Genomic DNA, 288,358 nt, shown 5'->3' with positions numbered 1-288,358 from the left:
ATCCTAAGGCAAGCTCCAAAAAAGGCAACGATAACTGTATAAATGTAAAAATAGACCACGCATAGTTAGTGAAATCCATTCAAGGATATATAATGGTTATTTCACAGTTTTTACCGATTGTAAATAGCCATATCAATGTAATTACATAAATATAATGTTATTTTCATTTGTTGGTGTTATCATTGTGTTTGTGGATATTACAGCAAGCGAACCAATGAGACCTTGGGAGCAAACACTGAAATTTGCATTAAAAAGCCATCCTATTGGTATTTCTTTTCAAAAACACTGACCAATATGCTTAATATTTTTGATCCATAGGTAATCCAGATAAAAGGATTGTCTTCTCAAAGAAATGTAAATTTTTGGTAGAGTTTATGTATTTTAGGTTAGGTTTACAGGGGTTTGCTCATTAGTGATGTTAACATGATGGAGATAATGGGGCACATTTACTTACCCGGTCCATTCGCATTCCAGCGGCGGCTTCTCCGACGAGCGTTCGGGTCTTCCGGCGATTCATGAAGGTCCTGCGTCCGATGTCCACCAGGTGTCGCTGCTGCGCTGAAGTCCGCCGAGGTGCCCCGGAGTTCATCGTCTTTATCGTGGTGCATGTGAGTATGGCCCGTGCGACCAATTTTTTTTTAAAAATATGGTGGTTTTTCCGAATTCGTCAGGTTTTTGTTCAGCCACGCCCCCCGATTTCCGTCGCATGCATGCCAGCGCCGATGCGCCACAAACCGATCGTTCCCAGGGCAATTCAGAGAAAATCAGCACAAATCGGAAATATTTGGGTAACACGTCGGGAAAATGCGAATCGGACCCTTAGTAAATGACCCCCAATGTTTCATCCCCTTCATTGTAATTTTACTCTTTTGCAGATTGAGCAGACACTTCCTGTTTCCTGTGCTATGCTCATGCATAGCCTCCTGCTGCAGTGTGTGGTCAATGTGCTTAGATTATCAGGGATTATCTGCATTTTTATTTAGCTTCTGAAGATTCTGCTAAAATTTGACACAGAAGAAGAGAGATGAGTCAGATCAGAGTCATGAGATGGATTTAACCCCTTACCGACATGTCATGTAATACAACGTCACATGCCAAGTGCATGGAGAGGGTTTATGGACTGAGCCCTCTTCATAGCCGGTAAGTCTTTGCTGCATATTGCAGCTGTATTCCCGCCATCTTTTCGAGGATTGTCGCTCCCCGTGACGTCATCGGGGAGCGGCTATCCATTGCCATGACAGCCTCAGGTCTTCTGAAAACCCGAGGCTGTTTTGGGTTGACCTATTCATTACAATGTACTATCAGCACATTGTAATGAATGAGGAGTAAAATCCCCATATGTAGTATGGCAGTATATGATAGGATCGTACAGACAACCTAGGGTTAAAGTACTCTAGGGAGTCTGAAAAATATTAAAAATTAAAAAAAAAGTTAAAATAAAGTAAAAATCATAAACACATTAGGTATCGACGTTTCCGAAAATGTCTGATCTATGAAAATATAATAACATTTTTTCACTGTGTTTAACCCCGTAACGGAAAATCGTGCCCAAATTCGAAAATGGCACTTTTTTGCCACTTAAAAAAATATTAAAAATTCTATAAAAAGTGATTACATCATTGATGAAACGTCATCAAAAGTCGCAAAAATGACACCTCCGAAAGCTCAGTATACCAAAGTATAAAAAAGTTGTTGGCACCAGAAGATGGCAAAATCCCAAAAATATTTTTTGTACAGGAGGTTTTAATTTTTGTAAATGTATGAAAACATTATAAAACCTATACAAATTTGCCGACACAAAGAATAAAGTAGACATGTCATTTGGGGCATACAGTGAAATCTGTAAAATCCAAGCCCACAAGAATATGGCACAAATGTGTTTTTTTTACCAATTTCACTGTATTTGAAATTTTTTTCTCCTGCTTCCCAGTACATGGCATGGTTGTATCCCATGCCAACAAAAAAACAACATGACAGCAGTACTGATAGAGACAACTATATCTATGAAATGCTGTAATTTTTTTTATTAATAACAGTGAATTAGAAAATGTGTTATTTTACCATCCTGAATATATTTAAGATTTTTTTCTTCATGGGAATACCCATTTAAGTGAGCCCTTGTGCTTATAAGAGTTTGGATGGCCACTCTTGAGTATTTCTATCCATGGAAATTAAACCTAGGACAAGTGTTGAATTTATAGAGTGCCACCTCTCTAACCAGATTTGGCGCAACACTGAAAGAGGGGGGAAAGTCTTCCTTTAACCCCTTCCCGACATTTGACGTACTATTACTGCATGGCGGGAGGTGCGTTCCTGCAAAATACAGTAATAGTACGTCAAGCTTCTGGCGCCGGCTCCTGAACGGAGCCGGTGCCAGAAGCTGCGGGTGTCGGCTATATATTATAGCCGACACCTGCCTCTAACACCCGCAATCGGAGATTTCTCTGATCGCGGGTGTTAACCCCTAACACGCCGCGGTCGCGCTGACCGCGGCATGTCAGGGGCATTTTCGCTGGAATCGGACCCCCCCCCCCCGCGGCGCTTACCGGGGGGGTCCGCTGCTCCGATCACAGCCCCGGGACTGCCGGTGCCCGGGGCTGCGCGATCCTCCTGCCGGGAGCCGGGTCCCTGCCTTCTGGCAGGGCCCGGCTGTGACACACTGAGCATGCGCAGCATGCTCAGTGTGTCACATAATACAGTGTAATACATCTGTATTACACTGTATTAGGTGAAGAATAGCTTGAACAAGTGATCAATGGATCACTTGTTCAAGCTAACCTGTAAAAGTAAAGAAAAATGGTAAAAAAACACTAATAACACACTTTTGAATAAAAATAATTAATTAAATAAAGTTAAAGTCACCCTAAACACAAACATTCCCTATACACATCTAATAAAGTGAAAAAACCTGAAAATTTCCAAAATACCCCACATATTTGGTATCGCCGCGTCTGTAACAATCTGTACAATAAGTCAGAAACATTATTGGACCCATACGGTGAACGCCGTAATAACAAAACTCGAAAAACTCGCCAAAAATGTAAATTTTCATAAAATCCCTTCACAAAAATGTTCCAAAAAGTGATCAAAAAAAAGTTATGTGCACCAAAATGGTACCACTGAAAAGGACAACTCAACACGGAAAAATAAGCCCTAAACTAGCACTGTCAACAAAAAAATATTAAAGTTATATCCTGGAAAGATGGCGATGCAAAAACAAATGAGATTTTCTTTATATTTGTTTTTTTCCTGTAAAATATATAAAAAACTATATAAATGAGGTATCACAGTAATCGTAGTGATCTAGAGAATAAAAATATTATAGTATTTTTAGTGTATGGTGTACGACCCCCAAAATATACAAAAAAAAGGAACCCAAAATTGACAATTTTCTTTTTCTCCATACATTAAAGAGTTAATAAAATCTCATCAAAAAGCTACAGACCCACTAAAATGAAGTATTTGTAAAGTTCATCTCATGTCGCAAAAAATAAGCCCTTATATGTCCAAATTGCCAAAAAAATAAAGATTGTATAGCCATTATAAAGTGACAATGCATAATCTGCTCTGAATGGCGCAGCTCCCTTTCGATGCCCTGGCGTGTGCCCATACAGCAGGTTACCACCACATATGGGGTATGGTTATACACGGGAGGGATTGGGTATCAAATTTTGTGGAGCGTTTTGGTATTTTATCCACTGAGAATTTGTACATTTTATGAAAAACACATTCATTTAGTAAAAAAAAAAAAATAAATTCAAAATTGCATCCGATTTTGTTTTAACCCCTGTAAACCAATTAAAGGGTTAACAAACTTCATAAAAGTTGTTTTACGTACGTTGAGGGGTATAGTTTCTATAATGGGGTAATTTATGGGGTTTTACTTTTATTCAGGTCTCTCAAAGTGACTTCAAACCTGAGCAGGTCCCACAATAGCAGGATTTAGCTTTTTTTATGAAAATGTGAAAAATCGCACCTAACGTTTAAAGCCCCAGAACCTCCTACAAAAATGATAGTATGTATAAAAAACCACGGAGGTATAAAGTAGACATTTGGTGAATGTTAGTTATTATGTTTTCTGGTGTTATGACTCATGTGTGGAAAAAGTAGAACATTTTGAATTTCGAAAATTGAGAATTTTTCCAAATTTTCATCAAATATCTGATTTTCTCATAAATAAATGCAAAACATACAACCAAAATTTTGTAACTAACATGAAGTACAATGTGTCACGATAAAACAATTTCAAAATCACTTGGATATGTTAAAGCGTTTCGAAGTTATAACCACTTATAGTGACACAGAGCAGATTTGAAAAAATGGGCCGTGTCAGGAAGGTGAAAAGTGGCTTCAGCGTTAAGGGGTTAAATGTGTTGGAGCAGTTTTACAAAGATCGAAGAAAGCTTATTTAACCTCTGTACCATAAAACAAGAGATTAGAATTTTAAATAATACTTGGTAAGAGGGGGCTTTATTATTTATATTGCATTAGAGCTCAGTAATCTTCTTTCTGCAGTGAATATAAAGTTGTTGGTTGTTTCAATATGTAGATATTAATGTGATATAATATTCATTTTTTTCTTATCTTAGGCCTTATGTGACGGTCATGAAAAATTACATTGTATTGTATTGTATTGTGCTTGACAGAGTCTAGAAATCATCTGTGAAATTTTGGATTGTAGACATCAAAACCATAGAAATCTGTTAAAATGATGTGATAAGATTTTTAGCAATGTTTTCTTGTAAACCTTAGCAAACATGATATCTGCAGTATGTATACTCTAGATATTTATAATTCAAAATACAAAGGTTCTTCACAATCATTTGAGCTTTTTAAATGTTTGATTTTTGAACAGTTTATTGAATTGACCTGTGTTTCTACCTTAATCCTATGATTACAAGCATCACCAAACCTACATAATAAAACAAATTTCACTTTGACATTTCAGCAATTGAACACTAGATGGAAGTAGTGTTACACTTATTCTTGTAGGAATATAAGGAAAGAAAATAATTCAACTGTAATTTAATAACATACATGTGCAAAGCCTAAATGAAATCCATTGCTACTTCATAATAACGTATTACACAAATCCACAGTAAAATTCCAATATGAAAGCATTAAATAAAAACTACCATATATCCATTCCAAAAAGCCTCCATTAACAGCATTCTCCATTTAAAATGTCTGGGAATGAAATATTTGAGCAGCCTTACATTATATTTATATTTTAGTTTCACCAAATGCACAATATTAATGTATTTAAAGTACTGTGCTCCTTAATGTATCTCATCTATGTGTGAGTGCTGGCTATCATCATTATTAGCAGGATACATTGATGTAATTTCAAAAAGGACAAAAATCAGAGAATTAGTATAACACATGGACATCCTTCCCATATAGTTTGTTGTACAACCTTTATTAATAGCCAAGAAAACACTTTTTTCTGCTGGTAGATTTTTCCACTTTTCTCATGCAATGCTTGAATGATTCCATTCAAGGATTTTAGCTCCATTCAAAGGTTTTAGATTGGATTGAGATCTGGACTTATCGATGACCAGTTTCCAACAGTCCAGTTTTTTTGGTTCTTTATTCTACTGTAGGATCCAATTTATTAGATCTACTGTAAATTGAGTTTTCTTGTTAGGAGCAAAGTCTGTTCTAAAATCTCTGATCTTTTGATTTTATTGTTCTGATAATGTGTTCTGGAGCTACAGTACAGTAACCAAGGAAATAAGTAAAAAGCATCTTGTTCTCAGATGGTCTTAAAATTATGTAAAAATTATGAACATTATTCTGTGTCATTACTCAGTATTGGACTCTGAGTCTTAGGATTCACAAGTCGGCACCTTGCCAATGTGAGACCAATGCAATCTGTCATTGCACACTAAACTCTGACACATAAGACCTTTTCACACATGCATTTTTTCACAATGTGCATCTGCATTGCGATGTGTCAAAAGAAAAGCATATCTCCTAAGTTGATGCAAAAAAATGGTCTATGGGTGCGTGAAAAAACTAACTACACTAGGATCATCCTTGAGTAGTCAGTTTTTCCTCCATGAGTTTTCATGAAGTCGCTGAGAACAGGGAGAATTTGACACAAGTGAAGGTGATTTGTGCTACGAAACAAATGCATTGTTGCCATTCGGCCTGAACTCCGGGCCCCGCGGACCGCACTTTCGTCGGACGTCCCGACGTTTTCCGCTTTGTGCTGCTGGGACAGAGATATAAAAGAGGTTTTTGGTGAATGCAATCAGTTTGGGTGCAATCGCGCCGGCTTTCATGCGACACAAATGGGGGGGGGGGGTGATCAAATGGGCAAGTTGGGTGCACGATCTTCTTGAATCGCTGCACAGTGCATTGTCGTCGGACAATGCACTCTTGGGATCTGGACCGGGTAAGTAAATGTGCCCCAATCTGATCAAACTCACACAATTTTTACTGACCAAAGTCATAAGGATTTTATACTATTTTTCATGGTTCGTGGGCAAGAGCCTGCAAAGTCAGGTTCCTGCCACAATACAAATTTGACTGCTATTCACTGAGTTTTTCAGACCAAATTTTTTATTCAGCCTCTATTAAGTACCTGTTACAAAATGTCAATTGGGTATTTGTAAAAAAAAAACAAATAGGGACATGTGTATGATTAATCTACATTTTTTTACAACAACATTTGGTCAATGAACAAATGTATAACCTTTTGTGTTTTCCTTGTACTTACCTTCACATTGGTGTCGAGTCTATTCTAATTTCTTATTTTCAGCAATATGGCTTGAGCATTAGGGTTACTATTTCCTTTCTTTCCCTCCCTTCAAAGAAAGAAAAAATGGCGAAGTGCTGTAATAATGGAATATAACCACTCTGCGGTGCATAGACCTTATCTTATGTCATGTGTATAATATGTGTGATTTACTTTCATGATTTACACTGAACCTTGTGTATTCTTCGCCACCATAAAAATACAGATATATAAAAAAAGAATAAATGTACTACAATGGAAAAAAATCAGGTTTCCTTTCTGCGACAGAAAAGGAAAACTAACAGCACAAATTACTCTTAAACAGACACAATAAAACAGTTGACACAATAAAACTTTACATATATAACAAAAGCAAAACAAGACTGTGCAAATCTCACCAAAATGTTTGAGCGAGACCTTTAATAAATGGCCCCTTATAAATGCAAGGTGGCTGACTAACAATCCCAAATCTTTCCTACTCTATCATAGTACTTGACATTTGAAATGGTGTGTTTGGTTTTTAGGGCACTCTACATTTTGACCAAATCTCCCAAACTTTGGTCTTGTCTGTTGAAGGGACACTGGCTCCCATAGTTTTGTGGTTTGTCCAGATGCAACTTTACATATGTAAGCCATGCTGTAAAGTTATTTTTACAATATAATGCATTCTACTTTTTCTAAATTTTCAAACAAATACTTGCCCAGTATTTTTCTAGTTCCATGGTCATAAACATTAACAGTTAACATACCAACTGAGACCTGTTGTTTCTGAGATGGTTTGTTGCAATTACTCTTAGCATTGTAAGCTTTGATGTTGGTGAGAATTTGCTGGAACCTCCACTTCAAGGAAGATTGTCAACTGACTTAAATGTTTTCCATAAAAAAATGCATCTTACTAGAATGTAAAATGAAGTATTTCATATTGTTTGGAAATGGTCCTTCACAGATTGTTGGGTAGCAGCAATGCCTGGTCATTTGTGATGGCTTATCCCATTGGTATTGTGTTGACATACTTCTAAATGCCAAACACATCTGATTATTTAGAGGTGGTCACAAGGGAATTTCTTTAGCATCTTAATTCAAATGGAAGTAGTAAGTGTGTACTAAATTTTACATACACTGTTCTGTATTTCGGTCTACATTTTGTAAAAGAACACATATATATAATGACACTATGTAATTTATCAATTGTTGTCATCTGAGCTTGCTCTGCCTAATTTTAAGAGTTTATAAAGACCACTTTTTAAAAATTCAATTGCAGTGTTGTACTGTCAAACAGTTGATGCTGCTGTCAAGTTGAGACTCATTAAAATGATTGGATAATCGGAAACTGTTTCCACTCAGCACTCTATGATTAGTTCTATAACAACCATCCCCTAAACTTTTACAGTCAATAATGTGTTGCTGTTATTCTATATGGTTGCTTTTTGAAGATATATTCATAACACAGCATGATATTTTATCATTTTATATCCGTCAACCTGCTATTTAGAGCAGAATACACAGGATATTATAGTCTATTATGGTCTGAAAAAAAAATGAAAGAAAACAAATAAAACATAAAATCGCTTTATACACCAGAAACATTCATTTTAACGTGAAACTGTTACCATGTTACCAGTCCAAACTGTTCTATAGAGAAGGAGAAACTGAACAGATATACAATATATATATATATATATATATATATTTATATATAATTTCTGTACGGACAGTCATACATAGTAATATTTCTGTAAAGACCTTCCCATGAATGGATGACTGTTTCTAAGCATATAAAAATGGAATAATGAGCTGTTTCTTTAGTCTTCACTGGTCATGTAATGATGACATCACATACTTTTTCATGTGATTGCTGCAGCAAATTACCAGCTATAGTGTTCACACTTGCAATAAGTCATATCACCACTGATGGCAGTGATTGGCTGCAATGCTCATGTATATGATGTTATGTGAAGTCATTATTGTAGGACTTGCAGGGAACAAGTAGCAGCACTGGATATTTGCTTCACAACCTGCACTCTGTGTAATGGAACTGACCTGATACAGGTAACCAGACCAGCAAATAATGAACCAACTGGCAGACTTAAAGGGGTATTCCAGGAATCAGCATAATTCATATGCAAATGGTTACTCAAAATATAAGCTAATGTGTAATTAGTTGTTATTTAAAATTTTGCTTCCCTTAGCAGAAAATGCTGATGACATAGACTGTAATGAAGAATTAAAATGCTACCGGCCCTTTAATCAGTCCGTTAATGTCCTCCGCGCGGTCCGTCGCAGAACAGAAGATGGCCGCTGGTCACATGTCCACATCACATGTCCTGCAGCTGTCTGGGCAGATCATGTGATCACCACTAGGTTTGGCTGTAGTGGGTTGGTTGCAGTGCATCCAGTATGGCGCGTGTTGTGGTGATGGCAGTTACACATCATTACTATGGTAACAGCAAGAAAGCCTGCTAGATCATCACTGGGAGCAGAGCATAAGAGGGAGGAGGAGGAGTTACTGAGAACTAAAGGATCATGGAACTTGTATTTTCCAGTGGCGGCCATCTTGGTGATAACTCCACCTACTTTAGAGAGGCCATAAATTTTGTAAATCATAAAATCAAACTATTTAAGCTCCTTTTTGTGACTAATGACATTGGGTATTGTTGTATTCATTTATTTATATCATCATGGGTTTTTGTGTCAGACGTTCATATTCCCGGAATACCCCTTTAAAGCTAGTTTACTGGTAGAAGTAAGAGAATCATTCAAGATCAATTTGCTGAAGCTTCACTGAAGTTTTCAAAAGATTTTGTTTGGGTCAGAAACTAATTGGTCCTGAATGACATTGCTGCAGGTGGTATATAACACTCTCTAGTCCTCTAAAACACAGATTTTTTTTTTTAATAAAAACAGGTCTTATCTCATTTTGTTCATTTTCTACAAAAATGAATCCTAACACTAACCGTAATTAAACAATTTCTGTAAAATAAATTCAGTAGAGCAAAAATAGACCAATTTATAAAAAAAACCTCTATGGTTTAGAGTCCTAGATTGGGTTATATACCAATTTCAGGGACAGTTGGAGCACCACTGGCTAGTCCAAATAAACTGATAAAGCTAAACTGACTAATGAACCTATTAACTCTGCATGATTCCTGCTGATGGAATAGAATAGATTGCATGCTTGCATGTATAACATATAGTTAAATTTGATGTATTTAAAAGTAAATAGTAAAAACCAGTCCAACATTATACACTGTAGTAGAGAAGAGAGAAAGCAAAAACGTAGTATGTTAAACAAACCAGGTCAAATGTTCAAGAACACTAACTAATGGCATACAGCAAGATAGCATGCACACAAACCAGGTACAAGCAAAATACCTGGCACTGAGCTAAGGACAGCAGGAAAATAAATGGAAATAAATTGATCAAAGAGATTGGTTCTCTACTTATTTCAGGAGACAGAACAGGTGGGTACAACACAGCTTAGATTTAACCCTTACCAATTGCTACACCAGAGCACAAGAAAACTAAGCCACTAGCAGGCCTATGGATTTCTATGATTTCCAATTGTGAGTAAGCTTTGTTGCATTTGCAGAAGTTGCTGCTGGAAGGGAAGTGTAACCATTACGTAGTGTCACTGGTGGATCCTGTGCTATCTGCGTCCAATTCTGAAATAGAGATTTTAGCTTTTGTTGTAATCTTACCCTCAGTAGAACAAAGAAGTGAATGGCATATTATAACATAAACAACCATATGAGTCCATGGTAATGCTTATTGGCCAAATAATTGTGGTCAAGTTGCTTTTACTCCAATACTGCTATACACCCAGTGTCCCATTTTCTTCACTACAGTTTAGAAGGCTTGGTCTGTTTAATATGTGAACTAATACTAAGTGAAGTAGATTACTGATGTTATCGTTCATTACATTACCAAATGGTATACTGTCACGGGTGGTGCCGTGACCCACATCGCGGGTCGCGGGCTCACCCGAGATGCTCTGCCCCCGCCAGTGCGCCGGCAGCGCATCTCACCCGTCCCGGCTCCTGGCTCGCTCCCCTCCACTGTGCACGTGCGTCCCGGACTGCTAGGGCGCGCTCGGCACCTTCTCCAGATTTAAAGGACCAGCGCGCCATTAATTGGCGCTGGCCATATTGCCCAATTCTACATAAGCCTGCCTCTTCCTGCAAGCCTTGCCGGATCTTTGTGCCTCATAGCCTAAGAGAAAGCTTCCAATCGAGTATTCCTGCATTCCTGTGTATTCCTGCGTTCCTGTATTCCTGTGTGTTCCCGCTCCTGAGTCCTGTGTTGCCGTGTTACCCGAGTTCATCCGTGTTGCTGTGTTCCGTGTGCCTGTGTTCCTGTTCCCACCTGCCTGGACCTCCCGTTACTGACCCCAGACTTGGACCTGACATTGCATCTCTGCCGCTTGCCCTGACCCTGTGCCTGGACCTGACTACGAGATTGTCATCCGCTAAGGTACCTCAACCTTGGCTGCCACTGCGGGCTAGTCGCACCTGTGGAATGACCTGGTGGTATCCTGCCGCAGTAAGTCCAACCCGCTTTGTGGCGGGCTCTGGTGAAAACCAGGTGCCACTTGGGCTCCGGTCCCAGGTGTCGGCTTGTTCCATCTCCCGCGGTGGTCCAGAGGATCCACTGATCCTGACATAGATGTCTCCATTGGAAAACCCCTGAAGGTCATTTTAACAAGTTTACAACTTTACAACAACTTTACTCCTCACAATAGCTTTGAACTGAATGCCTATGACTCTCAGTTCTTTGTCATCTGCGGATGCGTGAAAGCAACTGCTCGATTTTATTTATATAGCAGAGAACATTACAGTGTTTGTTGGCACACATTTCCTTAACAGCTTTTATTCAAATTTCTGAAAATAAACTAGTAATTAGTTTGTAGACAGAATGCCATGACTGATAAAGAAGGTTTGCCAATCATTATAGCAAACAATTGATCAACAATAGAAAATATTCCATAGAAAATGTCCTTCATGCCTTTTTGGGGAGAACTGAAGCAATCAAAATGATAATGGTCCCCAAGCTTATGTACCTTTATGAGACCACCACCTTCAGACCTTGATCTTGCACTTTATTATTATCTCTATTATACAGCTGACATCTACCTGTAATTGTCCTTAGCAGTGATGGCACTGATAGCAGCAGTGAACCTGTTATATTTAATGGCTGATTGCCACTGTCCATGCCAGTGGCACACCATTATAAATCAGGCTGCATAGCTTCTGAAAATTCATTACAATGAGACAGTGGCTCATTGTAATTAATCCTATGTAAAAACGCCATATACTGCCATACAGCAGTATCGCAGTATATGCTAGGAACGATTAGACCTTCTAGGGTTAAAGTAGTCTAAAGGGTCTAATAAAATAGTAAAAAGCAATTTAAAAAAAGTAAAAAAAAAATTAAAATTTCAAATCCAAAAATGCCAGATTTATCAAAATATAAAAAAATGGTTATTGCCAGTGGTGAACCACATAATGGAAAATAACCTTGAAATGTCCAAAAAGCGAATTTTTTCATAATTTTACATAACATAAAAAGTGATGAAAAGGTTGCATAGTCCTCATTATGGTACCAATGAAAACGTCAACTTATCTTGCAAAAAATTACACCTCACTACATACACTGAACTATGAAAAAGTTATTAGCGTCAGAAGAGGGCAATCCAATTTTTTTTCGTACACATTGTTATAATTTGTGAAAATGTATTAAAAACAATAAAACCTATAAAAATCAGGTATCACCGTGGTTGTACCTAACCAAAGAATTAAGCAGAGGTATCAGTTGGAGCGCACAATAAAAGTTGTGACAACTGAGCTCACAAGAAAGTGGCGCAAATGCATTTTTTCACCAATTTCATAATAATAAATAATGTAAATGAGAAGTAAAATTTGTTATGCAGAAAATAAGCTCTCATACAGCTCTGTACACAAAAAAATGAAAAAGTTATAGATTTTCTAATGTGGGGGAGAAATTAAATGAGTGAAAGAAGGCAGTGCCCTTAAAACGTTAACTAAGAAAACAGGAAAAAAAATTCAAAATTTTCAAAATCTAAAAGTTTAAATCACCCCCTTTCCCTAGAACACATATGAAAATAAATAAAAGTAAAATCATAAACATGTCAGTTATCCTGGTGTCCCAAAATTCTTGATTCATAAAAAATCAATTACCCTCTGTGCCATGAATGCTGTGATGGAAAAATTTGCAATCCATATATATATATATTAATTTGTGTCAATTTGTCCAGTAGATATTTAGCCCTTGTACATCTCTATATAGGTTGCAGCTTTTAAAAGGTAGAGAGTAAAAAGCAGAGACACAAAAATGAAAAAGGGCTGTAGGGGGTTAATAAACATAACGTTCAAAAAGAGAATTCCATCTTTTTGACCTTTTTGAGGAGCAATATTACAAATGACACTTAAAGTAGATGGGGAACTGTTTTATATGTTGCACTCGGGCACATGGGGTTCTAAATTACCCCTCTGGCTACATCATGTTTTCACAAATCATGTAAGTCATTCCCTGTATCAGCTACTATTGTATTTCACATACTGTGGTAGTATGAGCTCTGTAAGCAAGAAGTCAACAGAGGACCCATATGAGAATGACTTTACAGCTCCTTTGGGCTGAAAAGTCCAAAATATCTAGGAACTTGCTGGATTATTGCAATTTTACTGGATTCTATTGTATATCTTTTAAGATTGTGTGGATATAAATGCTAAAGAAAAAATAGCAAACAGCTAAGTCACCATATTTGTAGGCTCGTGCAGCTTTGAGATATTTCATCTTGATAGGAATGTTAGGTAACAGTTCCGTCAAGGATTTTTCAATATGTTTGATGGATTCTTTATTACATGGTTTTATGTTTGGTCATTGAGAATATATAACATATGAACTGAGTGTGAACTGCTTTGAATGTTCTTAAGTTCCTATTATCATTACTTGTTATGTGCGGAGGTTAGATATTCATCAAACTCCCTTAATGCTGGAACACTGACATTTCTAATGGCAGAGCAAATAGAAAATATAAGCATAGCTTAGCATTATTGGAGTGATAGTAACCTTACATTTTGGACACCCAATTAATTATAATAATGGGCCATAAGAATGACATCTACAGTGCACAGACCAAGACTCTAGTGTTGCTTAAGCTTCTAATTGCCCTAAATATATTGTTGCATTACATCAGGTCTTTTTGGTTGGTGTTTTTGAAATAAATGCTTTTGAGTCTATTCAAATGTTCTCCATTTATGTGACGTGACATGAAAGTGTTTCAATATGCAGTATTTCTGAGCACTTACTATTGGAGAAGGGGCATTTACATGTGGACCCTTGAGTTAAGGGACCAAAGGCCTCTTTGCCACATAAGAAGACCTTATAAATCTTGATAAGGCCCACAAGCTGAACATTATGCCCTTTACTGATCATTCATTGTCTCTGTAGCCTGAACTAAGACATTTTTACTTTAGTTTTTCTGTTGGTTATTCAAAGCAATCTATGGCATTCTTTTGTTTTTCCATTTAAAATGTGAAATGAAACAGAATGCAAGAATCTGCCTAGCAGTTGCAAACACAAAAGGGGTTTGATAGTAGCCTTGAAACAATTGACTGCTGGGATCAGGCCTGTGTCGAGAATTTTTTGCTATAGTGTATAATGTGTATAATATGTCCATATAGTCAACTTGATGTTATATAGATATTCTATAGAGTCAGGGTGCTGTAAATAAATGTGTTGAAATGTTGGCATTGGGGTTTTGCAGGTGCCCGATAAGAAGAAAGGCTAAAGTACTTTCAAAACTTGTATATAATCCAAGTAATGTCTTAGTCTCTCACATATAAAAACATGCTTACTACATATTTGCTGTGCAGAAGTCTGCAAATAATTTATGCATATCTAACTTTGAGAATTAATTTTCAGGATTAGGTACGATTACAAAAAATGCTAAATGAGTGTGAAGACCTATGTTATTATGCAAAGCAATGTGCTTCATAATATAGTCAGTGTAAAATGCTAATATAAAAATATTCCGTACTTAATGGGCCACATTTAATAAAGTGTTTGCACCAGTTTTCTGTCTGACTTTGGAAAAACATGCAAAACTGCTTGCACATGTATTTATAAAGTGTCTACACCAGTTTTGTGTCATGGCGGCACTATGTCCAACAAAACAGAAAAAAATGTGCACCAAAAGTGGCGTTAGTGGTTAGTTGGACCGTGTTACAAAATTCTTTCCAAAATGCACCACAATTGTGTCTGCACCTCAATTCTGCAGCATGAACAAAGTGCACCAAAATATGGTGCTCACTTCCAGAGCAGTGCAGGGGGTGCCAGACTCATGAAGAATGTGCACCATAATCCCTGCATCGGACGCACCCTGCACACTTCACAGGCAAACTGCACATATAACAGTTTGCACTGTTTTTGATAAATTTGGGACAATGGGGCACATTTGCTTACCCAGTCCTGTTGCGATCCCCGATCCGGATGGTACGATGAAGATGAAGTCCGGCGCGATTCAAGTAGCTTGTGCGCCCGATTTCCTGCATCCATCGCTTCTCGTCTGAGGTCCACCGAGGTTCACCTTCTTCTTCCCGATGTATGTGAGTGCATGTTTTGCAACACAATTTGAATATTAAATCCTGCACGTAGTCTGAATCCGTCGGGTTGTCCGATGGCCACGCCCCTCGATTTGCGTTGTTGAAAGTCGGTGCGATTGCGCCAAAATCTGATCTTGTGCACCAAAAACCCTTGTTAAATGCGGCGCAACACGGAAATCGCCGGGAAATCCGATGAAAATCCGGTCCGCAGACCATTAGTGTCAGACCCCAATGTGTCAGAATATAAATCTGATATATTCATTGCCATTAGGTAGTTTTCTTTTGAAATGTTTATTTGATTAGTCTTTTGGTTACAAAAAAAACATTTTCTATGTTTTTGGTCAGAAATTTATAAAATCTACGGATAATAGTACCCACTATAAAAACTCTAAACGTTCCTTTCATGCGCTATCTGTAAACCTATTCTGTCAAAAAGGCATCTTTTGTTGTGCGCAACTTATAAAACATTACCTTTTTCCCAAATGAAACATTTTTCCTATATCTACTTCACTCCCAGATTGTATAAAAAGCCATTTGTGATTTCACAGTTTCAGTAAGTTTTTGGACAGTTTGATATATCAGTAACATAAAATAACAACACAAAGAAATATCGCCTGTAGAGTGTTCTCCTCTCTGATGTAATATTCTTTGAATTAAATCCCACTATTCCTTCACTTTCGGCAGTTGATATAATGAGCAATGCTATCTGCACTCTCGGCACCTTATCAAAGGAATGGAAGACACAAGACAGCAATTCCTACCTCTTTCTGGCTCCTAGGTTTTTGTTTCCAAGTCTCACATGGGTCAGATGAATTTTCTTTAAGGAAGCCAAAGAAACATCAATCACGGTTTTTGCATTTATGATCTTTGGTCTTATAGGCAATTCCATATCTTGTAATAACAGTACAAAATATAAAAATAAAAAAGAACAATTAGCCTCGCTGAGCAGAAGTCACTTGGAGAATGATAGAGGCAGTTCAAAACATTTTTAATATATTATGATTTATTCTTGCTTCCAAGAAACCAGAAAGATAAATTGTTCCATATTTTGATAATGTAAGAAGGAGACACGTTCAATATATCAATGAAAGCTTCCTTCAATTAGGATTTGATTTTGTTACATATTTGCTTAAGGCACATGCTTGTAGAAACCGTCTGTAGAATTGGCTGATTTGAATATTTCATTGGTTAATGCTAATTTTTCTTTAAAGAATCAGGCATAATATGCAACCTACTGCTATAAGATTCACTGTCGAATTTAGAGTATATTACAGTATATATAGTATACTGACTTGTACAGTATCTAATAGAATGATATATATTCTGTACTAAGTTTTTTTTATTTAGGCATTACTTTATCATTTAGGTAATTTTGATAATGTCCCATCAATTTAATATTTCCCAACTCAGTTTTTACATTTGTAAAAATAGAACATAAGCTTAAAGGGAACCTACCACCCCGATTCTACCTATAAAGGTAGAAGGGGTGGTAGGTGGATGGATGGGACGTGAGGATAGCCCTTTTTGGGCTAATCCTCACGTCCCAGGTATCTTTTACAAAACTTTATTAGATCTATATGCAAATTTTTTTATGCTGCTACTGGGGCGTGGAGTAGCCGGACATGAGGCTACTAGTCGCGGCTACTCCACGCCCCAGTAGCCGCGTTACTCCGCCTACCAGGTAATCTTCGGCGCGCAGCTCCTGGTAGCTGCGCGCCCTTGTCCTAGTCCCCCGGCTACTGCGCATGCGCAGTAGTTCTGGCCCCGGAGCCGCGGCCGCAAAGCCGAAGGCCTGCTTTCTGCGCATGCGCAGAATGCAGGGGACCCGGACGAGGGCGCGCAGCTACCAGGAGCTGCGCGCCGAAGATTATCTGGTAGGCGGAGTAACGCGGCTACTGGGGCGTGGAGTAGCCGCGACTAGTAGCCTCATGTCTGGCTACTCCACGCCCCATTAGCCGCATAAAAAAATTTGCATTTAGATGTAATAAAGTTTTGTAAAAGACACTCGGGACGTGAGGATTAGCCCAAAAAAGGGCTATACTCTCATCCCATCCATCCACCTAACACCCCTTCTACCTTTATTGGGTAGAATTGGGGTGGTAGGTGCCCTTTAAAGTGGTATTCCCATATCAACAAAGAAATGGTTTGTATAAAGAAAAGTTATACAATTTTCCAATATAATTTCTGATGATTCCTCATGGTTTTCTAGATCTTTGCTTGCTGTCATTCTATAGGTAGCTTCATTATTTACTTCCCGTGGATATAAATATGCATGCTAACTAAAAGATTTATCCAAATTGAAATGCCATGTATACATTCAGCAAATACCATAAATATAGTACTCAAGTAATTTTTGTGCTGAAAAAGCACTACTCTGACTATACTTGGGTATATAAAAAAATAAACTCTTTACTCCCCATGCAGGTCCTCTTCTTGATCCCTTGCCACTGGCAGCACCAGACCATGGACACTAGCGGCACACAATCTATGACGCAGCCAAGCTGCTGGACCTGTCACTGCCAGTGGGACTGGATCAAGAAGTGTGGAGGGTGGGGGGGGGGGTATTGTCAAAAAGGTAACTACAGAGTTTACTATTTTTATGTGTTGACCAGGTGGCTGGCTATAAACATGCGCTGACTGACTATATAATGGGGGCTGTCTGTCTGTATACTTGGGGATGGCTGGCTATATACTGGGGCTTACTGGCTATATAAAGGGTACTGGCTGGCTATATACAGGGGCCATCTGGTTATAAAAAGGGGACTGGCTGTCTATATACAGGGGTTGGCTGGCTAAATACAGGGGAGGGCAGACTATATACAGGGGAATGGCTGGATATATGCTGGAACAAGGGGATGACTATATACTTGGGGCAGGGGGCTGGCTATATACAGAGGACTGGCTGGTTGGCTATATACAGGAAAGTGGCTGGCTATATAAAGGGGTCTGGCTGGCAATATACAGGGGCAGGGGGTTGGCTATATACTGGAGATGGGTCACTAGTTATGTACAGGGGACTGGCTGGCTATATATTGGGGGCTGGCTATATTGTGGAGGCAGGGGACTGGCCAGCTTTATACTGGAGGAAGGCTGTAACCAATTCATTTTTCACCATAGGCTTATACTCGAGTCAATAGGTTTTCCCAGTTTTTTAGGTAAAAAGGTAGTCAAAAAGGATATATATATATATATATATATATATATATATATATATATATATATATATATACACTCACCGGCCAGTTTATTAGGTACACCTGTCAAATTGCTCGTTAACACTTAATTTCTAATCAGCCAATCAAATGGCAGCAACTCAGTGCATTTAGGCATGTAGACATGGTCAAGACAATCTCCTGCAGTTCAAACCGAGCATCAATATGGGGAAGAAAGGTAATTTGAGTGCCTTTGAACGTGGCATGGTTGTTGGTGCCAGAAGGGCTGGTCTGAGTATTTCAGAAACTGCTGATCTACTGGGATTTTCACGTACAACCATCTCTAGGGTTTACAGAGAATGGTCTGAAAAAGAAAAAACATCCAGTGAGCGGCAGTTCTGTGGGCGGAAATGCCTTGTTGATGCCAGAGGTCAGAGGAGAATGGGCAGACTGGTTCGAGCTGATAGAAAGGCAACAGTGACTCAAATCACCACCTGTTACAACCAAGGTAGGCAGAAGAGCATCTCTGAACGCACAGTACGTCGAACTTTGAGGCAAATCGACTACAGCAGCAGAAGACCACACCGGGTGCCACTCCTTTCAGATTAGAACAGGAAACTGAGGCTACAATTTGCACAAGCTCATCGAAATTGGACAGTAGAAGATTGGAAAAACGTTGCCTGGTCTGATGAGTCTCGATTTCTGCTGCAACATTCGGATGGTAGGGTCAGAATTTGGCGTCAACAACATGAAAGCATGGATCCATGCTGCCTTGTATCAACGGTTCAGGCTGGTGGTGGTGGTGTCATGGTGTGGGGAATATTTTCTTGGCACTCTTTGGGCCCCTTGGTACCAATTGAGCATCGTTGCTGACCATGTCCATCCCTTTATGACCACAATGTACCCAACATCTGATGGCTACTTTCAGCAGGATAATGCGCCATGTCATAAAGCTGGAATCATCTCAGACTGGTTTTTTGAACATGACAATGAGTTCACTGTACTCAAATGACCTCCACAGTCACCAGATCTCAATCCAATAGAGCATCTTTGGGATGTGGTGGAACGGGAGATTCGCATCATGGATGTGCAGCCGACAAATCTGCAGCAACTGTGTGATGCCATCATGTCAATATGGACCAAAATCTCTGGGGAATGCTTCCAGCACCTTGTTGAATCTATGCCATGAAGAATTGAGGCAGTTCTGAAGGCAAAAGGGGGTCCAACCCGTTACTAGCATGGTGTACCTAATAAAGTGGCCGTTAAGTGATATATATATATATATATATATATATATATATATATATATATATGTAATTTGATGTGTACAGTACTGGTTATCCTATATCATCCTATCATGCTGCTCATGTGTTTCCCTCATGGAAAAAAATGAATGTCTACTTTGCAGCTAGATTAATTCTATGTAAAATGATGATAAGGCCACAGGCCCTTTTCATTCTGCAGAATAGTCTTACAGTAATATCAAAAAAGCATTTTACATTAATTGATAAAATAATGAGGTGTATGATTTAGGGGGGGTAAGAGGGCACAAATAAGTTTAAAGAAATTATATGCACCGATAGGGAGTGGAGGCTTGGCTCTCCCGGATTTTTGGAAATATTTTTTAGCAGCGCAGCTACAAAATAAAATGGATTGCAATGTGGGGACACTGATGTATACACTACAGGGGATATTTAAATGGGGTGTAATATATGGAGTATACTAGAATCAAATGTTATAGTGAAAAAAGAATTTATAAATTATCACTTATTTACTGTAATGCAATGGGTTTGGGAAAGTTTTCTGTATGAAACCCCATTATGGGGTGATGGAGAATGGACACATGCACCTATGGGAGGGTAAAAATTTTGGTATGGTAAAGGGGTGGCATTTATGCACCAGATAGTAGAAGGGAATTGATTAAATTCACAAGAGGAAATGATACAACAGGCTATATACTAGGGGGCTGCTGCCAATATACAAGGGGGCAGGGGGCTGCTGGCTGTATACAAGGGGACTACTGGCTTTATAGTAGGGGGCAGGGACTGGCTATATACTGGGGAGGAGACTGTGACCAATGCTGTGACTGAGATCCACCCTCGACTTATACTCGAATCAATAGGTTTTTCCAGTTTTTGTGTTAAGATTAGGGGCCTTGGGTTTTAAGCGAGCATATCCGTTTCTTATTTACTGGATTTACATATACTCATCTGAAATTGTACGGAATACAAGATTTAACAAAATAGGTAAATAGCAGAATATAATGTTACCTTATTTGACTAATCTGTACATTGTCCATCACAGATATTTTGGAAATCTTTGCCTCAAAAACATGTATGTAAATGTGTGAACATCTTCAAATGTTTTTTTTTTTTTTTAAAGAAATGTTATGAAACTAGCCCCATTATATAATTTTATATATCCTAAAATGTACTGTGAAGCTGTAAGAAACAACACAAGGAATTGCAAAAAAATACCAATTAAACTATTTTTTTGTGGCTGTGCATTTACTTCTTAACAAACTGTAAATTTTTTTTAATTTTTATCTGGATTATTGATTACTTTTAAAAGATATTTCCATGGGTGGTGAAACTGCAAAAAATGTGTTGATTTGGCCATTTTGATTTTTTTTTTAACAAACGTCAACAGGACTATAATAATTTTAGCTTAATATCTTAGCAATTTTCACACAGAACAATAATTTATCTACCAATATTAGTTATTTTGTGATTAATTAAATGTTTCCCTATTTATATTTTTCCATGCAAAATTGGTGTAAGGGGTTGATTTATTGAATCCTTATGTTATGCATTCAGCCGGGACCTGTAATAGGAAAAATAAAGTAATAAAAGATATCTGCTTTCTTACAAGATAAACAATGTATACTGGTCTACAAGTTATGTGTGGTATGGCAGCTCAGCATTATTTACTACAGTGGACAAGAGTTGTAATACCAAATACAACCAGGGCACTGCAGTTTTCCTAATCCTACATATCACCTTTATGTCTTTTAATTTATATATTTTTAGAATTAATTCTTGTGCTTACATAATCACATATATGTAATGCATAAAGTTGTAACCATCTAATTTTTTGTAGCACAGTCATTTTTTCAAGAAGCAGTTATGTCTCCATTCAAGTGGAAACAAACTGTGAGACCTTGGTGCTGCTTGTATCATTATAATAAAATAATGAGTCTGCCTTGTGACTTTCTTTACTGTTTGAATTCAAATCCTGAACCTTGTAACTCTAGCATGCTGCTTTTTCTATAAAAAGAAATCTGTCATGAGCATTAGCTTCTGGGTAATTAAATTACTATTAGGCATAAAGGTACATTACAACTCATTTTTAGACCTAGAAGACAGGTCTACAACATTTGTACTAAACCTGGTTGAAACAAATTCAAGTTTCCTACCATAAAAAAATAAAATTAAATTAATGACTATTAATATAAAACCCAATCTTTAACTTTATTGTGACCCCAAGAATTAATTTGTAACTTAACCATTTGTCTAGTGAAGTTTTGGGAAAGTAGTGGTTTTCATAGACTTTTAATTTTTTAAATTATCGTATATACTCGTGTATAAGCCGAGATTTTCAGCACAAAAAATGTGTTGAAAAACCTCACCTCGGCTTATACACGAGTCAACTAAAAATAAAAAAAAAACGAGTCAAAAAAAAAAAAAATACTCACCCTCCGGTATCCGGATCCTCGGCGGCAGCTCCCGATTCTCGGCAGCGGCTCCGCTCCTCTCTTCTTTCTTCAATGGCGGCTCCCGGTCTCTTTGCTTACTTCGCTAGCCGTCAGTCGCGTCCCTGCGATCTGCCGACGGGCGGACACTAAGATGCGGCGCTGTTGCCGCTGATGACGTCATCGGCGGCGACACTGCCGCATCATAGTGTGCGCCCGCCCGCAGATCGTATGGACGCGACTGCCGGCTAGCGAAGTAAGCAAAGAGACCGGGAGCCGCCAGTGAAGAAAGAAGAGAGGAGCTGCCACCGAGGTTCGGAAGCCGCCGCCAGGACCGGGAGCCACCGCCGAGCATCAAAGGTGAGTATCGTCGGAGGGTGAGTATTAAGTTTGTTTTTTTTATTCACTTGGCATACTGGGGGCAGGCTGTATACTACTATTGAGGCAGGCTGCATACTACTATTGGGGCAGGCTGTATGCTACTATTGGGGCAGGCTGTATACTACATGGGGGCAGGCTGTATACTACTATTGGGGCAGGCTGTATACTACTATTGGGGCAGGCTGTATACTACATGGGGGCAGGCTGTATACTACATGGGGGCAGGCTGTATACTACTATTGGGGCAGGCTGTATACTACTATTGGGGCAGGCTGTATACTACATGGGGGCAGGCTGTATACTACATGGGGGCAGGCTGTATACTACTTGGGGGCAGGCTGTATACTACTTGGGGGCAGGCTGTATGCTACAGGGGGCAGGCTGGCTGTATGCTACAGGGGGCAGGCTGGCTGTATACTACAGGGGGCAGGCTGGCTGTATACTACAGGGGGCAGGCTGGCTGTATACTACACCCTCGGCTTATACTCGAGTCAATAGGTTTTTCCAGTTTTGGTGGTAAAATTAGGGGTCTCGGCTTATACTCAGGTCGGCTTATACTCAGGTATATACGGTACAATATAAATCAAAATCAATTAAAATGAAATAAAACACATACCAATATATGTAATGAAGGTATCCACTTGTAAAAAAAAACACTCAACATATTATATCTTTATGGACACACGCACCCTCATGCAATTTGGATTGAAATAGTTGGTTTCTTGTTGAAATATTGTGACATGATAATTAAGCTAATTGAAGCACACATCCTAAAGCAAACCATTTAAGCTACTTTCTACCACCATGTTCTTTTGATATGCTCAAGTGCATACACCAAGAAATCTACTGGTGTATAAAAAGAGTTAAATTATTGGGGAAACACCCCGAACATTAGCAGCAGCCAAACACTGGCTGATGACTAGGTGTACTATTTCTATTGCCTTCTGGGGGAGGGAACAGGATGATGTTGTAAGGAGACGTCAGAAATCCACCAGATGCATCCTAACAATGAAGCGCTTTAAACATGCTAGGCTTATATGAACAGAGTTCATGCATAGCACATAATTCTAGATCTACACATACCCATTTCCTTAAATAAACAGTAAAGATAAGACTAAAATTCTGAATGGCATCCCTTATGGAATGGTGTAATAGCATGACACAGCATCTTCAGGGCTGTAAGGAGAGGGCTTATAATGAGAAATATTTTGTTTAATCATCTTTTATCTACTAAATAAATAAATTTGAGAAATGAAATGCATATTGATTCATTCCATGTACCTATCATTGATGCACAACTCGAGTATATTTTTTCACAGATCAAAAGCTCTTGTCATTTAGAACAACTTTGCCTATTATTTTGATTACTTGACCAGTAGTTTCTTTGCTATCCTCTTCAGTTTACCCTATTCCTGCAGTAGCTATCTCACCTGGCTGTGCTGTTTATCCCTGAGACTCTAACGTGTTCACTCAAAGGTTTACTCATATGGTTTCACAGAGGGGAGGGGCTTCTGCTCCCTGCACACTGTATAGGTATGATTGGCAAGTCAAGTGATGCTCTCTTTGTGTAGCCAGCAGGAGAGATCAGTCTGTGGATACTGAAGTCTTCTACACCAAATTGTGAGGTAAAAGCTCCCTCTGTTCCCTACCATATCAGTTTGTGATTCTGTATAACTTTATCTGTCTCTTTGCACCTCAAACTGTGTCATTCACTCCTTTGTACCCTGTGGTACTTCCTCGCCTTATGATCTCTAGACTTTACACAGCAGTAAAGCTATTAACCCTAAGTTTGCACACAACACAGACTATACACTTTATGTAGCTGTTTCCCTGCTGGTTTCTATTACTGATTACATGTTCCTCCATTTGATGAGAGCTGCAAGTCTTTTCACTACATAGTCCTTTGCCAATGCTAATAAGATTTTCTTGTAGGAATCTCACTGGATTTACTACTAAATTACTTAATTAGAGAGCACAAAGCATGATAGGAACTCTGGGCAGCCTAAATTTCACTCATCTTCTGAGTAAAGACAAAAAGAAGTTAGTCTTCAACAACTATACTGACGTCCTTTTCTTCTTTGGCCTGATGATGGTGCTGTCATTGAAATGTGTGACCCATTTATATTATATTTCACCAATCATATTGGATTTTCTGTTTGTTATAACCCAGTGGCACCCTCGAAATTACTCTGTCCTTTTTATCTTTTTCCTTTGATACAATTAGTGGGGAGCAGAGATCCAACTTCCTGTACAGGGAAAGATGCAAAACCACTTAATTCATACTAATACTTATTCTTTCTTTTTCAATCTTAGTGTACCATTTTACACAATGAGGTTCCTATGTTTATTTTTAGTAACCTCATTTAGTGAACTCTTTCCTGCTTATATTAATTTGGGATCTTCATGCTTCAAACTCAAAATAACCTTCTTAGCATTTGACATATGATGGTCAAGGGGTGAGGCTCATCTGATTCTGATCTTCGTGTGTATTAGTTAATAAACACTTTTTAGAACAGTGGTAAAATACAAGACATTCATATACTCCCTTGCACAGACTGGCGTATACAGTCAAGAATCTTATATTATAAATATTCACCTGAACTACCACTGTGATTTAACTGTACTTTCATATCTTTTAATTTCCTACTTGATCATGGATTCCAGATTATACTAGCAGTTACCTTATTTGGACTTTGAAGCCAGAAGCAATAGTCACATTCCATAAGCTTCTTTTTTTGGCAAAAAAACCTTTACAAAATATATGATGGTCAACAATATTCATACATTGACGTTCTGGAAACTCGAGTTAGTATAGTTACTCCTTTCAAAAAGTCAGTGTGTCGGCATCAAAAGTTTTGTCTGTGACATTTGTGATACTCCACCACCTTTGGACTCCTGGGTATACCATAATGCAATTTACTTGGTCTATATCCCTTTTTCAGTCTTTTTGAGGCCAACAGTGTTGAGCAGTTAATAGTTGTTTGTTCCTCGTTATTGATTTTACATTATTTTAAATAAAAGAGTCATAGGATCATTTATCTTTAGTCAAGACATAAAGATTTCAAGTTTTGAACATGTTTAATTGGTCTTAGAGGGTGATATATCAGGCAGCTGGGTCTGTAGGTTTTTTGCAACTTTTTAATAAAAAGTCAAACTGTTCTGCAACCCCTTCTTCAGTATTTTCTATGCTCGACCATGATTGGATTTTGTTTGTGAGTTTTTAACCACAATTTTCTGCCAAATGTTGCCATTTCACAGCAATTTGTGCCAAAACTTTTTTAATACAGCAACATCATGATTTTAAAGATATATCAGGCGCAACACTGAACACTTCTTGAGCATCTAATTTTGCTAGGTGAGTGGAAAAGTAACACATTTTGTCACAAATGTGGCAAAAAGTTGCAAATATAAGAGAATCCTCTGTCCATAAAGTAAGGCTGAGGATGCAATAAGTATCATTTTGTTTAATTCTTCTATACTAGTCTGAACACTGGTTTACTCTTTCCTAACAGTCTTGATCGATTTTCTACCACAGAGAACTGATTCAATTTTCTTCTGAAGAGGAGATGCTCTAGCATCTCTTAAAAAGTTTTATGAATGGTTTATCTTAGCTAGCTATAGTCTTGTATTCAGCTAGTGTTCATAAAGTCTTCGGTGTACTAGTATATTTGACCATTTGCCTGATTCTCTGAATATCCATTTGCCTAGTGATTTTGTACTTCATTGTCCTCTTTGTTCTGACCCATATTTGGTTGCGGTCTTTTTCTGTTTGTATTGTCTTGTCCTTGTTTTTGTGTTTGCAATTTGGCTCAGGAAGGGAACATGGACCAGTTTTGACCACCTGTAGTAGGTAGAGCATTTGACCAGGGACATCTGGGAAAGGTGCTTAGTATAAGGGTCCACTGTAGTCCTTTCCCTGACACTGCTTCACACATAAATTTGGTTCTGATAAACTCAAGGAAGTCTAATAACATGGTGGGCATAAAAAAATCTGCCTGAAAGAATAATGTATTTTTTGTGTGTCCGAAGAAGTCAGTCTATTCTGATTGGGTTCTTTTACATTGTCTGAAATGTATTTCACATTTATGTGTTCAGAGATAATTATTATAGCTTTTACCATAGCTTGTATCAAGCATTGCTCCAGAAGCTGAAGATCAGGGAGGGATTGTGTAAAATGTAAACTTGTCTGCTCTTTGTGTATGATCATCTTCTCAAGCTCCTTCCATCTTCTCCTTTTCTTAGAAAAAAAACTTTTCATATGACATACTTTCAGATTGATATGTAGATATGGAGGCACCTCTCTATGGGGATTTACTACATTTAAGACAGGGAAAGGAGGTTTTATGCTACATCTTCTCGTCTTATAGCCTGTCAGCTTGTCCTTTATTTGTTTGGGCATGAAAGTTACTAGGAGGTACGAGGAGTGCATCAACTGGATATTTCTTGTTCTAATTAATTTGCACTTTAGAATAAGAATCTCAGCTTAAAAACTAAAAACAGCAATAACTAGACCAGATTAATGCAACTATCTTAACTTTATCTTGGGTGCATATCTGGCTACGTTGGGCACCGAGTTATAATTAATGAGTGTTGCTAATTGTGTGATTTTGGCTGAATTTTAAGGTGTCAAGAATATTGTCTAGTAGAAAATATATATATTACGATTCCAAGTATTGACTTGTCTGACTTTCAATTCAGATGAGTTCTTGGCAGGTACAGAGCAAACATTGCTTTGCTGCTGTTAAAACAAAATTAAATAACTATAGAATTACTATAGTTATATTATTTTGATTATCCCACTTCCCAAAACTGAGGATAAAAAGACATTTACAATTATCTTGGCAGGTGTCTCATTCTAGTATCAACTCTTTGGATTTGATATTGTTGGAAGACACTGTCAACAATGCTGTCATTCCCTCAATATAATTTAAGCCACAAGAAGGTAATACATTGTCAGAGGCATCTTCCTGCCATCCATCCCATGTATGCAGGCAATTCCAAATGACAGCTTTTTATACATTAACAAAGCATGTTCTTACTCTGTTGATACTGATAATCAAATAAAAAAAGACCAGAAGACTTAAAATGCTAGGTCATAAAGAATAGGTGCTAAAGGAGGCTGAAATTATGTTGCAAGTAAACCTGGAGATTTGCTTCTATCAGACAGTGGATATTATGCTATTCCATGTCAATGCAGGACTTGGGTTTCTTCTGCAGAGAGTTTCACTTTATCAGGAATACTTTCTACTTACCAGTTCTGTATTGCCATGAGAAATGAGAACACATACCGTATATACTTGAATATAAGCCGACCCAAGAATAAGTGGAGAAAAATATATAAAATATACAGCAAAATGCTCCCATTAATAACATGTCTAGCAGAGTGCCCCCATTAATGTAACGTCCAGCAGAGTTCCCCCATTAATGTTGTGTCAGCAGAGTGCCCTTATTTATGTAATGTCTAGCAGTGTACCCCCATTAATAAAACATCCAGCAGAGGACTCCCATTAATGAAATGTCCAGCAGAATGCCCCCATTAATGTAATATCCGGAAGAGTGCCTCCATTAATAAAATGTTCAGCAGCGTACCCCCCATTAATATAATGTCTGGCAGAGTACCCCCATTAATATTATGTCCAGGAGAGTGCCGCCATTAATAAAATGTCCAGCAGAGTACCCCCATTTATGTAATGTCCAGCAGAATGCCCCCCTTAATGTTGTGTCAGCAGAGTGCCCCCATTAATGTAATGTCTAGCAGAGCACCCCCTTTAATAAAATATCCAGCAGAGCACCCCCATTAATGTAATGTCCAGCAGAATGCCCCATTAATGTAATGACCAATAGAGCGCCCCATTAATAAAATGTCTTAAAAAAATAAACTTAGTGCTATGGGGGGCATCTGCCGGGGCAGCCTGGAACCTGAAGTGGCGCTGCGAAGAGAAGAGGACACGGGGGTCAGAGGCGGAGGGTGATTACTTTATTTTTTTTAATATATCTGACTATAAGCAGAGTGGGGTTTTTTTAAGCACAAAAATTGTGCTGTAAATCTCCGTTTTTACTCAAGTATATACAGTATTTATCAAAATATGCAAAGTGGTTATGCAGTCATGAATACTGGTGCACAAAGAACCAACCTCAGTCAATGAAACCATGGCTCACATAAACTGGAATTTATAAATAGAAATGGTGCATACCCGATTTTACCCCATTAGGCTATTATTTGCTCAAGTATTGTATGAAATGTACTTCTGTGATTCTTTTCTTTGCATGAAATCTTGCACGTTAACTTATAAAAAATCTTCTCCAAAGTTATGTAAAATTGCGCTGAGAAGAAACAAAAACAAAAAAGTAAAGTTGAGAAAGTTCATCGGAGGTTTTAATGGTTACGACTTAGGACTTAGGATACATCTGAAACGTGTCATCTTAATAGCAATGTGCACACTATTTGGTTTTCTCTCTAACGTGGAATAAAGAACTCAATGCTTTAAATGGACTCGCTGGAAAACTTCCTTTTTTCTTGATACCTGCATCACTTACCTGAAGTAACTCAGCGTTTTTCTTCCGTGGGATGTCTTCCATGCCTTCAAAGAATTCAATGCTTTTAATGGGCTCGCTGTAAAGATGAGTCAAGTATATTATAATATATAAGTATATTATAATTATTATGTAAAAGTTAAAAATCTCATCTTTCAGATCACATCAGGCTTGTTGTTACATGGTAGAAATGGGTAGCTAAACATTAAGTTGGAAATGAGAGCTGCAGAAAAACATTTCTTTAACTACCTGTATCTATGGTTCCGTAGTTATACAGTCTATTACGTATTCTTAATATTCACTAGTTACCATCCATTTCATATTCCATGATTAAGTACATACCTGTTAAAACACATTGGGGGTCATTTATCTTTTGCCAGTGTCACGGGTGCCCCTGCGACCCTTGTCTCGGGTCGCAGGTGAACACATGTACCTCTGTGTGGGCTGCTGTGTTCGCAACGCGACTCACCTCGCCAGGATCCAGCGGCCTCTCCAGCAGCTCCCTGCCGCATAGTGCGCGTGCGCACCGGCTCTGCCAGATTTAAAGGTCCAGCGCGCAATTAATTGGCGCTTGCCAGATGCCCTTCTCTATATATTCCCAGCCTCTTTCTGTCTTCCCTCCCAGATCTATGTGCCTCACAGCCTTAGAAACAGCTCCCTAGCAATTCTCCTGTGTTCCTGTGTCTACTGCGTTCCTGTGTCTCCTGCATTCCCGTGCGTTCCTGTGTGTTCCTGTGTATCCTGTGTTCCTGCTCCTGTGTGATCCTTCTCCTGAGTTTCCATGTCCTGTGTCCCGTGTGCCAGTGTTCCCGTTCCCATCTGCCTGGACCTCCCGTTGCTGATCCCGGATTGAACGTGACGTTGCATCTCTGTCGCCTGCCCTTGTGCCTGGAACTGACCACGAGACTGTCTTCTGTTAAGGGACCTTGACCTCGGCATCCTGCCGCAGCAAATCCAACCCGCTTTGCGGCGGGCTCTGGTGAAGACCAGGTGCCACTTAGACTCCGGTCCCAGGTGTCGGCTAGTACCATCTTCTGCGGAGGTCCAGTGTATCCACGTATCCCGAATCCTGATAGTCAGGATATTTGTACATGTCTTTCTTTGCTTTTTATGGGCTATGGGTTTTGGCTTGATTTATGTTAGTGGTTGATATACAAGGCACCTGTGGTTTTTTTTTATGTTCAATCATTATTATTTAAAAAAGACACATTTAGGCCCCTTCCACACTTGCGTTGCAGATCACGTCAGAGTTTGATAAGGGTGCGATCAGGGTTTGGTCAGTGAAAAACGCACATTTTGCATCAGAGTGCAATCAGTTTTCAGTCAGAGTTTGTTCAGTGTCTCTGTTTTTCATGCGCGTTTTCAATGCAATTTCAATGCGTTTTTCACGCGCAGATAATGCGCATAGAATGGACTCAGGACTGAGCTCTATCTTTTCTATGGCAATTCATGCGTGAAAAACGCATTCCACTTGCAAGTATCTCAGAGTGCAATGCGTTTTTGATGCGTCTCCATAGACTTGTATGGTGCGTTTTTCACGCGCGTGACTTGCAAAAGTAGAGCATGTTGAGATTTAAACGCGCGTTAAAAAAAACGTGCGTGTGCGTAAAAAAAAAATCAAGCCTGAAAAGACCCATTGATTACAATGGGTTAGAGTGCAATGCAAGTTCTGCGCGTCAAAAGCACGCGCAGAAAACGCGTGTGAAAAACGAAAGTGTGAAAGGGGCCTAACAAGCAAAATAACAATAATAATAACAACTAACAATGGTTGTGCCATCACAAGTCAGTCCTAGACTGGTTCAGTAAGCCAAAGAAGGAGCAGTATATGGTATAAAGATGAGTATATCTAAAAACAAGATATTAAGGCGAGTCAGTAAGAATGAAACCCAGAAGGATGTAATTAATTCCAAGGAAGCTGGTATATATGAGTTTTTGTGCACTGGTGTTTGTGTGCATGTAGTCCCTAGGTGAGAGAAGGGTCAGGAGGTATATATATGTGAACTGTGGGTAGATTCTCATTCTATATCCTCCTATGTTTAGTCAGCATGGCTTGAGGAGTAGGTGGAAGTTAGTAGAGTTCTCCTGGTTTATATTGCTGACTATACCCTTCTTGAGTGGATGAATCTCTGAGTACCTCTGTGGCCACACTGGTGTTCGAAAAAGAAAAGGTAAGCATGGAGACCAGTTAAGAAGATTACTAGAGATTATGTTTGTAGTTGGGCAACAAACTGGGCAGGGAGGGGGCCATGGGGGGGGAGGGCTACTGATAGGACAAGGAAGAGGGTAAGACACAGATAATACAAGGAAAAGAGGGGGTGTTAGTGACATGAAGTTACATGGAAACAAAAAAGGGGGGACTGGGGCCCGGCTCCTACCTTTTCTCCAGCAGATTTCGGAAGGCCTGGGTGTCCTGAAACAAGAATCAAGGCTGCCCTATCTTACAGATCTGGATTAGCTCTTGCAGCTACTCTGTGGGGGGAGCTGTGTCACCACTTACGTGATATCACTCTTCTGGCTGCGATCAGGCAGAACCTAAGCAGGCTGCATTTTTTGAGCTCCTATCGACCCTGGTAGAATTGAGAGGGGTGCCATTTCTGGAGTGCTTGAGACATGGGTACCTGTTATTGATTGGAATGACCTGAACACACTATCCCAGAATGGATTAATTTTGTCACACGACCACCAGATGTGGAGCATGTCGCTCTGCTCAGATTCACATTTCCAACACATGTACATCAGTTGTGGTATTTTGATTGAGAAAGTTGTCTCTATAGAGAGCCATGATGTAGTCTGGGTTATTGAAAAGCGATGTGAGCGGACTATGTTTGCGCAAGAGGATAGAGCGCTTTATGAATGACCACCAAAGCTTTAGTGTGGCTCTCAGAAAGTGAGGTCAGTGACGGAAAAAATCTGTTGGGAAATCCATGGAAGAAGGTGCAGAAGTATCAAAGCACAAGCTTGTTCCAATAACAACCATTGTTTGGAGGAATTGTGATGCTGCCAGTCTAATAGACGAAGCAGAATTGAGTCTGGTAGCCCCGCTCCGCCGTCTAGTTTAGCTCAAATTAAATAACGCCAGCCAAACCTTAGTCTGAATATTTCCCATATAAATTTCAAGAGGGCTGTTCGTAGAGTTTGAAAGAATGAGGCCGGGGGCATAATGGGGACTCCCTGAAAGATATAAAGGGATTTTGCTAGAATGTCAATTTTTTTACTTTTGTGCAGCCGAATCATGACAGGTGTTTCTTATCATAAGCGGACAGATCTTTCAGCATGTGTTCTAGCAATGACAAATAATTCAGTGGATAGAGCCTGGCAGAGTCTAGGGGGACATGTACCCCAACATACTTAATCGCTGCGGTTTTCCACTGGAATGGGAAGGTGTCTTTAAGATGTTGCACTTTGCTAGAGGGGATTGAAATATTAAGAGCCTCAGATTTATTATAATTTATCTTAAAGTTGGAAAGATGGCCATATTTTCAAATTCCTTGAAGAGTGAAGGTAAGGAAATACAGGGTTGGGAAATGTACAGGAGAAGTTCATCAGCATATAAAGCAGTTTTGTATTAGTGCACCCACACTCGGATCCTGTGGATGTCAGGGTTGTTTCGTATAGCAGTTGCCAGGTGCTCAATTACTATGACATACAGTAGTGGTGAGAGAGGGCAACCCTGGCGGGTGCCATTCCTGTTCTCGATCGGATTAGATAAGTAGCCATTGGTCCGTAACCTAGCTGTTGGATGGGAGTATCGCGCCATGTGCCCCTTTACAAATCCAACCTGGCCATTGGATACTACCTCGGGAAGGTAGAGGGCAAGCCAATCTGATAATATCTCAGAAAATAATTTGACATCTATATTTAAGAGGGAGATGTAACTCATTTTGATTGGGAATTTGGGCTCATATCAGTAAATTGACCTTTAATATTATACAGCTGGCAGTAGTAAGAATGGAATCCTGCACTGATTTCCGCAGGACCATAGGTGTCATTGCCATCTGTGTTTTTAATCCGTGGAATGAATGTAACCCCCTCTATCGGGTGGAGCAGCCTCAATAACGGTCTTCCACATTTGTTTGGTCCCTAATTCTCATGCATTGTGAGAGATATTTCTGGTGTGGTAGGGAGCGTATTGAGTCCCGGACCACTGATATATCTGCAAATACCCCTGATGAAGTGGCTTTTTTTGTGTTGGGTTTCTAGAGAGCTTAAGTGTTGGAGTAGCGCGGCCAATTTTGCCACCTTCTCCCTTTTCGAGCCCATTTCATGTTTAACAAGACATTTAAGAACATCCCATTTCATTGGGTGCGTGCTAGGGGTCATGTCCACCGTCTGTATGTAGGAAGTGAGGGTCTGAAGCATATCCGCGGCGCAGACAGTGTCCTTCAACAAGTTGTTATTAAGACGCCACCTCCAAGGGCGTTGTGAAATGGAGGGGATAGTAAGGGATAAATATATAGGGGTGTGATCAGAATGAACAATATTCCCAGTAGAGGCCAAAAAATTCCAGGTAAGGGCTCTATGAATGGGAAAAAAAGAGGTCGGCTAGGTGCCTCCTCCAAGTGGGGATTGGAGATCAATTAGGTAGATACAATTCTGCAAATGTGAAAAACTGCCCAAATATCTGGGCTTTTAGGAAAACATATCTACCCATCTCATCCACCTTTTTGTCCAGAATCATGTTGGGAGCAACCAATGAATGGCAATCGAGACACCTTTTTTAGCGGGATTCTGGGTTGGTGCTGTGAAAACACTTGGAGAAGTACCAATCTCTGAAGGCTGGGGTATGTCCCATATTGAAGTGGGTTTCCTGCAAGAATAACACATTAACTTTTTCCCTATGCATGCCGTACAGTATTTGTGAACACTTCTGAGGCATGTTCAGACCTCTAACATTTAAGAAGCCTACTTTCAGGTTGGCCATGACAACAGTGAAGATCAAAGAGGGATTGAGAGCGTCAAATGCTTGGTCTAAGGGTGACCAAGGATCAAGAGGCTGAGTGGCAGGGTGCCGGGGGAAGCAGGGGGGAACAAGGGGGATGTGGAAGGGGGTAGAGAGTAGGGTAAAACACACAGGAGGACAAAGGATAGAGGAAAAGAGTACACTACAATAGGAAGGAAGACAAACTCAAAAACTACAGGGGAAATTCCTGAGTTTAACTATATAGGGTGGAGAAAATAAACCATGTGTTCAGACCTGCTGGTCACAATTCTCCAAGTGAGAGATTGTCTTTAGGATGGGTTAAATGAGGAACAGACAAATATATATGTGCACCAAACTCAACCTTACTAAGGTTGGCAATGACATATGCAGACCTGTAAGCCAATCAGCGACCGGCAGGCTTATGTGATGTCACAGCCCTATAAAAACAGAAGGCCATTTCCAATCTCGGCACTTCACACTGCATGTGCTGTCTGTAGCGTCCAGCTGCTTGTACTGTACTATGCTGTAGTGATTTCTGCTCCAATACCCGGGTGTCCACTTTAGGGGATCTGTATACCCCAAATTGCAGTTCTTTTTTGTTGCTGAAGTTACTAGCAAGAACTCTGTGTAAAATCCACATATTTTATGGAAAGATCTATGCTCCAATTCCTGGGTGTCCGTTTTGGGAGATCTGTATACCCCAAATTTCAGTTCTTTTTTGTTGATGAAGTTACTAGCAAGAACTCTGTATAAAATCCACATAGTTTCTGGAGTGATTTTTGCTCCAATTACAGGGTGTCCATTTTGGGGGATCTGTATACCCCAAATTGCTGTTCTTTTTTGGCAGAGACATAATATTTTCAGGGAAATTGTTATGAATGATGCATGTGGCGTCTCTAATCTTCAAATTTAAATTAAAAATTTCAACTTCAAAATCATTTTAAACTTCAAATTTATTCGAAACTTCAAATTCATTTCAAAATTCAAATTCATTTCAAACTTCATCATTGTGCCACACTGTGGCCTACCATGTTTCTGCCACCTAAAGAATTTGTCATCGTGCCAATCTCTGACCTCATGCTGCTACTGCTGCTGCCACCTTCACACATTGTCATTGTGCCACTCTGTGGCCTACCATGTTGCTGCCACCTCCAGAATTTGTCATTGTGCCACTCTCTGACCTCATGCTGTTGCTACTGCCACCTCCACACTTTGTCATTGTGCCACTCTGTGGCCTACCATGTTGCTGCCAGCTCCAGATTTTGTCATTGTGCCACTCTCTGACCTCATGCTGCTGCTGCCGCCACCTTCACACTTTGCCAGTAAGTGGCCTACCATGTTTCTGCCAGCTCCAGAATTTGTCATTGTACCACTCTCTGACCTTATACTGCTCCTGCCATCTCCAGAAATTGTCATTGTGCCACTCTGCGGCCTACTCATGCTGCTGCCATCTGACCGCTGTCTCCCTAGAACACTTTGTGATTTCCATAATGCTGTTCACCCTCCACCACTCTATGACGTTGCCACTATGTTTGGTTTTCCCCTTCATTTCATCTGTCAGGACAAACTCCTGTTTGTTTTTGGCTTTAGCAATACTGATGGATTATTGACCAAGCGGACACTGACGGATGAAAAGAAGGGCAAAATGATCAGTGACGTCAGTGCAAAATTACCGCCGACACCCACTTCACTCTTTTGGGGGGTTTCTACATGTGCGTTTAACAGAACATGTTCTGTTGTCATCTATGGAATCATCTAATGTCAGTGTAAAAAGAGTGCACTCTGATGTTATAGTGGGATCTTGGCCCTCAGCTCAGTCCTTTCGAGCTGGCATAGATGTTACCATGTCAGACTGCATACCTGCTTCACTTATTTGGTCAAGTTGGCCCCTGTAAGTGCCCATAGAATTGAAGAGTAAAGCGATTCTAAGAGTGGCGGCTGTCATGTGCATGTCAGACTAAAACACAGCATTGTTCGAAGACCCTATGCATATTTGAGCATGGCACAACATTCTACAACACCCTACAGGCTCTCTGCAGCCAGGAAATACCTGATTTTTAACGTGATTAAACATGATTCAATTCGGGTCGAATCAAAATCCCCCATCTATTCTCTATTCTGGGAGGTGCTAATGGGTGGCTTCTATCTGGTGTTTTGCCCTCGGGGCTGCGGTGCGGGGGACCAGGAGGCCGAGGAGGGAGTGCTGGACCAGAGAATTTGGGGAGAATCTGGCAATCATGAAGGTCTGGAATCTCCAGATCCAGCGCCGCAAATAGGGCTCCGGTGGTGAACTACATATCTCTACCCTCTAGCCCAGACCTGTAAGCGAAAGGGTAAACCCGATGTATATGGAATGTCCTTTGTACATAACTGCTCCAAAAGTGGCTTCAGGGCTCTTCTTTTGAGAAGGGTCTGACGAGATAGATGTGGCAACAACTGTATGGTTGTACAGTACCTTGAAAGTATATGGATTCAGACTGTCGAGCCTTGGTCATGATAGAGTCCTTCAATTGGTAAAAATGGACCCTACAGATGACATCTTGTGGTGGGGCTGTGGCTGCTGCGTGAGCTTGTAGGGAGCGGTGTGCTCTATCTAGCTCCAGGGGAGAATCCGCATGTACCTCTAACAGTTAGTTGAATATGAGCCGTAAAGTATCATGGAGAATATTTGGTTCAACTGTTTCAGCTAGCCCCTTCTCTCCACATCATCTAATTGGTCAGCCAAATATTGCAATTGGAAAGAATGTGTCTGTAGCGCAGCAGAGTATTCAGCAAGTTGGACCTGTAGGGAGTTATTAGAGGCCCCAACCTCGGTGACTCTTGTCTTTAGTTGTTGTATGTCTTCCCGCACTGCATTGAGTTCGGTGCTATATGATTTCTCTAGGAATGCCACATAGCACATCATATCTTCTTTTGTTTGCATTGCTTTAAGATGACACTTAAGAGTACGAAGGTCAGACAGAGCTTCCAGTGTCTGGGGTAGCAAGGCATGCAATTGGAGAGTGTTTGGCGTTGACATACCTTCGTTAGAGTCAGAGTTAGTTGCGGGAATAGAGGGAGTCAGGCCTGCATTGCTGATTGCTGATTTGTGGCCCAGAGAATGGTGTGGACACAGTCCAAGCTGAGTCGGAGACTGATCCAGGGAGGCGTTCCAAGTCGGGCTGCTCTCCCTAATGTACGGAGGTGATCAAGGGGCCAGATTCTGTGCACCTGTGTTTCTCTCCAGTGAGAGGGGTGTAACTACTGGAGGACCCGTCCCCATGATGTGGAGGTTGTGGGGGTACATCAGATAGTTGGTTAGTCTCTGAGGCCTTCAGTCTTCCCAGAGCTAGGGGAAGGCAGAGAATTAGGGCTCGGCACTTTTTGTCTATTCTCATAAAATAGGCCTGCAGTGTTCAGGGCCTGCAAACCTTTAGGGTCTAGAAGGGTATGTATTGGGGAGCCCTGTGCCATCGCAGGGCATTCTGTTATGGGGCTGGCAACAGCTCCCAAAGGAGATGTAAGCTGTGCTGTCTGGGGCTCCCCTGACAGCGGAGATGATAAACTTGCTTATGGCCCAGCTCTGTCACTGACCTGCTGCAGTTCCCCTTTGGCTGATGCTGGCTTGTCTGGTTTCTTGTTCCGATGGCGGCGCTCAAGAAGGCGGCAGGATGGCAGCTGCCCGTAGGGTCCGCGTTCTTACAGCTCATTGCTCTCCACTGCTGCCTGTGATGATAGCAGTGGGGCTGTTACTTCATTCCCTACCAAGCATTCGGCAGAGGGTCCTGGGCCATCCCATCTTTGGTTTCAGCTGCTGTGAAATGTGAAGGGGGGGCCACTTGGTATACGATACCAGGACTGGACTTGCCATGGGTGAAGAAGTCAGTGGCGCTTCTGGAAACAGGGTTGCCACATATGTCACTGCCATCTTGGACTGCTGTGTGGATGCCGCCGGAGCAGGGTTGGATGTTAAGAATCTGCTCATTCCCCGGGCTGCGGTATGCAGGAGAGCCAAGGTCTGTGTTTTCAGGGTCCTTCTCCACTTTGGTCACAACAAAAGCTGCTTAAACCCCAGGCTGGTGCAGGAGCTCAGCTCACATACGTCTAGTCTCAGCCATGCCCCTTTGTGCAGCATTTATTAACCCCTAGGCGCACCAGGACGTTATAGTACGTCCCCGGGGCTAGATGCTTAGCGCACGGGGACGTTCTATAACGTCCTGCTTCTGGCACCGGCTCACGAACGGAGCCGGTACCAGAAGCAGCGGCTGTCAGCTGTCTAGTACAGCTGACAGCCTGCGCTAACACCCGCGATCGGAGCCGGCTCCGATCGCGGGTGTTAACCCCTTACACGCCGCGGTCAAACATGACCGCGGCGTGTAACGGTGTTAGCGCTGTGGATCGGATCCCCCGTGCCGCTTACCGGGGGATCCGATCCTCTTCCGGGCAGCTCCGAGGACTGGCATGTGCCCCGGAGCTGCCCGGTCTCCATGGCAGCCAGACCCCTTCCGGGTCTGGCTGTAAACTGTCTGAGCATGCGCAAGCTTGCTCAGACAGTTTACACTGCTCTACAATAAAATAGTATTGTAGAGCAGTGTATTGAACTTAAACCAGTGATCAGAGCATCACTGGTTTAAGTTCAAGTATGTATAAGTAAAAATATGCAAAAACAGTTAACACTACACATTATAATAAATAAAAAATTAATACATAAAAATATAAGCCCCTAAAATGTCACTTTCCCATAAAAAAACTTAATAAAGTATAAAAAACATAAAAACACAAAAAAAACCCCGCATATTTGGTATTGCCGCGTCCGTAACAATCTGCATAATAAAACAGAATTGTTACTGGACCCGCACGGTAAACGCCGGAGGAAAAAAACGCAAAAAACATTCCGAAAAAAGATAATTTTTAATTAATACCCTATAAAAAATGCTCTAAAAAGTGATTTAAAAAATGTTATGCACTCCAAAATAAGCCCACTAAAAAGAACAACTGTTCTCGCAAAAAATAAGCCCCTAACAAGATTTATCTGCCAAAAAATAAAAAAGTTATGCATATAAAAAGATGGTGATGCTAAAATGAATAAGATTTTCTCCAAATTAGTTTTTATTCAGTACAATTGAATAAAATACACAAAACCCCCACATATTTGGTATCCCTGCGTCCGTAACAATCTGTATAATAAAACAGAATCGTTATTAGATCCGCAAAGTGAACCCCGTAAAAAACAACCTAAAAAAACTCTCTCTGCTAAAGATGATTATTTTATTAATGCCCTTTAAAAATGCTCTAAAAAAGTGATTTTAAAAAGTTACGCAATCTAAAATAAGACCACTAAAAAGAGCTATCATTCTTGCAAAAAATAAGCCCTTAAACAGATTTTTGAGGTGAAAAATAAAAAAGTTATGCATATGAAAGACGGTGATGCTAAAATTAACAACAATTTTGCCAAATTACTTTTTATTCAGTAAAAATGGGAAAAAATAAAAAAATATATATAAATGAAGTATTTTCATAAACGTGGCGACCCAAAGAATAAAAATAATATACTATTTTCATGGTATGGTTAACGGCCAAAAAAAAAAACACATAAAAATTTTCCTAAAAATTGATGATTTTCATTTCCTCCACCAACAAAGAGTTAATTAAATCTCACCAATTAGCTATAGATGCCCCAAAATTATGTATTAGAAAAGTGCATCTCATGTGGCAAAAGAAATAAGCCCCTATAGGTCCTCAATAAAAAAAAGAAAAAAATTATAGCCTGTACAATGTGACATAGCAAATCTGATTTGAATGGCGCCTCCTACCCTTCTATGCCCGGCCGTGCGCCCATACAGCAGGTTACCACCACATGTAGGGTATCGGTGTACTCGGGAGAAATTGCGTATCAAACTTTGTGGAGCCTTTTTTCATTTTATCCATTACAAATGTAAAATTTTCCACCCAAAATGAGTGTATTGTGAAAAAATATTACAATTTGCAGACTCCACCTCCATTTTGTTTTAACCCCTATAAAACACGTAAAGGGTTAACAAACTTCTTAAAAGTGGTTTTTCATACGTTGAGGGGTGTAGTTTCCACAATGGGGTAATTTACGAGTCTCGCTATTATTTAGGCCTCTCAGTGTCAATTAGAAACTGAGCAGGTCCATCTAAATACAGGTTTTGGCGATTTTACAAAAAATGTGAAAAATGGCACCCAAATTCTGAGCCTCATAACATTCTAGTAAAATATGTGGAATCTTAAAAAACCATGCCAACATAAAGCAGACATTTGGGAAATGTAAGTTATGAATTTATTTGGGTGCTATGACTTTCTGAATCAAAAGTAGAGAATTTAGAACGTTGAAAATAAAGAATTTTTCAAAATTTTTGCCAAATTTTGTTTTTTTTCATAACTAAACGCAAAAGATTTCATCCAAATTTTTAAACTAATTTGAAGTACAATGTGTCACGAGAAAACAATCTCAAAATCCCCTGGATATCTCACAGCGTTCCCACGCTATAACCACTTATAGTGACACAGGCCAGATTTGAAAAATGGGGCTGCGTCCTTTAGGCCAAAAGATGCTGTGTCCCGTAGGGGTTAAAATGTCACACAATAGTCATAAACTCTAATTCAACCCCTTCTAAAGTTTTTCTTATGCCTGATTGGGACTGGAATTTATATGGAACTTTTTAACTATGATTTACTTGAAAATTTGTGGATTTTTTCACATGTCCACATTTGGATTTTAACTCTTTTTCTGGAAATTTTGTCACATTATTGGCCAGAGCAATTTTTAAAATTTTGACGTGTACAAATAAAAATGAAATTACAGCATAAAGAATTATGTTCAACGCCAACAAACTATATATTTTTTGAAAGCAGACCCAAAATTGCATTAAGGAGTTTATAGACAAAGGTACCTTCATGCAATTTTGATTGAAAGTGTAAAAGTTTAGAAAAAGAATGTGCCCCCCAAACAGAAAAATATTTGCTTCATACCTCCTACATGTAATAGATGGACATGAGTAGCATTCATAACAGTGGTGTAACTACAGCGATGGCAGCTGTAGCACCGGCTATGGGGCCCGCAAGGACCAGGGGACAGCGGCGCACGGGCGAATTGCAGTATTCCGTCTCCCGGCCTGACTGTGCCACTGCAGCGTAACCTCAATACAGGGGGAGAGGCCCCCCACCCAGAGATGAGGAAGGGAGAGTATGGATTAACTTTATTCCTCCCAGGATCAGAGGGACATGGCCTAGAGGAGGAAAAACATAATCCACCTGAGAAAAACAAAAAAGGGCCAGGTTGTTGAGGTTTTGAGGTAGGGTATATCGATCCTAGAAGAACCATCAACAACAGGTTGCCTCCTACCAGAGTTGAGGAAGAATGGCAAGTTGTGGGGTTTAAAGACAAGCGTCACTGATGGAGGTTTGATGAGAAGGGGACTCTTGAAATCAATATGGCTCTATCATATACCTGAACTGTTCTTGTTATCCCCCACCGAGTGATGCTACAGGATGCTACAGTGTTTATTGTATGCACAGTTTACCTGTGATTTGTTCTTGTTAAATGTTATAATGAGTCTTAACTATATAGCTTGCATTTAGCTCAAGGGGTCTTGAACAGAGGGCATTTTTTGCAATCATTTTCTTTCCTCTAATACATGGGTATTAAACTCCTATGCATGAATGTGAAGGGGCTTAACAGCCCTTACAAAAGCTCACAAATCTGGAATGAACAACAGGCCTGTGATTTCATGTAGTTACAATCAACACATTTCAAAATTGAGGATGCTCACAGATTAAACCACCCAAACTTCCCTAACATACATCAACCCCACTTTCACAACAAAAGCAGGGGAGCTTGTATTGCTATTAAGTAGTCAATAGTTTTTCATAAAATCAAAGTAATTAAAGACCCCATGGGTCAATATGTTTTGCTCATTTTTATGCTCAATAATGAGTTCTATACCTTGGTATCAGTATATGCCCCCAAGTGCCAAATACACTTTGCGAGCAAGATAATTAGAACGTAAATCTCAATATTGGATCTCTGCAGTGATCCTACTTATTAACAGCCACAAACATGACACTTAAAAAACACACTGGAGCCCCTCGAGGGGGGACTCGAATGTGTTTTTTTAGTGTCATGTTTGTGGCTATTAATAAGTAGGATCACTGCAGAGATCCAATATTGAGCTTTACGTACTGAGCTAACACTCATCCTCACGAAAGCAACCTAAACATGCAGTTTTAAAGAAAAATAGTGCGATTTCAATTAGGTTGTGTTTTACCTTTTAATTTAGTAAAAGTTAAGTTTTAGGCCAGACCGATAAGGCTTTATTCTGTCTCAAGACAGATTTGTAAATAAGGTGTTAATCTGGCTTGGCAGTCCTTAAAGAGTCCTTAATCAATGTCACAGTCTATGGAGATTAGTCCCTTAGGACAAAGTCAGTGGACTCCATGGATGACCGAGGGAGATAACAATACCAGCCGCAACCCGGGAGCGGAGTCTAACTGAACTCCTGGTCTTCGCCAGAGCCTGCCGCAAAGCGGGATGGTCTTGCTGCGGCGGGGAGTCACCAGGTCACTCCACGGGTGCGACTAGGCCCACGGGGCAGGCAGGACCACGGGAAGGCAGGACCTCGGGATGGCAGGACCTCGGAAGGACAGCTTGCAGGACCTCGGAAGGACGGCTGGCAAGACCTCAGAAGGACGGCTGGCAGGACCTCGGAAGGACGCTTGGCAAGACCTCGGAAGACCACAAGGATACCGGACCGCCACAGGCTTGCAGGACCGCCACAGGATTGCAGGACCGCCACAGGATTGCAGGACTGCCACAGGATTGTAGGACCGCCACAGGATTGCAGGACTGCCACAGGATTGCAGGACCGTCACAGAATTGCAGGACCGCTACAGGATTGCAGGACCACCACAGGATTGCAGGAATCACCACAGGAACACGGGAATCACCACGTGAACACGGAAATACACAAGAACATGGGAATCACAGAATACACAAAGGCGTCAGGAAATGCTCAGGAACACAGAGGGCTTTCTCTTCAGTAACAGGACATGAAGATCCGGCCGGGGATGCTGGGAGTCGCCAGGCTATATAGCCGAGCTGGGAATGTCTGAGCCAATGAAGAGGACGCTGGCCCTTTAAGGCTGGGAGAAGTACGGGCCCCCCCCCCCCTAGTGGCGGGAGCGCGCAACTGTAGGGAAGAAGCATGCGGCCTACATGCTGGGAGCCAGAGTACAGGCCGGAGCCAGGAGAGGTAAGTGAGGGCAGAGGGAGCGGGGACCGCGGCAGCAGGCACGGGTGCACCCGCGATCCGTACTGAGGATTGCGGGTGTAACTGTGACAATCACATTTTTCGAATTGCAAGATGATTGGAATACTCCAGAAACACTTCTGGGGTGAAACTATCATAGATGGGGATTTTAACATTACCCCAGATCCCAGTCTGGATTGCTCCTCAAACACTACACATCGGCCCCCTGGTATTGCGCAAGAGCTTTGGAACTCAGATCTGTATGACATATGGAGAGCCCAACATTACTCGAAAATAGACTATAAATTTGATTCAGAAGCTCATAACTCTTACTCTAGAATTGATCTTTTCCTCGTAAATAGATCCTTACAACAGAGAGCAACGGACTCCTCCACAGGCAATTTCAGTCAGACCATGCTGCCATAACTCTTACTATTTCCGACACAAAAGACCAGACCCCCACATATATTTGGAGGTGTAATTAATATATTTTAAAGCAACCAAGATATAAGTAAATAGAATACACCTAATAGAATATTTAAAATATAACCAGCCGTCTGTAACCGATCCGGGATTGCTCTGGAATGCCCATAAGGTTAACATTAGGGTCACCTTCATTAAACTAGAAATACAAGACAACATACAAAGGGAAATAGAAGTAGCTATGGAAGAACTAAACAAACTAGAAACATTAAACAAGTACAACCCATTATCAGCCACTGCTGAGGCGCTGGTCCGTGAAAGAGAACAGCTCTGACTATTACTGATCCACTCCTATGAAACACCTGTTTGCAGATACCCTCAGTAATCATTTGGCCAAAATGTTTAATTAGGCCATGTCAGAGGGCATGTTACCAGAGGAGAATCAGATATCCCTGATTGTTACCATACCAAAGCTGGGCAAAGCTCCTGTCCCCCCCCCCCAAACTTCAGGCAAATAAATTGCTAAATATCGATACTAAAATATATGCGAAAGTTCTAGCTTCCCACTTGATGGAGTATCTCTCTACTTTATTTAGTGTTAACAAGTTTGGATTCATAAAACAGAGGCAAGCATCAGATAATACCAGGCATGTGGTGGACCAGGTCGATTGTATAGCATAAGGGAAGATCCCTTGGATATTTAATTGGTACTTGAGACGGCATTTGACTACACACATTGGTTGTACACCGTCTCTGTCCTCAATATGTACTCCGAAATTCCCCCTCTACACGTGGCATCCAAATAGGGAAAGTTGAACACATCATCTCGCTCTATGCGGATGACATTATACTACCATTGAATAACACAGAAGAAGCCATACCTGTTGCCATGGAGATAATACAAGCCTTTGGCAGGGTCTCTTACTATAAACTTAACACTGTAAAAACAAAGTACTCCAATTGCTCAGCATAATTGCTGAGAATTATGAGGTACTACTGCCCACGCTAGACAGGGAAATTAAGTGAAAGCTTAACAAGGAAGTGTCATGGCTGGGCAGAATTGCTGCATACAAAATGATGTTACTCCCTAGGATTCTATATCTTTTTCGTACCCTCCCTAAAGCCCTATCGGAGAGGTTCTTTGCCCAGACCCAGAAATTGGTTTCCTTTTAAATCTGGAAAGGCACAAAATTGTGCCTCACTCATAAGATATTATCTAAACATAAAACAATGGGCGGAGTTGGAGTCCCATGCATTAAAGGCTATTACCAAGCTACAATACTCCAAAAGGCCTTCCAGCGGCTGAATTCTACTTCCCCTACACCATGTATGCAGACAGAACACACGCCTTTGGGACCTATCACATGGCAAACCCATGCTCCCTTGGGCTTGGGTACACAGAATGGATAATGTTGAGCCCAATACTTTACCACTATCTAACTTATCAATTAACACCATAGTGTACTCCATTATTGACATATATCTTGGGTGCTGGAAAACACAAGTATTAAATCATCAGACAAACTAATCATGGATGTAACCGTTAATTCCTTTGGGGACCTTCAAAAACACTTCCACCTTTCCAATTCTGCTATCTTTCCCTATCTTAGATTGAAACACTTCAAAGACTTCATTAGGAGAAAGGTTCTAATGCATGATAGCAAATTATTCAACATGGCTTCTCATCCTAGGAAAGGTCTAAAGCCAATATATCAACACATAACTGCTAGCTCCCAGTCCTGAATTACTATGCACTTAGGTCATGGAAAAAAGACTTAGGGTGTACCAACTCCCCCGAACAGTGGCAGAAAATCCTGTCAAAAGGTTTTTTCAACTCTTGGAACAGCTATTCGGCAACAATTGGAACTTCTAAAATGCTAATTGTTGCACATATTCACTCTCGACTAGACTACTGTAACTCCCTACTAATCGGTCTTCCACTCGCTAAACTCTCTCCTCTACAATCTATTCTTCAGACCAAATGCTACAACGATGCCTCCAGTTTGTGCCAATCACTGCACTGGCTGCCTGTCTCCTTCCGTATTCACTTTGAAATAATGACCCTCATCCACAAAGTTCTGAATAATGCTGCACCTTCCTATCTCTCTTCTTTCATCTCAGTCTATCGCCCTTCCCGTGCTCTTTGATCTGCCAGTGATATTAGATTAATCTCTACCTTAATCTGAACCCCCATGCACATCTCCAGGACTTCTCCCGAGTCGATCCAATTCTTTGGAATGCCCTTCCCCTGACTCTCAGATTAATACCTACCCTCTAAAGCTTGAAACATGTTTTTAAAACCCATCTCTTTAGGCAGGCCTATAACACTCGCTAACTGCATGAAACGTCACCTCTCCCTTTACTAATCCATCCTTTGTCCTATATCCCGTCTGTTATTCAGCAAACAGCAGATATATACCAAGCTCCAGGCTTCTCTGTAGTCTTATTCATTTTGGACCCTGTATATAAGATGGCAGCTGAATTTTTATTTATTAAATTATTTGTTAAATTATTTTATATTGTTCCCTTATAAAGAATGGCTGAGACATTCTACAAGTTCTTTTATCTTGTATCAACCCCCTCACCCGCATAGTCTGTAAGCTCTTGTGAGCAGGGCCCTCACTCTTATTGTTCCATATGACTTTTTGTTCTTTGTAATGTAATATTATATTTGTTTATGTCCCGCTATGTAAATCTTTACAGAATTTGATGGCGCTATATAGATTGAGATTATTATTATTATTCCTTATAAAATGCCTGCCTTGGCACTATTAGGCCTTGATCTCCATATTTTCCCTTTCCTACAAAGAACACTAATATGGAAGATTCCGACACTTGCCAGGATTACGAAATCCAGTCACGTGAAGTCCCCTCATTGCCCACCAACAGTCCAACTGATAGATTCAACTTATGGTTTTGAAAAAGCAATATGGTTTCCTTAGAACCCTACCTATTGATCGTATCTCAGCCCCTGGATAAAGTTCAGGGACAAGACCTGACCTCGCCAATGCCTGGCATGGAACCTTTCCGAAAACAGGGATAACAAGAAAAGCAAGTATAAATACTCTCCGCCTCCCTAACTTACATCTCACTTCAAGGTTGATTTTTTTTTGGATGATGCAACCAAGCTGGGCCATGAAAGTAACATGATCTAGAAGCTGTTCAACTGCTTGGCAACATACTGGTTGTGGTTTATTTGGTACATTTCTGATTTCCTTTTAAATAACCTGGTTTTTGTGCTGGCAACACTTCTTTTTTGCACTTTTTGGGGCATTTTCACGTATTTGTAAATGCAATTTTGAAAATTAAACATTGCAGTTGGTACTCAATTTCTTTTTGGTTTATAAATTGGTAGAAGTGAGATAGCTACTACCCATACTTTTGTTTACTGTGCCTGATCAGTTTGTTATTTTCAGACGGTATTTTGGTTATTGTATTTTGGTTAATAATAACTCTCTACATATGCCATACTGCATGCATATACACGTCTGAGAGGAGAGTTAAACCTTTGAGTCTCTTTCTACACTGGTATTACATTTTACCTGTATCGAGACCAACTTAGATATAATAGGCAGCATATAATAATAAAGAGAGAATTAAAAAAATATTAAGATACTCCTGAACCAACCAGTGCTTGGCTCCCCACACAACCTCAAAGATTCTACAATATTAGTTTAGCCTTGATAATATACAGAATGTTCCCAACACCTGTTCCTTAAATTAAAATTAAGGTACATTTGGAAAATTGACCTGTATATTTAAAGCCTTTGTAATGTCCTTTTGTATAGGGGCTGAGTTACAGCTTAGTGGTATGACTGAAGAAAATACACAATTGCAAACTACAAATTGACATATCAGCCTCTGTGAAAAGCATCACGCTGTTTCTAATTGTAAAATACATCATTTCACCACCAACTTCTGCTCATTTCTATAGCAGGGGAGAATGCACTTAAAAACGCTAAATATATATTTGTCAGTCTTCTCAACTTTTACAATTTATAGCGATCATTTATAGATCATAAACATTTCAGAAGTTTTACCACAAGTCTTATTCTGAGAATCTGAGTATTTTTCTGAAAATAGTTTCATACTGGCAGATGTACTTTATCACCATTACAAACTCATTATACAAAATAAACCTGTGTGTGTGGAGCATGAAGATAGCAGGCTTAAAAAAACTAATGAAAAATAAATTGTCATGGAAATAAATTGCTATTCAGGATTGGGAAGTCCTTTTATGGATGCTCAGTAAGAAAAAATAGCTATAAGTAAAAGAGAGGTACATGACTGAAAAAAAAAATCTTCTCATTACCTGACTATTAGATGTACAGAAGAATGTGAGATGATGTTAAAACTATATATACCCATAAACTTGAATGTAGGGGGACACGAGTATAAGTTGAGGCACCTATTTCACCCCTAAAAAACTAGGAAAACATATTGACATGAGTATAGGCTATGGTGTAAAATGCATTGGTTATAGCCTCCCCAGTAATGGAATGCCTCATGCAGCCTCCCCTCACTAATGAAATTCTCAGCAGCCTACCCTTACTAAAAAATGTCCATGCAGACTGCTCTCACTAATGAAATGTTCCATGCAGCCTTCCCTCACTAAGGAAATGTCCATGCAGCCTCCCCTCACTGACGAAATGTCCATGCAGCCTCCCCTCACTAAAGAAATGTCCATGTAGCCTGCTCTCACTAATGAAATGTTCCATGCAGCCTCCACTAATTCATGAAATGGCATATGCAATCCCGTCACTAAAAAAATGCTGCATACGGTATCCACTCCCTGGAAAAATGTCCCATTCAGCTCCCCCCCCCCCCCACTCATGAAATGCCACATGCAGCCCTTCCTTCACTAATGAAATACTCCATGCAGTCCTCTCTCACTAATAAAATGCTCCATGCAGCCCTCTCGCAGTAACAAAATGCCCCATGCAGCGGCCACCCCCCAAAAAAAATATTTTTATACTTCCAACTGCAGTACTACCCTCTAGTCTTCATGTGGAGCTGGCGGAGACGTGTCCATTCACTCTGCCGTTGCGCACACTATGGTCTCATCAGATTAACTCTTGACTAGACTACTGTAACTCCATACTAATTGGTCTTCCACTCACTTAAATTCTCATCTACAATCTTTTCTTAATGCAGCTGCCAGGCTTTTTTTCAGACCAAACGCTACATGGATGCCTAGAGTTTGTGCCAATCACTGCGGTTGCCCATCTCCTTCCGAATTCAGTCTAAAATAAAAACACTCATTCGCAAAGCTCTGCATGATGCTGCACCTCTCTCTCTCCTCTCTCATCTCAGTCTTTTACCCAACCTGTGCTCTTCAATCTGCCAGTGATATTATATTTATCCCTACCTTAATTTGAACCTCTCATGCACCTCTTCAGGACTTCTCCTAAGCTGCACTAATTCTCTGATATATCCTTCCAGAGAATAAAGATTATTGCCATGGGTGGTACCATGACCCATATCAAAGGTCGTGGGCTTACCCGTGCCCCTCTCTCCCCGCCAGAGCGTCGCACGCGCAACTCATGAGTCCTGGCTCCTGCTCCATCTTCTCTGGCCGTGCACATTCCTAACTCCTAGGGTGCGCGCACATCGGCTTCAGGAGATTTAAAGGGCCAGCGCGTCACTAATTGTCGCTGACCATTTTCAGGTAATCTATGTAACCCCGCCTCTTCCTGCAAACCCTGCCGCATCTTTGTGACTGTGCCTTAGAGAAAGCTCCCCAGAGATATTCCTGTGTCTCCTGTGTTCCTGTGTTTCCTGCGTTCCGATGTGTTCCTGTGTATCCTGCGTTCCTGCTCCCATGTGTTCCTGCTCCTGAGTTCCCATGTCCTGTGTGCCTGTGTGCGCATTACCATCTGCCTGGACCTCCGGTTGCTGACCCTGGATTGGACTTGACATTGCATCTCTGCCGCCTGCCCTGACCCTGTTCCTGGACCTGTCCACAAGACTGTCTTAGCTACCTCAACCTCGGCTGCCACCTCAGGCTAGTCGCACCTGTGGAACGACCAGGTGGTACCCTGCCGCAGCAAGTCCATCCCCCATTGCGGCAGGGTCTGGTGAAGACCAGGTGATTAGAACATGGAATAGGGCCAAGATAACTGCACAGTTTAGTGGATGAGGGGCACTGCATTATATAGATAGTTATAATGCATGGACGTTCCATATGTTGAACAGCCATGCCAGAACTGTAATAGTTAATACAGTTCTCAGTTCTCAGTTTGCCAGACATGATTTCCGAGCATTATAGATTTCTGTATATTGCATGGACTCCTATCCACTACACTGTGTGCAGTCTATGGGATTGGGCCAAGATACAGCCTGAGCTCTCTTTGTGAGCTTCCAGGGAGAAGAGGACCTGTGAAGAGTGCTGGAGGGTGAGTATATGATTTTATTTTTTTATATACTTGTGTATAATCCAAGTGGGCTTATACTGGAGTATAAACAGTATTTATTTTTTACTTGGCTGTATGGATCTGTATTATGGACATCTCTTAAAAGAGAAGAGCACTATTGATTCCTCTCTTCTCAACCAGACTTGATCACTCACTTATTCTTAGTATGTAATTTAGAGTTCTGCTGAAGATGTGTGTTTCCTTTCTAAGAGACCAGGAGAGAAGAGATCTTGTTGGTAGGCCTCTATAACCATAGTTATAGATTTATAACTAGTTTGTCGAAATTTGGGTTCTAGTGACTGTAAGGTGTAAGCTAGCACTACAGTGTATAAAACTGAATGACCAGGCCGGGATAAGGTCAATAGCTTTTCCTTGTCTCTGGGCAGCCTGACTCACATAACCCACTACATGCTCCAGGGCTTGTGCAACAAACTGAGTTTTCCCCATAGTCAACAGTGGTGGTTATTGGGTGGTCACCCTGTTGGATCCCCACTATAAAGATAAAATAGCATCTGTATAGCATCTTGCCAGTATACTGGTGCTCCCCACCTCCGTGAATAGAACAGAGAACATCAATAAAAGTATTTTTTTATAAGAATGGTGGCTCTAATCCCATGGTTAGAGTCATCAGTGGAATATGTATAAAGACATCTAAAAGGTACTGTGCGTGGTTTGTAGGGGGGTTGTTGGACACATGTGCTCTTTATGATCTATTATTTCCCTCACTGTCCCTGCAGCTCCTCTGTTTCCCTCTCTGTCTCCTCTTTGTAATAGTACCTGGACATGTGACAATGGTACCTGTGAATTGGGGGTGTAATTCATTCACCATTTTTTATTGATTTTCAAATGAGGTGATTTAGTGAATAATAGCAAAGCCCCCGTATGATTTTCCAAACCAAAATGTCAATATTTACCATGCAGAAAATCAGATGATTTCACTCAGAATACATAATAATATTGATCAGTGGCCTTCCATAAATCCATACATTTTATAGAAGAGAAATTGTCAGCACTGCTGAGTAATGGAGTGTGACGGACTAAATGGCAGCTGTTGACTGATAGATGATAAATAGTATAAAATAGTTACCGTACATGCATGCACAAAACTTAGAATCTGTATGGTATAGTTATAGCAGCCAAAGATCGTGAGGTTAAGGGGATCCAGGGAGGATAACAGACCCATTTTGTTGGGAAAAGTAATGGATTTTTGTTTTTTTTAAATATGTGATTTATAACACCACTGTTTAATTGCTACAGGTTCAATTTGTGTCAGAAAAAATGAGACCTCTGGGGTCTTATCCAATAGTAGTTTCTGTGTTTACAGATAACTATTATGGTAGGAGGTCAAAAAGTATCTGTAATTTTTTATTCAAGGCAGATGGGAAGTCATGTTTAGTGTTAGACAGTTCCGGTCAGTACACTGTGAATCTATGCTGAGGAGAGCTGACTGCAAAGGTATAGGATAAATCCCCCATGTATGTAATATAACTGTCCAATTATTGGGATTCCTAAACCTTAGGGCCACAGTACATGGCCTGGCCACCAAAGGATAAGTGTAGTAATGTATGCATCTGCACTATTGTGTCTTCCTAAAAAGGTTAGGATCAGAGTCTAATGGGATACTTGCTAATGTAACACCGACAGGTGGACACACTGCACCAAAGAAGCATTGATCAAAAAAGGAAAAAATAAAACACACATAACAGAAATATCACAATGCACCATAGCACACTTTGCATTAGTGTTGTTAACATGACGGGGGATTAGCAATTCAGTATTCAGAAGTTGAATACAGGCAGTCCCCGGGTTACGTACAAGATAGGATCCGGAGGTTTGTTCTTAAGTTGAATATGTATGTAAGTCGAAACTGTATATTTTATAATTGTAGATCCAGACAGTGACAATTGGAGTTTAAACATTTTTTGCTGTAATGGGACCAGGGATTATCAATAAAGCTTCATTACAGACACCTTACAGCTGATTATTGTAAACTGCGACGATAGTAAAGCATTCATAGAGCTTTACCAGAGGTCAGAGGGTCCTGTCTGTAACTATGGGTTGTCTGTAAGTCGGGTGTCCTTAACCCCTTATCACCGACACTAGTTTTCAGCTCAATGACCAGACTCGATTTTTCAAATCTGACATGTCTCACGATAATTAGTTATAACTTCGGAACGCTTTAACATATCCCGGTGATTTTGAGAATGTTTTCTCGTGACACATTGTACTTCATGTTAGTTATAAAATTTAAGTGATACGTTTTGCGATTCGTTCTGAAAAAAAAGTGAAAATTTGGCAAAAGTTTGTAAAAATTCTTCATTTTCCAAGTTTGAAATGTTCTGCTTTCCAGACAGGAAGTAAAACTACCCAAAAAGCTTGATAAATTACATTTACAGAATGTCTGCTTTATGTTGGGATGATATTTTATGCATCCTCTCACTTTTCTAGGATGTAATGAGGCGCAGAACTTTAGGTGCCATTTTTCTCATTTTCATGAAAATTCCCAAAACTCACATTTTGAGGGACAACTCAGCTTCCAAGTGACTTTGAAAGGCCTAAATAATAGTAAAACCCCATAAATTACCCCACTATAGAAACTTCACCCCTCAACGTATGTAAAACAACTTCTATTAAGTCCATTAACCCTTTAAGTGTTTCACATGGGTTAGAACAATATGGACCTGCGATTTAGAAACTAAGGAATTTTTTTGGAAAATACATTCATTTAGGCCAAACTGACAGTTTCAGAATAAATTAAATGATGAAACGCACTGCAACGCTTGATGCCCAATTCCTCCCGAGTGTACTGATACCACATATGTGGTGGTAAACTTCTGTACGGGCGCACGGCCGAGTATAAAATGAATGGAAACATATGAGGGCTTATTTTTTACGGAATGAGATACAATGTATAGATAATTCATTTGGGGGGTCTATAGCTTATTCATGAGATTTTATTAACTATTTCAAGGGGGACACAAACAAAATCATCAATTTTTATTTTGGATTTTTAGTATTTTTTTTCCCCCGCTCACCGTAATGTAAAAATAATATTTTATCTTTATTCTCTGGTTCACTACGATTGTGGTGATACCTCATTTATATAGTTTTTCTTATCTTTGCTCAATTTTCCTGAGCAAAACCAATATTGGAGAATATCGCATTGTTTTTACTATTGACAACTTTTTATTGCCATAACTTCTGTATTTTTCTGTTGTCAGACCTGGTTGAGGGATTATTTTTTGCGAAACGAGTTGTTCTTTTCAGTCGTATCATATTAGGGAACGTAGCTTTTTTTGATCACTTTTTAGAACATTTTTTGTGATGGTGTTTGATGAAAAATTGTATATTACGGGAAGTTTTTCGTAGTTTTTTTTTTCATCGTTCACCGCGCGGGGAAGGTGAGTGGGGAAGGTGAGGGGGAGGTGGAGGAGGGCAGCGGACCATACTTACATAGGTCCCCGCTACCGGAGACAGCAGATCTCCAGCGGGAACTGCAGACCACGCGGCAGAAGTTGTTTGTGCCGCGTGGTCTGCAGTTCCCGCTGGAGATCTGCTGTCTCCGGTAGCGGGGACCTATGTAAGTATGGTCCGCTGCCCTCATATAGGGCGCACCGGACTATAAGGCGCACTTTGGATTTCCAAGGAAATCCAAGGCTTTTAAGTACGCCTTATAGTCCGGAAAATACGGTACCCTTAATGACCGACGTAGAATCCCGATAGGGCGGTCATTAAGGGGTTAAGTAGGGGACTGCCTGTATTGTAAATCTAACAAACAAAGCTCAAGAACTGTACATCTAATGTTGTTGTTTTATGTATTTAGCTTAAAAAAGTCATGAAAGTATTTCAAAACATGTAACCTAAAATGATAACATAACAAAATTTAAAAGAAAAAAAATAAGTAAAAAATGATGGCTCTTAAAATACATAGATGAAAAAAAGATAGCTGTGATTTTAACAAGATTAAAAAAATATACACTGACACTTTTTTTTTCTGAAAACTGTCTTCTTTGAAAAGGGAAGGCATAGAAATATATCATCTTTCTTCAGGGTATAGCTGATTCTTACTGTATATTTGGCTTCTAGAAAAGTTTGTGAAAGCTAAATCCCTTAGATGAGTCTGTGCAGTGGTTAGTATTGATAAACAATTTTTGACATATAGGTCTCATATCTGTCTACTGCTAGCTTCTTTATAAACTTTACAACATTAAATAAAATCTACCATCAAAATCCATCATGATAAACCAGGGACACTTACTAGATCCAAGCACTGTGACTGGTAATCTTTGTATATGTGTTATCCATTGCCTCCTTCCTTCTGAAATTTGTTAAAATGATGCTAATGAACCTTAAAGGGAACCTACCACCACGAATCTACCTATAAAGATAGATCGGGTGGTAGGTGGATCTATAGGTTGTGAGGATAGCCCTTTTAAGGGCTAATTCTCACATCCCGCAATTTTTTAATGACTTTCAGTCAACTAATATGTCAATTTTGTAAAGAGGCTACTGGGGAGTGGAGTAGCCGGAGCTGAGGCTACACGGTGCGGCTACTCCACGCCCCAGTAGCCTCTTCGATCCTCCTACCCAAAATCTTTGACGCGATCAAAGAGGCTACTGGGGCGTGGAGTAGCCGGAACTGAGGCTACACAGCGTGCAAAATTTACATATTAGTACAATAAAAGTTATTAAAAATTGCAGGGATTTGAGGATTAGCCCTTAAAAGGTCTATCCTCACGTCCTATAGATCCACCTACCTCCTGATCTACATTTATAGGTAGATTTGTGGTGGTAGGTTGCCTTTAAAGGCTATTGGGGCAGTTGCCAGAACCACTCCATGCTGCAGATTTCCAGTCTGTTAGACTGTATCACCCTGCCACATGCTACTGCTTGGCACTCCCCTTCCCTCTGCCTTTCAGCACACAGCGGGAGGAAGGAAGTGTTCCTTGCACCCTGTAACAGCTTGTGAATCTGGCACACAGAGGGGCTCTGGGAACCCCCCAAGTAGCCTGTCAGGTTCTTTAGCAAAATTTGATTTTTAAAGGAAGGATGCCATGGAAAACAAATATACCATAATAATGGTTCCTGGATCTGTGAGTTAAATTCAGTGGATTCAGTGAGCTCCTTTTCTATGCAAAGAAAATCCTTTATTTGAAGTAGACAGATAACTTCCACTATTGCGTTGCATAACATTTTGGCCACAAGAATGGTGCTGTTCATTTTGTAATAATGTACACAACGAAATGATGCTCTCCTTACTTACCACCCCTCACTGCTGTCCACTACTTTCTGCATTTGACAAAGGCTGTTTGGCCGAAACATAACAGTGGAAGTTATCTGTCTACTTCAAATAAAAGATTTTCTTTGCATCAAAAAAGAGTGCTGTGGCTTTACTTAATATACAAGGCTGGACAGCACATTTGTATGATATAAAATTCAGTGGAACAGTTAAGTATGAATAGAGGATTTTACACTGCTCAAAAAATAAAGGGAACACTTAAAACAATATAACTTCAAGTAAATCAAACTTCTGTGAAATTAAACTGTCCACTTAGGAAGCAACACTGATTGATATCAATTTCACTTGCTGTTGTGCATATGGAATAGACAACAGGTGGAAATTATTGGCAATTAGCAAGAAAAACTCAAAGAAGTGGTTCAGTTGGGGACCACAGACCACTTCTTAGTAACAATGCATCCTGGCTGATGCTTTGATCAATTTTGAATGTTGGTGGTGATTTCACACTCATGGTGGCATGAGACTTTACAATCCTCACAAGTGGCTCAGGTAGTGCAGCTCATCCAGGATGGCACATTAATGCGAGCTGTGCCCAGAAGGTTTGGTGTGTCTGTCAGCCAAGTGTCCAGAAGCTGGAGGTGTTACCAGGAGACAGGTTAGTACACCAGGAGACGTGAAGGGGGCTGTAGGAGGGCAACAACCCAGTAGCAAGACCGCTACCTCTTCCTTTGTGTATGGAGGAGCACTGCCAAAATTACCTCAAATGTGCATGTGTCGGCACAAATGGTTAGAAACTGAGGATGGGATGAGGGCCCAACATCCACAGATGGGGGATGTGCTCACAGACTAACACCGCTCAGGCCACTTAACATTTACCAGAAAACCCCAGGATTGGCAAATTTGCCACTGTCACCCTGTGCTCTTCACAAATGAAAGTAGGTTCACACTAAGCAAATGTGACAGACGTGACAGAGTGTGGAGTGCCCCAGAGAGCGATCTGCTGCCTGCAACATCCTTTAGCATGACCGATTTGGGAGTGGGTCAGTAATGGAGTGGAGTGGCATTTCTTTGGAGGGCCACACAGCTTTCCATGTGCTCGCCAGAGGTAGCCTGACTGTCAATAGGTACCAAGGTACCCCTTGTAAGACCATATGCTGGTGCGGTTGGTTCCTCCTAATGCAGGACAATGCTAGACCTCAGGTGGCCGGAGTGTATCCGCAGTTTCAGCAAGATTAAGGCATTAAAGCTATGGACTTGCACGCTTGTTCCCCAGTCCAAAATCCATTTGAGCACATTTTGGACATCATGTCTTGCTCCATCCACCAACCCCACGTGGCATCACAGACTTTCCTGGAGTTGGCAGATGCTTTAGTCCAGGTCTGGAAGGAGATCACTTAGGAGACCATCTGCAACTCGTTTTAAGCACATTTCATCAAAGTTGGATCAGCCTGTGGTGTGTTTTTCCACTTTAATTTTGTGTGTAGCTACAAATCCAGGCCTCCATTCGTTAATAAATTTGATTTCCATTGATGATTTTTTTGTAATTTTGTTGTCAGTACATTCAACTTTGAATAAAAGTATTCAATGACAATATATCATTCATTCAGATCTAGCACATGTTATTTGAGTGTTCCCTTTTTTAAATAGTGTAGTTGAATGGAATAAAAAAAAAATAAAACAACTAAAAAGAAAATCTTAGAAAAAAAAAATCATTATAAATTATTTATAAATTATTCATGTATCAGTACATAAAAACATTGTATTAAAGTATTATTACTTGTTTGCAATTCCCCAGAAATATTAGATATGATTAATGTAAATTATATACTATCAACTATGAAAGTAAAAATATTCCTCAGCATTTATGTGAAAGGCTATACAGCAGAATTTGCACTAATCCCTTCATGACTGCCTTACTGATTTATATTTCCTAATTGCACATACCTTTGCAGTGTTTAGATTTCATGACAGTGGCCCCCTTCAAAAGACTATATCTTCTGAGCCATGGCACCTAGAAACACATTTGTGGTATCATTTTAAATTAACTACCCTTTAATATTGCATCAAGATTGTATATCTAGGTGCCAGAGAACAGTGGATATCTCTGGTTCATTGAAACCCAAAGCTTGGTGTGCAAATTCCCATCTTCAAAGTGATACCAGAACGGTTTTTAGGAACCACAGTTCAGAAGATAGATCCACGTGAAGTGCCCCCTTCCCATTAGTTGAAGGCAAAATGGGCAAAGGAGCTGAAGGGAGATTCTTTAAAAAATATGTTTTTAATAAAACTATATTATCAAGTCTCACATGTGATAAAAAAAAAACTAAGAAAAGATTATTATAATATACGTAAAGCTGTTTCAAAGATATTGAAGAGCAGAACAGAACTACAAACATTGACCTGGACATTCAGGTAACAATTACCCTTAGTCATGTTATAGTTAAAAAACAGTTTCATATTGATTTTGTGCATGTACTGTAATTTGAAATCTATAATTCTTCTTTTTTCGATTAAGAGCCACATACTGTGTTTTTCAACAACTAAAATGAATTGAAAAACAATCTGATGTCTTTTTATCAGTTCTCCAATCTGCCTGGTTTTCAAAATGAAATTTACACTAAAGGGGACCATACTGTTACGGACAAGAAGTCTCTTTCATGACTTTGCTTCAAATTTTGATTTTGCTATACAGGAATTAAAGGAAAGGATATTTGCTATCCATGGCCTCCTTTCTTCAAAAATCAAAGTTTAAAATTATGCTAGTAAGCCAGAAGGGCATTACCAGAGTCACTTCATGGTGTAGCTTCACAGGCAGTTACACTGAGAAGGAGAACGTATTGTCCCCCTACGGTTGTGTGAATATAGCCTTACTTTGTATTTAGCACAGTGAGGCCGGACTATGCACAGCAACGGCCAGTCACTGACAGAGGATGATAGCAGGGGAAAGTCTGCTGATCAGCAGTGAAAGAATCAAGATTCTGGTAACTAATCCACTTGCAGAAGGCCTTTAAATGGCATGCCCTACAACATGTCAAAATTTTTTTTTAAATATTCTTCAAAGAAACCACAATATGGGCATTATGTTGCATTCACATCACCCAACCATGAAAAAGAAGGAAAAAAATATTGAGCATGTCCTATTTTTTCCAGGATTTCTATTCCGTATACTCCATAGACGTCAATGGGGACATTTAAAATATGTGTTGCATACATCCTGCATACTGTAGTGCACCATATGTAAACCAGTGCATTCTGCAAGCCAGCCAATAGTAAGCTATCCAACAGCCAGCCATCATTTGTCAGCCCACTTTATTTTATATGGATACGGTACTGATAAGGTGATATACGTGCACATGCATCATCTATATATGGATTCATACAGCACAGAAATGCATTACTGAAAAAATCATACTTTTGTGGAAAAGGGATCTTAGGCTACTTTCACACTTTACATATGCTCACCTGGCCATAGCCAGGCGAACATACTGCAGCGTGCTGGAGAGCAGGAGGGGTTCTTACCCTGCATTTATATTGCATTTACATTGTGTTAACATTGCATTGATTTGAAGACCTCTGTATCTGTAGTTGTTAATCAGAGCTGATCATTTCACCCTGTAAATGGAGCTCTTACAGTGCATTAACACATTGTATTTAAATTATTTTAACATTGTTTTGATTTACTCCCATTAGAACCAACAACTGCAACAGAAAACCTAAATGTGTAAACGCAGCCTAAGGCCCTATTTACACTGCCATAATTGTGTCTATGATTTGGCACCATTCAATTGTGGCCAGATCATGGATGCAATAGTCTATGGTCCTAGGTCACGGTGTGGTGAGCACAGTCTCTTACCGCACTGTGACCGAGCCGGGCAGCCACGCTGCAAAATATAGGTCATGTTCTATATTCTGTCTTGACCTTAAAGAGGTGTGGGGTAAGAAGCACTCACTTTCCCTCCATTCTTCACAACTAAAGTGGCTCAGGACCTTCTGGACACAGATCTTTTTTAAGTTTCCTCTAAAAGGTTCACCATCACTGCCTTATGCAATACATTGCAGTACTCCTGAACTACAATGTATTGTATTTGTCAGTGTTCTACTGACAGTTTGGCTGTTAGACCCAGTCTTGGACTGGGCCTAATAGGCCACCATACATGGCAGACATGGTGGTCTTTGTCAGACTTCCAGGTGCCATGGAAACTCCCCGGCACCCTGTGATTGTGCTGCATGGGGCAGGGGAATAACTATGTTCCCTCTGTCTCTCTCTTTAGCTGCCATAATCTTGTTTAATCATGGCAGTTAAGAGGTTAAAATGACCGGCAAGGAAAAATCCTCCTACCGGTCAGAAACAGCTTGGACCAGGCTTTGTGTAACAGACAGTCTCCTGCCGCGGATCATGCTGGCATACTGACAGTGCCAGTGTGATCAGCAGGACGATATAGATCATATAAAAGCTTTCTATAGGTTGACAGGAAGCAGAGATCCTGAAAACCATTAGGAATTGATACAAAAAGTGTATTGGAAAAATGTATAACTTTTCATCATACCAAGAATAACATTAATTTACAAAAATGGGAACACCCCTTTAAGTCATTAGAAATGTCAGCTACTCTGTAATTGTCTGCCTTTTTATTATTATCACCTGCACTACTGTTGCATACAATTTGGCTTAAATGTCCAATATTCTCATTGTAGCATTTAAAATGCCTTCAAAGGCATGCATAGAGAAGTAATAGTATATTTGAATGAATGCACCTCTTGCTATGTCCTCTTAACCTGAAACCAAACAGAAATGTTTTAATGTAGTAAATTTATTACCATAAATATCAAAATCAATACACGTTTCATTTGTGAAAGGGACAAATTTCTTACCATCTTGCAATGCAATGCCATTAGGTATTCATTTGTCAAGATTGAATGTGTGTCTGCATGTAAAATATAAAGTAGTTTTGAAATTAATCTCTTTCTCCACACTGTATCCATCAACTTTTCTGTGCATTTCTTTAACTTTACTCATATACTAGAGAACTTTCATCAATCATCAAGTTTCTAGGCAGGGACTCTTCAAAAATACCCACAAAGTCCAATAAACATAAAATCTTTTTTTATTGTCTTTCACTGACCTCTTGAAAAAGGTAATCAGTTTTCAGATTCATCAAACATGATGCTTTGCTTCTTTTAGAAGTCCATTACAGTGTGGATGAGCAATTAATTTTTCACCCTCATTCTCCACTGGCCTCAAACTGCTGAAATTTCAATTTCACAGATACACATTAAATGCAAATTTCCTTCATAAAAGTTAAAAATACTAGCAAAGGACATAGTGGAGATAATTCAAAACCATTTTCCTTTTATTAATGCACACTGAGGGGCTCAGAAGTGAAAACCTTCATTTAGTACCATGGAGGGGGGATATAAGGGTGAGTGTGTTTCTGAGTTTTAAAAGACTCCAAGGTCACATTTCCATATTGATAACAGTTCACACGGACTAGAGAAATACAGGTTGAATCTTACAAAAAAAGACAAATAAAACTCATCAGAAGTAAAGAAATCTTCATATTATGTACAGTGGAATTTCCATGTGTCCAGTGACTTACACAGTCCAAGTCACAGGCATGATTTTTGCCATGACTCCATGTCCCATGTAATTACGTGGAAGCTGCTTTTAAGATTCAGCAGTCCTGTTTTTCCTTTGGAATTCTTCCAGTTCATTTTTTCTGTTCATGGCTATTTGCAATTCTTGCTTAATAACCTGAATCTGCTTTTCCAGTTCTGATAGTTCTTGCACCACCGAATTTCTAGATACGTTTAGGGATTCAGCTTTCCCATTTGTGGTAAGCAGCTTTGGAGTCTCTCTCCTCAACTGTGGTAAAGGCAAATCCTGTTGATGTCTGAAACTCAATTCATTGTGTGCTTCTTTCGGAATATACTTTCTCCTATTACAGCTGCTCTGGTTGGCAGTATTCCATACACGTGGCTGGCTGTTCCCTGTGTTGCATCTAGAGGTAATAACAGAAAAAGTTATTGAATGGCTTATGTTATACAAACACAGCTTGAATCATGCATATTTGATTTGCTGCTTCCTGCCTGGATAATGGTACCAAGAGAGTTAGTAAGATTTTTTGAACTATTAACCTTAACACAACACATTATATTTGCATCTGTTGTGGTTCCTCTGTGTGTAGATAGCAGCATTGTGTTCTTTTCTACTCTTTTTGGGAGATATAAAGGGAATTTACCACAATTTGCCATAATGTTATTATTGGTGCATTGATACTGAGCATCTCAAATGGATTATCATATTAGGGGTGAACAGTTTGAAAAAAACTGTGCCTAATTAGCCAAAAACCACTGGCCCTGCCTACTTGCTGGCCCTGCACTAAATTGCATGCAGCAACTGGGAAGCAGTCCTTACACTGGAACACGCACAGCAACAGAAGTGAATACAAACATACACAAACCCAACAAAAACAAAGTTAATGTCAAACTAACCGGGTCAGAACCATGAAGGCATCAGGGTACAAAATCACCAAGCTAGATAAAGTCAGGGAACAGGAAAAAGTCAATGTAACCAGAAGTAATAAGTAACAGTATTTAGTAACAAGAGTCATGAGAATTCAACTGTGCCAGACAAACCAATATTAGGGACTGAATGAAGGCACAAATGGCTATAAAAGGAGTGTCTGGATTGTTGTTGCCAGCCATCACTCACATTATCACATGTGACACCCTCTTATCCCAGAAATGCAGCTATATTGTGAATCACAGCCTCAAGCCGAGCATAGCACAGGAGTAGTCACAAGCCTAGTAGTAAAAAAAAATGTTTAAAAGAATTTGAAATTTTATGTAAATCAAGTAATTGGTGCAGCTGGGGCATCAGGTGGATGAAAGATAGGGAAGTTCTAAAGTAAGAAGATAGGGTTGGAATGTTCCATAAAGTTTTTTAGAATAAAAGATTTTTCCCCATAGTTATAATTATTACATTAGCCTATCGGTTCCTTATTATAGAGGAGAAGGATTGATTTCAAATAATAGGGCACATTTATTAAAGGCCCTGACCCAGCTTTCTGTCGGACTTTGCACGTTATTTCAGAAGTGCCTGCACCACAATTGTGTAGCATGCAACCGTTTTGTGTCATGGCTGCACTACTTTTCATGTGACACAAATTTCTGCCCTGAAGGAAGCATTCCAGTGCTGCGTCGGCCTGTGTGCCACATTTATCATGCAAAGTCTGAAAGAAATGTGTTGCACGCCCCATGTTAAAGGTGCACCAAAAAAGTGGTTCCCTCTGTCGGGGCAGTGAAGGGAGCACCAGATTCATAAAGAACATGCAACAGAAATCATGAATCTGGTGCACTCTGCACTATATACAAGCAAACTGCACATAGTACAATTTGCACTGTTCTTAGTAAATGTGGGCCAGTATGTTTGCATTGTGTATGTGCGTAATAATGTACATTGAAAGTATATTGAAGAGAATTTTTATATTGTGCTTTGAACATTTGTGTATGTTTCCTTATTTAGGGTATATAAATATATGCACATTACAACAACACACCCCTGGAACATATGTCTGTAGGTTTATGTACATGAATGGAAATACTCTTTAGCGTACATAATTTTTCTGTTCACTTAGTGGTTATTACTTATTCTATATGCAATCTGTAAATAGGGATACTAAGTATATAGAGTAAATGGTGCATCTAATTGAAAAGTAATCATGCGTTACATATGGCTGTTCAGTTCTAACACACTGTCTGCTTTGTAATTAACCTATATTTTGAGTTAAAGATAACTATTGAAGCCAAATTAGGGAACGGAAGAGACAGAAATGAAGATTGCTTCCTACAATAGACTATTGTCTCATTCTATTAAGATTGCAAGGAGGTTAATGCAAAAGAGGAAAAGACATTAGATAACAACAAAACCAAACGTATACAAAATGATTGTGATCCCTGGGCGCAACGAGAAAAAATGAAGCCCATTTATCACAGCCACAGATATTAATGGTGGTTTGAAACCTTTGCAGAAAAGGAAGAATAAAATGTCAGCTTTTAAAGTTTTGTGAATGTGATGTTTTAAAAGTGCCTGGTGTCTGTAATAATATTCAATTCATGTCCGTTCTAAAAAAAAACAAGCTAAAGTATAAATAAGCATAAAGAAGATAGACAAATGTATCTAGCATTGAAGAACGCAGTAGAAAATGTACCAAGTATTTGAGACTGGCAATGTGCAAGTGTCATAGCATTTCACACATAACGGTGCATGGACCTTTCTTCAGTATAGATGTACTGTAACATGGCTTTATGCTATACAAATCCATACTACATGAATGGTTGTTCATGTAGCATAACTGTTTCCATTTCCTTAGTAGGAGCACAAAGTATTCATTGATATTTTTCAGCATTGTTACATGGAATGCTGTCTTTAAGCATCAGTTCAATGGGGTAATGTATCCCAAATATAACTTGTTCTGCTGTTTGTACTATGCCTTGTGTATTTTTACTTTTTGTACAGAAAAATTGGTTTTAAAAAAAAGAAAGACTTGGTCATAGACTAGGTAGGCTAGGTCTACTTTCATGCACAACTGATCTGACTCCCTTTAAAATGGATGCTCGCAGTATGGGGCAGATATCTCACCTCACATAAAACAAATGTAACTCCATCTTTTATGTTTCAAGAAGAAATCAGAAACTTCTAAGTGTCTGCTGAATCTCTCCACCTGCCTGTGTCAACTATCAATGACACCACACTACTACAAGGGGAAACAGCCGGGTGACCTCCATAGTGCAAATTCTAGATCCCTGTACAAGAATTAATAGGTAAAAACCTGGAAGGTCACTTAGTGTCACACCAACTGATGCTGCTGTTCTACTCAATTTCTATTTCACTCTATCTTTTAAATTGGTCTATAGATTTTATTGTATTAGGCTTTTTTATGTTTCGATGTTATGTTAAGGGTCCCAAAACACAATAAATTATTTGAGGCAATTATAGATTATTTCTGAATTTAACTATTTTTGGTAATTTTTTTTGCTTGTCCTCCTCTGCTTTACAGCTTCATATAATGTGTCTACTTTGCTAAGTATATTTCAGTCATCCTGCATTACTTTATACACTTATAGATAATAGCATCCCCTGGAGCCCTATGGTTTTCCATCGCTGGCGCAATAAGTAGCTCTCTTGAGGATCTTTTAAATAGCATTTCTTATAAGTGTTAAAACTAGTTTTTAATGAATTTGCTATTTATTTAATTAAAGTAGTACTACAAATGAAATAACTCTTACTGATGGCAAAAATAACCCTACTTTTTGCTCATTATCTAAGCACCAGCATGTCCTTAAGAAGTTATATCACTCCCTTTTGGGGCTTAAAATGTAATTTTCCTATAGTTTATCAGCAAAAGTTCTGTGTCAATTTTATAGGCACTAACATAATCCAATAATATACACAGTTCAAAATAATAAAGGGAACATTTAAACAACACAATGTAACTCAAAGTCAATCACACGTCTGTGAAATCATCCCATCCAGTTATGGATCAACACTGATTGTGAATCAATTTCTCCTTTGGTTGTGCAAATGGCACAAACAACAGGTAGAAATGATACGCAATTAGACAACCTCTACAGAGCAGTGGTTCTGTAGGTGGCAACCACAGTCTATTTCTCTGTTCTCATCCTTCCTGGCTGATGTTTTGGTTACTTTTGAATGTTGTCATGACTCTCACTCTTAGAGGTAGCCTGTGTTGGCATCTACAACCCCTAGAAGTTGCTCAGGTAGTGCAGCTCATCCAGGATGACACATCAATGTGAGCTGTGACAAGAAGCTTGTCTGTCTGCATAGTGTTCTGAACTTGGCGCAGATACCAGGAGACAGGCCAGTATAGCAGGAGACATGGAGGAGGTCACAGGAGGACAACAACTCAAGACCAACAGGATGAGCCTCCTGGGTCTCCAGTAGGCCACAAATATCCATTCGTCCTAATATATACATACAATGAAATAAAAAACACATATGAAGAATTAGCTTTTGCCTGCATTCAAAAGCTTGAACCCCCGAGTGGAAAGGTGCTTGCACAGTGTGACCCACATCCACATGAGTGTATAAGCCAGAATTGTCTTAAATGTAAATACCCTATACAAGCAGAAACAAAAAAGGGAAATGTCACAGAAATAGACAATTCAAGGTAACTGTTGGTTTTTCATTTTCTACAAAAGAATATGCCACAATCGTAAAGTATATTGTGTTGATTGGGAATGCATATACTATTGGGCATGTTATGTATGTGTCTTTTATTGTGAATAATATCATCACCTTATAAATCATGTCTTTGTAACTAAGTCTTGTACATTTGCATGGAGCGTGTCTCTGCTAGGCTGCCATATTCCACAGAGGATATACACGTAGTTCTTACCTCTCTGTTTTAATCTAGATTAATAAGAGACTTGGAAGCAGCATGCAGCGCTACTGAGATAAAATATACTCCGACATCTTCACTTTATTTTAATTAAAATACAGTAATATGTAATGCAGTATCTCACACAGGACTTCAATAGGCTATTTATGTGCTAGAGTGGTTGAAATGCGTGAACATCAATTAACTAGTCTAAATGTTTGTCAAAACTCCATTTCAGTTTTGACTAATGCTGTATTTTCTCCTCAGACATCAATTAAATTGAGTATCTTGCTTATTCCTTGGAGCATTGGAAGCACAGGTAGAACTGTTCATCATGTCTCATAATAGCATGATGTATTGAAGTAACCTAGTGCATACCAATAAATCATCTGCTCACTCTGCTTACTACAGCTGTGTGGCTTCCATTAAACTGCCATGGCACCATACCCATCATTGCATCACAAATGTGACTATGATTTCATTCCAAAATACTAAAGGGGAGTGTGTCAATCAAAGAATCATGAATTTATATAACTTATCAAATTATTTTCCTTGGAGCACATCAAAATTTTATCAGCAGCATTTAGATGACGTAGCGTTACTGATATTTCCTTGTAGATGTACTTTATCTATCAAGGGACATGCATGGATGTCACAAAGGTGTATATATATATATATATATATATATATATATACACTCACCGGCCACTTTATTAGGGAAACCATGCTAGTAACGGGTTGGACCCCATTTTGCCTTCAGAACTGCCTCAATTCTTCGTGGCATAGATTCAACAAGGTGCTGGAAGCATTCCTCAGAGATTTTGGTCCATATTGACATGATGGCATCACACAGTTGCCGCAGATTTGTCGGCTGCACATCCATGATGCGAATCTCCCATTCCACCACATCCCAAAGATGCTCTATTGGATTGAGATCTGGTGACTGTGGAGGCCATTTGAGTACAGTGACCTCATTGTCATGTTCAAGAAACCAGTCTGAGATGATTCCAGCTTTATGACATGGCGCATTATCCTGCTGAAAGTAGCCATCAGATGTTGGGTACATTGTGGTCATAAAGGGATGGACATGGTCAGCAACAAGGCTGTGGCGTTGCAACGATGCTCAATTGGTACCAAGGGGCCCAAAGAGTGCCAAGAAAATATTCCCCACACCATGACACCACCACCACCAGCCTCAACCGTTGATACAAGGCAGGATGGATCCATGCTTTCATGTTGTTGACGCCAAATTCTGACCCTACCATCCGAATGTCGTAGCAGAAATCGAGACTCATCAGACCAGGCAACATGTTTCCAATCTTCTACTGTCCAATTTCGATGAGCTTGTGCAAATTGTAGCCTCAGTTTCCTGTTCTTAGCTTAAAGGAGTGGCACCCGGTGTGGTCTTCTGCTGCTGTAGCCCATCTGCCTCAAAGTTCGACGTACTGTGCATTCAGAGATGCTCTTCTGCCTACCTTGGTTGTAACAGGTGGCGATTTGAGTCACTGTTGCCTATCTATCAGCTCGAACCAGTCTGCCCATTCTCCTCTGACCTCAACAAGGCATTTCCGCCCACAGAACTGCCGCTCACTGGATGTTTTTTCTTTTTCGGACCATTCTCTGTAAACCCTAGAGATGGTTGTGTGTGAAAATCCCAGTAGATCAGCAGTTTCTGAAATACTCAGACCAGCCCTTCTGGCACCAACAACCATGCCACGTTCAAAGGCACTCAAATCACCTTTCTTCCCCATACTGATGCTCGGTTTGAACTGCAGGAGATTGTCTTGACCATGTCTACATGCCTAAATGCACTGAGTTGCCGCCATGTGATTGGCTGATTAGAAATTAAGTGTTAACGAGCAGTTGGACAGGTGTACCTAATAAAGTGGCCGGTGAGTGTGTATGTGTATATGTATATATATATATATATATAATGAATGGAAATTAGCTGCAAGGGTCTGCTGGATTATTAGGGTTTCAACTCATTCTGTTCAATTCAGCTGTTTGGACCTGAAACTTGTAGCTAGATTGTCAGAAACAAGATTGTGTGAAACATTTATATTTCATAATTAAAATCCACCGGAGGTACTATAGATTCAGCTGATTGGACACATTTTGGAAAGGCACAATCCGTCCTATATGAGGTCATACATCTCACAATGGATATCAGGATTGTGTGGATGCACAGAACTGAAGAAGGCAAAAACATTATGTTGTACTGAAAGATCCCAAGCGCATAGTGTCCTCCATAATCCTTAAATGGTAGAACCTTCGGGTAACCAGGACTGCCCACCACCAAACTAAGTTGGGGTAAAGGGTAACCAAGAGAGGTGACCAACAACCCAATGGTCACTCTAGCTGAACTCAGAAGATCCTTGAAATTGAAGTAACTTTTATAAGGCAAACTACGCACTTCACGAATCTGACCTTAGAGCAGAAAGAAGCATCTCTTCAATAAAGGACACATAACTGCTTGGAGTTTGCAAAAAAATCACTTAAAGAACTTTTAGTCTGCAGGAAACATAACTCTCTCGTCTCATGAAACCAAGATTGAACTTTCAGCCCGAATTTTAATGTATAAAGTAAACTAGCCCCTGTTTGTTAACTTCTGGTATTGGACAGTATAGTCAACAGTATAGTATGGCTGGTCGTTGGTATTATTTGTCTTTTTAGTTGTTTTTCTATTTTGTGCATATTATGTTAAGATCTGTTTATGTGGGGTTATATTGTAACATAGACATAGTGTAGCTTATTTACTTGCTCTCTTATCATGTATTAATTAGGACTACATATACAGTTGATATAGTCTATACTAAAGGCATTTGTACTTTATTAATATCAATATGAAGCCGAGCACTAATGGATTACTGAAAGCACTTGCATTTTATTATATGTACTGTTATCATAGAACTAATGATTAATGAATTATTCCTACTGTCCCAGATGCATATGTCACTCCGTCCATGTTTGTGTGTTTTTAAGATGTATTTAACCCCTTAACGACTTTTTTAGTTTTTTCAGTTCCATTTTTCACTCACCACCTTCAAAATTCTATAACTTTTTAATTTTTCCACATAAAGAGCTCTGTGATGGCTTATTTTCTGCATAACAAATTGCACTTCATAGTGACGGTATTTAATATTCCATGCCATGTACTCGGAAGCGGGAAAAAATTCCAAATGCAGTGAAAATGGTAAAAAAACACATTTGCAACGTTTTCTTGTGTGCTTGGACATTACGGCTTTCACTGTGCACCGAAAATGACAGGTCTACTTTATTCTTTGGGTTGGTATGATTAAGGGGATACCAATTTTTGTATAGGTTTTATAATGTTTTCATACATTTACAAAAATTAAAACCTCCTGTACAAAATTTTTGGGGGGGATTTTGTCATCCTCTGACGCCAATAACTTTTTCATACTTTGATGAACTGAGCTGTGGGTGGTGTCATTTTTTGCAACTTTAGATGGCGTTTTCATAATTATAATTAATAATTATAATTTTTAGGACTGTACAGCCTTTTGATCACTTTTTATAAAATTTTTTATATTTTTCAAAATGGCAAAAAAGTGTCATCTTCGACTATGGGCGCTATTTTCTGTTACGAGGTTAAACACAGTGTTTTTATATTTTGATAGATGGGCATTTTCGGAAGCGGCGATACATAATGTGTTTATGATTTTTACTGTTTATTAACCCTAGGTTGTCTGATCGATCCTATCATATACTGCCATACTGCAGTATGGCAGTATATGGGGATTTTCCTCCTCATTAATTACAATGTACAATTAGCACATTGTAATGAATGGGTTAAAACGAGACAGCTTAGGGCCTTCGTGAGACATGAAGCTGTCGTGGCAACGGATCGCCGCTCCCCGTGATGTCATCGGGAAGCGACGATCCGCAGCAAGATGGCGGCGCCAAAGCGCCACCATCTTTTTGCAGCCGCCGGCAATCGACGTGGAAACACCCACTAGCACCGATGGCAGGTGTTGCCAGTAAGCCTTTGCTGCAATATGCAGCAAAGACTTACCGGCTATTGAGAAGGCTTGTTCCGTCTTTATTGGGTTATAATGCTATGGTAAATAGGGATGGCTTTATTGTTATGTTGGTTTTTCTAACTGTTTGTCAACTGCAAATAACATCCCAATAAAGTAGCAAAGAGTTGACATCATCGGCAGCAGCTGACACAGGGAGATTGATCAGGGTTATGGAAAAGCTGAATGAAGTAAAGTACAAAGATATTTTAAATGATACCTGATCACCAGTGTTATGGACTGAGGCTGAAAAGTTCACGTTCCAACAAGATAATGACCTTAATGACAAAGTCAAGACAACATAGGTGTGGCTTAGGAACAATTCTGTGTTTTCTGTGAGTAGTCCAACCAGATACCTGCTTAAACCAAATCAAACCAAATCTCAAACCAAAGGTCCCCTTCCAACCTGACAGAGCATGGGAGGATCTGCAGAGAAGAATGGGAGTAAATTCTCAAATCTCATGGCATCATATCATGAATCCTGTAGGCTGTAATGTATTTTTCAACAAAAAAATAAAACCTTTGTCATTATATTATGGTTTTCCCTTTTCATTTATTTATATAAGAATTCTTATATTCACAATATAGATATGGGGTATTATATAAAGAATAGTATGGGGAAATTATTTTAGCACTAGTAAAATATAAAAAAGTAAAGGAATGAAGTCTTTCCAAATGCAATGTTGCTTTACTGTGTTTTTGATAAAAGTTATAAAAATTACAAAACTGTGTAAAAAATATCAATGTTATCCATGGAAACCAAAGCATAGTTTTCATCTCACAGTGTTCTTAAAAATGAAAGTACTGTTGCGATTGATCACTGCTCCTCTGTATACAAATGTATTCTAGAAATATGAGGCCATCTGTCTGAATCTTGTTTGAAACAAGCAAAACAGAGAAACTGGCTGAAAACGAAATGGTTCAATGAGCTGCAATGGACCAGTCAAAGTCCAGACCCAACACAAAAGATTGTGGTGGTACTTAAGAGAGCTGGGTGTAAATAGATAGCAATAAACCTAAATAAACTGAAGCAACATTGCAAAGAGTAAAGGAAAAAATATATCACAAACAATTTAGAAACAATTGCTTTGAGAGGATGTTCTACAACCTATTCATTAATGGATTTGACTTGGTTTTTCACACACAGAATTTCAATTTAAAGAGTCACCATTCTTCCAAAGTAGACCTTTGTATGTGTGTTTTTTTTTTTTTTTTGAAAAATGGTGGCTCCAATCCCATGGATAGAGACATCAGTTAAACATGTATAAAGACATCTAAATGGTACTGTGTGTGGTTTGTAGGGGAAGGGGTCATTGGTCACAGGTTCTCTTTAAGCAGTGATGGAGTTGTGCGTTGTTCATTTGCAGTTGAATTTATCTAATTTTAAGACTTTCTGAAGACCAAATGTATAAAGTCAACACAATTATCAAACTATAAGATTCTAATTTTCATCTAGTGTGTGAGCAATTTTATAATCTGAGTAGAGATCCTCTGTAACTTATTATAAGAAACGTAAGTATGTAAAGTATGCTTAAAAGATGGATCACAAATAGAGATGAGCGAGCACTAAAATGCTCGGGTACTCGTTATTCGAGACGAACTTTTCCCGATGCTCGAGTGCTCGTCTCGAATAACGAGCCCCATTGAAGTCAATGGGAGACTCGAGCATTTTTCAAGGGGACCAAGGCTCTGCACAGGGAAGCTTGGCCAAACACCTGGGAACCTCAGAAAAGGATGGAAACACCACGGAAATGGACAGGAAACAGCAGGGGCAGCATGCATGGATGCCTCTGAGGCTGCTTAATCGCACCATTATGCCAAAATTATGGGCAACAGCATGGCCATGACAGAGTGACAGAATGAAGCTAGATAGCATGTAAAACATCCAATAATTGACCCTGACACTATAGGGGACGGTATGCAGAGGTAGCGGCAGCAGCGGCAGGCTAGAGAGTGGCATGGCGACATACCCTAAATGGACTCAGGCTTCAAACCAATGGGTGGCAGAGAGGAACCAAAGGAGGTGAGCAAGAAGCGCTAAAATAATATCGGTACATGATAAAAGTTTGCCAGTATATTTTGTGGATTACACAGCAGGGTGGCGACAAAGTTAACATGGAAGCCATGAAAACAACCCAAAATTCTGCCTGACACAGCTCGTTTGATAAGGGGACCATGTATGGAGGCAGTGAACTAGTAGTAGATTAAAGGTGCTGCAGTTAAAACTATGTTAGTTGGATCTTGGCATGGAGCTGGCGCTCCGCTGCCAGGCGAGCTTTCGCCAATCCAAGCCCCTGTCTCTAGGCTACTCCCCAAACAGCACTTCTAAGAACCTTTTGTATAAGATCAAGTGTAGTAGCGTTCTTATAAGTTTGGGATATGGCGGGTGAGGGGAATGTAAACAGATGCGCAAGAAGCGCATGATGCGCATGGAGCTGGCGCTCAGCTGCCAGGTGAGCTTTCGCCAATCCAAGCCCCTGTCTCTAGGCTACTCCCCAAACAGCACTTCTAAGAACCTTTTGTATAAGATCAAGTGTAGTAGCGTTCTTATAAGTTTGGGATATGGCGGGTGAGTGGAATGTAAACAGATGCGCAAGAAGCGCTGAAATAATATCGGTAAATGATAAAAGTTTGCCAGTATATTTTGTGGATTACACAGCAGGGTGGCGACAAAGTTAACAAGTTTGATGTGGAATGCCCTGTAATAGCTCCTGGGCGGTGTGCCTTTTATCGCCTAGGCTCAGCAGTTTGAGCACCGCCTGCTGTCGCTTAGCGACGGCACTGCTGCTGTGCCTAGAGCTACCGACTGATGGCGCCATGGCCACGGATGGTAATTCGGAGGAGGAGGAGGTGGAGGAGGGGTGGGAGGAGGAGGAGGTATACTAGGCCTTTGAGACCTGGACCGAGGTAGGCCCCGCAATTCTCTGCGTCGGCAGTATATGACCAGCCCCAGGGTCAGACTCGGTCCCAGCCTGCACCAAGTTAAGTGTAGTAGCGTTCTTATAAGTTTGGGATATGGCGGGTGAGGGGAATGTAAACAGATGCGCAAGAAGCGCATGATGCGCATGGAGCTGGCGCTCCGCTGCCAGGCGAGCTTTCGCCAATCCAAGCCCCTGTCTCTAGGCTACTCCCCAAACAGCACTTCTAAGAACCTTTTGTATAAGATCAAGTGTAGTAGTGTTCTTATAAGTTTAGGATATGGCGGGTGAGGGGAATGTAAACAGATGCGCAAGAAGCGCTGAAATAATATTGGTAAATGATAAAAGTTTGCCAGTATATTTTGTGGATAACACAGCAGGGTGGCGACAAAGTTAACAACTTTGATGTGGAATCCATGAAAACAACCCAAATTTCTGCCTGACACACCTCGTTTGATAAGGGGACGATGTATGGAGGCAGCTATATGGACGACTTTTGGAGGTAGCAATGGAGACGTGTGGAGGCTGCTATGGAGACAATTTAATTTGGATAGTGCCTGTATGTGGCAGTCCAAAAAAGTTTTCAAACCAGAGGAGCAGGTAGGTGGCCCTCCAGAAAAATGAAATAGATTGAGTGCCTGTATGTGGCAGTCCAAAAAAGTTTTCAAACCAGAGGAGCAGGTAGGTGGCCCTCCAGAAAAATGAAATAGATTGAGTGCCTGTATGTGGCAGTCCAAAAAAGTTTTCAAACCAGAGGAGCAGGTAGGTGGCCCTCCAGAAAAATGAAATAGATTGAGTGCCTGTATGTGGCAGTCCAATAAAGTTTTCAAACCAGAGGAGCAGGTAGGTGGCCTTCCAGAAAAATTGAATAGATTGAGTGCCTGTATGTGGCAGTCCAAAAAAGTTTTCAAACCAGAGGAGCAGGTAGGTGGCCCTCCAGAAAAATTGAATAGATTGAGTGCCTGTATGTGGCAGTCCAAAAAACTTTTCAAACCAGAGGAGCAGGTAGGTGGCCCTCCAGTAAAATGGAATAGATTGAGTGCCTGTATGTGGCACTCCCAAAAATTGTTTAAAACAGAGGACCGGGTAGGTGGCCCTCCAGAAAAATTAAATGCATAAAGTACTATAGCTAGAGCCAGTGGGCCCTGTCAAAAAATAGCCAGTTTCCTCTGCTTTAGTGTACAAAGAGGAGGAGAAGGAGGAAAATGAGGAGGAGGAGGAGTGCATAAATTATTCAGGTTGAGCTTCCTTCACCTGGTGGAGATTGGAAATTATGAGAAATCCAGGCTTTATTCATCTTAATAAGCGTCAGCCTGTCAGCGCTGTCAGTCGACAGGCGTGTACGCTTATCGGTGATGATGCCACCAGCTGCACTGAAAACCCGCTCGGGCAACACGCTAGCGGCAGGGCAGGCAAGAACCTCCAAGGCGTACAGCGCCAGTTCGTGCCACATGTCCAGCTTTGAAACCCAGTAGTTGTAGGGAGCTGTGTGATCATTTAGGACGATGGTATGGTCAGCTACGTACTCCCTCACCATCTTTCTGTAAAGATCAGCCCTACTCTGCCGAGACTGGGGACAGGTGACAGTGTCTTGCTGGGGTGACATAAAGCTGGCAAAAGCCTTGTAAAGCGTACCCTTGCCAGTGCTGGACAAGCTGCCTGCTCGCCTACTCTCCCTCGCTACTTGTCCCGCAGAACTACGCACTCTGCCGCTAGCGCTGTTTCAGCTTGTGCACCAGGGCCTGCTGGTATTCATGCATTCTGACACTCCTTTCCTCTCCAGGGATGAGAGTGGAAAGATTTTGCTTGTACCGTGGGTCCAGGAGAGTGAATACCCAGTAATCGGTGCTGGAATAAATTCTGTGAACGCGAGGGTCACGGGATAGGCAGCCTAGCATGAAATCTGCCATATGCGCCAGAGTACCAACACGTAAGAATTCACTCCCCTCACTGGCCTGACTGTCCATTTCCTCCTCCTCCAACTCCTCCAACTCCTCTTCTTCTGCCCATACACGCTGAACAGTGAAGGACTCAACAATGGTCCCCTCTTGTGTCTCACCAACATTCTCCTCCTCTTCCTCCTCTTCCTCCTCATCCTCCTCCACCTCCACCTCCTCCGATATGCGCTGAGAAACAAACCTAAGGGTGCTTTGGCTATCAACAAGGGAATCTTCTTCCCCCGTCTCTTGTGACGAGCGCAAAGCTTCCGACTTCATGCTGATCAGAGAGTTTTTCAACAGGCCAAGCAGCGGGATGGTGAGGCTGATGATGGCGGCATCGCCACTGACCATCTGTGTTGACTCCTCAAAGTTACTCAGCACCTGACAGATATCAGACATCCACGTCCACTCCTCATTGTAGACTTGAGGAAGCTGACTGACCTGACTACCAGTTCTGGTGGAAGTTGACATCTGGCAGTCTACAATCGCTCTGCGCTGCTGGTAAACTCTGGATAACATGGTTAATGTTGAATTCCACCTCGTGGGCACGTCGCACAACAGTCGGTGAGCGGGCAGTTGGAGGCGGCGCTGCGCTGCCCTGAGAGTGGCAGCATCTGTGCTGGACTTCCTGAAATGCGCACAGATGCGGCGCACCTTCGTGAGCAAATCAGACAGATTGGGGTATGTCTTGAGGAAACGCTGAACTATCAGATTTAACACATGGGCCAGGCACTATATTTCCGTTTCCGCTCCAGCGTCTGGGGTATAGAGAGCTGAACGCTGGTGGATGCTGTGGAGGATCGTGGAGGCGACGATGGGGTTTTTGTGCCAGGGTCCTGGGCAGGGGGCTGACTATCAGCTGACACAGGGGAAGGAGCAGTGGTGTGCACGGCCGGAGGTGAACGGGCTTGGTGCCACTGAGTGGGGTGTTTAGCATTCATATGCCTGCGCATACTGGTGGTAGTTAAGCTAGTAGTGGTGGAACCCCTGCTGATCCTGGTTTGGCAAAGGTTGCACACCACAGTCCGTCGGTCATCCGGTGTTTCCTTAAAGAACCTCCAGACTTCTGAAAATCTAGCCCTCGCCGCGGGAGCCCTCGCCACGGGAGCTTCACTATGTGACACATTTGGCGCTGATGCACCTGCTCTGGCCCTGCCTCTCCGTCTGGCCCCACCACTGCCTCTTCCAACCTGTTCTGGTCGAGGACTCTCCTCCGTCTCAGAAGCACTGTGTTCACCCGGCCTCTCAACCCAGCTTGGGTCTGTCACCTCATCATCCTCCGATCCCTCAGTCTGCTCCCCCCTCGGACTTCCTGCCCTGACAACAACTTCACCACTGTCTGACAACCGTGTCTCCTCATCGTCGGACACCTCTTTACACACTTCTTCCACTACGTCAAGAAGGTCATCATCACCCACAGACTGCGACTGGTGGAAAACCTGGGCATCGGAAAATTGCTCAGCAGCAACTGGACAAGTGGTTTGTGACTGTGGGAAGAGTCCAGAAAACAGTTCCTCAGAGTATGCCAGTTCAAATGCCAAATTTTCCTGGGAGGGGGCAGACTGGGGGGGAGGAGGCTGAGGTGCAGGAGCTGGAGGAGTGCCGATTTCGGTGACATGGGTGGACTGCGTGGAAGACTGACTGGTGGACAAATTGCTCGAAGCATTGTCGGCAATCCACGACATCACCTGTTCGCACTGTTCTGGCCTCAACAGTGCTCTACCACGAGTCCCAGTAACTTGAGACATGAACCTAGGGAGTGTAGCTCTGCGGCGTTCCCCTGCTCCCTCATCAGCAGGTGGTGTCTCACCCCGCCCAGGACCACGGCCTCTGACCCCTGCAGTAGTTGGACGCCCACGTCCCCGCCCTCGTCCTCTACCCCTAGCCCTCGGGTTAAACATTTTGAAAATGAAAGTTATAACTTTAATTTTTTTTTAACTTTTTTTTGTGTTTTTTTGTGTTTTTTAGGTTTTTTTTGTGTTTTTTAGTTTTTAAAACCAAACAATGCTATCCTATTGCTATGGCTATTTTCTAGCCAAGTATGAAAGCACACTGCTATGCCAGATGAGATGACGCTGAGTTATGAAAAAATAAACGTAAAATAAAAAGGAAATGGCAGACTGTGCCTAATTGAAATCCAACCCCTAATAAATTTTCCCACTTTGGTCTTTGCGATGGATATGTGCGTCACTAAGCGCTAAACACAGCGGTCGCAAGTCTCACTCCAAATTCCTGACAATTGGCTAGTAGATGCACTGCAGCAAGGACAGACACCAGCAGATCAACCAGAAATAAAATATATATAACGCTATTGTAGGCGTAAGTAAGCCGTTTGGATTCTCCTTTGGCTATTTTCTAGCCAAGTATGAAAGCACACTGATGAGATGACGCTGAGTTATGAAAAAATAAACGTAAAATAAAAAGAAACTGCCAGACTGTGCCTAATTGAAATCCAACCCCTAATAAATTTTCCCACTACGGTCTTTGCGATGGATATGTGCGTCACTAAGCGCTAAACACAGCGGTCGCAAGTCTCACTCCAAATTCCTGACAATTGGCTAGTAGATGCACTGCAGCAAGGACAGTCACCAGCAGATCAACCAGAAATAAAATATATATAACGCTATTGTAGGCGTAAGTAAGCCGTTTGGATTCTCCTTTGGCTATTTTCTAGCCAAGTATGAAAGCACACTGATGAGATGACGCTGAGTTATGAAAAAATAAACGTAAAATAAAAAGAAACTGCCAGACTGTGCCTAATTGAAATCCAACCCCTAATAAATTTTCCCACTTCGGTCTTTGCGATGGATATGTGCGTCACTAAGCGCTAAACACAGTGGTCGCAAGTCTCACTCCAAATTCCTGACAATTGGCTAGTAGATGCACTGCAGCAAGGACAGCCACCAGCAGATCAACCAGAAATAAAATATATATAACGCTATTGTAGGCGTAAGTAAGCCGTTTGGATTCTCCTTTGGCTATTTTCTAGCCAAGTATGAAAGCACACTGATGAGATGACGCTGAGTTATGAAAAAATAAACGTAAAATAAAAAGAAACTGCCAGACTGTGCCTAATTGAAATCCAACCCCTAATAAATTTTCCCACTTCGGTCTTTGCGATGGATATGTGCGTCACTAAGCGCTAAACACAGCGGTCGCAAGTCTCACTCCAAATTCCTGACAATTGGCTAGTAGATGCACTGCAGCAAGGACAGCCACCAGCAGATCAACCAGAAATAAAATATATATAACGCTATTGTAGGCGTAAGTAAGCCGTTTGGATTCTCCTTTGGCTATTTTCTAGCCAAGTATGAAAGCACACTGATGAGATGACGCTGAGTTATGAAAAAATAAACGTAAAATAAAAAGGAAATGGCAGACTGTGCCTAATTGAAATCAAACCCCTAATAAATTTTCCCACTTTGGTGTTTGAGGTGGATATGTGTGTCACTAAGAGCTAAACACAATGGTAGCAAGTCCCCCTGCAAATTCCTCACAATATGGTACTAGCTGCACTACTAGTGCCAGCAAGCCCAGCCACAAGCAAATAAAAAAAAAAAAAGTATAACGTTATTGTAGCCCTAAGAAGGGCTGTTGGGTTCTTGTTGAATCACTCCTGCCTAACACTATTCTAATAGAACACCCTAACGCTTTCCCTGACCAGCAGCAGCTCTCTCCCTAGCGGCATCCAGACATAGAATGATCCGAGCAGCGCGGGCAGCGGCTAGTCTATCCCAGGGTCACCTAATCTGGCCAGCCAACCACTGCTATCGACGTGTAAGGGTACCACGTCATGCTGGGTGGAGTGCAGAGTCTCCTGGCTTGTGATTGGCTCTGTTTCTGGCCGCCAAAAAGCAAAACGGCGGGAGCTGCCATTTTCTCGAGCGGGCGAAGTATTCGTCCGAGCAACGAGCAGTTTCGAGTACGCTAATGCTCGAACGAGCATCAAGCTCGGACGAGTATGTTCGCTCATCTCTAATCACGAACGATGTTGTTGCATATTGTTAAAGTTGATAGAAATTCAGTATAAAGTAAATGTGGTACGATGATTAGAAGTGGTCGATGATTAGAAGTATTATATAGACAGTGCTGTACAGATTCCAATGAGTAAACTTTGTTAATAAATAGCAATAACATTCCCTTTTTAACAGATTTACATGATTCCTTCTTTACCTGCCCTCCATATTGTCAAACCCTATTTATATGATTATATCAGAACAGCAAACCAGGTCATGCCTTTAATATGAAATGTGTAACTTTTATACCAGTCAAAAATCCTGTAAAATAGAATGCAACCAAATAAACACAAAAATAAATACCTGAAATCATAATTACCCATCATTATCAAATAAAACACTTACCTACATGAAACGTGAAAGGAAAATAATTACATACTTCTAACTGTCAGTTACATTGTCGGGAAGCAGAAATTCCATATGAAATATGGTAATTAGCATATCTTGATGAACTATCATCAATAGCAAGAATGAATGGAGTGAAGTGATGTGATATGATAACAGAGATAACCTGTGGATGCTTTGCTTTTACTTGAAGAAAATACCTGGAGAAAAATGTTTTTCTCCGCGTTCATATTTCTCATACAGTAAATCATCACAATATTTCATCTTCTACATTCCAGTCAAAATAAACTCATTTTTTTCTGCTAAAGCTCGTTAAATTTCTTATAAGAAAACTACTGTGATGATAGAAACCATGGTTACCTTGTATAATATATGCAAATGGAAACAATGGTGCTGAACATACTGTATATTTATAAAAACAGATTATCATTGGTGAAAACACAAAAAAGAAAGGTTTCCTATGTATTCTTACATAACACAATGCAATGCTACAGCACTGGCATATAGAAAATAACAATTCAGAATAGCACCGTAAACTATTTAAAAGGGTATACAGCCAATCCTATCCAAGGCCAATGTATTTGTTTCATATATTCATATCTCTTTATCTCACCTATTGTCCTAAAACCAGAAAGGGGAAATAAGTGTCTTAAATGCAATACTGATTATAAAGTGTAGATTATCCATTAGCTTTTACTTAGTTTGTGCAATTTATGGAAGTTTCAGTACATGAAGATTGGGATCCAAATATAAAAACATTATACATATTTACCTTTTCTCTAGCCGTTTTAGTTTTTGCTGAAATTTCTCTTCGTTGAATGATGTGTTTAGAGCTCGGTGGAGACGCTATTTGAAAAGGTAAACAAGAAAAAAAATAAGCCATGAATGAAGTATTGGGATAGCTGAAAAGATATACAATGGAAGTATTCACAAAAGAAATATGATCATGTTGACCAGTAGTCAGACCATCAGTACATCTTGTGGAAAGGTGATAAATGCCTTTTAGCTCTTTTATCTATGTAGGACCTATCCTGTGGATATGTCCCTTTAAGTATATTTTAAGCCCAATGTACTGATATTAGTAGGATACACACAAGTCTACAAAATCATATAGGTGATAGTCATATTACTTTTACCAAATAACATAATTAAGTGTTCCCATAGGAAAAAAAAATATTTTCCTTTCTCCTCCATTAAAACTTGCTCAATCAAACTAAGAACATTAAATGATTAATTGAGGACCTTGGAGGAAAAGTTATTCACCAAATGAGGATACCAAAAATACCAGATGAAATATGATTGGTTAACTTTTGGCCCCCAAAATACATCTTACATGTAATGAAATTTGCAGAAATGCATGTGTATGTAAAGACTTTACTCTCTACACGCTGCTGGCAGGTAGCCAGGAAATGTTAAAGAAACTATTATAAAGCACTGAAATTATTCAGATGCACAACAAATCATTTTTTAAATCAACATGCCAGAGGCTATTGGAACATGTCATTATGTAAAAATCACCTTCCTGAAGACAGGTGGGACTGTGAAAACAGTTCCTTAAAATAAGTTGTTATAGCATGTACATTTTCTAGATTTAACATGTCAGTCACCTCCACATTGTGTAACATTGTATAAGTGCTGTTTAGGCATTTTATACATCACAGTACACTACCCATGAACTGTGTAGGTGAGAAATCCTTACATACCTGACTAGTGTGAAGCCAATATTTTAATTTTGATTTCTTTTTAATTCTTGGCAAGACCAATCTAAAAACAATATGTTCGCCAATGGTGGTAAGAATAGACACTCCAATTCCTATACAGAGCATGACAAACAGCCCGGAGAAGTGTTTGATGCCCATTTGCAGAGTCTGGGAAAATAAAAAGCGTGAAAAATCAATTAACATAATAATTATAGAGATGCATTATTTTGAGCAGCTGGGCCGAATTTATCTTGCTTGAAAATTAAAATGCTGAAGCCAAAGGCTTTCAAAGTACAGTACATGAAATAACAAAAAGGCTTATATTTCCCAAGATACATCACAGTGTGGAAATATTAAATCTACACATAAACTATTCTAGAAAAAGAAGCTTTATATTCATATAATGCAAAATTCACTAAAATAAAACTTTCAAAATGTTAAGAATAGAGGAATGGGTAAAAATTGCTTTTTCTGCACCAAACTCAGGTGGATAATTTAAGTTAATACTATTTACCAATAATTAAATTAGTAAAATGGGAGGATTAAAGTATGTAGACCAAGAGTGTTGTACAAAAGAAATGGCTTGTGGCCAGTATTGACAACTTACACGGTTATTCAAGCCTTTTTTTCCCCATCATATCAAGGTAAGAATGGTGGATGACACCAGGGACCCCTAACCTTCTTCTGTTTCTCCTGCTTTTGTTTCAGAGGCTTGGAATGGTACGACCAAATGGTCTGTATATCCGCCCTATACAAGTTTTTGGGGCTGAGCTGCAATACCAAGGATAGCCACTATGAAACATATTGGGGCTTATTTACTAGGGGTCCGTGGCCGCACTTTCATAGTTTTTTCCTACGTTTTCGGGATTTGCGCCGCTCGGACAGGTATTTGACAGGGGATTATGGAGCAGCTGCGCTGGCTTTCATGCGACAGAAATTGTGGGGCATGCTGTCCGGACGATCCGACTGATTCGCACTGAGCGCGAGATTTAATATTCAAATTGTGTCGCAATACAATGCACTCACATACACCAGGTAAAGGAGGTAAACTCAGGCGGTCCTGATCTTAGTGAATCGCGACAGAGTGCATTCCAGTTGGAATTCTGGTGCACTTTTCCGGGAACTCTGCGGACCAGGTAAATAAATATGCACCATTGTATTTGGTAAACTGTAAAAAAGCCCCAGTTCTTCTCTGAATGTTGTGGTCTGTTACAGCCAGTGCTTTTAGATGTTCTAAGGATGGGTGATAAATAAAAATCATGCCACTATTTAAATAGTGTGTTTTTCTCAAAATGCCATTGTGGCTTTATCATTAAATAAACATATAATAACGATTTTCTGACCTATCTGACCTCCTTTGGGTACATTTTGTTGAGTTAAAGAGTTCTGCTCGTGTTCAAATCTCATAGGGCTCATTTACTGTAGACTTGTTGAAAAATTTCTACAACTGCAACAAATTCAGTACATTTGAATGGAGTTGATATGGTTGAAAGCAGACAGATTTCTCCAAGACCCAGTCAGATAAATGGAACTATTGCAGAAATGTTTTCATAGAGTGTAGGAATTATGAATATATATATCCTATACAAAAGGTATCCAAACTGTATGTTACAATTTCAGAATAAAATCAAACTTTATTATTAAACTTTTATATTGGCATACCACATTTCATTTATGTGTTTTGTGCCTTTGTGTCACATGTGGAATGCTGTTAAAAAGATTTAGAGCCAAATAGACAATCCAATTTACTAAAATAGCATTTTATATGACCTGACATCAAAACTTCCTGAACATTTTTTTAATTGTAGAATATAATAGAGTAAGTGATAATTGTAAACTTTGTTATATACTTAATTAACCCCTTTCAGCCTGGGTTTTCCCTTAAATCCATAACATTTTTATTTTTCTGTGTACAGAGTTTTAAGAAGGCTTGTCTTATGCATAAGAAATTGTTCTTCCTAATGGATCTATTGAAGATCCCATGCCCCTTACTTGAAAGCAGGAAAAAAAATTTCAGATGTAGCTAAATTGACAAAAAAAAAACCATTTGCGCCAGTTCTTATAGGCACTATTTTAACTGCTTTTAATGTGAGCTCTAAATTCCCCCTCTTTTTATTCTTTTGTTTAATATGATCAGGGGGATACCAAATTTACATAGGTATTATTAGGTTTTAATAGATTTAAAAAAAAAATGTAAGACCTTTTGTATGAAAAATAAATTCTTCATCTTGCCATATTCTGACTAATAACTTTTTCACACTTTGGCATACAGAGCTGTGTATAAGCTATTTAAATTTTTTTATGCTGGTCATAATTATGTTGTCAATTATTTCTTCATTATTTATATTTTATATTAATTTTTCAGACTGTATGACCTTTGGATCACTTTTTATTTCAAATGTATGAGTTGCAAAATGGCAAACACTGGTGATTCAGATATTTGGGTGCTATTTTCCATTATGGGGTTCACCAAAAGTAATAACAATTTTATATTTTGATATATTTTGGACGTTTTGGAAACAGTGATTCATTGGTGCTTCCAGTGGGTGTTTGCTGTATAATTCAGTGAACACCCAGCGTCCCAGATATCTGAAAACCTCAATAATCTGCAGTTTTGCACCAGATAATCCAATAGTGGTGTGGTCTCTTAGTAAATATGGTGAGTTTTCAGGATGTGAGACAAGTTGCACCTTTTTATTTTTGCACTTTGCTTCATGCTGCAGAATTGTGGCACAGAAAGAATTGTGACGCAGCTTAGTAATAAATGACTAAGCACTAACACATCCCTTTAGGTGCCCAGTTTTCAAAAGTGTTGGACAAAGTGCAACCACAACACCAAATTGGGGCAAACACTTCACAAATACATGTGTGGCTAAAAGGATGTACTTTTTCAGTGCAAAGATAGACAGAAACTGGCACAGACATAAAGATATATCTGGGCAAGTATGTTTGAAAAGGGCTCAGCCCCTAAGTCCTCTTCAAACATCCTTAATGGCTCTGTGACATACTAGTACGTCATCTGTCATTAAGATGTTTAGGAAAACATAAGGCTAATTCTGCAGTATATAATAAGGATTAGAGGGGTTTTTCACTTTCAGCAAATAATTGATATTGTTTGGATAAGGAATAGTTCTACAATTTTCCAATATACTCTCTGTATAATTTCCTCACAGATTTCAAGATCTCCGCTTGCTGTCCTGCTATGGAAACCTTCTATGTTTACGCCCACCAGTGGATAGAAATATGTCCATGGTCATGTGATGGACATTAGGGTGCACGAGCCGTTATTATCACAGAGATCTAGAAAACCATGAGGAATACAGAAAGTATATTGGAAAATTGTAGAACTATTCCCTATACAAACAATATCAATTAGTTCCTGAAAGTGGACAACCCCTTTAACTCTTTCTATTAATGGGGCATGTTTCCACTGATCATTTGGCTCTCTGAGGTGATTAGTTTATCCAGGGACTTTCTGTAAATAGTTAAGTCATTAGACACTTATTCGAGACAACTGTTGATATAAGGAAGAAAGGCACCAAAAATAAAAGACACAGGAAAATATTTCCTAAAAGTATTTTATAAAGTTTACTATTTCCATCTTCACCATAGATATATGCTATTTTGTCAAAGGTTTGGTCATCAGGGAGAGCCGATCCTCCTTAAAATGGTGGTGAGCTGCTACGTAAGTGCAAACGCTACATCAATGTAAATTCTGAGGGCGGCTTTGAGTGACTGGTAAGTTGAGCTGACCCGGGTTTGCTATGGACCTGAACTTTGAGGTTTGGGTCCACTCAACACTAGTGATAATTCCTCTTTACCACTATTTTGTATCTCAGGGTGCACTTGCATTCTGTTTCCCTTTTTGATTTTAACTTTATGCATTATACTGTTTTTATCTTTTGAAGTACCTTTGGGAACTTTTCTTCCTTTGGTCCCAAAACATATGTTTTGATTTTCAATATATTGGAAATACATTATCTATCAAACATCTTTTCTAAAATGAGAGCTAAGATATAGTGTATGTATGGTAGATTCTTCGATAAAGCAATAACAAAATATTGTTTTGACACCAATTGTACATTGTGAGAAGTTATTATGGCTTCTTCTGTAATTGTAGTAGTGGGAATGGAATAAAATCCACTGTATAGCTCATCAGTCTCAACTGTAGCAGAATGGATACAGACTAAGCCGACTTGCCAATAACATCATATTCCCTGCCTGTGTTATTAATAAACTGGTATTTTTTTTTGGGGGGGGGATAAACCTGCATGTAAAATATCTGAAGCGACATTGGAGTCTGCATGAAATTCTATTAACTCTATTACATGATGTTTACCTCTTTTGCTAATGGATTAAAAATTCACCTGCACTAAACAGATTCCAATAATCCATAAAAGAAATAATGGAGTTTGTAGACTACATTTTTATCTAGTGTACAAGTTATCATGTAAGGATTACTGTACCCGAGGACTCCGGCACAAGCAGTTTACAATGCATCCTTAAGACGTCTGCTAATAAAATAAACTGTCACTACTACCTGGCAATCCATTTTCATTTTCCTATTCCTTCAAGGAAGTAATCGTTTGCTTTGCAGAAGTATACATTTATCTTTATAAAGGAGATTGCATAGCTTCGGATATTAAAGTATTTCATCATTATGTAAACTGCATATAATGCTTAGCCAGATAAAACCACCAATCTTTTACAGCCCTTAAATTTGTTATCAGGAAACAGGTTAAAAATATGAAATTAAACTGGTTGGTTGAACGGATGAAATAAACCTTCAAAACAAGTTCAGGGGGTTTCATCCATCTTTGTTACTGCATGAATAATCCTTGCACACTGAGTTGGAAGACAGACTTCATTTGTCTGTCAGGTTCTCGTGGGATATTACTTTTCATTGTAAAAGAAAATAATGTCCCCAATTTTAGGTTTTTAAAATAGCACATCCATTTAGATCTCCCTGCCTACCATCAGGTGTGGAAAAAAATGACTTAGGGGAACCAGATGAAATATGACAAGCATACCTCTAAGGAATTACAGCATTTGAGATTTTATCTATTTTATTTCACTTAGACCTAATTATGTTAAGTTTTATCCAGGATTCTCAGAGAGCGGAGAAAGAGAGCACTTTTATTGGACCCACAATGTGGCTGATTAAACACTATGATTAAACCGGTCAAATGAAAGTTCAATCAACTCATTTTATACAGAATTTGTTAACATACTTATAAGGATATGGTGGACCTACTGGGAGAGCTTGTTGTATCTCAAATGTAAGTTTCCAAGTGAAGTGAACTACTGTGTAGTTCTGAAGGAGAATTAAAACACATTTGTTTTTTCTGAATGTATACAGCTCTGAAGCCATAGCAGTTGGAGATTAATTCAAAGCTCTATATATGTGCATACACATTGACATGGATTTAAGGCAACCCTGCAGGCTTCCTTTCATAAAGCCCATTTACCTAAGTATAGGTTGTGAAATTATATAAAAATCATTTTCTTATTGATAGTTTAGTACCTATAATTTCAAGATTTTTCACTTGTGCTGTAATAGAAATCAGTTTTCTATTCACTGCTGAGCCTGTAATAGACTTGCGTTCATACAGTTAATCTCAGGAAACAGAGCTGCAGAGGAAGTGAAAAAGCAGCAGCCTGTGCCAATGGCGAGAAGGGAGTTGTGTCTTAGGCCCCTTCCACACTAGCGTGCTTTTGACGCGCAGAACTTGCATTGCACTCTGTCCAATTGTTTCCAATGGGCCTTTCCTCATTTGCTTTTTTTTTCACATGCGTGCTTGCGTTTGTTTTGACGCGTCATGCGAGTGCAATGCGTTTTAAACGGATGGGTTGCTAGGTGACATGAATAATTCGAAAAATGCTCGAGATCGAGCATTTAATTTAAAAAACACAGTAAAGAACACAGTGAAGAATAGATTACAGATGTTCGGCACATCTGCTTACTTGTCGGGAGATAAGCTCGGAACGGTGCGAACAAAATAGCACGTGAAGAACACTATATATGTGTGTGAAGAACACATTGCAGATGTTTCCATACATCTGCAATGTGTTCTTCACACATATATATGGAACCAAAACGCAGCCAAAAACGTCAGTTTTTCACGCATTGCACCCTGACGTGAAATGCAACGCTAGTGTGGAAGGGGCCTAAGACTACCTCAGTCGTTCTGTAGCTAAACGGCAGTCACAGTTTTACTCCAATGGAACCTGACCAAAACCACACCTAATAAAAAAAACTGCAGAAATCATCCACTCAAGGCTGCGGTTACACGTTGCGTTTAGTATTCTTTTAAAGCATGTGTTTTCAAACAACTGGAGAGGAGATTTGCCTAATTATATTGTTGTCAACATTGCGTTTACAAAACGCATGTGTTAATGTTTTGTTAACCCATGTGTTTGTCAACAGATTGTTAACATTTGTGTTAACATTTGCGCTTTGTAAATGCAAACAATCTGTTGACAAACACATGGGTTAACAAAACATTAACACATGCGTTTTGTAAACGCAATGTTGACAACAATGTAATTAGGCAAATCTCCTCTTCAGCTGTTTAAAAACCCATGTGTTAAACGCAAACACAACGACCATTGGGATTAAGCCTTATTAACCATTTATTAAAAATGAATGCTGCTGGGTAGCTCCCAGTAGCGTAATTGCAGCCATAAGTTTAGTAGAAGCTTAGTTCTGCAAATTTCATCAAGGAATTAATTTTTATCTTTATGTTACTAAACCACATGTAAGTCACCTCCATGCTTTCTCCATGCTAGTGTAATCACACTGCTGAAAGCTAGCCAGCAGCAATAATGGTTAATAAAGCTTAAACCAAACATATGGTTAACTCATGGTTAAAAAAACTTTCTATGCTATTCCAAGATTTGCTCTAAATCACCTAAATTTTTTTACAAAAAAGCAATTAAGGACTCCAATTTCTCAGAAAACAAATTCGCCGTAATGTCACAACATGCTACTAACACCCTTGACTGATTGCAATTCACAATAAAACTGTAATGTCATCTACCTGCGAGCAACCTCTCTGCCTGCTGATTTTTTCTACATCTGTAGGTTATATAAAGCAATTTCTGGTAGGAAGCAACTGTAGCTAAGCAAAGGATCATTGTCCAACTTGTTCCTGCTAAGGTATATTTTGGTCTTGTTGTCCTGGCTTTGTAATTGTGTTCTCCCTTATGCTTTGTACCTGTGTCACTGTGACCTGTGTCTGTTACCATGCTGTTCTGAACAGTGATACATCTCTGTACCCTGTGACTTGTTTCAGTATTCTGCCTATTAATCTGCATCTATATTACCAGCCCAGTTCTACTTCTTGCCCAATTTAACATAAAATAAACGGTTGAAGATATGTATCCGGTGTTTTATCCAGGTCATTCCTTTTGGATTGTCCCACATAAGACCATAACTGCCTATCTAGAGGATATGGATTGGAAATAGGTGTTCTCTGTAGGAAATAAATTTAGAAAAATCACAACAAACATTGCCACTAGACTGTGCCTCAAATTCAAAATATTTTCAATCTGGTGGTATAAAAAGTTGAAATAAAAATCTATATATACTTTATATTTTCTGTGGATTTACTTTGTTTAGCATTGCCGTAGATGATAAAGGCGGAATCCTAAATGTCTAGATATAGAATAAAATCATAAAATTACGAAGTTACATTTTCATTCTTGTTGTATATTATTAGAGATGAGTAAAAATATCATAAAAATATGTTAAAAAACTAAAGTTATCCATAAAGTAGGGCAATAATTCTTAAGAAATGTATCATTCTGCCATCATGGGTTTAAATATAACACTTAAGGGAATGTAGAGCTCAGTGTAAAAAAAGGCAACCAGGTAAATGCCCCAGTGGAATGTGACTATTCTGTCTCTAATTAGAAGAGCACAGTAATCCCTAAACAGTTTTTTACGCTTGTTAGGGAAAACTGTTCTCTATTACATTGGCAGCTATAACCCATTATAAAAGGAACATAATAGTTGAGATAGTGGTTCGGGGTTACTTATTGGCTTTATTACAAAGTTGTAATATGTCAAATCCATATTCAGAATATAGTTCCAACTTCACATTTCAATCCTTGGTAGGTTGTTCAAAATCTTGAACATATCGGACCTTAGTTCCATGTTGGAACAGTTATAAATTACAACAGATAAAGGCTTGTTTCCTAACAATGATTTAATTTCCAATAAAAGCCAGTGTAGCAATCCACCAATTATAGCAGGTCTGACTTGCAGGTTAAAAATTTGCAGGTTACAGAGGGATAGCTTTCTCAGGTATACACTTTAGAATTAATTGTAAGACATGAATGATGGACCCTTTAATTCCTAAACAGGCTCTTCTTTTCAGAGACGCAAAAACACCCTGAGGAGACCCATTTATCCTGGTTATAAAATAACATCACTTACATTCAAATCTAAAAATACCTTTTAGCTTGTAATTATATAACAGAATATGTTACCTCAGTGACTGCAAAGCTTCTCTTTCCACAAGGAACCACTTTATACCACTTATCATGAAGCATATCCATGTATCCACTTGATTTATACTGACTGATCAATTCTGATATGTTTGATGTCAAAGGAGAGTTGGGGGGGAGACCAATGCCATAACCTGAAAATGTTAGAAAATGAATTGATTAATATTCCATAGCCGGTTATATTATAAATTAAAAATAATTACATTTTCAGTTACATCTTTTAGCATAGGGGAAAAGCCCCCTCGAATTGAATGAAGCACTGGTCGAGCATGAGCACTACTGGATTCCTGTTCTTATGTCCTCTGTGGGGCAGACAAATTATAGGGGAGCTTTATCAGAAGTGTCTGCGAGAAAACTGATCAAGTTGCTTATGACAACCAATAAAACACAGCTTTCATTTTCCTACAACAGTTTATAAGATGATGTGCTCTCAGACAATTCTGATAAATCTCCCCACTTTGCTTTTAAGAAAATCAATTGTTATCTGATAAATATAAAAAGTTAAGGTATTATATGAAAAATGAAAGAATTATATTTGATAATTATATGAAAAATGTAATAATATACAATGTGCAAATTAAAATAAATACCGGATCTTATTTTCTAATCTACCAATGGTTTATTAATGTTTTCAGGGGCTCTGGATCTACCCTCCTCTGTGCTTCCTCTGCACCCTCTTTAGGTTGAATACAGATAAATGCCAGTGGTAGATTTCCTTTAAGCCCTTAGTAGTATATGGCTAGCCCCCTTTAGCATACAGCCAGCCCCCTGTGGTATATAGCCAGGCTGCCAACTGTAGTATCTAGCCAGCCAACTGTATTATATAGCTAATCAAACCCTTGAAGTATACAGCCAGCCCCCTGTAATATATGCCCAGACACCCCCCTTTAGTTTATTGCCATTCAGCCCCATTTAGTATATAGCCAGCCCCCTGGAGAACATAGCCTGCCAGCCCCCATTATGCCCAGCACATAACTCACCGTTTCGGTGCTCCAAGCAGGTCCTCTTCTTACTTCATGTGCACAGGCACCAGGTGAGTGACAGGTGACTATCTGTAGAAAATATTATGTCACCAACAGAAGTGCACATGAATTAAGAAGAGGACCAGCCCGGGGTGTCAGAAAGGCGAGTAATGAAAAACTCGGCTTATACTCAAGTATATACGGTATATGAGCTTGTTAACTGTAGCACAAGTTGTAAGTTTTAATGGCCCAATTTAATAATCCATGCACTAGAAAGCTGGAAAAAAAAGTGTGAAATGCGGTAAAAGTAACAAACAAAACCTCTGTATTTGCTCCGTTTGCTTTTATTGTGCACTCCAAATGAGGCCTCTCCTTTATTCTTTGGATTAGTATGACCACAGGGATATCACATTTCTAAAGGTTTTATTAAGTTTTAGTAGATTAAAAAAAAATAAAAATCTTTTGAATTAAAAAAAATTGCCAGTAACTTTTTCATTCTTCGATTTATGGATTTATGTAAGGTGTTATTGATTGTGATACGTGCTAAATACATTTAAATATTTATGGATGGAAAAATGGCGAAAAAGTAACAATTCAGAATTTTGGACGCTATTTTCCATTATGGTTTTCAAGACCAGGAATAATATTTTTCATAATTTGATAGGACAGGCATTTAGGGATGTGGTGATGCCTAACATGTTTAAGATTTACCTTTACTGTTCATTTACTTTTATATGTGATTTAAGGAAAGGATGGTAATTTCAAATGTAATTTTTTATTTCTCTTTACTACTATTTCAGACCCCCTAGCCTCAGACTATATACTACTTTATTGCAATATATAGTAATTTTACTGATGATCTCTCATAGCCTGCCATCGATACCTGCCTCTAACTGTCGCAGTCAGTGCTTGCATAAATAGCACTGTTAAGTGTGTCAGTCGAAACCGATTTAACCCAGCCCCATCTAACAGCACTACCAGTGGGATGGACGATTGGCGCTCCTGGCGATCTCATCTGATTGGTTGCCATGGCGCACTGCAGACTCTTAGATACTTGGAGGCCTGCATGGATAGTAATCTCTAATAGCCTGCCATTTGGGAAGGAGTGCAGTAGTACTTTGAATAGATATCACAGACCAGTGCACCTGAGGTCACCGAATATAGCTACAATCCTAGAAAACATGCAGGTATGGTTACACAAATCTCCAGGGTTTCTAGCAACCACAGTCAGCAGCTTTATATGGTCAGAACTGCTAACAGATTTCTTTTACCAAGAAACTCTGGAAAAATGTCAGATATAGTACTATATCTAAGGAATATATATACATTCTTAAACTCTTATTCTTAAAACTCACAGGTTTTGCAATGTTTCCCTAGTGCTATGAGTAAATCATTTGAAAGCAGTTTTCATTGACTTTACCACTTTATTACTTCAAACCTCCAGGTTTTTCTCTACATAAATGACAATAATAGGCCACCTACAACAGGTAGATCCAAATGGAATGCAGAGGCAACTGTGCACTTGAATAAATACACCTTTATTTCACTTGATGTTGGAATACTCCATATATAATGTATGTGTGTTTAAACAAAACCTACCATTTGATTTGATGCATTATGAAGCAAACATACCTTGAGAATGCTGTAGCTACACTGATACAGAATCATATCTTGTTTAATCCCTGTGCTGAGTGGTTTTGCTGATTAAAATAGATATAACATTATGATAATGAAGCTCTGTCGCTTCCATGGCTGGTTCAGCGCTTATCCTAGCATGTGAGTTATTCACTGCAGGAGAGGATGATGAAATCCCTGGGTTGTGCCTGAAGGCAGAATAACCAATTGCTGCACCATCCACCAGCTGCTGTGTATGAGTGATCCAGCTTAGGTTGATTAGTCATGTCTTGACTAACCTCCATTTGCAATTAAAAGCTCCGTGTGTAATTTGTTTATCTAGGAAACCAGCTTGACCCAGCTTTCCCAAGGTCCAGAATGTTATAATTGTTTTTTCAGGAAAACCTCTCAGCTCAGGGATTAACCAAGATATGTGTCTGCATCAGTGTAGCTACACCATTCTCAAGGTATGTTTGCTTCATAATGCTTCAAATCAAATGGTAGGTTTCCTTTAAACATTATATGTGCCCAGAGAAAAATCTTTACAATTCCAGTTTATTTTTCAGTAAAGTCATAAGATTCATTTGAAAGCAGCTCTTACTATCTAGGAATGGATGAGGTGAGAAGCAGGATCACAGAAATGATTGTTTGTCAGGCTAGATTGTAACTCTGTATTAAGGAAGCATGCAGAAAGGTTCTGCGGCTGATGGTGAGTGGGCTTAAATGACACCTACTGAAATATATTTAAGAACAAAAGCAATTTTTCCGAATAATAGTTTGGATGAAAACTCAGCTACAATTCCCTTACAATTTTTACAGTAGGTGAAAATAACTATAATTTGCCTTAAATATGACAAATTTCTATTCATTCTTTGACTCTTAAGGGCCGTTCCAAAGATGGATTTTCATAGTCTAAAGGCCATTTACAGTAAATATGTAGCATAATAATGTCTAGGTTTTAAGCGCTGGTGTGCGATAGAAATGTGCATACAATCTGGATACAATGACCTTTTGTTGAAGTAGATGAGGGTGGGTAAATAGCAGTATGTATGTTTAAAAACCGTCTTCATTTTTTCTACACTATTTACCAGTTACATGGAAATGTGAACTAAAATTTAATTGTTTGCAATACTATAGGGCCAATGTAACAATAGCCTGGCACTTCCTGTATTTTTTTTTCCATGAGCCAGATTTTAAAAAATGACCTAAGAGCTGTGAATTGAGGGGGCCCTCAGAAAAAACTTTGGTTGCAGAATGAGAAATGCCATATCCACTAAAGAGGAGAAGCAAGGGTCTAAGAGCAATGGGCATTTTTGCTATGGTATTCTAATCATGCCCAGGCTAGATGCAGGCTGAGGCTTAAAATATGATGACATTGTTTATGAGATAATAATAACTAGGTGGAGAACACCTGGTCATCATTATCCTAGAATAGCCTGTAAAGGAGATGACACGCGAAAAACCTGGAAATTACCATCCTCACAATGTCAGATTCCTGGTAAATGATTTCTATTATGTACTGTGACTGTGAAAGCAACATGGTAGAAGTGGGAGTTTTCTTTCCTAGTGTCCTATGAAGATGGCAAAGAATATGGTGTTCATGCGTAGAGTTAAGCTTAAAGAGTAACCGTCATTTCAAAAAACTTTTGATTGTTGTAGGGCAGGCAATTTTAGGCCCTTTTGCAATTGGATTAGTTGCTCCTTCCTCTTGTATTCTGCAGCCTTCCCCCTGTTGTCAGTGACTCTTTATATTACTGTTGCTAGGCACATCCCTTCACTAAGGAGCTGATAACAGAGGGAGAATGAGACACACACCCTCTCTCTCCCTACTCTCAGCTGATTACCTCACAGCTCAGTGCTCCAGCAGTCATGTGCTGCAAGGACGCCGAACTAATGTAGTAACCAAACAACTACACTTATCTCTACCTCAGCTTTCCTTACACTTCCATATGAACAAATAATCCACACAGACACAAGATGCAAAGCACAATCCCCCACCCCCATTCACCTCACATTCCACAGCAGGAAATTGCAGGAGAGACTTTCCAAGTCTTCAAGCTGTCCCCTCAAGTGCTGTACTGAAGTTTTACACAAATAGATAGATATGAGATAGATAGATACATAAGATATACATAGATAAATAGGATATATATATATCATATATATATATATATATATATATATATATGATTAAGCACAAAGAATAGACAAAGCCAAGATAACAAGGTTGTGTATAAAACATCTGACATATGTCGAACCCGACCATGGCACCTAACAGCGCTGCTAATGAGCGGACCCATCTTGGATAGCCGATTGGTGCCTCCCGTGTTATCATCAGAGGGCACCAATCAGTCTCCACATTCTCTAACAGCCTGTCATAGGGGGAGGAGTGCAGCAGTACTTTGAATAGATATCAGTGATCCCTCAAAGTATTACAAATATATACTTAGTTTCTCCCATATACTGTATATGTAGCCCAGCACCCCTGCCCCAAGCACATATGTAGCTCACCACACTTGTCCCAAGTAAATATGTAGCCCGTTACATATCCCCTACATATATGTTGCCCAGCAAATGCTCCCAGTATATAGGTAGCCCAGCACATGTCCCCAGTAAAAATGTAGCACAACATAAAGTGAATACTTATCTATTTATGCTACCTGTAGCTTCCTCCCCACTCCCGTGCTTATTTTCCAGGTTGACTTTATCCACCAGAATCTATTCTATGATCCAAGTGGCGCTGATTACATAATTGCTTAGTCTACGGCACCTTCTGATGCAGGCAGTGGTAACATTGTATTGCCTGTCTCCAGTAATCAGCAGGATGTGTGTCTTAAAGATGCACATATTATTGATTACTATTGTTGCCTGGGATGGTGCTGCCAGGGTAGAAGTGTTGCCATTCTTGTGGTGCCATAGGAGTCTACCCAGGCACATAACTACAGCAGTAGCAGCCATAGCAGCTGCTATCGGTCCCTCAGTGTCAGGGGGCCCTGCCATCCGATTTGACACACTACAGCATAATATGTATTTACAGCGCACATCTTTTACAGTACACAACATGAATCGGCAGCTCAAGAATTGTCAGAGGAGAGGGAGGGGTCAGCAGAAAGACAGGATCTCTCATATTTTGTCAGCAACTACTGGGATAGATATGTGTAAATGTATAAATGTATATATCAGTTCATAAATATGTGTGCATAATTATAAGAGTGTATAAATGTGTGAGTATACAAATATGTATATTTTCTGAGGGTATGGGGGGTCCGATTCAGAAGTTTGCTATGGGTCTCCACTTGTTACACCCCTGAGCCTACACCTCTTCCCACCCCTGGTGCAGCCTAGGAAATTGTTGCAGTAGTTAAAAGGAAGCCTAATGCAGCAGTGACTAAGCAGGAGTGGGACTGTGCAGCAGTACTTTGAAGGGATCTTACAGACCAGAAAACCACAGTTCTCTGAATCCAGCTAAAAGTCTGGTATATGAATGCATTTGCACAGTCCTGCTGCTACTAAAATACATCCAAACCTATGATTACACAGATCTCCACAGACCTTATTTACTTTTTGGAAGATCGAGAGGAATGGTTCTCAAAACCCAGCTAGGCTCCAGGTCTGTTACATACAGAGTCTATATCTCAACCACTCTTGGGTAAACGATATACCTCTTTAACTAATTAACTCATTTTTTCAATATTTTTTTATGTGAAGCATTATTGGAAACTGAGTTTTTTGGACCTGTTGCAGCAGTGTTCCATGTGCCATATGAACAAAAGGTCATAAAATAATATTTTCTGCGGCAAAATATATTTTATGTAGCAAAACATTGCTGTAATATTTTGTTTTTGTTTAATCCCCTCCCTCTGTAAAACACACAATGTAGGTACTTGATAGCCTTGATCAGAATTAACTCTGAACCCCAACATGTTATCAGTGTTTCACTACAAGTTACCAAACTGACAAAGCTTCTCTGCTCATGCCATCACTGTAATACACCATTACAGCAGGTTTTATTACCAACATTGCTCCCGCAATACAAGAGCAGAAAGAGGTTAATAATGGTTACATATTCAAATCTACAAAAGTCTCTAGCTTCCAAATCAAAACTCTTGAATGAAAGATATAAAACTGACTTTCTGCCAATTAATTCTGAATCCTGAAAAACCAGTAAATTGCATGTCTATGCAGATGACATGCTCCACTGAAACAGAATCCCCCAATATGAGCCCAAATGTTGTCTGCAAACAATGAGATGTCTTCTACATTGCATCAGATGAGTCACCTCATATCTCTATACATTTTTATTTGAAACGTCCAGTAACTACCAGACAACCTATCTAAAGACAACTTAAATAAATACTGCTGCCCCCCTTACATGTAGTTTGTAGTTTGGAGAGTCATGTGATCTCTGTTTGTCCATAAACAATCTATGGACAATTCATATGACCCTCCATCTGCAGCTATTTTATGGTCAGGAATGTCTGGCTGTTGAGGTAAAAGACAGGAGGCTCCACTTTACATATCAATAAAATAGTACAGAACTTTTAAATTAACTAATATCCTGCCATCCACAATTGCACATACTTTACAAAAAACATGAGGAAAGTGGCCAACCCTTTTAATTATTAACCTACAGAATAATGTTATCATGTTTAATGTATTGTAGTACCTTAGTGAAAACATAATTATAAAATATAATGGGGCAATAGCAATTTTGTTCTTTTCCTCAGCAAGGTTAATACATTTTTTTCATTTAGTTTTTTTGGCTTAAAAATAAATCCACTGAAAGATTAAACCCCAACCACCAAAATAAAGTCTAAATATAATGTCAAAATAAATGTCTTCTGGAATTTGAGTACAGAAAAATGAGAAAGCTCTGTCCTGAAGGCCAAAATAGTCTGTGTCCTTAAGGGGTTAAAGAGCATACACCCTGGCTCATAAAAGACACTTTTCGAAATAGAACACTTATATACATGTTCCAATTTTCATGTTTTCAAGGCTATGTAGATACCAAGGCTTATAATATGCTTCTATACCCATTAAATTAGGATTGATTACTTCATTAAACGTGTACATGAACTAAGAAAAAAAGCGAACCTGTCACATTGAACATGTAGGATGCCTTTGTTCCATCTTTGTGCTTGAAGCAAGCCTCTGGCTAGAAAAGCTTATTTACCAGAAGTGCATAGAAATACAAAGTAAAAATGGTATAATATGGTCAATGGTATACTTCATAGATGGAGATAGCATAAAACTGTCAAGAAATCCTATTTAAGGTTTTGACATATATATGTATAGATATGCATATGTCTACATGGACATGAATAAAATATTTTTCCAAGTCAATTCTTCTAGGCTGTACTTGCTTGGCTCCGCAATGCATCTTGTTTCCCAGTATTTACAATTCATAAAGATATTACTCTACTAGCATTCTGTCTCTATGTCATACCTTGTTTTTTTCTGGATTTCTCATCATTCGTATTTGCATCCCCATTAATCTGAGTTGGTTTTAGACAAAAAAAATGATAGACTTATTCTGCTGGTATCATACTGTATCTTGCATGCATTATTATTTTTCTATCTTCCCAATATATGATGTTTGTAAAAAATATTTTATCTGGAAAACTGTAAATAACAAATAAACAACTTTCATTCGCTAACCTTGTAATATGATCAAGATATGCCAAATATTTAAGTTGGTTCAAGTAGAAAGAAATAATTGACATCGTAAAAAAGTCTCAAAATCCCCTTGCTAACTGTCACGGGTGCTGCACATCTCAAGTCGCAGGCTCACTCGTGCTCTTCTCCATGCTCCTGGCTCCCTGTGGTCCAACTCACCTGTCCCCATTCCTGCACCGGCGGTCATTCACACTCATACCCGCCTCCTAGGGACAATGTGCGCCGGCTTCCGAAGATTTAAAGGCCTAGTGCACCATTCCCAGAATCCTTCATAAGCCGGCCTCTCCCTGAACACCCCACCGGATCTTTGTGCCTCATAGCCTTAGAGAAAGCTTTGTATAATGCCCGGTGCTTCAATTGAGAATCCCCGTTGTGACCTCGGTTCCATTATTGACTTCTATCCCCTGCTGTCTGTCCTGACCTTTCACTACGTCCCAGACAAGAAAGTCCCGCTTGTGGAGCGACCGGTTGGTACCATGCCACCGAAAATCCAACCTGCTTTGTGGCGGGCTCTTTTGAAAACTGGGTACCACTTAGACTCTGCTCTCAAGTGTTGGCTTACGTCATTGTCTGCGGTGGTCCAGTGGGTCCACTACCCACTCACAAATAATTTTCTGTTTCAATATTTATATTGTGGAGTAACATGTTAAGTACCAGTCACAGAATAAGAGAATAATATATAACTCCAGTTTTTACATTCATTTACACAGTTATGCTTTGACAACATATTGAAAGTAAGTATAATTCAACTTTAGTTAACAAGAACAAAGGTGGAAGAGGAAGGAAGTGAGTTAGAGAAGGGAGTCTACATCAGACACCACTCAGGCAGAACTTTGACTCATTGCTAAGGTATTGTGCTGTGGGCAAGTCATATGTTTTTCATGGTCCCAGAAAACTTCAGAAAATTGGAGTCATGAGTTGTGAAGTCAATGGATGTGATAAAAAATGGACGGCACTCAGATGCAAGAAAGTAGTTCAGAGCTGTAAATATCAGATGTGAAAATATGACACAACTCAGATGACACAAGGGCTACAAAAATCGATGTTAAGATAGCACTTGGATAGCATTAGGACTGAAACTCTGACAAAATTCGTATGAACTGAAATTTGGGTATTTACAGAAACTACGGCTACTTACGGTATATGTTTTCACGGTTTAGGTAATTGAAAAAACATAAAAATTATCACACAATTAGGTGCATGTTTTGCTGTCTGTTTGCCAATAAATCTGAGCTATTAGTACACCCCCCTTTTCCTCTCAATTTTATTTTTCCACTTTTCATTCTTTTACTCCTAGCCTTCCAAAAGCCATGTTTCCATTTACAGAGCTGTATGAGAGCTTAATTAATGTGGGACGAATTGTACTTCCAAGTGGTACCCAATGAACAAGGAGACTTGGAAAAAAAATCTAAATGAAAGGCTAGTAAACAAAACCCACACAGTTGACTTGGCTTTTGTCTTAACACCTTTTATTTATGTTCATTGGGTCAGTACAATGATGGTGATGGTATATATTTGTTGTTCATTATTGTAGCACATTTGTGTGAAGATTTCATCATTCACTTTTTAGTATGAGTATTACCATGACTGAGTCCGTAGCAATAGTTTTTCCCACTGTCTACATGTGTTTATTGAGCTATAACTGCCTTAATATTGAGCATAATGGGTTTGTAATGGTTAGTATTGGTGCTGTGACAAAAACACTGCCCTTCAGTGACAAAAATGTTTCCATTCTTAGAAATAGTGCACCACTACAGGTGGAGTTTACAAAACATAAATATATCCTGTGTCTGTTATTGAAAAGAAGTGAATCTGTATGAATTCTAGTTGTAGAAAAGTAATAATGGAGCCAAAGGTATGTAGCAGCTTTCCTTTAATAAAGATATAAGTGTTATTCAGTGTATAACCTCTGACTACTATTTGAGGTTACTTAGGCATAAAAGTATGGACGCTATTCCGGTAATATATGAAAGTAATTAGAAAACAGGCTGTTAATTTGACACAGCAATTTAGCAATTCTTTGTGCAAAAGTGACCTTTAACGATTGGCTTTTAAAATTCAGAAGATTTGCTTAAGTTGTTATGTAGATTAGACAAACCATGAGCTATTTATAGGATATATAGTGAAGCAGCTATTTCACTCAGATACAAAAGATGCACATGACTCACTTATCCTAAGCGGAATCTAATATCCAATACACACCAGGTGCATGTCATTTTATGATCCTCCAAGTAATATCATTAGTCATAATAGACTATGTTATTAGTGTAATTACATTTACTGTATTTGCTACTCTCTGCCATAAGCAACTCTTAAACATTCTGGAGCACATTGAAATAGTGCTGTTACTGCTGGTTTGTCAGAATTTCACTAACGTTTATTTTCAATTTTAGCCATATTACATTATGATTAATATCAAAGTGTTACACACAACATTATACAGCTAGTGGGTAATAGGTTGGACTATAACCCTAAGGACTGTGACACAGGTGGCGATTTTGTTGCATTTTTATTGCGATTACAAACTCATTGTGCTTGATGTGCAGTAATTGCATGCAGCTTCGTCTCTTGGAATTTGTAAAAACACAGTGATCTTGTTCTCTATGTTGTTTGAGCTAGTAATTGCATGCGTTTCAAAGTGCAGACCGAAAACGCATGCGTTTTCAAAAACGCAACCACTTTGAAAAATGAAAAATTACATCTGAAGGAAACCTGCAGAGGGTGTGTAGGGGTCATGTTTATAAGAGGACAGTGGAGGAAGGGGGTGTGTCAGCCTGACTCCGCTCAACTCAGGAACATCCAGCTTAATAAAGCATCTTGTCCAGTCAAATCTGCAGCAAGCCAGCTTGCAGCAGCAGGAAACAAGCAGACTCTGGCAGCAGGTAACAGCTCTGGCAACTGCACAGAAAAGGACTAACATAGCGATGTCTGAAAAGGGTGCCAGGAAAGAGGTCCACTAAGCCATGACAAATTTGAGAGCTGAGGATGATGTGGAGGCCTATCTGATGGGGTTTGAGAGGGTGGACGTCCGTGAGTGGTTTCCTCAGCCCCCCTCCCTCGTGGCTGGATCTCAGCAGGCATACTTTGACCTGAGCGAGCAGGACTCTCAGGACTACTCTGTTGTAAAGGCAGAGATCTTGGCCTGACTAGGAGTGGATCTGCATCTATATGCTCAAAGAATGCATAGCTGGAGTTACCACGAGGCACTACCACTGAGGAGACAGATGCACCAACTTATTCACCTGTTTCGCAAGGGGCTCAAGCCAAAGACCTCGACCCCAGCCAAGATTGTGGAGAAAGTAATTTTGAACTGCTTCCTGAGGACCTTGCCAGTTGAGATCCAGCAATGAGGAGGACATGGGGACCCGTCCAATGCCGATGCACTGGCAGGGTTGGTGGAGAAAAACTGTGCTACCCAGTCCCTAAAAAAGGGAGCCCCTTATATCATGGTGGGCTCTAAGGTACAAAGGACCATGACACCCATGAGTTCTGGGCTACCACAACTTTCCATACCAGAAACATACCCCATGGGAGCAGGAAGGGGGGGGGGGCTCCCATCTGTTGGACCTGCCAAGATCCAGGTCATATTGCGTACCATTGCCCCCACTCCTTACATGGACTGCAGTTGTACCTGGAGGGTGACCCTCTATGCTGTCCAGGCCTACCCAGCTGCTAGCTCAGACACTGCTGATGAGCACCACCCGTGGTGAAAGACTGTAGCAGGGCATCCAGTGTTGGCCCTGCTGGTCTCAGGCAGTCGGATGACCTTGATAAATTGGTCCTTCATAGATCCCAAGTCTGTCACCGGGCGCACAATTAGAGTCATTGGGACATAAAGAACTACCCCAATACGATTGTTCACTTCCAGACCCCTTGCAGAGAGACACTACATGAGGTAACGGTTATCATAAACTTGCCCATGATCTTGTCTTGGGTCCCTAGTTCCTCAGTTGGGGATTCATTCACTACAACTAATAACTGTGTTGCCTGGTCAGGTCTCAGAATCTGAGCCCAATGACCTGCTGTGGGGGTGACCACAATAGAAGGTGATAGTTTGACATTTCCACTAGATGTAATGGCAGGCAAAGCTGAGTAGGTAGTGAAAGGGATGCAATTGTCAGATTTGGAGGTATCCTGTGACAGCTTAGACACCGCGAACTCCAGGACCCCACCGTGGTCCACGCCAGGGAAAATGTGGTAGAAATTAATGGAGTACCTCAGCAACCAGGTGCTGATAAATTGTTTCCTTGAATGGTGGTTTATAAGGAATTATTGGACTGAATTGAAAAGGTGCACAGTGAAACCCAGGAGCAATTATTGGTATCCCAGCCTTATAGCTGAATGGTATTGGACTTGACACATAAGCTTGTTATGGGGGGAGGGGGACCTAGGCATCATAAAATTGCTGGAGTGCATCTTGCAGTGCTTTATATTGGCCAGGAACATACAATAAGGTAAACAAATATTGTGAAACCTGTCATTAATGCCAATTGCATGCTCCTATGGTACACTTTTGAAGTCTCTTGGTACCTCTGCCCATTATTGAGGTACCCTTCAAAAGGGTGGCTATGGATTTGGTGGGTCTTCTGGTTAATTCTGCTTGGGGACAACAGTATTTTCAGGTAGTCATGGACTACACTACACAATATCCGGAAGCCAATCCCACTATGGCACACATTTGCTAAATTAATTGCTAAAAAGTTGTTTGCCATGTTTTGATGAGTGGGAGTACCCAAGGAGATTCTCACGGATCCGGGAACCCCATTCATCTCAAAAGACACCAAGGAGCTGTGTCAGCTCTTTAATATCAAACAGTTATGCACCTCTGTGTACCATCCTCAGATGGATATTGAGAGACTAGTAGGAGCTTGATAATTCAACATGCTTGATTTAACCAAGGGGTATTGGCAGCTACCCCTGACAGAGAGTGCTAGAGAGAAGACAGCCTTTATAACCCCTGAGGGTCTTTTGTACTATGTGGTGTTACCGTTTGGGCTTCACAGGGCCCCAGCAACATTCCAATGGCTAATGGATATAGTGTTAAAGCCATACAAAAGATACTCCTCAGCCTATCTGGATGATGTCATATTATTCAGCCATGATTGTGAGAGTCACTTGGCCAAGGTTTCAGCCATGATTGTGAGAGTCATTTGACCAAGGTACAGGCTGCAGTAAAAACTCTTAGGGTAGCCGGACTGCCTTAAAACCCCAAAGAAATGTGCGCTGGGAATGGAGGAGATGCACTATTTCGGGTATGTGATCAGTTGAGGCACAATTAAACCCCAGGTCAACAAGATCAATGCCATTCATGGCCGCAACTGGTGAGCACCAAACAAGTCAGGGCATTCCGGGCATTTATGTTACTAATCTTTATATAACAGCCTTTAGAATAGATTCTACTGGGAAAAGGGCCGATAAAGACAATGATACAGATCTAGTCACATTGATCAGGGCTGTGGCTTCCTTCATAACACACTGGCATACTTAAATTGTGGGGGCAAATACAATTATTGTCAGGAACCTCATGGACTGAAGACACATGAACTGGAGACAAATTTGTTGCCTTATTTGCAGTATTTTTTAAACAAAGTCAGGAGTGTGATAACAAGAAAATCCGAAATATATAGTAAAAATCAAATCTTTTTCTTCTGTCACTGCAATAAAAACTTTATGTCCCTAACATTGCATGCCTTGAATGGCAGTTTTCTGATATAGAAAACATGAAAAAGCCCCAATTCTCAGTGCACACTACAGACCTTATGACTTTTTGCTGCTTTTGCTCCATGCCCACAACTTTAAAATTAAGCAAGACAGGGTGGAGCAACATGTAGGCCAGGGCGAGCATGCCATGGCCAGCCAAATTTACCAAATTCTTCACCAAAAAAACTGGTGCAGGTTATAGCTGAAGTTTACTCCAGTAATTTCAACATGTTGCAGGTTGCCATGTTCACTGATGTTTAAAGGGAATCTATCACCACATTTGCACATGTACAGCCAGTGACAGGTTCCTATAGAGCTCTAATAACTGACTGACACCCTTCTTTTAGCTAAAAATTGTTTTGCTTACATCAGCCCCTACCATCTAATACTTCCCATGCCTTATGCCTCTTTACTGGTCACAGTTCATGTCATGTGACCAGAGTGACATCGACTGAGGTTCTCTAGCCTCTTAATATTAGCAAACTGTACTCAATGCATGTATCTGACCAGTTGAAGTCACAGCTGCCTACATGGACTTCTACTCCTTTCCATCCTCCATGGAGGCTGCTGGGATTTCATGTGATCGCATACATGGTGAACAGTTTGCTATTCTTAGATAGCTGAAGGAATTGCGATGTAGTCACTGGTCACATGTTATGAATATAACAAAGGCACTGTGTAAAAAGATTGACACAATATTTTCCATCTGTACATAGAGCTTTATATGTCTGCAGCAAAATATTAGAAGACGTTCCCTAAGTACAAGTAGGCAGAGCAGTGATTTGAAGAGACACAGAGCTGTCAGTCACAATCATGGGGCATGGTTCAATGGCACCCTGAGAGAGGAGAAGAGTCAGAGATACCAGAGAAAAGCTAATTTGCATATCAGAAAATGGCTGTAATTACGGGAAAAGTGCCCCACTGGCAGCTAATTTTAGGTGATAATGGGAGGACTTGTAACCCTTTATCAGCAGGCATTGTTATTCAGTGGGGTCAAAATCTGGTGACAGGTCCTCTTTAAGACTGGCACACAATGTACAAGTCTTAATACATCAGCCCCTAAGTGAGTCTCTAACTCTGGTAGCTATTGTTCCTAAGTATAGTTAAATAGGGACATTTTTGGATAATTCGGTTTATAAATAGTTTTTCCTGACTTGTTTTGAAGTTGAAGAGAAGCTTTAACACATCTTGTGGCATGTCACTAACACATATTGTCTCTGGGGTCCATGTGTTATATTCACTCTCTATGTTTATTCTTGTCTTCTTATCTAATCAATGTGGTAACTGGGAAATAAACAATTAATAAAGTTTTAAAATCTACAAAATTCTATTTACTATTTGATAAAACAGCGAGGTAAAAGAATAACACGTTTCTCATTATTTGTAAATTTTACACATGTAAATGAAAATACATTTCCCTATTCAAGTCTAGAAAGACCATTTTAGAGAGCAAGGCAGCTCAAGTTCAAGAAACTACTGTTGATGCTGTTAGCACCTTACATGGGATTTGTATACTCATTTACGTGATGGATTATCCTGTCTAAAATCTTTTCCACAGGAGAGTTTAGCAGAACACACCTGGAATCAATGGAAGTAACGGTGACTGAATTCAAGCTGCTTTTTCTTCTATGCTGCTTTAGTTGGGATTTGAAGGAAAGTAGTAGTACAAAGCAAATCAACCGTGCCTGGAGTATCCAACAGGTTAACAAATGCAAAAATGATGTATGAAATATATTGAAAGTTTAAAATTTTAAACAAAGTCCTTTATGGACTCAACATATGGCCTTATGACCTCAAGCCAAGATATTTGGTACATTAAATAAATTAAATTATTATTTATTTATATAGCGCCTACATATTACGTAGGGCTGCACAAAGCATGTCAAATTGGTCCCTGTCCCCATGGGGCTCACAATCTAAACAACCTACCGGTATGTTTTGGAGTGTGGGAGGAAACCAGAGTACCCGGAGGAAACCCGCGCAAACACGGAGAGAACATACAAACTCTTTGCAGATGTTGACCTAGGTGGGATTTGAACCCAGGTCCCCAGCGCTGCAAGGCAGAAGTGCTACTCACACATTTGTTATATCTGTAGTTCAGGATTTGTGGAAAGCCACCTTCCATGCAGTCACCATTGCTCAAATAGCAGTACACATCAATGCTTTGCTTTCCATTGGCTTGTTCCATATATAAAGAAAAATAGTAAATGGATCCCTTAAAATTGCAAGGTCTTACATGAAGTTTACATGTCTTCAGCTGATGTTCCTTTATATGCCTACCCTTATAAACACACAGCCTGGTTACTGTCACCTTCCCCTTCTTAGAGATTTCCCCATGCTGGATATGTTAAACCCAGCAGGTGTTATTTGTGACACAGAAAGCTTTAGATAAATGTCCCCATTATGTTTCTTTTGTCTAAAACATGTCATATTGTAAAAAAGTATAATGGATGAGTTCAGATCAGAGCTCAAATTTCATTTATTCACATCTGTTTATAAAATTACTGCTAATCTCTGATTAGTTTTCATGGGCAACTGGAACAGTTTTACCTCTGACATTTCTGATAAATCTCCCCCTATATTTGTATCCCTATCCATCTTACCTCCCAAATAAGCTGTCTTCTACTCATTACTTATAGCAACCAATCAAAGCTCAGAGCTCATATTAAAAACCTGTGGCAAAATAGCAACCAATCACGGCTCAGCTTCTAACTGCCACAGCAGCAGCAAACAATGGTTCCTGTATTTGGGGGTTAATGAGTGTATTTTGGAAAGCGTGGGGTAAAAATTTCGGATCAAAACCAAGTCTATGACATTCCCTGAGTCACAGAGAGCGACTGTGATTGGTGATTATAAACGATACACACACATAAACTCAGCTTTATATATTAGATATATATATATATTGTATATAGTAATCTGGTTCATAACAAACGGATAGCACCTTCAGCTCTGGGGTTTCTGTGTTGATAACTTCTGATTCACAAAATTTGAATTCTAATCTAATTTTTTTAATTAAACCATTGCAGTTGTTATGCAGCTCACCCAGACACATTCCGAATCAGCCAAATGAGATGGTTACTTATTATTATTACTCATGGTCATAATTTTGGACTAGGTGCCCTAGAATTTAATCTTTACATTGCAAAATTTAAATAACATGCCATAATCTGCAGCAATAATTGACATGCTGCAGATTCATAATAAGTCATGTAGATTAGATTTGTTTACATTATACTGTATGCACAAAGCTGCCACTATAAATTACCAGGGTATTTCACAATGGCTAATATGTTCCTGGACTTTATACCACTTTTTTCTTCATGTTTTTGGGTTAAAAAAATGAAAAAAGAATGGCTAATATTTACCACAGTCAACATAAAATATGAATGATGCAAGCAATACTTTGTAGTTAACTTACAGTACAGAAAATATTGCTGACAAGACAACTATTTTTATAAATGTGTCTCAGACTATGGTGATTTATAACTGTTTTATTTGGCTGGTTTAACTTGCTAAATTGACTTACGGTAGCTTAGAGGAAAAAATAAGGTCCATAAAAATAAATCTTAAATGCATTGCTGTCAAAAATAAGTGGGTATTTAATTGGTGGTAATAACTGAGTTTTCATAATTTAATCTGCAAATTATTTCAGCTAATTCTCTACATTAGAGACACAAATATTTTGATAAAAAAGTGTTCATTTACCATGCAAATTGAATAATGACTTACCTTATTATCATCCGCAACTGAAAGCTTCTGAATCATTACACTGTTTGTGAATAGCTGATGATAAATTACTGCATATTAAAAACTTATGTAGTGAAATATTGCACTGTCAATTCTTTGATCAGCAGAAAACGTTGAAAAAAACACAATATTCCAGAAAAGGGCCCTCTCTACAAGTAAAAGTATAAAATAATGTTTGGCTCAGTGTTTTACAATAAACTTACTAACAATACTGCCTGTTGTGTGACATGGTCATGTGACCATATGCTAAGTGCTGCTGCAAAGTCCCCCATAGGTCCATCATCCACAGAGCCTTTGGAAACCTGCATGTAGCTTGTCTACCTAGAAGGCACTGATGAAGTGCTATCCATATGATAAGACAAGCTAGAGCAGTATAGCTTTTTTTTCATTTTATACTGCCAACTGGGCTAATTTGCACACAATTTTATTTAAAAGGTGACCAATTAATCACTTTACACAGTTAAGTGTAATTTTCCTATATGTAGACTTTACTATGCATTTACTATGCAAGTGTTGAGAAATAATCTGAACAGCCAGACCTCATCTTTAACATCTTGTATCCTTGGATTTTATTTTAAACTGCAATAGAACCTACCTGTTGTCAAAAGGACATATGGCTGAATGAAGACCACTAATAAAGAGAGACTGGAATGAACTCTGGATAATTTAACCCCTTGCCGCCGAAGCCAGTTTTTACCTTTCTGACAAGGCCAACATTTTCAAATCTGACATGAGTCACTATAAGTGGTTATAACTTTGGTACACTTTAACATATCCAAGTGATAGGATATTGATTGAAACTACATATTGTGTTAATGACAGTTAAAAATTTTAGGTGATTTAGGTAATTTAAAAAAAACATTTGGGGAAAATTTGAAAAAATTCTCGATTTTTTGAAGTTCTAAATTTTTTACTTTTTCGACACATAGTCATGAAAGCATAATAACTTCATAACTAACATTTACCAAATATCTGTTTTATATGGATTTTTATGCAACCTTGTAGGATTTTATGAGGAATAGAACTTTAGGTACAAGGGACCTGCTCAGATTTCACTTTGAAAGTCACTTTGAAAGTCACTTTGAGAGGCCTATTTATACTACATAATTTATACCATTTTAGTTACTACAACCCACAAGGTTTGTAAAACAAGTTTTATGAAGTTTGTTAACCCTTTAATTGTTTTACAGGGTGTGGGAGATTTGGCCCAGTAGAGACCGTGGTAGCGGGGTGCTGTGATGCAGTTCAAGACAGTGACACCAAAGTACAGTCCAAAACAGGTCTCACCTGCGTTTATTGTAGCAGCAAAATAAAATAGCCTTTACATTCAGGCATTAAACAAACAAAATACTACCCGTCAGGGTGCTAACTATACAGGTGTTCACTAACTCACCACTATACAAAATCACTTGGCTGCTCCAGGCACAGAGGTCAGGGCTGTGTGCTCTCCAGCCTCCTTCCAGAGAGAGACAACCCTTCCAGCTCTGCTGAGCGGTTTAAAAAAAAGACTGATTGGGCTGCTCCCATCACCTGTGTCCAAGGTGCTGGACACCCAACCTCAGCACTAAGGCCTTGCATAATAGCAAAACCTAGGGGAAACATACCGCCCATCCACAGTTAACCCCTTCAGTGTCTCACATACCCTCCCCCTCTGTTTGACCCTGTGGGGGCGAACACTTTTGGCCATCAGACAGTGGGTACGAGACAGGGCATCGGCATTCCCATGCAGCTTTCCCGCTCGATGTTCTACCGTGAATTTGAAATTCTGCAACATTAGGAACCACCTTGTGACCCTGGCGTTCCTCTCTTTGGCCTGACTCATCCAGATGAGGGGAGAGTGATCGGTCACCAGTGTAAACTGTCACCCTATCAAGTAATACCTCAGGGATTCCAGAGCCCATTTGATCGCCAAGCACTCCCTCTCAACTATACTGTAGTTCTTCTCAGGAGGTGTGAGCTTGCGGCTCAGGAATGTCACGGGATGTTCCTCACCCTCCACTACTTGGGACAGTACAGCCCCTAAGCCCACGTCGGAAGCGTCAGTCTGCACAATAAAGGTCTTGGTGAAGTCAGGGGTGATCAGTACCGGTCCCTCGCACAAAACCGTCTTAAGTCGCTAAAACGCCCCCTCAGCCTCTTCACTCCACCTTACCATCACCGCCCTGCTACCCTTGGTCAGGTCAGTCAGGGGTGCCGCTATGGTAGCAAAATCGGGGATAAATCGGCGATAATAGCCCACTATGCCTAGGAAAGCCCTCACTTGCTTCTTGCTCATAGGTCGTGGCCACTGCTGGATCGCCTCCACTTTATTTACTTGGGGTTTGATGACACCTCGCCCAATACGGTACCCCAGGTAACGGGCCTCTTCCAGACCCAGAGCACATTTTGGGGGTTCGCTGTCAACCCTGCTGCCCTCAGGGAGTCTACCACTGCTTGCACCTTGGCCAGGTGACTCTCCCAATCGTTACTATAAACGATGATGTCATCCAGATAGGCCGAGGCATATCTCCGGTGAGGTTTTAGCACGAGATCCATTAACCTCTGGAATGTGGCGGGAGCCGCATGTAGCCCAAAGGGGAGTACCACGTACTGAAAAAGCCCATCAGGGGTAACAAAAGCGGTCTTCTCTTTGGCCTTGTCAGTAAGGGGCACCTGCCAATACCCTTTCGTCAGGTCAAGGGTGGAGAAGAACCTAGCCTGTCCAAGTCGTTCTATCAACTCGTCAACCCTGGGCATGGGATAAGAATCAAATTTGGACACCTCGTTCAACTTCCTAAAGTCATTGCAGAACCGTAGGGAACCATCAGGTTTGGGAATCAACACAATAGGACTCGACCAGTCACTTTTAGACTCCTCGATAACCCCCAGGTCTAACATCTGCCTGACTTCTTCGGATATGGCTTTCCGGCGCGCGTCCGGGATTCGGTAGGGTTTTTGGTGTACCCGGATGTGGGGTTCGGTTACGATGTCATGCTTGATGACTGAAGTACGTCCCGGTAACGTAGAGAACACATCCACATTTCGGAGCACAAACTCCTTCGCTTCCTGAATCTGGGCCCTGGAGAGGGACTCCGGGATCTGTACTTTAGGCACCTTGGCATCGGGTACACCTACCTCCGGTGTCACCTTCTTGGGGGCAGACGATTTTCCTACTCCCACGGCTATCAGGGACTCTCTTTCCCTCCATGGCTTTAGGAGGTTCACGTGGTATATCTGTTCGGGTTTCCTCCTCCCCGGCTGAGATACCTTGTAATTAACCTCCCCCACTTTCTCCATGACCTCATATGGTCCTTGCCATTTTGCCAAGAACTTGCTCTCAACGGTGGGCACCAGAACTAGCACTCTGTCGCCTGGGTTAAAGGTCCTGAGTCTGGCTGACCTATTGTAGACCCTAGACTGGGCCTCTTGTGCCCTTGTCATGTGCTCCTTTACAAGGGGCATTACCGCCGCTATGCGGTCCTGCATAAGGGAGACGTGTTCTATCACACTACGGTGGGGGGTCCTCTCCTGTTCCCAGGTCTCCTTGGCTATATCCAAAAGCCCACGTGGGGAACGGCCATATAACAGCTCAAAGGGTGAGAAACCCGTGGAGGACTGGGGAACTTCACGTATGGCAAACATCAAATAGGGTAACAAACAATCCCAGTCCTTCCCATCCTTGCTGACCACCCTCCTTAGCATCCCCTTCAAGGTCTTGTTAAACCTCTCGACTAGGCCATCTGTCTGAGGATGATACACAGAGGTGCGGAGCTGTTTAAACTGCAGTAACTTACACATCTCCTTCATTACCCTAGACATGAATGGGGTACCCTGGTCAGTCAAGATTTCCTTGGGGAGGCCTGTGCGTGAGAATACCTGGAACAGCTCCCTAGCAATATTTTTGGAGGAGGTGTTCCTTAATGGAACCGCCTCGGGATACCGCGTAGCGTAGTCCAGGATAACCAGGATGTATTGGTGCCCCCTTGAGGATTTGACTATTATTACTATCTATTGACAGATCCATTGCAATCCGTTCAAATGGCACCTCTATGATTGGTAGCGGGACCAAAGGACTCCTGAAGTGGGACACCGGGGCAGTAAGTTGACACTCAGGGCAGGAGCTACAATACCGGTTTATCTCCTCCCACACCCCGGGCCAGAAAAATCTCTGCAGGATCCTCTCCCGGGTCTTCTCAGCACCTAAGTGCCCTCCCAGCACATGTTTGTGTGCCAACTCTAGCACCAGCCTACGGTGAGATTGGGGTACTACAAGTTGCTCAACCTCCTCACCCCGTATCTGGTCGACCCTGTATAACAGCTCCCCAACAATCACCATTCGGGGGTATATTTTGTCAGCCCCTGGTATTTGGAGTACCCCATTTATCACCTTAACATTCTCCCGTGCTTTAAACAAGGTAGGGTCCTGTAGCTGTGCAGCCCCAAAATTCTCACGGGAAAACTCAAGGTCCGGCATGTCGGCCACCTCCTCGTGGCCCTCGACCTCACCAGCTAGGACCTCTAGGGGAGAGAATTCATCACATGGGGTCACCCCTACTGCTGGTGTGGGTACATCGGCCTCAAATTGCAGATGTTTAAATACATCTGCAATGTGTTCTTCACACATATATATTGTTCTTCACATGCTATTTTGTTCGCACCGTTCCGCGCATATCTCCCGACAAGTAAGCAGATGTGCCGAACATCTGTAATCTATTCTGCACTGTGTTCTGCACTGTGTTTTTCTCTTAAATGATCCTGTGTTCACTGTGTTCACTGTTTTTATTCTATTCTTCACTGTTCTTCATTGTGTTTTTTTAATTAAATGATCGTTCGCGAGCAGGGGAAATACTGTTATTCTGGTCACCTAGCAACCCTTACGTTTAAAACGCATTGCACTCGCATTGCACTTGCAATGATTGCGAGTGCAATGCGTTCTTGATGCGTCTCCATAGACTTGAATGGGGCGTGAAAAACGCACGTGACTCGCAAAAATAGAGCATGCTGCGATTTTGACGCGCGTGCAAACGAACGCAAGCACGCGCGTGAAAACCAACGCTAATGAAGCAAGACCCATTGAATACAATGGGACAGAGTGCAATGCAAGTTCTGCGCGTCAAATGCACGCGCAGAACTCGCGCGTGAAAAACGCCAGTGTAGAAGGGGCTTAAGGCCTTGCATAATAGCAAAACCTAGGGGAAACATACCGCCCATCCACAGTTAACCCCTTCAGTGTCTCACAAGGGATTAAAACAAAATCGGATGCAATTTTGGAATTTAAATTTTTTGGGCTAAATGGCTATTTTTTTTTTTTTTTTTAAATGTAAACATTCTCAGTGGATGAATACCAAAACGCTGCAAGTTTGATACCCAATTTCTCCAAAGTATAACAATACCCCATATGTGGTGGTAATCTGCGGTGTGTGCACTTAGTACACAATTACAATACATAATTGTGTCTTCTGCAATTTGGACATCTAAGGGCTTTTTTTCTGTGAGATTAGATGCACTTTACAAATACTTCATTTTAGTGGGTATTTGATGAGATTTTATTAACTCTTGAATGTATGGAGGAAAATAAAATCGTTAATTCTGGTTCGGTAATTTTTTTTTGGGGGGGGGGGGCGTTCACCGTACCAAAAAAATAATATTATATCTTTATTCTAAAGATAAATTCAGATAATATTTAAAGTTATATGTCATTTATATAGTTTTTCGCATATTTTTACAATTTTTAAAATTGGAGAAAAACTAAAATGGAGAAAATCTTTTGTTTTCATATGGCCATCTATTAGGAAACATAACTTTAATATTTTATGGTTGACCTGGTTTAGGGCTTATTTTTATATGTTGAGTTGTTATTTTCAGTTGGACCATTTTGGTGCACAAAACTTTTTATGATCACTTTTTAGAACATTTTTGTAAAGAGATTTTATGAAAAATGTAAATTTTTGGCAAGTTTTTACGTTTTTTTGTGGTTTTTGTACTTTTTAAGATATGTATAGACAATGTTGAAGTTTGTTTTAAACTTTTCTTTTTATATTTATAGATTAGCTTGAACAAGTGATCTTCTGAAAAGGTGTAAGGAGTTAACACCCAAGATCAGAGGAATCTCCGATCACTGGTATTAGAGGTGGGTATCAGTTGTTATATACTGTGGGAATTTGGCCCAGTAGAGACCGTGGTAGCGGGGTGCTGTGATGCAGTTCAAGACAGTGACACCAAGGTTTAGTCCAAAACAGGTCTCGCCTGCGTTTATTGTAGCAGCAAAATAAAACAGCCTTTACATTCAGGCATTAAATAAACAAAAATCCTACCCGTCAGGGTGCTAACTATACAGGTGTTCACTAACTCACCACTATACAAAATCACTTGGCTGCTCCAGGCACAGAGGTCAGGGCTGTGTGCTCTCCAGCCTCCTTCCAGAGAGAGACAACACTCTCAGCTCTGCTGAGCGGTTTTAAAAAAAAAAATGATTGGGCTGCTCCCATCACCTGTGTCCAAGGTGCTGGACACCCAACCTCAGCACTAAGGCCTTGCATAATAGCAAAACCTAGGGGAAACATACAGCCCATCCACAGTTAACCCCTTCAGTGTCTCACATACCCTTCCCCCCTGTTTGACCCTGTGGGGGCGAACACTTTTGGCCATCAGACAGTGGGTACGAGACAGGGCATCGGCATTCCCATGCAGCTTTCCTGCTCGATGTTCTACCGTGAATTTGAAATTCTGCAACATTAGGAACCACCTTGTGACCCTGGTGTTCCTCTCTTTGGCCTGACTCATCCAGGTGAGGGGAGAGTGATCGGTCACCAGTGTAAACTGTCACCCTATCAAGTAATACCTCAGGGATTCCAGAGCCCACTTTATCGCCAAGCACTCCCTCTCAACTATGCTATAGTTCTTCTCAGGAGGTGTGAGCTTGCGGCTCAGGAAGGTCACGGGATGTTCCTCACCCTCCAATACTTGGGACAGGACAGCCCCTAAGCCCACGTCAGAAGTGTCAGTCTGCACAATAAAGGTCTTGGTGAAGTCAGGGGTGATCAGTACCGGTCCCTCGCACAAAACCGTCTTAAGTCGCTGAAACGCCCCCTCAGCCTCTTCACTCCACTTTACCATCACCGCCCTGCTACCCTTGGTCAGGTCAGTCAGGGGTGCCGCTATGGTAGCAAAATCGGGGATAAATCGGCGATAATAGCCCACTATGCCTAGGAAAGCCCTCACTTGCTTCTTGCTCATAGGTCGTGGCCACTGCTGGATCGCCTCCACTTTATTTACTTGGGGTTTGATGACACCTCGCCCAATACGGTACCCCAGGTAACGGGCCTCTTCCAGACCCAGTGCACATTTTTGGGTGTTCGCTGTCAACCCTGCTGCCCTCAGGGAGTCTACCACTGCTTGCACCTTGGCCAGGTGACTCTCCCAATCGTTACTATAAACTATGATGTCATCCAGGTAGGCCGAGGCATATCTCCGGTGAGGTTTTAGGACGAGATCCATTAACCTCTGGAATGTGGCGGGAGCCCCATGTAGCCCAAAGGGGAGTACCACGTACTGAAAAAGCCCATCAGGAGTAACAAAAGCGGTCTTCTCTTGCCCTGTCAGTAAGGGGTACCTGCCAATACCCTTTCGTCAGGTCAAGGGTGGAGAAGAATCTAGCCTGTCCAAGTCGTTCTATCAACTCGTCAACCCTGGGCATGGGATAAGAATCAAATTTGGACACCTCGTTCAACTTCCTAAAGTCATTGCAGAACCGTAGGGAACCATCAGGTTTGGGACTCGACCAGTCACTTTTAGACTCCTCGATAACCCCCAGGTCTAACATCTGCCTGACTTCTTCGGATATGGCAAGCCGGCGCGCTTCAGGGACCCGGTAGGGTTTTTGGTGTACCCGGATGTGGGGTTCGGTTATGATATCATGCTTGATGACTGAAGTACGTCCCGGTAACTTAGAGAACACATCCACATTTCGGAGCACAAACTCCTTCGCTTCCTGAATCTGGGCCCTGGAGAGGGACTCCAGGATCCGTACTTCAGGCACCTTGGCATCGGGTACACCTACCTCCGGTGTCACCTTCTTGGGGACAGACGCTTTTTCGACTCCCACGGCTATCAGGGACTCTCTTTCCCTCCATGACTTTAGGAGGTTCACGTGGTATATCTGTTCGGGTTTCCTCCTCCCCAGCTGAGATACCTTGTAGGTTACCTCCCCTACTTTCTCCATGACCTCATATGGTCCTTGCCATTTTGCCAAGAACTTGCTCTCAACGGTGGGCACCAGAACTAGCACTCTGTCGCCTGGGTTAAAGGTCCTGAGTCTGGCTGACCTATTGTAGACCCTAGACTGGGCCTCTTGTGCCCTTATCATGTGCTCCATTACAAGGGGCATTACCGCCGCTATGCGGTCCTGCATAAGGGAGACGTGTTCTATCACACTACGGTGGGGGGTCCTCTCCTGTTCCCAGGTCTCCTTGGCTATATCCAAAAGCCCACGTGGGGAACGGCCATATAACAGCTCAAAGGGTGAGAAACCCGTGGAGGACTGGGGAACTTCACGTATGGCAAACATCAAATAGGGCAACAAACAATCCCAGTCCTTCCCATCCTTGCTGACCACCCTCTTTAGCATCCCCTTCAAGGTCTTGTTAAACCTCTCGACTAGGCCATCTGTCTGAGGATGATACACAGAGGTGCGGAGCTGTTTAACCTGCAGTAATTTACACATCTCCTTCATTACCCTAGACATGAATGGGGTACCCTGGTCAGTCAAGATTTCCTTGGGGAGGCCTGTGCGTGAGAATACCTGGAACAGCTCCCTAGCAATATTTTTGGAGGAGGTGTTCCTTAATGGAATCGCCTCGGGATACCGCGTAGCGTAGTCCAGGATAACCAGGATGTATTGGTGCCCCCTTGAGGATTTGACTATGGGGCCAACCAGATCCATTGCAATCCGTTCAAATGGCACCTCTATGATTGGTAGCGGGACCAAAGGACTCCTGAAGTGAGACACCGGGGCAGTAAGTTGACACTTAGGGCAGGTGCTACAATACCGGTTTACCTCCTCCCACACCCCGGGCCAGAAAAATCTCTGCAGGATCCTCTCCCGGGTCTTCTCAACACCTAAGTGCCCTCCCAGCACATGTTTGTGTGCCAACTCTAGCACCAGCCTACGGTGAGATTGGGGTACTACAAGTTGCTCAACCTCCTAACCCCGTATCTGGTCGACCCTGTACAACAGCTCCCCAACAATCACCATTCGGGGGTATATTTTGTCAGCCCCTGGTATTTGGAGTACCCCATCTATCACATTAACATTCTCCCGTGCTTTAAACAAGGTAGGGTCCTGTAGCTGTGCAGCCCCAAAATTCTCACGGGAAAACTCAAGGTCCGGCATGTCGGCCACCTCCTCGTGGCCCTCGACCTCACCAGCTAGGACCTCTAGGGGAGAGAATTCATCACATGGGGTCACCCCTACTGCTGGTGTGGGTACATCGGCCTCAAAGGGTTCAGGGGCCAAGGCCGGACATACCTGTCCATTATCTGCAACAGCACCTGAGGTGGGTCTTCATCTCCAGAGGTCCCAAAACACCGGTAAGTCTCTGCCGATAATAGCCTCATGAAACAGGGTCCCCACCACCCCCACTTCATGGGTAATAGTACCACAAGGGGTATGTAGGTTGATGACAGCAGTGGGATATTCGCGAGTGTCCCCATGTATACATAACACTCCCACTTTACGCCCACTGTACAGTCCAGGATCAACCAAAGTTCCCCGCACCAGGGTAACCAGACTCCCTGAGTCTAGCAAGGCTTCCACCGTGTGACCACCGATTGTGACCATACACACTTGGGGTTCTGCATCCGTGACTGACTCGGCAGCCAGAACCGGCCGGGCAAACAGTGACATTCGCCGGGTCTGGTTGCAGTCCATTGGCTCCACTGACAGGGGACAGTTGGAAGCAATATGGCCCATTTCATGGCATCGCCAGCACTGGATACGGCTATGACCTCTGTCACGAGCCTCACTGGGTTTGTGGGTATCCACACCCCCCAATGAACCCCCTCCCAACCTGACATGTCTCCCCTTTTCCGCAGTAGCAGTTTTACCAGATGGTTTGGTGACCCTGTCACTGGCACTGCTTCGTGTGGGAGGGATAAGTAGAAGATCCTCCGTAGCCCGATACCTCTCTACTAGGGACATGAGTTCCTCAGCATTTGTGGGACCGGCCTGTCCAACCCACCGCTGGAGCCGAGAGGGCAGAGAACGGGTGAACTTGTCAAGAACCACTCTCTCGACCATCTGTGCTGGGGTGCAGTCCTCGGGTTGTAGCCACTTCCGGACAAGATGGATCAGGTCATGCATTTGGGAGCGCGGGGGTAGTTTTTCAGAGTATGCCCACTGGTGGACCCGGCTGGAACGAACTTGAACGGTGACCCCAAGACGAGCCAGAATCTCCGCCTTTAGCTGGGGGTACTCACGGGCCTCCGTTTCACTCAGGTCGTAGTAGGCCTTCTGCGATTCGCCTGTCAGGAACGGCACCAGGACATCAGCCCACTGCTCAGCTGGTAACTCCTCTCGCTCAGCTACTCGCTCGAACACAGTGAGATAAGCCTCCACGTCGTCGGTCGCCGTCATCTTTTGTAAAGCCTTCTGCACTGCAGCCCGTGCGGAATGCTGGACAACCGGGTACCCTTGCAAACCAGTATGGGACCCCTCAGTAGTCGTCGCTTGCGTTGCTGCCATAACGCCAGAAAACTTTTCCATCATCAGCTGGAACATGGCTCGGGACTCTTCCTGCTGTTGCTGGAGCATGGCTTGCTGCTGGCGGGACCTCTCCTCCTGCTGCTGGAGCATGGCTTGCTGCAGCTGTCGATTAGCCTGGGACTCTTCCTGCTGCTGGCGGAACCTCTCCTCCTGCTGCTGGAGCATGGCTTGCTGCTGCAGCCAAGTAGCTCTGGCCTCCTCCTGCTGCTGCTGCCGATTAGCTCTGGCCTCCTCTTGCAGGTATTTAATAAAGTCCTCCATCTTGGCTTTATCCTGCAATTTGCCTGCTGCTTTCACCCAGGCCATGCAATGTTGCAGGATGTAGCGAGCCTTTCAGGTGTGAGTCTTTTGAACTGCCCGCAATCCGAAGCACCATATGTGGGAATTTGGCCCAGTAGAGACCGTGGTAGCGGGGTGCTGTGATGCAGTTCAAGACAGTGACACCAAGGTTTAGTCCAAAACAGGTCTCGCCTGCGTTTATTGTAGCAGCAAAATAAAACAACCTTTACATTCAGGCATTAAATAAACAAAAATCCTACCCGTCAGGGTGCTAACTATACAGGTGTTCACTAACTCACCACTATACAAAATCACTTGGCTGCTCCAGGCACAGAGGTCAGGGCTGTGTGCTCTCCAGCCTCCTTCCAGAGAGAGACAACACTCTCAGCTCTGCTGAGCGGTTTAAAAAAAAAAACTGATTGGGCTGCTCCCATCACCTGTGTCCAAGGTGCTGGACACCCAACCTCAGCACTAAGGCCTTGCATAATAGCAAAACCTAGGGGAAACATACCGCCCATCCACAGTTAACCCCTTCAGTGTCTCACAATACTTAGAATATTAATACACAATTGCCAACTGGTGATGCTTTGCATGCTCAGTTGTAATACATAGCTGACACCTGCAGCTTCTGATGCCGTCTCTGTTCTGGAGCCGGTGCCAGAAACTTGACATAAGAGTATGTCATGTTGCGGTAAGTCCATGCCGCCTGTAATGTTCTATTATGTCAAATGTTGGGAATGGGTTAAGAATGTTATTTTACATTTAACCATGTTATGCTAGATTTCTTATTCTTATGTAATTTTGAAAATATTTAATGTTTTTCATTTAAGGTAGAATAGAATAGTTAACTGCCCTCAGGATCCTAGACAATCCATAAAAAAAGAAAATATGATGGGTCTGTGATTTTGTTTGGAGCTTAGGAAGGTCTGTAGAAAAAAAGCAACTCTACATCAATGCTATGACAATACAGAGGTCCTCCATGTAAAATGCCATATAAATGTAAAATGCCATATAAGAGTTAGTGAACAATTCTGTGTAAGTACATTTTGCATAGACATATAGTGCATTAGAGTCCTCTATTGATTTAATTTACATAGTAAACCACATTAAATATCTGATATTGTAAGAGGACAAAAAGAAGAAGAAATATTTAATAAGACTCATAAAACTCACTTATGGAGTACAATTAGAGATGAGCGAGTATACTCGTCCGAGTATACTGCTCGGTCGAGTATTAGCATACTCGGACCGGCTCGTTACTCGGACGAGTATCTCGCCGGCTCGAGATCGAGCATTAAATTAAGTGAAGAACAGTATTTTTATTACATAATAAAATAACCCAGATGTTTACTGATGTTTTGCTTGTAAGAACACATTGAAATAACACTATTCTTCACTTTCCAGGTGTTCGCGCGTGTCTCCCGCTAAGTTAGGAGATGTTCGGAACATCTGAAATGTGAAGAATAGTGTTCTTTCAATGTGTCCTGCACTTAAATGTTTGTGTTTTCACTGTTTTTAATGTTTTAATTCTATTCTTCACTTTGCAGCTGTGCGCGCGTATCTCCGAACTTATCGGGAGACACGCGCGCACACCTGCAATGTGAAGAATAGAATTAAAACATTAAAAACAGTGAAAACACGAACATTTAAGGGCAGAACACATTTATATAACACTATTCTTCACTTTGCAGCTGTGCGCGCGTATCTCCGAACCTATCGGGAGACACGCGCGCACACCTGCAATGTGAAGAATAGAATTAAAACATTAAAAACAGTGAAAACACGAACATTTAAGGGCAGAACACATTTAAATAACACTATTCTTCACTTTGCAGCTGTGTGCGCGTATCTCCGAACCTATCGGGAGACACGCGCGCACACCTGCAATGTGAAGAATAGAATTAAAACATTAAAAACTGTGAATACAGGACCATTTAAGTGCAGAACACATTGAAAGAACACTATTCTTCACATTCCAGATGTTCTGAACATCTCCTAACTTAGCGGGAGACACGCGCGAACACCTGGAAAGTGAAGAATAGTGTTATTTCAATTTTTTCTTACAAGTAAAACATCAGTAAACATCTGGGATATTTTATTATGCACTGTTCTTTTACTGTTCTCTTTTACTAAAAAAATGCTCGGGTCTCCCATTGACTTTAATGGGGTTCGTTATTCGATACGAGCACCCGAGCATCGGGAAAAGCTCGTATCGAATAACGAGCACCCGAGCATTTTAGTGCTCGCTCATCTCTAAGTACAATGTATTGAAACACTATTAACATATATAGTATTTTGTTTTCGGATGTCGTGATTTTCCTCACGCAACTTTGCAATGTACAATTTACATGAATGGAAATGCAAACAAAGTTTTCATTAAAGAAAAACTGTCAACAATTTGCAGGAACTAGGGCAGTGGTTCCAACCTATGGCACGTGTGCCAGAGGTGGCAATCAGAGCCCTTTCTGTGGGCACTCAGGCCATTGTCCCAATTTCACCAAACAGGACCAAATCCACCAAATCTTCCTCCAGTCCCAAGCAACTTAAAAGATACTGCTCTCAGAGCTATTTTAAAGCGACATTTAATTGCCTGTTTGAACAGCGGGAAAAGGTAGAAGGTGTGGACAGAACTGCATGTTCTTTGGAGGTCCTCCTGCTGGTCCCACCATTCATCCTGGAGAGGAGCTAAAATGATGGTATTTGCCCACCTTCTTTCAACTCTGTTAGTGACCTTAGGAGAGCCAATACAATTGAATGATGTTGAAGAACAGGTAGCAATAAGTTACTGCTTGAAATACCATGTTGGCACTTCATGGTAAATAAGTGGATTTTGGTTGTAGTTTGGGCACTCGGTCTCTAAAATGTTCGCCATCACTGAACTATGGGCATGTTATGATACTGCTGGGGTTAGGCTCAAAAAATGATAAGGCATAATGAAATGTCTTCTGGAAAATATTAGGCTTTTATTGGGCTTATTGGCCTAATTAGAAGATTGTTTTAACTATTTTCTGCATAATGCAACCGATGCATTTACAACATTCAATAAATAAATCAAAGAGAAATTAAAAAATAACTTGATTAAAAAGCTACTTTACTGATGTTTTTTATATTTTCATCAAAACAGTAGGCATCAGAAGCTAATTAAATACAATAATACATCATTGCTGTACCAAACAATAGAATATTTCTAAACTAAATTCAATCAAAAATGATCTCTACCTTCAATTGCAAAAGGTTTGCCCACTGTCAACAGCTTGCATTCCGCATCAATAGAGACTTCATAGTCTAGGAGTGCTTTGTCCATAATGAAAGCATCTAATGTTTCCGGGTCATTCCTGTGCAGAAAATAAGACAATAGAATAACATTTCATTCAGTTTCTGTGAATGAAGTAAATGAGGCCTACTCAAACTCCAAGGTGCAGCAGTGAATGTTACCTTCACACCCTTCATAGCTAAAGTATAGATAATAAGATAGATACAAACTAAGGTAGATGATAGATAGATAGATCCAATCAAGGTAAGGTTCATTTAAGTGGTGACGCTTCGGTGTGTGCAGCACACACCCAAATTGTGCCAACTTGAATAAACCTTACCTTACTCCCTGTTTTTCTACTACATAGCTACTAGAAGTCCTGTCTTGACCTGCTCGTCTGTACCCCTCCTTTATTAGAGCTTCATACACACAGTGCTGTCTGGGACTTTTCCAACTTTAGGATAGATAGAGAAATAGATAAAACAAAAAATAAACTTTGAAAAAAGTTAAATTGTAAAGATTCACTCATATAGTAACATTTCGGTTGAGCAATGTAACCTTTCTCAAGCCATGTGTTATGTTATAGACAAAGTAGATAAAGCATGGTAATCAATTTAGTGGTGACAACTTAAAAAAACCTCACAAAAACATAAAACATCTCATTGAGTTTTTTGGGAATTTTGACTGCTAAAATGTTCCATACAACTATTTCTGGCATTTCAATTACTGCTAGTACAGCGCTTTGCAAAGCCAGATTCATGACTTTGTAAAAAATTGCATAAAATGTTGCATAGTCACTCCAGTCCTGTGCAGTGCTTTTTATGCCTTTTGAAATTTTTTTGGCGACTTTTAGAAAAAAACAATCTTAGACAGGAATTAATGCAAAATAACATATTTTAATTAATCCGATAGACAGTAGAGCTCCAAAAATAGACATAGAACTGTTGCAAGGAGCCTGTCTAATGATAAATAACCCCCGTTGTGGCTTTTTCCCTACACCAAGATGCTAAGCTGCAATGCATGTAGGCATACTGCCTAGTATGGAGGTGTGCAATGTATGACTCAATAGCCTTACTCTACACGAGATTCATTATCCAGCCTCAGACACTTTAATAAATCTGATAGAGCAGAAGACTATCTAGTCTAACTGTGCACTGTCTTACCTTACAACACTTTTAATAAAAGTGCCCCATTCAGTTTTACATGACTTTATACTTTCTTTTATTTCTATAGTTCTCCGACAGCCTAGCAGATGAAACTTCAGCCTATCCTTGTCATAACAGTACTCACGTCTTTAAAACCTAGAGATCAGAACTTGTTTAGAAGAAAAACAAATGATTAGGTGAAAGGATTTCAAGCGTGCCGACACCTTTTCCTATGGTTCTCCTTTGTTCAGCTATTCAGTGCCTGTTTGTCTTTTAGTACAATGCTACATGTCTGAAATCATTAATAGGACTTCCTATACTTCCAGATTCAGTAGACTGGAAGAATTGTGAATTTGTTGTTGAACACAAATGTTGTATTACCAACATGTTTCATAATTCATCTATGATCTGATATATGGAACAGTGTCACAATGTCACCATGAAATTATAGTGCAATCTGCTGGCAAGAGCAGGAGGAGCTGAGCAGAAATATATCATGTGTTTTGTACACTATTATGAATATGATGTCACTAGTATACAAATCACTGTATGAATTGTGTTAGTATGACTCCTAGCATCTTCATTGCTCTGAACAGTGAGTTGCAGTACTCATTTTTGTTCTATAAGCACCCTTTAATTCTGTTCTCTAAAAATCTATATACATATTGCAAACTGTTGTTTCCATGAAATACCTTGTGGGACACACAACACCCCACAAATCAGTATATATATTCTATAGTTGAAGCCAGAGCAACACAACTCTGCAGTGCATCTTCTGTCTATGATTTTCAATACCTTTATCTGTAGTGTACAGGCTATCCCACCCAGCCGACCAGCTGGGGTGCTGGGTTTCACATGTCACCATTCAGCTATTAGTGACCTATTCTATTGATTGTATATTAGTAGTACAGGAGTCCTGAAAACCCTCTAAACAATTGCATTCATAGACCCACAAGTGTTTGCCCCAGTTTTCTGTCTGACTTTGCACTAGAAAGAATGTGCAAACTACTTGCACATGTATTTATAAAGCATCTGTGCTAGTTTTGTGTGGCGGCTGCACTGTTAGTGCTTAGTCAGACCATGCACCGCAATTCTGTCCGACTTGCGCCACAATTGTCTTTGCGGCACAATTCTGCAGCATGAACAAAGTGCAGCGAAAAAAAATGATGCACAAATCCCAGGCAGTGCAGAGGGCACCAGATTCATAAAGGATGTGCACCATAATTCATGAATCTGGCGCACCCTGCACACTTCACAAGTTTGCACTATTTTTGATAAATGTGGGGCAAAGTGTCCTAGCCAGTGACTGCAAGAAAGAGCAGACTTTAATAGAATTCAGGGGAGCCAGGGTCCCAGAGGCTTCTACCCTTTGTCAATCAATATTATAAAGGGGAAATGTAGAGTTACAGTATAATAGTATTTTGTGATACCAGCGTTGAGCTTCCAGGTTTGCCTCTATCCACTTGCAAGCTTGCCTGAAGTTTACACATTTTATACCAAAAACAGCATTGTAAGGTCATTGTGCTCGGCTTACATCCTTAGATCTTTTTATGAAACTGTCTATATCTCAAATGTATTGTAGCTTGCTCTTAGCAGGTTTTAAGTATTGCAAAATTTTTGACAGTAGAAGGAGAAACATATCATAAACCTGTAGTATGTATTCCATTCCATAAGGCAATAAAGTAAAATAAGTGTCAATTACTTTAGAAATGTTACTCCTTCGGATGTAGATGGAGTGTTATATCTTCTCATGTATTCGTGCATCTCTGGGAAGCTCTTCTTTACATAGTCTTCAGCGCTGCTTTCTTTTACTGTTCCAAAGCGGAACCCTTGAGAGGGATGATGAAGCTATAAAACACAGATTCTATTGTTATTGCCTTATTATAGAATAATCAGAGATGGCATTTTCTTTTTGTTACATAAATGACAAGTGCGGATTAAATGACTTTTGTGAAACTACAAATGCATACATGAGATAAACTCAAAGCACAGCCCAAAAACAGTGCAGAAACAATAAAAACACCATTGTATTAGATATTGGAGACTGAAACTCCTCAACCATTTACATTTCAGTCTTGTAAAAGAGTATACAAGTAAATTGCTATTCACCGTCTATAATATTGTTAAAATAAACAGTGTAAAGACAGAAGAGATGACAAGCCATCACTGAGATGTTGCAGAGCTCAGTGTGTCATCCTGCAATATGTGAGTTAACTTTATTTTCCTAGGTACCCAAATGAGGTAGAAGTACATGACGACGTTCTAAAGAGTGTGTGCACAATCCTTTTGTAATCGGCCCAGTTTAAAAATTAAATTGTATTATTCGGGTAAAGACTAAAAAAGCTCAATAGATCATGGTCTTTAGGAGCTAAGCATAATCTCACCTAGCCTAAGTGGCAAGCTATGTTCTAATGATCAGTGAGAGATTTTCACAGCAGCACTAAAAGGAGTTTAAAAGGCTGGGTAAAATTGAGTTTAACTGGTGAATACACTAGACAAATAAGTTCACTTTTTTGCTGGACTTATAGAATGTTCATCTTAAGTAGAACAATTTTGCAATGCATTAAACAACCATTTGGATGGCTTTTCACTACCACTTTATTTACCGCCCATCTGCCTTAAATTCTGATTGATATTCAACAGTGCTATTCAATATAAATCCTCTTTTCATGTTTTAAATGAAAACCCTAGGTAATCTTCACAAATGCCCAGATTATTATGACATAAACAATTTCCACTTTCCCTCACAAAAGAAATAGCATAAAAATGATCTAAACATCCAAAATGGTATCAATAAAGGGAATAATGTGTGGGCAACAAAAAAAAATAAATACGATTACCTAATTATTTATTGTTTTTTTCTTCTTTATTTAAAATGGGAGAACTTTTCAAAATGTTTTTGTATTGAGTCTTTTGTAGTTAACCTTGCCCCTTTCCCTATGAGTTCTTATTTAACCATAACAAGTCACTTACCAATATACTTACACATTTTTTTAGCTACGTGTAAAAAGAAATCATTCCCTTTTATTGAGTATTGATTTACTATATGTGACAATAGTATAAAATAACTTAAGTGGTGCATAAAGTGTTGAGGTTTGTCGAGTTTGAACAAAAGGGTTAAAATGAGACAGCCTCCGGTCTTCGGGTCTTCGATGATGTCACGGGGAGCAACGATCCTTGGCAAGATCGCAGGGATAAGACTTGTGATCGCTGGGTAAGTCTTTGCTGCAATATGCAGCAATATGGAGGGGGCTCAGCCTGTGAGTACCCATGTACCCACACCCTACGAGCGTCGGAAAGGGGTTAAATAAAAACTAAAATAATGCAATGTCACTTGTGAGAAATTGAGAGGTGTCGTGTGGGAGAACCGCTGTCTGCCCTGCAGATAAAAAGTACATGGTAAAAGCACTGGATTGGTCTGCAGTAACCCAAGGGTTAATGCAGACATATGGTAAGCAGGAATAGTCTGTTTGGTCCATTTGGCCTAGCTAGCATAGACACCGCCCACAGGGGTGGGCCACAGACCTCGTTAGAGCCTAATTTAGACTGCAGGCCAGAAACAGTAGGTGAGGCACTACCTGGAGAGCTGAAGGCTGGACCGTGTTGACACAGCAAAGGTAACTGAGTGCCTCCTGATATTCTGCTGGCCAAGAGCGTGTGCCTGGCAGCCAGTTACATGTAAAGTTAGGTGCTGTTAGGTGATTGTATTAGGCAGTGCCCAGCCGGGCAGGGTTTATTTTGTATGTGCCTAAGCCAAGGCTGAATTTGTGTTTTGACAAAGAGGTGTGAATAAACACTTGAGTTTTGGACTTTAACTCTGCGTGTCTCCCTGCTTCTTGCATTGCTACAAGGCATACAAGGCAGAGCAATTACCCACACACTGTACTATAAAAACAGTATGGTTATACACACACAGTTACTGTCACTGTGCTATAAGACAGAATAGTTATACACACACAGTTTGTTATTGTTATATACACACAGTAACTGTCACTGCAGGTTAAGATGCTATGGGTATACACATGCAGTAACTTTCACTGTGCTATAAGATACTATGGGTATGTACATGCAGCTACTGTCACTGTGCTATAAGATGGTATGGGTATAAACATGCAGCTACTGTTACTGTGCTATAAGATTCTGTGGGTATACACATGCATTCTTGTCGCTGTACTATAAGATGCTACAGGTATACACATGCAGTTCATGTCACTGTACTATAAGATGGTATGGGTATACACATGCATTTTCTCCCATTGTACATCTATTTTCTGTCACTACACTGTTATGTATCAGAATATACTAAGTGATTTCAGCTACTACTCATTCCCTAAAAAGAAATTAACTTTGTGCAGAACACTACACTACTATGTACATCAATAAATAACAATTGTACTAAACACTAACATTAAAGGGGTAATCTGGGAATATGTACGTCTGCTACAAAAACCCATAATGCTCTAAATGAGTGAATACAACAAAACTCAATATCATTAATCACAAAATTAAGCTTAATTAGTTTGCTTTAATGATTCACAAAATTTTATGGGCTTTCTAAAGTAGTCAGTAACAGATCCTCTCTCTCAGGCTCTGCTCCCAGCGATGATGTAACAGACTTTCTTGCTCTGTTACCATAGTAATGATGTGTGTAACTGCCATCAATGCACATTACCTCACTGAGATGACGTCTCACCACAACATCGGTTGCACTGCAACCAACCGACTACAACCAAACATAGTGGTAATCACATTGCCCAGGTAGGTGCAGGACATGTGATGTGGACCAGTAGTAGTAAATTAAAGGACCAGTAGCATTTTAATTCTCTATTATAATGTATGTCCACAACATTTTTCTGCTGAGGGGAGCAAAATTTTAAACAACAGCAAATTACATAATAGCTTATATTTTAATACCCCTTTAAAGATAGTGTTTGTTGTAAACAGGGTAACTAGAGTTAAGTTTAAACAGCAATATAATAATAACTCAAAATGACAGCAAAAAAATCAATAGCTTTTTATTGTTAATCATAAAAAAAATGTAATATGTGAAGTGCAAAGCAACTAATGGTTTTCAGTTTTAACTAGGTCAGAAGAAATCAAATAATCCATGAAGTCATTTAGATTGAAGATATTGTGCTGGAACAATGGATATCTATACAGATAAACACACAGGGGCACATTAACTCACCCATTGACGCCGCCGATCCGGAATGTCCAACGAGGATTCGGATCTGCCGCGATTCAGTAAGATTGTGCACCCGATATCCTGCATGTGTCGCTTCCCTGCTGAGGTCTGCCGGAGTTCACCTTCTTCTTCCCGGTGTATCTGAGTGCTAATCTTGCGACACAATTGGATTTTCTAAATCTGCGGTTTGTCCGAATCAGTCGGGTTGTCCAACGGCCACGCCCCCCAATTTGTGTTGCATGAAAGCCAGCGCCGATGTGGCCCAATCTGATCGCATGCGCCAAAAACCCAGGCAATTCAGCGCAAAACGGAAAAATTCGGGAAACCTGACGGAAATGCGTCCCACGGATCCTTAGTAAATGTGCCCCACAAAGTCAAAACCCCACAAGATTGAGGAAAGTCGTGGGTGCGTGCCCAACAAGACCAGGCCTCAAGTCCTCTGGCAATAAACCTTGGTTAAAATCTTTGTTATAAGCAAGTACAGTATAGATATATAGATTAGTAAAATATTGTATAATTGTTTATTATATTTAATGCAAAACAGCCTCCATACACACACTCCATACATTTTTTTAACCTTATGCTAATTTTCCTGCTCTACCTCTGCCTACAGTTTATACTATCTGCTTATAGAGCACCTTATCTCCATACTCTCAGGAGGAGATATAGTATGCCCTCTCTGCTATCATATTTACGGAAAATGGCAGAGACTATAGCTAAATCTGCAAAATCTGACTAAACATGTCTGACCTGGTAGAGATTCATTCAAGTGCGCTGTCCGGATCAATACATCCCTGCAACTCCCACTATTTCTTATTTTCACTTTCTTCTAGATAAAAAAGATGGTACAAGCAGGGAAGAGAGCAGGAAGGTAAGAATAGGGTTAAAATACGTTGTATAGATAAGTTGGTTGAGGCAAAGGCTAAGGCGGAAACCATTGAAGCCACAACCCCTATTCAGCCTTCACAGACACACAATTTTGAATACAAACTTTTCTATAGACAGTCACTTAGATTGTTGCTAGATGGGGTGGAGACCTTTACAGCCTACTTCTGGAGAAAGAAATCAAAGTTTCTAAAAAGTACTTCACAAAAACTGCAAACACGTTCCCTCCAACACAATAGTAGACATTATTTCAGATGACAGATCTGCTTTAAACCTTACTACATTTTGTTACAACCAGAAAACATTTTATTCTTAGTCATTTTGTAAAGAAGTCTTTGTAAAAGAATCTTCCAGAAAATTCACATTGATGACCTGTCTATCCCACACTTTCATTCACTACCAATCTGCAGATTCTAGCTGCTTACAGGTTAGTGGTGACATAGCTAGGCCACTACACAGAGAACAGAGCTATTCTTCCAACTTCACCATGGATGTTGATTGCAGGGGTGGAGGCATACTGAATTAGCTGATCGGTAGGAGCCTGGAGTGTTAGGTATTTATTCTTCCTTTGAATAGGACATCAATAACACAAAGATGGAAGTATAAAGCAGATGAAAGTTAAAAATTGCAAAATCTTTTAATAATTCATTACATTTCAAAAAATGTGCACAAAAAAGGGAAATGTAACATTTATACACTGAGAACATATCAACCTAAATTATGTGGTACCAATGTTGTTCTTGTTATTTATATGAGAGGATGTGCGGACAGCTGTATCTTTCAGCAGCACATAGGCAGAGGCTGCCGCTCAACAGATTACACTGTGGCCACTAGTAGGATAAAGGACCTTTAGTGATGTCACGGCCATGTGATCAGTCACATGCATGTCAGCAAGTGATGTCAATCGGCTGTCTGGCCGCAGAGAGTGCTGGAAGGGGTACATAACAATGAAGCAGGGGGCCGATGTGACCCTGAGAGCCCCCAGCTAATTTAAATATTTTTATATCCTTATTTTCTGGCTCTGATGGAGGTCCTGAGGATGCTAAAAAAGGTCCAGTCATCGGCTGCAGGTAAGGAGGGTGCGCTATAGGACAACCTACCACTGAGAAAATGGTGGTAGATGTCCCAGCGATCAGCAAAAGCAGGGACTGTGTGTAACAGATCGCCATAACTGGAACCTGGCAGCCAAGAGAACCTTTGACCTACTGCATCATTGGAGCATCCAAAATGTAAGTGATTACAACCAGTGGTCAGCTGCTCATTAAGGACTCCAGACAAGCTGCTGCTGATGGAGCTGCTACTGCTCCTACCCCCAAATCTCCCCACTGTAGCGGTGGCAGTGGTACGTGAGCTATGACTGCCAGGAATCCCCTGGTCAGACCTGACAGAGGATGGACAATGGCACACATAGGCCGCGGCCAATTGTCTACACAGTATATATCTATAGTATGCCAGTTGTTCCTCCCTCTCGGCAGATAGAAAAAAGGCACCCATTTTTGACTGGTAGTGATAGTCCAAGAGGGTGGAGAGCCAAAAGTCATCCCTATGCCGGATGTTGACTATTCAGCTGTCACTAATTAGGCAAAGCAGCATGCTGCGGGCCATCTGCGCAAGTGACTCTGAGGGACTCTAGGCCTCCATCTCCACTGTATACTGCCACGGTGTTTCTGGGTCATCTGTCTCATCTTCTACCTCCATATGCTCCTGCTCCTCCTCTCCTGTTACCGGAGTAGAAAAACCACTAATTTCACCAGACTCTGCTTATGTTCCAATGTCCTCCTCCTCTGCCAGTTTAGCCCCCAATGGACTCATGTGGCCATGAGATGTAGTTGCCACTTGTCCAGTGCCCTGACCAGTCAGATTTTGCAGCATCTGTTGCAGGACATGAAGCAGTGGAATGACGATTTTCATCCCGCAGTCCTGGCGACTGACAAAAAATGCAGCCTCTTCAAAGGGCCTGAGCAAACGGCAGGTGTCACGCATGAGCTGCCAATGGCTGAAATATAAATGACACAGCGTAGTACTCCAGATTGAACACATGCACCAAGCAGGGTGCATGGCCAATCCCTCCCCAGTGCAGTGCAGACACCATGTTCCTCCCATTGTCTGTCACCATGGTTCCGATTTGCAGTTGTGGCAGAGAAAGCCACACATTGATTTCTTGTTGCTTTACGTGGAGAAGGAGTAGGAGGAGGGGGACATTGATGCAGGAACAGAAGTTTGACATTGTGGAGGAGAAAGCGATGTCTCCTGTTCATGTACTAACCTGCTATTTGGGGAATACAAATCCCCCAAAACGCACACCCTGGGAGAGGAGCAGAAATCACTACATCAGCTCTGTGGATATTCCCTTCAGTAGCAAAAAACCCCAAACTGCTATTTGGGGTATACAGATGCCCCAAGATGCACACCCTGGGAGAGGAGTATAAATCACTACAGCAGCTGTGTGGATATGACACAGATTTCTTCCTATTCCCTTCAGTAACAAAAAAAATCCTGCTATTTGGGGCATACAGATTCCCCCAAAACGCACACCCTGGGAGAGGAGGAGAAATCACTACAGCAGCTGTGTGGATATAACACAGATTTCTTCCTATTCCCTTCAGTAACAAAAAAACCCTGCTTTTTGGGGAGTACAGATCCCCCAAAAAGCCCACCCTGGGAGAGGAGGAGAAATCACTACAGCAGCTGTATGGATATGACACAGATTTCTTCCTATTCCCTTTCAGTAACAAAAAAGAACTGCTATTTGTGGTATACGGATCCCCCAAAATGCACATTCTGGGAGAGGTGCATAAATCACTACAGCAGCTGTGTGGATATGACACAGATTTCTTCCTATTCCCTTCAGTAACAAAAAGAACCCTGTTATTTGGGGTATACAGATTCCTTAAAAAGCACACCCTGGGAGAGGAGCAGAAGTCACTACATCAGCTCTGTGGATATGACACACAATTCTTCCTATTTCCTTCAGTAACAAAAAAGAACTGCTATTTGGGGTATACAGATTCCCCTAAACGCACACCCTTGGAGAGGTGCAGAAATTACTACAACAGCTCTGTGGATATGACACAGATTTCTTCCTATTCCCTTCAGTAATAATAAAATTACTATTTGGGGTGTACAGATCCTCCAAAACACACACCCTGGGAGAGGAGCAGAAATCACTACAGCAGCTCTGTGGATATGAAATAGATTTCTTCCTAGTCGCTTCAGTAACAAAAAAAATGCTATTTGGGGTATACAGATCCTCCAAAACACACACCCTGGGAGAGGAGCAGAAATCACTACAGCAGCTCTGTGGATATGAAACATATTTCTTCCTAGTCACTCCAGTAACAAAAAAAAAGCTGCTATTTGGGGTATACAGATGCCTCTGAATGCACACATTAGGAGAGGAGCAGAAATCACTACAGCACAGTACAGTAAAAGCAGCTGGTTGCTACAGACCGCACATTCAGAGTGAAATGACGGGATTGCAAATGCCTGACTGTTTTTATAGGGCTGTGTGACATCACAAACACCATCCGGTCACTGATTCTCCTTCCTAGAGTTCTCTGCCCCATGTAACATGTTGTGCTCACGGCAATTTAGCTAAAAAAGGGGGAAAAAACCTTTGTTCCCATTAATCAGCGTAAACTTCGGATTCGTGACGAAACGAATTTTCCATGAAAATTTGTATCAAATTCCACTTGATTAGAATCGAAGAAGTATTGCAGTACATTGTTTAACTTATAATTTAAAAAGTAACAAAAATATTTTAAAACAACAAAAAAAAATTAAAAATACAAGCAGTGAAACCACCCTGCATTAAAACACATGTTAAAATGATAAAAAGGGTGTACATTTCCTAAAATGATATCAATGAAAACTAAAGCTCATTCTGCAAAAACTTTTCCCTTACACAGCTTCATATAAAACAGCATAAAAATGTTCGAGATGGTAAATTGTGAATTTGTTCCAAATAATTTTATTTTGTTTTATAAATTATGAGAATAAAAAACTTACATGTATTATGACTATTATCATACTAGACCAATTATTAAAACAACTTGTTTTCTAGACCAATCAGTGAGAGTCATAATCATTAATGGCATTTCACTACATTTGGATTTCTTTTAGCTTCATAGTGCATAATAGTGGCTCTTGAAAGTACAATTCGCCCCCCGATAAACAAGACCACAGCTCTTTCAAAAGAAAAATAGAGGAGTTATGGCTACTGGAGGGCAGAGAGTAAAAATTAAAACACGATGGAAGTGGCTTTGGCATTAAGGAGTAAAATACATCTTTTCACTTTATTATCAAACTGATAAATATTGCATTATATGATATAATAGCAATGCTATTACGCTTGAAATATAATATTAATGCTGAACCTACACTTCAGAGAACTTTTATTTTGCTTTCCCTTTCCTCTCCAAATACAGTATATAAATATTCCCAGTTCCAGTAAACTTCTTATATAATAAATTACCACCTAGCACATGTCAGATTGGAAATGCCTACAATAAACCAGCTCAAGGGATTGAAGAGGTGAAATATTAGCACTAATAAAAAGGTACTTTAGGCCAGTGACTTGACAAATACTTTATTATATCTTATGATGATTGGCCCACATTTATCAAAACCCCTGTACCAGTTTCTGTCTGACTTTTCACGTGCAAACTTCTTGCATATGTATTTAAGAAGTGGCTGCACCTTTCCCAATGCAATACAAAATTGCTGCACCGGGAGGAGCATTTCATTCAGCATTTCATGTGATGTTTGACACGAACCATGTTAAAGCTGCACCAAAAGAAGTTGGTGCGCTCTGTCGGAACAAGGCAGGTAGGGCCAGATTCAGTAAAGCACCCCACAATTCCTGAATCTTGCCCATCCTGCACTATTCACAGGCAAACTGCACATAGTTTGCACTCTTTTTGATAAATATGGGTTTTTGCCTATAGTAATCAATTAAAGCTAATTAATGACCTGAGGCAAAATAGAAACTGAGATGTGATTGGTCCCTAAAAGCTGAGCTGTGATTGGTTGCTAACTTCCACTTCAGCCAGCAGACACTGGCTCCTGTTGTTGGTGATTAATAAGTATATTTTGGAAAGCAGGGGGTAAAAACTTGGACTCAAAATCAAGTCTATGGCATTCCCCGAGTCACAGGGAGCGGCTGTGCAAAATTTGGTGATTGTAAATGTGACGGTGCAGATTCCTTAACCGGACATGAGCACATAAACACACACACACATATAGACATACACACACATACATACACACACCCAGCTTTATATATTAGATTACCACAGTCACCTGTGCCTTGATCTATGAGTATTTGTCCTAGCTTTGTCCTAGCTTTACCATGTTAAATTAAGATAGTAAATTTCCTTAAAGTGCCACATAAATTTGCCAAATAGTAAATATGATTTATTGCACATGCCAATACATGTAGGCTATTATCTTCACTATATTGTGTACTGTAAAAAATATGCACTAGTTCACACCTTCATCAAGGTTTTCTGTTGTATCAATGAAGTGTGTAATAGAAATGCAAAATGGAGGGTGAACAGAAGATATTTTGTTCACCTTAACAGAAGAAAAGATGCAGATGTTGCCCTTTTTTTTTCCTCGCTATTAATAACAGAGCCTGTTCCACGCAGGTGTCTACTTCATATTAGAAGGGATTAATTACTAGTAATTTTAGTTTTAGTCATCTGGATCCTGGATAGAAGCTTAGAGGGAATAAAAACACTCTGGAAAAGGCTTACAATAGAATCAAATTAACAAACTGGACATCTCTTCCATCACCCAAGAACTTACTCCCTAGATTATGAATTCTGTCTACAAGTTAGCGACAGCATACCCCTGTGCAGCTTCCTGGTCCCAAATAACAGTAATATCAACTGGCAAAGCTGAACCAGTTTTCTGTTCATTGAATCTCCCTGGATGCTGAAGAATTATTAAAATACCCCTTAGGACATGCTCGAGTTCAATATTTTCCCATACCCTCACTTTTTGTTTGTCTCACTCTTTTACTTACTCCCTCCCCACTTCATTATCACCTTATACATCTGTCTGTATAAACCATCTTTCTAGAAAGATGGATTCTGTAGAAATTTAAATAAGAAATTTACAGGGAAGAGGCAGACAAAAAAATAATCTACATTCTGATGGGGCTGAATAGTCATTTACGAAATCAGATAAACTCCTTAGTAGTTTTAGAAAATATAGGAGCACAACTGGGGGTAGTAGCTGGAAAAGCTAGAACAAGCCTGGATACAACCAATAGTAATCAACTGTGGCAAAATAAAGGAGCCTAGATATCCCAGCATCCCAATATACCCAATTTAATAGAGAATAATACAGAACTGTTTATGTAAATGTAATTTGAGATCTTATATGAAAGGATTTACCGCTGTTGCGTGTTCTTTTTTTCAAGGGGGAGCACCCGTGACACATCATACAAACAATAACATGTATTTGCTGAAATCAGACTACCCCTTTAAGTCTTTCACTTTCTTGTAATAAAAGTAATTTTCACTCTTCAACCTGGTATAACAGCTGTAGCTTGCAAAGCTTTCTCTAATACATTTTAATGATTTGTCAATCAGACATCTTCTAAGGGTCTCGGGGGATGGAGAAGAGCTGGGAAGCAAGATCTTATTGATGTTAAAACACATGAGTTCCAGCAATGTTTATAATAGATGGTAACACACTACATAATGTAAAGGAAATGTGTCTGTGTATCATCAGAGCTAAGAACTGTCCATTCTTCATATCAGTGACATGTTGATTGACAGGTCATTAAACTGTATACCAGAAAACCACTTGCAAGCCTGAAAAGCATATTGTACAGATCATGGAAACTAAATATTTTCAAGTTTAGCTGTACACACAATAACTGAGGCACATTAAGCTTTTAAGCCACTGATGCACCACATTATTGTCAGTGAATCTGCTCATGTTTTCTGCATTAGCACATAATACCTGTACTTTATACCACCATGTCATTTCAATCTGTTATGTTATGAGTATTGGTAGAAATGTATTTCTGATGGAGATAAGAGTTTTCCCATTAAAGTGCAGTGTAATATAATTTCTATTTACTTCTTCCTTTGTTTAATTTCCAGGTTGTTATTGGCCATTTGCCATCCCTTCTTAATAAACATATCACTCTCACAAAGAATGTATAAGCAATAATTTACCACAAAGGGGAAACCATATGCCAGTGTGAATTGTAGAAGAAAGTACCTCTCTGGTTTCTATTTTATTCTGCTGAGATTATCTTCTTACATTAGAATATTATGAAATGGTTTTTCAACACATAATGAATTTCTCCCATGGGGCTGAAACATTATGACTGCAAATGCTGCAAATATTAATAGAGTGTATTTTGTATAGAAATGGAGTAGAGAGATTCTTAGAAATTCATGTATATTTCACAATGATTTTATCAACTCATAATAGTATGGTTTACAGTTCTCTAAAATATAGAAGTCATTTTTTACAATAATAGCAACGTTGGAAATCCTTTACAATGGTGTTAAGTTTTTCACCATACTTGATGTTCATAGGTTTACTGTCCATCTTAGTGGAGAACCAATAATAACAATCATATAATGACACACAGCAACATATTTGTATTTGAGAAAGACCAAAAAACATATTATTTACAGTAGCTTGGAATGACCCATGTGAAAAGAAGGTAGTAAGAAATAACTAAATGACATAATACTGTTCAAATTATATATATATATATTTTGATGGAACAGAGACATAATAAAAGGGAAATATCTGAATACAGTCTTGTCACTCTATTTACAATCTTTGGTACATTTAACTATCCTTAACTTTTTTATTTAACCCCTTAAGGACGCAGCCAGTTTGCATGTCAAGGCTCAGCCCGTTTTTTTTTTTAATCTGACCAGTGTCTCTTCAGGTCGTAATAACTTTTTAACACTTAAACTTATCTAACTTATTTTGAGATTGTTTTCTTCTGACACATTGTAGTTTATATTTGTGGTATAATTTTGCTGAAAAATGTGAAAAAAACTTAACACAGCATGCACTACTATCTCCTCCACACACGACGTGCACTACTACATCCATCGCACACCGCATGCTCTACTACATCCATCGCACACCGCATGCACTACTATATCCTCCGCATACTGCGTGGACTACTACATCTACCGCACACGGCACGCACTACTAAATCCTCTGCAAACTGCATGCACTGATACATCCTTCACACATCACATGCACTACTACCCCCTTTACACACTGTGCGCACTACTCCTACTTGTGCTATCACAACACACTTACAAGTTGGGGGGAGAGAAAGCATACAATGGGGGCATAACACAAGGAAAAACGGACAGTACTTGGAATAATGCAAGGAAAACGGAACCAGGGTGGGTTGTAATAGTGATTGTGCAACAGTACCTACAGGACAGATCACAAGTATCTCCAACACCACCAAATGCAGAATGGTGGGGTTGGGGAGCAAGGGGATCTGTCCTGACTTACATATGTCATGACATGATCTGTCATGACTGAGATCAACTTCACTGGTCATTCTGCATTGACTGGCCAGTTTCAGTGGTCGACATCACAGGACCAATCCTGTCATGAGACAGGGTGACTTCAAAGAACCAGGAAGTGCTGACATCCGATAGGAGTTGAAGACAACAACAATTTCTTTAACTACTTTACAACTCTGGACACTCTGAATTTCATGGGACCCCATTTCTATTGGAATCATTGGCCCCAATCTCTCATGTTTAGGAATAGTGCTCTTCTTAAATGACCCCTTCTTGCCCAGGTAGCTGCTTGTAGCTCATTTGAACCACAAAAGTCAGTGATTCTATCCAATGACTGCCGCTAGGTCTTGTTTTCATGGAGACCTTATATTACTAAGCTTTCTAAAATTCACAAGGTCTTATTTTTTAGGGTGTGTCTTATTTTCAGGGAAACAGGGTAGGTGGTGCTTGGGGTAGCCCAAGTGAAGTGGCTTGAACTGATCCATTTTAGAAAAAAAAACCCTGTCATCACTGCCCGGCACCCATTTGGGCTAAATGGTGGTCAATTGTAGGAACTGTTGTAAACAATATGTACACTGGGGCCAGCAAAAGTCTGTGGATGGTACTATTGTATGATTATTATACTGACTCTGTGTAATATGACTTCAAATTAATTGTAAAATTGTAATAATTTTATATTTTTAAATACATAAATAAAGTAAAAGATGACCAGGCACTGCATGTTGGTGCTATATGGTGACCATCACAACACTATAATATAGTTCCTAAATTTGGTTCCCATGTGAAACTGCTACAGGCCAATTAATAAGACTATTAATTGGGAATTATTTGGCCTTTTAAGGCACTTTTATTTAGACACAGTTCTCAACTCTTCATGTGTAAAAGTATAAGGACAGGCTATGGGTAAGGACCGCTTAGTCAGTAATGCATTTTTGCCTTCAGGTCTCTTTCTTTAGATTTCTGTATAATTGAAAGATACATTTTAAGAAAATCTCTGGTTAAATGGAACAATGTTTCTGTTTTTTTGTTTTGCTGAAGTTGCAATTTTATGCACTATTTTCCAGTGGTGAAATCTATTATTCTTTGAGAATTTAAATGCAGGTGAGCAGTGGGATACTTTTTTACTATGTACTTTATGTCATGTAATGTGAAAAGGTAACTTTGTATCCTGATGAATGCCTGTTGATTCACTGTACTATCATTTGATCTTCAACAATGCACTGTTCTCTTGTAAGAAGCCAGGATTTTGATTGTGCAGTAGGATCTTGATGAGACTACTGACTATATCATTTACTATCAGTACCTAAAGTGTAGACCATTAAAATGTAAAAGCAAAGTCAGCATCAGCTTACATATAATATATCTATCTATCTACATATATCTATCTACATATATATATATATATATATATATATATATATATATATATGGATCTAAAGTATACTAAACAGGTATTCATAACAATATATATGCAGTTAATCACATACAAATTATGAAAATATAAAGTATTTAAAAAACATAAGAGTAGAGAGTTATGTTATGTTTCCCAACAATTGCAATATATAAGTGATAGAAAAAAATTTAGGGAATGAGTGGCCAAACTAAGTACCAACACGGCAATACTGAGGTTTTAATTTAGATAATAGGACTTATAAATTAGCATATTTTATCTTAAAAAGTTAAAAACAATAGTAGAGCTATCAATAATACCTTTGCCACACGAGGCATCACCTTAAAATAGTGCACAGCATGTCCTGTTTTCACTTCCCATCTACAAAAAGCCATAACTTTTTTATTTTATGGTGTACAGAGCCGGTTAAGGACTTGTTTTCTCTGTAACAAATTGCACCTCCTATCCAGAATGGTTTGATTTCAGAAATGCCTACTTTTGCGCCTACTTTAATGGTTTAACGCTATATTCTTTATCATTATAAAGTATAGATAGAAAGATAATTTACTCAGGCAGACAATGGTAAATTCCCATATCATCTTGTGTTGGAGCATAATGGGATTGATAGCAGTGTTTAGAAAAAGAGAAATATTAACACTATGGCTGGTTACACACAAATGTGTTTTTTCCATCAGTAGTACAGCAAATGTTTACAGCATCTTATCAAAAACAATATACAGCCAAAATTCCCTAAGCAACTGATGGGTATTCTTATTGAAATAATAAAGTTGAGATTGTTTTACAGTATAGGAAAACAATTCCCTATTTCCCCCTATACTAGAAGCAGCCAGCCATGATACATACATCCATCTTGTGCTCCAATCAGAAAAGAAGTAAAACTCTAACAATATGGGGGTAACTGAAGCAGAGATAATATCTCCTGGCATAAAAATGTTTAAAATATAGTTCCACATTTACTAATAGCCAGCCTAAAATTACCAAAATTTATCATAGTGGTTGATGTTGGAATATTAATGTAGTGCATCTTTTGGCTACTTTCACAAGGCCAATGTTATTTCATTGAAGCAATTACTATTTTGCACAGCCCAGCTACTTGTGAGGGGGTATCTGTCTATCCTCATGGATCAAACTAGGACATGCTCTAATTTATACTGGACCATTAAAAAGAAGCCATGTGAATTGCTCTGTTGCATTACTTTTCTTGTAGATTTTTACTGCGATACAAATAGCAGAGGACATGTATCATACAGGTTAATGTGAATAAGATCACTGACTATCTAATGGAAGCATATAAAACATATCAGTCCCTCGTTTTCTAAAATGCTATGCTGATAAATAAACTAAACATAACTGAAGACCAATACTACTGTGATTACTACTGACCTCTAACAGTCCTGCAACCAAACCTTATGTTCAATTATGCATGTGTTCTATTCAAAAGGAAAAAAGTACTACACCAACCATCATTTTCCATCAAAAAATGCATATACCTATATAAATACAGTATATTCTTGATCCTAGCAAACAAAAAAATAAAGGGGAGGGGTATATTTAGAGTGTACAGTGAAAATCCATAGATATGGAACCCACAAAAAAATGCAGCCAATTTGGTTTTTTATCAATTTAATTACATTTGTGATTTTACAGTGTACTGCAAGGAATATTAAATTCTGATACTATGAAGTACAATTTGCTCCACTGCTCCACCGGCCACACCCCCTTCACGCCCCTTCATGCCCCACTGGTGTGAAGGCGGAAAATTGAGACCAATAATCGCTAGTAGCTATAAGCTAGCAATAAGCTAGCATTTGCGATTATTTCAGGGCAGCCTTATGCATGCTGGAGGAGTGCATAATTAGGGTAATAATTCATAATTTTATAATTTTTTTTCAGCAAAACCACTCAGTTCAGGGATTAAACAAGATATGTTTCTGCATCAGTGTAGCTACAGCATTCTCATGGTATGTTTGGTTCACAATGCATTAAAGCAAATGGTAGATTTGCTTTAAAGGAGTTGTGCACAGCTTGTATTGATGGTCTAACTTTAGGATAAGCAAACAATATCTGATCTGTTGGGAAATAACAAGTGTCCTCCAAACCTGTGCACCAGCAGTCCTGACCTGTCATACCATTGCATTTCATGTGGATAGGCTAGTGCTGTACTGTATCTGCAGGTGCCGCTCCCACTAAAGTGAAAAGAGCCTGGCTGGAAAAACTGAGGATAGGCCATCAATAACAATTTCCCAACATCCCCTTAAAATGAATTTAGATCCACAACTGTGATGTCACGAGATAAACCTGTGAGCAAATACAGTACATTCAATGTAGGCTCAACATAAAAAATTACTACTTTTTGTTAAAGTTCTATTTATGTAACACAAGGGGGCAGCTTACACCAACATTACTGTAACAGGTTTCATGCTGGAAAAGCCATTATGCAGAATTTAGTGTGTGCAGTCATTCCTTTCACTGTTTTGCCTTCTTTCAGCCTTTTAATTTGGCCTCTTTTTGTTTATGAAATCAAAGTACAGAAAAATGATTTTTGATACTTTCAAGGATGGCCGCGAGGTCACAGTTTCTGAGTATAGATTCCATCCTTTCTTGTTGCTTTGTCGAAATTGTAAAATAACAAGGCAACCTCTACCATGTACCATTCCAAATGTGTCACTCACTGCCAGTCAAACTATTTGAGCTGAAGTACGGTTACATTCTGATCAGCTATCTGGGTCATGAGAGACAAAGATGTAAATAGGCTCACAAAGAGGGAGATTATGGGTATGGAAATGAAAGTGAAGATGCGCGCTGCTTCTCATACATTACCTCACTAGACACTTGGGCATTCAGTTACCTAGTTAGATGAGCCTAATAGAAGATCTATGTCTCTGAATGAAGCACATATTTCTTCACAGACTGCTAGTACATTGAGTTAATTCTTAGTGACAAGAATCATAAAATCACTCTGGTTACCCATTAGACATAAGTAACTTCTAACATGTTTCATGATGGTTCCAGGAAAAAAAAAACAGTTTCTCCAGTTCCTGATGTATGTCTCTGCCATTTTCTATTATAATCTCCAGAGCGCTTAAGTGTATAATGTGTGGTAATATAGTCAGGGCTCTGCTTAAGATACAGTTTGCATGAAAATACATTCTTTCACGGCAAGTCATAGTCTAAAACAACAGGAGGGGATTGCGGCACACAGTAGGCAATGCAGGAATCATTTAAGCAAGAAGTTATAACACGACAAATTGCTACTTGAATTAGACAATTTACTGCTTTATATCTGTCTTTTAAGATGCACTCCCAAGAATAGTTATTTGATTTTTCCATTTGAATTCTGTCGGAAGAAATTGGGCCGCGCACGAGGGTGTAGGTAGAACGGGCCAAAGGTGCAGTAGCACACAGGGAAAATAGCACAATATAACAAGTAAAAAACGGGAAGCCAGCTTCACAGGTCCAGACTTGTGAAGCTGGTGTCCCGTTTATTACTTGTGATATGCGCCTTTTTAACTATTTTTGTATGTTGGATTTTAAATAAATTTTAACCTGTACAGATGTACTACGCTATCCCTTCACGTATTTCTTCCAGTGATTCGTCACCAAGATTAAAAGCAGTTAAGGAAGAACAAAAAAACGCAATGGTATCGTTCTGAATGGTGACCTATCTTTATCAGAAGATCTGTAGATGTGTGCAGATCATCAGCCAGAGATCCATTAAAAGTACCAAGCAGTGACTGTTGGTGGACACTGGATTAGAAGACAACTTATAGAAAACCTGGAGCTCTGGTCAGAGTAAAAACTATATTTTCTATTTTATTTGTATGTACTGTAGGACCCTTTTATGGACCGGTCTGGAACCGTAGGTAGCTCCTAAGTGCTAAGTGTGCACTTTATCTAGCTAATCTAGCTTATCTCCTGAGTCTACCGAATGTAGAGTAGCCTTTCTAGGGAGCACTAGCTAAGGCTACTCTGAACCACAATAGCTTCTGGAATCCTTCACTACCTGAGTGTCTACTGCTGCTATGACCCTGCTTCCTTTGAAGCCCTCTGCACATGTAGTAGCTCTGGCTACAGTGCCGATAGGGCACCACTATGTGCATGTGCATCTTCTCTGAATATGGAGCAACTGCTCCAAAGGAGCCAGAGCTAATGCAGAAGTAAAATGCGGTGCATGGTTTGCAGAGGCTACTGGGAGGTGGAGAAACCTTTGCTCCCGCTACTCGGAGAGGCTACTCCATGCCCCAGTAGCCTTTGGTGAAATGAGAAATTATGGTTTAGAAGGTTACAAGGAACCCAGCATCAGATCTACCTTAATAGTAGATTTCTGATGGTAAGTTTCCTTTACCATATAACATAGCTTAAAAAAGCATAGATTAAGGCATAGGTTAAGTCACTCAGGTGTTCAGATATATCTATTCTCTCCACGGTAAAAGAAGCAATAGGAAAACCAGAAACCCTTTCTTCACTGTGGTTAAAGTTGCCCTGGGTGTTTAAACCCATTTATTCTCTCTGCAGTAAAAGAAACAAAACATATACCAGACAATTGAAAAATTTCAAGTTGAAGTTCCAGGAATGCAGAATTGAAACATTTCAAGTTGCAGGAATGCTAAATAAAAAATTTGCATTCGAAGTTTCAAAAATGCAGAACTTATTTAAACACTGGAAAAACCAAGTTGTGTGGGGTCCTTCTAAATTAATTGCCATGTTGGCTTCCTGCCTCAGGACCAACCACCACCATGAGACCTTTAAAGCTGCCCATATCTTCCAACCCAAATAGGAACATTTCAAAGACCACCTATTTGGAAATGCTCCTATTCAGGAGCTTTTGCATGAAATTTACACTTTCTCTCCATTATTTGGGGGATGGAGAGCTGAATGTATGGTGGGCAGTGGAACAAGCTGGGCCAACTGAAGCAACAGGGGGTGTCGTAGGTGTTTCCGGACTTTTTTTAGTGTCTCTTTTTAGCCCCTGCAGCTCATGTCTACTTTGATGGTGAATGGTCATGCACTTCCAACTGAGGATAAGCCTGATGAAGATAATCCTACAGAATTAAGGCACTATCAGCCATGCAATTGACCAATGCCTCATCTTTGTGTGGCCTATTGGGGGTCAACCAATACTGCTGAACACCCTGGTGCCTACTTCCACCATAGAAAAGTGAAGCAGACACATCTCTAGGTATTGCTTCCCTCTATTCACTGACAGTAGCATATTTACATCTAGATGTTATTGCATGCTATCCACTGACAGTAGCACTTTTACAATCTTGGTATTAGTGCGGGCTATTTACTGACACCAGTACCTTTTCTGGAGCTGAAAAATATACAGAGACGGGTCCTTCAAAAACTTGCTGGATAAATCAGAAAATGCTAATATTTCTGTCTGGTCTTTCCTAATATTGCTGTTTAATTCTCTATAAGCAGTAAGAATATTCATGAACTGTAGCAGCCTATGAGTAGCCTAATGAAGTTCTTAAGAGTGCCATAAAAATGCAAATTATTTTAGATTTCCACCTGTCGATAATGATAGCATCCTCCTCTCTATATACCCTGAAAAAGGCAATTGCTAATTTTTGAGAAGTCCCTGCTCATCAGACTAACCCTATGCAGAACAGCAACCTCTACCTGGTGCTGTCTCCTGGGTTAATGGCATCTGGGCATGTGTCCGAACTTGTTCGATCTCCGAGTCCATGGGCACCAAACCCGCCAAATTCTTTACTGACTTGCAATTCATGTCCACTCATTATTAGGGGTGAAATACAAGGTATCCATCTACAGATATTCAAACCTCACTGGCAATGCAGTTAGAGACACCTCTCCTGTTTTTCAAATATGTTAACAAAATATTTAGAAATTGTTTTGATTTATAGTATGGTAGTATTAATAACATTGCAGTAATAAACCATGTAAACTTGTTATACTACTATTTGTTTTACCTTACATTGTTGGTGGTTAATACCTTACCTTTAAAGCTAGAGCAGTGTTCCAAAATATGATCTGGGGTAGTACTCTTTATATACAAAAATTTATATTCCAAACATGCTCTGGCCAGAAGACTGTTTTTTTTTTTAAACTAGGAAAAAATCTGCCTTGGGAATTTATTGGCATTTATCAGAAATGTTTCTAGACAAAAGGCCTGAAGTTGCATTCTAGACCTAATAGCATATCCTCTCTTCAGTGACTGTACCTTTGAAACCCAATTTCAGTAAATCAATTTCATCACATGAAAGTTTATTTATTCTTTTCTGTTTACAATTTCCAAAACTTCACTATATCCCTGAAGAAATGATAAAGTGCTAAGCCAATATACACAATTTAATTGATTTTGATTTCCACATCCTCAGAACTCAATATCATATGAATGCGCGATGGGAAGGGGGTGACGAATCTGGAGATTAAAGACCCATTAAGGACCCAACCCAGGCTGATGAAAACGCTAATTCATTAACATAAATGTAAGCATTTGATTTCTTAATTCAATGTTCATTATGTTAATTTATTCTAGCAACAGAATGCAAGACAAAGGAGATTTACGTGCTCTGGAGATAAATGATAGTATTAGAGATGTTTTCTTCTCATGGCTTTTTCTGTTTGTTTTGCTCTTGTAAGGATTTTTCAAATTGGAAGTAATGATAAAAGTAATGAAATTCTCTGAACAACATAAACCAAGAAAAAAGTTATTTTCGTAGTTTATACATAATGGATATAAGTAGAGGAAACAGAGATGAGGGAAAATATTTATGAAAAGGCAGCATTATCAGTGTCAGGAATATTATATGGAGACAAGCCATCTAATTCACTTTCTATTACCTCTTTACTTTCTTGGATTTAGTGCATAATCAGCTTTACATTATAAGAAAGTCATACCAATCTGTCACCTTCATGATAGCTGACACAGAAGCATTTTTTATGTAACAAGCGTTTCTAAGTGTCAATATACTTTATCTTGAATGAGACCTTTTAATAAATGTTACATAAATCAGCAGAACAGTGTATGATCATGAAGAATAACATGACATATAGCATATAACTATGAAATGGAGTTGGAATGTAAGCAATTTGCTGTTATTTAACTCATTCTCAAAAGTATGTAGGAACTGACAGGAAAAAAAAGAACAACCTAGAATTCAAAAGAAGTCTCCTACCAAGAAGGGTTGTTTTGAGCTGCAAATTACCCAGCAGTATTATGTGAAAACTACATCCAGGAACAAACAGTTTCACAGGAGGGCACAGATATTAATCAAACTACTCAAAAGACATAAACTGTATATATGCCAAGACAGAGATGGGCAAGCCCCCAATCAGATCTGTCAGAAGTTATGCCTCTGAAAAGTTGTTGACACTAAAAAAAAATTAGATTTTCTCCAATATTGGTTTTGCACAGTTAAATTCAGCAAAGATAAGAATGATATAAATGAGGTATCACCATAATTGTAGAGGATAAAGATAAAATATAACCATATATACTCGAGTATAAACTGACTCAAGTATAAGCCGAGGCCCCTAATTTTACCACTAAAACTGGGAAAACCTATTGATTTGAGTATAAGCCGAGGGTGGGAAATTCATTGGTCATAGCCTCCCAGTATATAGCCAGTAAACCCCCCTGTATAGCCTGCCAACCCTCTGTAGTATATAGCCTGCCAACCCTCTGTAGTATATAGCCAGCCAGTCCCCAGTAGTATATAGCCAGCCAGTCCCCAGTAGTATATAGCCAGCCATCCCCCTGTAGTATATGTCCTGCTATCCCCCTGTAGTATATAGCCAGCCAGCCCCCAGTAGTATATAACTAGCAAGCCCACAGTAGTATATAACTAGCAAGCCCACAGTATTATATACCCAGACATCCCCCTGTAATATATATACAGCTAGCTCCCTTTAGTATATAGCCAGCCCCCTTTAGTATATAGCCAGCCAGTCCCCTGTAGTATATAGCCAGCCAGTCCCCTGTAGTATATAGTCGACCTCATTTAGTATATAGCCAGCCCCCTATAGTATATAGCCAGCCCCTGTAGTATATAGACGGCCCAGTGTAGTATATAGTCAGCTCAGTAGTATATTGCCAGCCAGCCCCCACTTTGCAAAGCACATTAAAAAATAAACTTTCATACTCACCTTCTGGTGGTCCCTGACGCTCAGCGCGGCTTCCTAATGCTCCTGTCCCCATAGCTGCTCTTCTTTATTCTCTCTGCTGTTGCAGCTGGCAGAGACACGTCCATGCACTCTGCAGGCCGGCGCACACTATGACGGCGTCACCAGTGCCTCATAGTGAGCGCTGGCCAGCAGAGTGCATGACCACGCCTCTGCTCGCTAATACAGCAGATAGAAGAAAGAAGAAGAGCCGGAGGGAGCCTCGCCGAGCCGCGCCAAGCATGGAAGGTGAGTATGTAAGTTTATTTTTTTATAGACTCGTGTTTAAGCCAAGATGGTGTTTTTCAGCACTTATACGGTATTTTTACGGTGAGCAGGTAAAAAAAATGCTAAAAATCCAGAATAAAAATTGATGATTTTGTTTGTATCCCCCTTGAAATAGCTACTAAAATCTCATGAATAATCTATAGACCCCAAAATGCATTATCTATACAGTGTATCTCATCTCATAAATATTAAGCCCTCATATGTTCATGTTACCAAAAAAAATGTATAGCCTGTGCAATGTGACAGTGCAAATCAGCTCTGAATGGCGCTGCTTTCATTCTATGCCCAGCCTTGTGTCCATACAACAGGTTACCACCATGTATGGGGCGTCACTACACACTGCTGGAGAAATTTTGTATCATTCTTGGCGATTTTCATAAAAATGAGAAAAATCGCACCTGAAGTTCTAAAAAACTGTAAAAATCTGTGTCACTATAAAGCAGACATTCCAGAAATGTTAGTTATCAAGCTTTTTGGGTAGATTAAGTATCTGCCTGCAAATTTCAAACTTTGAAAATGAAGAATTTTTGTGAACTTTGTGAACTTTGTGAATTTTCGTTTTTTTCAGAATGAAACTTTTCACTTAAATTTTACAATTTAAATGGAGTACAGGTGTTACAAGAAAACTGTCTCAAAATCAATTGGATATGTTAAAGCATTCCAAAGTAATAACCAATTACCCTGTCACACAGATCAGATTCTAAAAATAGAGTCTGGTCATTAAGCTGAAAACAAGATGTTGATATTCCCTTCCAGTGCACAAAAAAACAAAAAGAAATGTTAGAAGTTTGTGGAGCCCAAAGGAAGAGGATCTTGCACTGAAATAATATTTACGCCAGGTTCTGTACTGTGTATATCTCAGCTATAACCTGAACTAGCACCCTGCCAGTGGCTATAGCATATTTAGCAGGCTGGGGCATCCTCACCCTGGCCTGCCCTGTGCCCTGCCAAATCTTTGCAACTTATCAAATATGTGGTGTGATGGTGGCCAGAGGGGAAGAAGTTGCAATGCTTTGACCATGCACAAAGTGTTGCTGCTTTTTCATGCCTTACAGAGGTGGTAAGAGTGGAAGGTAATGTGACTGTGCTATCTGTGAGTAGCAGAGCAGAGCTGAGTGTGCCCAGTGCTCATACACAAAATAGTGAGGTTCAAGATCTTCCCTGCTTCCCACCAGTCCCTCCATCTCATTCATTCTACAGAACTTTCACTGTGTTTCTCTGCACCTCATGATGCACTTACACTTATTGCATGCTCCCTTATGTGATAAAAGCTGCCATTATAGTCACTATTTAGTCCGACATGTACACTATGCAGTGTTCAGTGGAATTACTTGTATTAATCTCACCAGATTTGCTGCTAAATTGCTGCATGAGAGAACATAAGGTATCATGGGAAGTGAGAGCAACTTAAATTTGACTCAGCTCCAGTTGCTCCAGAAAAGAAAATGTCATAAGTTTGGAAAGAAAAGGGCAAGGAAAACAATATGGGCATTGTTCTGTTTGTTTTTAAAGGCGAAATCGCATATGACAATTGGGTAAAATCATTATTACTTTGGAGTTGTGCTGTAACTTAATAAACTGATACCATCTCTCAGCCCAATCATGCTTACTTGTAACATATAACCACTGCCGGGTGACATATATATATATATATATATATATATATATATATATATATATATATATATATTTATCCTGTCTTCTTGTCAAATTCTCAAAGCAGAGACAATTTAATTGTTTTGTGCAAAAAGAGTTGAACTTTTTGAAGTCCATTTGGAGTGCTTCTTTACTAAATGAATTGTATTAGCTGTCTCTGGAGAGGATGAAAAAAAAAATAATATTGGTATTAGTGCACCATTTTCATATGGCATAAAAAACATGTTATCTTTATTATACTGACAATACCTAATTTATGTATTTTTTTGGTTTACTAGGGTCTTTTAGGATTAAGTAATATTTATATTTAGAGATTGAACACAGCAATACCAAATTTGGATGATTTTATATGAGGTGTAGGAAGAATAATTTTTTTTCATTTTTTGGCCACTGTCATTGCAGAAGGAGTCCAGCTGTTTGTAGCAGGAGCCCGGCACATACTATAACATGGGCAATTTTTGAACACGAACGTCATGATGTACTATACTGACATCATGCATATAGGAGTTAGGGTGCATTCATTCTGCGCTGGAGAGGAGGAAGAGGTGACCCCTCCGCCCTCCATAGGAAATAGGGGCACACGGCCGCACACTCGGGAAGAGATAGAGCATGTTCAGAACGGTGCCACATATGTGGCACACACCGCCGACGGGCCGCCATTGCGGCCGCATATACATCCCCATAGACGACCATGTAAATGTACCCTTAAGGAAATGCTGGACCATTGTACATGTCCTGTGTCACCCTAACGTCATAGAATGTAAGCTATTATGAACAGGGCCTTCATTCCTATTGTTTCTTCTACCAATGTTATTGCTCTGCTATGGCTTATTTTGTTTTTACAATTAATATAATTCATATATAAAAGGTAAATACATATAAGATAATAAGATGCACATTTTTTGGTAATATTTGAATAGGAGCAAGATTTGCAGATTCTAAGACTATACTTGTAATAGCCATTATAAATGAGGCAAGTTTGATTGAAATGGGAATTTACAAACTAGGAGATTGAATATCTCATAAGGAAAGTACAAAATGTCACATGAGACTTCCATTTGTCTCCTCGTTTGGTCTGTGGTGTATCTCTTAAAATATTATGTCTAACCTTTGACTGTAATTGTTTTTCAGCTCTGTTGATTGTCCACTCAGGATATCTTCTGGATATCCAGCGTTTATTCACAAGAGCTTTCTTTGCATCATATCCACAAGTATTTGAGCAGATTCCTTTAGCATGTGTCAACTCCCCCTTAGGGTTACAAAAATAGGAATGCAAAATGGTATTTGTTGCAGTGGGTTTTCTGTAGGTTATGCTATCTATGCGTCTATTGATAACTTTAAAAGTTAGATCCGAAAATAAAATGGATGTACTATCAATATGTACTGTAAAGCGTAAATTGTAGGTATTGGTATCCATGTAATTAATAAGGTGATGGGTTTCACACTGACACCCCCTCCCCCAAATAAGGCGCATCAATGTAACTCACATATCATAAGTGCCATAAGTATGTGAACACTGTGCACCATAAGGGGTGTAGTAGTGCTTAGTCTGAGGTTTCCCCACATTTGTTTTATAGAACTGTGTCACAACAGCATGAAGCAAAGTGCACAAAGATAAAAAAGGTGCAACTGTGTCACATCCTGAAAACCAGATTTACTAAGAGCGTGGGCCACTATTGAATTATCTGGCGTAAACTGTACATTAGTGAGGCAAACTGCAATAAGGGGGATTGCAGCAGTTTTTAACCCCTTCCCGCTGCGGCCCTTTTTCGATTTTGCTTTTTCATTTTTCACTCCCTTCAAAAATCTGTAACTTTTTTATTTTTCCATGTACAGAGCTGTGTGATGGCTTATTTTCTGCGTAACAAATTACACTTCATAATGGTGGTATTTAAAATTTCATGCCGTGTACCGGGAAGCAGGAAAAAAATTCCAAATGCAGTGAAATTAGTAAAAAAACGCATTTGTGCAGTATTCTTGTGGGTTTGGATTTTACGGATTTCACTGTGCGCCCCAAATTACATGTCTACTTTATTCTTTGGGTCGGTACGATTATGGGGATACCAAATTTGTATAGGTTTTATAATGTTTTCATACATTTAAAAAAATTAAAACCTCCTGTACAAAATTTTTTGGGGGGATTTTGCCATTTCTGGGGCTAATAACTTTTTCATACTTTGGTGTATGGAGCTGTGGGTGGTGTCGTTTTTTGCGGATTTTGATGACGTTTACAATTTTATCATTGTTAGGACTGTATGACCTTTTGATCACTTTTTATAGAATTTTAAAAATGCTTTTAAATGGCAAAAAAGTGCCATTTTTGACTTTGGGCGCTATTTTCCGTTACGGGGTTAAACGCAGTGAAAAACTGTTATCATATTTTGATAGATCGAGCATTTTCAGACGCGGCAATATCTAATGTGTTTATGATTTTTACTGTTTATTTCTATTTATATCAATTCTAGGGAAAGGGGGGTGATTTGAATTTTTAGGTTTTTTTATTATAATTTTTTTATTTTAACTTTTTTTTAATTTTTACTATTTTTCAGACTCCCTAGGGTACTTTAACCCTAGGGTATCTGTACGATCCTATCATATACTGCCATACTACAGTATGGCAGTATATGGGGATTTTACTACTCATACATTACCATGTGCTGACAGCACATGGTAATGAATGGGTTAACCTGAAGTAGCTTCGGGTCTTCGTGAGACCCGTAGCTACCATGGCGACGGATCGCCGCTCCCCGATGACGTCACGGGGAGCGACGATCCACGGAAAGATGGCGGCACCTGCACGCCGCCGTCTTTTTGAAGCCGCCGGCAAAGGTGGTAAAACACCCGCGATCGGTGCCGGCACTGATCGCGGGTGTTACCAGTAAGCCTTTCATAGTATCATAGTATCATAGTATATAAGGCTGGAAGGAGACGCAAGTCCATCAAGTCCAACCTTCAGGAATTAAATAAATGTTTTATCCCCATAACCCATGATATTATTTCTCTCCAGAAAGTCATCCAGGCCTCTCTTGAACATGTACATAGAGTCGGCCATAACAACCTCCTGCGGCAGAGAGTTCCATAGTCTCACTGCTCTTACAGTAAAGAACCTTTGTCTATGGTGATGGTAAAATCGCCTCTCCTCTAGGCGTAGAGGATGCCCCCTTGTCCTGGTCACAGGCCGAGGTATAAAAAGATCTTTGGAGAGATCCTTGTACTGTCCGTTCAGGTATTTGTACATTGTAATGAGGTCTCCCCTCAGTCGTCTTTTTTCTAAACTGAATAATCCCAAATTTTGTAATCTGTCAGTGTATTCTAATCCCCCCATTCCCCTAATAATCCTGGTTGCTCTCCTCTGCACCCGTTCCAGCTCTATTATATCCTTTTTATACACTGGTGCCCAAAACTGTACACAATATTCCATGTGTGGTCTGACCAGGGATTTGTATAAGGGCAAAACTATGTCTTTATCATGAGAATCTATTCCTCTCTTGATACATCCCATTATTTTATTTGCTTTAGCAGCAGCCGCCTGGCTCTGGTCACTAAAATTAAGTTTACCATCCACCAATACGCCCAAGTCCTTTTCAGCTTCAGTTTTACTAAGTAATTGACCGTTTAGAACATAATTATACTTTTTGTTTCCATGGCCCAAGTGCATAACTTTACATTTATCTACATTAAACCTCATCAACCATTTCTCTGCCCATCCCTCAAGCTTCCACAAATCCCTCTGTAATGCTAAACTATCGACCTCAGTATTTATTACTTTACACAGCTTAGTATCATCTGCAAATATTGAAACTTGACTGTGTAAACCCACTACAAGGTCATTAATAAAAATATTAAAAAGAAGTGGCCCCAATACTGACCCCTGTGGCACTCCACTGGTAACATCAACCCAATCTGAGAATGTGCCATTAATGACCACCCTCTGTTTTCTATCACTAAGCCAATTACTTACCCAGATACACAGATTTTCTCCTATTCCCAGCAGTCTCATTTTATATACCAACCTTTTATGTGGCACGGTGTCAAATGCCTTTGAGAAGTCCAGATATACAACATCCACAGCGTCCCCCAGATCCAGTCTTGAACTTACCTCCTCGTAGAAACCAATCAGATTAGTCTGACAGGACCGATCTCTCATAAACCCATGCTGACGCTGGGTTATAAGGTTGTGCACAGTGAGATACTCCAGGATAGCATCTCTAATAAACCCCTCAAATATTTTCCCCACCACAGCAGTTAGACTTACGGGTCTGTAGTTTCCAGGATCGCTATTTGATCCTTTTTTGTATATTGGTACCACATTTGCTATGCGCCATTCCTGTGGAACATAACCAGTCCTCAGTGAATCTTCAAATATTAAAAATAACGGTCTGTCTATCACCGTACATAATTCATGCAGAACCCGGGGGTGTATGCCATCTGGCCCCGGTGATTTATCTATCTTAGTGGTTGCGAGGCGGCGCCGTACCTCTTCCTGGGTTAAACTGTTGACATTATAAAAAGAATTAACATTATTCCTCATTGTGTCTTCCACCAGGGGATTTTCCTGGGTAAAGACAGTTGAGAAGGCGACATTCAGTAGATTGGCCCTTTCCTCGTCTCCTTCCACCATGACCCCCATGTTATTTCTAAGGGGACCCACACTCTCTGTTTTTAGTTTCTTATCATTTATATACTTGAAAAATAATTTGGGATTATTTTTGCTCTCCCTGGCAATATTTCTCTCAGTCTCTATTTTTGCGGCCTTTATCTGCTTTTTACAGGATTTATTTTTCTCTCTATAATCCTGTAATGCCTCATCGCTACCTTCACGTTTTAGCACCTTAAACGCTTTATCTTTCTCGCTTATTGCTTTCCTTACAAGACTAGTTAGCCACATAGGGTTTTTCTTGTTCCTTTTATGCTTTTTCCCATAAGGTATGTGTTTCTCACAGGACTTTTTCAGAATATATGAGAAAAAGTCCCATTTTTGGGGGGGGCTTTTGTCCTTGAGAGCATTATCCCAGTCTATGCCTTTAAGGTCTTCCCTTAGTTGCTGAAAATTTGCCCTCCTGAAGTTTAGAGTGTTGGTTGCCCCTTCACTAACGCTCTTAGTAAAGCGTAATACAAAATCAATGATATTATGATCACTATTCCCCAGGTTCCCCCCAACCTGTAGTTTTGATATCCTATCAGGTCTGTTGGTAAGGATAAGGTCCAGCAGTGCCCCCCCTCTTGTTGGCTCCAGGACTAGTTGCGACAGATAATTGTCTTTTGTTGTTGACAAGAACCTGCTACCTTTGAAGGACCTGCAGGTTTCTGCCCCCCAGTCAATATCTGGGTAATTGAAGTCCCCCATGATAAGTACTTCACCATGCTTTGAAGCCGCATCCATTTCACTTATCAGCATTTCCTCTGCTGCCTCCATTATATTTGGAGCCTTATAACAAACTCCTAGTAATATTTTATTATTCTTTTTCCCTCCCCTTATCTCCACCCATAGGGACTCCACATTTGCGTTACTGATGTCATCTCGCAGGACGGGCTTGAGGCAAGAATTCACATATAAACAAACCCCTCCCAATATGCCGCAAAGACTTACCGGCTATGGAGAGGGCTCAGCCCGCGGGCCCTCTCCATGTACCGGGACCCGACATATGACGTACTATTACATCACATGTCGGTAAGGGGTTAATATGTCTGCTCCTAAAAATCAGACTGACCATGGTTTAAATTAAAGTTCTGTTGAAAGCTTTTAATTGGTTTGCATAGTCTTATGTACTACTGTGGTTTTACAGAGGTATATAGGAATAATAAAAGTTTCTCCTGCCGACACAATGCATAGTGTTAGCAAATAGTTACATAAAATAAATCTCCAGAACTGCACCTGTGTCATAAGAGTATGCCATGAAAGGACAAGTGATATCTGAGCACAGATATGACTGTCAAACTAAAAGCCCGTATTATGCTCAGGATACTCATTTTCATGTTTCTAATGTTCCTCTTTCTAAACATCACAAGTACCTGTATGTTTTAAAGGAAATCTCCCACTTAGAAAAGCACATTGTTAACCAAGCACACTCACAGGGATGAAGGACTTCTCTTCTTTAGCCATAAAAGAAGGTAGGAATTAGGAAGGCAAAGAGGGCATATAAGGATAAATTGGAGAGGAAACTAACTGGCAAGGATTAAAATAAATATGTGGTATGAACAAGGGGAAAGACATGGAAGATGGCAGTTATGAACTGATAAACTCAATAGACACTTTAATCAGTTTAGCAAAGATGTTGTAGAAGCAGTGGATATAGTCAGGGCCGATTCTAGCCTATTTGCTGCCTGAGGCAAAAATGGAAATGTCGCCCCAAGCCACACCCCCACTCTGTCGAGGAAATATTGCAGCAGCAGAGAGCTTGTTGCTCACTCAATTACTTAAAGTTAAAGATCCCAAACAAGTACAATTGTGTTCTCTGATTATGTTGGGTAGAATGGAGGTAATAACATGAACATAAGTATTGTCAAAGATAAGAGTCCAGATAAGGATTGTAATGTGTAAGTGCCACAGAACTGGAGATATTAACGGTTGAAGTGAAAGTTGTAAATATAACAGTACATATCTCCTATTCGCCTGCACAAGGAAACAAAACTCCTTTAACAAAACTCCTCTTTCAGATGACACTAGAACTGTGTTTCTAGGTGCCACAAATCAAATGTTATAGGTCTCATTATCCAGGATGTGTTAGACACGTCCCTGGCTACAGAGGAGACACCATGTCAGGGTGTACGAGATGTGGCAGCGAATGGGTAGGTATATTATATAGTACCCCTTCATTAAATTATTGTTTGTTTTTTGTTGTCTCTATGGCTATCTGCAAAGATGGGCTTGGATCAAAAGTGCAAGTTATTTAAAATAATAATGGCAGAAATATTCTCCTCATATTCTTGCATTGTGGCTTTCTGCAATGTGGAAGGAGTTAATGAGGAAAATATTATTGTCATGTATTTATCTGCAAGAATGATAAAATGTTCTTGGTCACATGGCTAAAATATTTTTGCTGGTAAATGCATATCTAGAACATTGGAAAGTTCTAAGAAGGCTTTTTCAGTAAGATACGTGTGTTTTAGTGTAGCACTTTTGTTAACTCCTTAAGGACCAGGCCATTTTCTTTTTTTGTGTTTCCTTTTTAACTCCCCGTCTTAAAAAATCCATAACTTTTTAATTTTCTGTTTACGTAGCAGTGGCAGTGCTTGCTTTCTAGCAGTTAACTCCTTAAGGACCAGGCCATTTTCTTTTTTTGTGTTTCCTTTTTAACTCCCCATCTTAAAAAATCCCTAACTTTTTAATTTTCTGTTTACGTAGCAGTGCAGTGCTTGTACTTCTTTTTGACAGCATTTCTGTCACGGGTGGTCCCGTACCCAACTCCTAGGGCGCGAGCGCCCCAGGTTCTCTAAATTTTAGAGAATTGCCACTGGTCAATTTCAGAAATTCTATTTAAGCCTGCCTCTTCATGCAAACCCTGCCGGATCTTTGTGCCTCACAGCCTTAGATAAAGCTCCCCAGTTATATTCCTGCGTTCCTGTGTATTCATTCGTTCCAGTGTGTTCCTGCTCCTGAGTCCTGTGTTACCAGAGTCCCTCCGTGTTCCTGTGTTACCAGAGTCCCTTCGTGTTCCTGTGTTACCAGAGTCCCTTCGTGTTCCTGTGATACCAGAATCCCTTCGTGTTCCTGTGATACCAGAGTCCCTTTGTGTTCCTGTGATACCAGAGTCCCTTTGTGTTCCTGTGATACCAGAGTCCCTTCGTGTTCCTGTGATACCAGAGTCCCTTCATGTTCCTGTGATACCAGAGTCCCTCTTTGTTCCTGTGATACCAGAGTCCCTCCATGTTCCTGAGTTACCAGCGTTCCTCCCTGTTGCTATGATCCTGCGTTGCTGTGCTCCTGTGTCTCGTGTGCCTGTGTTCCCATTCCCATATGCCTGGACCTCCCATTGCTGACCCTGGATTGGACTTGACTCTGCATCTCTGCCAAGTGCCCTGACCCTGTGCCTGGACCCAACCTCAACCTCGGCTGCCATTGCTGGTACCCTGCTGCAACACATCCATCCTGCTTTGAGGCACGCTCTGGTGAAGACCAGGTGCCACTTATTCTCCGACTCCAGGTGTCGGCTAGTACCACCTCCTCTAGTGGTCCAGTGGATCCACAGATCCCAAATCCTGACAATTTCATATTTCATGCAGGTTACTGGGAAGCCATTAAAAAAATTCCAAATGCAATGAAATTGTAGAAAAAACAATTTGACACCTCAACTTCATTCCATGGGTCGGAACAAACATGGAAAAAGAAATAAAATCTTTCGTACAAAAAAATGTTTTGTTTTTTTTAATTTTTCCCTATTCTGACACTAATAATTTTTTATACTTCAGCATAGGAACCTTTATAAGATATAATTTTTTGCAGGACATGATGAGTTTACATTGTTACCATGTTGGGGACAGTACAACCTTTAAAAAAAGTGGTATTTGGGCGCTATTTTCCAGTTCACCACCGGGAATAACAATTTTTATATTGATAAATTGTGATTTTTGGGACATGTTTTTTATTATTTTATTTTTTTTAAACTTTTTATTTTACTACTTTTTAAACATCTAAGTGTACTTTTACTGTTGGAAGTTGTTCTTACCATATGCTGCATATACTTGCCATATACTACAGTAGTGCAGTAAATGGAGAATTTGCTAGGGATATATAACAGTGTACCTTCTGCATACTGTTATAGATCCTTCCCAATTACAGGTCCTGGAGTCACATACAGACTCCAGGCTGTCATAACAACAGAGTTCCAACATAGTTCCCTGATGCCATCACGTGAAGCAACGATCCAACCAAAAATATCAGTGCCCATGCGCTGCTGGCATTTACTTGCCACTTCTCCCAGGTAAATGATTAACACCCGCAATCACAGTGTCTGCAACAACCACCATATATGAAGAGGGTTAAGCATTATGGCAAAGATGTACTGTATGTCGCAATGCGTTAAGGGGTTAAACATGCAAGAAACACCAACCTCAACCTAGGAAGTAGGATGGAGACTGTAGGCTATGTAACCTGATGTACCATGCAACTGAGACATTGAGGTGATGTACAACACTTTCAGAGGTACGGCTACTGTAATGTTTTACACCAATCTCTTAGAGTTACAAATGTGCAATCTACTAATAACATGCTCTCTACACTGCAATCTAGATGATTGTCCCAAGGCCAAACCTACAGTGGTTGCACTTCAAATTCAAGCTCTCACAATTGATGTCCCCCCCATACACTGTATAATCAAGCTACAATCTGACTTGAACACTTGCCGGATTACAGACCCTTAAACTTCTAGAAAAACTATCTGAACAATAAGAGTGTGGAGTAAAGTTTTGTGGGCCGGAGTGTTTATGAATAACCCAGAATTGTAGTTTCATATCATTTTTGAGGATAGAAATGTTCACTTTTAGTTGACTTTTTGAGTCAGAGACATACAATATATATGGGTATGTAATGTATTCCTGAAGAGAAACAAATAGATTGTTCCTGCTCTTAAAAAATATGTAGTTTATGCTTAGTTGAAAGCAATTTTCCGACCTTGTAACAATTACTGGTCAAAAATGACAAAAATGCATTTGTACACACTCATACATATCATAAAATGTCCATATATTCTATACTATCTCCTAATGCTTTTATATACTTATTTTCTTCACTTTTAGAGAAATGGCAATTTTGAAAAGGTTACCGTAATCAAGACATGACAAGATAAAAGTAGATATTGCATTTTTCATGAGAAAGTAGAAAATTTAATCACAGTTACTGAAGATCTGGCTATCAAAAATGCATATGTCTTTCTATGTTACTGCCAGTGACAACATTTGATATTTGCATAATAAGTGTTAAGCAGTGGAGCACTTATTAAAAATGCATTACATCCTGACTTTTTCAATGATAGATCATACTAACTGACAACCATTCCACTCCAGCATGATCCTGAGCATTTAATTACACACAAGCCTATAAAACCTACACAGCATCAAGCGTGCTATAAATAATGAAACTATAGTACAATTGACCTACCTTGGGGTCGTGTATTCCAGAAAGCTCCTCGTAAATTTTTTCTCCCACCATGACAGCTGCCAAATTAGCGGTATATGTTGACAGACAAAACAAACAAAATATAGCCCACAGATTCATTAGAAATCTTCCAGTCCAGCACTTAGGAGTTTTGATAGCAGCTGTCCTGCCAAATAATATGGCATAACACACATTTAGCGCAGATGAGAAAGAGAAAACTTTGCTGCGGTTTCGGCCATTTGGGGTCATACCAAAGGGGCTTTTCCACTCATAAAGTGTTAGAAATACTGCAGTTATGTGAAGTGATACAAAAATCCCCAGCCACATTGTCCAATGAAGTGGCCACATAAAAGCTCCAATTGGTGCTGCTGTATCTTTACTCCTAACTAAAATACCTAGACTTGTCGAAAAGAAAGGACTTGTAAAATCAATGACTTGACTTCTAGCTGTATTAATACTAAATGAGGTTACAGCCATATGTGCAGCACCACTGAGAAGATCTCCAACAAGACCTGTCCAATGACCATTCTTCCAAGCTCCATACTTTCCATCACCCACAATATATAAATCAAAGTCAAAGTTCAAATCTTCTGACAATTTTTCCAACAGATCAATGCAATAACCATAGCAACACTTTTTGTATTCGATTGGCACAGAGTCATTGCCACTTTGCAAACTTTCAAAAAGACTGTCTAATACTCCTGAATCATTACTCATGGGATCTAAGCAAAGTTGTCCTGCCGGACACTGCCCATCAGCATCTACATTTCTCGTAAAGACAAATGGTGGTTCGATCAAAGTCACAACTCTAAGGTGTAATCGTATTGGCTGTTGGTAATGATTTTTGTGCCTTTGAGCATGGTCTGGCCACAGTCCATAATCCATGATAATTCTTTCATCCTTCCAACTTCCAAGTCGAGTCCACATAGGATTTCCTACTGGATCATGTTGCAAGTTCCAGATAAAATAATGGTTTTCTGAGTTGATAATTGAAGAGTCTCTGACTTTGATATGTCCACTAACACCACTGAAGGATGTGTTTGTCAAAAACCTGTGAAAATACAAAATAGAAGAAGAACATTAAATAATACTAGTAACAGTACTAGTATACCAACCCTGTCCAATATTTATCTACAATGTGGATAGTGTGAATCTTTGGACTACTCTGTTTAGGTTTATAAAACTTGTTGGCTTACTAAGTTTGAGAACTTTTTGCCAACAGTTTGATATGAAAGGCCATATCACTTTTGATGCAAACTGTGTTGAAACTTGATGCAAACTTGATATAACATGTTGCACTATAACATGAGTTGGGAGCTGCAGAACTGACTTAGATTAGGGACTTCGGCAGGCTCTATTATCACTTCAAAATATTTGTTCTTTCCCCTTATGTGTTCCTTCAAGCTACAAGTGGAGGGTGTGTGAAATCTAGTTTCCAGTGGAGAATATGATACATTATGTGCAGCCCAAAGGTCCCGTAATCTAACTGTAAATATATACTTTCTTCTCTGAGGTCAAATACTACACATAATCACTGTCACAGCATATCCTCCTTGGTTAGTGTGAAAAGCTTTAAGAAGTTAATGCAAAGATCATCAGGGGTTTTGGTCAAACATGTGTACAGGTAGTGTGAATTCAGGTTGTGCTTTAAAAACAAAAAATGTTATTTCAAAAAGTATTAATAATAATAAAGTTCTAAAAAAAGAATTACTAGTATCTTTTCTGATATTCTAATTTCCTATTGCAAAAGGTAACTGCACACACACAATTCCTATACGTGTATATACAAAGACATATCTGCATTCTGCTAGATTTTATTAATTGTATATACTGTATACATAAAGAGAGCTGAAAAGTTATATATATTATATATATTATATTAAATGCACCAGCAGCCCCTTTAAAATAATAAGAAAAAATACCTGTACTCAGGATAGATCATTTCAATATGACATTCATGACACTATTGTATATATAAAGACATTTTCAGCTAAAACTGTGTTAAATGATCTGCAAGTTTGTAAAAATTCCCCAGTCCTAGTTGAATCTGTTTTACTTTAAGAATGTTAGACATGTATTTTAGTTATTACATTCTTTGGCTACATTTTTCATATCATTTCTTATTTGTGTTGAATAATTTATGGTACTTTTGGGAACTATTGCAATGCGCTATTTAGTCATACCTGGATAAGTACTGCCCAGATGTTAGATTCAAGCTGTCTCTACCCATGCAGTTCATTGTGCTGGGAATAAGAGCCAACTCTGGTTGATCCATTGTAGCCGTGGCAACTGCTCTGGCTATAAGTTCCATTGCATCTTGCACATAGTGTTCAAAGTAGGAAGCAGCAGTTGTTCCATGAGCAATAAGACCCAAAGGTAATCCTTCTGTCCTTAGTTCATCAACGTTTTGTGAATCTCCAAAAATCCAATAAAATTCTGGTAATATTATTCCATACTGAGTAGCTGTCTCAAAAATTCTTCTTGTGTCCTCCATATCACAGCCAAACATAACAATAGTGGAGGTGGTGTCCTTTATAGTTTCGAGGTTGAGTTGTAGGTAGCTGATAACATCACTTGTCATGGTGAAATTTACAGTGATATTTATTATTAATCCAAGGTGAAATCTGGAATTATTTTGTGTCAGAGTAAGGAAATCTGTTATATTCCAGTCCTCTCGGCATAGGAGTATGCTATAGTTGTACCAGTTGTTTAATGTTAGAATGGAAAGAGTGACATCGGCATTTGAAGTTAGGGAATTTTCAATGCTGAGCTGCAGGTGAAGAGGATTCTGCATCAAAGGGAAAAAAACAAATGTAAAGTTTTATTTTTATTTTGGAAATGTGCTTTATTATAACATTTCTACATTTAGCTATCAGGAAATCTTGATTACAACACATGGCACAGTGTGAATTGTATGCTGCCATGAGTCAACTTTCTCAAGATCAGAGGATAGTTTTGTTGTCATTAAATTGTTAGATGACACTTTTACAGAACATCAAACGGAGAAGTGCTAAGCACTGAGGAGTATATCTATCAAAGTATCCATTCTTAGCTTTTAAGCGTCAGTCAAGGCTCTGGCCAGGATTCAAAGGCTAAAAACTGACTGCAGCATAAATTGCACTTCCATGCTAGTTTTAGATTTCATGGAACATCTCATTTGTACCAATGTTCCCACATCATCTTGTCTTATTTCATCTTATATTTCATAGACAGACTTTTTTGAATGTCCAACTGTGAAATCAATTATCTATGTATATAACTATCTAGACTCAGACCATCATTTATAAATAATACACTTTTGTGCATATTATTGTTAATCTAAACTGAATTTCTTTGTTAATGGAGATAACAGCTACACATTAAATTTTGGAGAACATGTGACGTCATTGTCAAAAAACCTTTAATGTAAAAAACTCTAATTAACATATTCAATATTTCAAGTACAACTTCAACATCAAATCAATAGCTTTTAAGATATGGAATAATTCTGCCTATTATCTTGATAACCTATATGCAGCAGTTTATTTACTATTAGAGATGAGCGAGCACTAAAATGCTCGGGTGCTCGTTATTCGAGACGAACTTTTCCTGATGCTCGAGTGCTCGTCTCGAATAACGAGCCCCATTGAAGTCAATGGGAGACCCGAGCATTTTTCAAAGGGACCATGGTTCGGGAATAAAATGTGTTAATTAATTGAAAAAGAATGTCTTCTGATAAGTTAGCAGATGTATGCAAACATCTGCAATCTATTCTTCACTGTTCCGCGCGTATATTATCTCCCGACAAGTCAGCAGATGTGAAGAACAGTGAAGAATAGAATAAAAACAGTGACCACAGGATCATTTAAGTGAAAAACACAGTGAAGAATAGATTACAGATGTTTGGCACATCTGCTTACTTGTCGGGAGATACGCTGTCCCGGGATCCGCTGCTCTTCTTACACTGAAGTCTCCCCGATGTCTCCGTGCCGCTGCCCGATGTCTCCGTGCCCCGATGTCTCCGTGCCCCTATGTCTCCGTGCCCCTATGTCTCCGTGCCCCGATGTCTCCGTGCCCCGATGTCTCCGTGCCCCGATGTCACCGTGCCCCGATGTCTCCGTGCCCCTATGTCTCCGTGCCCCTATGTCTCCGTGCCCCGATGTCTCCGTGCCCCGATGTCTCCGTGCCCCTATGTCTCCGTGCCCCGATGTCTCCGTGCCCCTATGTCTCCGTGCCCCTATGCCTCCGTGCCCCGATGTCTCCGTGCCCCTATGCCTCCGTGCCCCTATGTCTCCGTGCCCCGATGTCTCCGTGCCCCGATGTCTCCGTGCCCCTATGCCTCCGTGCCCCTATGTCTCCGTGCCCCTATGCCTCCGTGCCCCTATGTCTCCGTGCCCCGATGTCTCCGTGCCCCGATGTCTCCGTGCCCCTATGCCTCCGTGCCCCTATGTCTCCGTGCCCCTATGCCTCCGTGCCCCTATGCCTCCGTGCCCCTATGTCTCCGTGCCCCGATGTCTCTGTGCCCCTATGTCTCCGTGCCCCGATGTCTCCGTGCCCCGATGTCTCCGTGCCCCTATGCCTCCGTGCCCCTATGTCTCCGTGCCCCTATGCCTCCGTGCCCCTATGTCTCCGTGCCCCGATGTCTCCGTGCCCCGATGTCTCCGTGCCCCGATGTCTCCGTGCCCCGATGTCTCCGTGCCCCGATGTCTCCGTGCCCCTATGTCTCCGTGCCGCTGCCCGATGTCTCCGTGCTGCTCCCCGGTGTCTCCGTGCCGCTCCCCGGTGTCTCTGTGCTGCTCCCCGGTGTCTCTGTTCTGCTCCCTGGTGTCTCTGTCCTGCTCACCGTGTTCTTCAATGTGTTCTTCACATACTATTTTGTTTGCAACGTTCCGCGCGTATCTCCCGACAAGTAAGCAGATGTGCCGAACATCTGTAATCTATTCTTCACTGTGTTCTTTACTGTGTTTTTCACTTAAATGATCCTGTGTTCACTGTTTTTATTCTATTCTTCATTGTTCTTCACTGTGTTTTTTTAATTAAATGCTCGATCTCGAGCAGGGGAAATACTCGTCCGAGCTACGAGCCGTTTCGAGTACCTTAATACTCGAACGAGCATCAAGCTCGGACGAGTATACTCGCTCATCTCTATTTACTATCTACATCAATGTAGTCTGGCTCTGCAGTAGCTGTGTTTGCTGCTGTGCCGATTTCTCCTTTGATTCCGTAGAGTGGTTTAAAGATTTGGTTTCACAGAGAGATGGGGCTGCTGCTCCCTGCTTACTCTAGAGGGAGGAGGGGGAGGTCAAGGGACAGTGTAGTCTGTGTGTAGCTGAGTGTGTTCAGTGCTGTGGATACAGAACTCTCACACAAAATAGCAAGGTAAAAGGTCTACCCTCTTCAGTATCAGTCCCCCATATATGTCTGTGATTCTTTCGAGCATATTTGTCTCACTCTACATCTCAAGATGTTTCACAGACTCCTCTGCAGTCCATCTCATACCTTCTGCTCTCCAGGCACATTCTGCACAGTGCAGAGAAGCTATTAATTCCTAGTGCTTTTTCACTAGTGCTCATCCATGTGATGAAAGCTGCCAATGTATGTATATGTACTGTGCTCAGTAGATTTATTTGAAGGAATCATACTGATTTTACTACTAAATTACTTAATTAGAAAACACAAGGTATCATCAGAACAGTGGGAAGACCTAATTTGACTAAGCTTCAGGGCAAAAACAGGAAAAGGTTAAACTCCACCCACTTCACTGCTGCAGACTTTTTTTTTTTTAAAAAGGGAGAATAATATAAGACAATTTGATAAAAAAAATCATTACGACATCAAAGTTAAGTAAGGAAGGCAGTCACCCTTCTATTTTTAGAACAATGCCCTTTAATTGACGTCATAACAGGGTGCTCTGCTGCTACCAGCTTTTGTGATCAAATGTAACCTGCAAAGAAATCTACTTTCAATTGTCCTATAGTGTACCACCAGAAGAGATCAAGATTTGCAGGGTATCTATGACACTCAATATTGTATAGATATAATGTATTGACATTCTAGGTTTCCCAGTTAAGCTAATAAAATGTAATTATATTTTTACAAACTTGGTTAACTTAAATAGACTACGCTTTGCGGCATTGTACAACATTTTCCTATGATGATGGCAACTACCAACTATGTAGAGCATAATAAGTTGTTTTTATAAAGTAAATAATAAAAGTATATTAATGATACTTACATAATTTTGTAAGGCCTATACAACATGCATCAATTTCAATTTTGTTACCAAAAGTTTGTTATGGTCTGTTTAACTTTGTCAAAAGAGGCAAAGAGATTATCTTTTCTCATACATGCTATACCGGTTATTTATACATAATTAATTGCATTCTTTGTGAGATGCTTTTAGCCTATTGGAATTATAAATTTTGTTCTATTTTTGATAGTGTAGCAGACAGAATATCATTCTAAGATACACATTAATCACAGAATATGTGATTAAAACATGATTCAGCTGGAGCTTCTACCTGGTCCTGATGCACTACTATTTAGCATTTTCAATTTCTATATCTGTCAATTCTACAGAAATTCAATAAAGTACTAGTATTATTTAAAGTCCTAAGGATTAAAATGCCTGGGTATATAACAGCAATAGTAACAGTGGCAGCAGCACCAGTACAATAAGAAATATGTTGCATTATTTGTTGAAAGTGATGGACAAGAAAGGATTCCAGGAGCAAGAAAGGACTCCAGCAGCCACCACACCAGTACACTATGGATTAAATGTTTGTATTGGCTGTCCCACCAGACAATTCCATGCCAGGTCATTCTTGGCATAGAATTGAGCAATAGCCAGTCTGTTAGCCATGGTCACCATGTGAGGTTCTGGTGCAGGCTATAGGTAGTGTGCAGTAATGCCCTGTGCCTTCCCAGTTCACTGCCACGATTGACCCCTTTCACGTTCTTCCACGTCCACTTGCCATGGAAGTGACATAATGGGAGAATAGTCACAATTTCTTGCTGTGTAGTAGGAATAGCAACTATTTCAGGGCATGTACAACAGAAAACAAGAACAGATAAATCCACCCAACCAAGATTGTATAGGTTTTTTTTTATATCTCTATATCTATATACAAAAAAAGTAAAAAAAAAAAACTTTGCAAATTATTTGCATGAGCAAATTCTGACACCTCTTACTTTTTCATACTTCAGTGAACAGAGCTATGTTAGACCTGACATGACATGAAAGGAATATCAAGGTACCCTAGGGGGTTAACTTACATAGAGAATAAATCTGTTTAATAAGAACATTTGTAGAACTGTAGATGCTAGATTGAAGCTTTACATCAAAAGATAAGAACGATGTCAAAAGATAGGAATTGATTTGACTATTAAGTCTACAATTAAGCTTTATAAGCAAATAGTTTGCAGTAATATTTGATCGGTGTAGTATAACTTTCACAATGCACAGCAGTACTAAGCTTCTGCATTTCAGAATAAATATTTTCCTGTTGTTCACAGCTAGTGTTCTGTGCTCGCAGAATCCTAAAGCTCAGCTTGAATGTAAAACAATCTAGAGTCAGATATGTCTTCTTTGTCAGGGGCTCCTGACATGATCTGGCTTGACTGCCAGAAAAAAAGAAGGTAACCAGATTTATTATACTCTTTCTGAAAGAGCATGAGAAACCTATTTGTGATAATATATTCCACACTTTTGATATACACCAAGTTAATTGGATTTGTACCGAATGGGCGACAATGTGCTGCTTCTTAGAGGTATCTTTTACTTTAGAAGCCTGTATTTCTATCTTCTAGGATTCCAGGGATTTTTAAAAATTATTTTACTGTCATCTGTGGTTTATATAAATTTAGTACTATGCATTTTATACTGTAGTATTGACTGTAGAAAGTATATTTTGCACGCTAACCTATGCATTACCATTGCAAGGACTAGAGGAACATTAATACTGATTGAAGATTTTTTTTATTAGTAGAGGAAATTTTCATTTAACTAGTATTTGTGTTAGTGAAATCAGTTATGCCTTGTAGCTATGTTTACAATTGTTTTTAACCTGCCATATATTGGTAATAATATTTCTTATACTAGATGTAATGCAGGTTCTGGGGACAGACTAAAGACACAGACAGAGACAGCATGCATGGGATTATATCTGCTTCCAGCTGTCCCTGCCTACTTGCCACACTTTAACTTAGGTGAGAAGAGACAACTAGAAGATGTTTCCTCCCTGCACTAAAGAGCTAAACAAGGAGGCAAATACAAAACAAACACAGGAGAATAGTATATAGACCCAGGTCACAACATAGAGGGCAAAATCAGTAAAAAAATCGCAAGACAGAAGGAAAATATGAGTACAGGCAGAAGGACAAGAAACAGTACCACAGAAATAACATGATACCTGAAAACCAGGAGCTTACCCCAATTGGTTCTATAGCAAACACAGAACTAAAAATAATAGCAGATGAATTGTGTGATGCCAGAGTCCCAGCCCCAGGAATGACTGGCATGGAGCTTGGACATCTAGTCCAAACAGAACAGAAAGGGAGTGATGTGAGTAGACGGAGAGTCTATCAGAGAGTAACAGCGGGTAAACTATTATTAAACCAGAGCAGGTATTCACCAGTTATTCTGAAGGTTTTCAGCAAACATAAGCTACTGTTCATACTAGCGGTGTCAGAGAAAAACATAATAACCCAATACGCGCCTCTTTAGCTGTACTCTGTGGCGCCGGCACGGATGTTACAATAAAAGTAGAAATATTTACTTTACCCTGTTTCCTGCCTCTGTATTTCAGAAAATGTTTTTCTTTTATAAAAAAAAATATATATATTAGTCTACATATACATTAGTCTACATATGTAAATAGTTTTCTTGGTAAAGGACAGATAGCGATAATTCAAAAAACACACCAATATATTTATATGAACCCAAGTAATAATTCTACAATTTCTTCTATGTACAGGGATATAAAATATATCAAGATTAAATAGTATCTGGGGTAGACAATCTTTAGTCTTTCCATGTGCTTAGCTCACAAAAGGACTGCCGATTTTGTAGATTTATGCTTACATACATACTAGTTGATAAGATCTGTTACATCTATGTATAAAGCATCAGTGACACAAGATGATTGATGATGGTATGGGTGGATGATCAGAGTATGAGTTCCATTTTCTTTTACATTTTATAGTTTTATTTTTCCATTTGGATAAAAGTCATCTTTGATTGCTGACAATATTCAATTTGTATCATTTTCTTGTATTTCAGCCTGTAATGGGGAAGAGCACACAACCTATGGACAGGTCCAAGGTACTGTGTTAAAAGAGTAGCCCTAGATAACCTCTACTTATAGAGAATTTACATATCTTTTTTAACTTAAACATAGTATAAATCTATAAACATAGTATAAAACACAACTTAAAGAGGTTTTTTCATGAAAGAATGTTCTCAAATTTAAATTCCCTAGTGATGTTTAGACAATAAAGATAATTTTTAACCCCTTACTTTGTAATTTTAGTCAGTTTTATTCCTATCACTCCCTAGACTGGTAAGTCTCTGCACGTTGCTTGCTAACAGGAAGTGCCTGTTTCTGAGCTAGTCTTGTAAAGCTGGGAGGAAAGGCTGGAAGCAAAGAGCACTGCAGTGTGCAGACAAGAGAAGCTATTCATGAGAAAAACCCGACCATAGTCAGAAGATTTATGGTCATATCCAGGGACAACCAACTAGTTAACACCAGGACTGATATATACAGGTTGGAATTACATCTGTGAAATGCTGTAATTTTGTTAATAACAGTAAATTACATAATGTGTTATTTTGTTATCCTGAATATATTTAAGAATCTAGTCTTTGTGGGAATACCGCTTTAAGACATAATTAATAATTAATAGGAAAAAGGGTCCCTCTGGTGGAGCCACCTCTTCCCATCAATTTATCAAAAACTTCAGAAAGTTAGACAAAAATAGAACTACTGCCACTAGCTGGAAAGCTGTAAAACAGCATTTATGCAGTTACTCATGACATTTTACTCCTTCCATATTATAATTTACCATATAACATTCATTATAACCCCTGGAATGTCAAATAATAGAGTCATTAACACCAGTATATTAAAGAAATAAGAATGTGTATTGAAAACCATTGTCATAACAGTATGAAAAGCATATTAAAGTGAAATAATCAATACAATCTGCACAGATATGTGGCATAAAGCTGTTTTAGTAGGGCTATAGTAGTGGCATTTAATGAATCAATTTCCTTCTTGTGAAGTGACATTTCACATATGCTGCCATATAAGATGATAAAAGACCAGAGCTGCACCATTCCATTCCCTAATTTGCTCTGCTAATACCCTTTAATGGACCCAGTGATAATATATTATATTCCTTCACAAGCCTTCAAATTACTTTGATAAATGAACCACATTGGTAAAATGATAAAATCATTATGGTATGTTACCTTTTGAATTTTACTTTTTGCTGACATTTCAATACAGAGTAGGTTTATATTTTTAATTAACTTTTCTTGCTGTAGATATACTACAAAAGTCCGAATTCCGTAAAAAGAACCATACAAATAATAAAATAAAATGTTAAAATATTTTGCCTATTATGATTTTTTTCTACTTAGTTTGGAACAAATCTGGCTAATGTCACCTTCCATTTCCGTGACAGTCTTAGGCCCTTTACAAACTAGTGGGTTTGCTATGTCGCACTCGCATCACACTTGTAGCGTGTGCTGGCTGTAATGTCCTGCCCGAGCACTGAGCAAAGAGAACTGATGCTGAGCTCCATTCCCGTTTCTTAGCACTTGGACCAGAAGTTCCAGCCAGGACACGCTGCTCGTTGGATGCATCACACTTGCTAGTGTGTAAGGGGCCTTATGTTAAAGCTTTAAATAATCCAATACCAATAAGCAAACTAGTGCTAAGGCAAATGAGAAAGGGCTAAATCAAACCCGCAGACAGAAGAGCCAGGTAAGCAGTATTCATGAAAGTGGAAACAAATATTACTATGCAGAACTAAAAATAACCAGCAAAATCACAGATTTCCTGCCCAGGATTGGGATAGAATACATAATCAAGGGAAGAAAGAGTCTTCTATGAGGCATGAAAACCTTAAAGGCTGCCTGTTGCCAGATTTAACCACAAACTACTAGTACCCTCAGGTAGTGTTTGATTGCATCAGCTTTTTAGTCCCAGGAGCTACAGGGACCAGAAATATAAACAGTATAAAGAAAAGTGGGAACCGAATTGTTATCTGCAGCTTCCATTTTCAACTATTTCTTTAATTTTATCTGTAGGTCATAGTACCAGATGCAATCTGAAAGATGAGATCTTTAATATGACATCATGTTTCTAGGTGCTATAGAAGATACTGTCTGAAGTGACATTTCCCCACACCCAAAATATGACTTCCTTGCACAATTTTACATGACTTTACAGGATATTTTTTATAGGTAAACAGGGAAATTGTCAAAAGTACATTTTGTACCCTACCTAAAGTGATAGCAGTTTACTAGTGTAAACTCTGGAAATGTTGTCATGTTTTTGGCCAGAGCATTAAAAAAAATTTACATATACAAATAAAAACGACAATACAGCATAAATAATTGTACTAATTTCTATAAGTTTCTGAAAGCAGACTCTTGTCCCATTTTCAAAATTGCAAAGAGTTCAAAGACATAGGCACCTTCATGCAATTTTGATTCAGAGTGTAACATTTTATAACAAAAGGCATAAAAATTGACTTTAATGGCAAATAGAAAATGGGACCCAAACAGAAAATAATTTGCTTCACACCTCCTAAATGTAATAGATGAACATGTGTAGAGTTCACAGATACCTCATAGTCATATGTTCCCCTGAATAAATCAACATAATATCACTTAAACTGAAATAAACAAAAATCTGCTTTTCAACTAGAAATTGTAAGACAGTCACAACCTGTAAAATATAACAATAAAACAGATTATAAAGTAAAGGCACCTATAAAACCTATATATTGTTTGAAAGCAGACAACCGGTTAAACATAATGCATTGCGAATGCAATGAAAACAAAACGTTTTACATAAAACTCACATCAAACCAAAGGTTTATGCACAAATAAGGAAATTAAAAATAATAACACAAAGTGAGAAGATTTATATTTACCATCCCAAGAATGCTAAAGCAGTGTACCTAATTAGCCGAGGTACCTAATTTTAACACAAAAAACTGGGAAAACTTATTGACTTGAGTATAACTGTAGAGTGGGAAATGCAGCCGCTACTCTCTAATAAAATATCCACAGCAGGAGTGTCCCTCTACGTGCAATGTCCACAGCAGGAGTGCCCCCCTTTCGTGCAATGTCCACAGCAGGAGTGCCCCCCTTTCGTGCAATGTCCATAGCAAGAGTGCCCCCCTTCATGCAATGTCCACAGCACGAGTGTCCCCCTTCATGCAATGTCCATAGCACGAGTGCCCCCCTTTGTGCAATGTCCACAGCAGCAGTGCCCCCCTTCGTGTAATGTCCAAAACAGGAGAGCACCCTTTGTGAAATGTCCACAGCAGGAGTGCCCCCCTTTCGTGCAATGTCCATAGCAAGAGTGCCCCCCTTCATGCAATGTCCACAGCAGGAGTGCCCCCCCTTTCGTGCAATGTCCATAGCAAGAGTGCCCCCTTCATGCAATGTCCACAGCGCGAGTGTCCCCCTTCGTACAATGTCCACAGCACAAGTGCTCCCCTTCATGCAATGTCCACAGCTGGATTGCCCCTCTTAGCATAATGTCAGAAGAGAACATATGATGTCAGCAGCCGGCAACACAACCGCATCTTAGTTTCTTTGTCGGTAGATTGCATACACGTGCATTTGCTGGCCTGGCCGGGAACCCAAAACATGCTGCGGAGAGAAGAGGATGCCGGGGGACAGTGCCGTAGGGTGAGCACTAACTATTTTTTTTATATACTCGAGTATAAGCCAAGGCTTTTTCAGCACAAAGATTGTGCTGAAAAACTCGGCTTATACTAAAGTATATACCGGTGGTCCCCAACTTAAGGGCACCTGATTTACAGACGATCCTCTCTGTCCACTGTGATCTGTGGTAAAGCTCTCTGAATGCTTTATTTAAGTCTCAGACGACAATGATTTTGAAATTTTGTTTGAAGCTATAATGATAAAATATACCGATTCTGACTTACACATACATAATAACTTAAGAACAAACCTAAAGAACCTATCTTGTTCGTAATCTTTGAACTGATTTATCACAGCTCTTATTCTGCTTAATCCTATTTTTTTCAGAAATTGCAGTCTACCATGTATACAAAAAAAATTAATTCATACACACAAGCCCTTTCATGCAACTTTGAAGCAAACTGTGATTAAAATGCAAAAATTTTACAAATCCAGACTACTTAAAGAAAATGTTATCCTAATTATTCTAAAAACAGTACGCTGTGAGGAGGTTCTATGTAACATATATATATATATATATATATATATATATATATATATCAAAATATGCAGCGAATAGAAGGTTAAATCCACAAGGGGCGCCAAATAATTTTAGCAGAAATTGCCAGGGAACCGGAGATATTAACTTTCAAAGTGCCGTCAGGAATGATTTTTATATATGAAAATTGCACTTGAAATTCTCACTTTAAATGTGAATATCTCTGGTTCTCCTTACATGAAAAAGGAGAACCCCCTCTTACAGAAGAAAAAGGAAGTGAGATTCTAGCTGCCACGGTTACAAAGTTAAAGCCCTCTGAAGAGAGAACATTTCAAATATGTCCTTAGCCATACAGATGTCACCCTGTGAGGTGGTATGAGATACATCCTTGGCATCCTTGGGGGAATTTAACAAAAGCCTTGATAAAGTCGCCAGAGCCTGGCCAAGAAATGTCTGGCTGCCAGACATACTAAGAAGCCAGAGCCTTTTGGTATGTCCAGCTCAGGCAAAGGGGCACCCCCAATGTAAACCTCCTGCAATATAAGCCTAATTCATATAATGAATTTGAACAGCAAGACATATTTTTCAGACATTACCACTTGCTTTCTATTATATTTCTAATATATATTTTCAATTCCTTTATTGAGGTATAATGTGTGATATATAAGCAATGTATAAAATATAACATATGCCAGAATGCACACAGGTTAGGGGTTTATACAAAAGAGGTGCATGTTTGCATCCACTTTGAATATCAAACTTCAAAACTTAAAGTAATCTGCACCATAGAAAATCTGGAAAACAATGAGCATTTCAATAGAGAGATTATACAAAGCAAATTTCAGAACAAGTAAAATAATAGAGCTGTTCGGAATGGAGAGAAGAATGGGAGGGAGAAAAGTCAGAGGGGGAAAAGTGAGAGTCCAAAATTTTCCTTGTTCGGATACTCTTGAGACCCATATATGAGCAAAGGAGCAATTAACTGACAGGATTTTAGAAAGGTGAGAACTCAAGGTGTTTTTGAAATCAAACCATGGCTCCCATGTGTGTGTTTCCTGACAGTAACATGGAGTTCGGCAATAAGCTCTTCCATCCTTTGAATCGAAAGAATCTCTGTGACCCAGTCAGAAATTGAGTGGATACGAACTGACTTCCTGAGTCTAGGTACTAATGACCTGTCTGCAAGAGGGCGTTTTGCTTTAGGAATCATCATTGGAAGCATGGATAACAGAAAGTTGGCAGGGTCTTTGGCTGGCCAATATCCTGTCAACTTATGGATCAAATCAAGAACACGGGACCAAAATGGCTATAGTAAAGGGCAGCCCCACTATATGTTTGTTATAGTGCTGGAGTCTTGTCTACATTTCCAACACTCATCAGGACACATCGAGTATATACGGTGCAACTGAGAAGGGACCCAATACCATCTGGCTAAAATTTTATAATTTGTTACCTGTGCCCAACCAAGAAAAATAACTTATGACAAAGTCCCTGAGGTATATCACAGTCCTCAGGGGAGAACATGGTCCCTATTTCATCTTCCCAAGACTTCACATAGGGGAGACGTGTTTGAGCCCATTTGTCTAGAAAGAGACCATAAATTGATGAGATAGGGTGAATGGTCCGAGACTGACAAGCACAAGCTTTTTCAAAGGGTGTTAACTCGCTAGTCAGGTTTAGTTTATTTGTTTCTACGTTATAGAAATGAGAAAATTGAGTGTACTCCCATGCGGTCTTAGTGGAGTTTGGCAAGACCTCGTAGAAACCTCGTAGAAACCTCATTTGACATAAGGGAGGAGTCTTGTGTGAGGGAGTGAAATGTTAATGGAGCATTAGTCCTCAAGGGAGTTAATAAATTAGAGCTACAGCCAGGTGGGAAGTCTGGGTTGTCAGTGATATCAGGCAAACAGTTGCAGATTCATACCCATCAGAAAATCTTTTTTGATTATGACACTAAAAACAGGTTACCTATCTGGTATCAACCCAAAAGTGGACATTCATTAATTTGTATTTATTACTCAGTTATAACGTACATTTAGCATTATTACTTATTTGTTTTCTACTGGTTTATTTTTGCCAAGTGACATTATTATTATTGCTATTTTTAGAGCTCAATTAGTTCCATGGTAACATCATGTAGGGTAGATTTTTTTGTGCGCTAGTTTCAAAATTCCTTCAAAGAGTTTTCTGAGATCTTAAAACTTTGGACGGAGGGAGGGAATCGCATTGCGGATTTTTACAGTCAACCATGTTAAAATGGGCTATAGTATAATACTAGAAGACACCATTTTACTAAAGATATAATATATTTATTAGGATAACACAGTTAATTCTAGTTATTAGGAAAATACTGTATGATACATAAGATGCCATAGCTTATGAAATCCCAGATTAATATGGTAACAGCGAAGTCATGTATAACAAATGACTAATATGTCAACAATTAAATGTGTAATAAAACAACATAACAGTAGTCTTATTTAAAATGTTATGCAGCCTATGTACTGACAATCCAATTGCCTAGCACACAAGCATGAAAGAAGACTATAGCTTAATTGTCTGTCAGCGAGGACGCAAGTCTTTGAGTGACAACAGCAGCTTTCAGCAATTGCCAGCCTGGACTCGCTTCTCCATTCAAGATTAAGCCAATAAACAACAGACATGTTTCAAATGTAGCTGAAAATGAAGGAATGGTGAGTAGGGCTATGGAAAAAAAAAGAATACAAAAAATGGTTTATTTAAACGTCCAGTAAAAATATACCTGCCATTCAAAAGCATATTATAGACTGTGTCTACAGCTCAGAAAAATAAAACATGTTCAGAACAGGAACGCTCAGCAGCACAATTGTGGTTATTGCAACTTATGTATCCAATATTATTCCATTTACAAAATATTATCTTTATAGGAAATAAAAGAATAAAATTATTCTACATAACAATTAAGCATTTTCTCTTTGTACACATCCACTAAAGATTTTGGTTAGCTTTATAAAAATGAACCATTATGTACAGAATGTTCTGCATTCAGGTTTGAACTAAACTTTTATTTTTATTCTTTTTATTCATTCAAGGCCTTTTAAGCAGGCTGTGATAGAGACTGCTGAATGACAGGCCAGGGAGATTGTCATGGCAACTGATCGGCACCACTACCCATTACGTCTTTGTGGTAACTAACTGGTTAATTTCCTCATCAAAAAACAGTTTACATCTAAATTCTTTAGCAATAAAAAGTCTTTTCTCAAGATTCAGCCATCGTCCTACATCACAGCCATTTCATTTATTGGAAAGATCCTTTTCTTTCTTTAATTAGGGAATGTAGATCTATAAAAGGTTTTGCCTTCTTTTACACTTCAGAAATACACAATCCTAGCGCTGAGATTTCTCAAACATTTAATGTAATATACATTTTCATGCGGCAGTTTTTTAGGAGTGATCTTTTTCTCTTTATTCTTTTTACCTTTCTCCCCCTAGCATGAGAATTAGATAAGGAATTTGTGTATGTAATACTCTAAAACATCACTCGCTGGACCCAGAGGAGGAAAACATGGTGCAGACATATTTCCAGAAATGCCAAATAGAACCAGCAGTCAGTAATGACATCCTCTAATCAGGAAGGATCCAGAGCCCGCTCACTTACATACTGTACATACATACATAGTCCTGCTGGAATGTCCATCTGCCATCTCTTCCTCTTCGTACCGAATACTGAATCCTCACTTCTGGTTAAGCACAAACCATTGGTTGCTCTTGTGTTGTCACACACAGCTAATTTTATACAGCTCTGTGGATGAAAAAGTAAACTCTGCAGGGAAATCTAGAACCCTTAGAGCTAGGTGTAAACTACTAAAATTAACACTCTGTCCTGCAAATGTTTACAACTGCAAGTAGACGGACAAATGAAAAGTTCAGTTTCTCCATCAGCTATCGAATCTGATTACCGATGGCAAAGCTGAACAGGGAACCATACTGCTTTTCTTTATGATGACAATTATCCTGTTCCACTCTGAAGGGTGAATAGAAACAGAGAGCTTGCCTCAGCCCTGATCCTGTTTAGGGACAAGAAAATACTGATGGGACAAAACAGAAACTATAATGGTTAATGTGCCCATTCTGCATTGGAACTGCTAGAACCAGTCCAGCAAAAGGTGCACCCACTTTATTTTAGGCTGATGAAATTACTGAGGTAACCGCCCAAGGTGTTTACCCTCACCTACCTCTCTGACCAGCACTGAAAAGGGAATGAGACACATTCCTTACTAACACCAAGCTGGAAAAAATGTCACAGTCCTAAGCAGATCAGAGCCTTCAGAGCTGTTTCTTATGATCTTAAGGCAATTTAAATAAAAACATATGTATAAAATTTATTTTACTAAAAATATAAAATAAATAAATATGATTATAAGTTCACCAACCCTCATATATAACATATGATTGTTAGTAACTAATTTTCTTTATTATTTATAAGAATAACATCTACAAGTACTAGTTGTCCTTGGTAGTACAACTAAAGTAGGCTATTCGGCAAAAATAACATTAGAATGTAGTAAATTAAATTAAATCTTCCATCAAAATCATGTATCTTAGCACCGTGACTGTTTTAATATTCTTATATTTATTATCCTTGGCCTCCTTCCTTCTAAAATTAACTTCTCATAATCAACTGATTATGCTAATATAGTACTTCCCTCTTCCACTGTGTGCTGGAACTTCATCTGTTGCACTAGGATAACATGAAGCAGAGGGAGATGGGAAATGCTGATGAAGCTGAGGAGGAGGGGGAGACCATGTAACGGCCTATGAAGCTGTAGCACTGAGGGGCTCTGATAAAACACACATAGCTTTTTAGGATTGTTAGCAAAATTTTAAAAGTTGCTTTTAGGAGGAAGGAGGCCATGGATAATAAATAAAAGACAATTTCCAGAGTCACATTGCCTGGATCTAAGTGTCCATGGTTTATCATGTTTGATTTTGATAGTAGATTTTCTTTATAGGGGTATTCTCATCTGGACATTCACATTTAATTCATCTGCCATATACATACATTTGTTCAATTGAATGCTATTAAAAATGTTTCTGTGTGAAGGTAATTTCTCATAAATATAGCCATGTAGTTCTTTAAAAACAAGATTTCTGTCCTTAACCATCTTTGCTGGAGAGATTACACATAGAAAAACATAGCCTTAGCATATGAAATGACTAGGAGTTACTGCATGTCACACAGCCATCCAGTGGTAATGATCTTTGAATTTATGTGGTCAGGAAGGGCTCCATAGAGCATGTCTGACAAAATGCCAGGGTGCGTGGTGGTCATATCCAAGAACAGATATTTCGTTTCTAAAGAACCATGTGATTACATTTATGTAAAATTATCTGCACACAGATACATTTTTATACATAACATCCAATTAAAGAAATGTTTGAATACGCCAAATCTATTACATTAAAGGTGAATGCTTCAATGGGAATAAAAAGGTACTCCCAAATATTTAAAAAGTTATGTTTTTTTTTCACTTCTGCTACTTTAGTAGGCTGAACTGGATGGGCATATATGTCTTACGTTGAGCCTCACAGACTGTAATTATGTTACCATGGAACTAATTGGATTAAAATAACCATGTATTGTGTTAACTTATACCAAGATTGCTGAGAAAATTATATGTATTCACACTAAAATCAAAGAAAATACAATCAAACATGAATGGGAACAGTAACAATGACTCTTCAGTTAAAAATACAATATGAACTTAGTACGGATGCGAGAGATGTTAACACTACATACATATGCAATTTAAGGCGGGCCATATTTTTCACCTGGTCTGCTTATCTTGAAGGATGCCCATACACATTAGATTAATGTCAGTTAATCTTATATTTCCACACTATACAGCATGACATTATAGGATAGCATTGCTTTACTCCACTGTGCTTGCACAATGGCTCCTTCTCATGGGTTAATGGGTTATAATTTCTATATATATATTATATCGAAATCTACATAGAACCTGGAAATAGATTATATATTATTATATATTTCCTTTTTCACAGTAATTCATCATTTGTTATTCATGAGGAGGAAAGTTGTTAATACCATGAAAACTGACATAATAAAACGTGGCAAACCAGACTGGTTGTCTCTAGCCTGGCATTGCTCCCTCATTGCCTTTCCATACACATAGTGAAGAGCTATCAGTCTCCATAATTACAGGATTTATTCAAACCTATTTTCCCTAAAGATTTGGCATATTATATGCACAATATTTTGGTAGAAAATATCCTTCTTGAAATAGATCTAAGTTTGTGTTTACTTGCTATGGTATTGTAAGACCTAATCATTTTTTTTTGCACTGAAGCTGAAAAGTGAATATTTGCAATTATTTGTTTAATTGTTTTGGACACAGAAGACTGGCCCGCCATCATCCTATCCTCCATTACATCCAGCACATGTCAAAGAGAACTTATGCTGCATCAAGCTGGAAAAAATGTCACAGCAAAAGACCTAAGCAGCTGGCGAGTTTATTTCTAACCACCAAAGCATTATTTCATTTTCAGCTTCATATCACAAGTAGGAAATTGAAGTAAAAATTGCTTCAGAAGGAAGCACAATAGAAACAACTGAAGTTGTGATTGCTTTTTCTGGCTATTTGTGCTTCCCATAACTTGTATAATTCAATGGTAGAGATTTAATTTTCCTTAATCTGAGATCAGCAATTATTTCCTTTGTAATGATGATAACAATTTGTTACAACTCACACGCACACATGGAAAAATATATAACTGAGCTGGTAATGTGATAGCAATCATTTACTGACACTTTCTTGCAAATTACTGTGATGGAAAGAGAAATATTAGTAAAAAGTGGATTTCATAATAAACAGTTCATCTCATTACTTTTCCCTAAAGCTGATTTCACATAGGGAGGTTGTAATTTATTCATCCAATCTTTTACTGTAATGACCAGATGTATAATGGGAGTAAACTGGAATAAACTCCCTTGCTGTCCATTTCACAAAATGCAGTTTTATATGTTTAACCCCTTAAGGACCAGGCCCTTTTTCGTTTTTGCATCTTCATTTTTCACTCCCCACCTTCAAAAATCTTTAACTTTTTTATTTTTTCATGTAAAGAGCTGTGTATGGGCTTTGAGTTGTATTCACCACACCTGTCTGTCTGCTGCCGGGCTCAGCATGAGTTAAGTCCATTTGACTGTGAGTGTCTACACCAAAAAGGGGTCAATGCTATTCAAAATTTACCTACTTCTGCTGAAAAAAGTTTTGTGGATTTTATTTGTGAGGCTTTGATGTACATATTGACACACAATGCATTCAGACATTACAATGGGGCTTATTTACTAAGGGTCCCGCGGCCACATTTTTAGGGACTTTTCAGGGATCGCACCAGGGATTGTGTCGCACGCGATTGGATTTTGGCGCATCGGACCGGCTTTCATGCAACAGAAATTGGGGGCGGGCCGTCGGATGATCCAACGGATTTGGATTAAGTGCAGGATTTAACATTTAAATTTGTGTCAAATCCAATGCACTTAAATATACCAGAAGTAAGATGGTGAACTCCGGCAGATCTGATCAGGGAAGTGACACAAGCAGGAAATCGGGAGCATGATCTTCTTGAATCGCGGCAGATGTGCATTCCGGCTGACATTCCGAATCGGGGATCGCGCAGGACTGGGTAAGTAAATGTGCCCCAATGTATGGTAGGGCCAGAAAGAGGGGAAGGCTATAAGGACTCTAGCTATGCTAAGCTCTTTCTGGCCAAATTTGAGGATGAGTATGTGTTCTCTAAAAGGAATCCTTACATACAATACATAGACATGTATAAAAGATGAGTGGACAATATTTTTAAAGTTTGGAGGGGGTCTGATCGCATTTTTAAAGATATGATTCATTATCTGAATTCTTAAAATTACATGAATGTTTTTTACATTCCAGAAAGGAGGTGTTTAAAAAATGTTTTTAAAAAATGTAAAAATAGATATATTTAACAACCAAGTCCAAACTAGGGTGTTTATGAAAATGATAGCAAGGAATGTCCTTTTACATTTCCAGAGTTACCATCTTTATTATTTGAAGAGGACTCTACCATTGGGTTAATTCATTCGACTCAGACATATAAGAAAGGATTTTTGGCATAGGTAAATCACTTGAAAATAGACTAAAAATTAGCGATTACCTCGATATTTTTATAGATGAAACATTTAAAAGAGTCATGCAAGAAAGTCAAACCACACTTCTTGATAAAAGTAGAAAAACTGAGAAGTAGGAAAGACAACAAAAAGGATAGTGGGTTCACTTACATTTGATCACATACCACTATCTGAGAAAGTCAGAGCAGCCATAAAAAAGAATTGGTTTTCATTGAAGGAGATAAGGACTTGAAAGAAGTAGCAGAAAGGGGCCCGTTAGTAACCTTCTGGCGAGGCATGATTTTGAAAATGGAATTGGTGACTAGTTCTTTTAATCCAACCATTGACAACTGGTTGACACATTCCACGCCTAGGGGCAACCATAGGTGCGTAAACTGTAACTCTTGTTCCCAATTTATATGCTCCAGACAACTTTGGATTGGGGAATTGAAATAAAGATTTCATATTGGTAAAATAATTAGTGATCTTAATATTAGGTTTTGTGAACATGTGAGGTCCATTAGAAGGGGACATGGGGCACTAAAATTGATTGATTCTGTGGATTTGTGAGAACTGGAGGTGACTCGCTGTTGTGCCCTGACATAAAGTTTGCCATACGTGTGAAACACACACTGATCTATCTTACGGACTAAAATTGATTTAACACATGAAATTCAATCAACCCTAAAAAAACATGGGAGAGACTGACAGTGTCTCTTCCTGTGAAAAGAAGACCCCTTCCTGCACAATATATTACTATGGAGAGGGGCGGGGTGAGCTTCCTTAGGCTGCGCACACTTCAGGATTTCTATATTCACCAAACGGGGCTAAACCTTAACCCAGACCAATCAATACTCCTACGTAGAACAACTACACTCAACTTCACAAGCAACACTATATACAGAGGCTGTGTACCTGCTACCTAGTATTTACTCGCCCGTAAGTTGTACTTACATGTTATTACTAGAGTTCATAGGATTCTTCATCTACTTATTGTTGTTATCATACGAGATTCCCAAATGTATAATCATTAACAATCCCCTTGTTTTACATTATATTGTATTTTGTAATATTTGTAAGAAATGACTACAGTAACTTTTTGCTAATATGAAGTCCTAAGGTGTTCGGGTATGTAACCTGTAATGAGGACTACCAATTGATTTGAAACCACGTCTTATGTATTTTTTTACTTGCTGTATACAAGTTAAAAACCAATAAAAAGAGATGTAAAACAAACAAAATACTTTTTTCTATATGCTGTTGATTTGAATGTGATTGCCTGCGACTACTACCTGATTCTTGCAGTCCATTACTAGCTGGTTAAATTTTTTTCTAGTTCATTATCTGCTCTGCTGTAGTTCACTACTTCTGTGCTCTTTATATCCAACTCTTGGCTTTGTTCAGCAACTATTCCTCAGTATTTGCGCTTTTGTTCCTTATATGCTCTCTCTGTTGTGACCATGACTGTTTACTTCCTCTTATTGTTTTTTTTCCATTTGTTTGATTGTCTTTGTGGTTGTCCACACAAAGGTAAGCAGAAAGAGCAGTTGGGGCAGTGAAGTTTATAGATCACTGTCTTGATTCTAGAATCCTCATTACAAGTCTTTTTCTGGGAAGTCTGCATGTGTATATTTATATGATACAGTGCCAGTGGCATTACACATTTAATCTACCTCATTATACAGTACAATAGTGAAGTGACAGTATCTGCATTTCTATACACATACCATCCAAGAGCAGTGACAGTCACTGTGCTATAAATAGGTATATGAAAACCAGACCCAGTACTTCACATTGCCTTAAAAAGGCAATTCGGGTCAAGTTTGGATACACAAACCAAACTTTTCTCTGGATTTTTTTCGGAACTCAGCAAACCCTAATTTTGACAGACCCGAATTTTAACAGACTCAGATTATTGTTTACTATGCTATAGAGTGAAAGTTTACGTGGTTGTCCACTTTCAAGAAAAAAATGTTGTTGTTTGCATAATGGAAAGCATTTCAATTATCCATTATACTTTCTGTATCAATTCTTCAACGTTTTCTAGATTTCTTCTTGAAGTCATTCTATTGGAAGCTTTATTGTTAACTCCCGGTGGATGGTCATGTGATGTCACACAGGTGCATGGCTTGTTACATCACACTATATCACAGACAATGGGCTTCTGTAGAAGAGCAGTTTATTCACAATATACTATGATACATTAGTATGCCGTAAATTGCATGCATAATTAGACCCCCTAAACACACTGGGGGCTAAAGGAGAAATAAAATATATTAAAAAGTAAAACATAACAAAAGAAATGTACAGAAATAAACAATACTAAACACCCAACTTTGACTAAAATGCATACATAAAATAACACACAAATAAGTCATAAACATCTTATGTATTCTGGTTTCACAAAATGCTCCATCCATCAAGGTGTAAAATTTATTATCTCATACATGAAAAAAGCCTGCCTTTTCACCATTTTGCCACCTATAAAAAAACTTAAATAAAATAACTTTTTAATGAAGACATCAGCTCAACCCACAAAGAAATATTGCCTGGCTTCCTTTTCTACTCCATTGTTACCCCCTACCGCGCTAAGGGCGTTTTCTGAAGAACCCAGCATTCCCCTGATGAGCCCAATAAGGCGAAACAAGCCATGTTGGGATTTGGGTTCCATACCCTATATGTGACACACATGTTATGACACAGTTCTTTCTGTGACAGTGTATGACACCAAGGCTTCACACCTGACTATACCTGCTGAATAGGTCTGTAATAGGGCCAGTTACTGCAGGGTCAGGTTCCAGTCGGGCCCCTGGTCACATAGGACCACAGTTCTGAGGCTAGGTTATTAGGATGTGATAGGCTTGGTCCTAAATAGGGCTTCTATACGGACTTTATATGACTATCAGGTCAATAAGACCCAAGCCCAGATCAGTCACCCTTATTTTCTGAACTCTATGTACCCTGTTTGTATCTTTACCCTTTTCACTTAAGACCATAATTGACTTTTCTTACATAGTCACATAGGCCAAGGTGAATCATCTCTGGTATTTTCTTTAGGAGTCTCATAGACTTTCCTTACCTCTGATCCTTGAGAAATACGAACAATATACAGGGTGAGCCCTAGATATCACATTCACGTCATTTTTGAGGTCACCTCTATTAGATTCTTATACACTCAATCATCTTTTTCTTTTATAGACTGACCATCAGTGCAGAGGCTACGATCACATCAAAAAGACTCCACAATATTTATTTTCTGCTTAAATCAATAAATAAATAAAAAAGCAAGGTTATAATTTTAAATCACTGGTTATAATTTGTTTTCTACCCTCTAAAGTGATTTCATTGGGTCCTCACCAACTCGAGTTAAACCCTCCCCCCCCCCCCTATTTTTTATATTAGTGTTTTCTTGTAAGAATTCTCTGTCCTAGTGGAGTTGGCTTTCCAGTCTTAATACATTCTCCCAACCATCTCACCTATGGACATCTAAAACTTAGGGGGCATTTATCTCATTCTTTTCTTTTTTTGTTCTTTTTTTGTTCAATCGTTTTGCAAGTTTTTCAGGCAGAGTAGTGTATTTTTTTGCTACAAATACACACTCCATGCAAAGTTTTTCTATGTTGTGCCTGATTTAATACCAGTTTTTCCACCAAAGACTCTATTGGCAGTAATGGTGAAAAAGATTTGATAGAGGACCCAGTCTACCATTGCTCCAGGCTTCTGTGATGGCAGAATACACCAAAATGTGCTATTTTTTTGCAAACGTATTAAGTAAAAAAATATTGGTTCTTTTTAATTTTTTTGTTTAGTTTAATATTCCATACTATGTACTGGGAAGCTTGAAAAAACTTTGAATATGGGGAAATTGACATAAAACGTAGCATTGCTTCTCACCTCCTATGTTACTTTAACCCCAGGGGTCTAGTACTTTAACCACTAGGGGGGTTGTATTTATAAAATGAAGTTTGTGGGACACACTCTGCTATTGTGAGGAAGGCTGGAACCTCCCAGAGAGGATGAGATTGGATAAAAGGAGAAGTATGGTAGGAATTTTATGAATGAAATAAAGTCTTCCTGGTCAGATACAAAGGAGATATTAATGAAGAATTGATATAGTGTTTTTATATATGTTTATATTTTGTATATAGAACTATGTATTATACAATGTAAGATTATTTGATGGTTTTTTGCTTTTAATGAAATAAAGTATAAAATTTTACAGATATGCATACAATATAAAGGAGGATAAGGAATGCATGCCAGCAACGCCCCGGAAAAAGCCGTGTTGGCGAAACCCTGGGTCTGGCGGTCATGTGAGACTGGCGTCCTGACTATTACTTTTATATGCACATTTTTACATTTGTGTTTGTAAGTATATTATATTGAATAAACCGAGACTAGCCAAACCAATGTGCATCAATGTGCACAATGTGCATCAACGTGCAAATCTTTTCCAGCGACCTGCCATGATTTATAGTGGGATCAAAAGATGAAAAAACGTAGCGGTGATGTCTGAAGAGTGGTCTATTCTCATTGGAGGATCTTTTATTGTGGGAGCACGTTTGAAGGACTTTTACCATTGGAGAAGAAGGAAACTGGTGGAATTAAATATAAAGACGAAGAAAAAGACTAAAAGAGCTCCGGTCAGAGAACTTTTATTTAATTATTTTTATTTAATTTAAAGTTAATTAATACGTTTTATTTATCTTTGCTGTAATGATGTGCTTTCCCAAAGACTTATGATACCATATCTATTTTGGTATCAAATTACATTAAAGTTCTTTTCATTTTTTATTTCTTTTGTTGAGAATTCATCATGTAGCAGAAGTATATCCTGAATTTTCTATGTGACAATTCATATAACAAGGCTTTTAGATAAAGCTCAAATGCACAAAATGTATATTATACATAGGAGATAAAGCAAAAAATAAAAAGGAAACCATATTGAAGTATAAGCATAACGTCCTCATATGCTATTTAATAATCTTATGATTCAGAAATGTATACATCATTGTTACGCCATATGGCAAAAATACTAAAGATGCTTTATTTCTTCTCATTATGTCTGATAGCATATTTTAATTTTCACACTATGCAATTCTAATTAAATGCAAATACCTCAACAGGGATTAACTTTTCTATAAAAAGATGTATTGTGTTTATGTAGATGCTATTTGCTTTACAAAGCCATAGTCTACACTGAATTGGGAAAAGCTGCTTAATAAAATCCCAGATATAAAAATTGTCTGCCGACACAATGAGATGACAGGAAAACTGCAATGTTCTTCTTAACGTTAACATGAAGATTTTGTTTGGAATAAAGTGTAAAATATAAAGAACATTATTTAAGACCTGAAATTATCCAAATATTTCAATGAAAAACTTGTAACAGAGTAACAGTTTTAAGTAATGTGAAAAGCTATGAGTATCCTGCATCTATTCTATCAAGATTCTTAGTGACATCATTAGCGCTTAATGATACAATCTCAATCTGTCAGCAATATTACACTGACTTGACAAGATAACATTATGTTATATAATGTAATGTAATATATAAGCTTAAAAAGATAGCAATGCCTTTTAACTCAGATTTTTTTCACATCCTTTTATCAGATCTGTTGTAAAAAGGTACGGTATATTCTCTTTCTTCCACTTCTATTCTTGCTGTAAGAGAACCTGTGATATTCTCAACAAACTAATAATTCTTTATAATAATTCAAAGCGCTGCAAGGCTGTAGTGCTACCCACTGAGCCACAGTGCTGCCCATAAAACTTTTTGTTCTCTAATCCTACCACTCCCCTCTTCCCTGCAATTGGTCCTGTTATGTTTTGCACCTGATGAGTTACTTATTATAAACTGGTGGTCACCACAGACAACTCCATAAGACCATCTGGACACGATGAGGAATGGCTATAGAATTTACACAGAGGTAAATCCCCATCTATTCCTCAAGCAACATAAAGAAGCCAAAACTCTCTGGCTTTTGTTGCATTTTTATTCTGCGTTGTTGCTTCAGCAGGGGGCAGAGCACAAAGTTTGCATTGAAAAAGTTGAATTTTACACTCGGATCTGGAGCCATAGAGTGACATGCAGTGGATCATAAATCTGAAATGGGAAATTCTAATATAATTTTTTGTGTGATAAATTGCATACACTCTGATGCTGTTATATTAGGTAAAGGACTTTTTGTTGGCCATACAGTGATTTTGTTAAACACTGGAGCTGATTTGATGTTCCATTGGTTTAAAAGTTTCAATGCAACTCTCGCACTCAACAGCACTCATCATGAAGATGTCATAATTTGTAGTTTTTGTTCCTCATTAGTATGATATCTCTTTTTTCCTGGTTCACAATAGATAGGCAGCTCATACAAGACAATGAAAACACAGTTGACAACCATTACTTTTTTTCTACAATTCCTCTAGTAGATTACCTCTCAGAAAGATCATTCCTTTTTCAAGTTCAAGTTTCTCATTTTTACTCCCCAACTGCAAAAAGCCATAACTTTTTTTATTTTTCATTAACAGTCATATGATGTCTTTTTCTCTGAGGGAAGAATGGTTCTTTATAGTGTTTAGTTTAATATTCCATGCTATGCATTGGGAAGCGAGAAAACAATCCAAATATGGTAAAGTTTACATAAAACGCAACAATGCTTAAGGCGTCCTAGGGTACCTTAACCCCAGTATATTGTCCATACAATATACAGTATTTTTCGGACTATAAGACACATTTTTTAGCAATAAAAAATCTTGATAAAAAGTGCCTGCTTCATGTAGACCAAAGGTCAGGAGGATCCAGCACTGCCTTACCCTCCTGACTGCTTTAATGTATATCGAGTGAGGTGCTGACATGGCCCTGCCACCGATTTTCCAGAGAGGAGAGCCTCCATACTGCTCTCTCCCTCTACCCTCTCCCGGGTGTCCCGACATGCCTACTCACTACCTACAGAACCTGTGCTGAGGTCAGAATCATGTGACTAATCACATGCTTCCTACATCAAGGTCCTGATACTGCCAAGAATGGGAACATGTTCCTCTGTGACAGGGTAAGAAGAAGAGGAGGGGAGAGGGGGTTCTGTGTGTGTGTATTCATGTGTAGAATAGTTCCCATTGTGCTCCTTATGTGTGTATACCAGAGCTGTGTGTGTGTTTATGTGTATTGTAGTGCCTGTGTATTCCTTATGTGTGTATACCAGAGCTGTGTGTGTGTTTTTGTGTATTGTAGTGCCTGTGTATTCCTTATGTGTGTATACCAGAGCTGTGTGTGTGTTTATGTGTATTGTAGTGCCGGTGTATTCCTTATGTGTGTATAGCAGAGCTGTGTTTGTGTTTATGTGTATAGTAGTGTCCAGTGTGTTCCTTATGTGTATATAGCAGATCGGTATGTGTGTTTACATGTATAGCAGTGCCCGGTCAGTGTGTGTTTGTATTTGTGTATGTGGCAGTGCCCACTGTGGTGTATGTAGCAGTGATGAGTGTGTGCCTATTTCTGTTTGTGTGTGTATAGCTGTGTTGTGTGTGTAAATGTATGGATGTAGCTGAGCTGTGAGTGTAAATGTATGAATGTAGCAGATCTGTGTGTGTTGTGTTTTTGTACGATCAACAGGAATATTTTAATTGATGTAAATTATATTTTTTTCCTTTTCTGAAAGACTAAATCTGTGGTGCATCTTATAGTAAGGATCATCTAATAGTCCTGGAAAAATACTGCTATACAACTGTGTTGAAGTATATTGTGTATATTCTGCTCTTATGTAATAGTCTGCCTCAGCCTACCCATTTTGCCAATGTGTAGTCTGTTTAGGTGCCGATTGGGAAGGGGACATCAGGGGTATGCTGTGAAATACAAAAATGACACCTACCCTGTACAGAGAGGGCCTTAGATTTCACACAACAACGCAATTCAATTGAAGGTCTCTTAGGAAAGCTTTAACACTAGATGGTAGAAGTATTCAATCCAACCCCTAAAACCCCCCTAAAAAAAAAACTTCAGGACCTTAGGTGTGTCTTTGCTTGCCCTGCCCCAATAACCACTTTCCCCCTTTCCTGTTCACTATCTTGTCCCCTGTGTTGTTCGCAATATGTTTATTGTGCTATTGTTCAAGGTCCTTTACAGATTGTTTCAGTTTCTTGATTTGTATGTCCCAGAACAATTGATATTATAAAGCATTTAATGTTGCCAATCTAACAATCCAACATACTGGGGCCCATATACATTGTCATAACTCATCATAACTTGTTTAATGGGAAAACCCCTTTAAATACAGGGTTGATCCTTGCAGAACCTGGATTTTGGTACACTGGAATTATTAGACCGGACAAGTTCATTTATATTGAAGGATTGAGGTTTCTTTTTCAATATCCATGGAAACCTAAAACATTCATATTGTCTTTTATTTATAAGATAAAGAATGCATTGTAGATCGGAAAAGACAGCTGGAAATAATAATAAGTACATTGCACTGCTATCTGTAGCTATACCAAAAATGTGGATGTAATGGGGCTTCTGCTCTTGTGATCAGACTTATCCTGACTTACAACCTATCGCTGTGAAAAATATATATCCATAACACCTATATTGTGGAGCAAAAAGACTCTGAACTCTATATTACTCACTCTAGTTGTCTAATCCTTTATTTCTTCCTGTGTATTTTTTTCTTTCTTTTTTTCCTTGCTCAAAAAATCTGTTATCTGAGAAAAGGCACTTGACATTGCATCTTTTAGTAGAATCCTGTCAAGTCTAATGTCTTTACCCAGCATACAACATATTGAGTTATCAGAAATGCTTGTTTGACATTAAAGCAATCATATTTTTCCACTGTTTGCCATGGTAAGTAATAGCATTTAAATCAAAAGTGATATGTTGCTGACATCAAAGATTAAGAGCGACACTTATCCATAGTCTATATATAATTGTGTTTCATAAATAATAAAGGGCTTCTGATTGCGCATATCACTAATCAGTGCCGTCTTATATGTGATGTTCTGTGCCATGTGGAGCATACAAATCAGCGGTCTATGATCATTAGGGATTGACATTGAAAAGAATTTTATGGAGTCAACGAGAATTCTGCAAGCATAAAGAAATACAACTTTGAAAGTTAAAAATAACCATGTAAAGCTTGATTTATGTGCTTTGATGGATCTCGAAAAAAGGAGAAAACAATGAACAAACATTAATCTTTTATGTTCCTAACCATAGGTTAATAGCAAGATGCAAGCCCTCCTTATAACCTCTCTAAGCAGAGCTCGATAATTGTGTTTGCTTTGTATTTCTCAGAGCTGACATTCCTATTACCCTGTAATTGCATATAGGAACGGCTCTGTTATTCTGTTTTGCATTTTGCTTAGGCTTCTCATTTCTGCAACAGACACCAATCATGAATACTAGGCCTATAATGTTCAAGCTAATATGTGAAAAGAGGGATATCAAATATGATGTTTAACTATATAGCTTCCATTTACTTATTATGAATGTAAAGATCTACAGATTTGACCTTAAATGCATCTACTAGACAGCTATTGCCATGAAAATATATAGTTAGCTGCAGTGTTTTTAACTGTCGGATCCTCATTTCTTCAATCATTTTCTGCTAGTCAAGCAAGAGAGAGGCAGACACATGCATCTTTCTTAAATGGTTTATAACTTTTGAACAAACTTTGCATAAATCTATAGTACAAGTAAATATAATACATTTTGTAATATATCATATTAAGTAAAATACCTTTATGCCTGACGTCTGCTAGACAGACATTCACTCTAAAATACCTTTTTTATTCTATACAACAAGAGGAACAGAAGGTCAAACTAGGGTCATATTATTACAATATAAGTTTTAAAATATTGAGCCACCGCTCAAGGATTGGGGATTGAGCAGGAGATGAGTCACAGCCAGTAAGACAATGCTGCAGATACGAGTAAGCTTTGTATCTCACATTGAGGCACATTTACGAAGGACCTTGCACCAGTTTTCCGACCGACTTTACATGCTCTTTGAGGGGCAAATTGCTTGCATAGGTAGCGGTATTTAGGAAGTGCCACAATTATGTCACACGTGACCCTTTTGACGTGCAGCTGCACTCGGCATCATGCAACACAACAGTGCTCATTCGAACCATGTACCAGATTTAATATGCAAAGCCTGACAAAAGTGTGCCGCAAGTCACAAAGATTGCAGACTTGCACAAACACCCCTATAAGTCAATCCAGTTTGTTGGCAAGGATGCCAGGTAGACTTTTATTTTCTTTCAGAAGCCAGTGGAACCAGAAATGTCAATTCTAAAATGAGATTGGGAAAAAGTATTAAAAAGTCTATAAACCCATTATTAGGTTAAAATGTGAAACCCTGCTGTAGTCTCTAAAAAAAACAGGCTGCAAAGTGCATCCTAATAACAGTTTTGCCTCTCTGTTGTTAATGAAGAATGTATTTCTGCTCTCTAGCAGCCTGTAGTAAGCTATGAATATTATTTTCAAATATAAAGCTAAAAGTGAAAGGGTTAAACCACACTGTTTAGAGCTATGTAATCATACAAATGGATAATAGAAGTAATCTCATAATCAGCCTGGATCTATACAGAAGGGAGCTCAGCAGCATAATATCTAAATAAAGAATATTAGAATAATATTTACAACACTCCTCCCACATACAATGCCAGGGGGGTAGTTTTTTCTAATTCCCTTTTATTAACAGGGTAATGTCATGCTGTAGACTTCTCTTTAACTAATTGCCCGATCACCCACCAACTTTAGATGTCAGCAGACGCGGGTCCCAAGTCTACAGCAATGTCTTCAGATGTGGGAGCATAACCGGGTCTCTGGCTGTCACTGACAGCCAGAAACCCTAGGGAGAAGAGAGAACGCTTCTGTCTTCTCCTTTCTTCACTGCATAACACAGAAGTAGCACTATGCAGTGAATGCAGTAGATGGCACTGCCGATGCCGATGTGAACCCGCCAGTAACAGCTCTGATCAGACATTTTCCCACACAGGGGGTTGTTTCTCCCTGTAACTGGGGCTCCTATAGATCATTTGAAAACTGAAATAAATATTTTCTATATGTACAAAAAAAAAAACTTTCCAAAAATAGGAAAAAATGAAAAAAAGGTCCTATAACACTTTTAAAATTTTAACGAACCCTATGTTTCACAAAAAATGCTGCAAACATTTTGAAGGATTGTAAACGATGCATACTGACATACTGGTGTTGTTCCCACTGGTCAGATCCACTCTTCTTTAATCTTCCCATGCTCTTGTTTTTATGAACAAAAAAAAAGGCTTAAAAATATGCAAATGAGCCTGAAGGGTTCCAGGCTACATTAAGACCTATGCAGCATGGAGCCCCTGAGGCTCATTTATATAATTTTAAAAGCATTTATTTATAAAAGCCACGGCATAAGGCTAAAAGAAGAGCAGATCCTGCCAGAGGGGGCACATACTAGCATGTAAGTGTGCTTGGTTTATAATCCTTCATCCTGGTGGTAGATGTCCTTAAAATGTCCTTTAAAGCCTTTTAAGGGCTTGTAAGAAGAGGCTTTAGTATCCCTTCACAGAAAATATAGCATAATATACAAGCCTTTCAAATGAAAAGCTTTGAATAAACAAGCTGGGTCTGCTCCAACTATATCAGTATCAATATTGACCACACATGTGTAGGTCACACATGTATTGCTTACACATCTGTCATCTGTGAGATTTATACTGACTGTAAATACAAGCAGAAAACACAACAAAGAATAACATTTTACTAATATTTATAATTACTTATTGCAAGTAATTAAAGTTAATTCATAAATAATTATACATTTTATTATATTAATTTGGCATTAAAACTGTCAGATATCACATAAAATGGCAGATTATCTCACTTTTTTAGTTTTAAGGGTACACTGTCCTTCAGAACTGCAGTGAAATTCATAAAGGATCTTAAATGCATTTTAGCCTGACTTTTAGTAGAAATCCGTCAAGGAGACATCAAGTCCCTTGCTGGATCACCTCCTAGCCTCCTCCTAGGAACACTTACCTAGATATCTTACACTGGGCAGCTGTATGGACCATGTTTCCCTGCTGGACATACAATTGATGAATGTGCATGCATACACAGCTTTTTATAAGTGCATAGTAAACACTTAGCAAAAGCTGCCTTAAGTATGCAACATTAAAAGGAAAAACTTTCAAGCAGGCTCTTAGTAAATGTCAGGACCACAGAGTCTATGGATTCCCTAATTATATATTGCATTGTCACTGTTCTAATTGTTTCATTTTATGTTGTTCTCAACAGATATCAGTATCCTACATACATCTAATGAACATCTTCTCTCTTTTCTATATAGGCTTTCCTTTAGGATATGTTTGTTCATATTTCATGTATGTTATGTTGTTTTTATCCATACATTTTGTTTACATTCATTGATGTTAAGATTAAATGATTTTTTCTTTTTCGTAAAATTCAGTAGCTGTCATTAGATGTCATGCCAAATGTGGTCAATAGATGGCATTCTTTGACTATTCCATAGAAGTTTCACTCCGAGTTATACTAAACATGATTATAGTGTTCTTTTTCTAAAGGGTCACATTTCCAACCATAAAACATAAAAAAAAGTTTGTAGTATAAAAGCTGTCTCAGTAGTTTGATTATCATATTAGATAGAAATTATAAATGTTTAAAAATGCACATGGCCACAAAATTCTTCCTTTTCCTGAAAGAATATGAAACTATTCAATTACCTTTTGTTAGCAGATGAAGAGAATCTCTCGGTAAATGATAAGCTAGGGATTCCAACGATGCATAACTCCAAATTATAAAGGTGCTAGATTAGCTGTGTGATTAGGTTTGCCTCTTTGTCCAGGAAGATCAACTACCATCTACACATTGTCTATTGTTCCCCAGTGGAAGACAGATATTCTAAATAGTGTATTAGACTTGTTTTCTTTATCTGCTAGATACATTCAATTGTATTTCCTGAGACAAAGGATTAGCAAGTACATTGTACTAAATGGTATTTTGTGCAGCTAATGAAATCCTGAGCCTTCCGTTTCTTTGCCTTTTTAGAATACAAATGTGCACTATTGACTAGCACAGCTATTGTAATTTTAATGATTCTAAGGTGGTATTTCTGAACATGAATACATAACCAATGATATTAATCAAAGAATAAGCTAAGTGTAAGTCAAGAATAGAAATGGATTATGCAGCATAATCCCCATTTCACTGCAATTGTTGCTTTTTTATTCCATGCATATATGATGTTAAGTCTTACCTATAGAGCTGTGATGGCGAACCTTTTAAAGACCGAGTGCCCAAACTACAACCAAGACCCCCTTATTTAGTGCAAAGTGCCAACACAGAAATTTAATTTGAGATGTATACTCCCTTCTCTGTCACAGCTTTCATTGATACCAGCACCCTGAGGACACCAATAAAGCATAAAATAGAAGAAATTTGGATGATCATTGTAGCTTTGCTCCAGGGTCCCATAAACAAGAATTCTCAGGGCCGGATCAGTAGCTACAATGATAATCCAGATCTGTCCACACCTTCACAGTCCTCCGTCCTCTAGTAGTCCCAGGTAGAGCTGTCACTTTAAAATATCTCTGAGCACAGCAAGTCCTGGGCTGTCAGGGACTGCAAGAAGATACCTGGAGTCATCTCTGGTGATGGCCTGAGTGCCCACAGAAAGGGCTCTGAGTGCCACCTCTGGCACCAGTGCCATAGGTTAGCCACCACTGCTATAGAGTATATTGTGCTCTTGCACTGCCTTTGTATTTGTATATTATATTGCAAATTGTGATAGGTTAATGGGCTGCAAAATGCAACAGAGTAGACACTGAAATAAAAGACTAATGCTGAGCCAGTAGTAAGTGTTGTGGCAATGATACACTATTGGTCTGTAGTTCCATTATAAATGGCATGGCCTACAATTGCTTTAAATTGTAATGATGTCTTCAGGTGTGACTGCAAAGAGTTGGAAAGGGGAGGGTGGCAAAAGTTTGTTATGGGGCCTTTCCTTTCTTGTTATGCCCCTGCAAGTCAGATAATGTTGCTAGATGATAAGGGTTACCACTCCTTACTTACTCCAGTGGAGGGGAAGACCATATGATAGCTTCTCTGGCTTAGCAGAATAGCCCTGTTTTTCTTACAACTCAGAAAAAATAGAAGACAGAAGCAGTTTGTTACAAAGCGGTTAATAAAGCGATCTTCTCCTTTCTTCCATGCAGAGCACTGAACACATTGCCACTGCCTCTATAGATCTGGCAGTCTCAAGATTGATGGGTGTGAAAAGGTTTTTTCTTGATTCGCCATATTCTGATGCCAATAACTGTTTCATACTTCAATACATGGAGATGTATAAGGTGTTACTATTTGCGGGATGAGCTGATGTTTCTAATCTTTTGATAACTTTTTCTTAATATTTGTGTGTGTTGCAAAATGGCGTTATGCCCATAGCTTCCCTTACAGGTTTTACCGGCGAAAAATAATAGTTTTTAGATTTGTACAGATTGGGCATTTTAAGACATTGCGATATCTAAAATGTTTATGGCTTTGGTTTTCAGGTCTCATGCTTAAAGGGAATCTCTCAGCACAGTTACCCTATTAAACCGCTACGAGTATGTTGTCTAGCAGGTAAACACCATCCAGACCCTGTTTCCTCTTTCCTGTGTACATGCATCATCAAGAAAATCAACTTTGAAGTATCATGTAAATTAGTTGTATAAATCACAGACGTGAAGAGATCAGCACTGAAGTTAATCTCTCTCACCATTTAAAGGTCCCTCTGTTGCTATTGATATGTTACACACAATGCTTTAGGACTTCAGTGCTAAACTCTCCGCCACCGTAACTTTATGCAACCATCTCACTTCAAAGTAATTTTTCTGTTCAATGTCACCACTCTGGGCCATGAAGAAACATGATCTGTTAGGTCTTTAGCTACTTCACAACATATAGTACATGCAGTGGATTTATATACTGATAGGTTTCCTTTATAGAATTAGGAAGGGAACCTTAAGGTTTTCTCTTTGTGTTTTCAGCAATTAAATGTTTCCTCCTTGTTGATCATAATGTTGTGCAACTATAGCAAGCTCTCATACCATTTTTAAAACAAGGAAAGTTGTACTTATATTAAAAAATGGGATCCTATAGTGTAATAAAGTATAGAGTAGGACACTTATATGCACTTAAATTGAATCTTAGATCAACATAAAGACCAAGTCATACATCATCTCTACCCTTCAAGAAAGGGCCCTGGGGTCCAGGAAGCTGACATATAAGAATATGTATAGTGGAGCTGCCATGGCTCTTCTAACTCTTAAAAGAGGTATAATAATTTTTTTTACTTGCTATCACTAAATAGCTGCCATTTTGTTATCACCATTGATCACACTGCCCTCTCTATAACAAGATGTAAATAATAGTACTGTAAAATTGATATACCTCAGAGGAGTTCAAATAGGTGAATGGTAAGATAATCCTGGAAAGTATAAGATACATTAGCTAACAAATTATTAGACAGCTACCCTGTAAATATGTGTCTCCTTATTTGTAAGCTATAAGTAACAGCAGAGTCTAACATAGGCAGCTCAATGGTTACAATTGCTTTGCCTATGCTAATTAAAAGTATATATCCATATATACCATAGTGAAAAGGCATAATTTGTCTTCATTAACATTTTCTTACCACCTTATGTATTCCCAAAAGCTATTTAGAAAACTTCTAAATGATTCCCCAAGTGGATATTCAATTTCACTTTCCACAGGACAGATTCATTCAGCACTTGAGTCATGGCCTACAGGGAACAGAATGTATCTCAGACTGCTTCATAAACCCGCATGGTTGCACAGCCCAACTGCTTTACCCTCCCTTGTCCAACCATCACTGTCAGTGAATTATTCAATTGAACTGTGCACTGACTATGAGTGAAACAGTGTAGGAAATAATTAAGAGGGCTTATGACATCCACTGCAGATACATTATCTAATAAGAAACTTAGATATAAGGAGATGATGGGAAGAAGGGATACAATTAATAAAATAAATGAAATACACAGATTTTCCTACTAGTTCCCTTTCCCTCACCCCAGGGCACTATATAAACAGAAAAATACTTAAATACACTACCTGCATAACTGTGTGACAAGGCACAGAAATTATATTGGCACATGGTGCTAGAGTTCTAGCTCTAGGCCAAGGAGAAAAAGAACTGGGCTGTTGCTCATTGACCCAAGGTGTTGTTTTCAGATGAAAGTAAATTTTGCATTTCATATGGAAAACAAGATCCCAGAGTCTGTGGAAAGAGTGGAGACGCACAATCCAAGATGCTTGAGGTCTAATGTGAATTTTCGACAATAAGTGATGATTTGGTAGCTATGTCAACTCCTGGTGTTAATTCCCTGTGTTTTATCAAGACCAAAGTCAATGCAGCCATCTGTCCACGCTGCCAAGAGTACCAGTACCTGGTTTATTAGCAACAGTATCACTGGGCTTGATTGGCTAGCAAACTCGCCTGACCTCAACCCCATAGAGAATCTATAGGGTATTGTACGGAGGAGGAAAATTAGGTACACCAACCCAACAATGCAGATGAGTTGAAGGCTGCTATCAAAGCAACCTAAGCTTCCAGAACATTTCAGCAATGCCTTCAGCTGATCACCTCCATGCAACACTGCATTGATGCAATCATTTATGCAAAAGGGGCCACGACCCAGTATTGAGTGCGCACATTTCATGTACATACATTTCATTTCCAAAAAATTGTATATAGTTGGTTATATAACGGGAACAAAGGAAAATTTCAGGCTCGCTCACCACCAGGTGCTCAATCCAAAGAGGGTCTCCACTCTTGTAACAGGCAATAGGAAGAAAACAAAAGAAGGTAGATCGGCACTCACTGGGTCCGTTTAAAATTCTTCAGTAGTTTTATTAATCCAAGATAAGGGCAATACACATGACGGCAGGTACAAAAATAAAGTGCTGTACACAGGTTACATCTTACGCGTTTCAGACCATTAGGTCCTTAGTAGAGATGAGCGAACACTAAAATGCTCGGGTACTCGTTATTCGAGACGAACTTTTCCCGATGCTCGAGTGCTCGTCTCGAATAACGAACCCCATTGAAGTCAATGGGAGACTCGAGCATTTTTCAAGGGGACCAAGGCTCTGCACAGGGAAGCTTGGCCAAACACCTGGGAACCTCAGAAAAGGATGGAAACACCACGGAAATGGACAGGAAACAGCAGGGGCAGCATGCATGGATGCCTCTGAGGCTGCATAATCGCACCATTATGCCAAAATTATGGGCAACAGCATGGCCATGACAGAGTGACAGAATGAAGCTAGATAGCATCTAAAACATCCAATAATTGACCCTGACACTATAGGGGACGGCATGCAGAGGCAGCGGCAGCAGGCTAGAGAGTGTCATGGCGACATACCCTAAATGGACTCAGGCTTCAAACCAATGGGTGGCAGAGAGGAACCAAAGGAGGTGAGCAAGAAGCGCTCAAATAATATCGGTACATGATAAAAGTTTGCCAGTATATTTTGTGGATTACACAGCAGGGTGGCGACAAAGTTAACATGGAAGCCATGAAAACTTCCGACTTCATGCTGACCAGAGAGTTTTTCAACAGGCCAAGCAGCGGGATGGTGAGGCTGATGATGGCGGCATCGCCACTGACCATCTGTGTTGACTCCTCAAAGTTACTCAGCACCTGACAGATATCAGACATCCACGTCCACTCCTCATTGTAGACTTGAGGAAGCTGACTGACCTGACTACCAGTTCTGGTGGAAGTTGACATCTGGCAGTCTACAATCGCTCTGCGCTGCTGGTAAACTCTGGATAACATGGTCAGTGTTGAATTCCACCTCGTGGGCACGTCGCACAACAGTCGGTGAGCGGGCAGTTGGAGGCGGCGCTGCGCTGCCCTGAGAGTGGCAGCATCTGGGCTGGACTTCCTGAAATGCGCACAGATGCGGCGCACCTTCGTGAGCAAATCAGACAGATTGGGGTATGTCTTGAGGAAACGCTGCACTATCAGATTTAACACATGGGCCAGGCATGGCACATGTGTCAGTCTGCCGAGTTGCAGAGCCGCCACCAGGTTACGGCCGTTGTCACACACAACCATTCCCGGCTTGAGGTTCAGCGGTGCCAGCCACAGATCAGTCTGCGCCGTGATGCCCTGTAATAGCTCTTGGGCGGTGTGCCTTTTGTCGCCTAGGCTCAGCAGTTTGAGCACCGCCTGCTGTCGCTTAGCGACGGCACTGCTGCTGTGCCTAGAGCTACCGACTGATGGCGCCGTGCCCACGGATGGTAGTTCGGAGGAGGAGGTGGAGGAGGGGTGGGAGGAGGAGGAGGCATAGTAGGCCTGAAACACCTGGACCGAGGTAGGCCCCGCAATCCTCGGCGTCGGCAGTATATGAGCAGCCCCAGGGTCAGACTCGGTCCCAGCCTCCACCAAGTTAACCCAATGTGCCGTCAGCGATATATAGTGGCCCTGCCCGGCAGCACTCGTCCACGTGTCCGTGGTCAGGTGGACCTTGTCAGAAACGGCGTTGGTCAGGGCACGGATGATGTTGTCTGACACGTGCTGGTGCAGGGCTGGGACGGCACATCGGGAAAAGTAGTGGCGGCTGGGGACCGAATACCGAGGGGCGGCCGCCGCCATGAGGTTGCGAAAGGCCTCGGTCTCTACTAGCCTATAGGGCAGCATCTCCAGGCTAAGCAATCTGGAGATGTGCACATTAAGGGCTTGGGCGTGCGGGTGGGTTGCACTATATTTGCGTTTCCGCTCCAGCGTCTGGGGTATGGAGAGCTGAACGCTGGTGGATGCTGTGGAGGATCGTGGAGGCGACGATGGGGTTTTTGTGCCAGGGTCCTGGGCAGGGGGCTGACTAGCAGCTGACACAGGGGAAGGAGCAGTGGTGTGCACGGCCGGAGGTGAACGGGCTTGTTGCCACTGAGTGGGGTGCTTAGCATTCATATGCCTGCGCATACTGGTGGTAGTTAAGCTAGTAGTGGTGGAACCCCTGCTGAGCCTGGTTTGGCAAATGTTGCACACCACAGTCCGTCGGTCATCCGGTGTTTCCTTAAAGAACCTCCAGACTTCTGAAGATCTAGCCCTCGCCGCAAGAGCCCTCACCACGGGAGCTTCACTAGTTGACAGTGGCGCTGATGCACCAGCTCTGGCCCTGCCTCTCCGTCTGGCCCCACCACTGCCTCTTCCAACCTGTTCAGGTCGAGGACTCTCCTCCGTCTCAGAAGCACTGTGTTCACCCGGCCTCTCAACCCAGCTTGGGTCTGTCACCTCATCATCCTCCGATCCCTCAGTCTGCTCCCCCCTCGGACTTCCTGCCCTGACAACAACTTCCCCACTGTCTGACAACCGTGTCTCCTCATCGTCGGACACCTCTTTACACACTTCCACTACGTCAAGAAGGTCATCATCACCCACAGACTGTGACTGGTGGAAAACCTGGGCATCGGAAAATTGCTCAGCAGCAACCGGACAAGTGGTTTGTGACTGTGGGAAGGGTCCAGAAAACAGTTCCTCAGAGTATGCCGGTTCAAATGCCAAATTTTCCTGGGAGGGGGCAGACTGGGGGGGAGGAGGCTGAGGTGCAGGAGCTGGAGGAGTGGCGATTTCGGTGACATGGGTGGACTGCGTGGAAGACTGACTGGTGGTGGACAAATTGCTCGAAGCATTGTCAGCAATCCACGACATCACCTGTTCGCACTGTTCTGGCCTCAACAGTGCTCTACCACGAGTCCCAGTAACTTCAGACATGAACCTAGGGAGTGTAGCTCTGCGGCGTTCCCCTGCTCCCTCATCAGCAGGTGGTGTCTCACCCCGCCCAGGACCACGGCCTCTGACCCCTGCAGTAGTTGGACGCCCACGTCCCCGCCCTCGTCCTCTACCCCTAGCCCTCGGGTTAAACATTTTTAAAATGAGAGTTATAACTTTATTTTTTTTTTTTTACTTTTTTTTGTTTTTTTTTGTGTTTTTTTTTTTTTTGTGTTTTTTGTTTTTTTTTGAGTTTTTAAAACCAAACAATGCTATCCTATTGCTATGGCTATTTTCTAGCCAAGTATCAAAGCACACTACTATGCCAGATGAGATGACACTGAGTTATTGGCTAATAGAAATCCAACCCCTACTGAATTTTGCCACTTCGGCCTTTGCTATGGATATGTGCGCCACTAAGCGCAGAACACAGCGGTCGCAAGTCTCACTACAAATTGCTCAGAATTGGCAAGTACATGCACTGCAGAAACTACAGCCACCAGCAGATCAACCAGAAATCAAATATATAGAACGCTACTGTAGGCTTCAAGAAGCTGTTTGTATTCTCCTATGGCTATTTTCTAGCCAAGTATCAAAGGAAGCACAGTACTATGCCAGATGAGATGACACTGAGTTATTGCCTAATAGAAATCCAACCCCTACTGAATTTTGCCACTTTGGCCTTTGCTATGGATATGTGCGCCACTAAGCGCAGAACACAGCGGTCGCAAGTCTCACTACAAATTGCTCAGAATTGGCAAGTACATGCACTGCAGAAACTACAGCCACCAGCAGATCAACCAGAAATCAAATATATAGAACGCTACTGTAGGCTTCAAGAAGCTGTTTGTATTCTCCTATGGCTATTTTCTAGCCAAGTATCAAAGGAAGCACAGTACTATGCCAGATGAGATGACACTGAGTTATTGCCTAATAGAAATCCAACCCCTACTGAATTTTGCCACTTCGGCCTTTGCTATGGATATGTGCGCCACTAAGCGCAGAACACAGCGGTCGCAAGTCTCACTACAAATTGCTCAGAATTGGCAAGTACATGCACTGCAGAAACTACAGCCACCAGCAGATCAACCAGAAATCAAATATATAGAACGCTACTGTAGGCTTCAAGAAGCTGTTTGTATTCTCCTATGGCTATTTTCTAGCCAAGTATCAAAGGAAGCACAGTACTATGCCAGATGAGATGACACTGAGTTATTGCCTAATAGAAATCCAACCCCTACTGAATTTTGCCACTTCGGCCTTTGCTATGGATATGTGCGCCACTAAGCGCAGAACACAGCGGTCGCAAGTCTCACTACAAATTGCTCAGAATTGGCAAGTACATGCACTGCAGAAACTACAGCCACCAGCAGATCAACCAGAAATCAAATATATAGAACGCTACTGTAGGCTTCAAGAAGCTGTTTGTATTCTCCTATGGCTATTTTCTAGCCAAGTATCAAAGGAAGCACAGTACTATGCCAGATGAGATGACACTGAGTTATTGCCTAATAGAAATCCAACCCCTACTGAATTTTGCCACTTCGGCCTTTGCTATGGATATGTGCGCCACTAAGCGCAGAACACAGCGGTCGCAAGTCTCACTACAAATTGCTCAGAATTGGCAAGTACATGCACTGCAGAAACTACAGCCACCAGCAGATCAACCAGAAATCAAATATATAGAACGCTACTGTAGGCTTCAAGAAGCTGTTTGTATTCTCCTATGGCTATTTTCTAGCCAAGTATCAAAGGAAGCACACTACTATGCCAGATGAGATGACACTGAGTTATTGCCTAATAGAAATCCAACCCCTACTGAATTTTCCCACTTCGGTCTTTGCTATGGATATGTGTGCCACTAAGAGCTAAACACAACGGTAGCAAGTCCCCCTGCTAATTCCTCACAAAATGGTAAAAGATGCAAATTAAAATAAAAAAAGTAGAACGTTATTGTAGCCCTAAGAAGGGCTGTTGGGTTCTTTGAGAATCACTCCTGCCTAACAGTAAGCTAATAGAACACCCTAACGCTTTCCCTGACCAGCAGCAGCTCTCTCCCTAGCGGCATCCAGAGACAGAATGATCCGAGCAGCGCGGCCAGCGGCTAGTCTATCCCAGGGTCACCTGATCTGGCCAGCCAACCACTGCTATCGACGTGTAAGGGTACCACGTCATGCTGGGTGGAGTGCAGAGTCTCCTGGCTTGTGATTGGCTCTGTTTCTGGCCGCCAAAAAGCAAAACGGCGGGAGCTGCCATTTTCTCGAGCGGGCGAAGTATTCGTCCGAGTAACGAGCAGTTTCGAGTACCCTAATGCTCGACCGAGCATCAAGCTCGGACGAGCATGTTCGCTCATCTCTAGTCCTTAGTCATAGATATAATGGTGATTCGGACTCTGACTGATATACCCTATTGACCGGAAGCTGAAATAGCCACACAGGTGTTGTGCAATCTGTCAGTCCGAACGTGACAATAGAACTAAGTATACAAAAATACATAAATACATATAAAAACAACAAAGTGAACATCAATAATTTAAAATCAAATCATTTCTAACATTAAGACCTTTTGGGGCAATGCTATCTTTCATTAGTATCCAAAAGCCCTCACGATTCAAAAGTTTCCTTCTCAGGTTTCCTCCCCTTCTATCTGGTTTAACCCTTTCAATGCCACTAAAAGAAAAACCACTAAGATCTCCTTGATGTCTATAAATAAAATGTTTCGCCGCATTTGAAGGGTTTCTCGCATCAGGATTGACTCCATTAAGGTGTTCTCGTATTCTTTCTTTTAAAGTGCGGCTAGTGCATCCTACATAGGTCAAGTCACAAAAGGTGCAAGTTATACAGTATACTACATTTTTAGTATTACAATTAATGAATTCCCTGATGGGATGTTCTGTATTGTCTATATTGCTGGTGACATTTTTGATGGGCTGTGCATAAGTGCAGCATTTGCAAACATTTGCACCACATCGAAAAAAACCTCTAGCTGATAGCCATGTAGATGACTGTGTGGTAATACCAGTATTAATCATGCTAGGTGACAACATGCTGGCCAGGGTGGGGGCTTTTTTAGTGGAAAAATTACAGCCTTGGGATATTAAGGTGCGTAGTTCATCATCCTGTGCTAACATAGGCAGGTATTTTTTAATCAGATTCTGAATTTTATGATATTCCATACTGTAAGTGGTGACAAATGTTAACTTATTAGGGAAACTGCTTTTTTTAGTCTTAGTGTTATTGGAAGACAAAAGATCAGATCTTGACCTGTTGGCACTGATAGTAGCCGCCCTATGTAAGTTCCAGGTGGGGTACCCTTGGGCAGAAAGTCTATTATTAATATGTGAAATTTCTTTTTTATATGTTGCTTCTGTAGAGCAGTTACGTTTCGCTCTAAGCATTTCCCCAACGGGAACCCCTTTGATGGTATGGGTAGGGTGGCAGGACGTACCGTGTAGGATGGTATTCCTGGCGGTCTCCTTGCGGTATGTGGAAGTTTGGACCGTGCATGATGTGATGTCAGAGGTTAAATCCAGATCTAGAAAGGTGACATGAGTAGGGTGCCATTGGTATGTAAAAAATAAATTTAGAGGGTTATTATTCAAATAAGAGATGAAGTCCGTTACGGACGCCTCACTAGAATTCCAGATAATGATGACGTCATCTATGAAGCGGCCGTAACGGACTACCTGCATCATAAACGGGTTAAGGTCGGTAAACAGATAGATCTCCTCCCACCAGGCAACAAAAAGATCGCAGAAACCGCAGAAGAACAAGTAAGCGTCTTTAATCTGTCTTCATATATTGTTTCAAATGCTGAATTATCCTTACTCTCCAAAGGCTTAAGTTTTGCCCCCACTTATCATTTTGATTTGTACAAAACCATTCTGGATGTGAATCGATTTATCAGATCCCTTACAGTCAAAAAACATTTTTTCAATTCAAATATAAATGACCAAGAAATGGATGATTCTAAGGACATTATGATCTCAAAGGACAGAGATGTTACCCTTGATTTTCCTTCCATACAGGATGTAGTGGTTTATGACAGTTTACAGGATTTGTCTTGTTTGAGTCAAAATATAGAAAACAACTCTATAAATTCTGCTGAAAATTTTACTGTTAATAACCCTTACTTCTACCCTGTTAATTCCAAACCGCCTATTTTAGACAAATTCCAAGAGGTAATACAAACAGAACTTATAGAGTTGTATACACACACTGACCATAAGTTCACTTGTAATTTGACACCCAAAGAAAAAACGCCATTAACACATTAAGATCTAATTCAGACCTGCTGATACGTAAAGCGGACAAAGGTGGGGCTGTTGTACTGTTGGATTGCGGTCTATATGACAAAATGACTAGAATACTATTAGAAGATACTACCAACTATATCCCTCTTAGCCGCAACCCGACTGCACAATTTAGTTCCCATCTACATCACCTCATATTAGAGGGAGTCTCATTGGGCATATTGACACAGAAAGAAGCAGAGTATCTTATGGTATCTGATCCCACCATTCCAATATACCACACTGTTCCCAAATTGCATAAAAATAAGTTCCCTCCACCGATGCGCCCAATGCGCCTTATTTGAACCTCTTGGAGCCTGGTTGGATTCCTTACTCCAACCTTTAGTCACTAGGTGCTATGGTTACCTTAGGGACAGCAAACATGTCTTATCAATATTTGAAAGTGTCACATGGAGTCCCGACTACTCGTGGCTTACAAGTGATATTGAAGCCTTATATACGAGTATTCCTCATGCCCTAGTACCCATAGCTCTGCCCCACCATCTAGATAAATATTCTGAATATATCACTGACCTTAAACAATACATACTACAAGTCACACATCTTTTACTTACCTCCAACTATTTTCAATATGATGGGAGTTATTATTTACAGAAGTCCGGTGCAGCGATGGGGGCTAAATTTTCCCCATCGCTCGCCAATCTTTTTGTTGCCTGGTGGGAGGAGATCTATCTGTTTACCGACCTTAACCCGTTTATGATGCAGGTAGTCCGTTACGGCCGCTTCATAGATGACGTCATCATTATCTGGAATTCTAGTGAGGCGTCCGTAACGGACTTCATCTCTTATTTGAATAATAACCCTCTAAATTTATTTTTTACATACCAATGGCACCCTACTCATGTCACCTTTCTAGATCTGGATTTAACCTCTGACATCACATCATGCACGGTCCAAACTTCCACATACCGCAAGGAGACCGCCAGGAATACCATCCTACACGGTACGTCCTGCCACCCTACCCATACCATCAAAGGGGTTCCCGTTGGGGAAATGCTTAGAGCGAAACGTAACTGCTGTACGGAAACAACATATAAAAAAGAAATTTCACATATTAATAATAGACTTTCTGCCCGAGGGTACCCCACCTGGAACTTACATAGGGCGGCTACTATCAGTGCCAACAGGTCAAGATCTGATCTTTTGTCTTCCAATAACACTAAGACTAAAAAAAGCAGTTTCCCTAATAAGTTAACATTTGTCACCACTTACAGTATGGAATATCATAAAATTCAGAATCTGATTAAAAAATACCTGCCTATGTTAGCACAGGATGATGAACTACGCACCTTAATATCCAAAGGCTGTAATTTTTCCACTAAAAAAGCCCCCACCCTGGCCAGCATGTTGTCACCTAGCATGATTAATACTGGTATTACCACACAGTCATCTACATGGCTATCAGCTAGAGGTTTTTTTCGATGTGGTGCAAATGTTTGCAAATGCTGCACTTATGCACAGCCCATCAAAAATGTCACCAGCAATATAGACAATACAGAACATCCCATCAGGGAATTCATTAATTGTAATACTAAAAATGTAGTATACTGTATAACTTGCACCTTTTGTGACTTGACCTATGTAGGATGCACTAGCCGCACTTTAAAAGAAAGAATACGAGAACACCTTAATGGAGTCAATCCTGATGCGAGAAACCCTTCAAATGCGGCGAAACATTTTATTTATAGACATCAAGGAGATCTTAGTGGTTTTTCTTTTAGTGGCATTGAAAGGGTTAAACCAGATAGAAGGGGAGGAAACCTGAGAAGGAAACTTTTGAATCGTGAGGGCTTTTGGATACTAATGAAAGATAGCATTGCCCCAAAAGGTCTTAATGTTAGAAATGATTTGATTTTAAATTATTGATGTTCACTTTGTTGTTTTTATATGTATTTATGTATTTTTGTATACTTAGTTCTATTGTCACGTTCGGACTGACAGATTGCACAACACCTGTGTGGCTATTTCAGCTTCCGGTCAATAGGGTATATCAGTCAGAGTCCGAATCACCATTATATCTATGACTAAGGACCTAATGGTCTGAAACGCGTAAGATGTAACCTGTGTACAGCACTTTATTTTTGTACCTGCCGTCATGTGTATTGCCCTTATCTTGGATTAATAAAACTACTGAAGAATTTTAAACGGACCCAGTGAGTGCCGATCTACCTTCTTTTGTTTTCTTCCTATAGTTGGTTATATGTAATAATTACATTTTTTAATATAATTACTTTTGAGTTTTCTCTTTGCTGTATGTCAAAATTAACAAACACTTAAAATAGTTCACTCTGTTTGTAATGACTCTATATAAAATAGGAGGTTCTGAATTACTGAAAAAAAACCTTTTTGTTGATATTCTAATTTATTGAGAAGCACTTGCAAGTGAGCCATGTTTTTTCAGAATACTAATTAAAACTGGGCTTGTAATGACTGCATTTTACTGGAAAAGTTTCTGTTACATTATAACTTCCATCAAATTCCATGATAATTACATTATAACTTCCATCAAATTCCATGAGCAGATCATTTTGCTGCCTTCCATGACACTGAAACTTGCTCTTTTTTTCCTTTCACATCCACCACAATGTTCAGCCATGGGACTGGAAATACTTGATATTTTAATTCATACAGGGACAATGATATCAGAGGGAAAGAGTGGATGGAAAGAGGATGAAATGAAAACCATATATTCCCTTACATATTCAACCATTCAGACAGTAGATGTGGGCTGAAGGACTCTCCACTGAATTGATTTATTCTAACGCTTTAAAAAATCAGACTATTTTTACTGGCATTGCTCATTGCAATTGATGGAGAACAATTAATTAAATGCTGACACTGAATATTCTGTTCAGTAAAACTGCTGGTTTCTCTGCATAAATCTCTCGATGCAATTGAAAGCATAGCAAAGCTTTCCTAGCTTCTAAAGTTCCCCTCGCTCACATACTGCCAGCTCTCTCTGATTGCTTCCAAAAGTAAGGTGTTTGATTTAAATGAAGAGAACCATCTTTTATTTTATAATGTTTTCAGAGCTTGGCACTACCTACTGCCTCAAATCTATCTTCAATAATTTAGGAGGTAGACTGCATACCGAAAGCCACACACTTCCCAGCCACTAATTAATTAATTTTAGAGTTTTAAAACCTTGTCAGGGAATTGGATTGGCTTAGAATCTGGAGAAAATGGGAGATGTGTCTTTAATTAATAATATAAGTATACGTCCTTTATTTCTACAAACATATTAATTTAGGACAGTCTATGAAAGATCTGATAAAAAAAAAATCCATTAAACAGTACAGCGAGATTCATGACATATTCATTCTCAAGGTACCAAGATCAAAATTAGAAAACTCACTAACCTTGGTTTTCTCATTTTAATGAAAACATAAAAATGATCAGAATGGCTTAAAATGTCTTGTGTTTATTGTTTTCTCAGAATGTTGGTACATTAGCTGCTGGTAAAATACAATGAAGGTTCAAAAGGAAATACAATGTTTTTTTGTATGTATGTGCATGTATATTGTTTCTATTCACAATAGCAATACAAGAGTTCAGTAGGTTCCTAATAAATACCAAACATGTAGCTATGGCTACAAACTTCTATAAAGGTGAGATATATTAAAACCACTTTTGGGCTGTAAAAGTACTTACTTTTTTTCCATGTAACCTCTAAATGGTTACCATATTTTACCACCATGTTTAGTTCTGATTTTTGCTTCCTGGATAGCAGTCCTTTTATCAATTTATTTTTCTGACATCCTATATTCTCTATTTATCTACCGATGTAGCTGTATATATGTGGATCTGCAACAGGTCCTCTAATCGTTTCAACCACTTGTCACCAATCCTCTTATTTATTGTACAGTTTTCATTATTGCACTTCTCCTTTAACCCCTTAACGCCAAAGCCACTTTTCACCTTCCTGACACGGCCCATTTTTTCAAATCTGCCCTGTGTGGTTATAACTTCGAAACCCTTTAACATATCCAAGTGATTTTGAATTTGTTTTCTTGTGACACTTTGTTCTTTATGATAGTTTGCAAATTTTGGTGGTATGTTGCATTTATTTATGAAAAAAACGGATATTTTGTGAAAATTTGAAAAATTCTCGATTTTTGAAATTCAAAGTGTTCTACTTTTTTCCACAAATAGTCATAACAGCAAAAAAACTTGATAACTAACATTAACCGAATGTCTGGTTAAAGTGGACATGTTTCTTTTGCATCTTATCAATTTTGTAAAATGTTATGGGGCTTTGAACTTTAGGGACGATTTTCATAAAAAACACAAAATTTTGCTATTGAGAGACCTGCTCAGGTTTCAAGTTACTTTAAGAGGCCTTAATAAAAGTAAAACCCCAATATAAAAACTACACCCCTTAACGTATGTGGATAAAAAATTTTTATCATTTATAATTTTAATTTACAATTTTATATTTATAATTTTTCATTTTTTTGGCTAAATAAATGTGTTTTTCAAAAAATGTACAAATTTTCAGTGGATAAAATACCAAAATGTTTCACAAAGTTTGATACCCAATCTTGAGTGTGCCAATACCCCATATGTGGTGGTAAGCTGTTGTATGGGCACACGCCAGGACATTGAGGGAAGCTGCGCCATTCAGAGAAAATTAAGCATTGTCCCTTTATAACGGCTATACATATATTTTTTGGCAATTTGGACAAATAAGGGCTTATTTTAAGCTATATGAGATGCACTTTACAAATACTTCATTTTAGTGGGTCATTATTGATGAGATTTTATTAACTCTTAAATGCATGTAGGGAAAGAAAATCATAAATTCTGGTTTCCTTTCTTCTTGTATTTTTGGGGGACATACATTGAACCATAAAAATAACATATTATCTTTCTTCTATGAATCATTACAATTATGGTTATAGCTGATATGGTGATATGGTTATATAGATTTTTTATATATTTTTACAATTTTACTGAAGAATATATATAGATATAGACATAACCTTTATATTTTTTGGTTGACAGAGCTGGTTTAGGGCTTATTTTTTACGTATTGAGTTGTCGTTTTCAGTGGTGCCATTTTCACACACAACATTTTTTGGAACATTTTGGTGAATTGATTTTATGAAAAATGTACATTTGTGGCAACTTTTTCGAGTTTTGTTTTTACAGTGTTCACCGTGTGGGTCCAATAATGTTACTGATTTATTGTACATATGTGTGTAAAGGGAATGTTGGTGTTTAGGGGACTTTCACTTTAATTTTAATTTTTTACTTTTACAGGTTGTAATGCTCTGATCGCTTGTTCAAGCACTTATTCCTATAACACAATGTAATACAGGAAGGGGGGGGGTCCGATCAAGCACAAAGGACCCTTGGGGTTAACGTCGGCATAAAGGGGTTAACTGTTCGGCAGCCAGTGCCAGAGGCTGGACGCAGTACTACATCAAGATGCGGCAAGTCCTTGCCACCCGTGACGTAGTACTTTGTCCAATGTCGATAAGGGTTTAAAATTCCATATACTTTAACATTTTTCAACTTACATAGCTGTATGAGGACTTGTTTCCTGCATAAAAAATTGTACTTCCTAGTTCTCCTGAACGGAGCCAGCGCCAGAAGCTGCGGGTGTCGGCTATATATTATAGTCGACACCTGACTCTAACACCCGGGATTGGGGTCCGCTGCTCCGATGTGCAGCATGCTCAGTGTGTTACATTAAACAGTGTAATACATCTGAATTACACTGTGTAAGGTGAAGAAGAGCTTGAACAAGCGATCAGTGAATCGCTTGTTCAAGCTAACCTGTAAAAGTAAATACAAAAAGTTAAAAACATTAAATAAAAACATTTTTCAACAAAAAGAATTAATTAAATAAAGTTAAAGTCCCCTAAACACAAATATTCCATATACACATGCAATAAAGTGAAAAAAACACAAAATCGCCAAAACCCCCCACATATTTGGTATCGTCGCATCTGTAACAATCCGTACAATAACTCAGAAACATTATTGGACCTGCTCGGTGAACTCCTTAAAAAAAAACCTGAAAAACTGGCCAAAAATGTACATTTTTCATAAAATCTCTACACAAAAATGTTCTAAAAAGTGATCAAAAAAAGTTATGCTGCCAAAATGGTACCACTGAAAAGAACAACTCAACACATAAAAAATAAGCCCTAAACTAGCTCTGTTAACTAAAAAATATTAAAGTTACGTCTCTGAAAAGATGGCGATGCAAAAACAAATGAGATTTCCTCTATATTAGTTTTTTTCCAGTAAAATTGTAAAAATAAATTAAAAACTATATAAATGAGGTATGACCTATAGAATAAAGATAATAAAGTATTTTTTAGAGTATGGTGTACGACCCCCAAAAAATACGAAAAGAAAGTAAACCAAAATTGTCAATTTTCTTTTCACCCATACATTCAAGAGTTAATAAAATCTCATCAACAAGCTAATGACCCACTAAAATTAAGTATTTTCAGTATATTTCAAGAAAAAGCCAATATGGCTAACTAGTCATGCTAAGGTTCTAAAACACAAAGGTAGCTATGAGGCATTACAGGATTATAGAGAGAAAAATAAATCCTGTAAAAAGCAGATAAAGGCCACAAAAATAGAGAGAAATATTGCCATGAAGAGCAAAAATAATCCCAAATTATTTTTCAAGTATATAAATGACAAGAAACTAAGAAGTGAGAGTGTGGGTCCTCTTAGGAATAACATGGGGATCATGGTGGAAGGCGAGGAAAGGGCCGATCTATTGAATGTCGCCTTCTCGACTGTCTTACTCAGGAAAATCCCCTGGTGGAAGACACGATGAGGAATAATGTAAATTCTCTTTGGAATGTCAACAGTTTAACCCAGTAAGAGGTACGGCACTAAGATAGACGAAACACCGGGGCCAGATGGTGTACACCCCTGGGTTCTGCATGAACTATGTACCATAATAGACAGTCAGTTATTTTTAATATTTGAAGATTCACTGAGGACTAGTTATGTTCCACACGACTGGCACATAGCAAATGTGGTACCAATATACAAAAAAGGATCAAAAAGCAATCCTGGAAACTACAGACCTGTAAGTCTAACTTCTGTGGTGGGGAAAATATTTGATTGGTTTGCTAGAGATGCTATCCTGGAGTATCTCACTGTACATAACCTTATAACCCAGCGTCAGCATGGGTTTATGAGAGATCGGTCCTGTCAGACTAATCTATGAGGAAGTAAGTTCCAGACTGGATCTGGGGGATACTGTCGATGTTGTATATCTGGACTTTTCAAAGGCATTTGACACTGTGCCGCATAAAAGGTTGGTACATAAAATGAGACTGCTGGGAGTAGGGGAAAATCTGTGTATTTGGGTTAGTAATCGGCTTAGTGATAGCAAACAGAGGGTCGTCATTAATGGCGCATTCTCAGATTGGGTTGACATTAACCAGTGGAGTACCACAGGGTAGTTTTTAATATTTTTATTAAAACCCTTGTAGTGGGTTTACACAGTCAAGTTTCAATATTTGCAGATGATACTAAGCTGTGTAAAGTAATACTCAGTAATACTGAGGTCGATAGTTTAGCATTACAGAGGGATTTGTGGAAGCTTGTGGAGTGGGCAGAAAAATGGTTGATGGAGTTTAATGTAGATAAATGTTATGCAAGTTATGCACTTGAACCATGGAAACAAAAAGTATAATATATGGTATAATATACGGTAAAACAGGAGCTAAAAAGGACTTAATTTTAGTGACCAGAGGCAGGCGCCTGCTGCTAAAGCAATAAAATATACCAAGAGAGGAATTGATTCTCATGATAAAGACATTGTTTTGCCCTTATACAAATCCCTGGTCAGATCACACATGGAATATTGTGTAGAGATTATTAGGGGAATGGGGGGAATAGAATACAATAACAGATTACAAAATTAGGGATTGTTCAGTTTAGAAAAAAGACGACTGAGGGGAAACCTCATTACAATGTACAAATACCTGAATGGACAATACAAGGGTGTCTCCAAAGATCTTTTTATACCTAGGCCTGTGACCAGGACAAGGGGGCATCCTCTACACCTAGAAGAGAGGCGATTCTACCATCAACACAGACAAAGTTTCTTTACTGTAAGAGCAGTGAAACTATGGAACTCTCTGCCGCAGGAGGTTGTTATGGCGGACTCGATGTACATGTTTAAGAGAGGCCTGGATACCTTTCTATAGAGAAAAAATATCAGGGGTTATGAGGATAAAACATTTATTTGATTCTTAACCCCTTATCACCGACACTAGTTTTCAGCTCAATGACCAGACTCGATTTTTCAAATCTGACATGTCTCACGATAATTGGTTATAACTTCGGAACGCTTTAACATATCCGGGTGATTTTGAGAATGTTTTCTCGTGACACATTGTACTTCATGTTAGTTATAAAATTTAAGTGATAAGTTTTGCGTTTCGTTCTGAAAAAAAGTGAAAATTTGGCAAAAGTTTGTAAAAATTCTTCATTTTCCAAGTTTGAAATGTTCTGGTTTCCAGACAGGAAGTAAAACTACCCAAAAAGTTTGATAATTAACATTTACAGAATATCTGCTTTATGTTGGGATGATATTTTATGCTTCCGGTCATTTTTCTAGGATGTTATGAGGTGCAGAACTTTAGGTGCGATTTTTCTTATTTTCATGAAAATTGCCAAAACTCACATTTTGAGGGACAACACAGCTTCCAAGTGACTTTGAGAGGCCTAATTAATAGTAAAACCCCATAAATTACCCCACTATAGAAAGTTCACCCCTCAACATATGTAAAACAACTTCTATTAAGTCCATTAACCCTTAAAGTGTTTCACATGGGTTAAAAAATATGGACCTGCGATTTAGAAACTCAAATTTTTTTGGAAATACATTCATTTAGGCCAAAACTGACATTTTCAGAATAAATTAAATGATGAAACGCACTGCAACGCTTGATGCCCAATTCCTCCCGAGTGTACTGATACCACATATGTGGTGGTAAACTGCTGTATGGGCGCACGTCCGAGTATAGAATGAATGGAGGCGCCATTCACAGCAGATTTGTATTGTCACATTGTACGACCTATACATTTTTATTTTTTTTGGTAATGCGATCATATGAGGGCTTATTTTTTATGAGATGAGATACAATGTATAAATAATTTATTTTGGGAGTCTAAAGCTTATTCATGAGATTTTATTAACTATTTCAAGGGGGACACAAACAAAATCATCAATTTTTATTTTGGATTGTTAGCATTTTTTTCCCCCCGCTCACCGTAACGTAAAAATAATATTTTATCTTTATTCTCTGGTTCACTACGATTGCGGTGATACCTCATTTATATAGTTTTTCTTATTTTTGCTCAATTTTCCTGAGCAAAACCAATACAGGCAGTCCCCGGGTTACGTACAAGATAGGGTCTGGAGGTTTGTTCTTAAGTTGAATTTGTATGTAAGTTGAAACTGTATATTTTATCATTGTAGATCCAGACAAAAAAAAATTTGGCCCCAGTGAAAATTGGAGTTTAAACATTTTTTGCTGGGATGGTGCTAAGGATTATCAATAAAGCTTCATTACAGACACCTTACAGCTGATCATTGCAGCCTGAGACTATAGTAAAGCATTCAGAAAGCTTCACCAGAGGTCAGAGGGGTCTGTCTGTAACTATGGGTTGTCTGTAAGTCGGGTGTCCTTAAGTAGGGGACCACCTGTATTGGAGAAAATCGCATTGTTTTTACTATTGACAACTTTTCAGGGCCATAACTTCTGTATTTTTATGTTGTCAGATCTGGTTGAGGGCTTATTTTTTGCGAAAACAGTTGTTTTTTTCAGTCGTATCATATTAGGTAACGTAACTTTTTTTGATCACTTTTTAGAACATTTTTTGTGATGGTGTTTGATGAAAAATTGTATATTATGGGAAGTTTTTCGAGTTTTTTTTTCACGTAGTTCACCGAGCTTGTTCAATATTGATTTAGATTTATTGTACAGATTAATACGGACGCGGTGATACCAAATATGTACGTGTTTTTGTGTTTTATTTACTTTATTTGCATTTTATGTGTTACTGGGGAGATTATGGGACTTTTATTTTATATATTTAATTATATTATAAAAAGATTAAATTTTTTTTTTTTTTTTTACTTTTTTACATTTTCTACTTCTTGGCTTGAATAAGCGATCATCCAATCGCTTATTCAAGCCTTTACACTGCAATACACTTGTATTGCAGTGTATAGTGAAAGTAACTGAGCATGCTGAGCATGCTTAGTTACATACAGCCGGGTCCTGCCAGGAAGGCAGGAGCCGGTGAGAAGAGGAGCCGACAGCCCCGGGTCACTCGTCGGAACCCGGGGCAGCGGCAGGAGGGATCGGATCCCCCGGTAAGCACACCGGGGGGGTCCGATCCACGGGGGACACACTTGCACGCCGCGGTCATGCTTGACCGCGGCGTGCAAGGGGTTAAACACCCGGGATCGGAGTTTTTCCGATCCCGGGTGTTAGTGCCGGGTCTGGGCTGTGATATCACAGCCCGACACCGGCACCAGCAAGACCCGGTGTCCCGAAAACTTCCTCTGATGCGCCGCTGTAGAAAGGCGTCGCATCAGAAGAAGTACCCTTAATGACCGCCGTAAAAACTCGATAGGGCGGTCATTAAGGGGTTAAAGGTTGGACTTGATGACCTTGCGTCTTTTTCCGGCCTTATATACTATGATACTATGAAGAGATAAATTGAAATAATCTTGCGGATTGTTTTTTTCAGATGTATAAACCGCAGTAGAGTCTGTTTTTCATAATTGTATAGCCTGTTTTAATATCTGTATTGTTTTTCTATTCAGCTGCTGTGGTCCCTGAAAACTTTGGAATTTAATATTGGAACATATACAGTGTCACAAACCCGGCTCACCGGAGTTCACAAACGGTGATACCTACTCTATGGAGTCCCAGAATTCAGCCCTTAAGCTTGCCCACTTCCCCAAAATGGCATCCTTACACTAAATTTACTCCACTAAATCTCAGCTCAGCCAATCCGCGCTGCCACCACCCACAAGTTACTTACGCAAAGAAGGCCGTAGGAGGCCGACTATGCTAACAATAACCTCTGGTAACGTTATTCACTTCAGAGACTCAGAGACTTTAAGGCTACAAGCAGATACTAATTAAAACTTTAATTTACATAAAAAATGCAGAACACTCAAAGAATAAAATTGTCAGATAAAATTAAAAAGATTAAAAACAATACACATATGATACTTACAAACAGTTAGGGAATAAAGAAACAAAAAACTCTTGCTAGTGAAATAGGAAGAAATTATTTGGCCCGAGGACAGGGCATAGACATCGATCCAGTCTTCTAGTGTGATAGAATCCTCAGAACTGAACAACCCCATGTGTCTGTTTCACTAATTTAAACCCAGGGGTATTTTTACCCCCACCCCTGGCTGTGATGTCACTGTGAGGGGCGAGTTTTCTATCCCCCTCCCATCAGTGAGGTACTTCTTGGGTCTGGGTTTTTTATCAAAACCCCATAACTTTTGATTGGAAGATGGCACAATTGTGCCATGGCTTCCAACCAAGAAGGTATGATATTCCCATTAACCCCATACCAAACTTGGGGTGTCTTAGCCTAATATCAGGGGTGTTCTTCTATTGGCTGCCTTCCCCTGGTGCTAACATTCAGATTTTTGCTCCAGGAGTGTGTCTAGACCCCATAACTGTCTCGTGTAACTGGGGACCCATAATTATGAATTATTCTCCAGTTATAGACAGCTAAGATATTTCCTTTGTCTAAATTTGGAGGGAAAAACTAAAGTCTGCTGCTTCTTTTCATCCCCCACTTCCTGGACCATCTCTGGCCAAAGGTGTCAATTCTACCACTTAAGGAAGATCAGTCATCAAAAGGGACTCCTTGGAGTGCTGAGACACACTTCCCAGTGACTCTTCCTGGCTGTCTGTAAAAAGCAAATGGAGGCTAATGACTCATAACAGGACAGAAGGATTCAACACAAAGGAGGAAAAATAACTAAAAATAAAACAAACAAACTGTAGAGTGGTAATATTATTATCACACACAGTATTAAAAAACAGATCTATTAACAGATGTAAAATTATACAAATAAAGACCACCCATCATCCATAAAAAAATTGGATGTTGTAGCCTTCATTCACTTCATATGGAAAAAAATCACATAAGTTCACTTTCAACTATCATAGACACTAACAAACACCATTACCAGTCCATTGAACTCAGAGGAGCTCATTTACTAAGGGTCACACTGCCCACTTTTGTCGGACTGTTCGCCTTTTTCGGGGATTGCACGGCAACACAAATTGTTGGGCCTGCTGTCGGACGATCTGACTGATTCGGACTGAGCACGGGATTTAACTTTCAAATTGTGTCGCAAGCTAATGCACTTACATGCACCACTTAAAAGATGGTGAACTCTGGCGGACCTGGGCGAGGAAGAGACACATGCAGGATATCAGCCCCACAATCTTAGTGAATCACTGCACAGTGCATTATCGTCGGACAATGCACTCCAGCGGACAGGTAAGTAAATGTGCCCCAATGGGTAGAAATAAAACACTTTTTGTTAGCCAAAATTACGTTGAAAAATGGAAAATTCTAAACAGAATTCTGAACACATGTAAGCTGGGAAACAGCTACGGTATCTACTGTGTATGGGGTTCTTTAGCTTAAATGCTATGTTGAAACTAAAATAGGTTTGAGATGGAATTACTAGATTTTATAGCAATGGAAGAGCCAGATTGAATTATTTCTCTCATTCTTCGTTGATTTTTGTTCTGCCTCTATGTATTATCCGTCTTGTCTCTAAATCACTGTCATTTTATTGTTATTTATATTGTTGATACTAAGCAGAAAATCCATTAAACTTCACTCACCCCCTCCTTGGAACCAGACAGTGGTAAATTACCTCTACCATTACAATAGCCCAGTCTCCATCTGTCTACTCTGTTCCAAATCCTTCTTTATTTTCCATAGCATAATCTCCTAAAAATCTCCAATGTTTTTACTACTGTAATAAAGTTAATTTAGCAGTGATGTACTAGATTATAAACAAGGTCCCATATACAGAAGAAGACCAAATCAGATCAGGATCAGCATCAGCATCCTCACAGATATCAACAGATGGTAATCTTATTATAGATTGGGTCACAAGAAACACATAAGAACCAAAAAACAAACTTAGAAGCAAATGATCGGTCTTTGCAATACCCTCATTGATGTCCAATGTGCAGTCCATAGCAAGGGCTAAGTGATCTTTTTAAGGAATTTGGGAAAAGTCAGTGCGGGTCTGGGCAGGTTTTGCAAAATTCATCCAAAACCCTTTTGTCACCAACACATGGCACACTCACTGCCAACATTATTAGTCATGACAAGGCAAACACTGTAAAAAATGGACCTATATTTCCTGTCTTGTAAATTGATAATAAACATACTACAGTAGGAGAGTTGAGGAATTGAATGTATACACATTAGATCACAAATATGAAAAGGACCTAGCACAACCAACAATACACAACGTATGTCGACACATATATTACAATCTGTAAGTGTAAAGAAAAGGAAATGTGCCTCATGACAATTAATAATAACTCTTTATTTAATACAAATCAACACATATATCACCCGACACAGGGATGATGGACACCACAAAAACAATAAAAAATGTACCGAGTACATATCAAGTCATGCAGTAGGTACTACCACATAAGGTTGTCCAACAAACCACTCCCTTCACCAACAATCAGTAATGCATGAATCACATCTATAGAGGTGATTTGTACTTGGTACATTTTTAATTATTTTTATGGTGTCCATCACCCCTGTGTCGGGTGATATATGTGTTGATTTGTATTAAATAAAGAGTTATTATAAATTGTCATATGGCACATTTCCCTTTCTTTACATTTACATATTAGATCACGTCATTACAGGCATTGGATGAGATGGTGAAAGAAAAATGACTGGGAACACAATGTACACACCCCTGAACTACTAGTGTAGAGTCAACTGGTGTAGTGTTTTACTAAATTGGTAGTAGATGATTTGAGATTCGAATGAGACACATTACAGGTTAAATCCCACAACTAGCGACAGTTAGTGGCAGCTTTCAGCTGTATTATTTACCTCTCTATGAAGACCACTCAGCCAGTGAACTTATTTTATTCCACTTTACATTATTTTAATTTGTATCAGATTATTTATTTTTTATTATCTATCTACATAACTGAATGCAATTTTAAATTTACTTATAAATTTAGGGAATTGAATCTTTGTATTTGAGTGCTCAGAATTACATAGAGATGATTGATCATGTAGAAACAGTAAAACACACACTGTGATGTTTGAAGTGATGCATTGCTGAAATGGTTGAAGATTGGCTTTTGCATAAGGGTAATGTTTGTTCTTTAGAATCTTCAATTACTTTGTATAATATTGGAAGTGTGTTATATATGACAGCAATAAAAACACTATTTTGATATAGTAAGAAATAAAAATGGACTTAAATTGTTCTGGGGAGCTATATATTTGGTGGAGTCAATGATGGAACCTAGTTCGTAGATAATGAGCCTGAAAATGTATTGTTAATTATTACAAGTTGTTACAGTGCAGAATCTATAGTATTTCTGTAGAAGACTTCAAAATCTTAATTTTTATAGTTCATCTATGAATCTTATATGTCATCCTAGAAGATCATAAACTAGCCAGTATCGTAATATTACAGTAAAATACAAAGTAAATTCAGTTGCCAGAAACTGAAAGACTCCTAAACATCGTGGAGCTTAGAAATGAATGCCCAAATGTCTTCTTTTCTTCAATACAATAACGTAAGTAATGCACCAATTCTAAATGCAATAAGTTAAAATAGCTTTTACCACCTCCACTAACTTCAACTCTTCACATCCTTTAATGGGCACTTCACTGCTTTGGCTGCTGCTGACATTTTCTGTATTTCTCTAGCCCTCAACATTCCATAATATTCAGTACCAACATCAATATGCTATTTATGTAGGCAGCCCTGGGCTTGAGAAAGAAGCCTGCCAATAGTTGTGGTCTTAAATAGCACAGTGGCCCACATTTATTAAAGTGTCTGCGCTAGTTTTCTATCTGATTTTGCACTGAAAGGAATGTGCAAACTGCTAGCACATGGTATTTAAAAACTGTCTGCGTCAGCTTTATGTCCAACAAATCATAGAGCAGGTACTATTCCTGCCCAGATTTGTCCCATGTCCTGGAATTCTTAAGGAAGATTAGCAGGATGAGTGGCACTCCCCAGCCGATGTCCTATGGGCCCCACACAACAGCACAGGGCCCATTCTTTTGCGTCCTGCAAACAGTTTGGTACATTAAGCCTAAGAATGCTAACACATACTTTATAATATTCAGGTTAGCTAAAGATATGGTAGTTATGGGACTACTATTATAGTTATGTAGCCAATGAGTAAGGTAGTAAGAAACTTGGGTAATTTACCCTGTAAACTGTGTTATCCAAAATAGCGTTGAATAAATCTTGCAGTGTAGTGCAAAACGTTCAGTAACATCTGTGTGGCCTAGTCATTAAAGTGTTTAATATCGGCAGCCCTTGAGACTATGGCAGAGTATCTGTCTATTGTCCAAATCTTTGATGGCCTTTGGCAGAGAAAGAGTTCATGTTACATACATACAGATTCATGAAGAATGTACACCACAATTCATGAATCTGGAGCACACTGCATCCTCACCAGGCAACCTGCACAAAGTCTGCAATTATATAGGATAAAGCTCTGGCGCTAATAGCTGAAAGTCAAAGCAAATAGAATACGTCACTAATGTAAATTAACTGTTTACAAAAAAATGTACAGTTTTGGCAGAGGTATTTATCAAAATGGATATACTGGCACTGGTTTATTTTTTAATTTCTGCAAACAATACGATTCAGAGGTGTAGCCTGAAGCTCTGAGCACCAAATATACAATTTGTACCACATCCTTTACCATTTATATTATAGTGGAATCCCTGCAACCATGCATCCCTGTATCCCTGAAATGTTCCTAACCAATCCTGTATTAACCCCCAAAATAGAACTTTGTGCCGTGCAACAATCTGGAATAGTTAAAATGTAATAAAGAATAATAAAGCATTGTATGTGACTTGCCTTTTGCTGTGGAATATTACTATGCATTGAATCAATTGTCATAGACCTCTAGACACATGAAAGGTAATTTGCAAGAAAAGACAATTGAACCCTAAGCCAAGACTTGCTCACTTCAACAAGAACTGTGGTGCAAAGCCTTGCAATTCAAAATTATGCATCCGGAGACTTTCTTATATATTCCTCAAGAAAATGTAATTGTATTGATGCTGAATGTTTGAGTACTTGAAAATAGTGAAAAATATTATGATGCAATATGTGGTATCCATGTTACTTGCATGTTTATGCATCATTAAAATTCTCATTGGTTCATAGATACATAAGAGAATAGATAAATATTAGTGGTCTCTAACTAAAGTAATATAGTCCAAGCTTCTTTTTTCCATTCTAAACACGGCACAAATCATTTTCTACTCGCAATGAACAATCTAATTCCATGAAAACAACCTGTGTACCACAAAGTGGTGCATCTATCATTCTGCAGATGTAGCAGCGTGCCTATCTTCTTTTATATCTTATCAGTTCTTGATGAAATCACAGGTTTTGGGACACACAGAGAGATAGTAGGTGAACACTTGCTTTCATTTATGCTTTTTGATTCAATTCTGCAGACCTCTGCGTTTATGCGGAAGCAAAACTGTAATCCAGCTCCTCTTTTTTCAAACTATCTGTAGCTTTCAGAAAATGACTTAACCCTTTCTTAGCTCTCATCCATAAAAGATGCATCAGACTGTAGCATTCATTTGTCTCTTCTGATTTGCTTTCATGTTAAAAATATACACTTTGAGAAGGTCAGAATTGACAGTTTTGTTTTATTTTAAATGCATGCATTGTCGCCAAATTGTTCTGACATGCATTAGGGGTGTACAGTACAGTTCCCCATTATGATTGCGATAAATGTATCTCAATTTTTTTTATTGTGAAAGGAAATCAGACTTTTCCACAACAGGACTACCGCACCCCACCGATATAACAATAGCTGAACATCACAGAATGAGTGTTTTTATTCAACACAGGATGAAAATTGTTGTTATTTCTTTGTGATGATGCTTAAAACATACAGAGATTGAACCAAAAAAAAAAATCTCCATACAGTGCAACATTAGACATTTGTATGGTAGCCTAAAGGCTGAACTACATGATTTCTATAGATTGCTAGGTCTAGAAATAGTGATATACAACTATCTCTCTGTGTAAGTTTCCTGTGTACTTGACTCCTTCCTTGATTGAAATTGTTATAGACCAGGCAACTCTTAAATGTTTTTTGTAAGTTGACTTATTTTTTGTCATTATATAGAGCCAATGACTTAGGTCTGGGGGGTTTGTTTTGACATATAGCCAACAGGGATTCTTGATAGTTAAAGGGGTATTTCCATCCGGGCATTCACATTTAATTAAATTCATTTGTTATATGTAAACATTTCTTCAATTGGATTTTATTAAAAAAAATGTTCCTGTGTGAAGATAATTTCTCATAAATGTTGTCATGTTGTCCCTTAGAAACGAGATTGCTTCCCCGGATACGACCACCTCATATTTTGGCAGCGGTGGCCAGATATGCGCTATTGAGCCCTTCCTGATCACCTGGATACAGCATTCATTACCACAGGGCTGCTGTGGGTTATACAGTAAATCCTCAGACATTTAATATTCAGAAACTTTTTGTTTCCTTGTGCAATCCCTCCAGCAGAGGTGGCCGTATCCAAGGATACATTCTTGTTTCTAAAGGACCATATAACTACATTTATGAGAAATTATCTTCACACAGGGCCATTTTTTTAATAACATCTAAGTGAAGAAATGTTTACATATGGCAGATTAATGAAACTGAATGTGAATGCCGAGACGAGAATACCCCTTTAAGAGACAGCCGCACAGATATAGTTTAATTTCCGGGTTATTGCTGATTTTCTGAGATCATAGCTACTGGTTATCCTAGTTTCCTTTTATTCTTTTCTTCTCTGCCCCTTTGTGTTCTGGGGGAAGCAGAGAATTATAAGATCGGTATCATATCGTTATCGAATGTTTCAAGTAATGATATAACTGTCTGGCACCCTACTGGGTATCCTGGATATGTATCCCTTTGTTGGTGGTCCTGTGTGTCCTACCATACTATTGTATGTTATTTCATTGTGTCCTCACTGTTCAAGCTATTTTACAAATAGGTGTTTCTCTAAATTATTGTTATTTTCCCTTTTTTTGTTAATAAAACGGATTCAACATAATATACAGCCAATAACATTGAAAAAAATCATTTTGCTAAACCTCTTGACCAGTCAAATGTCTCAACAAATCTTCAAAGTGTCATAGCAAGTAGGTCCTTCCTAAACTTCAATATATCAAATTTATAATCTTTCCAAACAGTGTACCAATCTCATTTGAATAAATAATTTTAATTTAGATAATTTGCATTCCCTAGGACCTGGGGTCACTAACCCCAAACACTGTGCATAATGGGGCAGATGAACTTTCCAGAATTGTAGAGTAATTTGTACCACAAAGGCTTTACAGGTGCATTTGACAATTATGATAAACAACCACAGTTAATGGAGAAATGGGCAAGGCCTTGGTAAAATAGGTGTATTTTAATCTGAAACTTTCCAATTGCTGTGCCAGGACCTGCACAGGACTGTACATAATAAATTCCTGGGTTATTTATGAACTGCATTACATTTTCAGAGAGGAATAGTCCAAGATTTATCCTAACAATTTTGCAAAGCATATTTGCAGTTAGAGGAAACATATGATCTAGGTAACTGCTGCTAAAAGGGTACCCAAGAGTTAATAAATGAAATGGTTTACTTGCTTTATCTCCTTGCACTGTAAATGTTGATTTAATGTGTTCAATAAAACATATGAAGAAAACAACTTTTTGGCGGTCATTTATCTGAGGCTTTTTTTTCTCTTATATTTGCAACTTTTTTGACACATTTGCATATTGTTTTGTGACTTTTCCACTTGCCCAGCAAAGTTAGCTGTCTCAGAATTATTTAGTTAAGCACCAAATTTATGTTTAAAATCCAGATGTGGACTTATAAAAAAAACGTTCTAATTTTGGTGCAAAATCACTGTAAAATGGCAAGATTTTTGCGCAATTTACAGTAAAATGGCACAATTTTGGAGTAAATAATCTCTAGTCCCCAGCAGGCATAGGAAAAAGTTTAGACAGGGGTTGCAAAATTTGCCACTTTTGTGCAACTTTTAAAAACGCCGCAAAAACCAACAGACACACAAGCCTAGTATATATCACCTTATAAAGATAAATGAAACAAGTCCAAAATCCAGAAAAAGCAAAAAAAGACATGCACAACGTATTAAAGATTTTCTTTCGCCATTGTGTTATTCAGTTAGATTGTGTTTATCTATAGTTGTGTCCCCATTTTATTAGTGGTCAATGCAGAAATCCTAGTAAAAGCAAAGGGTTCACCTACTTTATTTGCAACTGTAAACAATCTTAAACATTTTGAATATAGGTTAAACTGGTAACATGTTCAATTTCCTAGCTCAGCATGGCTTATATGGCAAAATAATACCATTAGTCCTTGTTCACATCACTTATAAGGGGTCCTCTGGGTCCACTCATATTGTCTGTAGCTGTGACAGGAAAAAGAGCTTTGCAAACCATGCTATTCTTCCTGTTAATACCGACAGAACCTATGATAGAAACTCTATCCGAGATGTGAGCATTGCCTCAGTTGAAGAAATATGAGAATGATTAATGGTTACACATTAAAATCCATAGATTGTGAGCGAAAAAGTTCAACAATTAACTGTAGGTAACACACGGAGGAAATAAATATGTACAATTATTCTCTATGCCATTGTGATTTATGTAAAATCTATTTGCTTCTCTTTTTAATTTTAAAATACCACAGTTAATATTTTTATAAACCCATTTTAATTCCCAGATACTCTGTATGTATAAATAAAGAAATATATCACCTGTAGTTATTATTACAACCTCTGTTTTCAGGATAAATTTCATTTTGTATGCTGGCACTTAACCAAGAAGTCTTTCTTCTAAGAAAATGATTATCAAGAATTCCCTTGGAGTCAACAACATGAAGCTGCAATGATTTCAGTGCATAAGAAGTAATCTGGCTTCATAATATTTACTATGCTGTCATAAACTAGGTAAGGTAGTTATAACTGCAGATCTCTTTCAATTCATATACTGTAAAGCGATTATGTATCTCTTTCATGTTCTTTGTAAACATATCAAAATTTAAAACTATGTGATCATCTCTAAAGAAAGAATACTTTCCAACATCACTGATAACCCCCAATAACCAACTTACTTAATAAATATATTTGGCAGGATGCCTTTTTAAGAACTTCACATGACCAGTGAATGAGTGGATCCAAATCCCCAAATTCGGGTCCAAATCAAATAAGAGGCGTTAGTGGTCACAGTTTTAACAAACTGGGACCCGAAGCCTTGAATAAACTTTGGACCCTTTTCTGTTATTTGGAGGTAAAATGCTGAGAATTTAGCTTGAATGACAGCTGAGCAGGCAAACAAACAATGTTTAGCCCCCTGACAACAGCTTTAGGAGATGGAAATACGGACGGACAGACAGCTGTAAGTACAGAGAGAAATACTTTCCAATTTCAGGGCAGTGTGAAAGTGAGAGAAACTAACCTCATCATCAACTACAAAAATAGCAGCACTCTTTGTGCAGAACTTTACAGCACCTTATTCACTGCAAGCAAATCAAGATGGATCAGGCTTGGATCGGCCAGGATTTCAACATACCAATGCTTTATGCACCAGATTAGATGAGACATGATGCATCCCCCAAACATTGAGATATTAGTCTGGATTCTAACTACCTGCCTCAGCCACTATTCTGATACTGCCACCTGCCTGATGCCACACATCAGTTGCCAGTTGCTCCATCCGCCTCCCACCATCATTATGAGGGACTGGAATTGTCCGCCAGCTCCACAATCTGTCGTTGTGCTACTCTGTGGCCTCCCATGTTGCTACCAGCTCCAGAATTTGTCACTGTGCCACTCTCTGACCTCATGCTGCTGCTGCCACCTTTGCCATTCTTTTTTGTCAAAGACATAGGGGCAGATTTATCAAGCTGTCTGAAAGTCAGAATATTTCTAGTTACCCATGGCAACCAATCATAGCTCAGCTTTCATTTTACCAGTGCTCATGAATATTTTAAAGCTGAGCTGTGATTGGTTGCCATGGGCAACTAGAAATATTCTGACTTTCAGACAGCTTGATAAATCTGCCCCATAATATTTTCAGGAAAATTGTTATGTATGATGCATGTGGCATATCTAATCTTGAAATTCAAATTCAAATTCATTTCAAACTTTGTCATTGTGCCACAATGTTGCTGCCAGCTAAAAAGTTTATCGTTGTGCCACTCTCTCTGACCTCATGCTGCTGCTGGTATCATTTTTGCAGTTCCAACTTTTTTGGCAAAGACTTGATATTTTCAGAAAATTGTAATGAAGGATGCATGTGGCATCTGTAATCTTCCAATTCAAATTTAAATTGAAAATTTCAACTTTAAATTCATTGCAAACTTCAAATTCGTTTCAAACTTCAAATTCGTTTCAAATTTCAAAGTTATTTCAAACTTCAAATTTATTTCAAACTTCAAATTCATTTCAAACTTCTTCATTGTGCCACGCTGTGGGCTACCATGTTGCTGCCACCTAAAGAATTTGTTATCGTGCCACTCTCTGACCTCGTGCTGCTGCAGCCACTTCCACACTGTCATTGTGCCACTCTGTGGCCTACCATGTTGCCGCCACCTCCATAATTTGTCATTGTGTCATTCTGCAGCCTACTTATGCAGAATACTTTTTTTTTTTTTTCTACTAAGTAGCCATTTCAGTTTTCTGCATAAGTATTCACCTTATGTTTTCTTAAATTGTAGCAGTATCAGTTTTCTTCATGGAAAGCAGGCACAAATCAAAAAAACTTGCACATACATGTTTAAGGAAAACTTGTTAATAGCCCTGACAGTTTTCGCATAACCATACATCATAAATCTGCTCATTCCGTGTTCAATGAAAGTATGTTGTAGTGTCGGTTTTCTCTAAAGGAACCATTCTAAACTTGGATATACATGTTCACTGCAAGCATTTATTTTTATTTTTTTTTGCTAAGCAACCACATCAGTTTTCTGCATAAGTATACATCACAAACTTGTACATATTGGGGCACATTTACTAAGAGCTTTGCACCTGTTTCCTGAGGGATTTTGCTAATTCTTTTTGGTGTAAACTGCTTTCACAGATATTTTAGAAGTGTCACTATTGTGTCACACGTGACTCTTTTGTGGAGCAGCTCAGAATTTAGGGGATGTTCTGGCGCTCAGTGGGACCGTGCACCAGATTTAACATACAAAGTTGCATGCCATTTTCAGTGCTGGAATTTTATTAACCATTAACCGATAATATGCATTAAGTTCTGCAGTAGGTTTATCATATGGGTTGAGATGCATCCACAATACAAAGAGGGAGAAGAGTTATATACTGATTCCTCTCTGGTGTGGCGGGTACTTCACTATGAAGCCCCCATGAAGGGTTAATATGATGCTGATGATGTCAATCATAAAAGCCTTTGTTGCAATATCCAAAGGTTTTAAAATACGGGTAAAGCTCCTCTTCTTTCTTCTTGTTTTTCCCATCCTGCAACAACTAGAGATGAGTGGACCTGAACTCTAAGTTTGGCTCTGGGATATGGGTACGTCCTATTTTGACCGATTGGTTACAGAACCAAAAGATTTTTTCTGGTTATATGTGTTCCTAATCTCTCAGACCTAGTTGCCCCCTTTTAGTTTAGCAGTAATTCGATTTTAGCGTGCACGGCTGATTTATTCGCTGGTAAGACCGTTTATGGAGGCATTTTACTATATAATTGGTGTATTGTATATCCTCCCTCTCCCACTATTTCTATATAGGGGGTTACCAGGCCAATTTGAGGCATTGACCCCTGAGGAATTTGCCCGCTGCATAGGTTTCATCCTCCACCTGCTGCTTGGTAATGTCTCCAGTTTACCAAACCTTTGATTTGGGATTCATTTGGTATCTATGATTGATATACCAAGTTTCATTTTGTTGCGGCTCTGTCCATCTGGTGGCTTTTTTGATACATATTGGGGTTTTACTATGATTCTGTTTTGACAGACTGTATATTCATTGTCATTGCATTATCGCTCTTCAATGATAACACTTGTTCATAAAAAATTTAGATTATGATATTAGGGCGTGGATTGTGACCTCAACACTTCAGGCAGCTGGTATTGCCTAGGGAATTTGATTTATATCCCCCTAGGATTGTGAGAGATTGCCTAGTGTTTATGCACTTTCTAATGATTTTATGTTGTGCTTGTTTCGTTGTTGTATAAATAAAGATTATTGTCTTTTGTTCATCATCACTCCCTCTTTTCTTTGGTTTGATACAATTCCAAGACATTGTTATCAGTCCTCAGATCTTCTTCCATAAAGCCCTCACTGCAACCCTCCATGATAGTCTCTACATTGCAGAAAGTGGCAAAAGTTGGCACTCTGGTTTCATCATCATTATGGTAGATGTTCTGCGAAGGTCTGCTGTCCAGATCCTCATACTTAAAAACATAAGGATCTGGGCATTTGGGAACTTTGTGACTGCAACTGGGGTAGGGGCTGGTGGATGGCCCACAGAATCCTAATTAGGGGAGTTATCAATGAGGATTAGTGACGGCTCCCTGTGACTGAGACTTCCTTACTGTTTTGAAAAGGCGTGAGGTGGTGGGCTTTGCACAAAAGAATTTGATTGGGTTAAAGACAATCAATAAATATTGTTCACCCCAGGCCTAAATCCTTAAATCAGCAATAGAACAGATATGTAAAGGAAATTTCATATTTTTTTATTATTTATCATATGTTTGTGGAGTTGGGGTCGGTTGCTCTCCTGTGGGGAGGTCTCTATACACATAAGAGAGTCATCTTGCCAAGTAAAATTGGAATGTTTTAGCAATAAACTAATCATACACATTTGAAGTATAAGATGTTCACCCTAATAAAACATGGACATGATCATTACTAGTAATAAATTATTAGTAGGGGATGCTCATAGTCTCTCTCTCTCTATATACCAAATAAAGTAAAAAGCGGGCAGCACTCCATGGTTCAAGATTTCAAAATAAAAGGTGAACTTTATTGAACAAGTGGCGACGTTTCGGTGTGTAACACCGAAACGTCGCCACTTGTTCAATAAAGTTCACCTTTTATTTTGAAATCTTGAACCATGGAGTGCTGCCCGCTTTTTACTTTATTTATCTACAAGAGGATCAAGCCAGAACCTTTGGGGGCGCTGCACCCCTCCTTATTAGGAGTCCATAAGATTGTGCTGAGTTGGATTTTACTTCTTCTCTATATACCAAGATATCTACTAAGTGTTTATTAAATTAAGACTATGCTCATCATTATGTAACCAATGCCACTCTCTCTCATGATATCCATACTCATCACATACATAATGTATTATAAATGTAAAATGTTAATTAGAAATTTCAATTAACATGAAGAAAATGTATTCAAGGGTATTAATATCATAAGAGAGAACATAATTTACCTTTCCACAATTGGCAAACATTGAAAATGGAAAATATAAAAGAATGGCACAATAATTTAGCATTAATTCAGATTTCTAATTCCCTGCAAACTCCTTGTAAATTACAAAAATGAAAAGTTAAAAGTCAAAAACTCTGAAGAGCATAAACAAGATACAAACAAATTTCCTGGTGGTCTGCCAAATTTAGTAAGACCTTGCAAGATCAGACATAAACTACTAATCAGGATTAACACAGCTTGTCACTTCTGTCATTCCTGCAGCAGAAAAAGCTTTGCGCATTAAAGGGATCAGAAATCTCTGTAAAACATTTCTTCCTGGATCAATATATGTCAACATAACATCATCATCAGATCTCCATAGCCGTACCGGATTAAAGCCCCAATCAGTAACTGGAAGGTAATTTGAAGTCTGAAGAAATACTGTAGCTGTCCTTATTTTAAGGGTCGTCTCTACAAATACTCAGTACTGATTAAAACTAGGGTTATATAACTTTAAAGATGCATAAAGTTGAATTTGCACCTAAACACCTTTGCTTTTACTATAATAGATGGGGAACATAAAAATTGTGGATGCATGGACTTTTTAAGAGTGTCACAGATAAAGGGTTTCAATGTGTAGTCGTACAAATGCCACCAGTAGAATTTGGGTAGTTTACTGCAGGTAGGTAAAGTACAAATCCATTTCATCAAGTGTTTTGTTTTTATCACCTTATGAAAATTTCCAAATGGAAATAAAATAAATTTACAAAATATTTTTCAGAATGATTACATTATAGGAATACAAAGTTGGTATTTTTATAAGGTAAATGAATGTTGAATTGTCTTAATCGGTCAAGATTGAAATGTTTAAAGGAAAATTCTAAAGTGATAATGATGTTACCAAATTCTCATATTCAGTTCCCCTTTTAAAACAAACAGAACAATGCCCATATTATTTTATCCAATATTATTTTTCTTTTCAAAATTCTGTCATTTTCTTTTCTGAAAGTGTTTAACAAAATTCTTTTTCACCAGTGGTGAAGTGAGCAGAGACTTACCTCTTCCTGTATCTGCCCCAAAGCTGAGTCTTATTATTCTGCCCATAGATCCCATGAAACCTTGTGTATCATTAAGTGATTTAGCAGCAAATCCATAGAGAATCCTACAAGTAAATTCCCTGAATGCTGCATAATGTGCAAACAGGATGACAGCTTTCATCACATGGAGGAGATTAGAAGTGTAACAATAGCTGGTAGTGTTAGAAAGCGATAGTCAAACAGTTACATGAAGGGTGCAGTGTGTTCTGTGTATGCACTAAGGGTTAAAATGCGGAGTACAAGGTGGGGGAAGGCGGTGTAGAATGATGTGAAGAGAGAGACAGAAATTGTTCTGTAGATCCACATACTGGGATGGAGGGACTGATAGGGAACAGGGTAGATCTATTCTGGGTAGGAGACATTTGTATCCGAAGCACTGAATACATTCAGCTCTTCTATTCATTGAGAAAGAGAGAGCACTGTCACATGACCTATCCCTCCTTTCTCCTTCTTGAACAGAAAGAAGCAGCCCCTCCCCACCTGTGAGTCCATACAGATGTTTACAGGACAGTCTCCAGGACTTGTCAGCACAGCCAGGGGAAGTAGCACCTTCAGGGCTGGGCTAAACTGAAGAGGATAGCAAAGAAACTGCTGGGTTTAGATTGCAAAGATAATAGGCAAAGAAGTTTGAAGAACTATTGATTTGTGAAATGAAAAATTGTAGAGTTGTGCCTCAAGGCTCATCAGTTTAATTCATTCTTGGGAGTAACCCCTTCACCTGTTGGACAGTTCAAGTCTGCTTACATCTATCTAGAGCATATGATATTTTTTTTTCCCCATAAACTCATCACTTAAGAGAATAGAATTATAGTCAATAGGTTTTCCCAGTTTTTGGTTAAAATTACTTATTTGGGTGGTATCACTATCTGCCTGAAATGCAAAATTTAGATGTTTGAAAATAGAAATTTCTTTGAATTTTTTTCCAAATTTTTTTTTTACATAACTAAACACAAAAGATATCGTCCAAATGTTTAACTCATTTGAAGTACAATGTGCATTGAGAAAATAATCTCAAAATCCCCTTGATATGTTAAAGGGTTCCAAAGTTAGAACCTCTTATAATGACACAGGGCTGATATAAAAAAAAATGTGCTTGGTCCGGAAGCCCTAAAATGGCTTAGTCCTGAGGGCTCTAAAAGTTGTTACCAGAACCCCTACAGCATCACAGGCTGTTACACTGTGCAGAAAAAAAAACTTCCCTCGCTTCTTACTGTATGTGATTACATAAGAAAGAGGAAGAGGATAAGTGCCAAAGGAGCAGGGGGGTGGAAGAGGTGCTCCTGCACAGTTTAACAGACTGTGAAGCTGTAGCATTGAGGGGCTCTGGTAATGCACAACTTGTAACTCATTAGCATAATTTTATTTTAGAAAAAGATAGTCCATGAATAACACATATATGAAGATTGAGAGTAAGTATTCCTCGTTTATCATGCTTGATTTGCAATTTCATGTACAATGCTATGGTTTTTTTTGGTAACAAATCAGTCTTTTGAATAAAATATATAGGCTGGAATATAAGGCTATCACTGACAGCTGTGATCCTAGCAGGAACCCTATGCTGCAGGGCTCGGCCTCCATTATCATCCAAATTTTAGTGACAGCCGTCTGCCATCAAAATGATTTTATACATAGTGGTCAGAAATGGTAAAAGAAACAGACAATGTCAGCGGTAAGGAACGATTACATTATTACATGGAATGACTTATTTTAGTAATAGAGTATCTGTAACTGTGCTTTGTGAAATAAATTTACCCTGTCTTAAAAGATAAGGGCAGAAATCTTTGTTCAAATATGAAATGAGAAAATTCTATATATAAGCAGTAAGAACATTTATGAATATAAAGACTTTCATGTGTGAGAATATAATAGTTAGACTAATTCTGTATTGAATAGACTTTATGCTATGAATTACATCTCTAAAACTTATCCCCAGTTATTATTTAACTATATTTTAAAACAATACAGCTTAATTCAAGGGCAGACTTTTTACTGATAACCATAAGGATTGATCTTTAATACATCGAGAGATGCACCAAATTTATTAGAATGAGTCATGTCGAATGAAAAAAATTATAGCTATTTATCGTAGCCTAAGGCTAAAGTACAATAAATTATCAACATCCAGAGGTCCGTTTGTAACTAGGGGTTGTCTGAAAGTAGGGGACCGCCTGTATCTATAAAATCACTTCTTCCATAGCTGTGATGGCTCTGTTTTCAATTAAAAGTCATACCTTTAATTTGCTCATGCTTTAGAGATGTCATAAATAAGTTTTTCAATAAAAATTGACAAATAAACTAAAACGTGCCTGTATATAGCCTGATAATGCATACTTGATTACAGTGCGTCAACTAGTTTCTAACATTTGGAAAAACATTGATAGTGAGGAGACTTTCATAATATTAAAGTGGCTTATTAGATGACTCAAAATCTATTTGCACACAAATAGAACATTTCTTGTATAAGACATGAGGTAAACAGGTATAAGAGCGCTGGGTAATATGACACATTCAATTACATTTAAATGTCATTGTGTTTCTCATTGAAATCCAACAAGTGATGCTCTTTTCCTAAAGTACAAAATTAATTTCCCTGTCCTTTCTTAACAAGGCTGTGTTAATAATTTTAGAGAAGCCTCCCACAGTAAAGTACTGGGTAAATTAATGGGATTTCTAAATGAATTTAACATATGCTTAATCCTTGGTGACCTAAGCTACTTGTATCGAGGAGGACCAGTATTATATTATATTCAATTCTTATGCAGACTTGCAAGTCTTCTAATGCATAATTACATCCCAATGATACTCCAAGGCCATAGGTTTTGAATAATTTGGGATTTCCATTGACACACATGTGATATGGATTTGTCACAATCAGTCAGATTTTATAAAAGCAATGATGGGAAATACAGTTCTGGTGATAGCATCATGTTAATTCTGCATCATATTTAGGTTGCTTTACACTAACAAAACCAAAAAATGGAAGCCAATCTTATTCTACACTACATCACTACTCTCGAACAAATGTCCAATCAAAAACTCAAACAAAGAGAGCTGCAAAGAACCATCAATAAAAATTAATAGTATATTTTATTAAAGTGATAATACACACAATACAAGATATATGCCGAATAATAAGGAAAGAAGAAAGGGGAAAACAAGAGGCCCCTGAAAAAACTCCGGAACCAAAAAATGAATAGGTAACAATACAGACTCGAAGGTCTGATGAATAGTTAGTAATGCAGACGGGAGTATAAACAGATAGCTATCCTCAATCAGTCCTATGTGGAGTGGAGACCGGAGGTACCTTCCGGCTCCCACAATACATATAAACAATTAATGCTTACCCGAAAGCATGATGGTAGGTTCAATGGGGGATCCTGAGGGGGCCAATAGACTACACAGTGCTTTACACAAACATTTGCATAACTAGGCCGTGGCCTGGGCATACATACAGCCGCACCTTGGAGAGAGGAGGAAGAAGTGCAGCACAGCTTTACTTATTGGGAAAGATAGAGCCTGCTCTATCTTCCCCCCGCCAGGTACGGTATGGCACAGTGGGCAATACGTCCATTAAAATGGATGGACATATCTCAATTGAAATGCATGAGGGCCCTATACATCCCGCACCGCAACTGTACGTTATGGGTTGCATGCAGCCTTTTTCACACCTTTGTGTGAAAGCAGCCTTAAAGCTACAGGAACAAAATCCAATTCTGTAGAATTGGCATTTTACTTATAGTGTAGGACAGGGGCATTGCTGTACTGACATGATGCAATCACATGGAAACACTGCTGTCTAAAGTTGGAAATCTCTTCCTAATGGAATAAATATACTGGTTTGGCTTTTGTGCTGCATCATGCTATTAGGCTTTCTGAAAAAGTTGTGCTAAATTTAGAGGTGGCTGCCATACAAGGTTATTAAGAAGCAATGTTTTCCTTAACCCTTCCTGGAAAAAAACATATCTCCATGCTACCATGCTGGCATACAAGTAACCAAACACTTCAAATGTCAACAGGATTTTACCTTTTTCCATCCTGTTTGGGCTTTTAATGCAAACAGCTTCCTACTTTGTATGGGATGATTACTTTACAGCTGTATTTGATTTATTACTTGCCATTGGCTGGTTTAATGAGCCAGGCATAGTGATTAATTGGAAGAACTGAGTTGGTTCGGGATAATTTCTACATTTAATGTTTTGGTTTACTTCTTGATCGTATAATGACTCAATTTCCTTATTGTGTAGATGAAGAGATAGTGCTTATACTTCTGCATTCAACTGAGAATTGTGGAGAAAGAGAAATGATAATGAATGAACATAGATCTGAATGCCAACTTTGTTACTCACAGATAAATTCCTTCTCAGTAATAATAATAATAATTATATCTTATAACATAACTCAAACTTAACTTTAAAGAGAATGTCCTGCAGTTATGACCATGAAAAAATGTGCATCGTGTTAGGAAGCAGTCCTGGCCAATCGTATGCCGTTTGTAGCACCAGAAAAGTGCATTTTTAAGCCCGGAATACAGCACTTTCAAGGCCACTAAGGGGTCCAAATAGCTACACTCCTCTGCTCCAAGTGACTGTTGTAGAATGCAAGCAGGTGCCTGCTTTTACTTATAGCAGAGAGGAAGAGTCTTGGAGCATCTCATTACACAGAGCAGAAAGTTCTTCAAGTCAAAAGACCACTCCAATTTGCAGAAATTGAAGATCTGTATTAAAAGGTCATACATGCATGTGTCGTTTCCTGGTTCCATCATCCTCTTACTCACAGTTTCCAGTTTAATGATAGGTTCTTCAGGATTATGAAATTCATGTTCCATTAAAATTAGTCTGGTAAAGTCAACATCCTAGAATAATAGTAAGCTAATATACAACCTAGGGTTTTTTTTTTTTTAGGTTTTTACCTGTTGTAGACTAAAATTATTTGAGCAATGTTTCAAAAAAAACCTTTGTTACAGGCAGTTTGCAGTACAGTCCCACTAAATCTTTCTCAATGATATCCAAGTAAGATTCTGACTGTCAAGTCCTTCTCTCTTCTCATAAACGAGCCTTTGCTCCAAGCTACGACAAGTTGTGCTGCCAATCTCCTCCTTCAATCTCACAGCAGATAGCTTAGCCTGATACAGTAGGTCCTGCTGCTTCCGTCCCTCAGCCTTTCTCATTTTCATATGTAGCACTGAATCACAGCAGAGGGAAGCAATAAATGCCTGCTTTTTTGCACAATTTTTTGTGTAAATCCATTGACATACTAGATACTGGGGCACATTCACTTACCCGTCCGGAGGAGTTCACAGAAAGTGCATTGTCCGACGATCATGCACTGTGCCGTGACTCACTAAAATTGTGCGCCCGAGATCCTGCATGTTTCGCTCAGGTCCAACGAGTTCACCTTCTTCTTCCTGGTGCATGTAAGTGCTTGGGCTTGTGACACAATTTTAAAGAGCAAAGTGCTTGTAAATGTGAAATCTATACAGACAGAAAGGTCATCCCAAGCTTTAATTTGGAAATGTTTTATTATGAATGCATGAAAAAATATCAGTCAAAATATAATAAAAATGTTATTACAAAAAGTTATCAAAAGGTCGTACAGTTTTAAAAATGGTAGCAATAAAAACGTATGAAAAAGTATTTGGTATAACAATTTTTTTTAGTATACCTGTGATCGCACTGAATCAAAAAATAAAAAGGAGGTGTTATTTGGAGTGCACTGCAAAAGTTGTAAACACTGATTCCACAAGAAAATGGTGCAAATGCGTGTTTTTACAGATTTCACTGCATTTGGATTTTTCTCCAGTTTTCCAGGAATAGGCATGGAATAATGACTACAATCACTGTGAAGTAAAATTTGTTACACAGAAATCTGTCCTCATACAGCTCTGTACACCAAAAAATGAAAAGTTTATAGATTTTTGAAGGTGGGGAGCAAACCTCTCACCTCACTGTCAGCAGCCTCATGTCATCTTTTGCAACCTGTATGATTGATTTTCCCTGCAGGTCATGTGATCATGACAGGCAAATTCTCCTGCTGGGTGACACACTTGAGTATAAATCGAGGGGAACTTTTTAGCATAAAAAATGTGCTAAAAAAGTCAGCTTGTGCTCCAGTATATAAGGTAAAATTTATCAGAGGTCCAGTGTACATGAATTATGGTATACTGGTCATTATTTTACCTATGATCTTCATTGTATAGCAGCTTTCATCGCTGCATTCCGTAGTTTGAGTTCCTCTCTGTGCTTATGGCTGGTATGAATCTTTGCTTCTTCTCCCCTCTTCATACAGCGTCTATGTAACCTAACATCTTAGTGAGCTTTTGACCGTCTTTCGAGTGGAATTCAGAGTAAAAGCTTAATAGGAACATAGGAGGGGGAGATGATAAGAACCAAAGTAAGTAGAGAAGAAAGGCTAGATTACAAAGTTTCTTGTATCCACTCGTAGTATTGTTAGTGACCATATAAGATAAATCAGTTAAAATTCTAAAAATATTAAACTGTTTAAACACTGGAAATAAAACATAGCAATTATGATTATGAAGACTCTCCTGTTCAGTCTAAAATGATATGATTTAGTTAGTATTGGAATTCCATACAGTCTCATGTGCCTGCAGCTTAACCATCCTATTGTTGGAAAGATTTAGACTGTTCTTTGGTCACAATTACACAGTCAATATTTAGCACCATAATTAATCAAGTCATCCTCAACATTTAGCTAATTGCCAGGGACGCTTAAAGAAATTGCTTACAGTTGCGGGAATAATAAAAATACTTAATCATGTGTAGAGTGATTGACATGTTAGTTTCAATGATTAGTAGAAACTGTAAAAGGTGAAACCTAGGAGTGGATGTAAGAGAAGCAGAACGCTTTAAAATTCCATTACAATCTGCATATTTTATTTCATAGTATTCCAGTAATAAATGGATAAATTTAAAGATTAAATACAGATGCAGCACTGGTTAACATGACTACCTTAACCCATTACCGATCTATGACAACACACTCTGTAATTTAAGTGAATAGAGGAAACCACTTATTTTCTGTGATAACATGACTAAAAGTGAGTTAAAGAAAACCTACCATTTGATTTGATGCATTATGAAGCAAACATACCTTGAGACAGCTGTAGCTACACTGATTCAGGATCATATCTTGGTTAATCCCTAAACTGAGTGGTTTTGCTGAGGAAACAATTATGAAATTATGATAATGAAGCTGTTTCGCTTCTGTGGCTGGCTCAGAGTTTCTCCTAGCACATTAGATATTCACTGTTTCCATAGGATAATGTAATCCCTGGGTTGTGCCTGAAGGCAGAATAATCAATTGCTGCACCATTCCCCAGCTGCTAGTCATGTCTTAACTAAGCTCCATGTGTAAAGAAAAGCGTGTAATGTATTTATGTAGGCAGCCAGCCTCACCCAGCTTTCCCAAGGTCTTGAATGTTATAATTGTTTTTTCTGCAAAACCACTCAGCTCTGGGATAAAACAACATATTGTTTCTGCTTATTGTAGCTTCGGCATTCTCATGATATGTTTGGTTCATAATGAATCAAATCAAATGGTAGGTTTCTTATAAGTCATTTAGTTAACAAATGCTACATCTGTACCTATATAGTTATAAGAGGAGTGGGCCATGGATCCTAGGGGTACCATAAGGTACGTAAGTTATTAAAGTTAGAGGGCTTAGTAAAGATTTTGCATTGGGACCCAGAAGTTTTAATGTGGACACAGAAGAAAGAGAAGAAAAAGTTATCACATCTTGTAGAACCCTAGATAAAGGATGGGGCATAGCCTCCAGGTTCTGGCTCAAACCAATTTATACTTTCAAAGAAATATGCAGCACTACAGACAGAAGTTCAAGTAAAACAGAGGGACTTTATGCCTCAGCCTGCAGTATTTAGTATAGTATCTATCAGAAACTAATAATAATAATTTATTTATATAGTGCACACAGATTATGCAGAACTACACAGAGCTTGCCAAATCAGTCCCTGTCCCCAGTGGAACTTACAATTTAATCAACCTACCAGTATGTTTTTGAAGTGTGGGAGGAAACCAGAGGATCCAGAGGAAACTATAACTGAAATCTCCACCAGGTCACACCTAGTATACTTGGAAGAGATTTCTTCTCGAGATTACTTCACTAAAAGGTCGTAGAGGGGAAACTTAAGGCTGGTGTTCAAAATGCCGGTTAAAATTCCATCCCCACATTGTTCCATGATTACCATGATGGTTATTTGCTATATACTGTATACATTGGCTGGCTATGTTTACAGACTGTGGAAGGTTATCCCCGAAAGGTTGTACAAAAAAGTTGGGCTCGAATTTAGTCATTGATTGCTATAATTTGATGCTAAATAATTATTTTTAATATATTTTATATAACATTTTATGTAACATTGAATCTTCTTCCTAAGACATGTGATTCTCAGCATTTTCTTCACTGATGTAACAAAGTTAATTAAAATTGTTAGAATGCCTACAACACAATAATTATTGCACAGTCATATTTTTCAGCTCCTAAGAAGGAAAATTGTATTTCACACATATTACTGAATAATGACTACAAACTCAGTAGTTTTATAAAATTCCATTTAAAGTTAACAAATAGAAATGAATAGCTTAAATTTTGTATAGAGAACTTTCTAAAAGTTCTTATGAACAATTAATCTTGGTGTTTAATTACATCAAGGTACTACCTCAAAACCAAAGGTGCTTATTCTAATGCAATCGATTTTCAATCAATATTCATTTTGCTAGCTTGAATTCACAATTTTTTTCCTATAATCCAGCTTTTGCTTGGTAATGAAAGTACATTCTGTTGGATCATTCACCGTTAAAGTGAAATATACAATATGTGATTTTGCTGCATTAAAATGCATAATTATATAGTAGGAGAAAACAGTGAAGGTGAAAGTTTTCTTTCTTCCCTCATCTCGAGGGATCAAATGATGTCATCTATGTAACCTTCACAATGAACCTCAGACACCTAACTGGCTGAGTTGAAAATGTAAAATTTCTGATTTTTATTTTTTACTACAATGACAACAAAGAATCATTAAAAATGATAAAAATACAAAACAGGAAATAACTGTATACTTTACTTAAGCCTTTCATAACTGAGGGTCATTGGTGCCTGAATGTTCAGGTCAATTTTTGCAGCACTGTTCTGCTTTTCTTTAAATGATTATACTGTATATTTGTAAAAGCTTCACATAGCATAAAAATTTGTTTTTTTTCTTGAAATGTGAAACCAACTTGATAGGAGAGTTTGATAATGAAATGTTTCGTATTTATAGAATTAGCAGACAAATGACTAAAAATGGGAAAAAAACTTTTTTTCTCATTTTTCCCCATTAAATTTTGTTTTTAACAAGTAGTAACATTTACTAAACCTTTACCAAAATATGTTAAATATATGTTCAGTATCAATCCATCACTCGTTTCCCGGGTTCAGCTATAGATGCAGAGAGTGCAGGTACTTCTGGAAACTATCATGAGCATGTTTTCTAATGCCGATCATACCCCAAACGCTTATCCTAGCTGAGGCCAGGGGCTGGCAACCTATTCCTTGCCTTTATGCCCTCCAGCAATCCATTTCCGATGAATGTCAGATAATACCGAAATGCTCTTATTTTGGAATGCTATATACGCTTCAATAATTGGACTATCAATTTCAACACATCTTGGAGTGCCTGGTTATTGCTAATCTTCTGGAAACTGTCAGCTCTGTCTTTCTGTCGCTCCCTCTCCATTCTGCCTTTAGCTGACATGGCATACATCTTTTAACATCTGTATCAGCGTCATCCTCAGTCCATAATGTGCATCTAAGGATTTTGTCACTGCATTTTGTTGTATTTGTTTCTGTGTTTACAGACTTAGCTGGAGTTGACTGCATCCTAACTCTCCTGCAGTGTGCTCTGCTCAGCCTGGAGCAGGTGACTTAGTTTCCCATAAGGGTTCTGCTCACATTCAGTTCACTGCCAGTTATTGTTTATCTTGACCTGCTCTAAAACTTGTGAGAAAGACTCTGTTTTTGGTATTTTTTCATCTTGACTCCCGTTCAAACTGCTCTTCTCCTTTTAAATTTGTACTTTGTTGCTATCTCTGTTGTGATCCCATCGGTGACTATTGTTCTCTGTTTGTGTTTGTACTGTTACATGTTAGCACTTTGGTGTTTAGGGTGGATTAAGTATATATGACTTGTTCAGGGGGCTCAGTTTCAGAGCTCATTGTCCTTGTCTGTGTCCCTTCATATATTGCATGCAGTACAACTGTATAACTTACTGCTTTTGTTAGAAAAACATACTGGTAATCCAGTCCCTCTGCCCAAATCCCATTGTTTAGAAGCACAGAAGCTAATTGTAATAAACGTAATAAAAACAACACCATAATGAGTGTTTATCTGCAGTATCTTCACATAAGAGTGTTGCCTATGCTATTGTGTTTTCTGCATATTATTTTTATTTAAAAAAAGCACCACAGATATCCATGAGCAGTATGTGTTAATGTCTCCCATGAACATTCACTTTACAAGAGCTGAATGACAACAGTAAGTTGTCCAATGATTGGGTGTGATGCTGATTCTGGAGGAAAGTTGGTATGTAGAATAGCTCAATCACTTTAATTCTTTCTCTTTGTGGTTGATAAAGTAAAAGTTATAAAGCAGGGCTATAGAGTTTTTAAATAGCACTTTGCCTATGCCAATGAATATTTTGTTGAGAAATAATTACCTTTTATAAAAGGTGGTACAGAATAGATGTGGGAAAAGTTTACCTTGTTTCATGACATTATGTTGTACCTTAATTGAATAGTGTTCTACCCAAACCAAACATAGACAATTGCAGTTCACTTAAAATGCAAAATTAGAGAGATGGCTATTGTTATAGTAGCGGTTAGGTTTATTCTTTCCAACAATAAACTACAATATAATGGTTTGTTTTCTTTGCAAAGCTTTGTTAATAAATCAATTATACCATTGATCTGAATCTTGAATCTGAATTCACGTTGTATGGATTTAAGTATAGGCTTTAACAACTTAAAATTATAGACAATGTTTATATGCATTAAAAAAAGTGTGTTTTCCAAACATTGGCTTCTTTTTTTTAGCTCAACTATTTGCTTTTTATCCATATATCATGTAGATACTTGTCACATTTTATATTTTTGTCTCTGCTTTTTACTGCCATTTCTGGTATTTTTATATCACCACTTTTATAATCTTTTAAATCACAAACTACGGGAAATTCTTTTTTTAAGCCGCCGCTATTAGTTTGTATGTGTAGTTGTCTTTCTGTATTCCCTTAAGTGTCTCCTTATTTCAAAGTCAATAAAACCCTAAATAAAACATTGACTAAATTAACAACATTTGTAGTCCAAGGAAATGTAAATTTCTTAAGCGCTTTGATTGAAACACACATTCTAGGAAGAGTGGCTTCAGCTTTCCATGTGCTGGTTGCATGCCAATTCTTATAAAAGTACAAAAGAGAAAATTAATATTTACTAATTATCTCTACTAAAACCAGAAGTGATAAAATAATGGTCCGTCTGCATGCATCTACTGTGGAAATGTTAGCCTACAAAGTAATCTAAAGTTGAAACAAAATAATAATAATAACAAATAATAATAATATAAACATGTAAATATTGGGCAGTCAATTCTGTATATAAGTCAATAATTTAACAAAAAAATTACCTAAAGAGAACCTGTCACCAGGTTTTACCCCACTAGGCTACTAGTCGACTTTCTAGAATTCCCTCTTTTATGTGAAATCTGTTTACGTATAAAAATCTCCACCAAAGTCACGTAAATATGACTCTTTTGATCCCAATTTCACATGAGAGTCAGGTTTAGTGGTTGATGGGGTAGTGTCATTTCAGAAGCCCCTATCTTCTGTTCTATAGTACCAAGGTACATGCTTGTGTCATATTAAAGATTATTAGTTTTCTTTCACACTTTGCATGTTTGTTCTAGTGCAAACTGCACTACATTTGTATCACGCCCGACCATTTTGTGGCTCGGCTACACTATGCTTCATTCAACACAAATGTCCAACAGAATTGTGTTGCATGCCCTATGTTAAAGGTGAACCAAAAAAAAAAAATAGTGCAGTCATATGTGGTAGTTATAGGTGTAGTGGCTGTGTTGCATACCCAGTAATGCAGACTGGAACCTTTTTTGTTGCCAATGTTACTGGTAATATCAATTCCTTTATTAACTGTAGACTATGTGGTGTGATTTACCGAGCCGTTTGTGATTGTTATCTGGAGTACAATGGGTACACTAAGTTGGCGTTGAGATGCAGAATTGGTGCCCATATTGGTGAAATAAAAAACAACAGGGACACTCCAGTTGCCCACCACATGAATTTATACCATGGTGGTGATTTAAAAGCTACACACTTCATGAGCATTGATTCTGTTCGTCCAAACCCCCGGGTAGGGGACTGGGATAGATCCATTCTCCAGAGGGAAACAAAATGGATTTTCACCTGCTATACGGGTTCTCACAAGGAACTGAACGAGGAGGTGACATTTACATACTTTGTCTAGAGTCTTAGGTTAAAGGACCTTGTTTTCACATGGTGGCTCTACCTCTGTTTGTATATACATCACCTATCTTGCCCTAGGCTGCCGTGACGTATGTCATCACATTAAACTCATTTCACACAATATTTCAATGATGCCATTTCAGACTGTAAATGAGTATTTAACTATTGCTGATATAAGTACTATCCTTCTTTCAGTTTTTCCCTGACCTCACTGTCTTAAGCCAATTTTTCTTATTTTGAGTGTACATACACACAGTTGTTCATGCAGGGTGCTACAAATTAATCTCTCTCCCCTCTGACTTCAGTTTATGACAGTATTTGGTCAATTGTGGGATTAGTGGTCAGTGTTCAAGAGTGAATATCTCTTGAACACTGTGTGTAAGCACATCAACACATATGTGCTCTGTGTTTTAGAGTGGCCAGGACTGGTCGCTAAGCAACCTATGACGCCGCTGCTGCCATGCCCCCTATCTGCATCAGAGGGGTGGATTCCCTCGCACGACTCTATGGGCTTGTAAGGTGACGCTATGTCATGTGACTTGTGGGAATCCGTGGGAGACATCGCATGTGGTGAGTTATGCTCGTGCGCCCACTTGTTTTTTTCACACTTATAATAGGGAGGCAGAGTGCTGCTGCGATTGTTTGTGAATTATAATTTAGGTAACCCATCATATGTGTAGCTCTCCGTCCCTAGTTGCCGCCAACGGTAGCCAACCCTGAGTGTTGATAGGTCTATGTTACTGGATGGGCAGGGCCATAGATGCGGGGGGATGGTTTAAAACCACCATCTGACACACACCAATATACACCACTGTGTTTACTTATGGACCACTGTCCGTGGCGTGACCATCCTGATATTATTTATGTACCTTGTATTATTTCCCCTGATGAAAAATCCACCTGGTAGGCGGATCTGGAAAGCGTTGGAAAGACATTTGAAGACGATCCTAGGGACTTCTATGTGTCTAGGGACTCCTTGGGATTGTCCTTGTAAAGATGGGAGCTGTTTTGGGGAGCAGGGTCAGAGCAGTCATAGGGAGACTTGGATGCAGTGGATTCACCCACTCCTGGTCTAAGACCTCCTGTGGCAAACAGCAGCCCCGTACTCCTGCTCATCACCTCAGCTCTTGCCTCCTTGATACGGGTGAGATCTTTCTGGTTTATGTTTATTATTACAGCTTTTGAGATCCTCCCTCTGTCCATTTGCGCATCATGTTTGCTTAACTATTGCTCTCCATCTACATGGTGTCACCAGATTGTGACCTTAGTCTGACGTATTTTTAGACTTTTTTATTGAATATATTAAAAGTTATGTTTTATTCAGCCTTATTTTACCCTTCCTATTTGTTGTTTGGCTGGTGACTTTACGATCAGCATTTTCATTGATATAGTGAACTGATATTGGTCACCTTTGTTGTCCTCTCAGTTCTACCTCTTGTATCACTCTGTCGGAGCAGTGCAAGGAACGCCACAAATCATGAATTTGGTGCACCCTGCATACTACACAAGCACACTAAACAGGCACACAACATAAAGTGAAGTTTTCACTGTTCTTAGTAAAAGTGCCTAATTATTTCATATTTCAGATCTTTTAATTATGGATTTGTAAACTACAGAACCAAAGATACAGGCAGCTAAATACATAGTTTGAAATACAAGCTTCAGATGAAGATTTAGTTTACACCTATTTTTCATCTCACAAAACTGTAAAGTTGATCGGATCTGAAAGATGAAATACTTTAATATCACACATAAGAATGTTTCTAGGTACTATGGAACTATAGAAATTTCCAGCATTTTTATAAAGAAGACAACAGCCCACATTTATCAAGAAATCTGCACCAGTATTACAGTATAGAATGCACATAAATGCATGGCTCCTACTTTCACCACAAAAAGCTGGGAAAACTTAATGGGTCACATTTACTTGGAAAGTCGGAAACTGCACTAAAAGTGCTATTTCCATGTATAATGCTGGGTGCGGCAATTCATTAAGATTGTGTACCAGAAATCATGAATCTGTCACTGCCCGACAGAGTTCCCCATCTTTTTTGTGGTGCACCTTTAACATACGACGTGCGACACAATTTGTAGGTTAAATACGGCGAGTGGTCCAAATCAGGCGGACTGACCAACGGTGTGCAACACAATACCTGTGCAAGTCATTTTAGCCTAGAAGAACGTGCAAAACCCTTAGTAAATGTGCCCCATTGACTCTAGTTCAAGCCTAGGATTAGAAATGCAGCCACTACAATTTAATAAAATGCTCAACGTGGCCCCCACTCCATAATAAAATGTCCCCTATGGCCCTACCAATCAGTAATAAAATGGCCAGCATGACCGCCATATTAGTAATAAAATGCCCAGCGTGGCCCCCACTCCATAATAGAATACCCAACGTGGCCCCCAACTCCATGATAAAATGCTCAACAGAGCCCCCACTGTGGCAAGGTCATATATAGATTATTCTATGGCAGCCATGGGATTCATGTACCCCAACTTCCATGGAAACTGATCACCCCCAACAAACAGTGTCTTGAGTGGACCACTATCTCACTGCAGCACATAAAAGCTTAACACCTTGTGACAGAAGCAGTTTTTGGTTTTAAAATGCAGTTTCGTTAAGGCTCTGTCTGTGGGCCCTCTCCATACAGCTTGGACAATACTGCTCAGTACTATTATGGTGCTCGTCATTTAGGTGTTGATTTCTATCAGCAGCAACAATACATTGTAGTTATTTGTAGTCCCTGCTACCAGTAAGTGGATATTGGTGATGCATCATGGATTGCTGTATACAATTATTTTATTTTTTATTTTTTAATGAACACTCATGAACGGGCAACGGGAGAGACCAGCAGGGTTCCACAGCAGGAATTTTCTAGGAAATGAGTTTTCATGAAGATGACTCTGGTAATATGCCAACAAAATGATTAGTTTGAAAATAAACATTCCTCTATGATCAGTCAATGCATTTGATTAAAATTTCATTGCATATAATCTTTCGAAGCTCGAAACATTATTTGATATCGACTGCCTCCCTCACCTTGAAGCAGTTAGATGGTGACCTATTCATTACTACACTGATGTGCATTGATGTGGCTTACATTTAGTAATCATTCAGCATCCCTCTGCCAATTATACAAATGATACCTAACATATTATTATCGGAAATATCCCAGCCCCCTTTTCTATGAAACATTGGATGTGCCCTCTAACAAATATCTATTTCTTGATTAAGGACATGAACCATGGTTCTTATTGTATTCAGGAATGTAATACAAGCAGGGAAAAAATATTTTCACCTTCCATCAGCACAGAGACCCATAGAATGCTTTTATATCCCAGGCATTTGTTTGCAGCGCACAACAGTCACTTGTTCACACTTTAGTTCATCTGAGACTGGTTTCTGTTTGAACTCTTTGAAGCATTTCTACTGTTATTTTCTTTATAAAGAATTAAAGAAGAGGCACAGTGTCATTGGAATCAATAATCACAAGGTCACTCAGCATGTTATACACAGGGAACAGGATAGTAAACTCTGATGCAGCAGAGCTGAGCTTGTCAGATGTATCAGAGCATGACTTGTAATCTTAGCAAGACTCCGTTTGCCATCCAACATGTTCTATGGTTTAGCAGAATTTCAAATAATTGTGATACACCAAATAGCCTGATAGAATCTTGTTCATTCTGAAGGAATAAAGTGGTCATGACCTTACATTTTATAGCATCAAACTACAATTTTGCTCTTGCATTTTTAAAATTGTCATTTCCAAGCTTAACATTATTTTCAAGGAAAGTAGGAAATTATTCATTTTATCAAAAACCGAGTAATGCAAATGAGCACTTTACAATGTTCTTAGGATTTTTAAAGGGATAGTTATGTAAGAATATCATCTTTCTCTCTCCCATATATATATTTGTCCTAGGCTGCGATGATCAACTGTATATAAAGAAACTATATATATATATATATATATATATATATATATATACGTATATATATATATATATATATATATATATATACGTATATATATATATGTATATATATATATATATGTATATATATATATATGTATATATATATATATATATATATATATATATATATATATATATATATATAGTTTCTTTATATACAGTTGATCATCGCAGCCTAGGACAAAAGTAAAGTCAGGTGGCTTTAAGAAAATCTACCATTTGATTTCATGCAGTATGAACCAAACATACCTTGAGAACGCTGTAGCTATGCTGATGCGGGCACATATCTTGTTTAATCTCTGAGCTGAGTGGTTTTGCTAAAAAAACTATTAGTAAACTATGACAATGAAGCTCTATGGCTCCTTTGCCTGGGTCTGCGCTTTTCCTCTCACATTAGTTATGCACTGCACCAGAGAATGATGTAATCACTGTGTTATCACTGAGAGGCAGAAGTAATAAATTGTTGCCACATCCCCCAGCTGCTGTGTATGAGAGATCCAGCTCAGGTTGATTAGTCCTGTCTGGACATTGCAGACAAATCCATTGCAGTTGGGGATGTCATCTTGGATTTCTGTGTGATGGCAGTAGAACTGAGATTTATGTCTCTCTTTGCTCCCTGCACTCTATGCCCAAACCCCGGCAGTCCAGGATGGAGCTCACTCACCGATGCACACTGAGACACATACAATAAGTTCCTGACGGCAGCAGCATGATGAGAACTACAAGCTACAGACAGCTATGGGTTTTTTTTTATCTGGGAAGGCACAGCAGATCCAGCAGTATGTTGTGGAATGGCAGAGATGTAGGAGAGCTGACCTTGGGTGTAATAGATATCTAATGGATCGCATCATCTGTGGTATATTTCTTTCAATGTGTCAGTGTGTTAGTACAATGTCCAGATGAAACTGCATATAAACCTGTACCGTGATAATCTTACCACTTTGTCAGCTCACAGACCTAGAAGGATCATAATGTGTCTGCTTAGAGAGTCCTCGCCCAAACCCTGGAATTTTATTGCTGCTTTAGCTCCTATCACTCCCTAAGCTGGTCAGAGCTTAGGGAGTGATAGGAGCTAAAGCAGCAATAAATTGATTGATAGCCATTGAATAGATTTCCAATGGCTTTGTCTCATTAATTAACCTGGTCTTATTTTTATTGATTTGCAAACTCTGTTCTGTCTTATCCAGCAATGTCAGACATGTGGAAAGGGGTTATCCGTATTTAATGATTCTTATCTGTGAGATCAGCCCTTTCTCCGCAACAGAGAAGGAAACTGGTCAGTGCAGATAACTCTTAAAAACTGGTCATCACAAAACCACCTGTTTAATGCCGCATGTCAATACATTTAAACTACCATATGGGGGTCTCTTTCCCACGATCGCCCCCCCCCTTCCACCGTCTTGAAGGGGCGCTAATCGGTCATGGCAGCCCTGAGGTCCGAGGGTATTATCATGAACAAACAATGCGATAATTGCTTGTTCATGTCCCATCATGGAACTAGTAAAAAAATGTAAAAAAAATTATTCTTAAATTAAAAAATAATTGAAAAAAAAAAAAGCCATCAACCAAGAAAGTAAAAATGTTATTCCACTCGGAAGACCGCAAAGCAAAAGTGATAGATTTTTCTCCACATTAAGGTTTTATTGGCAAAAAAAAATTAACGAAGTATGGTATCCCCATAATCATATTGACCCATAGAATAAAGCGAACATGATTATTAGGCTATACGATGAACACCAACAAAAAAAAGTAAGAAAACCCAGTACCGAATTTATGCGTTACTACTCATGCCCTAAAAAAAGTCATATGGCGCCAATAATGAAAAAGCTAAAATTTTATAGCCTACAAAAGGGACCAATGAGGCAACTAAAATCCTGGAAGCTGCAGGGTGCTCCTTCCCTTCTGTGCCTCGCTGTGCGCCCATAGAACTAGATAGAAGTAATGGCCACATATGGGGGTCGCTGTACATGGGAGATATTGCATAACAAATTTTAAGATGGGTTTTCTGTTTTTATCTTTTGAAAATATGTGAATTTTAGGGATAAAGGAACACATAACCGACAAAATTTGACCATTCTAAATTTCCCTTCCATTTTGATTTAATTACTTTACTTGATGAAAATCTCAAACGGTTAACAATCTTCCTAAAAGCTGTTTCTGATAGTTTGGGGGGTGAAGATTTGAAAATAGGTTGATTATATAGGGGGGGTTTAATGTTAAATATTCCAAATTTTAAATACAGAAATTATTCCCAAAATAGTCAATTCTGAAAATACGAAAAGTAATATTCGATTCGTAATCAAAATAAATTATCCAGACATTTCAAAAATTCTGAAAATGTAAATCAGACATATTGCAACTTATTTAGGTGGTAAAACTATTTGCTTGAAAACGCGATGATTAAGAATTTTGAAAATGGCAAATTTTTTCCAAAAATTCATCACTTTTTATAATAACCATATAACTAACAATCAAAAGTTATAACCACATAAAGCGACGCATGTCAAAATACTAAAAATGGTGCTGAGTCTTAAGCTACAAAATGGCTATGCCCTAAAGGGGTTAAAGCTGATAAACATTCAACAACAGGAAGCAATTCTATACAAAATCTAAGTTTTCTGCTACTTACTAAGTTTACTAAGTTTTGTGTTATTCCAAGATAAGAACTTTCTATGGGCTCTGGTACCTTATGTTCTTGTTTCATGACAAGTTAATTGTGATGGTAAAATGCATGTTAAATACAATACATTTGTTTCTCACTGCTTAAAACACATCCAAGAACTTGTCATCCACTGGAAGAGCTGTGTTTTGACTTTAACCTCTAACTTTCCCCTAAGGACCCATCACATCTACCGATTTAGCTGTTATGTGAAATACTATTTTTCCTCATAAAGTACTTCTTGAACACATTTCTTATTACTTTATGAAGTTCATTTTCTTTTACATTTTTATAGAGATTTATATATAGTTAACCAAAAGAAAAGTGCATGCTAACTGCGCTAAACCTACAATTGTAGTGATGAGACGACTGTTTCAAGTTTGGGCTACTTTAGCCAAACACTAGTTTTAAAAATCTGTTTGGGTCCTGGGACCTGTCAGCAACAATCTTGGGTATTAACTCTTTAAATGTTACTGGAAATGTCACCAGTTGCATTTTATTATTTTAGTCGCATGCCAGCAGTAACATGACTGGGCTGTGCTGCAGTTTTGTATAAAGTTGACGGGGAGCAGTCATCATGTTGTCCCTTAGAAACAAGATAGCTTCTTCGGTTATGACCACCCCACACTCCAGTAATGGTGGACAGACATGCGCTATTGAGTCCTGCCTGACCACCTGGATTCAAGGTTCATTACCGCAAGATGTCTGTGAGACCTGCAGTAACTCCCGGACATTTCATATTCAAAAAATTGTTTCTTTGTGCAATCGCTCCAGCAGAAGTGGTCGTATCCAAGGAAACAGTTTTTTGCAGATTAATTAAATTGAATGTGAATGCCCAGATGAGAATACCCCTTTGACATGACACATGGCAGAAGTATTACTTGTAATCAGTGATCTTCCTAACTTATCAGATGTCTCGGGCGAGTTGCAGTAGGTATAGATTTAGTGTGAGATATGAAAATAAATAGATTGTGAAGGAGACCTGGGCCGGTGGTTCTAATCAACAAATTGTGGTACCCACTGTGACATCATGGGCGCTACAGAGATCAACAAAGATAACTCATAGTCCTAATTCCTAATAAGATTCCTCATAAGCATTTCTCCTTTCTCAGAAATAGGTGCGTATTCATCTTTGGTGGGCTTATATAGGCCATGTTGTGTGGTTCTCCTGGGTTCTGGGAATGTCATAAAACTGGCGGAGAAGCATTGATAAATCTCCCCTCATAGTGTTTAAAATGTGCAATATGCTGATAATATATTAGACTAATAACAGACAAATATTATATTGTAGTTGAGGAAGATTTTTGTATAAATATTAATTGAAATGCCTAGATATGTCAGTGATCAAGTGGTGTATTTAAGATGGAACAGTCAAAATGGATATGTTGTTCATATATGGACCAAACAATGGGTTCTGGAATGAAGTATATATATATCTACTGGAATGTGCCAATAAAATGTGAGAATTTATGAAACAAGGCTAGAATATACATTGTATATGTAAAAAGTAGAAATATACCACATGACTGGAGGGAATATGGTTGCTGGAGTCAAATCATATACACAGTGACCATTAATATCATAACGGTTAGAACCAGCTTGTAATCGGTTATAAAGAAGAAGATATTTCACTGACAAGGTTCCATGATGTATTTTATTTTAGAAAGCAAATAATTCTTCCTTACCATTTAAGCAGTTTGCTCTCACTTTTAAATATACTGAAAAATATGGTATATATTTTATCATTTCTATAGGTTAGTAATCAAATGTCATCACATGGGTTGAGAGGTTAATTTGAAGTTCATCTTACATTCTAGAATAAATCAATTAAGACTTTTAATATAAAAAAGATGTCACAGGGGTCATCACAGAAATCTGTTGGCTAACAGCGGATAATCAGAACTATCAGAAATACCACTGAACCGTTGTTGCTGAGACAACTGAGAATTTAATAGTTGAGTATTGGTCATTCTTTTACTGCTGTAAATTCTTTAAAATATTTCAAAAATATGTTGTTGCCATATTACATCCAATATTATATTGTCTGTGGCAGTGGCTGTTATAGAAGGTCCCATGCATGAAATTGGATTACATTCTATGAGCCCACATTGTGTGACAAATTATTTATATGAGGGGCAATTTGGGATTAAGAATTTAAAATCTCTCACCAATAATCTCTGTTTCAGAAGGGACAGGTTACTTCCACTGTTACCTAATGCTGGCCTGAGCAGTGTAACACCAAATACTTGAACAAAATAACCAAATAATCAGAAATTTATATGACAAAGTCAAACTTTTATTAATCACAATAAAAAATTATGCAAATAAAGACAGTAATGAGTAGACCAAAGGAACAGATAAAAGTGGCTGTACAAAAATAATAATAGCCAAGAAAGGACTTATGGGTAGGTTATACAATCCATGATAGGAGAAAATATGGCACAGAGGGGAGATAAGGGTAAGGAGACCAAACTCACACAGGGAGTCACTCCCCTTGATAAAGCCTAGTGGCGAAACACGTGTCGGGGTCTGTGGCGTGTGCTCCTATTCTGTGGTATGGTATACTAACAATCCGACTTAGGCTCTTGACTTGGCTGTGTGAGTTTGGTCTCCTTACCCTTATCTCCCCTCTGTGCCATATTTTCTCCATAACCTACCCCTAAGTCCTTTCTTGGCTATTATTATTTTTGTACAGCCACTTTTATCTGTTCCTTTGGTCTACTCATTACTGTCTTTATTTTTATTAATTTTTATTGCGATTAATAAAAGTTTGACTTTGTCATTTAAATTTCTGATTATTTGGTTATTTTGTTCAAGTATTTGGTGTTATATGGTGTGCCAGTGGTACGTGGCCCCCACAACTGGCCTTTCTTCTTTTTGTGTATACTGAGCAGTGTAAGCCAAAGCCACTAATAGACTGCAGTAGCCACATGCCACTGAAGTTACGTCACCATTGCTGTCTCATTAAAGGTCTTAGGTTTAAATGACTTTACCCTTACCCATTTTTCATTTTTGAGTTTCTGTTTTTTACACCCCTTATTCCAGAACTAATAACTTTTTTATTTATACGTTTACACATTGCAAGTCTATATCTTTATGAGACTGTAGGCTGCCATGGCAACCAATCGCCACCTTCCGATGACGTCACGTGGGGGGCCCAACGAAGATGGCAGTGCCCATCAAAAGGTAAGTTAGGTGACGAAGGCAGGTTCGACTGCGGCACTTAACAGGTTTACTTCCGTGATCGGTGGCAGTACCAGGTGGGTGTCAGCTGTATAATACAGCTGACACATGCCGTGTATGGAGAGAGCTCAGCCTGTGATATTTTGATAGAACCAGCATTAGGCTTCATGCACATGACTGTATATTTGAGCCGTGAGATGCATACATTTTGGTTAACTCATGGCACACACAGACTTCTATTGGGCAACATGCCTCGTTACACTATGACCAAGCAGACCGGCCTTGCCCCATTTTTGTTGTTTGGTAATGAAGCAATATATACCAATAGCACTACAGTGCTGAATCACATAGTCATAGAATAGCTAGACTTGGTTTACTGTTGGTGGGAAAATATAAAATAGTGAGGTGAACTCACTATCCATCTGGAACAAGGAACAGCAGCTGAATTATTACTTCTATCTGCTGCCAATAGAGTTGTGCCTGTAATATTACAACTGTACCTTTACCACTAGTTTGGCTTACTGCCATGTCTTTTTAACTTTGATGTGGGTTCATAGGCTGGCAGATAAGAGGAATTTGACGTCCTTCACTATTATTAGAACTGAATTTTCGTATAAAAGTATAACAAATGTATATTAGGTCCTTGCTGCTCACGCTGTTTAAAGTATGGGCTCATACTATACTAATAGGCTCTAGGCTCTTAGCTCAAATATACTGTTTTATACCAAAATTAAAAAAGAAAAGAGTATTTGTCAGGAACCAAACTATTGGTCCATTGACAGGAATTAATTAACAGTAAGAAACTCAACAAAACTTTCTTCCTCTCTTGCAGTGAAAGCTTTTATTAAAAAGTTTAGGAAATAGAGTATTAGCTTTCTGGCAGTGCACTATATGTACAATATAAAGGCCTTTCCCGGTCATATTGTTCCAGTCCAGAGAACACACTGTGCACATACTGAATGGTTATGGAAAAATGAAATGAAAGCAGATGCATAAATCATTTCCCTCTGTATTTTCTCCCTAACATGACATAGATTGTAACCTGTTTCCAAACTTGTTATGTATTTCCCCCTTTTTTAGTATGATATGCATTCCCTTTCTTGTCAGCCTCTATTTTCCAAGTACAGCAGCAGTCAGGATAAAAGGATATGTAGGAACTATTCATTCTCTAATATCCATTCAGTAAGCTTGTCATTTCTCATCATCATTGAGTGCAAATTTCTTATCCTTTGTGAAGTTTTCTATTCATTTCAGATTCACTATTATCTTTTCACTATTATCATTTCATATAAATCTGTACATCTTCTTAAACGATAAACTGCTAAAATGCAACCTTTAGACCCACAATAATTTACATGTCTTTATGAAAAAAACACAAAAACAAGGAATATATAATTATATTAATAATAGTAGAATATTAATGTTTGTCATTCTTTATTCAGTTGGAAATAAAAATGCACATATTCCTTTCTGCTCAAATATCCCCTCAAGAAAAATATTGGCTGCATCCACCTTCCTAATTTTGGCAGACAATGTAAGGAGAATTGTTAATATACAGGATAATTTGTACCAGCCCTTGCAGTAGTGTGGCAAAGCTGGACTTGCAAATTCCCTGCTGGCATAGGAAATAGTTAGAAATTAGTACCACTGGCAACGTCTAATAGACATCTTTTCAAATAGAACTAGGTTTTTTAAACAACTATAATAGATTAAGTGGGTCCAACCTTTCAACAAACTGTGCAGAAATCAATATTATGAGGGAAGAAGGAACATCTAGTGTAGATGGTTCCTGGACTGAAACTCAGATCAGGACTAGCATACCAATTATCTTTAGCCAGATAGTTGATCACCTTGCTGTATCACACAGTTTATCACAAATTGGAAGGTTGGATGGTGGCTCTTTTCTACAGTTTATTTGCATTGTACCGTACCCTTGAAGTGTACCCTAACAGGTTTAGTCGTTGAGGTTGATTGCAACATTGTATACATCTATGGTATGTCTTCTCTTCATTTAAAAATAAAAAAGCTAAAAAGAGAACCTGCCATGCAAATTAACCCATTCAAAATAAATACTTCATTAAAAACGATGATTAAATAGCATTGCCCTTATCCCTAAATGGTTCCTTTCCATGGCTGCAATGTTACAAAAATCAGTTTGTAAACTTATACGCAACTCACCAGATGTAAGTTATACACTAAGTGAAACAGGTATATTAAAATTTACTCACACTGCCCTGCCTTCTTCTTCTTGATGGGAAAGTGGGAGAGTCTGTCCAAAGGACAACATTCAGTTGCACACTGCAAAAATCTGGACTTTATGGAAGAGGGGCAAGAAGAAAGATATTTCCCAAAGATGTCCATGAGGAAGAAGGTGCTCTGGTCCAATGAAACCAAAATTGAAAATTTTGGCCACAATGCCAAACCATGTGTTTGGCGTAAAAGCAACACAGGTCACTGTCAAACATGGTGATGGTGCAAAAGAAGTGAGACTGGGACAGAGATTTATCTTTAACAAGTTAATGATCCCAAACATAGAAGCAAAATCTACAACTTATCCAGGTGTTACAAATGCCAAGTCAAAGTCCATTGAATCCAATCACAAATCTATGGAAGGAGTTGAAAACTGCTGTGCACAAACGCTCTCCATCCAACCTCACTGAGCTCAAGTTTTTTTAACCCCTTAGCGCTCTGCGCCGTAGCTGTACTGCGCTGAGTCCCGCGATTAGCGCTCAGCGCAGTACAGCTACTGCGCAGAGCCGATGCCGGTTCAGCGCTGCATAGCAGCCGAACCGGCATCGTTAGCCGCGGGATTTCAGCGGTAATTTACCGCTGACATTCCCGGCTAACACCCGCGGTCGGAGTGGGCTCCGATCGCGGGTGTTTAACCCGTTAAATGCCGCGGTCAACGCGACCGCGGCATTTAACATGCCTTCTGAGGGTCTTTACCCCACGATCGGCCCCCCCGCACCGTTTTCGGTGGGGGAGCGATCGCTGTTTTGGCTCCTCTGGGGTCCGATCGGGACCCCAGAGAAGCCTGGAGGGTTTACCTTTAAGATGGCGTCTGTGACGTCATCTTAAAGGCAAAGTGTTAGCCTATGCATCTGCATAGGCTGGCACTGATAATACCCTGCAATACATTAGTATTGCAGAGTATTATCAAGATTATAAGATGATTGCTTGTTCATATCCCATGGTGGATCATGTAAAAAATGTACAAAATAATGTTTTTCAATAAAAAATTACTTTATAAATCACTAAAAATGCCCATAAGCCCCAAAACATATAAAGAGACATATAACGCTCAAAAAAGTCTAAATCATAACACAAACCCCACATATATAGTATCACCGCGTCCGTAACAATCCATAGAATAAAACTAAATAACTATTGAACCCATATGATGAACGCCGTAAAAAAAAACGTCAAAAACCTGCCAAAAATTATGATTTTTACCTATTATATCCTACTAAAAATGCAATAAAAAGTGATCAACAAAACATATGTACTCCAAAATGATATTGTTGCAAAGAAAAACATGTCCCGCAAAAAACAAGCTATCAACCAGCTTTGTAGCCAAAAACGTAACAATGTTATGCCACTTGGAAGACAGCGATGCAAAAATGATAGATTTTTCCCCACATTAGGGTTTTATTTGGCAAATTTAGTAAAACATAAGAAAAAATATTCATGTCTGGTATCCCCGTAATCGTATCCACCCATAGAATAAAAATAACAGGATTATTAGGCTATACGGTGAACACGAAAAAAAAAAAAAGGAAAAAATCCAGTACAGAATTGATGCTTTTCTACTCATGACCTCAAAAAAAGTTCCAAAATTTTCAACAATAGGTGATACCAACCCCAAAATGGTAACACTGGAAAAAGCATCTCGTCCCGCAAAAAAAATGCCGTCACATGGCCCGAATAACGGAAAAGCGAACATTTTATAGCCTTCAATAGGGGGCAACGAGAAAACTAAAATCCTGGCAGCTGCAGGGTGCTCCTTCCCTTCTGCGCCTCGCTGTGCCCCCATAACACAAGTAATGTCCACATGTGGGGGGTCGCTGCACTCAGGAGAAATTGTAGAACAAATTTTATGGTGAGTTTTCTCTTTTTATCTTTTGGAAATGTGTAAATTTTAGGGCTAAATGAACGTATAACCGACAAAATTTGACCATTCTAAATTTCACCGCCATTTTGATTCAATTACTATGAAGATCTCAAGGGGTTAACAATCTTTGTAAATGCTGTTTCTGATAGTTTGAGGGGTGCAGATTTGAAAATGGGTTGGTTATATAGGGGGTTTTGTTGCTAAATATGTGAAATTTGATTTCAAACAGTATTTATCCCCAAAATAGTCAATTCCGAAAATACGGAAAATCGCTATTCGATTTGTAGGCCGCGTGACGTCAAAATAAATTATCCAAACATTTCAAAAATTATGAAAATGTAAAGTAGACAAATGGGAAATGTTATTCTGCAAGTTATTTAGGTGGTAAATCTATCTGCCTGAAAACGCGGTGATTTTGAATTTCGAAAATGGCAAATTTTTCTAAAAATTCATCATTTTTTTCTTTTTTTTGTAAATAAACGCAAAACTTATCAGCCAAAATTTACCACTAAAATGAAGTACAACATGTGGGGAAAAAACAATCTCAGAATCGCTTTGATAAGTAACAGTGTTCAAAAGTTATTACCACAGGAAGAGACACTGATCAAATTTCAAAAAAAAGTTGCGAGCCTTAACCTGCAAACAGGCTGCGTCCTTAAGGGGTTAAAGAAGAATGGGCAACAATTTCAGTCTCTAAATGCGCAAAACTGATAGAGACATACCCCAAGCAACTTGCAGCTGTAATTGCAGCAAAAGGCAATGTTAACAAGTATTGACTTTAAGGGGTCTAAAAATTTAGCATGCCCCCACTTTTCAGTTTATTTTTTACAAAAGTTTAAAATATTTATTAAATTTTGTTCCACTTCACAATTGTGTCCCACTTGTTATTGATTCATATTAAAAAATCACAATTTTATATATCTAATTGTTAAAAGCCTGAAATGTGGCAAAAGGTAGAAAAGTTCAAGGGGATCAATACTTTCACAAATCACTGTACATTGAGTAGACATTGGAGATGTAACAGGACCTTAGATGATGTCACCCTGGTCACATGACATGATGAGGTAAGGCATGGGACATGAAGCGGATTATTACCTATGATTCCAGGAACCGTATTTTTCGGCCTATAAGGCGCACTGGAGTATAAGGCGCACCTCTCATAAATGCTTGTTAAGACATCTAGGTTCATATATAAAGCGCACTGGAGTATAAGGCGCAGGATCAAATGCAGTACCTAAAAATGACCAGCAGGTGGCAGACCTGTGCACAGTTCAAGCCAGCTACACTTCCCGGGAAACTTGTCTTCAGGGTGTCAGAGAGCTCCGATCTCAGAGGTATGGGCTGCTGGGGGTTAATGCAGGGTGATGCAGCAGGGGTTAAGCGGTCTCCCTCCGCCCCTTCTCCTTCCATCCTCAGCCAGGGTGTTATTCCTACGGGGTTCCCTGTGGCTCCTTCTCTTTCCCCTGTTACAGGGCTGTCAGGTATGGGGGATTGTTTACTGATGATGATTGCCTCGTGGTCGGCACTATGGCAGCTCCGGTCTCTCCGTGCTAGGGGAGGGCAGGAGCTAGGGACCCTGTATACTGTGTGGGAAGGTGCAGGAAATTTCTGGGGTTGGAGCTATTAAACACTGGTAAATGTACAGTACATCTTGTCTGTAGTACATTTCTGTATAAGTTCATATATAAGGCGCACTGGCCTATAAGGCGCACCTTAACCAACATAAAGTTGATTTAAGGGAAACCATTTGTAGCTAACAGAAAGGTGTCAGTTAGTTAAAAGGGTATTAAATGGAGAAAAGTCTCTGGCGGGCACAGCCCCAACGATACCGCCGACAGTCCAACGCGTGGCCCGACTCTCCAGGGGCAGGGGTGATCATGGCAGGACTTTCCAGCGGTGCTCAATCAATGTATATAAGAAGATATCCATACATAAACATAGAAAGAGATGACGGCCCTCACCGGTTCCAAAAGCATGAAAAGAGTCCTTTATTGGTGGGGAAGCATGCAGGGGGGTAAACAGACAGGTTCCAGCAACGGGGCCGTTTCACGCACTGTGGCGCTTTCTCAAGGCGAACTTGAGAAAGCGCCACAGTGCGTGAAACGGCCCCGTTGCCGGAGTCTGTCTGTTTACCCCCCTGCATGCTTCCCCACCAATAAAGGACGCTTTTCATGCTTTTGGAACCGGTGAGTGCCGTCATCTCTTTCTATGTTTATGTTAGTTAAAAGGGCTCTACAGGAACCTGTCACAAGCTGTATTAGTGAAAATGTGGTGACAGATTCCCTTTAATTAATATCCACATAATTCAAAAAAAAAGTCAGAAAACACAATCCAGGGACTACATTGAGTTACCTCCTCAGTAACTTCATCTAATTTATTTGCACAGGAACATTTACAGACCCCCATAACAGAAATTCTGGCCTGCGTTATTTCTAAACTATAAGCATGGACAGGGATTATTAGATTATTTCAGAAAATAATGCTGTTGCCTAAAATGTACAAAATGGGCTGAATCTAGGATTTGCAGCTAAATATCAATGATTTAAAATGTACATATCTACATATGAAAAAAATAAATTATTCCCGGACAACCCTTTCAAGTTAAAGTTGTCTAAGCTGTTAAATTGCATAAAAATGTGGGCCTTCTTTGCAACATTTGCCAACCTACTACACTTTAGCTCACTTCACTGAATCCAGATGTGGTAGACACATGTATGAAGTTTAACTTTTGAATAGTCATATTCACTTGCCATATTCAGCTGGGGGAACTGGATTAAATGTGCACATAAATTTGCAACTTTTTGAGCAGGTTCGCAAAAATATCTCAGATTTGGCATGAATCAACAGATGGGATTAGTTGAGACATTTTGAAGACTGAAAACTGATGTAACTGCCATATTACATCCCCTCTTTACACAGTCCTTGAGGATTGAAGAATTTGTCTCATTGTTAAAACTTTATCGAACAGGAAGGAAAAAAATGTGCTCTTTACTTTTATTGTACTGTGCATTTTAGGCTGGGTTCACATCACATTTTTGCCATACGTTGTAAGGACATGTCGGGCGAATTCCCAATGTATGCTTACAATGTATGGCACAGACATATCCCACTGAAAGCTTATACAGTGCGATATGTTGCCATGGGACCTTTTATGGACAGTGACATAACATAAAGTCCCCTCTTCCTGCAGAACGACATATCCGATAGATGGAAAGAAGTAGATTGCTACATTTTTCCATCCTGTCTTTTGTAACTATTATGCCTCTGTCTGCCAGTATATGGCAATGCCTGCTCAGTGGATGTGTCAAGAGCTTTTCCAATGTATACGCTGAGCGTATGCCATTAGCATGATGTAAACCTAGCCTTGATGTACACTACTAGCATGTGCAGAAACTATATGCCCTTATTAAATTTTTAGAATGGGACTTTTCAACTACTAAAGGGTAAATGTAATATTTTTGTAAAAACCCATGAATCTGAGCTAAAGGTCTTCACATCAATCACACCTTGGTGGTTTTGTTCTCTGTACTGCAGATGTACCATACATACTCAAGTCCTGTCAGGATTCACTTTACCTTTAACTCTGAAATCATGCTCTAATTCACATAACAGTGTATATTAAATAATTCTCCTCTTTTTTTTATTATTTACTCTAAATTCTCTCTAAGGGCAGCAAACATACAAAATGTCATGTTAAGATGACACTGTATAAGGTAGGTCTTTGATTTTATATTGAAAATACATGGAGACCCTTTGTAGACAGTAAGACAGGATGGAAATTTTTACATTAGTGAATCAATACATATATAAAGGATAGCAAGGCATGCTTTTTATGCAGATGACAAAAAAATCATGGAGAACAAAAAATGTTTAAAGTATAAGTAAACACATGAAGCTATTTCTTTTATTCCAGGAATGAATAGTACAGGCATAATAGTATACTTTGGAATATATTTTATTAAGGGGAAAAGATTCAGTCTGCTTTATCTGCTCTTTTCTTCTCCTGTAGTGAGCAATGTTTCTGGAAGGCTTCTCCTGTCCCTTTATGGCAGTTAAATAAGGACAAGGAAAAATGACTAACTTTTTCCAGACCTACAGCATATTTCTCCTGATTTGTTAGAACTCTAAGGAAATAAGTCATTAGAAATGTCAACCTTCCTTATTTATCCACATTTAACGTTATCATCTGCTTTAAGTGATGCTTTAGTTCACAACAAATACTTCACAATTAAAGGACATCTACCACCAGAATGAAGGATTGTAAACCAAGCACACTAACATGCTGGTGTGTGCCCCCTCTGGCAGGATTCACTCTTCCTTAAGCTACCTATGTCCTTGTTTTTACGAAAAAAGGCTTTCCTTATGGTAGATTTCCTTCAGTGTTTAACGTAAGTCAAAAGATGGTATTCAAGACACTCCCCAATGCCTTTTAATGGACCACCCATGAGTAGAGAAGAATATCCAAGAGTAACAAAGCACAGGGTGCACATAGTAGCCTGAGAACCTAATAGCCATTAAATCTCTAGGTCTCATAATACTAATTCTAAAGTATGTATTTATTATTAAACCTATATTTTGAGACATTACATCTGGTGTCTTTACTATAGTCCTTATTTTGTAACAAACCTTGGTATCTTTCAGCTAAGCAGGTCACAAGTGGTTGGGATACCCTACTGATTATTTTTTTCAAAAGACTCTAAAGGGCAGATATTACCTTTACGTTCTTTACAATACTTCCAACTGGTTTGATGTGTGAAGCCAAATGTGTAAATGTATACCATATTTATGTTACTTCTATATTTCCTGATCAACACTTTGGCTAGTAGCTCCAAATCTATTACAACATATCACTGATATCCTAATTTGAAGAGGTCTGTCTCATTGAGAAATGGCCACATACTGAGTAAATATTGTGACAGCTATAAAATAATGATTCTTTGGTGTGTGGAAAATGAATACAACTGGCCTCTTTAATGAAAATAAACTGATCATGTATCATCATTCCAATGACAGGGGGCTGTTTACACTTGTGGATTTTATGAGAGCCCATTATGCTGGAATGATGGGAAGCACAATGCGTTTCCTACTTTACACTATTGGCACCTGTTTTCTAACCACTTTCCTTAAGCATCATGCATCTGGTTTGTTGAGAAGAATGAAAGCACACGCTGTAGATAAAACTTAATTAGCCATCACCAGCCAGATGAGATCAATTCCTCCAGCATCGTATAAAACCCTTCTGGACAAGTGCTGGGAAATAAGCTGATTTATCAGGGACTCTTCACAAACTTTCTTCTATAAAACCTCACTAACCAAGTAAAGGATATTAGGTGGTGCAGAATATTTAACACATTAATGAGCAGGCTAATTCATGAAACCATGAAGTGAATAGTGAATATATATACATATTTATATTATATATTTATGTGACTAAATGTGTGACAAGAATGTAACCAACAATATTTCACAGTTCAAAACCCTCATAATGTAATACACATAAATTATCAAGTATAGGAAATATGTATAACGTCTTAGATACAAGTGTAATCAGCAGATAACGGGAATTACAGTATGCATTGGAAAATATAAAATATAGAATAGAATATGTGAGCTCTGTTCACCTAGCTAGCATAGTTAGGAGAATGTAAAACACACAGAGCTATCCATGGTGCTGAAGGGACCTCTAGCACATTTTCCTGCTAATACAAGTAGCAGGAGTTTAGAATTGCAGCACAAGTAGGTATACACATAGTTAAACATAATACTGGTACATTGAATTTTTGCACATATTGACAGCTTTGTAACGTGATACTATGTGTAGTGCCCTTTAAGAGTGAGCTACGAGTAGGGGCTGTGGTACTGAAGAGTGACCAGAGTTACAACTAGCAGCAGAGCCATCAGTGAACTTTCTCTTTCATCATAGAAAACCAGTTCTCTTACCTCAGTTTTCCGTGTGAACTCACTTTTCACAATGCTAACCACTGGTATCTGGAGCACTGAAGCTATAAACTCCAATTCCAAAATCTCTCCTTTATTTTGGGGGAATGCAATGATGGCAGTGACCCCCTGCACCACCACTGTGTTGCAGACACTCTGGAGGAAGGACACAGGGTCACTACTCCAAGAAGAACTGGAGGAGGACACTGGCAGGATAGGTAGGTCCCCCAGCCCAGCTTCTATGGCCATCACAACTTCCAGAGTAAGGTTGTAGGGCAGGAGGCCCTGCATCCTATTTAGGTTATCCACTGCCAAAAGAAGGGCTTCTCTGGGGAAGAGCAACTCCTCGGCCGCTCTGTAGCCAATAGGAATCCTTGGAGCTTGGTTGGACTTTCCTTCCTTGTCTCCCTCCAGCATCTTGCCTCCAGCCTCGTCACCCATCTTCTGGAGCCCGCTCTCATTTTCGGGCCAGCTGCGGGAGTACTGAGCTGTAATCCCCCTGCTCCTCCAGGGCTGGAGCTGCACTGCCCCGATTCGAACTGTGTGCCCAATTCTCTTGAGGATCCGGCAGGGCTGGGGGTGTGAGGAAGAGCCTGGCACTCTGGCTAAGACCAGGGCACAGGGGATGAGCAGGCAGACCCTGCCTAGCACCAGGCACCACCAGCTCAATCTCCTCATAACTGGCACAGAAGGGGGAGAAGAAGCAGCTGGAGCAGCACAGTCACCACCCAAGTCCTAGCAGAGGAGCAGATCTCAGCAGCAGCAGAGGAGAGCACTGGATTCTTGTAGAAGCCTCATCCTCTACACTAAACTTCTGAGCAGCTCCAACAATCATGAGCAAAGCTAATACCAGGGTCTACAGGAACAACAGGATAATCCTTAACATTCAGCACATCACAGGAAAGTGGAAAGTTCTCAAAGTCGCAACAGATGGATCACATTTGACACATGTACAGATAATTCTCTTAAAAAGTAATTTCCACAACAGTTAGCCCAGTAAAAACTGTGTATTTTTATTTTCATAAAGTGATTTTCTTGGACATCAGGAAAATCCCAGGGACATCCTAGCTTCTCCAGCACTGGCTGAACTACACTTCCCACAGTATAAAATAATGTCAGGCTCTCCCTTTTCTGCTTGGCAGTGAAGATATTTTTATGTAGTTTATTTGTCTCTGTCAAACACTGCGGTATAAAAGAAAAGACAGGATAAATAAGTAAGACACAGTAGTAAATATTTAGAATACACACAATAAATATCAATATCAGAGTCTTGTATGGAGAAGAACCACTCATGAAGTGTCAGCTGCAGAGTTACATCTGGATGGATGACAGTCAGGTGGATACATTCAGTAAGAAATTGGGGATCAGGTCACAATATAAAGACACTGATATAAAATAAAGGATAATGATATAAACATCAAGTCACATACCTGGAATAGAGTATACACTATACTATACACTAAAGAGAATACACTAAATAGTAACAAAGTGACCTAATAAAGATTGAAACTAAGTCTGCCATGAAGAATGCTATTTGTTTCACACTACTTGAGGGGAACATAATGTGTTAAACATAAAAAGAAGAAGTATAAATAAGGATGCAGTTATCTGAGCTCTGCCTGAAACTTACCACAGAAGAGAAGTTACTATGGCTGGCAGGTAGCAGCGCAGCGCTGAGGACAAACACGTCCGTGCCGAATGCAGGCACTGGCCCCACTGACTAGCACAGAGATGGAGAAGGAAGGACCACGCCCCCAGCCAGGGCTTCCGTCCAATAGGAGAGGCAGAGTAGGAGTGGATGCAGAGAGGGGGGAGGAGTGCGGAGATGCTCTCGTGCTGGAATGAGGTTAACCCTTGCATGGCTTCTCAGTGTTTAGGCTGCTGCTCTGAAGGTCTGGGGAGTGAGATGTGTTCCTGAAGTAAACTGAGTCAGCAGAAAATACAAGATGATATTAGATGATATTGTCCCGACCAATGTGTGAGCCAGTGATAAGGGTCATGTGAATATCTATTGAAGTGTGATCACTGTCATAGGATAGTTAGAAAATACAGAGGGAAAGTCAGCAGTGAATGGTAATCAAAATGGGGCAAGATACCTCATATCAGCCATTCTGCAGGAAAATAAACACAAGTTATTATAAGGATAAGGAAATGGCATCATTAAAATGTGCACATATGCAGACAGTAAGGAAAAGAAACACAGAGGAAAAGAAACTTCATATTATGTGAAACTATGTAGATCATAATCCCCCCCCCCACTTGCTTCTAGACTTTGCAGCTTTTGTATCCAATCTGATTCTCATATTTTAAGTAATTTAACCCTATCACCACTGCGTCAGGGACGGAGTAATAGTGAGATTTTGTGTCTTGCTATGTTTCGTTACGTCAATATCTATCAATTATGTCTCCAAGTATTGGAGATGTACCTAATGTGGCAAATGGCAGAGCACTGAGAGGGCATCGGATTTTCAAAAGTACAGACTTGCCAAATACTGAAAAAATAAAAAAAAACTATTGCATATGAATCTTTATGGCACATATGGAATTGACAGGCATAGTGGCGCAGTACAAACTATTTTCTCTGCACCAGCAGTATGATGTCTGCACCCCAGCACCACTCTCAGAGGTCGCATTAACGCCTCACCATGCTTCATTGACGCATGAGGAGGTTCAATTACCCCCCCTAAGTAATTGCCATGCATAAAAGTACGCTTGGCAATTATTCCCAATAGCGCCCATGCTGAGGCGCCATGGGAGGGAAATGTCAGTAGCAGGATCGCAGCGTGGGCTGGAGAGCTCAGCAGGACACGTGATGCAGTGTTCCGTGGGAGCGCTGTGAGTGCCGTCCCGAGGGAGACCTGTGGGCTGCTGCTTTTTGCTATGTTCCATCTCTCCCTTCTGCAGGCCTGTGTGCCAGGGCAGCAGCGGCCAGTGTCTATGTGATCCTGACAGGAACCCGAGAGCAGTGCCAGGTAAGTACGAGCCCTGGACAGATAGCCCACACTGTGCTCACTCCACTCTATGTATAGTGTATTTGCTGTGTGCAGTGAGTGTGCAGGGAATGTGCTGTGAGTGTGCAGTAAGTGTGCTGTATGTGGTGAGTGTGCAGTGGCAGCAAGTTTGCACACGGACAGCCTGAGTCTGGGGGTGAGTGGCATGAGCCACAATCTGGTCTGGGGGAGGCGTGGGAGCATGAGCCACAGTTTAGACAAAGAAAAAAGTTGTGTACCTCTTGTTTACTGCATGATGTAATATTACTTTTACTGCCACAATTTGCTCTTTCAGCGCAGAAGATACTGACTGAGAGGATTTTCTTGCATAAATAGCATCTATTAACAAATTATATATGGCTACAAGTTAAATATTTGTATTACTGAACATTTTTTATACTCCTCCTCGGATAAAAATACTCCCCAAAAATAGTAATAGGAGTATTATTACCCTTCTGGAAAAATGTTAGTGCGACCTCTGATCACTCTGGTATCTCTGCCTTCCTACCTTCAAGGCTGTTGCACCTTGGCAGAAGTGTCGGGAATGGGAGTGTATACAAATTGGGAGGTGCTGTATATAAGCTGTGGAACTGTGGGTCTGTATACAAACTATAGGGACAGTATATAAACTCTGCAGGTCTTTATATGGAGGCTATATACTCGTTAAACTATAGGAGCTGTATATAATTAAACTTTCTTTGGGTGACTGTGTATAAGCTTTGGGGTAAAGGGTTGCATAAATACTAATAAAACTATAGGGGTTGTATGTAATTTGGGGGGAGGGCTGTATATAAATTGTGAAACAGTTGGACTGTATACAAACCTATGGAGGACTTAACCTAAACTATAGACAGGGGCTATAAAAACTATGAAGGAGATTTATATAAACAGGGGGGGGGGGGGCTTTATACAAATTATGGAGGACCTATATACAAACTATGGGGGCTGCATATAAACTCTGCAGGTCTTTATATGGGGGTTATATTCTCATTTAACTATAGAAGCTGTATACAATTACCATATATACTCTAGTATAAGCCTAGTTTTTCAGCACCAAAAAATGTGCTGAAACCCCAAACTCAGCTTATACTCGAGTAAAAAAATATATGTTTTACCAGGTTTTTGTGGTAAAATTAGGGGCCTCGGCTTATACTCGAGTATATACGGTTCACTTTCTATGGGTGACTGTGAATAAACTTTGAGGCAGGGGGTTGCATATGAGGCCATATACTATATGTAATATTATAATATGGGGCGGAGATGGGTGGATGAATTTTAATAAAACTGGGTGCTGTAAATGGGGTACTATATATAAACTAACTGGGGGGGTCTGTATATGTGATACTATTTCTAACCTTATGTTTACTAGGGTAAGCTCTGGGCCATGTTTTACAACTGGGACTGTATATTAAACTCTTTAAATAAATTAGAGGGAGGGGTTGCATATAAATAAATGAGAGGATGGCTATATACAAATGGAAGGGAGTCCTTGCATCTAGTGATGCATTGAGTCCAAATGAACAGCAGTGCCAAAATTGGGACACTAGTTTGCTTAATAGTTGCTATTATTGAGGGTGGCGCTAATAATAATGGATTGGCATATATTGGAGGACTTAAATACCATATATACTCAAGAATTTTTGATGTATATAAAACATATATCTACCACGTAATAGTGTGTGTGCTGGTTCAGTGCATGAACGCCTCTCTGCCCATTCTATTACACATGAAGACAAGAAGAGGAGCAACGGGGAACGCCAAGGTGAGTACTGGGTTTATTATTTTTTATATAATGAGGGGCTCCATTTTCATTTAATTATTGAGGGAGATTGCTGGGCATTTCATTACTGTGAGAGACTGCATTGACATTTCATTACTGTGGATGCTGAATGGAAATTTAATTACTTAGGGAGGCTGCGTGGCAATTTCAATACTAGGCAGCTTGCATGGGCATTTCATTACTGGGGAAGGCTGCATGGGCATTTAATTACTGGGAAAGGCTGCATGGGAATTTCATTACTGGTTGAGGCTGAATGGGAATTTCATTACTGGGGGAAGATGAATGGGAATTTCATTACTGGGGAGGTTGCTGGGCATTTCATTACTGGGGGAGGCTGCATGGGCATTTCATTACTGGGGGAGGTTGCATGGGAATTTAATTACTGGGGAGGCTGGTGGACATTCCATCACTGGGGGAGGCTGCATGGGGTATTTTATAACTGATGAGTCTGCTGGACATTCCATCACTAGGGGAGGCTGCAAGGGGTATTATATCACTGGGGAGGCTGCTGGACCTTCCATTACTGGGGAAGGCTGCATGGGGTATTTTACTACTGGGGAGACTATTGAGCATTTAATTTGTGGGGGAGGCTTGTGGGCATTTCATTACTGGGGAGGCTGCATGGTAATTTTATTACTGAGGAGGCTGCTGAACATTCCATTACAGGTGGAGGCTGCATGGAGTAATTTAATATTGGGGAGGCTGCTGGACATTCCATTACTGGGGAAGGTTGCATGGGGTATTTTATTACTGGGGAGACTGTTGGGCATTCCATTACTGGGGGAGCTGCATGAGCATTTTATTTCTGGGGGAGGCTGCATGGGCATTTCATTACTAAAGAAGCTGCTGGGCATTTGATTTCTGGGGGAGGCTGCTGGGCATTTCTTTACTGGGGAGGCTGGTGGACATTTCATTAGTGGGGGAGGCTGCATGGGAATTTCATTACTGGGGAGGCTGCTGGACATTTCATTAGTGGGGGAGGCTGCATGAGGCATAAATACTTACGATTCAGCTAAAGGACATCTTTCCTCTGCTTGTCATTTATTCTAAGAGTTGGAAACTTCTTTGATATCTTCAGAGATCTCCAGTTTAGGGTAGAAAGCATCTTCATAAAAATATGTTGATGAGCCTCAGGCTCTCTGCCATCGGATTATGTATTATGTATGTATGTACAGTGCGAAATCACAATGGCTGGGCTGGACCATGCAGCGGAGTACAGAGCAGTGGTCGTACATAATCTGATGATAGAGCCAAGAGGCTCTACAGTGACCGAATTCACATGTGGTGTTTCGACTGCATTTTGAAACGCAATTGAAAGGCTCCACCCCTCCATCACACAATGGTGGTCATTTACTAAGGGCCCGATTCGCGTTTTCCCGACGTGTTACCCGAATATTTCCGATTTGCACCGATTTTCCATGAATTGCCCTGGGATTTTGGCGCACGCGATCGGATTGTGGCGCATCGGCGCTGGAATGCACACAACGGAAATCAGGAGGCGTGGCCGAACGGAAACCCGACGGATTCGGAAAAACCGCTGCATTTAAAAAAAAAAGTGTTGCGGGACTCGTGCTTACCTTCACTTGGTCCGGCTTGGTGAAGATCAGTGCATTCCGGGGAACTTCAGCGGACGTTGGAGGAACTACCTTCGTGAAACCCGGCCGGACCTGAATCCACCGCAGAGAACGCGCCGCTGGATCGCGAATGGACCGGGTAAGTAAATCTGCCCCATTGAGTTAACATTGCATTACCTGACACAGCCATACTACCTTCTCTACAGGTAAGCGACATATGATGAGTTTCAGTCTGACCTCAGATGATTGCTTTGGAGGGAATTTATGAAGTCACTTTAATTTGTAACTTGCATCACAAATTGTCTTGCGCAATAATTATGAAGGCTTTTAGATTACTTTTTCGCTGTATCTCACTTGTCCAAAAAGTGGGCATTACCTTTGTAAAGGGCATAGTCTATGGAAAAGTGATCTTAGGTGGATGGAAAATATTTCATGCATAAAAAACTAAGCAGTGCAACACTCACAGTTTAGCTAAAAGCAGTATTAAAAAAAAAACTCTAGAACTCGACAGTCTTAAACTATTCCAGAATTCATCATAACAATGATGAATCTGGCACAGCACAAGACTAGTGAGGGCGAGCTCAGCACTGTCAGAGTCGATGATACATTAATTAATTTCCCCCATTATGTTTAACACAAGGGCCCACTTTATAAAAACGAGTGCAGTCTGTACTATATGCAGTTTGCCTGTGGAATGTCCAGAGAACTACAGATTAATCAAAACTGGTGCACGGTCTTCATTAACCTGGCGCCTCCTGCACTGATCTGGAAGTGTGCACTTTATTTATGCTGCAGAATTGTGTCTCGCAGAGTGAATTGTGGAGCATGTGAGTAATAAATATGGCTCTAACTCAGCCTAAGCACTAACACACCTCTTTAGGTGCACATTATTGTCATACACAGACACTTTATGAATACATGTGCAACCAGTTTGCAAGTTCTTTTCAGTGCAGTCAGAAAGAGACCTGGGGCAAAAACACTTAAATGTGGGCCAAGAAATGTGAAACAAATGGTGTTGTTTATGGCAGACCTAGCTAGTTTCATTCTGTGCTATAGAAGAGCCTATGGGCAAGATTTATCACACTTGTATAGCATACCTCCCAACATTTGTGAAAAGGAAAGAGGGACAAAATGGCGGCACGCATAGCGTGCCGCGGCGATCCCCCTAAGCCACACCCCCAATCACTCCCTGGCCACGCCCCAAATTTTAGCCATATTAAAATAATAAAAATCATCTCAATTAAAAAAAAATAAAAAATTATCCTCATTGGGATTTGAACCCAGAACCTGCAGTGTCCATGTACAATAATAACACAACGCCTCAACCCACTGAGCTATAACCTCAGTGATTAACAAGGTGGAGAATTTTGGTAACTAAGAACTATGACTATATGCTGCCTTGGTATATAGGGAGGGATCTTCTCAGATTATTGTAATTATTGAGACTATTATTATTATTATGATGATTATTATTCTTTTTACCATTATTAATAATCATCTCCATAATAATAAAAATAATAAAATTTATAATAATAATAATAATAGTCTCAATAATTACAATAATAATCTCTGAGAAGATCCCTCTCTATATATCAGTGCATTAGTCTGTGTCACAGTGTAAATGGCAGATAACACTTCTTGGTTACCAGAAATCCTCAGCTCTGTATCACTGGGCTTATAGCTCAGTTAGTTAAGCTTCTGTCTATGGTGCAGAGGGTCCCAGGTTCGAATCTCAGCCTGGCCAAAACTTTATGTAATTTAATTAAATAAATAGCTTGTGTCTGGGGAACCCCTGGAGACCATATATGGACAGATGCTGATCTGAAGCTGATGACATGGTTCCTGCTCTCTCAGCTAAGCCGACACTTCTCTGAAAAGGATTCCCTGCCCGATGTCTGCTCTGGGGAACCCTAGGAGATGCAGTGACCATATATGGACAGATGCTGATCTGAAGCTGATGACGTGGTCCCTGCTCTCTCTGCTAAGCCCGACACTTCTCTGAAAAGGATTCCCTGCCCGATGTCTGTAGAAGCCATTCTGTACTGTGAGTTCTGGCTTTCAAAGTATTTACTATGGGGACACAGCGGGACCTGGGGGGAAAATCTGTGACAATCTCATAGCTGCCCGTGACGCGGGGCAGAGGTACGAAAAACGGGAAAGTCCCGTCAAAATCGGGACGGTTGGGAGCTATGGTATAGTAGTTTTGGTTTTGCAAATGAGGTGCATCCACAGTAGTGGCTTCTATTTTCTCCTGCAGGTGACCCTCCAGTGCTGATCTTCTGCACACTCCTGTTATTCTGGGCACTATTCCTCCTCAGACACTAGTGTGGTCATCCTGCTACATGGGGACACTTCTCTGTACTGTCTCTTCCCCTCTCCCTGCTTTTCTACCCTGCTTTGAGCTTTTGCAGAATACTTGTAAACAGTCTGTATCTGTAGTTTGTCGATCATTGTTGTGTATCTCCCGGTGTTACCCCATTTCCCCTCTCTCAGAGTAGCGTTTGTTTTTGGCTTGACGCCTTTCTGTGTACTAGTGTGAACAGTGGTCTAGCTCTTATTTCCCCTTACCTGTCCACTCCACCATCCAGTGGTTGCCATACAAAGTAAGTTTTTCTGTTTCACCTTGTAGGGTCATCCAAGGTCCGATAATTAGGTTCTTGAGAGCAGGTTCATCATTGTCAAGGCAGTTTTATCTGCTGCAGGCAGGGCCATAACCCACAGGGATGCCACATGGTTAGTTCACCTCCCCTTACCTAGTCTAACAGCTTGCACCAAGTCTGGTTGTGGTTGCGCTGTTGCTGGACAAGTTTGTTACAGATCCATCCAGATGCAGCTGACTCTTCATGCTTGACTCTCCTTCATACAAGACAATAATTGAAAATGATATTTATTATGTATTAAATTATCACATGTCAAAACTACTGTAACTTATATTTATACTGTCTTTCCTTTGTATTACATGGTTTCACTCGAAATGTTACACATTTTATACTGCCACAAAACCAAAACAAAAATACCTTCACTGACAAGAACAAAAAAGGAGCGCTTGAAATGTATTCTATACTACATGTGGGGTAGGATCCATTCTCAAAACATCCACTCTTTACAATGAGTGTGACTGAAGTCTTACTTGCACACTTCCCACTATTCATCCCGGCAGCCTCCTTTCCATCCATCCTGCTGCAGTAATGAGTTGAGTTTTTAAGCACATGAGGAACGCTGCATAGAGACTGCGTCTGGTATCAGTGCAGGGTATGTACTATCAGCCTTTGGCTATTTACACACGTCTTGTCATATCAATGAAAAGAACTTGCCCGCTGCTGTACCTTATCGCTGCCAACTAACCAATATAAAGTCACTATTTCTGAGGAAAAATGATGGATGGATACATTGCAGATGGATAAAAATGAGCCTAATGGATTTTTGTCTGTCAGCCTCTATACCTGCCTCTCTCTTTCTTTCCATGTAATTTCCCTATTTTCTAAAATCTATTGCCTCATGAATGGAGGTCTCATGGAGTGAATAATAAAAGTTGAGAATCTCTGTTGTTTATAACCTTATCTATGTAGATTGTAAGCTATGGTGAGCAGGGCGCTCATTCCTGTTGCTATACTTCACTATGTTATTGTAATACGTCTTACGCTATTTGTATATGTACCTCATGAGTTGTGAAACACTGCAGAATATGATGGCGCTTTATAAGATTTATTTATTATTACATTTATTATTATATTATCACATTCACGTGCATCAAAAATCCATGGCGAAAAATTATGGACACATTCACACCCTGCCTGAAAAAAAAAATTAAGTATTTATCACTTGGTCACAGGTCTCTAAAATGAGACAAGTTAATTGGAATATCACAGGCCAATATCTTAAAATTCCCTATGAAAGTAGACACAGCGTGGGTCCTGAAATAAACACAAATAAAACAACTGGCAAACCAATAGAAAGTTTCCCCTTTATGCCACATCCACCCCATGTGGGTTTGGAATGGCATGAAGGGGTGCATGGGGTGTTCCTGACCCGTGTCTGCACACTCCCTTCAGCCTCTGACTGTTCAAGTCTGAATTGTATGTCACCGCAGTTGCCCACTGCATACATCAGGAAACCCGAGCTTCTTGCTGTACCCAGAGGTGAATGTTTTCCCCATACACCGGCGTGCAATGCGTATGATAAATTTCCCCCAATATATCAGGGTTTTATTATAATAATATACTATTGATACAATAATACTTATTATTATTGCTTCTCCACTGTATGAATACTTGTGGACACAGGTAACTGTGACCTCAAATAACGGGATTCAACCTGGAAACCATCAAGATTACTAGGGCAAAGTAAACATCTGCAAGCCTATGTTATGATATCACAGGCTATTGCACTGTTTATTTTTTGGTTAGATTTATAGACAGGGGTCAAGTGAATGGGTAAAGTGTTTGGGTACCTGAGGTTTTTGTAAGTTAATAGAACTTGACAGTTCTCTGCTTCATCAGATTAATCATAAGGGTAGATTCATTATGGCTTCTCTAACAGTTTTCTCGGCATGTCAAGGCAAAGACTGGGTGGGGAGCAGGGCAGGTTGGAAGGAAGGCCGGGTTGTGAGTGAAATTTTCTATTATGGGAAAACCCCTACTTGAGAGGTAGTATTGTTACTGGAGTATGGATAGGCCTCTGATAGGATCTGTAATTGCTGCAGATTTGTAACAGTGTGCCAGTAGCTGCTACAAATCTATAGCAATTTCTCCATGTACTGCAATATAGTTTTTTATTACCTATTTCACTGTAAGGGATTAATAGTCTTAAAGGGATTAATAGGCTCTAATGAATTAAAAAACGAGGCTTTTCTATGTTGTAGAAGGATGTAAAGAATAGCACAACAATCACAGTACCTGTAGTTTGCTTTCCAACAGGTAATAATAACATTATACTATTGTTTTTAAAAGGGTGTTAAGTTTTATATAGAATGTACAATTTCATTTGGTTTGTTCTGTTAGTTTGTCTTAACTCCTTCCCTACTCGCGCCGTAATAGTACTGCATGCAACGGCTGCAGGTGCTTGGAAGCCAGTAAGTCTTTGCTATAAATCTTTGCTAGCACCAATCGTGGGTATTAAACCGTCCAGTGGCTTTAAAAAAATATGTCGGCACATGGGCTATAGCTTTAGAGCTCAAAACCTCTTAGTACTAAACCTCTATACATTTTTTATCATTATTTCCTTTTTATTAATAGAATAAATGAACAGCTCATTCAATACAACTTTTAATCCTTGATATCAATTAAAGACCAGTCATTTTTAGCAAATATGTGTATGTAGTGGTTATACAACAAAGGGCTATAACTTTGTTTTTTGTGCACTACCTTAAAAATATTGCTGTATATTTTTGACACATAAGACTAGTTAAAATGAAGCATTTTCATAGCATTTTATTTTCTTAATGTTTTGTCTTATTTAGGTTAAAGATACCAAAAGAAAAAAATATATATTTGAAATATATAGTACTTTTTTGTTTTTAAATGGACTCAAGTGACCATTATTAATAAAATTCCTTATGGTCTGATGATTGTTTTTATATATAATGGCCCAGATTCATCAAAAGTGAGGCAAACTACAAAGTGCAGTTTGCCTCATGAATGTGCACTGGGCAAAAGATTATTGAATACTGGTGCATGGTCTTTAGTTATCTGCTTGAGAAGTGTGTACCATTCTACTTTTGGTGCAACTTTAGCATACAGCGTGCAACACAATTCTGTCCAGTTGCTGTATTAAATAGGTGCCAAATGCCAACCAAGCAGCAACATATCGCTTTCGGGAAACATTTTTTTCTGTCTTGTTGGACACAGTGCAGCCACAACACAAAATTGGTGCAGACACTTTATAAATACATGTGCAAGCAGTGCACATTCTTTCTATTTAAGTACAACACAAAACTTGTATAGCCAGTTAAATGGATCTGGGTCAATATGTATAGTCACATATAAACAACTTAAACTATATAAATAAACAGGGATGTCCATGGTATATCACAAATCATAAAATTGTATTATTGGTAAATATCAAAACACACATTTAAAAGCATTTAAAAAGCACTAACAGGGCATGAAACAAGCCAATAGATCCAGTGCCTAAGGTATAAAACATAGTGGCTTTAACCAGGTAAAGTACAGCAGTAAAATAAAGAAGCATCAAATCCACAAGTGTGGTACAAATAAGGTCACTGTGCAAAAAATAATTAATCCATAATTACTAGAGATGAGCGAGCACTAAAATGCTCGAGTGCTCGTTATTCGAGACAAACTTTTCCAGATGCTCGAGTGCCCGTCTCGAATAACGAGCCCCATTGAAGTCAATGGGAGACTCGAGTATTTTTCATCGGGAATAAAATGTGTTATTTAATTGAAAAAGAATGTCTTCTGATAAGTTAGCAGATGTATGCAAACATCTGCAATCTATTCTTCACTGTTCCGCGCGTATATTATCTCCCGACAAGTTAGCAGATGTGAAGAACAGTGAAGAATAGAATAAAAACAGTGAACACAGTGAACACAGGATCATTTAAATGAAAAACGCAGTGAAAAACACAGTGAAGAAAAGATTGCAGATGTTCGGCACATCTGCTTACTTGTCGGGAGATACGCTGTTCCGGGATCCGCTCCTCTTCTTCCACTAAAGTCTCCCTGATCTCTCTGCTGCTGCGCCGATGTCTCCGTGCTGCCGCTGCCCCGATGTCTCCGTGCTACCCAGATGTCTCCGTGCTGCCGCTGCCCCGATGTCTCGGTGCTGCCCCGATGTCTCTGTGCTGCCCCGATGTCTCGGTGCTGCCCCGATGTCTCCGTACTTCCCCCATGTCTCCGTGCTTCCCCGATGTCTCTTTGCTGCTGCTGCCCCGATGTCTCCGTACTGCCGCTGCCTCAATTTCTCCGTGCTGCCCCAATGTCTCCATGCTGCCCCGATGTCTCCGCGCTGCCCCGATGTCTCCGTGCTGCCCCGATGTCTCCGTGCTGCCGCTGCCCCGATGTCTCCGTGCTGCCCCGATGTCTCCGTGCTGCCGCTGTCTGTCCTCGTCACCGTGTTCTTCAATGTGTTCTTCACACATATACCGTATATTGTTCTTCACATACTATTTTGTTCGCACTGTTTCGCGCGTATCTTCCGACAAGTAAGCAGATGTGCCGAACATCTGTAATCTATTCTTTACTGTGTTTTTCACTGTGTTTTTCACTTAAATGATCCTGTGTTCAATGTGTTCACTGTTTTTATTCTATTCTTCATTGTTCTTCACTGTGTTTTTTTAATTAAATGCTCGATCTCGAGCATGGGAAATACTCGACCGAGCAACGAGCCATTTCAAGTACCTTAATTCTCGAACGAGCATCAAGCTCGGACGAGTATACTCGCTCATCTCTAATAATTACCTATATGACATGGGTATAAGGAGTAGGCACTGGGGACTAGAAAGATCCCCACAATTTTTGCCTTATTGTACCGTGGACACCCCTGTTTATTTATATAGTTTAAGCTACCTATCTGGATGTCAAAAAGTCGTTATTTTTGGACCCTATCTTGTATATTCAATGGGTCACATATAAACAAGTGACTATGGCAATGTTTTGCTTAATGCAGTAGAGGATTTTCTCACTAATTTATTAAATAACAAGGTCATAAAGGATCCCTAGGGGACATTTAAAAAATTTTTTGTAACCTGGAGCATCTATAAGAGCCCCGGAGATCATGGTACTAGGTCTATAATGGCAGTGGCCTTGCAGCTGCCTCTATTCACCACATAGAGCTCTATTCGCTTCTGCCTTCTTTCTAGGGTCTCAAGCTCTCTGACAGATGAAGACCCGTCCTGCTCCTGCAATCCACTCACCTATAGACGATAATGAAAACTTATAACACAAGCCTTCTTTTGTATAAAGACAGCGGGTGTTCTTTACTGTGTAAATCTCTTTCTCCAAACATAGAAAACACAAGAAATTAACACAGAAAAAATAAAAACTGTAACAGTGTTTTTGTGCTATGTTCTTTTAAGAATTATATTCAGCTTTGACAGAGACCAAAATATGTAACAAAATGCTAGCTGCAGTTAACATCCATTCACTTTTCATCCTTGATCTGGCTCTTTTTCATACAGTATAGCAATCGAAAGGCTAGATATGTAATGTACATTCCTACAAAAAAAAGATATCTTTACTCCATGTTCTTCCCCTAGCACAAGAGACGTGTAAACAAAAGGTCTTCTCTCAAAAGGCTTTGTCTCTGGAGAAGAGTTTTATTTTTCTTATTTTTTCCAAAAATATACCCCTCTAACTGTATGTGCACTGGAGACTAAACAAAGCTAAAGTCTGCTTTCATTGATGCAAGACAAGATGTTGAAGTTACAAGAGCCAGTAAATAGCTCCAGTAAAAGTCCAGCAATAGGAATGGTTGGTGCTATCCCAAGAAAGGTCCAACATGTCCACTTTTAATAAAACAAAAAAGTGAAGTCACAGGAGGGATCTTGCTTATGGTAGGATTTCGCTGAGTCGAGATGGACCAAAAAAGGTATTAAATGGGAACTGAGAGACAAAATACTTTGAGGAATGATTCCCAAGGACACCGGGAGCAGAATTATGTTTTATTATTATTATGACAGTTACACTTTAACCCCTTATCACCGACACTAGTTTTCAGCTCAATGACCAGACTCGATTTTTTAAATCTGACATGTCTCACGATAATTAGTTATAACTTCGGAACGCTTTAACATATCCCGGTGATTTTGAGAATGTTTTCTCGTGACACATTGTACTTCATGTTAATTATAAAATTTAAGTGATACGTTTTGCGATTCGTTCTGAAAAAAAAGTGAAAATTTGGCAAAAGTTTGTAAAAATTCTTCATTTTCCAAGTTTGAAATGTTCTGCTTTCCAGACAGGAAGTAAAACTACCCAAAAAGCTTGATAAATTACATTTACGGAATGTCTGCTTTATGTTGGGGTGATATTTTATGCATCCTCTCACTTTTCTAGGATGTTATGAGGCGCAGAACTTTAGGTGCCATTTTTCTCATTTTCATGAAAATCCCCAAAACTCACATTTTGAGGGACAACTCAGCTTCCAAGTGACTTTGAAAGGCCTAAATAATAGGAAAACCCCATAAATTACCCCACTATAGAAACTTCACCCCTCAACGTATGTAAAACAACTTCTATTAAGTCCATTAACTCTTTAAGTGTTTCACATGGGTTAAAACAATATGGACCTGCGATTTAGAAACTATGGAATTTTTTTGGAAAATACATTCATTTAGGCCAAACTGACAGTTTCAGAATAAATTAAATGATGAAACGCACTGCAACGTTTGATGCCCAATTCCTCCAGAGTGTACTGATACCACATATGTGGTGGTAAACTTCTGTACAGGCGCACAGCCAAGTATAGAATGAATGGAGGCGCCATTCACAGCAGATTCGTATTGTCACTTTGTACTACCTATACATTTTTATTTTTTTTGGTAATGCAAACATATGAGGGCTTATTTTTTACGGAATGAGATACAATGTATAGATAATTCATTTAGGGGGTCTATAGCTTATTCATGAGATTTTATTAACTATTTCAAGGGGGACACAAACAAAATCATCAATTTTTATTTTGGATTTTTAGCATTTTTTCCCCCGCTCACCGTAATGTAAAAATAATATTTTATCTTTATTCTCTGGTTCACTACGATTGCGGTGATACCTCATTTATATAGTTTTTCTTATCTTTGCTCAATTTTCCTGAGCAAAACCAATATTGGAGAATATCGCATTGTTTTTACTATTGACAACTTTTTATTGCCATAACTTCTGTATTTTTATGTTGTCAGACCTGGTTGAGGGCCTATTTTTTGCGAAAAGAGTTGTTCTTTTCAGTCGTATCATATTAGGGAACGTAGCTTTTTTTGATCACTTTTTAGAACATTTTTTGTGATGGTGTTTGATGAAAAATTGTATATTACGGGAAGTTTTTCGTAGTTTTTTTTTCATTGTTCACCAAGCGGGTTCAATATTGATTTAGATTTATTGTACAGATTAATATGAACGCGGTGATACCAAATATGTACATTTTTCGTGTGTTTTTGTGTTTTATATACTGTATTTGCATTATATGTGTAACTGGGGAGATTATGGGACTTTATTTTATTTATTTATTTAATTATTATTATAAAATGATTTAATCTTTTTCTTTCTACTTTCACATATTTTCCACATTTTGGCTTGAATAAGCGATCATCTGATCACTTATTCAAGCCTCTACACTGCAATACACTTGTATTGCAGTGTATAGTGTAAGTAACTGAGCATGCCGCGCGTGGCAGGACCCGGCGAGAAGAGGAGCCGACAGCCTCGGGTCAATCGTCGGGACCCGGGGCAGCGGCAGGAGGGATCGGATCCCCCGGTAAGCACACCGGGGGGGTCCGATCCCCGGGGGACACACTTGCACGCCGCGGTCATGCTTAAACACCCGGGATCGGAGTTTTTCCGAACCCGGGTGTTAGTGCTGGGTCTGGGCTGTGATATCACAGCCCGACACCGGCACTATACTGACCCGATGTCCCGAAATCTTCTTCTGACGCGGCGCCGTAGAAAGGCGTCGCGTCAGAAGAAGTACCCTTAATGACCGACGTAGAATCCCGATAGGGCGGTCATTAAGGGGTTAAGACATGACTGTGTATGCACATATCAACAAATGATAGCTGATATACAGTAAACATTGGCCAGGCAGTCTAAAGCAGGGCAGGAAAAGTCAATTTGGTGCTTTAGGCAAACTAACACAGCTGTGCTCTACCATCCCAATGAATATGCCAAACACAGAGATACCTGCAGTGAAAATGTTGTTCATATAAATGCATGCATAAGTATCAGAAGAGTAATCACACATAGATTTATACCAGCAGTAAATGTATTGCACACTAATGCTGCCTTTGAGCATACACAGACATTCCTTACTGTTCACATTAGGCTAGGCCCTGTCTTCCTGCCAGATGGAAATCAGGTAAAGAAAGTCATGGTGGCTTCCCTTGGTCATGACTTAACACTGCAGAATTCACTACCTAGTGACTTCGAACATAGATGCAGATCTCTGCACTGCACCTAAAAAAAATCAGTCAGTATAGTGTCCCCTAGGTAACAGGTAAGTCTCACAGTGCTCCTCAGTAATATTTACCCCCTGAATATTGACCACTTTCTGTCCCCTGCATCTATACTGTGACCCCTAAATATATTATACTATATACTACTGTATAGTTTCTCCCTTATTAATTCTTATTTAACACTAGCACCTCCTCATTCATTTTCTAAGCACACCACCCACTTACAAATATGGCTCAGTATAAATGTAGCCCAACTCCTATTAATAATGGACAACATTACCACCCCAGTATAAATGTAGCACAACCCATCCCCGTAGTAATGTAGAACATAAATCAAATTAATACTCACCTCCTGCAGCCTCCTCATATCCGTCTCATACACATTTCACTATGAGATATAGAGAGAACACAGGTAGCAATAACATTTTGCCCCTTTCCCACAATCAGTACGGCCCCCCCCTTCCCAAATTGGGTGGTAATGGTGGTGGTAAGTAGATTGCCTACCCTCACCTACCTATTATCTCAACCCTAGTCTAAAGATCTACCAGATACCTCAGCTTTTGTGGTCAAGAGCATCTTAACACTGCTTTACCCAGTCTAAAACAAAGATAGGGTTAGTTAATCTATTCAAGTTTTTTGAGAAGACACATTGGAGGAAATTTATTTTTGTGAGATTTTTTAAGATCAGTTTTGCTTAAAACTGTGTGGGCTTAGATTTCTTAAATTTATCAACTTTTAGATAATATTGGCACATCTTTTGGTCTGTCCTGAAATATTACTCTATTTTACAAGACCCACTTCCACTGCACTGACAAATGGACAATTTTATAACGTTTGAAAATATTCCATTTGATAAGTTCTAAGCTTGATAAGTTCTAGCTTAACAAGTTTACAGCGCCCACTATACCACCAACTGTTCAAAATTGGTGAGATTGGTATAAATATACAAAACATGGCAATTTTCATAAACTAGAAGAATACATGACAATGGCTGTGCTATGTATAGATCTCAAAATTGCATCAATATTTGATGCGTGAAGTCAGTAGGTACTATATGCATATGACATTTAGCAATAGGCCGTTTTTTTTTTTGTCTTAAAATAGCTACAGTTGGGGCATTTACATATTTACACCAGCATTGTATCATCACATTTGTGATAATGTGGCAAATTGTCAAACTGAACAAAAGACTGGCATAGATCGACTGTACCCTGCGAGCTGGGCACTAAAGGCCAAAAAGTCACCATTTCCATGCTGTGGGACATAAATTGCGACCTTTTCATGCAGTACATGATACATCGTCCAAATAGACTTTATTTTGTGGTTCTTAGTGTAGCAATATTAATAAAAGGCACAAAAGGGGATAAGCTTAAATGGGACAAATTGTACTTCTAAGTCTCTTCATAACATTGTGGATGGAAATAAAACATTGCCTTGAAATATTTAGATAAATTCTTTGTTTAAGGAAAGGCAGACTTGCAGAAATATTACATTAGTTATTATTTTACCGTATGAAAAAGGTAAAACCTGCTGTAACAAGCAGGTCTGAAAACATTCTCAGATCAATAATATGATTGTATTTATATGAGATCACTTCATCCATGACCTGGATTTCTGCACAATAAACCATTTCTCCTTGGTTCTGGTAGAATAAAGAAAACCGCCTTGGGCTTACAAAGAGTAGATTATCCATTTGTTTAATGCAGGCAGCAAGTATGAACCATGGCCCCAGGTGAGTTACTGTAAGCCTATCATTTTACTGCATTCACTCATTCAGAATAAATGTGATAACATGGTACATATTCTTCATGCAGTTTACTGCAATGTAGGTTGTGCTTATAGAGGCAAGCGCTATGGTATATAGCATCAATTTGATGTAATCTGTCTCACTATAACATCTAGGGGTATGTTTGCATCAAATTTTTATCATCCTCTTATATTATCTATTTAACGTCAAATTAATGTAAATAGATGCCAATTTCCAAACATCCATTTGGTGCAAGAATTCTAAATTTAAAATAGCAAATGCACAACCTCCACGCTATGTGGACATGGAAGGGGGATAGAATGAATGGCATGGGGCGTTCTTCAATGTCCGTTCTTTTGAAAAACCAGCAAACTTTTATTGATTTTTACGCAAAGCTACGTCAGGTCCGACCTGAGGTAGTTTTGCCCAGTGACAGCCCTGGGCTACAGTTTTCAGTGTAGTTAATGAGAATTTGTAGCATAATGCAGGTATAAATTGATGGAGAATGTGTCCTAATACGGGGATAGTTAAATTTATTCTTAAGATTAAAAGAGATCCTAGAGATTGGACCCCTTACAATCAGTGAATGATAACTTACAGTCGGGGAGATGTATACATCTCTCTATGACAGAATACTGGAGTAATTGACACTTGAAATGTGTGTGCCACATTTATTGAGGTTTTTTTACCTCAATATGGCAGTTTATGGCAGTTTTCCAATTTGTCCGAAAAGGGGCATGTCCAAAATGGGACATGGCCCTACAGAAAATAGCCCTTCAGCCAGAAAATACCCTGTGGACCAAAAATGTAATATTGTGGCACAGCAAACTAGACCAACTAGTAAGAGATACAAAGAAGGACTCGCTAGTCTTATACTGCTCAGGATTTATCATCCAGCATCAGACACAATGGTGCAACAGAGAACTGTCTACTAGTTCTAGTTCTACTCTGTATAAGATTGTAAACTCCTTTAATTCACCTCCCAAATCCTCATGATTTGTTCATATAATATCATAATAAATCAAAAATCTTTATTTTGAGTCACCACAAATACAGCGATACCCTATCTATAGCTGAATATACAACTTTTTTGGTGAGAAATTTGCTTGTTTTTGCATTGCCATTTTAGGCATAACATTTTACGTTTTTGTTTACAGAGCTGTTTTAGGGCTTGTTTTTTGCGGCACAAGCTATACTTTTTTTTTTACTATTTTAACTTTTCTATTACAACGTTCCCTGTAGGGGATTCAGTAAAAGATTTTTTTATTGTACTTATTGTTATGGACAAGATACCCAATGGTACACATTTACACAAGGCCCGTGTGCTAGTTTTCTGTTGGACTTTGCATGTTTTTTCATGTGCAAAGTGGTTCTACATTTATTTAAGAAGTGCCTGCACCACATATGCATAATTCTTCATGCAAGACAAATTTCATTGCTAAAATGGGCATTCCAGTGCTCAGTTGGACCGCGCGACACATTTCACATTTAAAAGTGGTGCAGTTTATTGGAGCAGTGCAAAGGGTGCCAGATTCATGAAGTGCAGTTTGCATTGTTTTAGCAAATGCACCCCAAAATGTAGTGTTTTTGCAGCGATTTTTACTTTTTCAATGTGAAATTGGATTTTTATATTGGATATATATATATTTTTATTTTCCCTTTTTTAAACTTTTCTTTACTGTTTTACATTTGTCCCAGTGTGTGACTTGAACAGGTGATCATTTTATCACTTGTTCAGTATAATATACTTCAACACCAATGTATCGCAGCATATTACATCAGTCAACCTATGCATTCCTCCTGCCAAGGGGGGTGCCAATTATCCGGGTGAGTACCAGGTAATGCCCTATGACCATGGTGTCTATAGGGTTAAACAGCCGGGATTGCAAATGAAGTAATTATTCTTTAAGAATCACAGTTATAAGATAAACTAGTCATTGAGCATCAATGTGTCTTTTGGTATCCTGGTATTCTCTTTCTTCTTTATGAAATCTTACAATGGGAACAATAGAAGACATGACATGAAGTATAATACAGGTCATATGAAATGCACCCATAAAGTGCACTAAAGAAAAGGTAGCTAATTATTACTGTATATTTTGATCTATTATCCACAGACATGAAGCTATTTACCTGGCAATGCACATACTATTTGTATTAGGGAAGGGGATTTTATAAATATCCGTAAAGAAAACTTGACTATCCATAGAGTAGATAGAGGTACCATTTGACATATTATTTTACAGTTGTTGTTTATCTAATGTTCTCCAACATGTGGTGTGTGGCTGAGGATGTGCTCATTGGGTTATTCGATTGTACATTGACACCGCTTGTGTGAACAGTAGTTTATGTTTGCAGAGTACCTTGATTTGCACCACACCTGTCACTCTCAGTAACAGTTACCCTGCTGTTACTGACAGGCTCTCTCCATCCTCTCATAATACTCCCTTGCTGTTCTGTTTGGTCTGGATTTCTGAGCTCTGCTCCAATCATTGCTAGGGCCAGGTCTATAGCATCACATAAATCACCTGTCCACATTTAGTTCTCTTCTCACTATAGTCATTGATTTTAGTAAGCTCCTGGTATCTAGGCATTGTGTTTTTCATGATCTTTGTATTCTGTAATCCTGACCTTCTCCCTGTATTCAGACCTTCCTTCTGCTTTGCTATTTTGTAACCCAAATAACGGTTATTCTTGATGTTGAATCTCGTAACAGAAAATAGTGCCCAAATGTCTAAAACGCTACTTTTTCGCCATTTTGCAAAATATAAAAAAATTTTAAACAAAAAGTTTAGTTTAGACCTCAGAATGGTAGCAATGAAAACGTCAGCTTATCTAGCAAAAAAATTACACCTAAAGCAGCTTTGTACGCTGAAGTATGAGAAAGTAATTAGCATCAGAAGAAGGTGAAACAATTTTTTTTTTGTGCACAAAGTTTTCAATTTTTAAAATGTATTAAAACACACAAAAACCTGTACAGATTTAGTATATCCGTGATCGTACTGAACCAAATAGGTCTAGTTGTTTATGTGGGAGGTTGTGTTTGGCTTTTTTCTATTGATTTGAATCAATGTTGAATTTATAGAGTGGCAACTCATACACAGTTGTGGTAAAATAGTGATGATAGCTTTAAGATGCTGGTTAGGCAGCTGCCTAGATAGAGCCAGTGTGATGAATAGTTGTATGTCAGAAATGTGTCTTTTTTCTAAGCCATTTTATTGAATAAATTATAATTTAGCTGTCACTTTCTGGTCTTTTTCCAGTAGAGGTGTATTGAAAAGTTTCCACAATTTCTTGTAGCATAATAAGTTTTGAAGGGTTTCATTCAGATGTGGTCCCCTGGGATAGATAAAAAGCTAACCAGAATCCTCCATAGTATTGACAGGTTTTTTACTGTTTCAGATCCTGCAGGATTGTCTTTTCCAGATTATATAACACGATGTGCAATGTCAGATGTGAAGAACATCAGTTAATTCTGAGAATTTGTTTCGACATATAAATCATGTTCCTTCAACTATTTTTAAAAAAAAATAAAATAGTCATTTTTCTCCACTTATTATGATATGCTGGAAAATGTATCACCAATATCTTCTACAAGGGAAATGCTTTTTTTTTTATAAATGAAAATAAAAATGGCATAACTATATTTAGGTAGTCACTAGGCACTGGGGTAATTTTCTGATGTTCTAATATTATGTCCATTTTTCACTTTATGGCTCCTAAAAAAGTAAAATAATATTTATGTAAAGTGTTTTAGTTTTAACCCCAGCCACTACAGTACCTTAAAAATTGTGAACAATTGCGATTTTGCCAGGTAGAATAAAGAACAGTACTCAGCTTTAAAAGGAGTCTGGCAGTCGCGGATCATTGAGGTGTTGCCTCAAATTACGTATTCATTATTCCACAAGGATTTTCCACTCCATATCAATATTTTCTGTCATTTCCACAAGATGAGAAAGAAAGCTTAATTAGCAATCAGAGTACTGTACTTCTGTTTCATTGCCATTATCAGCCTTCTACTTAAAGTAGCATGTGAAGATTTAGGATTATTTCCTTCTTATTCCCAAGATGAAGTAAATATTTCCCTGTACAATTTACAAGGAAAAATATTTCTTGATTTAATTAATTGAAACAAGAACCCTCTCATTATAACAAAATAGATTTCATTTTACTTTGTACAGAAATTTAAACCTATGAGGCAAAGGACCCTGGAAGATAAGGAAATGGAGATTATCATTATTAGAATACACTGCCTCTTTATTCTCTAACTATAACTAAAAGTACACAGATAAACTCAGAACACAGTGCCTTTTTCATTTTTCACATTTTTCTTTAGATTCAGTTTATAGAACGTTATAATATATTAATGAAGGTATTAATGGATTAATGAAGGTATAAATGAAGGCCAATAGTATTAATTGAGACTATTCTAGTCTATAAACCCTGATAACTACCAAAATCGTTATCAGGGGTCGTTTGGTCGTTATCAGGGTTTATAGACTAGAATAGTCTCCATTAATACTATTGGCCTTCATTAATACTAGTAAGCCTACCTTATGGGCGTACTGGATATTCTAAATACAACTTAAAAGGAGAGGCCAATAGAAAGTAAGTATATGGGTCTCATTTAAGGGGCAATTGTTCTCTTGATCCTTTTACAAGGTTATTTTGGCATTTTTTAGCAATATTAGTTTATAGTTTATACGGTTGAAAAAAGACACTTGTCCATCAAGTTCAACCAAGGAAGGGAAAGGATTGGATGAAGAAAGGATTTAGGGGAAACTGTTCTCTATAATATAACCATCAATGTTATTTAGGTGTAAAAAGGCATCTAGACTCTTCTTGAAGCTCTCTGCTGTCCCTGCTGTGACCAGCGCCTGAGGCAGGCTATTCCACAGACTGACAGTTCTCATAGTAAAAAAGCCCTGTCTCCTATGGTGATTAAACCTTGATTTATCCAGTTCCAATTCGTCTTTTGATTTAATTTAATCTGAAACTACTTACCACCATATTTTTTGTATGGACCATTCATATATTTATATAAATTAATCATGTCCCCTCGTAGTCGTCTCTTATCCAGACTAAATAAATCTAGTTGTTTTAATCTTTCTCCATACCCCTTATCATTTTTGTGGCTCTACGTTGAACCCTCTCCAGCTCCAGGGCATCCTTTTTTAATTAATAAACCTTTTTTTTTAGTGTCTTTAATTTATTACCGTATTTTCCGGACTATAAGGCGCACTTAAAAGCCTTGGATTTCCTTGGAAATCCAAAGTGCGCCTTATAGTCCGGTGCGCCCTATGTATGGCGCTGGGCAGCGGACCATACTTACATAGGTCCCCGCTACCGGAGACCGGAGACAGCAGATCTCCAGCGGGAACTGCAGACCACGCGGCACGAACAACTTCTGCCGCGTGGTCTGCAGTTCCCGCTGGAGATCTGCTGTCTCCGGTAGCGGGGACCTATGTAAGTATGGTCCGCTGCCCTCCTCCACCTCCCCCTCACCTTCCCCGCTCACCTTCCCCGCGTCGCGTCCCGTCGGGTCTCGTCTCCGCTCCGCCCCCGGACCTCCGCCACGCCCCCGACCCTGCGCCTTATAGTCCGATGCGCCTTATATATGGAATTATTACATATATAAGGCGCATCGGACTAATGCGCCTTATATTCCGGTGCGCCTTATGGCCCGGAAAATACGGTACAGTGAAATCAAGTATAAGACATGTCCTATATTTCGCCATGTCAAAGCATGTACCCTTACTGTGCATTAGAGTGCCAGCCATGTGCTGTGCTCTGCAATTGCTGTTGCTCCTAAAGTATTAAATGGAGTAACAGGATGCATGCTCAACCTACCTCTGCATTCATACAGTAAGAACGGGACCCTATTTGTTATCCATCCTAGAAGGTCACAACACAAGAGGGAAGAGGGGGTCTGGACAATCATTCAATTTACTGAAATACACCATGACAGGCTTTGGAGTCTTGTTGTTTGCTATTTTTAGTTCATCGGGTCTCAGCCTGGCTCCCAGCTGTCATAACAACTGAAACCAAATGACCTTAACAGGGGTGTTCACCACCGATATGGTGGTTCCCATGTGCCGCCACTGTGAAAGGTTAGTCAACATCAGCTATGTGCTGTAAAATAGAATACATCTGCTGTAAAACAGCAGACACCTGCCCTTTGTGGAGAGGGATCAGCGTGTTACTCTTTCCTTACTAGCTGAACGTACTGCAACTTCATAGTATCAAAGTATCATAGTACATAAGGCTGGAAGGAGACGCAAGTCCATCAAGTCCAACCTTTAAGAATTAAATAAATGTTTTATCCCCATAACCCGTGATATTTTTTCTCTCCAGAAAGGCATCCAGGCCCCTCTTGAACATGTACATAGAGTCCGCCATAACAACCTCCTGCGGCAGAGAGTTCCATAGTCTTACTGCTCGTACAGTAAAGGACCTTTGTCTATGGTGATGGTAAAATCGCCTCTCCTCCTGTAGGCGTAGAGGATGCCCCCTTGTCCTGGTCACAGGCCGAGGTATAAAAAGATCTTTGGAGAGATCCTTGTACTGTCCGTTCAGGTATTTGTACATTGTAATGAGGTCTCCCCTCATGTATCAGTAAGAGGTACAAGAGACTTTTAACCATTTAACTTTAGGGAATTCCTAGTTCCTAAGATGGGGGGTTTGAACATTACTGCATAACCCAGGTTTAATCTAAATACCTTATCCTT

General features: G+C 39.3%; 1 protein-coding gene and 1 long non-coding RNA gene across 2 annotated transcripts; one reads left to right on the top strand and one right to left on the bottom strand.

Annotated features, from left to right (window-relative positions):
• Positions 1-60,693: 60,693 nt before the first annotated feature.
• Positions 60,694-264,149, bottom strand: GRIN3A (glutamate ionotropic receptor NMDA type subunit 3A). Its single transcript, XM_072154430.1, has 10 exons — positions 264,048-264,149; positions 262,421-263,599; positions 160,715-161,319; positions 158,535-159,582; positions 124,055-124,200; positions 121,174-121,289; positions 89,215-89,366; positions 80,725-80,889; positions 79,794-79,867; positions 60,694-61,364 (listed from the first exon to the last, which is right to left on the bottom strand). The coding sequence occupies exons 2-10, from the start codon at positions 263,093-263,095 to the stop codon at positions 61,031-61,033; spliced, it is 3,315 nt and encodes a 1,104-aa protein (XP_072010531.1). The 5' UTR covers positions 263,096-263,599; positions 264,048-264,149; the 3' UTR covers positions 60,694-61,030.
• Positions 127,038-135,626, top strand: LOC140088700 (uncharacterized). Its single transcript, XR_011850060.1, has 3 exons — positions 127,038-127,110; positions 128,371-128,408; positions 135,541-135,626. It is a non-coding gene; the product is annotated as an uncharacterized lncRNA (long non-coding RNA).
• Positions 264,150-288,358: the final 24,209 nt, after the last annotated feature.

This window comes from Engystomops pustulosus, chromosome 1, assembly GCF_040894005.1.
Source record: "Engystomops pustulosus chromosome 1, aEngPut4.maternal, whole genome shotgun sequence".
Lineage (NCBI taxonomy): Eukaryota > Metazoa > Chordata > Amphibia > Anura > Leptodactylidae > Engystomops > Engystomops pustulosus.
Note: the sequence above shows the minus strand (reverse complement) of the source record. Positions and strands in the feature narration are given on the sequence as shown.

What these genes read in the sequence shown, in the direction of transcription:
- GRIN3A (XM_072154430.1), bottom strand. Translation starts at nt 263,095, where the DNA reads ATGAGGAGATTGAGCTGGTGGTGCCTGGTGCTAGGCAGGGTCTGCCTG. An exon ending in GAAGGAGTAACATTTCTAAA is followed by an intron (nt 121,290 to 124,054) that starts GTAATTGACACT and finishes TTTTCTGCACAG; the next exon opens with GAATGACCCGGAAACATTAG. An exon ending in GAAGCTTTGCAGTCACTGAG is followed by an intron (nt 80,890 to 89,214) that starts GTAACATATTCT and finishes TTATTTTCCCAG; the next exon opens with ACTCTGCAAATGGGCATCAA.